Genomic DNA, 209963 nt, shown 5'->3' with positions numbered 1-209963 from the left:
GCGCCGGGCCCGGGGCCGGGTCGGGGGGCGGGACGGGCCGGGGCCGCCGCGGGCTCCTCGCAGCGCGGGCAGCGCCCCGGCCCCGCGGCGCCCTGCGCTCCCCGCGCCTCGTCCTGCACCGTCCCCCCGAGCCCGGCTGCCGCTTTTCCTGCCTCCTTGCCGCTTCTGTGTGCGCTTCGCAGCCCCCTGCGCCCCTTTCTGCACCCTGCAGCCCCGTCCTGCATCATCTGCACTCACCTGTGACCCTTCTGTCCTCCTTGCACGCCTGCGCTTCCCCCTGTCCCTGCTGTGTCCCCTCCGCACCCCCTGCTACCTCTTGCCCTCCCCGTGCTGCTCCCTGCCCTGGGCACCCCTTCTCCTTCCTCATCCTCCCCTTGCTCCCTGGGGCCCTGCCGTCCCTCCGTGTGCCCCCTCGCATCCCTGCATGTGGGGGCTGCTCCCTGCTCCCGCACCGGCTCCTGGCCACGCGCGTCCCGGCCGACCCGGGCGCTGGCTCTGCTCCTGCCTCTGTGCCCAGAGCAGAGGCGCTTGCAGCCCTGGGAGCAGCGTGGTGGAGGGGAGGGCAGCGCAGCCCCCCGTGCTGCGGGGCAGCCGCCTGTGCTGCAGGGTGCTGGGCTGAGCCCAGCGTTTTGCTCTCTATGGAGCCAACGCTGCAGTGCTGCTCCCGTCACCCCCTTGCAGGGTCCCTGTGCCCCACACGGGTGCAGGTGCCGGTGCTGCATGCGGGGAGCACTGGGGTGGCAGTGTTGGGGCCCTGCCTGTGGCAGCTTGCAGACCCCCTGCACCCTCGCACCGCGGGACGGGAGCAGCCTCTGCGGTGCCACCAGCCGCTGAGGAGCAGGCAAGGGGTGGCTGCACCGGGGGACAGGCGCTGGGACGGGATCATGGCGCTGGTGCCATTCGTGGGGGCGGCTGCACCAGGGGACAGGCGCTGGGACGGGATCGTGGCACCGTTGTGGCCAAGGTTGCACCATGCAGGACCCACATGCACGTGCTGAGTCCCCACCATGGACAGCCTGAGGGGTCCCTTCCCAGGGCTGTGCTGGGATGGGGGCCGTTGCTGCTCCCTCCAGGCTCACGCTGGGCAGGGGAGCACCCTCTGTTTTCTGGAGCCCCCGCTGCTTGCCGGAGCCCCCGCTGTTTGCCGTCGCAGGGGGGTGTTTCTGAAGGCATGCACGGCCATGGCCACCGCGGGGAAGCCCTGCGAGCCCGGCGGCCCTCGTCACACCAACCGCCTCATTAACGAGAAGTCCCCCTATCTCCTCCAGCACGCCCACAACCCCGTGGATTGGTAAGGAAGAATCTCGCCTTTCTGCCTGCAGCGGCATGAGCTGAAACGTTTGGGGCTGCGGGAAGGGGCTGTTGCAGAAGGGGTTACGGGCCTGTTTGTGGGGACAGAGATGCTCCCTGGCCGTCTGTGCCCAATGTGGGCATCAGCCAGTGCAAAAGTGGTTGATCTTGCAGCTCAGGCCTCACACTGCGCTGGGTTCCAGGCTTGTGAGCAGGGTTTGTGTAGTTAACAGTGGTGCCCTGACTGCTTTCCATCAGAGAGCAGCTGGGACCCAGGCCGCCTCTAAAGCTGTGGCAGCTGGAGCTTGTTTCTTGTCTTTCCTCTACAGGTACCCCTGGGGTCAGGAAGCCTTTGATAAAGCAAAGAAAGAAAACAAGCTGATATTTCTGTCAGGTAATTAGGAACAAGACATATTTAACTATCCTGCACGTCGTTCAGTAGATGATCAGATAAGCTGGGCTGCTTTGCCTGAGCTGATGTGTAAATAGCCCCGTAGGTAAGGATGCCGGTTATTGATTCTCCATCAGCAGGAGACACAGAGCTGTCTGCTTTAATGGGCCCTTGTTGTGAATGGGCTGCACCTGGAGTCTTCTTGGCCACCTCAGTGGTGGGTCATACCCTTGGAGCAAAAGCTGGAGGGTTCAGGAAGCCTCTGTGCTTGATGCAAGTGTTTTCCTTGCAGGCTCTTCTCCAGTTGGGAAGGCAGCTGTTCCCCTTAGCAGGGTACTGCATGCTCTAAGAGATGCCCCCATAGACCATGTGTCCTGCTTCTCAGCACAGGACCTCTCCTGACTTGTCTGAACTCCTTTGCAGTTGGCTATTCCACCTGCCACTGGTGCCATGTGATGGAGGAGGAATCCTTCAAGAACAAGGAGATCGGCGAGATTATGAACAAGAACTTTGTGTGCATAAAAGTGGATCGTGAGGAGCGGCCTGATGTGGACAAAGTGTACATGACCTTTGTGCAGGTAGGAGGCACGGGCCAGGTGAGGTGGGCTTTGAGCGTGCGACCCATGGCCACGTTCTTCAGGCAAAAAGTGATAGAGTTCTTGGGAGCTCGGTATATTGGATGCTCCTGAGGAGGCCATGACCACAAGGATGCAGAAAAACACCCGCTCCTCCTGCCGTGAGGTGCATGCCCGTGCCAGAGGGCACTGTTCACGTGCTCTTGGTGCAGCTGTGGTTTCTCTTGCAGGCAACCAGCGGTGGAGGCGGCTGGCCCATGAGTGTCTGGCTCACTCCCGACCTCAAACCCTTTGCGGGGGGCACATACTTCCCCCCCGATGATCGAGTTTACCGGGTTGGCTTTCGCACTGTGCTGCTCCGAATCGCTGAGCAGGTACAGAGCAGAGCGTGGAGGCGGGTAGCAGGCAGGGTTCAAACAGGGGGAAAATTGCAGAGATTTTGGACTGGGGTTGGCAGGTGCATGAGTGAGTTGAGAAAGTTTTCAGAATAAGTAGCAGGAGGAACAAAACAGAGTTTTGGGTTAGTTAATGATGGGTTTGAACTGATCTGGTCAGGGAGTTTGAGAAACAAAGGTAAAATTTGGACTGGTGCAGTACAGGAAGCAGAGAGAGAGAAGTGGCTTTTCTTGTTTCTCCTAGTGGAATCAGAACAAAGATGCTCTGCTGGAGAACAGTCAGAAGATCATGGAAGCACTTCAGATCCATGCTCGGATCTGTGGCCAGGCCCAGGAGTCACCTCCACCATCCCAAGAGGTGATGGCCATGTGTTTTCAACAGCTCTCCAAGTCCTATGATGAAGAGTATGGTGGCTTCTCAGAGTTCCCAAAATTTCCCACTCCAGGTCAGTCTGGACTCCATTGCTGAACTCTGCCATGGTGCAGACAGTGCCACATGGCCCGGAACCCTCCCTGTCACCTCCTGCTTTGTCACTGTGTTTCAGTGAATTTGAATTTCCTCTTCACATACTGGGCCTTGCACCGAACAACCCCAGAAGGCGCCCGGGCACTGCAGATGGCCACCCACACCCTCAAGATGATGGCCTACGGGGGCATCCATGACCACATCGGGCAGGTAAGAGGAAGGCCATGGAGGTGCAATCCAGGTGTGTGCCCGTGCTGTGGCATGGAGACATGTCCGCTTGCTCTTTGCAGGGCTTTCACCGCTACTCCACTGACCAGCACTGGCACGTCCCTCACTTTGAGAAGATGCTGTATGACCAGGGACAGCTGGCAACCGCGTACACCAGAGCCTTTCAGGTATGGCCACTGCCTTCTCTGCAAGGAGATGTGCTCAGCACGAGGAGTCCAGGCTGTGAGAGGCTGGCTCAGTTTGGGAAGCACCTTGGAAACCTGTTTACCAAGACAATGCTCATGTCAGTGGGCCTAGGAGGTCCCATTCTCTTCTTTGTTGAGCTAACTTCATCTGGATGGGAGTGCTGCACAAGCCTGTGGAAATCTAGCCATGGGATTTTGCATAGGAAGGAAAAGGATGCTTTTCTGGCCAGGCTTTGCAAGAGCCCTGGCAACATTTCCTGTTCCCCTTCAGCTTGGTTTAAAACCAGGGTTGTTACCCAGTGCCTGTAGATCTCTGTCAGAGATCTCACATGTAAAATCCTTGGGGGTTCAAGTGTGTTTCTCCCCTCTGTGGGCTGTTTAAATCAGAATTTCCTATGCCTTGTGGTGTCTCTTTCCCTCACCCCCAGCTCCTGTGTACTGCTACTGGAGGACTATTATTACTTATTTACTATTTCTTCCCCTTGCTATTACTATTACGTTTACCCCTGTCCCATGCAGGTCTCCGGTGATGAATTCTTTGCTGATGTTGTTGGAGATATTCTGCTCTACGTCTCCCGGGACCTAAGTGACCAGGTAAAGTTTTCCATGATCTGGGGCAAAGTGAGTCACTTAGACCTGCATGGGCTTCAGGGCTGTGGACGTGTTTGCCGCCTCCTGATCCCTTCTGATCCGAGTTAAGCTCAAGTCTATGGCGCTGCTGTCCATGCACTGCAGCCAGACTTAGCTTTAAACCAGGATACTTGGTGGAAATGGGGAGAAGCCCGAGAGATGCAGCAACTGGTGCTCTCTCTGTTAATGATGCTGATTTTCCCAGGCTGGAGGTTTCTACAGCGCAGAAGATGCCGACTCCTACCCGAGCGCCACGTCTGGAGAGAAGCGAGAAGGGGCGTTCTGCGTGTGGACCGCCGAGGAGATCCGGGCCCTCCTCCCTGAGCCTGTTGAGGGGGCTGCAGAAGGGACAACCCTGGCAGATGTCTTCATGCACCACTATGGGGTGAAGGAGGATGGCAACGTGAGCCCCGCGAAGGTGAGGGGGTGCCTGGTCCTGGTGCTTTGGATGGGGAAATCACCCCGTGGGGCACATGGCACAAGGGCCTGGCAGGAAGCTGCCCTGTGCCCGTCCCTCCCCAGCCAGGCGGTGTTTGTAGAGCAGGGCTCTCCTTCCAGGACCCCCACGGGGAGCTGAAGGGCAAGAACGTCCTTATTGTGCGCTCGTCGCCGGCACTGACGGCGGCCCGTTTTGGGCTGGAGCCGGGGCGGCTCGACGCCCTGCTGTCGCAGGGCCGCCGGAGGCTGGCAGCGGCTCGGGCACAGCGGCCACGGCCACACCTGGACACCAAGATGTTGGCATCATGGAACGGTGAGAGGGACGGGGAATGTGGCTCCGGGCCACGTCCCTGATGGCACACGGGCCGTGGGGGCAGGCACAGCACAGCCAGGCCCCTCCACGGCCCTCATGGGGCCTGGGGAGCTTTGTGGGGTATAAGGAGCTCCCCAAGTGCAGCTGAGCCAGGACAGACCTTGGGGAGGCCGCTTGGACCTGTTTTCTCTGGAGAAGACTGAGAGGGGATCTGATTAATATGTTGAAGTACATGAAGGGACAATGTAGAGAGGAAGGGGCCAAGCTCTTCTCAGTGGTGGCCAGTGACAGGACAAGGGGCAATGGGGACAAGTTGAAACACAGAAGTTCCATCTCCATATGAGGAAGAACTTCCTCACTGTGAGGGTGACAGAGCCCTGGCACAGGCTGCCCAGGGAGGCTGTGGAGTCTCCTCTAGAGATCTCTCAAACCTGCCTGGATGCGACCGGGTGCCCCGTGCTCAGGGTATCCCTGCTGGAGCAGGGGGCTGGACTAGATGATCTCTAGAGGTCCCTTCCAACCTCAACCACTCTGTGATTCTTGTGGGAGCTCCTGGAGGAAGCAGCCTTGGGTGCCTCCAAGCCGTGGTGGTGTTGGCAGGGACTCTGGCTGTTGCCCAGGCTCTCCGGGTGTTGCTGATGGTCATGGTGTTGCCTTTTTTCCCTGCTGCCGGCAGAGAGCAGCAAAGCCCTTCTCCTGGCTCAGCCCAGCTCCGCAGGGCTTGGCGGAGGGAAGGGAGCCGAGCTGGGCATTGCAGACCCGGCTGGGATCTCGCTCCCACGTCCGCCCCTCATCAACGGGGTCCGTGTTTGTCTGTCCTTGGGTCTGTGTCTGTCGGTCCAGGTGCCCTGCAACAGTCAACAACTGCCCGATCCTTGGGCACTGTTAGCCATAAATGCCTGATGCTGTTTTGGGGGACTGTATGAGCTGGAGTTATACCAGGTGCCTAAGTCCCACAAACAGACAGGATCTCTTAAGCCATATTTTTGCCCAGGAGCAAAGAGAGAGCTCCTCCTGGCCTTTCAGAGCTCTTATTCTCTCATCATTGATAAAAAGTCACTTTCTTAATGGTTTAAATTGTTTGTAAGAGATGACAGCTGAGCTCTGCCCTGCTTTTGGCCTGCCCTGAGTGTCAAGGCGGATGAGCTTCATCCTAAGCATCATTTAAAGGAAAGGTTGTGACTCTCCAACCAGTCCCTTGCACCCCAGCCTCTTCCTGAGCCTGTCCCTGTGTCTGGGGCCAATGCAGGACTGATGATCTCGGGCTTTGCCCAGGCCGGGGCGGCCCTGGCCAAGGAGGAGTACGTGTGTCGGGCTGCGCGCGCCGCCCACTTCGTGCGCAGGCACCTTTTCGACGCCGCCAGCGGGAGGCTGCTGCGGAGCTGCTACCGGGGCCAAGACAGCGCCGTGGAGCAGAGGTGAGAGGAGGTGCAGGGTGGCCCCGAGCTGCTCGCACACCCTGTAGCTGCTGCTGTGTCGGCCCCCCCTGGTCCCTGTCCTCCAGGTCAGGCTGAGCACGAAGGGAGAGGCTGTTTGCCGTGCGCAGAGCTGCCTCCTGTGCCTGTATTTGGGGATGGATTAGTGCTCTCAACCAACAGAGCAAGGAGGAATTAAGGTTACATCCTCTCCTTTCCTTGTCTCATCTTCTCTCCCAGCTGATAGGAGCCTTTCCCGTTGTCCCATGCTGCTTATGTCCCTGTCCAGGATTCCAGGGCTGAGTGGCGTGTTGACTTGCAACAACTGCTGCTTTTCTTGGACTGAGCTGAGGGGAGGGCCAAGCGAGGTGGTGTCTCCTCCTCTGACTCCCAAATAGCAGAAACCAGTGTCATTACCCAGTCTTAAGAGGTTGGAAACCACTACCCTCCTGACTGGCATGGAGACCCTGATGGTCCCTCTGTTGGCTGTTGTAGCGCTGTGCCCATCCAAGGGTTCCTGGAGGACTACGTCTTTGTCATCCAGGCTCTCTTTGACCTGTACGAGGCCTCGCTGGACCAGGGCTGGTTGGAGTGGGCCTTGCAGCTCCAGCACACACAAGACAAGCTCTTCTGGGATCCCAAAGGCTTTGCGTATTTCTCCAGCGAGGCTGGCGATCCCTCTCTGCTCCTCCGCCTGAAGGACGGTGAGCTTGGACACCCATCCTTGCTCTCCATGGCCAGGCATGGGATGTGTCCCCCGGGCAGGTTGTGGGGTGGCAGTTCAGAGGAGGGAGGGCTGATGTCTGGCTGTGGGGCAACTGGGCTGACTGAGGGGGGCTGTTCTCTTCCCACAGACCAGGATGGAGCAGAGCCCAGCGCCAACTCTGTCACTGTCATGAACCTGCTCCGAGCAGCCTCTTACTCCGGCCACATGGAGTGGGTGGAAAAAGCCGGGCAGATCTTGGCCGCCTTCTCGGAGAGGTTGCTCAAGATCCCGGTGGCCCTGCCAGAGATGGCCCGTGCTAGCGCTGCCTTCCATCACACCCTCAAGCAGGTAGGGACCAGCCTGGGGGTTGCCTGGGGCTCGCACACTTGTCTCTCCCTGTGGGCCACACTGTGGATACGGGGCAGGGAGCACCAGGCAGACGTGTCTACCTGCACGTTTGCCCTGTAAGCACATGCTCCACCACCCAAGCTCACCACCTCAAAGCGTGCGGGAGGGTGACAAGGTGACATCCGTCTGTCATTAAAGCCTGTGCTATATGGGGCTTATTTTTGATGCTCCCCAGCCTGACTAGGGGCCCTGCTTTTGGCATGTTTGTGGTTCTCGCTTCCAGCCTCCTCAGCCGCTTCCAGTTCAGATCCATAGTCTGGGTGCAGGTGCCCTGCATTTTCTTGAGCTGCCTATGAGGGCTTTTCTCAAAGCCTCTGTGTTTCACCGTGAGCAGTGCTGAGCCTCTGCTCTGTGTAGCCTCAGGGGTGGCTTTATGTCTATGCTGGAGTCTGATCCTCAGGCTCATGACTTCTAGGTGAGACACCAGAAACTGCTGGGCCACCAAAGCCCAAAAGGAGTGAACCTGGCACGGGACAGGGGCCCAGAGCTGTGTGAACATCCCCCAGGAGCAAGTACTGCCAGGGGTCTCTACCTCTGCTCTCTTCTTCCTGACATTTATGCTCTCTCTGGACAGGTTGTTATCTGTGGAGACCCACAAGGAGAAGACACAAAAGATCTGCTTCGCTGTGTACACTCTGTCTACTGCCCAAACAAGGTAGGGGTGGCAGCCCTCGCCCTGTCCCTGCTGCACAGCCTCTGCCCTCCTGGCCGCAGTTGCGCTCAGTGCTGCCAGCTGGGCTGCTTGTGTTTCCTCCGCTCTTCCAGTGCTGCTGAAGCATCCATCTTCCTCCTCCTTCCCACCCTGTCCTGCTTCCCTTCTCAGGAATATCCCCTTGCAGCTTGGCGTGGGCTGCAGCTCAGCCCTCTGCCCCTCTCCTTGGTGCAGGGCCAGCAGTTCAGCCCCTCCTGGCAGCCCGGCCCGGGGTGGGAGCTGATAGCCCAGCTGTATATGTTCACCCTGTGCTCTGCCTGGCCCGTGCCCCAGCACTGCCCTCCCCAGGGAAAACCGTTGGTTCCCATGTGGATGTGTCGTGCCCTGCACTGATCCGTCCACCTGGCCTCTCGGTCACCTTCAGCCTGGAGATGCTCTTACGTCTCTGGGAAGAAGATGCTTTTTCCTTGCTCCCTCTGCGCCAAAGGCTTGGTAGCCTGGGTCTGGCTTCTCCTAAACCACCTAGCTCCGAACCCGTGTGTGACAAGCTGTGCTTGCTGCTGTGTGTGTGGTGGGGCACTGTCCTGCTACACTTGTCTGAGTCTCTGCTCAGGGACGTATCATCCAGTGCATTGCAGGGCTGGGATGAGTGCCAGGCACCCCAGGGCCAAAGGGAGAACCCCAGCTCCGAGGGAGGCTCCAAGGGGCCACATTGAGGTGGGAAAAAGCTTTTTTTCCCTGCAGATTTGTCAGGGAGCAGCCGTGCTGCAGCTGGTTCCCGGCACCTTCGGCTGTAGTGCCTCCAACCAGGATATGGTTGGGGAAGGGAGCCCTGGTCCTTCCTCCCCTTGCCCGCTCCAGCTCCCGTGCATCCCGGCTCAGGCAGCCTGTGGCCCGCGCTGGTCCCTGTGCTGCACACGAGGCCCATCTCTGCTCCGGCTTTATTCCTCCCTCTCCCTTTGAAGGATTACAGCGAGTGACCCAGTTACCAGGAGTCGAAAGCACCGTACTGGCAGCGGGGAGCCAAGGGCTGCTGCTAATAACCAGCGCTCTTCCCCAGCAGCAGGTTCAGGGCTGGTTCCCCCGAGTCTGAGCTGGCCCTGGGAGAGGAGCAGAGCTGACAACTCGAGGGGTTTTGAGCAGATCGGGTCGCCCTGTGGTTTCTCCACACCGCAGCAAGCCTGGCTGTTGGGAGGTTTGCACCTCATGGGGATGCTCCATCCTCCCCAGGCCTTTGCCTTCCCCACAGCAGCGAGGGAGAGGAGGGCTGCGTGCCCGTCCTGCAGCTTGTTTGTGCTTCCTTCCTGGGGCCTGGAAAAACACTGGAAAGTGTCACTTGGCCAGTGATCACAGGCGAGCTGTGAGCGTGGAGGGGGCAGCTGGGGTGGTGGAGGACAGCTTGGGGGTCCGTGTCTTGCCTTGTGTCTGATGTTCGCGTGGCTTGTTGATGATTTCTGCTTCCCCCTGTGCTGATTCCGAGTGGGACTAACTTCTGCGTGCTTGGGACAGCAAGGATAGAAAAACAGCCTCTTATTGTGCGTGCAGGGCCAGGGTTCCTCCTCGTAGCATCTGGAAAGGTCGTCCTGGAAATGCCCATTCCCTGTGCTGGGATGGGCAGCTGCAAGCAGGGACTGAGCTGAAGTTGCCTTATCCCCCAGCGTGAGTCCCCACATTGTGGCTTGGACGTGCTGGGCCGAGGCAGGTGACAGATCAGAAGCTGTCCTGCTTGGCAGCCTGGCTGCTGCCTGAGTTTATTTCCTGGAAGAAGGATTTTTCCCACGTGCCTATGGATACGGCAGGAAGATCTCTGCCAGGAAAACACTCTCCACCAAAGGAGTGCAGAGCCTGAGGAAGATATTTCTTCTTCCCAGTGCACCAAATGCTGAAGGAGCTGTAGGATCTGAATTCATCCTCAAGTTTTGCAACCCCAGGCTCGCCCAGTCCGCCTTCATAGCGCTTGTTCCTGCAGCGAGAGGGGTGCCTGGGTTGCTGAGCTTGTCTCCAGCAGATGGGATGTCAGAGGCCTGTGCCCATCATGGTGACAGTTGCTTCTCCCTGCTGTCACGGAGGCCTGGGGTGAGAGATCTGCTCTCCTCAGTGTTATTTGGCTGTAATGGAGGCTGACAAGGACACAGGGCTGGGTAGAAGTGCAGAGCCCTGGTCCGTCTTCCTGGGACAGACTGGTGAAGACTTTGGCTCGAAGGTGACACTGTGATCCTGGCCCGGCTTCCACCTTGTAGGGAGGAACAAGGCTGGAAAAGCAGCCTGGATTCTCCAGGCTGGGCACAGCCACAGGCCAAGCTGGTCCTGGCAGAGCTGGTGTCACCCATGTTTCGTGTCTGCCTCTGGCTTGTGCGTGGCACCAGTTTGGATGATTTAATCCATAGGAAGAGATTCCCTCTCCTCACCTTGCAAAGGTGATGGAGAGAAGAGAGTCAAGCCCTGCTGCTCAGCACTGGTGTGAGGATCACGGTCTGGAGCTCCCTGCCCTCTCCTGCCAAGCATCCCTCTTTGCAGAGCATGGAAAGGGAGACACTATTGCTCCTTCTGTCACTCATCTTCATCCCTCTCCGGATGCTCTTCATCTCTCCTCCCCATTCCCAGGAAAGAGCCCAAGGCTGAGCCGCCCTGAGTCACCTGCTCTGGGGACCCGGCAGCTTTGGGAAGCGGCACTTTTGGGAAGCGGCTCCGCCAAGGTGGGAGGGAGACGTCACTGCTGCGTCTCCCGACGCCCCCGCTCCCCGCGGTGCCCGCAGGACGCTGGGGGCTAGGCTCCTTTGCAGGAACACAATTAATTAGGTCGTTCCAGTAATTAATTCCTTGCAAACCTCACACTGAAATTCTTGCTGTAATAAGGAGCCGATGATAAAGCGGCATTGAGGTCGCCGGAGCCGGCGGATGGAAATGGGCATCGGGAGGAGCCCTTGGCCGGGCTGGGGGCACCGGGCAGGCCGCGCTCTGAGCCCATGCTGGTCCCTAACTCCTTGGGATGACAGTCTGGGATGAGATCTGCGGCTCCCGTGTCAGTCCCAGACTCTATGCCACTAATTGGGGATTTTTGTCAGTGAGTCCCAAAGTGGCCAGGAACCTGGGAGAAGCAGTGGAGAGCTCAGGGAAGCGTGGAGCGTGTGGGGAGGAATGCAGGGTGATGGGCACAAGGGTCTCGGTAGTCCCTGTGCAGCTCCCTGGCCCGAGCAGTGCCCTTGGCACCGTGGGCCTCATGTATCTGTGGCTGCTGGTGCAAAACAGGCGAGTGAGATTAAACAGGGCGAAAAAGCAGCATTTTGGTTCTTGTGCCAGCCAGGGAGCAGGCGCTGGTCCCTGGTGCCACGCGCTACCCGGGGCAGCACCAGCTTCACCCTGCTCGTGCATGGTGCTGATGCTCATCTGCAGCCTGCCCTGCTGCGTGCCTCAGTTTCCCCCTCTTCAGCACCCCCGTGCTCTGTAACCCCACGCAGGGAGCTGCCTCTCCAGGCAGGACACGGGACACTTCTGCGGTGACATCCCGGTGGCTCCGCCAGCAGCCCCGTTTCCCACGGCTGCTGTCGGGAGCTGAGCAGTGCCACAGGCCCCCCTGCTCCTGGGTGAAATCTCTGCCCCCTTAATGGTCTTTAGGGTAATTAGGAAGGATCCCATTATCTGCCCGCTGCCGTGCAGGAGCTCGCCGGCTCGCTTTATCCCGGCCCTGCAAGAGGACCTTGGGGAACCAGCGAGAAAAATGAATAATGAATTTCAGATTGGACGTGAATTGGTAATTAATCACTCCTGGAATTAATTCCAGACAAAGCCAGCGAGGGAGGAGGGCAAGCAGGGGAGCAGGAGGCAGGGAGGGGAGCAGGTTGAGATGGGCCCGGTGAGTGTGTGACAAGTGTGTCGGTGCTCAGCGGGCAGCAGTGTGTGCAGGGCTGGGCAGAACCGTGAAACTTTGGCATTGAGTGCCCTGCAGCTGGATGTCAGGGAATGATGGGATCCTTAAGGTTGGAAGGGAGTTCAAAGCTCACCCATTCCAACCCCCTGCACACGCAGGGTCACCCAGAGCATGGGGCACAGGTTGAGTCCAAGCGGGCGTTGAAGATCTCCAGAGAAGGAGACTCCACAGCCTCTCTGGGCAGCCTGTGCCAGGGCTCTGGCATCCTCACTGTCAAGAAGTTCTTCCTTAAGTTTCTGTGGAACTTCTGCTGCTTCAGTTCGTGGCCGTTTCCTCTAGTTCTGTCAATGGCCACCACAGAAAAGAGGCCACCCCCTCCTCCTCACTGCCTCCATGAGGTATTTCCAGACACTGCTCAGGTCTCCTTCTCTTCTCCAGGCTGAACAGGCCCAGCTCTCCCAGCCTTTCCTCACAGGGCAGATGCCTTAGACTCCTGATCACCCCCATATCCCCAGGCTGGACTCTCTCCAGCCGCTCCACGTCTCTCTCCTCCCCACAGGTGCTGCTGCTGGAGGATGGCGCGGACTCCTCCTTCCTGCGCCGCCGGCTGCCCTTCCTGCGGGCGCTGGCACGGGAGGCCGGGAAGGCCACGGCCTACGTGTGCAGCGGCTCCGGCTGCTCGCTGCCCGTCACGGCGCCGCGGGAGCTGCGCGGGCTGCTCCTGGGAGCCCCCTAACAAAGCCACGCCGGGCACCGGCGGCATCCCGTGCCCTTCTTGGTATGGCAGCGGGACCCGTCGCGGTTGGGCTGGGGCACAAGCCCGAGCTGCTCTAGTGGCATCTCCCTGGCACGGGGATGTGGGGAGCGAGCAGGGCACAGGGTTTACCCTCACAGGATGGGTTTGGGTGGGCAGAGGGGTCCTACAGCACACACCGGGTCTTGGCCACATCTATGTCCAGGATGGCAGCACAGAGGGAGTCACAGCACCCAGGACAGGCTGACACCGCTCCGCCTGCCCCGTGCTCCTCCTCGCCTCTTCTCATGCAGGAAAAAGAAAGCAAATTAAATATAAATCCCGGCACTAATGCAGAAGTCAGATGCGAAAACTATTAGGGTTCCTATGGCAACCCAGGTTAACATTTTCAAACGCACTTGAAGGACTTAAGAGTCAAGTGCCTTTGAGAGCGTTACCCGGTAAGACAGCCGTGGTATTTTTCCATTACAGGGTGGATTGTAACATACGTACGTTAATACATGGTGTATGCAAAAAAAAAAAAAACCTGCTGTTGGCCACAACTGATGAAAAGTTGCACTACGACCAAACCTAAGGGCTTCCAAGCAGCTGAGTAGCGTGGTGCTGCCCTGCCAGGGATGGAGCTGCCTGGCACGGCCTCGGGAAGGCTCCTCGAGAGTCTCATCCCAGTAAACGCTCCGATGCCCAAGGCCCCGCTCGGAGCTGGCTCATGAGACTGCAGTTTGTCCTTGCTCTTGCAGAGAAGGGGAGTGAGTTGGGGGTGGCCGAGGCCCGTGGGAGACCGTGTCCTGTGGCCAGCGATTGCAGGAGCAGGGAGGTGCTGCAGCTGTGCCCTGTTTGGGGCCGTTAGTCCTCCCCAAAGGGACAGGGCTGCTCGGCGGTCCCCAGCCCTGCGGGGAGCATCCCGGCTCCTGCCGCATCCCAGAGGAGGAAGAGGAGGGGGATGGTGGTGTCCGGCTCGAGGAGGCGGGTGTGGATAGGGGGGTCTCCCAAGGATGCGTTTTTGGGCCGTGGGCTCTGCGTAGGGGTGTTTGGGGTGGCATGGGTGCACGTGTGGGTGCTGCGGCTCTGCTGGCAGAAAGTTTCACTGGCCTCAGGGAAAGGCTGAGAGCCCCTGGAGAAGCTTTTTGCCTCGCAGTTAAACCCTGGTGCTTCGTAGGGGTGTAGGTCCCATGTCTCTGGATGGGGATGCTTGGGAGACGCAGCCCCATTCTCCCGGCTGGCTGCGAAGCTCCTGCGTGACTTCCTGCATTGAGACCAGAGCAATGCCTTTCCCTAAGGATCTCCTGCATCCCTGCGGATCTCTTCCACCCCTGTCCGCAGTGGCATGAGATCCCTTTGCCAGAGCTTAAACTTCTTTCTATTTTTCTTTTTTCCTCTCTCCCATCCCTCCCCTCCCTGCTTGCAAACCAGCGAGTTTCTGCAGGTTTTCCAGAGTCGCTCCGAGCTCACCGGGCTCCCCTGGAACAGCAGCCGGCCCCGCGATGCCGCCAGGACACCAGGGCTCCGGCCCCAGCCCCTTCCCAGCAGCTGCTGCCAGGATTCGGGGGGCGACCGGCGGGAGAGACGCTTTGAAGCCGAGGAGGAATTTTGCACCTCATCTCGGAATACTTTTGGCGCTGGTGGAACAGGAGGGTTTCTTTAACTTTCCTACTTTCCTTGTAAAAAGTGTTTCTGGAAAAGCAGCTCAGCGTCACTGGCTCGGCTGCATTCCCGCTCCCCTCTTCCACCTCAGCACCTTCAGGATTAACTCCCCGGCCCGAGGCCCCGGCGGCGACGGCCTTTCCCACGCGCCGTCCTGCTCCTCGACGCGTCTCCGTAGGCAGCCGCCGGGCTCGAAGTCGCCGTAAACAGCCTGTCAGCATTAATCGGGCTGACCCGTTAGGAAAAAATCCCTTCTCCGCAATAAATAAAAGGGCGGCAGCGCGAGGCTGCCGGCGGCCCCATCCCCGCGGGAGGCGGCGCCGCGGGGGCACCGGCTCCGCTCGCCCCCGGCGCTCCTTCCTCATTACTTTTCCTGCCAGCCCCTCACCGGTTTCGCTGCGAATCAGCCTGATTTGCTGAAACTGGTGTTTTCGGGCCCGAACCTGTCGGTGTGATTAAATGAAGGCGCCGCTGACGGCTGCGGGAGAAGCCGCCTCTCAGCAGCTCTGGCGCCCCACGTCCCTCTCGTCTCAGTCACCTGCCCGAAGCCTCAAAGGGAATCAGCAAGGAAAGTTTGAGCAGCATTTTGGGATGTTTGAAGGCGTTTTGGGGTGTTTTGGGGCATGGTGGCAGCAGTCAGGTTGGAATCCCTTTTCCCAACCCCAGCAATGCCGCTGTCACAGGGTAGCTCGGGGATGGTCAGGAGGGGAACGGGGTTGATGCTGCTGGATTTGTCACCCTGCTGCCGGCTGGAGCTCAGCCGCCCCACACAGGCCTTGCCGACCCACATTGATGCTTTTAAATCAGGTCTCCTGCCCCTCTCCTGGGGCAATCCTATGGATTCGTCATAGGGAGGCTCGCGGGTCAGCCCTGAGCGGCAGCGAGGCCCTCGCCGCTTATTGAGGCTTATGCAATGGCTGCCTGGCTATTACGCAGCTATTAATCCTCCTTTAATGTGGTCTGGGTATTTGCTGAGCTCGGTAACTATTGCATTAAATCTAAATTAAATGTGTGTTTTGGAGGAGCGCCTGCTTGTGGAGGGTGACGCGCACAGAGAGGAGGGGCGTTTTGGGGACGTGCAAAGGGGCTGCGTGCTGGACAGGTCCCTGGTGGGTCCCCGATGGTCCCTTTGCTCCTGGGCTGCTCCCTCCCGGCTGTTGGCACCGGGACGGGTGGCGTCACCGCTCCCTCCACACGCTGCTGGCTTAATAACGTGGTGAGATGCTGCGAGCAAAGGGTCTGCCCGGCCCCCAGGACGTCGCTGCGGTTAATGCAGAGCCCAAAATCTGCACGTTTGGGGTCAGGCTATTATATAAAACTCACACGTGTGGCTCGACCTGCTGCCCTTGGTGCTGGCTCCTGGAACCAGTGACCTCAGGGCTCATTAAGCAGACCTGGTTGCAAAGAGTGGCCGTGGGTCTGGGTTCGCTGGCCGGGGCAGGCAGGGACGGGGCCGCGCTGTGATTATCTGGAGATTAAAGGCAGCTAATTGGGAGCAAGGGAGGCTGCAGGGATCGATAGGACGGGGTGACAAGCCTGGAAGCAGAATGGATTATTTTTTCAGGCGTGCACGAGACGGGCCATTGAGCCCTGCTGCTGTTGGGACCAGGAGGCTTCTCCAGCTTGGAGAAGTCGGCCAAGGCTCCTGAGTTTCCCTGGATCTGGATCCAAGCTGCCCAGGCCACCTGCAAGGAGCGGGCACCAACCGGAGCACCCTGGAATGGGCCGCTTGCTGCTGCGATCCGGGTGTCCCAGTGTCCCGGGGTGCTGAGCACGCGGCTCCGGTGGCTCCAGCGGCTCCGGCCGCTCCGGCTCCTCCGGCAGCGGAGCGCAGCGCGCGGCGGGCTCTTTTTTCATGGCTGACAGCCCATGAATATTTATGGCTGCGTATTAAAAATGTCCACCGCATCCCAAATTAGTCACGGGGCCCGGGATAGCTCCGGGACGCCTCGTGCGGTGCCATTGATGTCACCCTCGCTCGCCTGGCGCCTGCCGGAGCGGCGCTCCCAGGTACCGTGGGGTGCCGGAGCCAGCTCTGCCCCGGGCTGCTCCTCCACCCATCGTCCGCAGTGCTGGTGGCATTTTGGGGGAAAAATGGGAGATTTCTGCCCTCGAGCAGGCCCGGGCAGGCATGCTCAGCTTTGGGGTGGAATCTCTGCTCTATTCCCAGGCCAGCTCTGCATCCCACTGGCACCCGCATCCCCCCAGCCCAGCGCTGGAGTGCCGGGATTGGGGCATTCCTGCTTGTTCAGGAATGGATCGTCAGAGCCCCGTAATTAGCCGCTGGCAGCAAACACCGTGCCCGGCAGCACTGCCGTTATTAGCGTTATTATTATTATCAATAATAAGCCCATTTGCAGCGCTGGTGTCTGCAGGGCGGCCGAGAGCAGAGCTCCGGGATCCCCATGGGCATCCCTGCATCCTGCCCTCAGGCCCAGCCTCGCTCCCGGCCCGGGATCCTCGGGATGCTGGGGGACACGGGCGCTGGCGCCAGGGCTGCGTCCCCATCTCCCGCAGCGGTCCACACGCTGCCGCTGCTGAGGGAGCAGATTTAAAAACAGGATTAAGGAATTCTGGTCACGAGCCTTGGCGAAGTTGTAATTTAAATTTAATTTAAATTCCCGTGTTATTTTCCCTCCCGGATAGCTGTTTTCTTCAGTCCACGGCATGTTTTCCCGCTGTCGGCAAAGCGAGGCGCTCTGCGCGTGGAGCGGGACGCTCCGGAGCCCCATCCGTGCCTGGGGCAGCCCGAGGGGCTCCCGCAGGGCTCGCGAACGTCTCCCTTCCCGCAGGAGGGTTTTCCTCCCACGGGGCAGCTCCGCTCGAGCTGCTCTGCGCGGCTCTATCCCGCCTGCCCAGGCAGAGCCTTTTCCTGGAGCGGCGGATGCACGAGGCTGAGACGGAGCTTCGGGGCGCAGGGATGATGCTGGCAGCGCCCAGATATGCACAGAATGCATTAAAACGGGATGCAACTAAAATAAAATACACACGTGTGCCTCCCCTCCCATCACTTGCCCTTCTTGCAGTGCTGGGGCCTTCGGCAGGAGGAGGAGGAGGCAGCGGGGGGCGTCAGCGCTCTCTCTTTTACCATTTCTCCCTTTTTTCTCCCCAGCATGCACGCTGGAAACTCCAGATTCCTCTTCCCTCCCCTCCACCCTGCTTGGTTTATGGCTGTTTATCTATAATTTAGGTTGGTTTTCAGTTCTATTATAATTGGGTTCCATGTGTCACAGCATGGCTCAAACGGAAAATATAAATATTTAACAAGCTCCACTGGTAATAAAGATTCGCATTTGCCTCGTTTCGGCTCCCGGCGCCCGGATCCCGCGTCCCGCGCTCCATGGATATTTGTGTCCTTCCGATGCCTCCCCGCTTATGCAACACGCCCTTCCTGATGGAGAGAAGCCGCCCCTTAAAAATAACGGGGAGCAGCTCCGCGATGCCGGCTCCTCGCGTGCCCGGGGACAGGCAGGTGCTCCCCATTGCACCCCGAAGGGCTGGAAAAGGCCGGTTTGTCCCCAAAACGCACGACGCGCGGGGTCGGGCTGCGTGCCTGCTGGCTGTGGTTGCTTCCCGAGGGCGAGAGCGAGGAGGGACGGGCGCTCCCGGAGCAGCCCCGTGTCCCCCAGTCCCTACCAGGGTGCCGTTCCCCCCCCGTCTGTCCTACTTTGCCATCGGAGCCCTGGCAGGGCTGGCCAGAGCGCGTTGCCCTGAGCCTCCCACCCACCCTCTGCGCATCCCACGGGATGAAACCTCTGCTTTTCCTCCCTATCACTGCCATGAACAGTCACGGACCCCCAGTGTCCCTTCCTCCCCTGCTGGTGGCCAGGGAAGAGGCACAGCTGTGTCCTGTTGGTGACAGGGCCCTCCAGGCCGGCCCGGGGCAGGTGTGATGAGTTGGAGCTCAGCTCGGCTCTCCGGGGAGCAGCTGGGAGCCCAGGTGTGCTGGGACAGGCCCCGAGGAGCCCCTTTAAAAGAGGTGTGAGGAGCAGTGTGAGGGTTGTCCTGGTGGAGCTGCAGGTCCTGGTGGTGCCAAGGAGCTGCAATGGGGTTGATGGCACCTGGTTGGAGATGCCTGGTGTCAGGTAAGGCCAAAATCATCTGCACAGGAGTCCTGCTCGTCACTGTGCCCTTGTGGCTGGACGAGGGAGCTGGGGGTGCTGTGGAGTGTCCCTGGCGGTGGCACTTCCCCGTGCCATGAGGAGGGTTTCTCTCTGCTGGGGATGCAGGTGGCTGGTGCTGCCCTGCTCATCAGCAGCTCCCCTGCTCAAGGTGCCCAGGTTGCAGCGCTGCAGTTACTGCATTACCTGCACCCTGGATTTCTGGGGGGCTGCACCCCCAGCCCTTGGTTGCCTTGCTCCTGCTGTCACAGGGAGTTTGCAGACCCGCTCGCAGCCGTTGCGCTCCGGCACGTGCGCTGCCTCCTTCCCCATGGAGCAGTGCCGGGGAGATGTTGGGGAGAGAGGGGGCTGCAGGCGGGGGCTCTCCCACAACTGACAAAGATCCCTCTGGGAAAAGGCAGGAAATGGGGGGAGCGTGGGGCGGGGATGCTGGGGGGGAGGCTGGCAGCGCTGCCTCCAACAAGTGGCAGCAGCAGCCGGCCGGGTTGCCGGTGGGTTTATTTTCCCTTCTCCACGAGCGCCGCTTCCTTGAAAGCTGCTTTGTTCCAGCCTCCAGTTGCAGAGGCGCCTGCAGGAAACACCCGGGTCGGGTCGCTCGGCTTTTGGGAAGCGTGGGCCCCGCTCGCTGGGGCGCGTGGCGGGGACAGACCGGGATGGTGCCGAGCGCGGCGCTCGCCCGGGCTGCGCCAGGGCCACTCGGAGCCTGTGCCCAGCAAAGCAGCAGAGATTGCCCTCCAAAGCCGAGCAACAGCCTGGAAGCTGCAGCTCTAAGGGCCTGCCTGCATTTATGTATAATGTATCTCTGTGTATGTATGAGTGTGTATATATATATATATAATGTGTGCATTTTCTTTTTCTTCTTGCCTCTGGAAAACATCTTGCAGGGAGTAGTAGTTGTTAACTGAAATGAGACTTTTAAAGCAGGGTGGGCTGGGGACAGTGAAGCTGATTCCCATTGTGGATTAGACCCTATGAGCACCTTCCATTCCCAGTCTGAAATCCGGAGGTGTTTCAGCTTGCCCTGCTAAATCAGCAGTTTCAGCCTCACCAGAGCATCCAAGCACTCTGGGCTTTGCAGTTCCCAAAATCCGGGCCTTGTTTGGGCACAGATGGATTGGGGGCCAAAAGGGCGAGGTGCAAACATTGATCATGCAAGAAAGTGCCGGTCAGCCACCTAAAATAAGCGTTCCCTGGCCTGGATGATTAATTCTGTTGTGGGCACCGAGCGGCTTGTGCTGGACACGTGCAGCCCCTCCGCACAGAGCTGCTGCTTGCTATGCTATATTTCTCCCTCCAACTACTTGTCTGGCTCTTCACTTAATAAAGATGGAGAGAGACAATAAAAATATTCATTAAAAAGAAAAATATATTTATAAAAGATGAAGTGTTGCTCGTAGGTTGTGCTGGCTGTTCCCATTGAGCACTTGCCTCCCCTGAGCCCTTAGTGGCAGGTCCCCAAGCTTGGGGTACACTGATGCTTGGGCTGATGGAGAGGTGGCCAGTGTTGTCTGTGTCACCTGTGCCACATTTCTGCTCACTAAAATGGCTTTAATAGCACCTGCTTGTGAGGGTGAAGGTGCTAATGTGCATCTGGGAGCACCTGTGCAAGGGACAAGGCACTTGTGTCCCCACAGCACCTACAGCTGCTGGTGCTGGAGGACAGAGACTGGGCTTGACTGCCAAACTGCAGCTTAACAGCACCTGAGTGATGGCTCATGAGCGGCTGGCGCTGCGATGCCCGGCATGAAATGTGTGCCTTCTTCCAAGGCGCGAGGAGAGCTCTGTGTCTTGTTGTGATTTATCCTCCAGCGTGGAGCCAGCTGCCTATATGGGTTCAATCTATAGCTCCTCAAGCTGATAGAAATATTATCCTGTCTTATTAAAATCCCCCACAGCTACTGCAGCTGTGTGTCAACAGCGAGGCGGATCGCTCCAGGACGGGAGCCTCCGCGTTGATGCTGTCTGCAGCCTGCCTGCCGCTAAAGCGGTTACAGCTGTGGCTTCCCCCCTTTACGACCTAACGTGACTCCCGTACACCTTCCATGCCTCACAACTGCTCCCATCACCCCTGTTAAGCATCTCCACAAGCTCCCCGGCTGGTGCAAGATGCTGCTCGTGATGCTTCTCCTAGGGATGCAGCTGGATGTGGTGGTAGATCCACTCCAGGCTCAGGTTCCCTGTGGGCTCCGGTTGTCCCCTGGTTTTGGTGCACAAGAGTCTTCTCCAAGCTGGGAAACTTTGTAGGGTCTCATTGGGGAGGCTCTAGTCTTTTTTTATAGGACAGGTATCCTTTAAAGCAGGGATGCTTCCAGTTCTCCCAAGGAACATCGCTCTAGAAAATGTCCCCAATAAACAAAATGAGCTATGCGTAATTAAAATGGAGGCAGCACATAATCTGGTAACCCACTTAGAGGCTGGAAGCTGCAGCCTTTAAAAAAAACCCTGTTTGCTCCCAATCCATTTAACTAACCAGCATGTGGCATGAAGGCTCTGCCCTCGGCTGGAGCGGAGGGAAGGGATCCAAGGCAGCTGTGGCAGTGAGGAAACTGCTTCATCTGAGACTGCACCTGACATGTGCAGAGGTGTCGGGGACCTTTCCAGCAATCATGGTGGCCCTACTACTGGGATGCACTGGTAGGAGATGGTGCAGGCACCTGTGTACGGCCCTGCATGGGCCCTCCTGCAGCAGATGCCGTGGCAGGAATGGGAGGATGCCGAGGACCAGCCAAGCTTTGGCTCTCCACAGTGCATGCAGGTTTTCCCACTGATTTCCTGAGGTTTTTCTGGCCGTGGGAGTGTCGGGGTGCTTGGCTGCAGGGCCCTCTTTCCCTAAGTGCCATCTCATAGCACCTCAAAGCACAAGCTTTGGATTGGGGGGCTCCTATAAGTACATCCTATGGGAGCAGTGCCTGCGGGGAGAGGCTGTTTTTAAAGTTGCAGGGAGTCTTAAGCGATAAGAAGTGGGGTGTCTTTGGGGCGCTGGGGGGTCTGTAACGCAGCGGGGCTAGGAGACAGCCCGCTCCGGGATGCGGGCGGCAGGTCCCGGTGCCGCGGCCCGGCCCGCTCGGCGCTGCCGCGCCGGGGCCTCGCGCCGGCAGAGGGAGCTCCGGCCGCGTCCTGCCGCGGGGGCGCCCCGGGTCCCGCGCCGGCGCTCGGCCGGGGGCTGCGGGCAGGGACCCTCCCCAGCGAAGGCCGCCGCGGAGGTGCCGCCCCTCACCCGGGCGTCGGGCCCCGGGGGCGGCGCTCGCAGGGCAGGTGCTCCGCGGGCTGGGGTAGGCTGGGAGCCGCTGTGCGGAGCCCGGCGGCCTCGTCCCCGCTGGGGACGGGGCAGAGCGAGGGGGGCGGCCGCTGGAAGCCCCGTCTGGGCAGCGGGGCGAGGAGCCGGGCAGGGCTCGCGGGGAGCGGGCTCTGCGTGCGCCGTGTGCCCGGCACGGAGCGGCCCCGGCCCCGGTCAGGGCGGTGGTGGGGGGCGCTCCGTGACCCCCCGCCGGCACCGGGGCTTTGCGGCCCGGCCCCGGGTGCCGTGTTTGCTGCACCCCGCAAATCGGCCCCGCTCCGCCGCCTGCTCCTGCGCTCGGAGCCGCAGGTCCCCCCCCCCCCCAAAATGCAGCGATCCGGGGGGGGGGGGCCGCGCAGTGCACCCCATCCAGCCCCCCCTCCAGCTGTGCGCCCCCGGCCTGAGTGACAGCCGCGGCGGCCAATGGGGCGGCGCGCAGGGGCCGGGGGCGAGGCCCCATTGGCGGCCGCGCGGAGGAGGAGCCGGGACTTGAAGTTGGAGTGAGGGATCCAGCTGCGCGGAGCGCGGCTCGGCGCGCGCCAGCATCCTGCGGGCTCCCCCCGCGCGGGGGGCGCGAGCCGCGGCGCCCAGCGCGCCCGCGGAGCCTCCAGGGCGGCCCTGCCCGACGGGCAGCGGGGGCCGCTCCGCGGCTCGGGTCCCCCCCGGGAGGCGACGGCGAGGAGGAGCTACGGAGCCCGCGGCCCGGCGGCGCGGAGGGGGCGGCCCGCGCAGCCCCGCATGCCGGCGGGGGGCTAGGAGGCGGCTCGCCCGCCCGCCGGGGCCCCGCGCAGCCCCGGCGCCGAAGCCGCCGCCCGCCCCCCGGCATGGCCCTGGCCCGCTAGTCGCCCCCCGGCTCGCCGCCCTCAGCCCGGCTCGCTCCCCTCGCCCCCCGCCGGGGCCGCCGGCCGGAGGATGGACGAGGATGGAGCGCGAGCGGCCGAGGAGGAGCCGGAGCCGGGCAGAGCCAAGACTTTCGTCCGCCTTAATGACCTGTCCGGGGCCGGGGGCGGCCCGGGGCCGGGGGACAGGGACGCGGGCAGCGGCGGCTCGGAGGCGGAGGCGCTGCCCTACCCGGCGCTCGCCCCCGTTGTCTTCTTCTACCTGAGCCAGGAGAGCCGCCCGCGGAGCTGGTGCCTGCGGCTCGTGTGTAGCCCATATCCTTTGCAGGTGGCCAGGTAAGGCCCGCGGGCCCCCGCCCCAAAGCGGGGGGCACGACTGAGCTGCTCTGCTGGGAGGAGGGGGATGCGTTTGGCCGCCCGCCCCGGTGCTGGGGCTCTGCTCACCCCCTCTCTGCCGCTCCGGCAGCTCCGACCGGGAAGTTTTCTGGGCTGTTGCAGGGGTCTCTGGAGGTGTGGGGGGTAAAAGGCCCTGACCTGGGGTGGCCTGGTACCCATTCCCCCCGGGCATGGAAGAGTCAGGGCAGGACAGACCCCCTTCATCCCCCCTCCCCGCTGTGCTTCGTTCCTCCCTTGGGGACCTCTCCAGTGTCCCTTTTCCCAGACATGCTGAGGGACCCCAACCCTTCCCCTGTTTCTCACTCGCTATGTTCTTTAGGCTCGGTTTTTAGTGAGGTGTTAAGGAGGGCAGAGTCCAGGGGGAAGCAGCAGCATGGCGGGGAGGGGGGTTGCTTTGCTGCCTGCCTCCAGGATCCCAAAATAATCCCTGGTGTGCGAGGCTGCGGGAAGGCCCCGCTCGCGGCTGCCGCCTGGGATGCTCCGTGCTGGGGGGTCCGGGCACCCAGGGCATCACGCGTGGTCCCGGGTACCCCACGCGCTCGGGGGCGCGCGGCCGCCCCCGGCTGCTTCCCGCGCCGCCCGGGGCTGCGGCTCGGCTGCGCTCGCCAAGTTGGAGCTCCCCGCGAGGAGACAATAGAAAAACCACTTGGTGCCGCGGTCTCGGAGCATCGCGAGCCTCCCTCGGAGTGGAGTTGCCATCGGCACCCGCTCCGCGGCACCACCGGGGCTGGGCCGGGCCCGAGCTCCGCCGGCGATCGCGATTTGCACAAGGAAAGAACCCCAGATTCCTAACGGGACTGGTGCAGGGCAGGCGGTCCCCGCTCGGGCGCAGGGGAAGTTCCCGGATCCCTGCGGCGGTGGCGGCTCTCGCGCTCAGGGCAGCGGAGCGCAGACGGGCGGCAACCCCGCATCTGGCATGGGGAGACCCGTGGGAGCGGGAGGGCACGTTATGTGGGGCTGGGGGAGCCCAAGCGCGGTCTCCCCCTGCTCCCCTTTGGGTGCCGGGATGGCACCCGGGACGTGGCCGGTGCATCGAGGGTCTGCTGGAGTTGGGAGCGTTGTTTTGCCAGAGCTTCGGCACTGATTTTGCTGAGAGACAGGCTGCCTCCTTCCCTAAAATGTCCCCCAGGAGGGAAAACCAACATTTTCCTTCCCAGGCCTGAGTCCTCCCAGCAGATCCCCCACATCCTTCACAGCAGCTCGGAGCTGCGTTTATTTAAGCATCTGAGGAAATATTGAAACTTTCTAAAGATGTTCTGCTCTAGGAAGAGATATTAATGACAGGCTGCAAGTCGGTACATTCTTATTAATAGTATGTATGATTGCTGATTCAAAAGTTTTCCCGTCTTTTTTTTTTTCCCCTTCCTAATGATGCAGCTGGGAAGCAGGTGTTAACACCTGCACCTTGTGAATTGAGTTTTGAGCAAACCACACCTCTGAATAATGGCTCAAAATGTGTCTTCCCATACGAGCAGATGAACTTTGGTCCTTGGGAAGTGAGTGGCATTTGGGGGGGTCCCCCTGGGCACCCGTGGGTGCTGCTTCCATGGGGAGCAGTGTCAGGGTGCAGCCCCAGGAGCTCGAATCTTCCTTGCTGCTGGTTTTTGGCTGGCTCCCGATGGAGGCAGGAGCACGCGGGAGGCTGCTGCGTGTCTGCTTTGAGGGTCACTGACCCAGAATCGGCAGAGCTTATTTAATGATAATTAAAAGAAGGGAGGGAGAGAGGGGGAGAAAAAAAGTAATTGAGGCTGCAGCTGGGAAAGGAGGCTGCTGGCGGCTCCACATCCCGGCGCCCAAGCTGCCGGCTCACCTGTCCCTTCCCGCTCGGAGAAGCGGCTCTTAGGAGGCCGTTGTGTTTGAGGCATCGCGATCCTTGTGCCGATTGCAGGGTGGTGGAACCGCGTTGTCAGCCGGCTGCGTTGCCACCAGCTGCTCGGGTCGGAGTGACGAGGGCTGGGGCCACGTGGCTGGCGCCATCCTGCCCCGTCCCCCTCGTTCTGCCCTTCCCCGTCGTTGGTGGGTGAGAGGACAGTTGTGGGGATCAGCCGGGACCGGGGATCCCGGCGCCTTCCTGGCTTATCCTGCCTGAGGTCCCACCGGGTCAATGGTGCCGGTGGCTTTGCGGGCTGATGAGCGGGGCCGGTGCCTGGGACGCCCATGGCACAGGGTCCTGCAAGGATGTGGTGTTCCCGGCAAGGCTTTTCCATGGCATCTGAATTCAAAGCATCTCCTGGCTGGGCCATGGATGCTCCTTGGCTATTTGGAGCAGAGGCGGCCGGGGGATCTTGCTGAACTCCCTGCCCTGCTTCCTGTGCACCAGCAGAAAGCCACGAGCTTTACCCTGATCCGGAATGCAAACGCTCCAAAGCCTGAGAGCTTGGAGTTTTTAACCCCAAAGCCATACTGATCCCGCAGAGCTGGCTTTGCTGGTGCATGGTCCTGGTCTCTGCAAGGACAGCAGGGACAGGCCAGGTTGGCTCCGCACGGTGGCTCATTCCCAGCAAGATCCCAAACGGATGATCCCAATGGGACACACTTCCTGGGAGTGATCCCATTTCCGTCAGCCACTGGAGCTGGTTATGGAGCACCAGGAAGATTCATCTCCAGGCAGGACCGTGTCTCTCTCCGGCGTCATTGCTGTGCTGAGCTGGGAAGGCGGCTGGTTTCTCCTGTCCCGGGGGGTGCCAGGCCTCGTGCCCACCCTCGCACCATGCCCTGGGCACGGCCCCAGTGCCTCCCTTCCCAGCGAAGCCGGCCTCAGGTCCATCCCAATCCAAGCCGCAGGGGCTGGCGGAGGCAGCGGCGCCGCTCCGCGCGGGCGAGCACGCTCTGCGTGCCGGAGCTTTTTTATATTCCCTTTATTTTTTTTTCTTTAAGGAGATTCTTTTGTGAAATCCCCCTTCCAGGCTGTTGTGTCACATCTGGAAGTTTGTGTAGGAGGTTATCCAAGCGCCGGGGCGCGCGGCAGCTTTTTCTCATTTGGCGCTGGCAGGCTGGCACGGGGCGGGAGCCGGAGCCGCCTGCCAAGGGGAGCCTGGAGCCGGGGAGCCCTAATCGCTTCCAGAAGTTTTCTCTTTCCCTCTCTTCCTTTCGTCCGCTCCCGCGCTGCTGTTATGTCATCCCTGCCGTCCCCACATCCCTGCCCGCCCGGGGCCTCGGTTTTCCAATGGATCCCGGCTCTTCCCTCGCAGCTTCCTCGGCTCCTTGTAGGAAATCCGGAATGTGGGATCCTCGGCAAGGCGAGCGCGGCCGCCTCCGGGGCCTGCTTTTAATTTTTGGGGCAGGAATCGCTGGCGCGGGATCGCTCACTTGCTACTCGCCCCTGACCATGGGCTCTCCCGCCCCTGGAGCCATTCCCGACCCTCTGGATCCCGGCTCCTGTCTCCAGCCACCGCCTGCTCCGGTGCCTTGGGCTCCTGCTCCAGGAGTGACCTGCCTCCATGCTTCCTGCCCGCTCCGGGAGCACCGGAGCCACTCTGCAAATGCCTGGGATTTTATGATGCTTAGGAAATTTTGTTCTCTGTTTCTCCCCCACCCCCTGCAGATGTCTTGGCATTTGCTGCGAAATCTCTCTCCCAGTTTTGCTCCAAGCGCCGCTGGGCTCTTTCGCTTTCCATGCAGGGACCCGAGCCTCCGCCGCAGCCTCATGCAGCAACCCGCTTCTCTCCCCTTTCCCTGGAAGGGAGCAAATCCCAAAACAGGGTCTCCTCGTGCCCCATTTGCTTGGATAAATCCGGGCTCCTCTGTGCTGGAGCCCGAGGCTTGGGATCCCACCAGCCCCTGAGCTCCCGCGGTCCACAGTGCGGGAGAGGCTGCACCCTGTGCGTTTTTATCTCATATTTTCACTTATTTTTAAAGTGGGTTAAGGGCAACGCGCAGCGGCGAGGAGCAGCTCGGGAAGCCTTTGAAGCCTCGCTGTGGTTTGGAGGCCGCTGAGCATCCCGCTTAACCAGGAGGCCAAAGCGCACGTGGATTCGCTCCATGGCATTCCCGGCCTCATCTGCCTCCGGAGAGCCTCCGTTCTCCAGCCCCGGGGGGAAACGTCCCCTTGGTGGCAACCACGAGCCCGGAGGCTTCCCCAGCCCGGCGCGTTTGGCTCTGCCCTTGGCCTCTCACCCGCGCGGGGGAACAAAAAGAGGGAATTCTCATGGTTTTATGTAAGGGAGTGACTAAGAGCTGCTGGTGCCGCGGATGCGCTCACATCTGCTTCCTAGCCTCGGAGCAGATGGAAAAAAAAGCACATTTTTCGGCTTGGGTGTTTGTGGAGAGGAGGTTTTGCGTTGTGCTCCTTGATGAGTTACCCAGCGCTGTTCCGGGAACGCGCTGTCGGTGAGCCAGGCACTGCGCCGGGAGCGTGCATTGGGAATGCCGGAGCATTGGGAGCGTGCATTGGGAATGCCAGAGCATTGGGAGCGTGCATTGGGAATGCTAGAGCATTGCGAGTGTGCATTGGGAATGCCGGAGCATTGGGAGTTCATGGTGGGAATGCCAGAGCGCCAGGAGTGTGCATTGGGAATGCCAGAGCGCTGGGAGCTCGTGGTGGGAATGCCAGGGCTCCGAATGCGACCCAGGGCTCCCCCTTGGCTCCGGGTCTTCCCATCCTCAGACCTGTTCCAAGTAATTTGCCACGTGGACCAAACCTTGGGATGCTCCTGAGTCTCGTGGCTGGGATGAGGGCTTGGCAAGGCCTCTGCCAGCCCCGCACAGGAGCTTCTGTGTGCCGACAGCTCCAGCTTTGGGGCCTGGAGGATGTCCCGTGATCCATACTGAAATCAGGTCAGGTTCGGCTCTCCTGCTGCGGGATCATTGACCACCCTGTGGCCCTGGAGCGCTGCGAAGCGGGGCAGACCCCTGGCCAGGTGGCGAGGGGGGCTTGTTAACGATGAGGAACCCGACACTATCCCGTCCTGTGGATAGAGCTGCCCTCGGGAGCGCAGGGCTCACCCCTGCCTGGAACAGCGGGCGCCAAAGTGTGGATTTTGCACTAAGCCGCCAGCCACGCGATGCAAATATAGCTGCTAATCGTGAATAAGGCTCATTTTTAGCTTGGGGTTGCGCCTAGACTTGGAGCGCGGCTACTTGGGGCCGGGGGCGGGCGAGCGCGGCCGCCTCCGAGGACGCTCCAGGCATCCGCCGCATCCCGGGCATCCCGGCTGCTGCTCCAAAGGAGGCTAAATCCGGCAGCCCGGCTCCTGCCTCAGCCCTGGGGTCTGCAGGAAGCTGGAAAATGTTTCCCTGGCTGCGGGTTGAATGCGGCTTTCAAATGCATCCGATGCGCTGCGCTTGGAGCAGCCTCCACTTCAACCTTAGCCACTAATAGCATGGAATAAAAAAATCCTGTGGGTTTTAGGTGCCTGAGCTGGCGGGAGGCGCACGATGCCGTTCACTCGGCCACCTTGCTCCCTCCGTAGCCTGGATGTAGTAATTCCTCCTTAAGTCAAGGAAATAGAAGCCCCAGGAAGAATGATAAATAACGGGGCCCCGGTGCTCGGGTGAATTAATGCTTATTTGGGCAGACAGGGAGGAGAGGAATTAAATTAACATCTGACTTGTAACTGCTGCTGTATGTAGTTATTGACTTATCTTTCTGTGGAGGAGCATAAATACATCCCGGGATATACCCCCGGGAGCGGACGCTGCTCCGGGTCGCCGCGCGGGTCTCGCGGATGCTGCTCCGGAGAGACCCGGCGCATCCGGGGGTCGGTCCCTCCTTGTGCCGCTCGGGACGGGGTTGTGCTTTGCCGTGGGCAAGCGGTGTGAATCCCTGGCATTAATGGATCTGTCTGTAATGCCGTGGGCGGCTCGTTTCCCAAGGAAGCAGGACTGATGGGATCAGAGCTTGACCTTCACTTGAAGCCCAGCGCGAGCTGGGGCTCCAGGTGGAGCGAGGACATCCCGAAAGGGCTTGGGGCGCCTCCGGCTGAGCTGGAAATGCCGGGAATGAGGCGTCGCCATCCAAGGGCAGAGCTGTCCGTCCCTACAACGCAAGTGATCCATGCGGATCGTTAAAGCACAAGCGCAGTGCGCGGCCCTGAGCACTGCATCCATCCCGCCGGCACCGCGTCCTTGATGAGGCCCTTCCCGCAGGGAATCCCTGCCTTTCCCGGGAATGCTGACATCCCAGCTCCGTGGCGGTTCCCTTTGTCTCCACGTGCCCGCCAGCTCCAGGCAGATGCGGAGCAGCCGCTTTGCCTGGGAGCAAGCGCAGCTTCCCCACATCAAAGGCCGGGAAGGAGGCCAAGGAAGGAGTTTCCCTTTCCGAGCACTTCCTGGCGCATCAGCTCGCTCTGCTCTCCCGCCCTGAGGCATCCCATCCGTCTGGGAATGTCCCACGCGCTGTGTCCCTGTGGCGGGGTTGCCCCAGATTAGGAGTTTCAGCCCCAGGGATCATCCCAGCTCCGGATCTAGGAGAGGGGGCTGGAGCTGGACCAGCACTGAGTGCCTCGGGATACAGGACAGAGCCAGTCTGGACATCCAGCATGTCCTGCTGGAGCCGCTGGTTTTGGGAAGCTCCCAATTTGGGGTCAGCATGGGCCAAAGCAGGCTGCAAATGGCCTCATTTGCTGGGATACCCCTGGGTCTCTCCAGCGCTGTTTCCTCTGGGATGGAGCTCCTCGTGCTGCTGCCTATGCCCGGCTGTCCGAGTCGGTCCCCGGCTCTTGCTCTCCAAGGAGCAGCTCCTTCCTCTTCGTTAGATGTTGCTACAGCCTCTGGTTTCATTAAGCTCCTCTTGCCTCATCCTTCCAACTCTGGAAACTGAGGGTTTCTTCCCGGGATGCTGCAGGCTCTGGGAGACGAGGGTTGCACTGCGGGAGCAGCTCCGGGGACCCATCCTGCTGCGGAGCAGCGTGTCCTGCAAAGCAGCTGGGCAGCAATTCAGCACCGTGGGCCAGAGCTGCTCCTTGACGTTGCTCCCTCCTCCTCCTCCTCAAAAGCGAGAAAAATAACGCGTCTTTTGACCTCCCTGAAATGTGTCACGCTTCACACCCACCTTCATCGGCTTCATCTCTTCCCCAGGTCCCTTCCGCCTGCCTCCCGTGCACCCCTGTGCAACGGTGAGTCCCGAGAGGCCCAAAGCTGCCTTTTTTAAAGCACGGTCCCCAATGGGACCCCCACAAATGGTGGGTGCCCCCCAGGCTCCCCCTCCGCATCCGCGACCCTCTCCCTGCGCCCACTCCTCAGTGCGGGGCCGGGCCAGCACCCGCCAAGTCCCCAACATCCTGCCTGCTCCGGCGATTGAAGTCTTAAATTCTTCCTTTTTTTTTTCCCCATTTTTTGACAAGATTTGGGTTTTCTGTGCCGCGCCGCCGAGTCTCTATGGCAACAGCTGAAGGCGACTTTTTGCTTAAGCATCTTTTTCCTTTGCAGAGGGGGACGAGGCCGGGCGCACGTCCGACCCGGTGGGACGCACCACCTGCTTGGCTTGAAGCGCTCCGGTCCCTGCGGTCATGGGAGACATCCAGGTTTCCCACCTGGATGCATTTGGGCCGGGATGCGGCCGTGCTGGGAGGTGCAATGAAAATGCAAACCTTGCAGGAAAAACTCTCGCAGAGTTTAATGGCAAGGAAACCAGCTGAGCTATATTGGAACATAATAGGCTTTCGGAGTAATTTTTAGAATCCTATAGCGCAGGTCTTTCTAGAAGGAAACCTTCCAATTTAATAATGTGTTTTATTCCTATATATTGTATTTAAATCATCTGATAGTAGCGTGTAGGAGGAATCTAGTTTTTTCCTGAGGGGCAGTGCACTTTTCTATGGGTTTTCGGTTGTGGTGCTTTTCCTTTATTTTTGGTCTGCTGGAGTTAAGTAAAAAATTATATCCTTCCTCGAAAAAAAATCCCCAAGTGAGGAGGGAATAATGTATTTAATTGAAGTTTTAAAAAGCCTAGGTATTATACACAGGGGTTTGTATGGCCTGTGTGAAGTGGTGCCTGCTGCTTGTCCCAAAGGCACTGTGAGTTACTGCTGTTACTGCCGAGCTGGACCCTTTGGGGCAAAAAAAAATACCTCTTTTTATCCTTTTTGTGCAAGAATGATGTTTTCCTGCCTGGCAGCGAGTGGTTTTGGCTGTGGCTTCCCTCCGCATGGCGCGAGGGCTCATCTTTGGTGAAGGGACAATGATGCTCCACGGCATCCCGCAGCGCTCCTGCCTGGGAAGCGCTGGGATGCAGCGATGTCCCTTGGCGGGGCTGTCACCTTGGCTCCCACAGGGACGACCGGTGGCCCTCGCTGTCCCTCGAGGTGGCTGGAGGAGGAGGAGGCCGGGAGCCTCTCAAGAGCCATGGCAACTCCCCAGCCCCGCGTGGTGACATCCCTCCGGTCTCCGTGGCAACGCGAGGGCCATCGCGTAGCAACGCGCGCCTCCCGTCCCCATGGCAACTGCCTGGGTAGCACCGGAGCCACCGCAGCATCTTCCTTCTGGGGCCGGGGCTTGTCCCCAGGTGACCCGCACGTGTGACAGGGGCCGCGGCCGCCTCGTCCCTCCGGACCATCCCGCGAGCCGTTCCCAGAGCCGGAGCTGGGATGGGGCTCGTGCAGCGCCGGAAAGCAGGAATTTCTTGCTTTCCTAGCCCTGTGGCATGGCCGGGATACCCCAGGACACCAGGGAGCAGGGGGCTTCACGGCAGGCCCTGCAGCGTTAGCACCCAAATATCCCAGCAAACCGAGCTGCTTCTTGTCTCCCGACTTTATCCACCAGCAGGCAGGCAGTCTTAGGAATTCCTTCATTTGCAGCTGCTGCCGGCGCAAAACTGAGGGTGTTTTTTGCCTCTCTCTCCCGTCGTTGCAAACCTGGCATGCAAACCGCATTGCACAGACAGGCAGGAGCATCCCTGGGTGCTCAAGTGTTCCTGCAGATTGCTCCAGCAGATGCACGGAGTTGCGTTGGGAAGGGTTGCAGATTGTCTATTGTCGCTTTTCAAGACTGCAGCCTGAGCTAGTTAAGACACATATAGATATATATTTGCCAACCTGCAGGCTAACCTGTTCCGCTTTTCCTCTGGCTGGGGCTTCCAAATGCATTTGAGGCTCCCTGGCTTTGTGCACGACTCCAGCTCTGACTTCGCTCAAGCAAAGCTTGTAAAGTGGGTCTGCAGGGCTCCAAAACCTTAGGTGCTGTACAAAGTATTACTGGCGGCTGAACCGTGTCCTGGTCCGAGGCTGCGGCCGAGAGCAGGGCCCCGACAGACGGTTCTTACTCGGAGAATTTGGGCCCTCCTATTCAGGGCAGCTCCTTTTTCCTGGAAATCTGAGCCCGTGCTACAACATTTGGCCTCTCGTGGGGGAGGAAGCGGGGAAGAAAGGAGTCAAATCTGCTCCTGCTTTGCCCTTTTGGATGCTCAGCCAGGACGGGGGAGCTCGGCCCCGTCTCGGCCCCGACGGGCTTCGTTTTCCACGCCGAGGGTGTTTCTGGCCGAGCTCCGCCGCCGTGGGGGCCAGGGGAGAGCCAGGCACGCTGCTGTTTCCACCTTCCCGCTGCGTTTCCAGGTTAGGAATCCAGGACGCTCCCGAAGCCGCGGCAGGAGGCGTCGGTGGGGGGCGATGCCGCAGAACCCGCGCGTGCTCCGGCGTTATTTATGGAGCGCTTTCGCCCCGTGCTTGCTACCTTTCCTTGCCACCTGCCCACGGCCCTGCGGTGCATCCGGCCCGGAGCAGCACCCGCGAGCGGGGAAGGGGCCGAGGCTGCGGCAGCCCTTGGGATGCTCCGGATGCTCCCGCTGCTCCGTCCGCCCCACGGCCTCGCCGTCCCGCTCTGCAGCGTGGCGCCGGGCCCCGCGCTGGGTTTGCGAAGCCTCTCGGCAGCTCCCTGGCTCCTTTCCACCAGCCCCGACCTTCCTGCTGCTCGTGCAGACAGTTTTTGTATTTGATTCCTTAAAAAAATATGTGCGCGCGTATAAATATTGCGTCCTGGCAGCCGCGGCTCCTCCACACCTGCTGTTTGCCCAGGCGCGGGGGGCTGGTAGCCTGACAGCCACTGCGTCCCCAGGGCCTCGTAATCCCTGCGGAGCTGCTGGGAACGCACAGAGCCATTCCCGGGATGCTTGGGAGCACCTGGGGCTGTCGCGGGAGGCCGGGATCCTTGGAGAGCTCGCTAAACGTGGCATTATGGCCATGCTGTGTGATGGGGGGCACAGCGGGCACCGGAGCCTTGCGGGTTGGTGGCCCTGGGCTACCGAGAGTCATCGGGGCTGCAGAGAGCCTCAGGGAGCAGCCGCTGCCGCCCTCAGGCCCCAGAGCCGTTTTCCCATCCCGGCCGCGGCCCCAGAGCGGGAGGAAAGGCCTGGGGGCCGCTGGGTTTATAATCCTGGGAATGCGTCTCGGAGCCACCGTCGCTCCCGGAGGAGCCGCAAGGGAAATCTCCGCCTGGGAGCGGCTGAAAGAGGGGAAGAAAGTGGTGCAGGAGCTCATGGGTTTAACTCGCCACTTGTTTTCTACAGATCCTTCCCCATTTCCCAGGCGCTGCCCTTCCTGCAGCAAAAAGGATCCCATGGGACAAGCGGATAGGGAGCAAGCGAACCCAGCTGACAAAACCTTGCTCTAAAAAGCACTGCGATTCCCGGCCCGTCCTTCCACATCCGATGCCATTTCCGTCCCGGTGCTGGGTCCCAGCGCCACGGGGATTCCTGGCTCTTGGTCTCCCTCGAGCAGAGGCCGAGGCTCCGTAGGGTCCATCTCTCCCTAGGAGCCTTGTTCCCGCGCAGGGTGACTAAACCTTGGGAGTTTTGCCTCTCCTTTCTTCCAGTCTTGTTTCCATGCGTGTTTCCATGCTTGCTTTGGGAGCCGTAAGCAGAGGCCGGGCACGAGGACGAGCAGGACGTACTTATCCCCATTGCTCCAAAGGGGTTTTTATCGTCCCGAAGGTGTAGGGGCTATTGCTCCTCCCGCACCATCGATTCCCCCCGTGCATCTCCCACCCTGGGCTGGGAGCCCTTCTCCCCGCTCTCATCCCTCCTTCTCTCACCCCTGCTAGGATTTCGGCTATGGTGCTGAGCCGCTTCCGAGGGCTCCGTCTCATGGTTGGGAGGACTCCGGATCCCATCCCCAGGGCACTTTCTGGATGCGGATGCGAGGAGAGGCCAGGCTTCCTTGGGAAACATGGCTCTGTCCTTGCCCTGTTCCCGCTGCCTTCCCTGTGAGCCCTTTCCCTCTCCTTGTGGATGCTCCGGGATGCTCCCAGCCCCAGGGCCATGTGCTGCGTATTTCATTCCCTTGGCCTTTCCCTGCGGGTCAGGCCTTTCTCTGGATGTCCTCCAAGCTTTCTGGTTGTGTCTCGGAAAAGCCGAGCAGGGAAGTTTGCCCCAGCTGGAGCGGCAGGGCTGGTGGCAGAGGCAAGTGACAGACCTGGGAGATATTTATCCCAAACATTAAAACCCAGAACATTCCAAAACAACAGGGATTTATGTGCAGGAAGCCGCTTCCAAGGGTTTGGAGCAGCCGACACGGGGGACCCAGCCCTTCAGCCGCTTTGATGGGGCCGCGGCCCTTTGCACTACTGCCGGGGGCGAGCGGGATTCCCACGCCAGCGCTCCAGCCGGGAAAACATCTGGAGCCGCTCGGCAGCGCCGAGGGAGCCGGGAAACACGGAGGCGGCCGCTGGGAGGAGGAAGGACGAGCCCCCTGGTCCCTGCGCCTCCGGCTTGGCCCCCGGCGACCTCCTCCTCTTGCAAAGCGGCACCGGGGCCGACGAGCATCTCCCGCCCAGCCCGTGGCTATTCCTGGGATGCGGGAAGAGTCCGTGTCGCTGGTGTCCATGAGCTCCTGCTCCCGCCTGGTGCAGCCTGGGCTCGACGCCGTTCCCAGGGCTGGAGCGGACACGTCTTGCAGCGTCAACGTCTCATTTTGCACGGCCACGAGCCTCTGTCCCGGGGGCCGGCGGCCGCTTTGCTCTCTCCGCGGCAGCCGCTGCCCTTTCCCGTGTTTGCCGGCCGTGCCGAGCGGGCACCCGGCTCCGCTGCAAACACCTCTGTGTCCTTCTGAAACGTCCTCCGTTAAACCTGGTGCCCTGCGCGTCCCGGGCGACTCCTGCTTTTCCTTTTATCCTGGCTTTTCTGGCCCCTTCACTAGGACCTCATTGCATTTTAGTTCCTGGGTGTGGTTGATGGTGCCCTGCGCAGAGGAGGAGGAGGAGGGCGACCTTTCTCCCAGGCCCTTGCACCGCAGTCCCAGTTATTTGGGCTCTCCATGTCTCCTCCTCCTTGCGGGCAGCCTGCTGTGTTTTCCAGGGAGCTGGGAGAGAAGCCAGCGGCAGAGCAGCTTCTTTGGTGACGTTTGTAGCCTGGCAAAATCGAGAGCAGAAATCGGAGCCTGGATTTGGAGAATCCCATGGGAATGTAGGTGGATCCTGGCGTATAAACCCTCTGGGATGCATCCTGGCACGTCCCACCTCCTTTCTCCTCCCAGCAAAGCCCAAGTGCAGCAGGAGCCCGAGGCGCTGCGAAGGGAACTCGCTCACGCTCCTTTTGGCTGAGGCTCCCTCGAAAGAACTCGAGGGCAAAACGAAACGGGGTCACGGGAGGGTTTAATTCAGTGCAGTGTCCTTCAAGGGGAAGAAAAAGTCAGACGAGAAGTTTTAAACATTTTATAAAAATATCCACATGTGCTCAGTGCAAAACTCACCGTCTTTACCTAATTTAGAAAATGACTTTATATGGAGAAATATTTAACACTGCTCCATGGAGGGGAAGAATAATGAATACGTCTGCACCAAGCCGTGCTGTCATCTGAAGATCTCAAAGTGCTTTTGAGAGGGTTGGCGAGAAATAATTGTTCTTCCTTTCACTGGTTTTAGAAACTGAGGCATGGGATGAGAAAGCCATAAAAGTGCAACTTTCATGGCTAATTTTAGCCATGTGAAATCCATATCTAAGCACCTAAATAAATGGCCCGGTTTTAATAGAGTGCTGGTCAAGTCTCTGGGGTGAGACCTGGGATAAGTCTGGCTCCGCAGGTTTGCGGAGGTGGCCTGGGTCTCGAGAGGGAGCTGGCTCCTTTGCCTTAATTTGGCACCGCTGCCGCGAGGCTTGATGAGATCCGAGAACAGAGAGACCAGAAGATGAAGCTAATGAGAGGGATCTTGCCCAAATTCCTTTGAATTTGGCAAAAGAACCCAAGATAAGGCCCTATTTGAGAGAAGTCCTGTTTTACCTAGTGTGGTCACTGGCCTCCAGCATCTCTGAGGCATCCAAAGGTAAAGCCAGCGCTGGGAGCTGTGTTGCTTCCCTGGGACTCTTGGATTTACAATAATAAATCATCAGGAAAACAGCAAAATTTGGAGCCACTGCACATCCTCGTGTCCCCCGTGGCCCAGGCACTGCAGGCTGCTCCTGCAGCATCTTGCAGCACCTTTAGTCCGGGCTGGTGCGGTCACTGCGCTCGGTACGGGCGAGAGCAGTGAGGATTTGATGAGGTGTAAATGGATGGAGAGAGCCCCGGTGCCGTGTCCTCACCGCTCTCCTTGGCCCGAGCTCCTCGTCCCCTTGCAGCCCCTGCACGAGCAGGAGCGTTAACCCGTGAGATGCTCTAATCCGAGCTGCTGTCGGGGTTGCTGCTGTGGTGGTTTAAAAAACCTGCTTCTGGCTGCTGGATTCATTAGGACCCGGTCTCCGGGGTTCAGGGGAAAGCGGAGCAGCTGCTAATGCCGGAGCAGGAATATGGAGACCTCATTTCCAAGCAATAATGGAATTAGGGAGAAGACAAACCCAGAGCAGTCCCGTGCCCCATGGCTTCGTTTTCTGCTTCCTTCTTGCTTTGCACTTTATTAGGTGGAATTAGAACATGCACTTTGCATTAGAGGGAGGATGATTAAATCACGCGGGATTGGAGAGAGTTACCAGCGTCGGACTCAAAAAAGGGAAGTTTGGGCTTTATTGGTCATTTCTAAGAGCCTGAGCCACAGATAACAGAAGTGAAAAGTGCACAGGGAATAGGAGGGAAGGGTGAGGTGGTGACAGAGAGGAAAGCAGGACTGCAAAGGGCAAGAGCGGGAGCCTCTTGAGTAAGGCTGATGCTATGTTATTAATGGAAAACAAACTGTGATTTTTATTTTGTGGAAGTTCTTTTGTTGCTCGTGAATTTTTTAAAGCTCCTGTTGGAGTGCAGCACAGGGACCAACAGGGCTGCCCTGTGCATGGATCTGCAGTGCACAGGTTGCTCCATCCTGCTGGCATTAAGGAAGAGGAGGAAGTGGAGGGAGGCACTTCCCTGCAAAGGGACTTTGCATTCCCACCTCTCCTTTGGCTCCCAGCAGCCTCATCTGGATCCATAGCTGGGTTTGGTGGGACCTGGGCAGGTGGTGTGAGACACAGCTTCATTAGAGCTCATTTACACTTAAAGCTCTCCCTAAAGAGCTCCATGTGTGGAGCTATTTAGATGCTGGAGCAGGACCAGGACCAGGACCAGGTGCCTTGATCTTCCCCTCTTCAGGAGGAGCATGGGGCTGTGCGATGGATATGGAGGTGTCACCCAGGAGGAGTCATGGCCAAGGAAGGAGGTCAGACTAAAAGGTTTGGGAGGATCAAAAATCTGAGTCCTGAGCTGGGCTTGGAGTGCGTTAGACCGTGCTGCTGCTTGGACCTGAGGGCTGCAGCCTGAGTGCAGGGTTAGGTACCAGCAGAGTGAGTCCCTGGCCAGGAGCAGATCCTGGGGTGGGAGCCTTCATGGGCAGAGACTGGGGACATCGGTGGAGTGTCCTGGGTGTGCTGGCCCATTTACCACCCATGGTGCAGCATATCTGCAAAACTGAGAAACCTGCGGGCTCTGGTGCATTTTTCATGAGGCTTTTGGGAAGATCAGAAGCATTAGAAATGAGTTGGTTTAAGCTTTTTGGTGCAGGAATTAAGCAGGCTGGGCTGGAGGCTTCTCTTTTGCTTTGTGCTTGTAAAATGTTTTGGGAAGGGACAGGGTGCTGGATGCCTGCTGGGTCAGGCAGGTGGTTTGTGCTGCTGGTTTTGTCCACCTGTCCCAGCAGATACATTCCCTTAATGCACCTACACACTGGAATTGTGAATTCGGAGAGGAGCCGTGGCAGCTGCTGGTTCTCTTCAGATAGAGAAGTGCTTTTAAGCCAGTACAACCAGGAAAACCAAAAGCAGGTATTTTAGAACAGGTGACTTGACCGGAGGCCTGGCAGCTGGGCTCGCTCCGGCGCGAGCTGTTTTGCACAGTGAGCGGCAGGCGCCGCGCGCTCCGTGTCCGGGGGATTTGTGCCGGCACCTGGGAGTTGCCGGGCTGGCTTTGATGCAGCTCCAGCCTCCCTGGCGGCCGAGGTGGCCTCAACCTCCACCTCCCCACGTGCAGAATGAGGGGTTTGATGCTCTTCTCGTCTCTGAAAGCAATATGTTGCTTACACTGAAAAATACTTTTTTTAATTTAAACTCTTATGCTTTAAAACCTCAAACGTGTGAGATAGTTTCAGCCAAACTAAGTACTTGTCCTGTAACAAAATGCTGCATTTTGTGCGTTGAATGTTTATTTTATGTTCAGGGGCTCTGGTGGTTTTTTTAGAAAGGAGAAATTGGCTCCGTTTCCAGGCAAGCCAGTGAAGCTGCCTGTTCGGAAAATCGGCTTCAGGTTCCATAAACGTGTTTTTCCTAATCGAAGCCAGTTCAGAAAACATAGCCAGAAATTTGTGGGCAGTTTGAGGTGCCCCAGTGTTTGCTCCAAGCTTTTATCCTCCCATGGTTAAAATAGCAGGAGGGGAAAGAGTAGAGGGGGTTGTCGCTGGGTGCTGGGCTCTTCCAGGGCATCCTGAACCCATGTAGTGGTGGGTGGAAGGGGTTTGCTCTCTATCTGCCCCGCACCATCTCCCTGCTCCACAATAGTTTGGAATTAGCCCCCAAACTTGCTTGCGTTTCTGCAGGGCTTGCTGATGACTTTGGACACCTGTCCCATGAGCTATGGGGCTGGTACCCAGCACGTCCCCTTTGGATGAGTACAGGTCTGTCCAGGTGCGGCATATGGAATGGCTTCAGTATCCCACTCAGTTCCCTGCACAGTCTGTGTGTCCGCAGCCTCCATTGCCCCCATAGCAACCCGAGCAATACAGTGGGATGTGGGAACGAGCTGCAAGGTGGGACCTGCTCCCTCATGGACACAGAGGTTTATGTCCCTGATGGACACAAACTCCTTGGCCAGTCGGCATTTCTCTGGCTTGGAGGCAGGAATTCCCTCTGCTCCATACGGCCAGCCTCATGGATGCATCTTCTCCTCGGCCTGCACTCCTTGCTCCATTGCCACATCCCATCGCCTCTGTGCCTCCCGCAGGCTGCAGCCACAAGGGAATTGTGGAATTAGCCAGCGGCCGCTTTTGGCCTGTAGCCGGGAGCGCTGGAGTCTCCTCAGCTCCGAGTCCTTCCTGCTCCCGACTCCTGGGTTTTTAATAGCCTGGGATCTGCTTGGTGCCGGGGCCGGCAGGGCCCAGGGCCCTGCGGGGTTGTCCTCAAGTGGCGCTTCTTGGGGCATGGCCAAGACTCGCTTGGGACGGGCCTCGTGTCCGTCCTCCAGGGAGGAGGAGGAGGAGGAAGAGCGGGCGCCGCTACCTTCGGAGGCCTGGGAAGCCTCCGGGTCCCGGAGCGCCCTGGGACGCGTTCCCGGCGTAGCCATCCCTCCCGGCCGTATCCCGGGATGGCAGCCGCAGTGCCGGCTCCTTCCCCAGCTCCCGGTTCCCGTTACATAAGTGCGGCGGTGCCGGAGGGGCCGACGTCACCGCGGCTCTGCCCGGGCCCGGAACACCGGCGTTGCCGTGGCGACCGGCGCGCTTCCGGCAGGGGGGGAAAGTAGAAAGAGACTAAAAAAAGGACAAAGAGGGAACAAAATAAGACAAATATGCGACATTTCCCAGTGCCGTGCCCGTGTCGGAAGCCGGGGGGGGGGTCTCGGTGTGGCGGGCGGAGGGAACCTGGTGTTACCTGTGTGCCCCAAGGAACGTGGATGGCCCAGCCATGGCGCTCCCAACTCAATAGTATCCTGAATATCCACAGGAATTGAAATATGGGATAATATAATAACATAATGGAATAATATCCATGTTATTCCTGAATAATTCAACTATTGAGTTGGATTGTTCACATGCCCCCTGCTGCAGTAAAGCGTCTCTAGGTGCTGGCCATCCCACAGACTGTGTCCCACAGTGATGTATGGGTGTTCTTTGGGATGACTTGTAGTGGGATGGGGGATAAAAACATATGTTTGGGTTGAAGTTCTGCCCTATGGTGCTCTCCATAGGGATTGGTGGGAGAAGAGGCCTTAAATCGGGCCTTCCTCATCGGGGCTGCTCTCAGGGAGCATCTAAGGGGGCTGATGGCTCTGGGAGACAAACTTTGAGTTTGGTTTGAGGAGCAGCAGATAAAAGCCAAGTTAGCTTCTTAAGGCACGTGGTCAAAAAAATATCTGCTTCAATATGCTGGGTTTGGGCAAGCCGCGCCGAGGCTCTCCCCATGAGGGACGGGACCGTCGGGGCTGGTTGTTTCCATCGGTGAGGCCAATTAATGCAGAAGGACTTTCAGCTTTCCTCGTGCGCGGCCTGAATTAATGTTTTAGGATTTTAGCCGCTCCTCTTCCCCGCAAGGCCGGGCCCTGGAAGTCCCTTTGTGCTCTTGTCAAGGGGCTATTTCTGGAGCAGATGATAGGAGCGAAGCCTCCGACTCCGCGCTCGTTAACAGCAGCAGCTTATCCTGGTGTCGCTCCTAAGCTGGTGGGACGCGGTGACACTGCAGGGGAAGGCTGTCATTTCAACCCAATTTTTGCTCGGCATTTGCGCAAAATAAAATAAAATAAAAACGCCGGCCTTGCAAGCCCTGGCTGCGCCTGAATTTGAGCCCTGCTTGTGCAAGCGAATCGGACGTGGCGTAATGCAATATCTTTCCCTCCCGATTGCATTAAGCTGCCGAGTGCAGGGTAATTGAATCGCGGGCACTCGCCTCTTAATTAGCCGAGGTCTGGCTGTGCTGCTGGCACGGGATCCGATGGATCCAAGCGGGATCAGCCACGTGTCTCCACTCAGAGCGCAGCTCTGCCCGGTGCTATGTCCCTGCAAAGACTTTTTCTAGCGGGCGATTTCAGGCCGGCTATTTCCCTTTGGTGTTGTAATGTTGCAGGAGAAGAATGAATAGCCGGGTTATATCCAAAGACTAAGTGGATATTTCCATGTGGCTGAAATGGGGATTTTTCTGCACGGAAAGCATCCGTGAATGTTTTGGTTATCTGTCTTGACAAAGCTGATGGCGGGGGGGGAAAAGTGGATTATTAGAAGTAACCAGGGATAAGCGGTGCTGGAAAATTGGACCTCTGGTTTAGTGACCCATGGACTCCCGTCTTGGCTGGGATGCTGGGTTGGGGATGCTCTGGCAATGCCGGGATGCTGAAGCGGGTCGGTGGCTCTGGAGCACAAGGCAGATCTCAATAAGGCACTTTCTGCTTCTGCTAATTGCAGTTTCCCTTTGTCAGCCCCCGGCCGTGGCAGCGGCGGTGAAGCCGGAGCCATCAGCACTTTGTGCCTCGCTCAAAATCCCATTAGCAGCGGAGCGAGCCTGAAGTCCCCTTCTGCCGGGGGATTAAAAAAAGTCAAAAAATAGAAAGTACCCCCAATCTGCAGATCTCTCGGCGGCGCATTAACATAGTGCTCTTAGCAGCGCCCGGGTCCCGGCTGCCCAGACGCAGCAATTTTTAATCAGGTGTGGGGTTAGATCCGTGGCAGCGCTGCCCACAGGAGCAATGCGCTGTGAAGCGGGACCGTGTTGGAGCCAGGAAAAATAAAATGCCATCAGCAAATACCCGCCATCCATCCCTATGGCTCTCTGCTTGCCTGGGCTGTTTTCCTGCCTGGGGAGGTTTGTTCCCACTGGGATGAGAAGGGAGCTCGCTGGCACTTCTTGGATCCCTTCTTTCTGGGATGGGCCATTGCATCGCGGGTGCTCAGGAGGGCTCGGTTCCTGGGTGGCTGGATAACGCGGCCATCAGAGTTCCCTTTTTGTGCAGCTTTTGCACAATTTTGTGCAGTTCCCAGCTCAGCAGCCCGGCTGCGAGCTCAGCTTGGCACTGGCGCTTGCACACGGCCACTGGCCAGGGAAACGGGATAAGGGAGCAAACCCCTGGAAAAGGTGGAAAGCCTTCCCTGTGCCTGGGGGGTGCTCTGTCCCGGCTGGCTGCAGAGCCACCCGGCAGGGCTCCCTCCAGCCCAGCTTGTCGGGATGCTCACTGGGATGCTGGGAATTGCTCGGATGCTCATGAGCGCCTTGCCCAGCTTGCTCTGGGGAAGCCTTTGGCTCCAGCCTGGCTCCCATGAGCCCGGTCGGGGGATTTGGATCCCACAGGATGCAGGAGCTTTGTCGGCGGGGGCCTCAGCAGCTCCACTGTCCCTCCTGGCTTTCCCTCGGTGATTTCTTTAAACTTTAGGCTGACTTCTTCAGCCTAAGTCCCATTTTGCTTTTCAATCAAGCCTGCAGGTCTAATATTCCCGGTTTGCTCCTGCTCTGCGTCTCCGTGATGCTCAGAGGAGCATCCATCCCCGGCCGCATCCACCCCCATCCATCCCCAGCCTCTGGAATCCCAGCAGGCAGCCGAGGAATGAAGCAAGACCCCCTTCCACGGCATCCTATTCCCGCGGTGCCGAGTGCCCTGGGGCTCCGGCGGGAGGAAGCGCCGCATCCCGCGACGCTCCCGTCTCCCGCAGCGCCACTGCTGGGGGGAGCGCCCATCTGCCCGTCTGTCTCGTCGGCCGCTCCGGAGCCTTCTCGCTTCCGCGGGGAATATTTTACGCAGCCGTTGCCAGACGCGCGCGCTCTGTTGCTGACCCGGGATCTCGCAGCTTGGCGGTTTTTCCCCTTCCTCGCTTTCTCGAGGGCTTTGTGGGTCCTCGCGGGCTCTGCACATGGGTGCTCGGCACCCCAGGGAGCCTTGGCGTGTGCCCCGGCAGGGCTATATTTGGGAGGAATATTCCAGGCCCTAACCACAACCTGGCAGCGGGAATTTCTCTTCCTGTGCCGTAATCACCGCTCCTGGTTAAATGGTGCGAATTGCCAGCTTCCAGTGACTGAGCCCTGGGGGATTTCACTGGAATTCCTGGGGAAAGGTCCCTCGAATGAACCCAGAGCCTCTGGTTCTTCCAAGCCACTAGATCAGGCCTGGGCACTGCGGGGCCTCGCTCCGTCTTAAGCCTCTCGGGCACTTGGTTAATGGTTTTGACAGTCTTAATTTGGGCTGGGAACGCAGAGTTCAATCCCTGGCTGGAGGGAGATGCCCCTGGGATAAGCTACGGCACGGCTAATAGGAAACCATAATGTCATTAAAGTGCTTTTCTGTAAAATGCCAGGAAATGGCATTAATGGTTTTTTTCCCTAAAAGTTTATATCCCTCTTTTAATTAAATATTTTTAATCCATCATACCAGCCCTTGGCGGTGCAACTTCAATTTCATAGAGTCTCTTCATGTTCGCCCTACCTACAGACGTCACCAGGGGGAACAAAGTGTAGCAGGGTGAGAAACTTGGGGCAAGAAGTGGGGATTTTGGGCCTTGCTGCGCTGTCCCCTTGGCCGGCCGGGGACTTGCACTCGTGTTTTGCCGGGGACTCTTGGCTTCCTTGACGGAGCTGCGGCGCACGTGGTTCGAGCGGGTGAGCATGCTGGTGATCCTCCTCAACTGCGTCACGCTGGGCATGTTCCACCCCTGCGAGGACATCGCCTGCGACTCGCCGCGCTGCCGCATCCTCCAGGTACGTCCCGGCCGCCGGCATGCGGAGCCAGGCACCGGGATCCGCTCCTGGTCCTGCCAAATGCGCCCGGTGCCACGGTGCTCGGCTCGGGCCCGTGATCCCTCATGCTGGAGCGAGCGTGGGCTTGCGCTTTTCCCTTTTTATTTCCCCCTCTCTTTTTCCAGAGCTTCGACGACTTCATCTTTGCCTTCTTCGCTGTGGAAATGATAGTCAAGATGATCGCGCTGGGGATCTTTGGGAAGAAGTGCTACCTGGGGGACACGTGGAACCGCCTGGACTTCTTCATTGTCATAGCAGGGTAAGCCTGATGCACCAGGATTCCCCTTTTCCCTTCAGCAATCCTTGCTCCCAGCCCAGAATCACAGGCGTTGGAGCACTGTGTCCCCCGTCGGTGTCCCCATCCCAACAGAGCGTGCGGGGACGGCCGGGGTGGCCTGAGCCATGCTGGCTCCTGCGGCACCGCGTTTCGGGTTTCCTGCAGCCCTGCCTGCGGGATGAGGTTTCGGCAGATCGTTTGGAGCGAGCAGCCGGGTTCCAGCAGGAATATTTCAGCGCGACGTGCGTGCTTTGCCCGCTTTGTTTTCTTTGAGGGCGAGCGACCAAGTCTGCCTTTCCGAGCACTTTCCTCTACAAGTCACCTGGTTTGAGTTAGCGGCTCCTCTAGCACCCGAGATCCTCCTGGCTGGGGCTGGGAATCCACATGAAAAGTTCCTGGCCCATGGCCAGCGAGCCGAGTCGCTTGGACGCGCTGAGCGCTCGCCGGCTTTCGCTCCCCTCCCTGCTCCGGGAGCCTGGGGACCTTTGGGAAAACGGCGTGTTTTCCCCAGTTTTGATACAGAAATCAGATGATCTGGATTTTTCCTGGAACGGGCCAGGGAGCCCTCCCAGCCGGGCTGTTTTCCAGGCGCGGGGGGCAGTGGGATGCTCAGGGTCTGCCGAGAGAGGCAGCGGCCCGTTGTGGGATGGAGGAACTCGTGGCTAGGGGCTGCTGTGGAGGCTCCAGCCTTTCATGAGGTTTAAAAGAGAGGTTGGAGGCAGGGACGGGAGCAGAAGGGCGGGAGCTGGGAGAATCGGTGCGAACCAGCGTCCCGCGGCGGGCGCAGAACATGCCGCTCGGAGCGGGATTACGTCTCCCCTCGGAGCATCTGGCCCTCGTTACCGGCAGGATGTTGGCTGGGCCGGGCCACCGGGTCCGCTCTGCTCCAGCCCAGCGTGGGGCTGGGCTGCCCGAACATCCCCTGGCCAGGGGGGTTTGTAGCCTGTGCCCAGAGCTGCTCGTGGGTGCATCGGTGGGGAGCTGCTTGCAGGAATACGGGAGCACCTTGATGCTTCCCGTAAGGAAGTAAGGGGGTTGCAGTGGAGCCCTGGGTTTAGGTTTCCATCGTGGTTAGGCTTCCACAGGAGCAAATGGGGTCTGTGCTGCCCTGCGCTGGGCTCTGCCGCCGCTCGCTGCTGCAAAGGGCACGAGGAGCCCGCGAGGGGCAGACAGAGCTGCCCGCACCCCTCCTGCCTCTTTGCTTTGTCACGTCAGGAGCTGTTTGCTGGGAAAAGTAAAGGTGAGGCGCAAAATGTCCCTTTGCCTTTGCACACACACAGCTTCTCTCCGAAGCGTCTTCTTATTTGCACTGCCTGCCCTGGCTTGGTGGCAGCATCGCAAGGTCAGGGCTCGCTCTGGCTGTCACTGGTCCCACAGCAGCCAGCCGAGCTCGCCTTGCTCTGCGCCGCTGGAGCAGGACCATCCCCAAGGATCAGGGCCTGGAAGAGCCAAGGCAAGGGGCAGAGTGATGTCCCTGTAGTGCAGCTGTCCCTCCTGCTCCCGTGCTAATTCCTGGTGCTGAAGTGTAACGGGGCTTTGCTTGAGCACCTGCGTGGCCTCCCACCCGGGCACCTGCGCAGGATTTTCAGTGCGTGCTGGAGGTTTTGCAGCCCGTGCTGGGGCTGCTCCGCCTCGTGCTCAATGATCGCTCTGTTCTGTGCGTGCACGAGCGGCTCCCATTTGGATCCTGTCAAAAGTGGTTGAGCTGACAAAAGATGGAAGCAGCTTTAAACCCCAAGCAGGACGCGGCCTTCCCTGGTGCGCTGGGCTTCCCTACCACCGTTATCCGGGCGCTCTCCTTCCTGCTCCCCTCTGGAATCAGCCCATCTCTTCCAGCAGCAGCCGCTTCCACCCAAGGTCCTGCCCTTCTCCTCCGTGGTGCTGGTGCTTAAGGAAACACAAAGGTGCTGCAGAGACTGGAGCAAAGCCTCTCTGTCACCCAAAGCAAGATACGATTAAGGAGTAGATTAAGTATAGGATGAAGAAAAGCACTTTGGGGTCAAATTCCAAGCATGCAGAGTCAAAGTGTTGGAGCAGTGAGACAGCTCCGTGGCTCCCACTTGAGATGTGTTCCTGGGATGAGCATCCCAGCGGTGGTGGATGGGAAGGATCCTTCCCTGCATGGGAAAGATGCTAAGGGCTTCTTGGCTCTCTCTACGTGCCTGGCCCCATCTCGTGAGCTCGCGAAGAGTAAATGATTTCTTTGTGACAATGTAATGCAATTAGCGCTAATTGTAGAGAGTGTAATGTCTGCAACACATCTCTGTAATTACAGTGAAACTTGCTGGAGATGAGAATAGCGCTGTGCTATCAAAACTCCGCTCGCTGAAACAGGGCTTTGACTGGGGGTTATGGACTTAAATGGGGGAAAATTACATGGGCTGCAAGCCTGGGCTCAGCCCTTCTCAGGCCACCTATTTGAAGCCCTGTTTGTGCTTTGCTCGTCACGACAGTAACGAGCCCCGTCAAGACCTCATGCAAAAGCTAAACAGCACTGCAGTGCTTTGTTTCTGCTTCAAGAGGAGCTGGAGGTGGTTGGCAATCAGTTCGCTTCAGAAGCACATCTGATTTTCTTTTTCTCTTTGCCTCCTGGAGGTTTCTTCTCATGTTTGCTGTGTGTTGATGACTGTATTAAGAGTTAGCTCCGCTGAAGTTGTCCTAAACAGCCCATAAGGAAGCCTGGCTCCCTCCTGCTGCTGCCTGGAGTGCTGAATTCCAGGGATGGAGGATGCTGTAGGAAGGCTTGACATGGTCATAGAGACCATGGGAGAGAAAGGGCTCTTGGAGCCAGCTCCAGATTTATGCCCATGAGAAGCTGCAGCTCTGCAGCTGGGGCCAGTGTCTCACCTGAATCCCTTTGGAAAGGTAAAGATCAAAAAAATCCATGTCCTGGGAACAGCAGAGGCCCCAGAGCTGCTTGTGGCTCCCTGCTTTGTGCCCACGTTCCTGCATCCCTTGAGATGGAACAGCCCCAGCCAGGAGCACCCTCGAGTCAGAGCTCTATCGCCAGCACTACTATTATTTTTATTCCATTCAGCTTGACTAGAAAGAGTATTTTTTTTTTTTTAAATTAAGCAACGCCCCCAAAGGTGGTGGGACCTGTGAGGCTGCAAAGGCAGCACAGCAAAGACTGTGAGGGCTGGGTGGAAACGTCATTGCGACGCTCTGAAGAGAGGACCCCGTCTCGGTGATTTCCCCTTTGTCTTTCCCAGCGCTGGCGGCCTAATATCATCCCCGATTGCTGCGCTTTGTAGATAAAGGGCGTCTCCATGCCCGCTTTTGGAAACCCTTCCAACGTTGAATAAATCTGCGTCTATCTGTTCCTTGCAGCGAGCGGGGGTTCTCTATCGCTGCCCGCAGAGGAGCCCTGTGCTCCCCGCGACGCCGCCCGCGTGTCCGGGGGGTCCGGCCTGATGTTACCGCTTCGCTGCGGATTCGTTAGTGGCTGCAGCCAAATCCGCTTGGTTTGGATGGGCTGGCTGGGCACGGAGCCCCGCTTGGAGCCCGGCTCCAGCGCTCGCCTCCTCGGGGAAGCGCTGGGTTAATAATTTGGCGCACGTGGCTCTCCCCGCCACCGCTTTTCATCTCTTCCCTGCAGCGGGTAATGCATATGCACGAAGCTTTTTCCTCGGAAACTGCAGTCAGCACAAGCTCCGGGGCTCTGATGTGTGGGTTTTTTTTTTCCTCTATGCACATTTTTAATATTTTACAAGGTGGTGTCTGACTTGGTTGGGTGCTTCCCGGTTTTATTTGGGCTCTTTGGAAGCCGCCTGCATGAGGTGGCTGCTCTTGGAGCAGTGGTGACCTGGGGAATGGGAGTGGAGCCAGCACCAGGGGCAGGCTGGGTTGCAAGGGAGATCCCTGCAGTTGTGGAGAGCAGGATTGCTGTCATTTCCGTAGCTTGTCTAGAGGCCGATGGGGCCAGAAAGGTCCGTCTGGAACTCCTGCTTCTCACTCAAGGCTTTTGAAAGGATTTTGCTGGAGGGCTGTTCTGCCGTTGGACAACATGCTTACAAGATCCTTCCTTGGATTCCAAGATCCAAGCAGCTTGGCTGCTATGTGAAAGAACCCCCATGATACATGCCTATCTCCAGGCAGAACCTGAATGGCGTTTTTTTTGTCTGCCCCATCCATCCCAAACCTTTCTAGGTGTCCCACCAACAGCGCGTCGTACCCCTGGCTTTGCAGATCCTATCCCTTGGAAGCCCTAAACGCTTCCTTGCTGAACAGCTCCTGTGAGCAGGAGTTGCTGATGGCTTTGACGAGTTTCAGCACTTGCTGTGAAGCCCTTCTGCTTGGTGCCTGGCCTTTTCCTAAACCTTTAGCTTCTCTGTGCGCTCGAGTCCGTGGCGGGGGCTTTGACAGGCATCTTCCTCCTGCAGCTGAATAGAAATGACATCCGAGTTGAAGCTTCAGAGTGAGTTTTTTACACTGCAGATTTCCAAGGCGTAAATCTTAGGTGTGCTGGTAAATGCACCTGTCACGTCGCCAGTTCGTGACATCCTGACACTAGTTGTCTCTGGGTGTCTTCCCTTGCCATGGAACGTGGGCTGGAGCATCCCTTTGCCGTGGTGAATGACCTCTGGGCAGAGAGTTGTTGGGATTCTCATTGGAGCTGTTCTTTAGCGCCTGTTTTTTTTCACCCACATTTTTATTTTGCTGAGTACTTGTCTCAAGGCTCTTGCAGGTTGCTTGAGCAGCCAGGTCCCCGGGCGCTGTCTGGATGTTGTATCGAGGGCTGCAGCTGAGCTGCTCAGTGCGGTCACGGCAGCGCCCTCGGCCGTGTCCCACAGGAGAGGCCTGCGAGGGCTTGGTCTCCATGCTGCAGTTTGCTCAGAGTAGTGTACTACCTTTAAAAAAACATATATCTTGGCATTTTAATCATCTTTTTGTTGAATTAAAATGCATTTTGAAACTGTCCTTTTGAAGTCAAGAGTATCTCTAGAAAATAACGACTACTAAACAGAGAGGCTTCTCCAGATGAACGTCCTCCACAGGGACTGGCAGAGAGGAAAGGGACTGTCTGGCTGATCACTGGGTGAGCAGAAGTCACCAGCGTGGTGCAATCATGAAGAAAAGCTGACATGACCCGGACAAATCCAGCGAGACTTGCAGCAGGACAGAGGCCGAGGTGTTAACGCAGTGGTACAAGGCGCTGGTAGAGCCTCCTCTGGAAGCTCAATGTCTATTCAAGGGTGATGGTGATTAATTGACAGGGTGATGGTAATTAATTGGCAGCGGAGCGGGTGGAGAAAGGGCTGGAGATGACTGGGGAAGCAGTGAACCTGTCTTGCAAGAGGAGGCTGGAAGAGCTTCGAGGTTGGTTTAACTGCACAGAAGCAAGGAGGAGAGGGGTTGTGGTTTGTCCTCTGCAAAAGTACAGTAGGTGAACACCAGGGACAAAAAAGAGCCCGATAAGCTTCTTAAAAGACAATGTTGGCACAAGAATAAATGGATATAAGCTTGCCCTGAATAAATTTAGCCTGGAAATTAGGTTTCTAACCATGGAAGTTGGAGGGAGAGGAATCACCCTAGGAGCTTTAGGATGGAACTTGGTGATTTTTGGAAGAGATTCGTGTCCTGTGGTTGCTCGTGGCAGCTGTGTGGAGAGCCTCACAGTCCTGCTTGCTGCATGTGCCTGCCTCAGCCTCTTCAGAAGTACCTGTGCGCAGAGCTGGGTGAAGTCCTGGCAGGGCTGTGATGGTTGGTCCTGCTGTGCTTGAGCTCCCTATCACAAGTAGGGAGAGATGGAGGTTCCTTGGTTCACATTTGCCCCAGATGTCTACAGGTGTCACCTGTAGTGATTCATGTGCCTGCTGGTCCACGTAATGCCCACCTGCAAGTGATCTCCTGCTCGATGCTGATTAAACGTAGAGCAGCTGAGCCAGTTTGCAGTTCTCCCAGTGCTTCTCCAGCTCCAGGAGGAGAGGGGCTGCTCTGTGGGCTCTCAGTGCCTTCCTGGTAAACCAAGGCTGTGTCTGGGAATTCTCTCGCTGGATTGCACAGTGATTTTCAGGAAGCTTCGGCCCTGAACCCTCTACAAGAGTGGTAAAACCAAAGCAGGTGGTAGGGACTGCAGGCATCGGAGCTGTTGTACGATGTTCTCTCTCATTGACTTTATTCTGATATGCAAATAACCCCTAATTAATTCCTCTGGCAAACTTTCCTGATGGGAGAGATGCAGTTAAAAAGTCTCTCTGTGGGCAACTGGCATATGATGTTTAATTTATAATGTTTGATAATCTAACCTGAATCTCTTTCCTGAAGATCCTTGACATTCCTCCGTGTTTGTATCTTCGCAGCATGCTGGAATACTCCCTGGACCTGCAGAACGTCAGCTTCTCAGCCGTGCGCACCGTCCGTGTCCTTCGGCCACTCAGAGCCATTAACAGAGTTCCCAGTGAGTTGGATCCTTATTCCTCCTTTTTGGTACCACTTTTTATATCTGTGCTCCATAAAGGGCAGAGAAAATGCAGATGCTTCCCACGTTGCATTGCAGCCCAGATGTTGACCCAGACCCTGGTTGTGTTGTCCTACTTTGGCTCTTTGGTTTCTAGGGCCTGACATTCTCCTACTTTAAATAATATTCCCTCTGACACCTTTGGGATCAGAGATGAGCAACTAATCAAAAAGAAATCTAGTGCTGTAGTTGCACTCCTGTTTTTTTTTTCCCCATCCTCTTAATAAGGTCTTAGGAGGCCACTAAGTCAAAGAGAAGCAGGTGGTAGAGATGTCAGAGTTGACGTCCTTCACCAGGCAGCACTGACATGGAGTCTGAGCCGCTTCAGTCCCACTGTCCTGTGTCACCAGCCTCTCCTGCAGAATGAGACCTGGTTCTCTCTGCTGAAGTAGCAGTGGTCCAAGATGTCCTGGAGAAAGCAACCTTGGTTGTCCAAGCAACCCAACGCCTCCAAAACAAACCTGGATGGGATGGGAGGAGATCATCCACTGCTAGCTTAGCCCGTCATGCTTGAGGGTATCAGACCCAGCTTTGGTGGCCAGTGGCGTGGCCTGATCCTACATCTGGACAGGCAGCTGCGGCTCAGCCCGTGGCTCGGAGAGGTGCCGGTGCCACTGCAAACCCTCCCAACCTTCCCAGGGAGCCATTCCCATGACACAGTGCTGGGCGCAGCACTAAGATCTGGGAGAGACAGGCAATAAACTCCCTCTCTGTAAGGCCTGAGTGTGTTAGGTGTAAGTACAACTGCGTTAGAAACGTGCGCCTGGCCCTGCAATCCTGGGTATCGAATTCAGCACTGCTATTAGCCCAGTTAAATGGCAGGCTGAACACTCACCTACCTGAACTAGCCGGTGCCCTGATGAGAACTAATCAGCCTCGATTCTGGCTGTCAGTGCTGGAGGTGCCAGGGCTCTATTTATTTTTCTGATCCTGCCTGTTAAACTTAATCTGGTGTGCTGCTGCTGCTGTTGTTTCAATCGTTACGGTAGCGTCAGAATCCTGTTTGTAATATTTTTTTTTCCACTGCTGAACTGATGGATGGCTGAATTTATCTGCCACTGTCTAACTGGGGATGTAATTCACTTAATGCATTTTCAAATCCCGGGTAATTTATCTTGACTCCTGTGCAACGTAGCTACAATGGGAGAGAAATGTAAGGTGGAAGGGAGGGGGAAAAAAGTTCTTTATGATGATAAATGCAGTAACCACAGAAAGTCATTTCAGTTAATTAGGAGTTGACGCATGGTGGTTATTCCCCAGCAGAGGAATAGAAAAAAAAAAACTGATAGAGGAGGTGACAGCATCAGGTAACAGAGAAAAACAGTCATCTTGAAGTATCAAAGTAAAGGGTGCAATAGGAAAGGTTTATTTAAATTAAAATCAATGTAATCAAGCAAGAGAATGCAGAAGATGGGGAAAGGAGGAGAGAGAAAGCGAGCAGAATATTACAGAGACGTCAGATGAAATCAATTTTTTTTTCTGTGTGTGTAAATGTCAAGTTGAAGTCACCATCAATTTGTCTTTGTTACAGAACTGTCTGTTCCTGAACTTGAGAGAATTAACTGCCAGAGAAAGCCCTGTGTTTTAAGGCAGAAAGGGGATTTAGGGTAGATGGGAGGAATTAGGAGTGGAAGGGAATTTTCATTTTAATATATTAGGAGGAAAGGAATCTGATAGAGCAAGGGCAGTGGCAGAGGTCAGTGTGAGAAGATGGGAGCAGCTGGAGAGAGGAGACTGGAGAAGACTTTGTGAGAAGGGGAGAAACTGAGACAGGGAGTGGAAGAAGGGACAGTGGATGGGAGGGCATCTGAATGTCAGAGGATGGAAAAGCATGGAGTGGGCATGGAAAGGAAAGAGGTAGAAGGACATATCTGGAGTAGGAAAGATTCTCATTAATGTCTGCTTTGTCTTTGCTCCAGGTATGCGCATTCTGGTGACGCTTCTCTTGGACACGCTACCCATGCTGGGCAATGTCCTTCTCCTCTGTTTCTTTGTCTTCTTCATCTTTGGCATCGTGGGAGTCCAGCTGTGGGCAGGTTTGCTCAGGAACCGCTGCTTCCTACCCGAGAACTTCAGCATGTGAGTCTGCAGCGGGGTCCCTTGCGCAGGGTGGGCAGCACAAGTGTCTCCAGGTTGGGCACATCCATGTCCTGCCCATGTTGGAGGGACCAGAGGTCACACTACTCTGTCATGCGTTGATGTCCAACCCAAGACTGGTGCGCTGTTATCTAGTGTTATTCATATATAGAGCAGGAACGTCCTTATGACTGGAAAAGCCATAAGGACAACACCAACTTGCCAGGCTTCTTGGTTGTTATTAGGGGTGATTGTCCCAACAGAGGGAAAATAAAGTCAGTCCTCAAAACTCTTTCACCTCTTAACAGATCACTTCCCAATGCAGACTCTTGAGTGTTGATCCTGTTAGATCCACGCTGTGGTCTGATAGTTCTGCAACCCCAAAGCCTCTGTCTTATACATGTCAGGATCATGGAGAGGTTGCTGCGTCTGGATGGCTCTTGGGCATGGATCAATGAAGCTTTTCTCCTCTTCCACTCATTTCCTAATCAACTGCCACCCCTCTCAGAGGCTGTGTCCTCAGAGAGGAGCGGGAGACTCATTAATGGGGCAAGACCCCTCTAAATAACAGGGCAACAGAGCAAAGGGACTGATTCACCACTGAGGAAATCCAGTAGAGCTACAGGTTTGGGTGCTCTTTAATTGAACCAGAATTCCAAGGGCTTAGATGAGCTTTGAAGGGTATTAAAGGCAATTCTGCAGGAATTAACTGGGCTGAACTAGGCTTAAAAATATCTTTGTAAGCTTTAGTGGGAGTCCTGGCAGCATTAAGGGGATAGCTGTTTGCTGAGCAAGAAGCCAGTTGTTGGCTGGCCACAGGTTGTTATATCTCCCCAAAAAGCATTTTTGCATGGGTTGCTGTTGTCAGGCCGCCCTCAGAGGGAATTTATAGCTTATCCTGTGCTGAACAGTCACTGTGAAATGCAGAGGGAAGGCCTTGACTTTGGTTTCACAAGCCTGGGAGATCCTTGTACACAGAGTCTCCCCAAACCAGTCTTAGATATCCAAAAAAATACATGAGCATAAGTTGACTGATTTCCACCTTATTGCAGCAAACACTTCACAGTCCTTGCTGGGCAAAATGCTGCTCTTAGTCCCCTGAAGTCAAAACTGAAGCAGCCCTCAGCAGAGAGGCTCTTGGTAAGGTCAGAGCGGTTGCTCCAGAACCACGACATTGGACATCGCAGGGCTTTGACACGGTCAAAAATCAACCGTGGTTAATTTCTTAAGAGAGCATTAGCATCCATGATAAAAGTCGTCAGACTTCTTGCTGTCACAGTTGTTACCACGGCTGATTGCCCGTAATCGGTGTGCAAACCCAAGCTCTGTGTGCACTTTTCCAGCCCTTACACGGTGGACTTGGAGCGCTACTACCAGACGGAGAATGAAGATGAGAACCCCTTCATCTGCTCCCAGCCCCGCGAGAATGGGATGCGCTACTGCCGAAGCATCCCCACGCGCAGGGAAGAAGGCCTCGAGTGCACGCTGGATTATTATTCCTACAATGACACCACCAACACGTCCTGTGTCAACTGGAACCAGTATTACACAAACTGCTCTGCCGGGGAGCACAACCCCTTCAAAGGAGCCATCAACTTTGATAACATCGGCTATGCCTGGATTGCGATATTTCAGGTGAGCCCTGTGGGGAGGCGGTCCCCTGTCACTGGGGAGGAAAACAGCCAGCTGGGGCTACGCGTGTGTTCCCAGTGACAGGGATGTATGCTCCCATTCCCAGAGATGATTCAGCACCTGTGTGGTAGTGTCGGCATACTTGAAATGCCAGGAAGACAATTTGATGTGTGCTTTGAAGATGCCTCTCTCGCATCCGCAGACAAAGCCTCGGGCTCCGAATGCTTTGATTATGCAGGAGCATCCTGGTGTGGAGCAGAGCCTGGAGCTTGCTCCTCGCTCTGCAAAGCGCAGCGATGGGCCTTGGATACGGAGTCAGCACTGCGGGCAGCTGTCAGTGCAGCTCTTGGCATTGATGGGAGAAGGATTTGGCTCCTTAGTGTCTTGTAGTGCCCTCAGACGAGGTGCCAAGGTCAGGTATGACCTGGCTATGAGAAGTGTTGCCTGTGCCCATGGTGTTACCCCGAGCCTTGATGAGTTCTGTTCCCTTCCCTGTCTCTGCCAGGTCATCACGCTGGAGGGCTGGGTGGACATCATGTATTTCGTCATGGACGCACACTCCTTCTACAACTTCATCTACTTCATCCTCCTCATCATTGTGAGTTGCCCCATCCTGTGAATGGGTGTTTCCTCCTACTGCATTGGAAAGCACAGAGTGGAGTGAGGAACAGACGATCCATTGGCTGTCTCTGCTGGAAGTTCTCCTGCTTTAATCACTTCCTTGTATTTACGCTTAAAAGATAGGCAATCTTTCCAATCAGCTTCTGAACTCTGGATGGGGAGGAGGCTGAAATTGCCCCCCCATCCAGTAGCCTGGCTGACTGGAGTCCTCGGTGGAGAATGGCCATTCCAGGAAAACAGTCCCCCTTGTCAGCACATTAAGACAGGAGGGAACAGATCAGTCCCCACGGCCCACCCACACTTCACAGCCTCATCTGAGCCCACCCACGAGGGAGCCAGCAAAGCGCTTCTGTGCAGGGACCTCATGATGGGGTTGGTCTTTGCAAGCAGAAAGGGCTACAGCAACCAGCTTGTCGTCGTCTAGACTCCCTTTATCGTCAAGGCAGAAAAATAGGTGCTTTAAAGGGTGATTCATCTCATCTTGAGGTAGATATCTAAAATAAATTAGATGCATTGCAGACTTGATGTGCCTATTTCTCTCTTGACTCTAAAGGATCATTAGGTGCCTCACTCAGATGTAGCTGATATAAGTGAGATGAGTCCCATTCTTCCTGTCTAATTGGACTAAGTCCAGCAAAATAGCTGCACAGCTTCCATTAGACCATTTCAGGGATTTCTGACCCTCGTCAAACCAGGACTTGAACCCTGAGGAGAAGGTAGGAATCTGTTTAGCCCATGCTGCTTTTTCTGGTTCATCTATTCTGGGTGGAAAAAAAAACCAAAAAAACAAAGCAAAAGGCAGTAGTCACTTATTCTCTGCCTCTCTGGAGCAATAGAGAGGAAGGGAAACGGTGCTTCCTTGGATGCTGCATGAGCACCATTAGTGGTGTGTGATAGTCTGTTAGCAGAGGCTGGGAAAATTAGTTATTCCTTGTGATCCAAGCTGGGATCCGCAGGAAACGGAACTTCCCTGGGTTGAAACAACCCCCCAAAGCTGTGGATACAGACTGCTGATGCCCTTGCATAACAGTAACCCGCAAATCCTGTTAGCAGAGGAAAGGGATCCGCTCACCAGCTACCCACACACTGCCAGGAAAAAAAAAAACCCACTCCTATCAGTAAAGCTCAGTGCGTTCATCGTAATGCCACTAATTGTGATAATTACAACTGCTGTCTGCAGAGACAGAAAAACAAGCTCTTAAAAGAGCAAAAGCCTTTTGTCAAAATAATCTCCTCTCAAAATAATCTCTCGGCAGCGCCTGGGCGTGGGAGAGCCTGGTGAGGGGGCTCGAGGTGGCCGAATCCAGGGCAGCGCCGGCTGCTCCGTGGCTCGGCTCCCCTCTCTGCCGTTCGCATCCTTGTCTCCAGCTTGAGTATTTTTCCCTCTTTCCCACCCTTCCCTGGGTTAGTGCCCAAGGGTGACTTTTTCCTTCACTGCTTCTGGCTTTGTCAAACCCAGGCACCTGCTCTCCCCTTCCCTGTGGCACCTTTGTGCTGCCTGGGATTGCGGAGTCTCGTCCTTCCTCCTCTCTGCTCTTACAACCTCCTGTCTGCAAATTCTGCCAGCTCCGGCTGTCTGGCAGGCTAAGCCCAGGGCGCTCTGCTGGGCTTAGAGCTGTGGGATGGGAATACCTTGGAGCAGGCATGGGGCTGTGGGAAGGGAATACCCTGGAGCTGAGATGGGGCTGTGAGATGGGAATACCCTGGAGTCAGGATGGAGCTGTGGGATGGGAGTGCCCTGGAGCTGAGATGGGGCTGTGAGATGGGAATACCCTGGAGCAGGGATGGGTCTGTGGGGAAAGAATACCTTGGAGCTGGGATGGGGCTGTGGGATGGAAATACCCTGGAGCCGGGATGGGGCTGTGGGAATACCCAGCAGCTGGATGGTTGACACATCTGCTCCCTTAGGTGGGCTCCTTCTTCATGATCAACCTCTGCCTGGTGGTTATAGCCACGCAGTTCTCTGAGACGAAGCAGCGCGAGAGCCAGCTGATGAAGGAGCAGCGGGTGCGCTACCTGTCCAACGCCAGCACCCTCGCCAGCTTTTCGGAGCCGGGCAGCTGCTACGACGAGCTCCTCAAGTACCTGGTGTACGTGGCCCGCAAAGGCAGCAAGCAGCTGGTGGAGCTGTACCGCGTGGCCGGCGTGCGCATGGGCTTCCTCGCCAGCCCCGCGAGCAAAGCGGCGGCCGAGCGGCAGGCCGGGAAGCAGCGGCGCAGGAAGAGGTCCTCCGTGCACCACCTCATCCACCATCACCACCACCACCACCATCACTACCACGTGGGCAACGGCAACCTGCGGGCGCCGCGGGCCAGCCCGGAGATCAGCGACGTGGACGCCGGCTCGCTTCACGGCGGCGCCAACCGGCTCATGCCGCCGCCATCGGCGGCGAGCCCCGGCGCGGCCACGGTCAACGCGGAGTCCGTGCACAGCATCTACCACGCCGACTGCCACTTCGAGCCGCTCCGCTGCAGGGCGTCCCTCGCCCCGGCGGGCCTCAGCTCGCCCAGCCCAGAAGAGATGCCCAAGAACGTGGTGGGCAGCAAGGTCTACCCCACCGTGCACCCGAGTACCTCCCATGAGATGCTGAGGGAGAAGAGCTTGGGAGAGGCTGTAGTCGGTGCTGGGGCCAGCAACCTAACCAACCTTAACATACCCCCTGGGCCCTACAGCACCATGCACAAGCTGCTGGAGACGCAGAGCACGGGTGAGTGCTGGGGCTGGGAATCAGCCTCCACCAGTGTTCGAGAGATCCTCATTTCTCTTTTTTCCACTGAATCTTTCCAGGGTTCCTCTCAGTTCACGTGACAGAGAAAGGCGATGGCTTTCCAGGTAAGGCCAACAGAGATCTTCTAACCCACCAAATGCATCTAACAGCTAAAATAAGGGGAATTTTCAGCCTCCCAGGCTTCACGCTCGCAAAAATCCAAGGGAGATTGGTGTTCCTAATGAGCTGGGTTTCCTTTCTTCCCTTCCCTGCCTTCACCCTCAGTTTATTCTGCAATTACAAGGAGCACTCCCAAAATCATTGCACTTGCAAAATAGGCTGGGATGGGCTCAGGGATGCAAACTAGCCCTGGAGCCAAGCAGAGTCCGTTCAAAACGGCCAGGTCTTTTCCTAGATAAAACATGGGGGCTTGCAATAGCTGTGCTGCTCGCTGCTGAGCTAAAACGTGGACACCTTCCAGATCCAAATGACCCAGGTCTCTCAGTACACCCTTGAGTACTGTTTAGCTCCACTCTCCGAGGGACCCGAGGCTCAGAGAGATCAAATGTCTGCTTTTCAGAAGTTCTCAATGGCAATCACAGATGCTGACTATTAAAAATCAACCCTAAGCGATTTGCTCAGGAAGTCTTTAACAGAGCCAGAAACCAAATGCAGCTTTCCTAAGTTGGGGGTTTCATACCTTCACCGCAAGACACTCTTTTCCCCTCCACATCCTGAGGTTTGGAAGCTCGGCCTGGATTAGTTCAAGCTCTCTCAGCCTCCAAGAGGCATTTCTGGGCCAAGCTTTCCGCTGTTATGTCCCCCCCGTCCCAGTGGCCTCTCTCACCGCAGGCTCTAACCTTTCCAGCCAAGACCTCTGTGGGGAAGAGCTGAAGTTCTCCAGCCCTTCCAAAACCTCACTGGAAGATAACTAAACAGAGCTGGGCTTGGAGATGGTTTTGTGCTGGGTTTTTACTCAACCTGATGTTTGCTGCTGTGGAAGGGTCAGGAATGTGCTTGGTAAATAGCTTCTTCCACCTCTTGCAGCCAATGTTTTTAAGAGAATATCAAACTTTTATTGTTAGCCAGGGGAGCTGGTGTCCCTTAATGTGCTGGCCCTGCTGGTGGGACGTCCTCTGGCCAGACCATCTCCATACTCTGCATGAGAGCCCTCCTGAGGGCATCAGAGCTGCTGCTGCATCACTCAGCCCAGAGCCATGTCCCCTTAGGAATTATCTGGCAGGTCCAGGGCAATTTGGAGCGTAAAGGGCTGGAAGGTTCCTCCCGTTGCCTCCTGAGCTTCTCAGGCTCCCCTGAATGTGCCTTGCTGGCGTTGCAGGTACATGCAAGCTCTCCAGCCCCTGTGCCAAGCTGGACAGCAGCTCCGGCAGTGCCGACGGCTGCCCCTACTGCCTCAAGACGCTGGCCAACGACGCGGAGCTCACGGACAACGAGACGGGCGACTCGGACAGCGACGGCGTGTACGAGTTCACACAGGACGCCCACTACAGTGACCAGAGAGACCCTCAGCGGGGAAAAGCCCGGGTGAAGAAAGTGAACCGGGTCCTGGCCTTCTGGCACGTGGTGTGCGAGACCTTCCGGAAGATTGTGGACAGCAAATACTTCGGCCGTGGCATCATGGTGGCCATCCTCATCAACACGCTCAGCATGGGCATTGAGTACCATGAGCAGGTAAGGCATCTGCGTGGCACGGTGATGCTATAGCTTGGCCCTTGGTGGTGGTTTTGCCTCAGGAATGTGGCCTGTCTTGGTGCCAGAGCCTTGGATTGACCGGGCAGCCCTGGTGCCTTTGGCTTTGCTGTGTTGGAGGTGAGAGCTACTGGGCATCGAAGGAAGACACCAGTGGCAAAGGGTCTTCTACGCCACATGCAGGAGCAGGAAACCTCTCTTTTCTCCTGTAAGCCCCTTTCTAGCTTGTAAATAGATGCTCAGCCTCATGGTGTCCCCATGTCCCGGCCCTACCAAGGATGCTCTCCTCTGTGAGACATGCAGAAGGCACCACATCCTTTTGGTCCTCCTGCTGAGGAGGCCAACAAGAGGAGCCCGTGGTTTGCCCAGAGGAGCTGGTGTTTTGCCTCAGGTTTTGTTTCAACCCCAGCAGCCCAGGAGCGCTGCTCGTGGCAGCGCACGCCGGGGTCAGCGCAGCTGCAGCCATCAGAGTCTATTGAATTTCCAGTCCTGGAGAGGACGTAACAAATGCTGCTGCCTCCCCAGCGAGCGCTGCAGAATCCAAAACAGGCTCATCGCAGGCCAGTCCTCTGCTGCACCATCCAGTCCAAGGATCCGAGTCCTTGCTGGCACGAGGCTGCTCCACTCCAGGCTCTCATGCCATTGTCACCTGGCAGATCTTTCCCTTATATATAGCCATATATAAGTTACAGATATAGTTGGGAGCATTCCTCTCGAAGTGGCTCCTAAAGGACTGCAGGAGCTTTGCTTGTAAAGAGGAGCGTGCGGGCAGGACCGGGTGCTTCCTGCTGGCACGCGCTTCGGTCAGATTTGGGGAGAAGAGGCCGTTTGCCTGGACACGAGTCTTGCACATCCCTCTTGGGCAGCTCGAGGTCACGGGGAGGCTCTAGGAGGGGATCTGGTCCCTGCTTGGGATGCTCCTGCACATGGTGGCTCTTCGTCCTCCTGGTTGCTGTCCTACCACCAGCACTTTCTGGGAACTCTCCTGTCGTCTTTGTCGCTGCTGTTTACTTTTTGCTCTTTCTGGCTTTTTTTGGGGTTGCATGGTCATTCCCCATTGCAGACAGTGGTGTTTGCTCTGCTGCAGGCAGCTCCTGTTGGTGCAGGGCAGCTTCAAGCAGACCCACACAGAATGACTCCAAATCCCTGTGTGCCCTCCATGGCATTAATGCATTGATGCCTAAATGCTTGGGAGACTCCAACCTCTTTGCTGGGCTAAACGTGTCCCATCAGACCAGCACATCCCCGTGACGTCCTAATGTGGCCTGCCTGGCTGACCCTTGTGGCCAGGACACGCTGGGCAGAGGTGCGTGCTGAGGCCCTGCAGGTACCATCTGTCGGTGCCGTTTCACCTTCACATGGTGACCTTTCAGGGAAACGCTCGCCCGTGTGCGGGAGGAAGCTTTAGTGCTTCCTTGTTTGTTTAATGAGATCAGGGAGATCATCTCTTGGGAGGTGGGTGGCAGACACGGATCAACGTTTCTGTTCCTCCCTTGGCTAGATGAAAGGTGGGAGCCGATGTGCCACATCTGGAGCCGTGTTATTGCTGCTGGGTTTCACTGTGTTTCTCCAAGGGTTAGTGCCCATGGTGAGAAGCCCCTGGAGGACCTGCCTGTGCAAGCTCTGTGCCCAGACTACAGGACACAACGTGCAGCCAACTTTGCCCTCCCATTGATGGCCAACTGCCAAACTGGCGGTGGGTTCCCAAGAAAAGACACCTTGAGCAGGTCTCCTTGGCAGCTCCATGCACACCAAGCTTGCACAAGGTCGGTCCTCACCCAGCACTGCAAGCAGCATGGGGATGGCAGGTGCCTCCAGGCTGCAGCAGTGTGAGGCCATCACAGACCCTACCTATTTTTAAGCCAAGGTGTCACATTCATCCAGGGCACTGGGTCCTCAGCCTTCTCACCACCAGGCACTGCTGTCATCAAGGTTTTAAGTAAAAACACCTTGAAGACAAAATGTCTTTCCTGCCTTTTCCTGGAGGAAACATGGCAGGAGGCTCCTGGCCTCTGCCTTGTCCAGTGGTGATATCCCAGCGAGCAGGTAGATATTCCAGGAAGAGGCAGATTGCCGTGGCGTTTTTGGGGAGCAAGGTGAAGGGAGCTGATAAGTGTGGGGGGATTCCAGGCACTGTGGGTGGCTGCTTTCCTTGATGCTGTTTTGAAACTACTACTGCACCAGATTCCTTTCTTGCAGGCATTTGGAGTGAATAGCAGAGCTTGTTTTTATTAGTTCGTCTGCTTAAAGTGGCGGCAGGGAGCAGAGAAGTGTTTTTCTGTCAACTCGAGAGGCTTCTAGTCTGCGGTTTCCTAATCTGACAGTTATGAGAGCAGGAATTAGAGTGGAGAAATGCTGGATGGGGCCTTTCTGCAGAGATTATAAACACTGGAACATGTGATTTTGCTTTTAGGAGAGCCTTTCCTGAAAGTGCAAGTGCTCAAGCTCACCACATTTGTCTTCCTTGGCTCATGGTTTGGGGAGAAATGAGGGAGTTTGCTGTGTGCTTGACTCTGCATTTCTGTGTTGATTTCTCTACTTATTTAATGGATGTTTTTTACCTCTGGGGCCTTTCACACCAGCTTGCCCTGGACACACCAAGCCTTACTGGTATAAATAACTTCAGGATGTATTTTCCAGTGGTCTTTCAAAAGCATCTTGCAGTATAGGGAGAGCTGATATATATTATCAGCTGGTGTGGATGAGGGAGGATGTCTGGTGCTTGGTATAGCAGGAGGAAGAGGAGGGTTGTGTCCACCATGGTTCCTTGGTGGTTTTGGGAGGGAATCAATCAGCTCTGAGACCTGCAGATCATCCTGGACTTCAAAACTTGGGCTAGGCCACCAAGTTCCCTCTCGTAGCCCCATGGAAGCGTGCTCCTCTGCAGGCTTTGCACCTTGCCTTGGGCCAGGCACCCTGGAGAGACCTGCCTTTCTGCATGGAACATGCCTAGAAGACTCAAACGCCTTCACAATCAGTTGCTGAACAGACCTACTTATCAGAGAAGGTCTGGGATATTTCAGAAGAGAGTGGTGACGTGAAGGCGGACTGAAATGAAGTGCATTTAAACCATCACCCACCTGCCTCATTTGGGTTCGCCCACAAGTATCTCTTGCCACGCTGAGGACCCATCCCTTTGGGTGCTGACTAGATACAGCAAGAGGCATCTCACCTTCTTGCCCTGGGACCTCTTGCTCCAGACCTCTCTGCAGAACTCGCTCCACGGGGAGGTCCCTCCCAGCAAATATTCTGCCATGGGATGGAGCTTGGGACCTGGGGTTTCTCTAAGCTCCTTCTGCCGTGACCTCTCAAAGCACTCGCTGCCTTGCTTGCTGAAACGTGGCTCTTGTCTTCATGTGAAGGGTGGCTACCTCTGAATGTGTCTAACTCGTCTCTTCTCCTTGAAGAAGGCTGTGAATCTTGCTTTTCTCCCTACGGCTGGGTTTAGCAGGAGGAAATCTGAGCAGCTTTAGGTGCATCTAACACTCACCGTGTCGCTGCTGCTGGGCAGCAGTGTGAAATTTTCCATCAGGGAAATGACAACCAGATTGCTGCGGATTATTAATGTGACTAAATAGCTTGTTTTTCTACAGAGATGAAGCAAAATGCAGGTAGAAACTATTAGCTTTGGAAAGAGAAATATAAAGGTGATTTAAAGGTAGGCTCCGAGGGGTTTTAAATACACTGTTGAACCAATTGACTGATTTGCCTTAGGGAGGCTGAGGCTCTGCAGTGATATGGGCCTAAATGGCTAGGGCTTTGGGAAAGCATGTGCTGCCACTGAGCAGGAGGGAAGTTTGCTGCAAAACCAGAGGGTTTCTGCACTGCTTTTCCCCCCAGCCCTGGCAGGAATCCAGACTGTGTTCCATAACACGCTGCTTTTTACTTATTTATTTGAAGCCCTTCCTCGGAGTGAAACGCAGAGGCTTAGTGCAAGGCGTGATGTTGGGCTTCTCCAGAGGGGCAGGAATTCAGCGAGGGCTTCCTTAAGGAAGGGCTTGGGGTTTTGTTTTTGTTTTTAAAATCTGGTTTGCATTGAGCCGCCCGGCTGTTCCGCTTTTCCTTGTCTGAACTCGCACTGTGTGAACTATCCCCTACATATCCCTTTTAAATAGCGCTTGAATTTCAGCCGCCGTCCCTGCAGCGTTTCACCACTGCTAACATAACAAGAGGGATAACGTAAGGATCCAGACTTGGAGGTCCTGCGCTGGCCTCTCTACAGAGGCACGGCTGGAGCTTAAGGATCTAGACCTGGCTCTCGATTGCTCCCAAACCCTGCTGTCTTTAAAGGAGGAAGGAGGAAACAGCTTTAGACCTGGGGAGGGGGGAAAAAAAATAAGGAAGAAAAGGAGAAAAAACGAGATGTATTTATTTTAAGTAAATTGGACAGATTGCAAGGGTGAATGACTCTCTGGGACAGCACCTGAAGAGAGAAGCACATAATCCATTGGAGGTGATTCTTGAAGGAAGTGAGGAAGGAGAACATCTGACAGCAAGCTGGCAGGAAGATCACAAGTGGGGCATCACCATCTATAGCAACACAATATATGAATGCACAAAGCAGCAGTGTTGCAAATGAGCAGCCTCCCCAGCAGCCTGGGCTCACATTAGTACCTCGAACTTGATTCATGGAGCATGAAGCTGCAGGGGCCCATGGCTGCACAACTGACACAAAGTCATCCCTGGTAACATTACGATCTAATAACCACTGCAGCATGAAAATATCAACCATCTGTGCCAAAGCATCTAAGGAAAGCTGCCTGGCGAAAAGGATTAAAGTGCCTCTTTATGTACACAGCAGAGCCTGGTGAGCACGGAAGCTTCCCTAATCGGTGTTAGAAGTGTTGAATTTTCAGGTATCCCGGGTGCTGCAGAGAGGAGGTTAAGGGTTGGTGCAGAGATATTACAGAATTTACTGGCTTGGAGGAGCGCAGGCTACAGGCTCATCATTTACATCATTTAACCAGGGATCTGCGTGGTGTTGATAGACTTGTGCCACCAGGTGATGTGTACAGCAAAGACAGGAGAGTCCCGTCTCCCTCTGTGACAAAGTTCCTAAAGTGAGGAATGCCAGTGTGCAACTAATTCCTTAGACCTTGATTCATGGAAGCCTTAAGGACGTGGATCCTAGGGCTCTTCCCGCGAGCAATACACCTTTTCTCCCTGGAGATATCTCGCTTCCCCCTCGGTGCGCTTGCAGCTTTTCCAGCTAACTCTTCCCGCAGCTCCTCCGCAGGTGCCAGCTCCTCCTGGCAGAGCGATGGCAGCTTTGGCAGCGCCGCGAGGTTTTCCCTCCCGCGGGGGCGGCTGCAACGCTCCGCTTGCGCCGAGCGACAGCTTCAGTTCCCAGCTCGGACTGCACGGGAGGAAGGTGCCCTGCGCATTGGCACGTGCTCTAGTCACTTAGCTCCCGCGCGGCCAGGAATTACTCTTATTAAGGGTCTGTTCTTAGAGCCTTAGCTTCTATTAGCATCCACTTGACCCCCTATCCGAGCTGTTCAGCACTGACTTCACACCCTGCTCCCTGTGTGTTATTGGGGGTAATTCTGTTTATTGGCTTGGGGGTTATGCAGCCACCTTGGTATTTTGAAGGATCTATGAGGTGTTGCGGGAGCTGGTGTGGTTTTATTGCCGAGGTCACAGTGTTCTTCTAGAGTAACGTGCCAAAATGAAGTGGTGCCAGAGCCCTCATGCATTTAAAAAAAAATAGGTCCTACCCGTAAAGTAGACTTCATCCTAGCTTTGGAGGTTGGATCCTTTGAGAATTTAAGGGTGATTTCACACAACAGGAAAACGTGTGGAGTTTCTGTCAGATAACTCAACTCTCTGGATGCTTTAGGGCTAAATCTATGTGGATTTCTTGACATCTGTCTTCTACTAAAGTTTCCTTCAGCTCCCTGGATGGGAAGCTGTAAGTGTCAATCCTTTCCTGTTAATTTTGTTCAGAGCCTGGGAACGCTTGGGCTGCCTCAGATCCTATCGCCGCGGCGGATGCTTCAGCTGCCATCAGCATCCTCACGTTATCTCTGCCCAGGCAGCAGTCTCGGCGAAATGACGTGCGTGCTCCAAAGCCGCTTCATCCTGGCGAGGGTGAAAAATCGCAGCGCGCTGCAGATGGGCGCTTCCTCCTGCCGCGTCTCTCATCATCCCAGGTGTTCCCCCAGGGTGCGAGCTGGCAAAAGCAGCCCCCGTTTGTGCAGCATCCCCAGTCTGCACCACCAAATGCTTGAGCTCGTCTGCAAGCGACTGCCCTCTGCTTTTCCCAGCGCTTCTGTGGGATTCTGGTCCTGGCATCGAGGTTGATCCGTCCTGGCAGAGCCCCCTTCTCAGCCCACCCAGCCCTAAAACAAGTGGGATGTGGCCCAAACCATCAGGTTGCCTTGGTGTCCGTGGGATTTCTCCCTCTTTGTTGTAATGATTCTTTTGCTGATGCTGGGAAACAAGCAGCTTTTCCCCCATGGAAGTCAGTCAGCATTAGAGATAGTGTTTCCAGTCTAAGAAACCCGGTTTCAGCAGAATTGTGCAGCACAGACAGCCTTATTCTCTCTTTCCCCCGCGGCTCCCTCCCCTTGGTACCTTCTCAAGTACTAATGGGGAGATAAGTTTGAAACTTGGTTTAGATTAACTAGAAATAGAGGGCTTTAAATCTCAAGTACTTACAAGGTGTGACCAAGTGGAAATGCAGCTTTTGTTCGGCTTAAGCTCCTTCGAAACCTGGGCAGATGGATGAGCCAGTTCATGTTTTTCTTGCATTTTCTGGGATAATATTCATCCTGAAATCTCAAGCTGAGAGAGATAAGGAGTTCAAGCAAGAATATCTGCCGTGCCTCCTGAGAGCAGTAAAGAAAACATAGCCCAAGGGCTGGGAGGAGAGCGTGGTTTACCGGGGATATTTATGGCTCCCGGGCAAGGATAATTCACGACAGGTCCCTTCTGGGCTGGCCGGCCACAGTGGCTCCCTGGAGTGTCCCTGGCTGTGTGTTTTCCCAGATTTGCACCCTGTTTGGGGCCTTTCTGGTGGAAAAGAGGCAGCAGGAGCACCTCATGATGCTGCAGCACTGGGAAGCTTAGCCATGGGCTGCAAGGGCAGGACAAGCTGGTGGAGGAGAAAGCCACGCTGTCCTGCACGGTACCACATCCATGGGAATCGGACTCCTTCCTTGTGAAGGGCTGAGGTCAGAAAGCAACGGATGTTAACTATAATGAGGAGGAATACGAGAAATTGGGAGAGAGTAGAGGACCCGGCAGAAGGGGAGTTCCTCTCGAGTGCAGAGCTCTGGTTTCTCTGAACTGAAAGCTGCTTTACTCTCTTTCTTGCAGTATTGCTTGCTGTGGCATCAAATATTCAGGCTCTATTCAGTCTATAACAAAATCTCCCTTTCCCATGTCATGCTGGGATGAAACGGGTCTTGTTCAGTTGTCTGTCAAAGTCATTTTCTTTGTATAAATGGCTATAAATCCTGAACTTCACAGCAGTGCTTTTTCCCCAGCCTGCACAGCAAAGAGCACGCTGCCCTTTCCATATACCACCACGCTGGGCTGGGAAGGTGGAGCCAGCGGGAACATGGAATTAATGAGAGATGAAGTCCAGACTCTTCTGGAAGTGCGTGCTTGAGGTCGATGCAACGATACCCTTCAGCCTGGTGTCAGGATGGGTGAAGAGCACAGGGGACGGAGGCAATTCAAGAGGAGAAGAATGAGAGCTGCTGCAGTCCTGCCGCTTTCCGAGTTGTTTTCCAAGGGGATAACTTTTTCCTTTGAACCGATTTGGCAAAGGATCAGTGGAGCAAGCGTATCAGTGTATCAGGAGCTGATTAAGCGGAGCTCAGGTTGGAGCGGCCGGGCCCAAGACAATAGCTAACGCTCAGCTCCTTTTAAGGAGCCTCAAAGACAATGAATGTCACTGCTGAAAATATGTGTGGATTGAGTTTCTATTTATAAAAGAGCAAGCGGCTCTGTAGCTAAGAGGAGTTATATTTACTGAAGGGGATTGAAGTGGGGTTTTGGATGGCTGTAGCTCAACAGAGATTCTCAAGTCGGCCTAACTTCGTCGGGGGGCCAGCAGGAGCAGAGCTGACAGCTATGGTCATCCTCCCAAAGCTCCTCGGGGCCACGATGGACACCCAGGGCCAGGGGAAATAAAAGAAAATGTGGGATTGTGTGAAGGACGTGGCCATTAGAAGACTTGTTGGCCAACGGCAGGACAGAGCAATGAAACTTGAAAGCAAAGCATGGCCGGGCAAGGTGATTTCTGGGGCAAAAGCCCTGCTGGTAGCCGAGCCATGAAGGGTTGTGGTTTACCTGGTTAGGTAGGATTGGCTCTTGGCTCCGGCAGGTTGGCAGAGGAAGGTGCCAGTGGTGATTCCCAGCCCTTGGAAGCCAGGGAGCAAGCTGAGGTGACGAGCAGCTTTAATGAGATGTTTGCCCAGTTGGAGAGCGCAGCAGGAGGACTGCGTGGTCTTAACCTCATGTCACCCATTTCTCCTTTGCTCCTTCTCACAGACTGACTGAATTGATAGAACCGTTAATTAAAAACCTGGAGCAGATGAAGAGCCAGGTCAGCTTGAGGAGCAGGACAAATCTCATGTTTGTGGGTCCTGTTTGATTTTTTTTCCTAGGTATGTATATTAAAAAAAAAAAAATCTACAAGTGATGACTCAGTAAAATATCGGTGTTTCCTGAGAAATAGCTGAGGTCGTTACTTTCCTCCTGTGGCATTTTTCCTTCGTTGCCATGGCAATGATTTCAGGAGGATTTCTTCTGCAGTTGTCTGAAGGGTCGAGAAGTTTGCGTGGCCTCCTGGATGCGCTTGCTCGGAAGCGGAGCCCTTGGGATCAGCAGGGACCTCCCTTTGGCCAGTTGCCCCCTCTGGACGTTAGAACTGTGGCAAGACAGAAATCTTTTGAACTTAGGTATTTTTTGTTAGCAAGATAGAAAAGAGATCTCTTGGGAGTATTAACACTTATGTTCAGCTCTCCTGGGGCAAGGGGAGACCAGGATTCTCGTGGCTTGAAGCTCCCTGTCTGGGATAGGAAGAGGGAAGGAAAGAGCTCTTTGTGTCCCAGGAGCTTCGTGAGTTCACCAGCCTTCATCAACGCCAACCCCAAGGTGCAAGAGGGAGCAAGGAGCTCCCCGAGACGCATGCCAGGGTGCTGGGCAGCGTTTCACCATCCAGTAGGGCTATGGACCACCTCAACTGATGCTTTAAAGGAATTCAGCCTTGGTCTTTCTCTTTTTGTGGGACGTTTCCCCACTTGTTCCCTTCAGCCTTGCTTGCTCAGAAGCCACTTTGGAGCCCTGCACTTGCCTGGCAGAATGGAGCACCATGCTCTGCCATCTCCTCCCTGGGTACAAATGAAGCACAGAGCTGCTGCCACCAACTGCACCGTTGCTCAAGAGCTGCTCCTGAGTTTTGGATAAATAAATAAATAAAATGCCTTGCAGCCTATTTCCGAGTGCTGAAAAAGGGCAAGGTGTTGGTCTCGCTCTGAGGAACACCTCGAGGCAACGTTTAGCAATGAGATGTTCTTCCCTTGCCTGTCTCTTGCTCAGAGGTGCCCCTGGACCATCCTGGTGACAAGAGCCTTGGCGGGTGATGCCACTCCGTCTCCTGGAGTTTACAGGCTGCCAGCGCCTGTCAGCATCCCGTTGGGTACGTCAACTAGTGGACGCTTTCCAACACGGAGCTAAACAGGGAATGATTTATCCAGGACGCTACAGCTGCGTGTCCAGATATTCTGGAGGCAAAATTCTGGAGCCAGTGTTTCGTGCCGCAGCTGAATCACACTTGTGTCTCGCTTGTCCGGGGTGCGAGTTGTTTAATCATAGCAAGCTTTCCTTTTAATTAGTCCCTGCTGCTGCTGACGAGGGAATTAGCAGAAGCTGTAGTTAATGGGGAATTGTAATCTATGGCAGATGTCCTCCAACAAAACTGGTGAGCAGGGAGTGTCGTGCTGCAACTAAACACCCGCGTTCTGCACCTTGTTCCTGCCTGTGGACCTGCATAAATAGGGTCCTTGCTGGCACCTGCAGGTCTCTGCAGGGCTCATTAGCGGCCATGCACACAAAGCCAGTGCTGGTTCCTCATCCCTATTGCTTGGGCAAGAAGAAGTTGCCCCCTGAGGTTGGGGTACTTGGTGGGAAAGGTGTCGGCTGCATCAGAGCTGGATCGGGAAACTCCGACTCCTCCAGGTCTGTGCTGCCGAGAGCAGCTCCGTGGTTTTGCTCAGGTGGTTATTGTCAGAAAAGAGCAATTTGTCAAAATTGCTCTTAGGAGGGGAACAGTGAACTCTGTGTTTAAAACAACCCCCTCCAAAAAAAAAAAAAAAAAAAAAAAAAAATCCAGCCCGCTATTGAAGTATGCTGAAATATTTGAAACATCCATTTGAACGTTTTGGGAACGGAAAGTTCCATGTTCTCTGAGCTGACTTTTATTTATATTTTTTAATTTCGGTTGATTTATAGAAGAGAGCAAATGGATAAGGGAATGCGGGCTGGAGCGGAGCAGGGCGCTCTCAGCATCTCGGAGACTAAGAGCTGCAGTTAACTACATCTGAAGCTCCTCATCCGTGCTGGGGATGGGACGACGACGTTAATTCCCATGGGACGGGAAACCTATTTTCATGCTGTATTTTCATGATGTGTAAGGAGAGATTTTTCTGACGTGCTTGTGATCTTTCCAAGGCAGAAGGATGTTCAATGCTGTGTATATAGATAGATAGATCTTCTTGGAAATCTTGTAGCTGGGGTTATCAGAGCTGTCTTGGGGTGGGGTTGAACCTCCATTCCCAACTGGAGATGCCGTCCCCTCCCGGTGGGATCCCTGCCAGTTAGGCGTGGCTGGGAGCACTTAGGAACATTGTGGGTGCAAGTCCTGCTCCGTGTGCGCCTCCTCACCCACCTGTGCCATGACAACCGTTTCCACCTGGATTTACAAGGCCCAGCAAAGCTTCAAGCAGAAGGCGCTTGGTAAGAGCAGAATTGCATTAATCCAGTTTCTTAATGCAAAATTGACACCTTGGCTGGTGAGGCGGTGGCTTGTCCTGCCGGAAGAAGATACTCCTTTTTGCTGGCGCATAGAAGTCTACAAGCACGTTGTGCTGGTGAGACTGGGGACAGTGGGACTCATGCTGGGACATGCTCATCACCAGGTCTGGCCGAGCTGATTGCAGCTGCTGTGCCCTGTTTGTTGGTGGCAATGGGGACAAGCAGGAGAGCTCCCAGGGAGGAGTTTCCTTCCCCACCTGCGTGGCTGTCACCACGGTAAGAGCAGCGCAGCCTGCGCCCGGCTCCTGCCATTAGGAGTGAGTTGGTGTTCTCGGTGACTAATGTGGTGACTTCCAGGTATTTCAGGTTGGCCTGAGGTGCAACGTGACTTATTCGTGGCCCATTTGCTGCCTCATCTCTGGGTGCTCCCATATGTTTGTAATTTTAAGCTATAGCTGTGTTTAATATCCTGAGCTGGAGTGCTGGAGCGCTTTAACCTCGATCCGCAGGGAGGCAACGGGGACTGTGTGTCGAGTATGTCAGAGGGATCTGCTCCTTGGTGGGAGCAACCTGTGTAAACCCACATGTGCTTGGACTTTAATTGATTTAAACCTTTTATTTTCTTTGCCTCTGGCTTCTCTTTCTGCTTTCCCTCCTTTTGTAAAACTTATTGGTTTTTTGTTGTTGTTGTTTTGGTGTTTTTTTTTTTTTTTTTTTTTTTTTTTAGCAGGGAGTCTCTATTGTGGTTTTATCTTCCTTATTTTTCCAAAATGTGATATTACATTGGGATGTTCGAGACCCAGGAAGCACTTGAACCATTTTCTGTCTGTAATTTTTCCTTTTCAATGCTCCCATTTCCCCCTTGCTAGCTTAGGCTTTACCCCCCACCAGCATCAGCGTCAGGCCCCAGGGACCACTCTGCAGTGTTTAGATGATGTCCAGAGGGTTTAGGTCTCCGTCTGCGGAGTAACCCTGCTGCCAGGCTGGAGGAACTCAAGCTAACAGGGTCTGGAAGGCTGTGCCCGGGGGCTTTGGTGCTTGAAAACCCAAAGAATTAAATGCCCAGGTGGTTTTCTCTATATGTACAGCACATATTTGCGAAACCTTTGGTTACTATGGTTTCTTGGTGCTCTGAAACGCAATCGCTGATGCAACGAGCCAGGTGATGGTGATATCCTTGCATCACCCTTCTCTCCGGGTGCTGGGTTGGGACTGGGACGACCCACGTCCAGCTCTGCAGCTTGTGCTACAGCGGGTCCTGGCAGGTTTGGGGAAGCTCTTCTCCCTGCTGCTTTCTGGCCGCAAATCATTTTAGCCCCATGAGTCAGTGGGAGCGGTGAGGAGCTCATCCGTGGGTGTCCCGTATTGCTTGGGGTTGTTGCTCCCCTGTGGTGCCTGCACTTGCCAAGCTGGCTGCAAAGCACCGTAGTATCTGGGTGTCTAAAGATGCGAGTGGTTAAAGTGGTTACCTATGGAAATTTAGATAAGTATTCACAGAAATTAAGTGCTAAACTACTACGTAGAAGTAGAATCAAGTACCTGATGTGTTTCGGGTGTTCTGCAAACTGTTTCAACCCACTGTGTCTTGAGGAGCATCAATACGGTCAGCCTGACCCCGCGGCCATCTCTCAGCAGGATGATGCTCTCTATTTTTAATGCAGCTTTTAAGCAGACCCATGAAGCTGCATGTACGTTAGGGGGGTTGAATTAGGAGAATGACTCTGGTATTAGAAATTCAGTTCCTGTCTTTGCTGCTGACTGAGGGTATGATCCTGAACAGGCTACACCACCATTTCTTATCTTCTGCCATATGTTTTCCAATAATGCACGCCCACCTGCCATGGAAAGCGCAGCGCTTGCTGTCTGGAGGCATTGTTGGGAGCCCTCTGTGAAATATGGTAGAAAAACATGAAAGGTATTAATTTAGGTCTTCTGGAAGTCTGTTTGTGGGGTGGTTTTTTCCTTTTTTTTTCATACCTCTATTTTTAATTTACCAGTTTAAAATACTAGGATCGGGCCCTTTTCTCAGCAGCACTTCTGGGCTTCCTGATTATCAGGTTTTCCAAGGCATTGCAGTTGAAGTACCTAAAATCACCAACTGCTTTTGAAAATCTTATCGAGGCTTTTGATAATTTCAAGCTTGCATTTTTTTTTTTATTTAGTATCTTATCAGAGAAAGCATTTCAGCCTCCCCTTGTACATAAGGAGCACTGGGATGGAGGCTATGAAAGCATTAAGACTCTGCACACGACAGTTCTACACAAACCTCCTGCCGTGGTGCTAAAGCAGTGATTAGCACCAAGTCCGTGTCTGGATTTCCCTCTTCAATCCCTAATGGGTATCTAAACCTTAAACAGTAGCTTTCTTATCTTCTCTCTCCTGGGGTTTGTTTGCTATTGCCACTTTCCTGTTACACAGTTGGCACCGATGCTTCTGCATTAAGATGTTTGGTGTTGCTCTGTTTCCAAGTGTACGTTTGCCTAATAGAGCTGTCTTGGTTACCTTTTTGCTTCCCTCTTGTCCTCTCCCCAGCCAGAGGAGCTTACCAATGCCCTGGAGATCAGCAACATCGTCTTCACAAGCCTCTTTGCCCTGGAGATGCTGTTGAAAGTCCTCGTTTACGGTCCTTTTGGCTACATTAAGAATCCATACAACATCTTTGATGGGATCATTGTGGTGATTAGGTACAGGCACGGGACTTTCTCTACGTGTTTCCCCCTTCATTTAAATGTTTAATTAAAATGCAAGGTAGTGGAGAATGAGTATAAATGACTTCCGATGACGCTTTTTACTTATTTGCTGTAAATTAGTCCATGTACGCCCACACAGACATGTGCGCGCACACACACAAGCATCTAAAATATATCCTTGAGGTTGTTTTGTGGTGGTTTTAGAGAGGAGCCCAAGCACAAAACTGCCAGTCTAACTGTCCTGGGAAAGTCTAGAATCTGAATCCAGGGACAAGGAAGAGCCTAGGGAAAGCTTGGGAAAGTCTGGGATCCCATGCAATCAGTGTCCAACTAAGTAGTTGTCTGGTTGCTTGGCATGTGCAAAGCACCTGCAGCTGTAGGCACTGATTTGGATGCTTCAGAGGCCTCTGCTCTTGGCAGCTCTGGAGCTCCTTCAGCTTCCAGGAGGTGCTGGCAGTGCATCTCAGCCTGGGATGACTTCTGCTTTCCAATTTTTCCCCTCTGAGCTTCACCCTTGTCATTCCATGATGCCTCTTTTCCCCTCAGCGTCTGGGAGATCGTGGGCCAGCAAGGCGGGGGGCTTTCAGTCCTGCGGACGTTTCGGCTCATGCGAGTCTTGAAGCTGGTCCGCTTCATGCCGGCCCTTCAGCGCCAGCTCGTCGTCCTCATGAAGACCATGGACAACGTGGCCACCTTCTGCATGTTGCTGATGCTCTTCATCTTCATCTTCAGGTGAGGGTTTGGGGAATACTGAGAAGAAAGCAAGATGGACTCATGAGCTAAACATTCCCAGGAATGACCTTGCTGGCCAGCAGTGGTGATGGGCTTGCTGCCCTGATTAAACTCGCGCAGCTCTGGCCAAATGAGACGTTGATCTCTGCAAGGCGATCTGCAAGGAGCTTCTTTCAGCTGGATGATTCCTTGATATCATCCCAAGACAGCCACTCTGATACTTCTGGGCCAGCAGAAAGCCTTGTGCTAAAAATACTGCCAGGGATAGGGCAATATTCCTAAAAATGAAGTTGGTTTCTGTCTGCATCCTGTTCTGTGATGGTGGTCCTGCTCTTCATGGCTTCTTCCTTTGATAAGAGAAGTTCTGCAGTGGAAATATTAGAAATAGACTTGAACTGGTCCCAAATATTTGAATTTTGGTCTTGATATTGAAAAGAGCGTGTCTTTTTATAATAGCCAACTCGCTGCAGCTTTGCTGCTGAGCAGGCTGAGGGAAGACAGTCTCCTCCATGGAATAATGTTTCTTTACCCAGTGCAGCTCTCCACACCAAAACACCATTTGCTGCCATGATGCTGAGTAGAGCTGTGAATAATTTGATTATTCAGGTTACTGGCCAAAAGCTGGGGAGAACAAATTATTCTTTTAGCACCAGTCTAAAAGGAAAGGTATTGCATTTTCTTGTCAAAATGGAAAAAAGTTATCTCGGGTCACCTGATGCGTTTTATTCAGGCACTTCACAGAACCCCTTTTGGTCTTTCTAATTCAATTTAGACACATTTTGCTGAAAATGTGTCATTGCAAAACAGAAAGTCAAAACATTTTGTTTAGAAAATGTTGAAACGAAATGTTTTGACTTAAAAAACAAAGAAGAAAAAGAAGGCACAGACATACTTTCTGGCTGAAACTGTTTGACAGATTTGACCCAAATTCACAATTGGTTTGCGTGATCTCGTCGCGCATTTTTTAGCGAACAAATGATTCATCTTAAAAAAACAAAGAATAAAAAAAGCACAGCTGAAATCTAGAATCATATTAAGCCCTGCTGTATGATTTTTGCTTTATTTTATTTTTTTTTTACTGTCATCTTCTGTTCAGCCCTTGCTTTCTCTCACCTGCAGCATCCTGGGGATGCACCTCTTCGGCTGTAAGTTTGCTTCGGAGCGAGACGGTGACACCCTGCCGGACAGGAAGAACTTTGATTCCCTGCTGTGGGCCATTGTCACGGTTTTCCAGGTACAAAATGGAAATCGCCTTGGTACCGGTTGGCATCGTGATGCTTTGGACGGGATTGGTACCTGGGGTGGTGCAGGAGGCATTCGCTGCCCTGTCTCTGCTCTGAGTCGGATAGTGGGCCAGATTTATCCTCCAGAGCCTCTTTCTGCCTTATCTTTTGGGTGAGAAGGAGGACAAACTTCTAATGGGCCATGTTGTCTCCAAATACGTAGTTATGGTTGTGATGGATACCCTGAAAAGTGTTTGTCTTGACTGGAACCTCTGCCCATCCCAAACTCAGATATCCAGTCAGGCTTGTTTTCCTTGGGTGTCTTCCTTTGACTGATGATGCCCTCTCTCCACAGATCTTGACCCAGGAAGACTGGAACAAAGTCCTGTACAACGGCATGGCGTCCACCTCTTCCTGGGCTGCTCTCTACTTCATTGCTCTCATGACCTTTGGGAATTACGTCCTCTTTAACCTGCTCGTGGCCATCCTGGTCGAGGGCTTCCAGACTGAGGTAAAGTCCTGCTGCTCATACCTTTGTTTTCTTCTGAAATTTCAGAGTTTCTGTGTCCTGGCATATGATTTATGAAACATTTATAACAGTGATACAAGAAAAGAGCTGGAGAAAATTATTAGGTCGTCTCTTTTTTTTTTTCTTTTTTTTTTCCTTCCTCCTTCTTAACCAAGGCACAATTTAATACACCAAGCCCTTTAACTGAGCTTAAATGAAAAGCATTGTTAGCATTAATACAACACTCGACTTTAGCGGTGAGTCAGTCCCTGCTGATGGAGGAACTGCTGTGACAGGGTCTTTGAAACAGGTTTTGCTGCGTTTGGGAGCTAGATTAAAAGCCCCTCCTGAAAAGTGGTGCAGGCTGCCGGGAGCTTAGCGCTGGGATTACCTCTTTGATGGTACGTGCTGGCAGCGCTCTTCCCCTTCCCAGCACTGCAGTGCTCTGCACGGTGTAACCTACTTCATTTCTAGTCTCTGCTGCTGCTTCCTCGGGCTGGGAATCTCCACGGAGCAGCCTGGATTCCTGCAAGGTTTCACAGGGGGCTTTGGTCCAGCGCCAATCTTCCTTCTCATTGTACTGTCATCCTAAGGGAAGGAATGAATGTGTCAGCAAGTGTCCAGAGTGAGGGCTGTGACTGCCCAACTCTCTGCACAACCTGCCCAGTTGGGCAAAATCCTCCGTGTAGAGGGACAGAGGGCACCTTTATACGCTGCCCAGGCTCTCCAGAGGTAAACGGAACCGAGCGCTGCTCTCCAGCCCTTCCTGTGCCTTCACACAGTGTGTCTGATCCTTCCTGTTCGTTCGTTTGCAGTGTGCTGGGGTGACCACGTGTCATTTGAGCTTTGCCTCTTGTCCATCGTGATGTTGCCCCGTGGTGGGTTGCTGTGCGCAGGGACCAAAGTGCAGCGCAGGGCTGAATCGTGGGGACTCCTCTCACTCCTTGTTCGTGATTTGGTTTCTAATTGTTCTCGCTGTGGGTGTTTCTCTCCGTAAATCACCTCCCATGGCCTCTCAGTGGAAGAGGAAGGTTGCCATTGGGCTTTCCCGAAGAGCATCACGTTCCCGTGTCGGAGCAGGAGGAGCCGAGGAGCTCCTTGTTGGCCGGTGATGACGGAGCCTGCGGATGCAGCGGCTCCTTGTACTCACACGTTTGCTTCCAGCTCACCCTGTGGTGGGACAGGGGCTGGCACGGTGGTCCAGACTGCCCTGCTGCTCCTTCACCACCACTTGCAGAGAGTGGAAGCCCAGGCAGGTCCCTCAGTCCAAATTCCTCCCTGCTTGCGGGGCTGTAATTTCATCTCCCCAGCAGTTTCAAGGAACGTGTATCAGATTTATGTGACTTGTGACTCCGATTGCAGTGCAATCACAGAGCTATTTTGTATCTCCAGCTTTTCTAATAGCGTTTTAATAACACTCTTCCCACCGTGCCCCCAGTACGCCGTGGTCTCGCCGCTCCTCCAGAAGGCTGGAACGTGATGACAGGACAGCGGGGCTCCGTGCACAGCCGCGGCACTTGACCCTTGCTGCATTAGACTTGTTTTATTTCCATTCTCTGTCGGATTTCAGGGCCGAAACGCGAGCCCGGGGCTGCCGGCGTTATCTGCCGGCTCCTCGGCTGTCTCTCCTCAATCCGCAAGCACCTCGTGAATTTTAGAGCGTGGCTTTGCAGCCCGCTGTTGCTAGGCAGTGCGTGTATATAAGCAGTTAAGAAACAAAAAGAACCTGTTCCAAACTTTTAAATCCAGAGCAATATATTTTGCAGGGTGGTTTTTTTATTCTTTTGGTAACCCGCTTCTCTCATGCGAAAGCCATGTGCAGGATTTTAGGCAACGTGGGTGTTTTTGAGCGTGCGGGTTCGGGGCTGGTGCTGAGGCCCGAGCCCTTGGACGTGGGGAAAGGGAGCGATGCCTCCATTCCATAGTGCTGCGTACTGGGAATTGCTGCCTGAGCCATCAGGTCCCTGCCCTGGGGATTTGTCTCCAAAGCAAACGCTCCTATAAGAGAGCGTTGTTAGGCATAAAGCTCCTCTCCTGGGGGACTTCCACGTAATGTTATCTCCAAAGCAGATTCTTCCATTGGTAATCCCCTCTGGTTGTGTGTGTGTCTGTCCCTGGAGGCCCTCGCTCCAGGGTTTATTTCTTTTCCTTCTTTGAGTCCCTTGCACACCCAGGACCCACTCCCTGATGGTGCCTGCTGGGTTGGCGTTCCTCAAGCCCTTCCATGCTTTCCTCCATAGGTAGGAAAGACATAACCGACTGCCCGGGTATATCATCAGACCTTCGATTTGCTGTCTGAGCAAGCAGAACTTGAACTTCTGGGGCTCAGCCAGAGGGAACAGGCTGTTTTCCCTTGTTTGAGCCTTTGGATTGTGTTCTTGTTGCATCCCTTACCTTCTACATTCCTATCTGTTTCATTGGGACCATTCTTGAGAAGGAAACGTGTTTCCCTGGTTTCTCTCTGGATGACTTTCCCCCGTCTCGCTTCCTTTTTTACAACCAAAGACTTTAAATTAAGTGTCCATCATGTGGCTAGCAAGACACCGTTGTCTTGATCAGGTCCAAAAGGTGATCAGCATTTCCTAAGCTTTTCACCCCAGTCTACAGTGGGATGAATCTTAAATCCTATGCCAAGTAGACAAGAAATGAAGCCAGTTGGAGACCCTGCACCCTTCTGTTGTTGTACATAATCCTCACGTAGGTTCAGGACCCAGGAAAGGGTGCTGGTACCATGCACCCTCTGCAGACCCTTCCCGTGGCTCTTGGCAAGTGGCTATGCAGAAAACCCTCCTTTTGGAGCTGCACAAGTGCTCCCCAACCTGTTTGGACAACCCTAAATGCCACTGGGGAAGGGAAGGCCCAAAGAGGTGGTTAAAACCCTATGTTTTCCAATTGGAAAGGGAAAAATGGATTTCTGGTACTGTAAGCAGGTGCTGGAACAACTTGTTAGACCATCCTGGAGCCACATCATAGCCCCCATGGTGGGACTGTGTCCTTGCTGATTTTGGGGAGATCCAAATCACATCCCCAATTAAGCACTTCCCCCAAAGGAGTTTGAGCCAAATCCATGTAGTTTATGATGGCTTTCCTTAAAGGACATATTTCACCTGGCTGTAAGAGAACTGATATCATGTTAATCAAGCATTCATTAAAAGCCTGCATTGCCACTTAATGACAGCATAATAAATAAAGATCCCATTATGCAACTGCCAAAAAAAGAAGTCGTGTTTTCAATAATTAGTCGGTGTTTCATTAGCGCAATTATCGCTTAGGAGATGAATCTCTTTTGGAAACACTTAATTTAAAGGTAAGGCTGGTCTCTCCAAAGGGCTCTGCTCCCTCTCAGACCTTCCTCCGCGTGCTGCCGAGCTCATCCTCGCCATGGTTGCCCTCTTGTCACCCCGTCCCGCTCCATCCTGCCTCCCCTTCCTCTCGCTTGTGTCCTGCGCTCAGCGCTCGTGTTGCAACTGTGAAAATTGAACCCCCCCCTTCCCTTGCCTTCCCCCTCCTCGTTCTCACTTCAGGAAATCTCCAAGCGAGAAGACGCGAGTGGGCAGTTAAGCTGTATTCAGCTGCCTGTCGACTCGTCGGTGGTACGTACGCGCTGAGCATGAGCACCCCAACACCGTCCCATAGTTGTCTCCGTGGTGACCAGTCGCACACCGTGATGATGTCCTCATTGTAGTAGCTGTCCTCCTTGGTTCTTTGTTTGGTTTCTTTCTTTCCTTTTGGTTGTCGTCATTGTTGAGCCAGCCTTGATTTCAAGTCCCTTCTTTGGGGGAGCCAGATGAATTAAGGCTGGTGCTGTGTGTTGCCTGGAGCAGTCCAGGCTCTGTTGTTCTTGGGATCTTCTAGCTGGGAAAGAGCACCCATGGTGCTTCCTACAGCTCGTCCCCAACGGCGCGTTTGCACCCTGCAAACGCCTTCCCTTGGCCATGCACAGGAAACCACCAGGGACCTGGAATCAAGGCTGTTTGTGGACACGTGTGTGTGCGAGCCCCGTGCTCCGGACGCGGTGGTGGTCACAGGTGGAAGGAAGGCTGCAGCCCAGCCCGGCACGGCTGCCCTCAGTGCTGGGATCACACGGAGAAAACCCGCTCATGGGGATGGCAGAGCCCATCAGGATAAGACGTCAGAGAAAAGTCCGTCCTGCTCTGCACACCCCACGGCTCTCTGAAACGCAGCACCCCCAACCTTATACTCTTCTCCCTCCATCCCTCTTTCTCCTTATTGCTCCCTTTTCTGTCCTATCCTTGAAGTTGGGCTTTTGCTTCTGTGCAAAGCCCCTCTCCTATTGTACTTGAGTGTGTTCTCTCTCCTTCTGTACACGCCGGTTAATCCGCTGTACCACACAGTCCATCTTGACCTACTCTAACTTTCCCATAAGGATTTTAACTCCATCTTCTCTCATAACCCCTTTTCTATCCAGAAAGGCAAACTGGGAGCGCAAGAACAGGTAACGCCCCAGCCCCTGCCGCGAGACGCTTGCCTGCACCCGCACTTACATCTTTGCTGTTTGAGAGGGATGCTCTCTGTCCTCGAGACGTAGGTTTGGTGCTATGGGAATGGAGGGTGGGAAGCTCCTTGGCCCTGCTTTCCTACATCTGTGCCCATTTCATAGCATGCCCAGGAACTTCCCTCTGGGCAGTTCCCTTCTTCCAGGAATACAAAAGCAGTAAAGCTCTCCCCGTTATGTATTATTTTTAATAGCTCTTGAGGGAGACATGAGTAATTCCTGGCAGGCCTACTGACCTGCCGAGCTGAAGGCCTGCAGAAGGAGGCTACCTGAAGCCAGCTGGAGACGGCGTTCATGAAAGAGAGAAAATTTATGAACCCAGCAAAGTTCAAGCCCATCTGACTTTGCTGTTCTCTCTTGGAGGTGCATTCCTGACCTTCTCCAGTCTGTGCGTCCTGCAGAAGGAACTTACATGAATAACACAGAGGTCCTGAACGCTTGGGGAAATTAAGAGCCAGGACTTTACATCATTTTGTCTTAAAAATATATATCTGAGAGCATCCACTCTTTCTGGAACAGACCTCTAACTGTTGGTTGAACTTGGGAGCAGAGAATTCAGGCTTGTTCCTCTGGAGCTTTGCCCAAAAACGTGTGCGGCGCTTGAGTTGTTTTGAATGGGCCTTGCACTGCCCACCAGCTCCTCTCCCAGCCACCTGCTGCAGCCCTTCCCTCCAAACCAGGGCCCGTTTGCCTATTTTTCCACCCAAACAGGTATCCCCAAGCACCAAACTTGATCAGCCTCGACCAGGGTTCCTGAGGGTGCAGCTTAGGTGTGGGCTTTGCAGGGCCTCCTTGGTTGCCCCAGCTGGAGCGAGGTCCTGCTTGGCTTCTCCCATCTCCACCTGCCCTCTCCCTTCCCACCTCTCCTCCTCCCTGACGTGTGACCTGACGGGGCTCGACGCTCTTTGCCAGAGTAGCGGTTTCAGCAATGAGTCACCCTCTTTTGGATGGGTGTCGTTCTGGCAAGCGCCGCTCTTCCCGTGGGCTCCCTGCTGGATATACCACACCCTAAGCACCTTTCTGCAGTGCCAATGGACAGAATCGAGAGGCATGCAGGGATGTCTCTCCCCAGGGCCATGCCGCGAGACTGAGCAAGCACCTGGGTGCCACACTGGAAGCACCGGTCAATCTCTTCCCTATCCTCCTCATGGGCGCATGGATGGGTCCTGAGGATGGGCTCAGGTCGGGATGGGCAGTTCTTGTTCCACCCTGGGCACCTGAAATAGCACAACGGAGCTTCTGTGAACCCCCTGAGCTTAAAATCATGTCGTGGGCTGCAGCTCTAAGGTAAATGGCCACCCAGGGGCAGTTGCTACCAGGTTCTGCCGCTTGGATCTTCTCTGGGGCTTTCACTGACGTGTGCCCATCAGCCGAATTGGAAAGCCAGGGCTCTGTGTCCCTCCCTGAACCCTGGATTGCTTCAAGCCATGCGAAAGCCCGGAGACACCGAGGTTTAGATCGCAGTGTGTAAATTAAGAGACACGAGTATGCTCAGTTTTCTGCTCAGCAGAAATGCATCCTTCCCAAACATCTGCCCAGTGTGCAAATCCTGCAGCCGAAGCACCGTTTTTTCCCGATCTCTCTCTGCGGTTGCGCTCAGAGTCAGCGGCAGTCTGTCTTCCTGGTAGGAGGTTAATTAGTCTGTGGTATAAATACGTGCATGCGTCATTTTGTGAAAGGTGGTGTTGCATCCCGGTACAAGTTTTTGTGGAGCCATAGGTGTAGTGTTGGTGATGGGAATCCATTTTGCAGAGGGGCATCCGTGCAGTGTGGCTGTTCACCCTCGTGGCTAAAACTCTCTCTTTTGCTCTAGGGTGACGCTTCCAAGTCCGATTCCGAGGGGGATCTTTTCCCTCACAGCCTGGAAGAAGAGGCTGGGCTTAAGAAAAACTTGTCAAATCCAGCCTGTAAGTAACAACCCCGGACTGCAGGGCCTTCAGCAGGAATCTGGCTTTGCTGCAATAACAGTGGGAAGATGTCTGATGGGAAGAGTCTTCCTAGGGAGAATACCCCAGTCTGAACTGCTGGGGGTTTGGATCAGGGATGAGGACAAGAAAAGCTGGGGTGCTGCTGGGGCCCCTTGTCTTGCAATGGAGCCTGAGGTCTAGGCTTGGAGGCAGGATGTCTGTTGAGGAATGGTGAGCGAGTGCTGGGCCATGTGGCACCGAGCCCCTGCCCACAACTGGTAAAGGAGAGGCTGGGGGTGATGCCTGTGGGCAGGGCGACGACGGTGCCTGGGGAGGAGGCTCTGGGAGAGCCAGGAGGGGAAAACGATGATGGAGCCAGAGCAGGTGGGAAGGGAGGAGCTTGCAGGGCAGAGACAGTCCTGGGGGAGAAGGGGACTGGGGGTGAAAGCTCAGAGGTGGGGGATGCTGAAAAACAGGCAGCTGGTGGAGGCAGAACAGAGGAGGGAGGAGGCAAAAGGTTGGAGGGGAAGGAGCTGGAGGGTGTTTGTTGAACGGTTGAGGGGCAGCAGCCACATCTCCTCTCCTTGCTCATTGCTGCCTGATCTATTCTTGATTAAGACCCCCTACATCCCCTGTTCCTCTGCTGTGTTGAGGGAGGAGCTCATCTCTAAATGACCCTCTTGGCCTCCATCCTCACGATGTTCAGGGCAGAATTCTCTCCTCGAGAGCTGCTACCTGCTTTGTGCACACAAGCACAGGTGGCCTGGGTGCCTCTGCTAAAAGCCACCTATAAAACCCCTTGTGTCTTCCAGTGCTGGCCCTGAGCGACCACCCGGAGCTGAAGAAGAGCCTCACGCCGCCGCTCATCATCCACACGGCGGCCACCCCTATGCCCATGCCCAAGAGCGCCATGTTCGGCGAGGCGGCGCAGGGCTACGAGTCCCGCCGCGCGAGCGGCGTCTCCGTGGACCCCGCCGCTCACGAGCTCAAGTCACCGGTACTCGCTTCTCTTCCTCCTGTCGCTCTGCTCTTGGCTTTGTTGGGCCACTTTGTGCCTTGGCTGTCTGCCTGTGCTCATGTCTCCCATGCTCAATGGGAGAGGACGCTCCATGCGTGCGTCCTGCCGGGTGGGACCCAAGCAGGGGTGGCAGGACAGGGGGGTGACGCTCTTGTCTCCATGTCCTTTCCCTAGTCCAGTGTGCGGAGCTCCCCGCACAGCCCCTGGAGCGCCGGCAGCAGCTGGAACAGCCGCCGCTCGAGCTGGAACAGCATCGGCCGCGCTCCCAGCCTCAAGCGCCGGGGCCAGAGCGGCGAGCGCAGGTCCCTGCTGTCCGGAGAGGGCAAGGAGAGCTCCGAGGAAGGCGACAGCTCGGACGAGGAGCACTCCAGCCGCGCGGGCAGCTTCAACGGCTCCTTACCTCAGCGCATGGAGTCGCTGGAGACGAAAGGCTCCTTCGACCTGCAGGACACGTTGCAGGTGCCGTCGCGCTACCGCAGCGGCAGCGTGCACGGCGGCCGTGCCGCCGCCGCGGAGCACCGCGACTGCAACGGCAAGACAGCCGCGGGGCTCCTGCTGCACCAGCTGCCGCCCGACGACGCCGACAACGGCGACGACGAGGGCAACATGGTAAGCGGAGGCCGAGCGCTCGCTCCGGGTTTGCAGCTGCTGTTCCCCTCCGTTTCCCAGCCCCATTATAAGAGTCTCAGCCAAACATAGGGGGAGCCCGGGCTGGAGAAGCCCCCCAAGGTTGCTGCTGCTTTTGCATCCTATATTTCAGTACCATTTTGTGTAGTTCAAGATGGAGAAATCAGCACCTAGGTCCCACTAGAAGGTGCAATGCGGATGCCCTGCCATGCTCTGGTTATCTAGGCACTGTGCATTGTTTTAACAACTTTTCCTGTTATCTAGCTAACGATCGGGGCTCTACCCCCTCCCTGCACAACAGCAATTTCTGTTGACATCAACAGGCACCGAAAGGGCAGGGTTTGGCCCACAAGTCCCCTGGAGGCATTAGTCCCGTGGAGACAGTGGTAATTTCAAAGGCTTTGCATTAATTTCAATATGAAGAGGCATTAGTCCAATAAGCGCCTCTCTTTCACAGGCTTGAAAAGTGCCATTTAGGAAATGTTAGCTAAAAGCATGGCAGCGGGAGAAGAAGAATCAGCTGTAATTTTGCGCTGATTAGGGTGCAAGGCAGCAAAGAGGCATCTCCAGCTTGCGTGTTCCCTCAATCGCTGCTTCCAAATCAGTGCATGGAGTTGGCTACGTGCTGCCACCGCCCGAATTATGGAAATGCCACAGGGATTTAGGAGCTGGAGAAACCTCATCAGAGATGCAGCGAAACCCTAAAAGCTGAGGTTTGAGTTGGTGCCGACCTTGCCCGACCCCAAGCAGGGGCAAAGAGGTGGAAATGGGGCTGGTAAAGGGATCCAACATCCCTCCTGCTGCAGTCACGGGCAGAGATGGGTGCGCTCAAGGGCTTTCAGCAACCTACTGCTTGGCGCAACGCGAGCGTAAACACGATGCTGGTGTCTCGTTTTACTGACTGTTCTCTCTGGGCTCATCCCTGAGCTTTTCTGTTAGGTTTGCAGCTGCTGGGGACGTTGCAAGGGCACCTTGAGAAGCTCCTCCTGCAGCTGGTGAGGGCAGGAGGATCTGCTCTAAGGCCAGCAAGCAGCATGGGGAGAAGAAACGTAGACGTTTCCCTACCCTACCCAAAGCAACATTGCTGGGCATGGCCAGTGCATCCAAATTCGGTTGTTTTTCTATTTTAATTTGGCTTTCTCTTGGGCTTAAGAAGGCAGGTGGCCTCATACCACCATCCCCAGGCAGTAATTCTGTCAGTCTTGTGAGAGTGATATTTTTTTTTTGAGATAGTTTCATGCAATTATTACTTCAGTGGTAACCGGGGCAGTACTGAGAATGCGAAAGCTGTAGCTCGTGGACATGATTTTACTGTATTTCGCCGAGTTTATTGAGTGAAAATGGGACGTGGAGGATGTGCAGGGATGCAAAAGGCCCCGGTGAGCGAAGACACGGGAGGAAGTTTCCGCTGGCAGAATAGAGTCACTCAGGCATGAGGTGCCCTGAGAAAGCCATTACCCCATTGCCTCTGCAGCACGGCGCCTCAACACGGGGTTTTACTGGTTCTCTTAACCTGTTTCTTAGCCTCCATAAAACAATTTTTAGAATTTTTAAATTCTAAATTCTAAAATTTAGAATTTTAGTATTTTCAGAGAGCACCCAAGCTCTCTGAATCCTCTCCCACGGAGCACTGGTTGCAAATGCTTAGGTCAATAATGGCAGAAAAAGGATTAAAAGGACCAAAAAAAGGCAAAAATAAGCATGCTTCTGCCTGTGGTATCTCCACAGTGAGCAGCTGGGACATCCTCAGCTGGCAGTTGCCTTTCCTCATGCTCTTAAATATGTATTCACTGCAAGTCGCTAAACCAGAGGGATTGGAATATATTGCTTAGATTAGTGAAATCAGTCTCTCGGGTTGCTGTGCCTCCCTTTGCGATTTCCTCCTGACATTTTTGGGGGGGATTCTTTGCCCCTAAATTAACCTTGACAAAGTCGGGAAAAAGTCATTATTTTTTTAAATTGAAAAATAATAAAATAAAAAAATCCCCAAACTCCCCCACCAACAAAGAAGAAACGAACTCAACTGTTATTCAGATCAAAGTAATCCTAAATATGCCCTTCTGCAACAAAGCTTAACAAGCTCTCCTTGCTGGATGGTTTTGATTGCCTCTGCACAGAAATAAAAGAAAGTGCAAGGATTTCATTTGGATCTCGCAGACTCCCATTATATTAGTGCCACTCCACTGCGTTCAAAGAGTTTATTCTAAATTTACATTGCTCTAAGGGGCCTGAATCAGGCCCCTAACATCTCTTCTCCCCCCAAACCTGGAATCGGGGGACCAAATTCTGCTGTTCATTGCATGAAGGTAGACAAGGAGGAGCTTCCGTAAGCAGCGCTGGGAGCTGGGGGGACATCTGCGCTGCTCGGAGCTGCTTGTCCAGGTTTTGTTTCAGGTCACTGCCAGCACCAGCTGCAAAATTCCAGGAAAACGGGAAGAAAAAAGTCCCTGTCATGTAAAAAGCCGGTGACTGAGTGCTCAGAGTGGAAAGAGGGGAGAATTTTTAATGTTTTAGAGAGGGGACTTTAATTTAAACCTGGGTGTGAAGACGCTGAAGGTGTCTTCAAGCGAAGACACCTTTGCGTCCCCGGCGAAGCAAACGGGGCACGATCCAGGCTGCGTGTGAACGCTGCACGTTGCAACTGCAGCTCCTTTCATCTCCAGCCGTGTTGCTTTATTCTGTGCCCTGAAGTGCAGATAAGCCCTAAACCCTCTCATCCTGCTCCTCCAAACATCTCAAGTGAAGTACTCGGGTCCTGAGCACCTCTAGGCACTCCTAGCTCCCCTGGAGGTCAGCTATGGCTCACAGGGAATTTTGCAGCAGTTTCCTCCCCTCTTTATAATAAATCTTTTATAGATTTAATCCTCCTGCTTACTCCAAGAAGTGTATCAGTCATCTTTTAATGTGAGCTGCCTTTCATCTTGCCCTCAGAAGTGTATTAATATCTCAAATGGAGGAAAAAAAAAGGGGGAAAGAAAAAAGCACGCTATTTATCAGGAGCTCTCCTTAATGTGGGATTCGAGGGGGCTGTTTGCGCTGCGGTAGATGAAGGCAGCATCTCTGCTTGTTAGTGAGAATGGAGCATGTGCCTCGTCCCCGCGGGCCCCTCCGGGTGCGGGTTGGCTCCAAGGGCTCAGTTTGGGCTCAGAGCACGTCAGGACATCGCAGCTAAAGCACCAGCAACCGAATTACAGAGTATTTCTCTCTCCCTCCCACTCCCGTTTTTATTCATCCTGTCCAGGTGTGTTTTATGAACAAATAGATTTGATTTAAACGGCATAATTGATATATCGCTTTGAACATAATACCGGCTTAAGCAGCAATCAGGCTGATTGTAGGCAGTCGATGTGTGTCTGGACCTTGCAGAGGAAGCGTTGGATGGCACTTAGGCTGGCAGCGCTCGTTTTTATTTTGCAAATATCTTGCGTTTGGCTCCAATTACTGAGCTGTGCTGGTCCCTCGGTGGAAAGCTGGAGGAATTCCTTTGGCTTTCCGTTTCCACGGCCCCGTAGAAAGCACCAGGCTGCTCCAGCCCAGGCTGAGCCTGCCCTTCCTCTGCCCCACTGAATGGAGATGCAAGGGAAAATCACTTTTTGCCTTTGTTATCTGATTTAGCCTGTGAACTGCAAGCTGCAACAATTAGCCAACCCCCCAAAATATCTTTGGCATTAAAATTGGACAAAAGGAATAGAATGGAGCATTCTGTGCTGCTGACGCATTGCCATTCACTACAAATCCCCATGATAAATACCAGAACTGCTTTGAATAAGAGATACTGCTGGAATCCTTCCAGCTCACAAAATGAACCGGACCCAGTCCCAGCTACTGCCCTGTGGCCGGAGGCTGGGGTGGCAGTCGCTGCTCTTGCTGCAACTTCAAGCAGGCACCTAATTTTATCCATTTATTTATCTTTGTTAAATCCAAGGATAATTAAACTAACTAGGATGCTAGGAGGGATAACGCAATCTCAAGGATGCAGGCTCTATTAAATACAGTTTAGAGAGAAGAGAGCATTTCAGACTCCTTGCCTACAGTTGGGAAACGGATGTGAAAACAGCCAAGATGTGGCCAGAATCTACTGGGGTGATGTGTGTTTGTGCAGAAGGGGAAAGAAGGATGAACAGCCAAAGGAGAAGGGGAGAAAAAAAATCCACTTTTTCCTTCGTTCAGACTTTTATTATTTTCACACAGTGGCTTGCATTTTCGGAAAGGTTCAGGTTGTCACCAAATGCTTTCATTAAAACTGATGCTGCACTAGCTATTACCCATCGCTAATGAGACCCCCGGCTGAGCGCATGGAGGAACACAAAGCATTTCCTCCATTTGACTCAATTACCCTAACAAATCCCATTTTTACAGCATAGAATACCTTGAGCTGCTCCTAGTTGGGCTCCACAAGAGCACAGACTTCCCCTTTCCTGTTGTCAAGCTGGAGTAAATAAAAGTGGAGGTTCCTCTCCTGCGCTCCACACAGCTCTGCTGCTTTGCAGATCTGTTTGTGACCATCTGCAGGAAAAGCTGCAGAGAGCCCAGGTAATGTGCACATCCAGGCTGTGTGGTAGGGGGAAATCAGAGTCACCGAGGAGCATGAATTTTACTTTTGTTGTCTGCAAATGCAAAGCCTTGTGGTGGTTTTGCTCAACCTGATCTGTGCATTTTTCTCCTGGTGCTTTGGTTTGAAAGGACTGAGAAAGCTCTGGTGAGGGGACAAGGTGTTGGTCTGGACAGCTGTGTCCTGGATGGCTTCTTCTGCTTGCTCGTGGGCTAGTTCATAGCAGTGTCATGTAAATCAGATTAAAGGTGCTGACCTCTCTTCAGAGACCTGGGGAGGAGAAGGCCAAAAGCCCTGATCCTCAGGCTGGTGCAGCCAGGGCAAGGCCTCCCCTTTGCATCTGCTGCTTCTTGTCTTCAGTTGACTTGCTGACCAAGGCCTTAAAATCTGTCCCCATGGTCTTAAACAACCCTGCAGACAACATAAACCATAAGGATGTCTGGCTGAGGATGCACTGCAGTTCAAATAGGAATTAATTCGGGGGAGCTGCATAGTCTGCGTTCATCCAGGAGGTCAGACTGGCTGGCCACGATGTTCCCTTCTGGCTTTATAATCTCTCCATTTAATCTGTTCAGGCCAAATGAGAGGCAGCTCTTTGCCGTGGTGCTCATGGATCAAAGCGCAGGTCCCTGGTGGTTCCTTTGGCTTCATGGCCATGCACAGGCAGAGGACTTGGTAGGACTTGGCCCAGCAAGCAGCAGGAATCCCTCTGCTCCTGTTAGAGCCTCTGACGTGAGCCTTGTATATTCCTCTAAAAAAGAAAAAAAAAAATCAGAATATTCAGCTGAACATCTCCTAAGCATCTAGAGTGGCTGAGGCTGCTCCGTGCAGGTTCAGTCCTGTGGGATGAGGGTTGGGGTCAATGAGCTCCCTTGAGTGGGAACGGCAGGTGATTTTACTCAGACCAGAACAGTCAGGACAGCAGATTTCTTTGCAGCCCTGTCTCCCTGTCCCCACCCTGTCCCATGCATCGGGATGCCTGGAGCCGTCCTGCAAGCAGAGCAGCTCCCGGCGCTTCTCAGCAGCAGCAGCAACGCTCGACCGAGAGGCCCTGCTGATGGGCATCAATAAGAGACTACAACGTGCTGTGTGTTTGCCTCCTAGAGCAAAAGGGAGCGCATGAAGGCTTGGGTTTGGGCGCATCTCCCCACCTGGTGCAAAGAGAGAGACTCCTGGTCCATCTACGTCTTTCCTCCTCACTCGAGGTAAGGCAGCCCCGCTCGGGCAGCAGCAGCAGCGCTTGCTGTGGAGGTCAGTGTTGTGAGGGTTCACATTGCCCCTGTATCCCAGCATGGTCCCCATACATCAGTCCACCTGTTTCCTGGTTGCAAGCCCTGCTCTCATATCACAGCATGGTTTGGTTAGGCCGCAAACAGGACTAAGGATGCCTAAAGAATACCTAAAGAAATATAAACTCGCACCAGGCATGTGCTTATGACACAGCACACCTTGTTAAAACTGCCCCTCACCCTGGTCTTCTGTCTTCTCCTTTCCATTCCTTCCTCTCCTAACAACCCCTGGCAAACTGCCCTCCCCTGGCTGGGGGGCCCTGAGGTCCTTTGGGCCTGCCCAGCCTGGGTGCTCTCATGCTTAACATAGGATCGCGCTTAACGAGGGTTTCCCAGCTTGGGACTGGTGGGCCCTGGGCAGCACTCAAGTTCATTCATACAAAGATTAGAGAGATTTTTCAGAAACAGACTTTGGGAAATGTAATACGAGATTATAAATCCTGGGTCAGTGTACAGCCATCTGTCGCAATAAATAGCTCCTGTCCTTCTGCTCCACGTGGTGTGCTCAAGCCTTACATGCTTGGTGGGGGTATTGCTTTCATTATTTAAGCTAAACCTGAGCATTACGGACAAGAGGGGAGCTCGGATCCAAACCTGGACGCGTGTCTGAGCTGCAGGAACAGCTGCTTGGTTTCAAGTGAGCCTAAGTCCTCTCTGCATATTACCATGCTTGAAATCCGTGGCTCAGTCCTGCAGCTCAGGTCCTTTTCTATTTGTACATAGATTTGCCTGCAATATGCAGCTATGCCAGAGCAGGGCCTGGGAGATTGCAGCTCATCTGCTTTGCAAACAGAGCCCTGCATTCTCCTGCTCTGCTCAGAGCTGCCACCTTGGCGAGAGCGTGTCCATCCCCAGCCCTTGAGCATTAACTGCTACTTTGCGTGTCTTTTTTCTTCTTCTTTCTGGGCAGATTCCGTCTGATGTGCAATAAGATCATCACGCACAAGATGTTTGATCATATCGTCTTGGTCATCATTTTCCTGAACTGCATTACCATCGCCATGGAGCGGCCCAAAATCGAGCCTCACAGCGCCGTGAGTTCCTGCCGTGACCGTCTGCCTGTGCTCTGGGGCCGTGGTGCTTGTGCAGCCACCCTTGTGCTTGGGCTCTCTTTATTTCTTGAATGGGAAGCTGCATCCCATGCAAATCCCGTGGTTGTGCTGGGATGACACAGAGATATCAGGAAAAGAAAGCTGTGGAATGGCCCGGAGAGTGTTTTGCTAGGAAACTTTCAGGTGTCTCCTGGTGCTATTCCCCTCCCGCTCCGTGTGCTGGTCCTGCTCCATGCTGTCTCAGCCCTGCAGCTCCTAATTTCTTGTTGGGAGTTACTGAAAAGCAAATCCTGCCAAGATGTTATTTAGTTTCGGCAATAAATTTACCTTTATGGTGGTTGCTGAAATGTTTTCTGTGACAAGTAAGGAGAGAGGATTCTTCCCCAAACTCAGCTCTTGGTCCCTACCCAGTCTTCTTTCAAAGTACAGAGCAGCCCCCGTGGTCTCCCTGTAATAATATCCCACTGCTGCAAGTATGATCAAGGTTTTTAGTACTGACATAACCATGACATCTGTCTCAGTTTCCCCCTCTGATAAACCTTCAAACACTTTTCCTCTCTCAGCATGATGTTCACTTCTTCCATCTGTTCTTCATGGGTATGTATGTATGGTGTGAAGGGGAAGGGAGAAACTGTTCATTTCATATTTTTCTCTCCCCTTTGTCTGTCATCTTTGTTGTGACACAAGCAAAAGTGAATTCATACAAGCACTCTGATTCCATTTCCCCAGACATTGTTTTAATAGATTACATTTATTTTCTTTCATTTTATTCTTTTAAACAGACCCTCGTTACAGCACCCTCCATCAGATGGGCAGAATGATCTGACTGCTCTTTTATTTTAGCATAGGCTGTGGTACAAACCCTGGGATCTTGCTGACACATTGCAAACGGCTACCTGTGTCACAACCATCCGGAGCCCTGTTCCGACCACGTAGGCGAGTCAGGTTATTTATTTTCATGGATCTGCAAAACAAGACCTTAAAACTGGAGTCCTGGCTCCTTTGTGCCTATTTCAAGCTTTCCCTAGTCCTCCTTAGTGTGCCTGTGGGTCCCTACCTGAATTCCTTTTTTAATTTTGCTCACTGTGCAAGTGTGCTGCACCAGCTACCGCTGTCCTCTTGTGCTGGCTGTTCCCAGCCCAAAGCCAGGGCACTTGCCTGGCTAGCAAATGCTCTGGGGAATGTTTGCAGCTAGCCTACTGCTTGGGAGGTCTTGAGGATGCAGAGGCTTGAAAGGAAATTTGAGGAGGGCCAGGAAAGCCTCGTGAGAAGAGAGCTGGGCTTCGTGCTAGCCGCAGAGGAGGCGGATGCTGAGTGAGCCAGGAGGCCACGCTTGTGGTGACAGGGCTCTCATCTGGAAACCAAGAGGGTTAGTTTAGCTCGAGTTGTTTGAAATAATTATACTTTGCTTCCCCAAGCTGTGGATTTTCGCGGTTGCTGCCCCAGTTTCCGCGGGCTTAGCGGGGCCGGGGATGCCGTTGCTGGCCAACACGCGCTGCCCGTTGCCGAGAGCAGGACAAGGGCCGCGGAGATTATCCTTGAAAATAGCCACGTGCTTGCCGGAGAGGAATGTAATATCCTCAGTCTTCTCTGTGTGCTTTTGCTGTTTTATCTCCGGCCCCAGAAGCGCCGTCCTGCCGCCCGCTGCGGCTTCCTCCCGCGCGCGCTGCCCTGCTGCAGCAGCCAGCCGAAGGCCAGAGATGTTTCCTATCACGGTGCAAGGTCTAGGACCTAATTAATTACGGGCTCAGTATGGAAACAAGCTGCTCTGTGGTTCCTGAGTCACTTTCGGTAAATCATGATCTGGCAAGCCAGCGAGTTGCCAAGGTGTTTTGTCTTGTTTAAATTGCATCTCATTTTGAGCTAGAGATCTGCATCTCCAAGAGGACTGCTCCATAGGGAGCAGCAGAAATAAATCCAAGGCTTTTATTAGCAGAATTGGGGCTGGTTCCATTGTCTGCATACATGCAAACATACCCTCTATCCTATGCCCTGCTTCTTCCACTCTGCGTTTCTCAGTACAGGCAATCAGAGATTGCTCAGGGATTAGGGAAAAGTGTAATGTGTTTAATGATCATCATTAAAAAGAAAGGTTTCTGCTGGCTGCAGACAGGGAGCCAGTCCATGGGCTCATCTGTAAGCACAAGCTGCTGCTGCAGCAAGGAGCGGAGACACCGGGGAGACTACTGGGCTTCAGTCCCAGGTCCAGCCTGCGGTTTGGGCAGGTCAATCCACCTTTTGGGGGACAGGGCTTGGCTGGCCTAAACCCCTAGAGCTCCTGTCCCCCTTGGGCCCTCCTTGCCTTGCCCTACAGCCAACCTAACGCTGACTTGATTCCCTAGGGACCAGGGGAGCGGTGGTGTTTGGGCCAGGGGCTCGGGCGCCGCTGGCCCCGGTGCCCTTGAGCGTTGGCCGCTGTCCGTGGTGCTGACACCGCCACCAGCTCCCCGTGCACGCGGGTGGATGTCGAAACGTTTGGATATTTTCTTGTCTGGGAAGCAGCAGTTTGGGGCTTGTTTCAGCCTGGACGCTGGGGAGCAGTTAGTAACAGTGCAAATATACACGAGGACCCGTGTGGCTACACGGGTATAGAAAATGTTGTCGCTTGTTTTCTTCTCTTTTTTAATAGGAACGGATTTTCCTAACGCTCTCCAACTACATATTCACAGTTATCTTCCTGACTGAAATGACAGTTAAGGTAAATGAAGCTGGGGGATGCATGTGGCTGTGCTGTATTGGTGGTATTTTATTGCCGTGGAATTGCAAAACCCCTAGGTTCACCACTTACGAGCGAGGCGCATGTTTTCCTCTTCTGAATGATATTCAAGTACCCACTGCATGCCTTATTCTGAGCACATTTCACACAGAATGATTTCCCTGAAGTTGTTCTTGATTTACACCATTATATGAGCAATGGGATGCTTCAATTCAGCAATCTTTCCTATTGAGCAAAGCTCTTGAGCACACGCTTAAGTTCAGCCATGCATGCGAGTCCCAAAGTCTTCCACAACCTAAACAGCGATGTGCTTTCCTGAGGAGGAAGAGACTTAAACACGTTGAAATGCTTTGCTGGATTTGAGGCAGAAGGCTGGAAGGCTGTCAAAAACACATTGCTGTAAATCTCTCTTGTGTAATTCATAATCATCTCACAGGAAAAAAAAAAGAAAAAAAGCTCTTTCTTTAGTAAGTTTCTCTATTTTCATTATTTGCAAAGCTGGTAAATGACTGCCTTGGGTCAACTGCTCTAAACCTCCACTCCAGGAGTTTATAGAAATAAAACATGATCAAACATTTTATGATAGAGCTAAATGTGTTAGGAATAGTTTTGTGCAGCTAGGTTTAGATGCAGTATAAATACCTCAGGTGTAAGGGACAATCTGGAATGCTTTGCAGAGCTATTTTTCCAGTCCTTGCAGTATAACACTTTGCTGACTTGTCCATTTAGGCTTCCATACTGTGAAGCAAATGGACTTATAGATTTGTATCTGTAAATAATGCATTCTTGATAGGTTGTTAGTTGGAGGAAATGTACTGGATGCAGCAGTCGTAACTCCTTGCTACTTGATGTCCATGCAGGTGGTGGCACTGGGCTTATGTTTTGGGGAGAAAGCCTACTTGAAAAGTAGCTGGAACGTGCTGGATGGAGTGCTGGTTCTCATCTCCGTCATCGACATCCTGGTCTCCATGGTGTCAGACAGCGGCACGAAGATCCTGGGGATGCTGAGGGTGTTGAGGCTGTTGAGGACGCTGCGGCCGTTGAGGTAAGCAGGGGATGAGGAAACCTAAAGCAGTGTTGGGTTTGCTTGCCAGGGGGGCAGCTGGGCTGGAGCAGCAGCAATGGTGCAAGGAGCACGAGGGAAGGAGCATGACGCTGTTGCCAGCATCGTGCCCAGCCCCTTGATGCTCTGAGCAGGGTCCAGCCCAGTCACGAGGAGCTCTTGGCGCTTGCTGCGTGTTGGGACTGGGCCCAAGTGCGGTAGTAAACTGATCGATGGCCCTTTTGCTCATTAAAACACACATTCCCTGCTATTTGTGTTCTCATTTGCTCTGTGTAAAGTGCAGCTTAACAGCTTCTTCTCCCCCTTTCCTTCAGGCAGTCGATGGCTTTTGTAACAAAGAAGGAAATTAGTAGCAGGTGGCAGATCATTTTTAAGGAAGCAGAGACTAAACTGTTGCTGAACCTAGAATGCAAAGAGCTTTTTAGCTTTTTCTTTTTTCTTCCTCTCAATTCCCCATTAAATTTACAGTAACGCTTATTTTGAGAATTGCCAAGATGAGAACAGTTGTCCTTCCATCCCTGGCAGCAGGAAGTACCAGCTACTCCAGGGACAGGACCCCTCTGCAAAAACCTGGTCTCGCTTTTTCCAACCAGGCTTCTGTTTTGTCCTGCACCCCAAGGCATGAAGGTTTCTCTCCATGCTAAATGCAACCCCTCTCTAATGCTATTGTTGCTGCTCTTGTTATGCAGCAAGTAATAAAGCTTCCAGCTCAAAGCACCTTTGTGTGCCTGTCATATCTTACTGCTGCCTCTTTCATAAAAGATTCTCTTTGAGTCAGGATTTTCTCTTTCAGGACGGAGAAATAGGACCCTGCTTCTGACAGATTTTGTTTTACTACCCATGTGTGAATAATAAGTCTAAATAACGACAGCCATGCCCGTACATACAGCTTTCGAATATTCTCAATAGCTATGAAAGAGATTCTGTTAAATTAGGCTGTGTGTATGTTGTGCTTGGTGAGTTTTAGGACATAAGCTGCTTTAATCATTTTGATCTGGACAAGCAGAGTCCTTGTGTGTGGTTCAGCTCCCCAGCCATATGACTAGATGCATCTTCCCATGTGAATCCAAGCCAGGCTGTTCTTTCTTCCTATGTTTCCCAACTTCAAATTGTCAATTGTTGTTTCTGGGGGCAGTTTCTGCCACATTGCTGGTTTGTTGTATCAGCTCTTCTCTTTCGACTGATTTTTGACCCATGTTATGAAAAACATATAAAATAATCTGGATAGCTCTAGGTAAAATAAGGGTTGATTGCCTCTTTCTCTGAATGCAAGTTTCTCTCCTATGGCTGTGCAGCTAGATCAGATCTGATGACAATGTTTGGGCTGTGATGGTCCTTACTAGAATCACCTGAGTGATCCTATGCAAGCCCTTATCCTGCCACCCAGGAGCTGCCTTGTGGATTTAAGTGTCTGCACGGCCAGGACCTGGGGTCTTCCTTTACTAGTCTTTTGATGCAATCACCTATATGCATAAGTAGTCTGTGGCTATGGAATAATCCACTCAGCATCCCCAGGAAGGAGCAAGATCTGCTGCCTGGAGTGGGTGCAGTATTAGGCCCTTCCGCTGCTATTTCTTTCCTGTTGGCATTTGATATGTTTTCTCATGAGAGCGTGTGAATGTTTTCAGCCAACACTCTGCTTTATACTACAAAGGAAATGTAAAAAGACAGCAACAAATGCATTCCCTAAATATGTTCACAATCAGTCCTATTTCCCTGTAATTAGATTTGTAGGAAATGAAAAAGCAGCCATTAAACTGGGGGCTTTTCAGTAAGTCGTAAATCTGCACATGTGGAAGCCCATCTGCTTCGGCGCGGCACATCTGGGCTCCCCTGAGCCCTCCTCTGCCCACAGCTGCCCTCTCCTGTCACCACCGGGCACCGCGCACGGCTCTCCTGCCCCAGCCTTGGGTAGGGGCAAGGGTGGCCGCATGCACGTGCTGCCTTGTCTTGGGGACAGCGTCGTCACCAGGAAATTCAGCTACGTGACACGGGGCTGACAAGTGGTTGTCCATGGTCTTTGCACACTGCGGGTCCAGCCTCTGCATCACAGAGGTCAAAGCAACTGCTCCATCACGGAGCAACTCAACCCATTCTGTCCTCTCTTCCTATGGGCACATAGGGACAATTCTGCAAGAGGCAGCGAGAGGGAAAAATGCTGAGGGGATGGTCCCGGTGAGAAGCTATTGCTGTGTGTCACCAGGCTGTCTCTGTCAAATTGAGCTACCAAGCAGGGACAGCTCTCGTCACCTCCACGCTGGCGTGTGACAGCCTGTCTGATGGATGGTTTGAAGGAGTTCTTCTTGCAAAAGACCTTGTTCGTTCTGTCTCTTATTTTCTCCTGTGGAAACATCCCCACTGCTTTATTCAGCCTACAAAACCACACATGCTTGTGCCATTTGCAAAGGCAGAAGAAAAACTGGCTTGCGTGCCAGTCAGGGGCTTTTGATTGCATGATTGATTATCAGGCTCCAAATTGGATCCATGAGGGTTCAAGTCCAGCTTTATGCCCAGAATTCCAAAAATATATTCACAAAGGAGTGACATTTCCAGTTGTTTCCGTGACCCTCTGATGTTTCAGCCAGTAGAAGCGTTGCTTATACAAGAACATTCCTTCCTAATGCGTTCAACCTGCTGTTGTTGGGTTCAAGTGCTGTAGCTTAAAATACAAGAGAAATCAAGATTACAAATGTATTCAGAATTAATTTGGATGGACTTAAGTACTATTTTACTCTTTGCAGAGTCGGGGCTTTGGTTCCCAGACAAGATGGATAAATTGCTCTTAATATTTTTGCAGTATGAAATAGTCCTTTCGTAGATGCCCATCTCTCTCTCATGTTATCACCTTTGCTATCTTTTCTCAATCTCTGGTGCAAGGTCTGCATTAACGCTGATCTGCCGCTGCTTAATCTGAGCCCTCTGATCAGAGTAGCAGGCTTGAAGTAAGTAAATGTGTTCCAGCTGGGGCGAGGCTGACAGTGGTTTTGGAGTGTCTACACACGAGGGGTTCAACAACACTCCGAACGCTGAGAGCAGCAGAAGCAGGGGGAACTCGAGGGATTAGCGTTTCTTCACACTGAAAAAAAAAAACAGTCTAACTTGAGTTTCCCCATTAGTCATGTGCCAAAGGCAGAGCGGGGTTGTCCTGAATGCAACCTCGGCACGGCGACAGCGCCGGCTTGGCCAGAGGGCTCTTCCACTTGAGCAACGCATCGCAGGAGCGGTGGGTGAGATATCGCGAGCTTGCAAGTGTGATATCAGCAGGATCTTGGGCATTATTGATGAGCTGCGGGGGATGCTCTACGTTAATGTATTGGAGCTGACACTAATAATCTGGAAGTGCTGCGGGTGCTTTCGTTGGCGCTTTGGAGGGAGTTGCCACACTCCCAAGAGAGCCTGCAGGAGTCTTTGTACTGACTTGCCTGGACATCCGATAGGGCCTTTATTTTGAGACAGCTCCAAAGTCTGAAGGTTTTTATTAGTGTGAATTATCATTTTTTCTGTTTCAAAGTCTTCTCCCACTGTTATTGTAGGGCTGGAAACGGCATTGATGTGGAGCTAGACTGGCGGTAGCCTTTTAACCTCATGCATTCTAGTTTGAGGAATTCCCTGGTTGATCAAGACTGAAAGCAGTCAAAAGCTGTGCAGTTTCTCAACCCTTTCTTCACAACACACACGATTTTAAGTCAGATGAGAAACCTCCTATTTTCTGTCTCTGTTGGATCCCAAGTGGTATCTCACAAAGAAAATCACTTCATAACCTCTAGAATTGGTTTCCTTAATAAATCTTGGTGAAAATTATCATCTTAAGACTCTGAAGACTCAATTTCATCTTTGTTCCCCCAAATTAAAGATGCTGCAAGGCCCAGGCCTGCAATTTAGAAGACTTGGCTTCTGTTCCCTGCTCAGTATGTATTCCTTCCTCTGTAAGAGCGGGCAAAATACCTGAGCCAAGACTCCAAAGGCACCTATGTGCCTGATTTCTATCGGTCTGTGGATTCAATTCTATTATCATGAGTAGTATTTCACCCAGGACAGTGCAAGGACAGTATGTGAGGAATAGCAAGGTCCGAAGGCCATTTGAGGATCCAGAAGAGAGACTCTGCATCAGTCTGCCAGGCCCAGACAGTACTTGCTTTGCATGCTGAGATGGACTGGGAGGAGTTCTTCTCTTGGAGATGATCCCTGTTAGGAGCTAACCCAGCATTAACCATCTCATTAGACTATGAACTTCTAAGGTCATTTGCTAGCTTGACCTCACCCAACTCTTGCCCTCAGTGCAGGCATAACGAGACAGCAGCAGTGAAGCTGCACCAGCAAGGATCGCAGCCCTAATTTATGTTGGCAGGTTTCGCAGCCCATGCTGACCTACCTGCACCTTGCCAGGGCTGTGGGGTGGCTCCTTCCCCCAGGTGAGAGCTGGATCTAATGGGTCCCCACCATCACCTGGGGCATCAAAGCTTTGAACCAGGGGCATCTCCAAGCCCTGTAGTCCGTGAGCCATCTCAGACCCCTGGCTCATTTACTAAAATAACCCCAGTCCGAGCAAAAGGAGAGCCAAAGTGTCTGTGGCAGCTACCTGGAAGAGATGCCTGGGCTGAGGAATGGAAGCATCTGCCTTTTGTGTTCCATTGGTAAAAGAAGGGATAAAAATATCACCATATGTTTCTTTTTAAAAGGATAATTGATGACTTGCCCTTGACATTTGGAGCAAATATTTAATCAGAAAGAAGGAAATATTTTTTAGCTTTTCAAGATACTGTTCAAAGCCAGCATTTTTTTTTTCTCCTCCAAGAAAGAAGTCTGTGCACTGAGCACTGCAGTTTTCTAAACCTGGGGGCACTGGGAGCAGAAGAGGATTCCTGCAGGCTTGGCCTGGGTCCCGCTGGGTCGGCCCACACAGGTTAAGGTCAGGGATGTCCATAATGTGGATGCATCCATGGGGACCCCTGCTGGGAACATCATAGCCTGGCAAAGGCAGAGAGAGGAGGAGAAATGAGATTTTCTCCAGGTATCAAAACTCAGAACTTTGCCTTAGGTGTGTGCCTGGACTTGGGGCCAAGCAGGCGATGCAGTGAGGGCAGTTTATGGGAATTTTGGTGCACTTTTGAGTACCAGTCATTGAAAGGAGTCATGAGCCAGTACCCAGAAGAATGCAGGTGCTTCCCTCCTGCAGTTTGTGCCATGGGAATGCACTGCTTCCTAGCCTTAGTGCACCTCAATTTACAGAGCTAGGGAAATGCTGACCTCCCGCAGGGACCATGGGGAGGTAGACGTTCTTCAGAAGTGTTTGTCAGTCCCTCAGCCCTCCACCACTATGTTAGCTTGGATAAGCTAACATGTTCTTGCCCAGCAGGATGGGATGGTTTCTCTACTACAAGCTTGGTCCTTTCACTGTGGTGGTGTCCTTGAGAGTCCTGCACGGCTTCTTCTCTTTCATTTTCCTACCTGCGCTTGTCAGGATATTGTCCACATTAGTCTCTCTCATCTCTGAGTATAATCTAATCCCTGTTATGAAATTCTGTGCAGCAGCAGACACAGGTGCTACAGAAATGCGATTAGACCATTATGGACCTGCTGGTGAAGTTGTCACCTGGATGACATTGCTGCTTCTGTATCTGACCTTGTAGAGCAGCTACAAAGCTGAGGCAGTTACGGTACAGAGCAGGTAGCTCGGGACTCTGTACGTGATAGCACTGTGAGGACACATACAAAGCTTGGCTTATGACAGATCTGTGTCTGTTGTATAAAAGTGACTACTCCATTTTACAAACAGGCAAATGAAGAGCTTTACCTCAAACTGTTCGAGAATGTGCTCTGGGAGAGCCTTTCTTTGCAGTCCTGGACTAGCTACAACTGTGAGGTGTGTGTTTGTGGATGACCCAAAGCAACAGGATCCCAGAGAAGCTTTGAACCCTTTGGGTTGAATGACAGTAAAAGGAAAGCACCAACATCTTGAATGTATTTTAATGAACTGTAATTAGAAGACCATGATCAGGAGATCACAGAGAGTGGGTTAGATTAAAACCATTATTCTACATTTGTAAATTTGTAGGGGTAGTCTCTATGTCTTCCATTCCTAGAAATTTTGAAGCACTCTCCAGAGACCTGGTTGCTTATTCAGAGCATTTTTCCCTCTCTTTCAATCAAAGCTGCAAAAACCCTTTTCCCTCAAACAGCCCAATAATCTCTAAGGTCCATCTCCTGTCATGGTTTTGAGGCTTTTGCCCTTCTAAGAAGCTCTTTTCTTTTTTCTCCTCTCTCTGATGCTCTCTGCGTGTCTTCCATCCTGGAGGAATGCAGAAGTGGACAAGAGGAGGACTAACACAGCTTTTGTGCTTACTTCTCCCACAGAGTCATTAGTCGAGCCCAAGGACTGAAGCTGGTAGTAGAGACTCTCATGTCGTCCCTGAAGCCCATCGGGAACATCGTGGTCATCTGCTGTGCCTTTTTCATTATCTTTGGGATCCTGGGAGTTCAGGTGAGCCCCCCATGAGACTCCGCACCACCTCCCACCACTCCCTTCCCCCTGATCATCCCACAGTAGGGCTGGGCTTGAGGAATGAGGCACCACCAGAAAGTGGTGCTGTCCCTGTTCAGGGAAGCAAAAATCTCACTGCTGTTCCATGCGTGAGGTAGCATGGGGACATCTCCCTCCACCTTTCTTCTAGGTTTAAACCTGTGGGGAAATTGAAATTCTCAAAGCTGAAACCATTAGTTTGTAAAACATAGAGAAATCTGACCTGGAGATTCATTCAGAATCCTGACAGTTCTGCAAGAAAGCTTGTAGAGATAGAGATTTCTGAATCTGCTCAGCACCAGCACTGCTAGCAATATCCTCAATCCCAGGAGTGCAGGAACCCAGTGGGAAAAAAAGCAGCAGAGTTTCCAAAGCAATTGGTTTCTCGTTATCTGAAAAGGAGAGATTGTTTTGTATGAATTTTATGACACAAGACATTTCTTTCTGAGGCTTATCTGATCTGTCATAACCAGCTTTGGAAAGCCTCTCTGTTTTGCTTTGCTTTGGAAAGGTGTCTTATGCAATATCTTACAGTAATATACTGTTTAAATAATAAATACAGCAATGAAAATAAACAAAGAAAAAAAAAATCGTGCTATCCATAACTGTCTAAGTGGATAGATTGGCTTAGCAGCACAGCACAGCAATACCCATCCATTATACTAAACAGGTTCATAAAACTAACCATATTCCATAAAAGAGTACAAAACTAAGACAAGGGAAAATTTATGACAAACAACAGAATTTGCAATATGCTCTTCGTATTTCCTTCCTGCTAATTGTGATTGCTTTCCCTAGTGGCTTGCAGTCTTAAGTTGAATTGTCATGACTATTGATATGCTTAAGCAGTAGCTACAAGTACAACTGATCCTGTATTCAGGATGCAAAATCTCAGTTAATATTTATGTCTAATTAGGTACAAGATAAGGGCCATAACTACTGCTATAAAAAGAAAACGATGTCTCAAAATTACAGTGGGTTTTCCCTGTAAATATAAGCTGGAGATAAAACTGCGGTTCGTAGTTTTTATGTCATTAATATGCAGACTCCCAGGTTTCTAATGATGTATCCTTTAAGCAAGAGTTTTTATTGTAGAACATGGCCACACATTAATAGCCATTAATTAGACTTAAGCAAGAAATTAATCAGGAAACAACACTAACGAATGTCAGGTCCTTCAGAAGTGCTGAAACTCTGTAGCTCCAGTTGAAGAGCAGCCGGTGAGCTGCTTCCTTGCAAATTGAGCTTTGTATTTCCAAACCCATTTAATAGCTGTGTTACTGCTCCCATCTGACTGGCATTGCAGTCCAGCTCCTAGAGAAATTGTATTTATAGACAATATATTAAAATCAGTTGTTTACCTTCCTGCTTAATTAAAACTTTTGGGTCTGTGAAGACTATATCTCCCCAGCCTGCCTTACACATGCTTAGTGCTTCTCTATGGAAAGATCAGGGCGGGTGTTTCTTCTTACATCCAGAAGTTGATGATTGTGGAGCAGTGATTAACTTTGCATGCCTGGAGAACATCCTTCTGTTGCTGTTGATTCCTGAAGGAAACCCACGGAGTAATAACGTGGGTTTGCCGTGTTCACTTTTTTAATTTGAGGCGATATTTGTCTTGAACAACAGATCAAAAACCATCAGCATCTTTTCTCCATATACCCCGGTGGTGTTTAAGGAGCCTGAAGAACAGGTTGCCGTCTTCCCCAAGCAGGGCTAGCTAATGTCAATAGCTTCTGTCAGCAAATAAAACCCGATTTGTTAGGTGTCCCAGGGGCTCTGGGACCATCCGTTCTGCTAGCATCCATCAGGCTGTCTCGAGCAGTAATCATTCCCTGCCACGTGCTCTCCCGTGTGCGGGAAGTGCCAGCTCTGGAATTAAGTACATGGAGGCTGATCTTGCACGTCTAAGGAGTTAACTCCCCAGGCGCTACATCTCTCCTGGTTTACCCCAAAGGAAATAAGGTCAGGATAAGACACAGGCACCAGCCAGACCTGACTCCTTAAGGAGGAGGCGTGAGGAATGTTTCCACAGCCCCCCACACTGATTGCTCCTAATGATGTGTGGAGAGCAGCATTCAAGATGAGAGACTGAGCGCAACCGGCAGATTGATTGCCCTGCAACTAGACTGACAGCCCTGCAAACTGCAGCCTGGACTCGCCAAGCAGCCCAACAGCAGTAGCCAAGAGCTGCCTTCTCTCCCCAGAGTCCCCTTTGGACCTGTAAGAAAAAGAGCTTAGTTCCAGCACTGTGGCTCGTTAGTGCTGCCTTTGCTCTGGTAGCAGAGGGCCCCCATTACACTTAATTTGTCAGTGACTCTTGAAAGCAGCATCGTTAGCTGGGCTGAGAGTCACTGGAGTCATTCCACATGTCAGAAGAAGCCATTAAACGGTCTCAGCTATTAGCCTGGGCTAGACTTGAACTGGCCACCTAGAAGCAACGACCTGTAGGCCAGTCTCAGACCACTGAACCAGGCGATCTAATGCTCTAGGTGGGTGTCCTAAATGATGTGAAATCATGCACTTGCTCATTAGGTACATACTGTACAGGCTGCTCACACTTAATAACCCACACGGATGAGGCTGTTTCCCGTAACTTATCTGCTCTGCGTGGGCTGGGCGGAATATCCCATGAGGAATGTCCATTCTCTGCAGAGAAATCCTGGAGATTGCACTCTTACATTTCTGCTCTTCGTTGTGTGTGGTTTTTTCTTTTTCAGCTTTTCAAAGGGAAGTTTTTTATCTGCCAGGGGGAGGACACCAGAAACATCACAAATAAATCGGATTGTGCAGAAGCAAGCTACAAATGGGTCCGGCACAAGTATAATTTTGATAATCTCGGCCAGGTATTAATAGAATGGTAATCTGCTTCTTTGCTCCTTTACCTCCTTGACTTTAAACTTGTGTGTTGTTATCCCAAGGGATTTTCTTTCAGGGCACTACCAGCCGCAGTAAATATTCAGTTCACATACACAACACTGTCACTATAAATCCCCAATGTAGTGTTTCCAAGCTGGCATACACTGCTTTTTTTCAGAACAGAACAAGCACATGTGGCTTCGTGGAGTCCTTAATTGCTTCACCACTACATAACAAACCAAATATACCTTGCAGAAGGGCTTGTCTAATAGAACTGGACACCGTCAAACGTCTCTGCAAGGCAGCCTCGTTTTAGCAGCATGCAGGGACTAATTAGTAGGGAGCAGTAGAGACCTGGAGGGTGAAAATGAAGATGCCTTTGTGTTTGGCCTTATGGTTTCTGAATTAGCACTCATTGCTGAACCAAGCTTTGACATTGATAGGTTATTGCTGCCAGGGCAAACCTTGGGCATCAAAGTTCCCCATTATCAGAGAGGTAATGATAATCCCTTCAACAGGAAAGGGCAAAGAAGAGTAAAATATTACAGGTAAAAACTATGTGCAACTATGTGTAACTTTTGTCCATGTATTTCTAGGCCCTGATGTCTCTGTTTGTTCTGGCCTCCAAGGATGGATGGGTGGATATCATGTACGATGGCTTGGATGCTGTTGGAGTTGACCAGCAGGTATGTGCTCCAAAAAAACTGTAAGGTGTGAGTTAACAGAAGTGGCTCGCTTTAACTTCTGTCTTGCAAAATACTGTCACTCTCCACAACCAGACTGCTTAGGGAGTTGGGGTTGAGGCTGCTCATTAATCTAAGTCTGAGACATGACAGAGAGTCAAGTGAACGGTCTGAATTTGGACCTAGCCTTTGCACAGACACAGTTCTTCTGTAATAAAGGTGCCTTGAATTTGGGGAGTATTCAATCAAAATGTCCCAGAAGGCTCTCATTTGCTGGTAGAACAGAGCACTGTGGACGATTTGGGAATCTTCACTGGTCCTGCTTTAAAGACCGTGTATCTCACCACTCAATTTGTTTCCGTTCTTCGGAGATTCCGTTGACATTTGCCGTCCTTCACTTTGCAGCCGGTCATGAACTACAACCCATGGATGCTCCTTTACTTCATCTCTTTCCTGCTGATTGTCGCCTTCTTTGTCCTCAACATGTTTGTGGGGGTCGTGGTGGAGAATTTCCACAAGTGTCGGCAGCACCAAGAGGAGGAAGAAGCCAAGAGGCGGGAGGAGAAGAGACTTCGCCGGCTGGAGAAAAAGAGAAGGAGTAAGGAGAAACAGATGGCTGGTCGGTAGTCTTTCCACATCTTTCTGAGTCCTGCTTGACCTTCCACGCAATCCCCTTCTCCCTCTCCTCCCTGCCTAGTGTCCGGTGATCATTCTTCTCCCCAAAGCATGTCTAGCTATGAAATTTGCATGAAGGAAGTAGCGCCGTTTTAGGCTAAGCAAGGAGCTATGGAAGCCTTTTTAATGGCTGCATGATTTGCAACGACCTTTCCATTGGAGGTTATTTAAGTTAAAACCCCTTCAAAAATCAAACCTGGAGCTTCTTGGGTAGCAGAGCTCAATATTACACAAATAGTGACAACTGCAAAGATCAGCAGTGCCGGATGGCACCATAAATCATCTGAGTCATGAGCACTGTTGCTGATAACTGGATTCACTATTTGGTTTATTACAGCCTTGTAATGCCACAGTGATGTTACCTGTCCCATTTGTCAAGCAGGTTTATTTATTGGCACGGTAGCACCACTGCTATTCAAGTATGTAATAAAATAATGGAGCCATCTCATTCTAGTAATACTTAAAAACCCCTTAGAGATACCTATCAATGTATTTGCTTGAGAAATACAGATTAGGAAAAATAAAATATAGCGGAGAAGACTAACTAGTTAAACAAAATGTCATTGATGCAAATTGAACCAAGCTCCAAAACTCACCATACAAGCTTGCAGCCCTGCCTGGAGGAGGCTTTAAAGGTGAAAAAATGCTACACCTCCACTCTGTCAAGAAATCTCAGACCTGACTTTTGTTTTTTATTCCTTTTCTTTTTTTTAATTTGGTTGGAAAAGTAAGAAATAAGTCAGCCAGAGGTCTCAGGCCAAGGTACTTTTCTCTGTCTTGCATGCTTCTCTTCTGACTGACCTTCCTCCAGTGCCCCTTGTGTCCATCATCGCACTCTGTCCCTCCCCGTTCAGTCTGCCTCCCGTCTGCTCCGTTTCCCCTTTCACGTCTCTTCTCTATCTTTGACAGACTTCAGTCCTGTTTAAGAGGCTCTCTGATCAGGTGCTTGTTCTGAACACTGGCAACATTAAGTCTCTTTTTCTTTTTTTTTAATGGTCCAAAAGGTGTTAATTGTGCAACCACATAACACAAGTGTGTCTCAGCCTCTCTCGGAATAGCACTCAAGCTCCACTTCCCCTGGCTTATGTCTTTAATTTCCCTCAGCCTTGCAGGTTTTATTAGAAGGTATATTTGTACCGGCCTCTGGGTGTCAAACTTGGGCATATGCCCAGAGTCTGGCTTGCTCAATACGCAACGGAAAGACTTCCCTCAAGAGTCATGCAGGACACTTAAGACTTTGCTCAGTTAAGTAGGATGCAAATTGAATGAATTTCTTTATTTTTCACTTCAAGGCAATACCTGGAAAGCTCTTTCAGTCAGTCTAAGTTACCTAACTTGTTTTCAGGCAGGTGATTAAGAAAATGCTCTTAAACATTGGATAGAAAGATCCCTGTTCAAAGTTTCAGTTTTGGAAAGCAGACATTTCCTTAGAAGAAAAATAGACATTTAGTTATTATTAATGACCTCAGTTATAATGGTAGAGGAACGGGGTAAAGAAAAGACATGAGGCTGGGCAATTTCCCAGTGGGAAGAAGTCACAAGCCATCCTTGGAGATGTAGCTATTTATTCAGTTCTATGAAATGTCTAATTAAAGAGGCAATAAACAGCTATTTTATTGAGGATCAAATATTGCTGACTACTCAGTCTCTATAAAAACCTTCCAAGAGCAAAGCATGAAGCCCTCCAAAGCACTTCAGAACTGTTTTTCCCGATTTGTATTCAGTAAAATATTGGTTTTAATTGACCATGTCCAGTTCTGCCCTGGGAGATGGCAGATGTTGTTGCTTGGCTTCATTTTCTGTGGTGGTAACTAGCATCTGAGAGCCATGATGAGGATTTTGATCTTGCCAGCAACTGCACGGGGGCTCCCTGCCAGCCACTGGTGTAGCTTAATGCCTCCCTCCCTTCACTGGTACAGCCTAATACCCAAGCCAACCTGGTCAAGTCCGTTTTTGCATGAAGGTCTAACCAGTTTTGTGGTCATTTTTGTTCATAGACTCTTCACACACATTTGCCCCATGGGACATCCAATAAAAGAGAAGAACAGGTGAGGGCCCAGTGCAGTGAGGTCTAGGACCTGTCACTGTAAGGTGTGCTGGCCCAGCAGGATGCTCTGCCCTACCTCAGGCACAAAGTCCATCCTTGAGAAACCAGCATCTCCTCCTCCATTATCGTCAAGCCAGGGCGTTCTCCAGGATCCTTTGGGCCCACTTGCATGTGGGAAAAGCACAGGAGCCCTTCGTTGAACACCAGAACTTCCCACCATACCTGAGCCCACCTGGCAGGAGATGCGAGGAGAGGAGGCTGCAAGGAGATACTGGTGGCAGAGGCAGTGCAGAGATGAGGAGAGAGCTCAAGACGTAGCCACCGCTGAAGGGGAAGGGAAGTCTTGCTGTGTGTCCTGCCGGGTGATTAACGCCGTTTCGTTCTTTTAGATCTAATGCTGGATGATGTATTAATGGAGAGCTCAGCCAGTGCAGTGCAAGGTACTGGGAAGTCGTCACGTCTCGTCCCCCGTGAATGGCGGTGCTGTGTAACTAACGGCTGGCCACGCTGCTCTCGGGCGTCCCACTAAACCGTGTGTGTGGTGCAAAGCTCGTTCGCTTCCCTCCCGGCACACGCATCCCGTTTTGAACCGCAGGGCTGCAGGCCTGCGGCAGGGCCGACACTTCCAGATCCTTAATTTCCACCTTGATCATAAGTTGTTTCCTTTTTTTTCAGTCATTTTTTTTTTCTGGTTTTCGTTAAAATGCTGTCAGACCTTTGTGCCTTTTTTTTTTGTCTTTTTGTTTTTTATTTTTTAATTGTTTGGAGAATAATGACTGGCCTGTGAGATGGGTCCTGTAGCGCTCGCTCTGGCATTTGAACCACCAGCTATAGGAGTGTGGATTGCTGCAGGAGCAGCCCTGGGAGGCAGGCGGTCTCGCTGCGGGAGATATTTCCCCAGCCCTTGCTCATTGCTCCATGAATGCTGCACTCTGGGGAAGCACAGGCTTCTCCATCAGCGTAAAGCTCACTACAGTGCAGAGCTTCTGTGCTTCAATGGAGATACCAACCCACTCTGACCCTCAGTGTGGACAGGTTTTATCCTTAGTGCTTCCAAAGTGGTAAATTTCTCACATTGATTCAAACCAAGTTGGAATTTTTCAGGCTTCAACTGCATATTCTACCAAAATTGCACAGCAAAGATAGTGATGAGGCCAATATTTTCCCTGATTCCCCCAGCTCTCTACTCCTTTCCCTAGCCTCACCTTCCCACAGAATCATTTCTCCTGTATCATCCATGATGTGTCAATCAGAGGGAATAAAGATGCCCCTTCACTCGCTTTCCAAGACGTGGGGAGCCTGGACCAGCTGTGCCAATAACTGCCATGGGTCTAGTCCTTGTCTCCCCTCTCCCTTTGCCTGGTGATGCTCAGGGCTGCAGATCTGTCCCTTGCTCTTTTTTTTTAATATTTTCAGAAGAAGCTTTGATCTGGCAAGCGTTTTGTTTAATTCATAGCTTACATTGAATATTAGCCTGAATAATTAAAGAGGTGCCGCCGTAGGAACAAACATCGCTGTAATTTTCAACAACAACAACAAAAAGCTGCTAGGAAAACGTGCCATTAAAACTCTCACCTGTGATGGGAGCTCCTGCTCCCGGAGATGGGAAGCAAGGCTCCATCCATCTGCCAGGCATCAAAGGCAGTTTGAGTGAATACAGGTTTGCAAGAGCAGGGCTAGTCTTCCTCTGCAGAGGATAACGCAGGGAGACAGATTCCTGGTTTGTGCTTTTCAGGCCTGTTGGAAGTTGTCACAACATGCTTTAATAAATCCCGACCCTCCTTCCCATTGCCGTTCCTGTCTGTCCGCTTTCTTGGCCTTTCTTCTCGCTGTTTTTGGTAGACCTGTCCTCTGCTGGGGCACAGGGGCTGTGTTCTTGCTGCATCTGGGGGTTGTTCTATCCTCTTTGATTCAGTTCTGAGTCCTCTTCTGTTCAATTAAACCAAGCCTGGTTGATTTTGTTGTATTTTGAATGCGTCCAACTCATTCCAGTCCCCGCCGTTGTCCAACGCGGGCTCAGAAGGACCCTCGTGGTTCCTCGGTTGTCAGGTCCGTGCTTTGTGTTCCCTTTTTTTGCCTTCGCTTTGGATGCCGTGAACATGCCCTGCTGCTCACCGGGCCCCCGAGTGAGAGAACAGGGAGGTTCCTGGCTCCATCGGGCTCCCTGTGATGTTAGGAACTCGATCCCGGATGGTCCAGACGAACCTCCTGTAGCTCGGGGAGGGAGCTGAAGTGGCCAACCCCAAACTCGCCCCCGTCTCTGCGCTTACAAAGGGCTTCTTTTCTCTCTATGTGAAGATAAGGTGGGGTATTGTGTGCCTGTGCTCTAGCCTGGTGCTTAGTGAGATACTATAATTTTATTTTTTGCTATAATTTTATTTTTTCCTTTTTTTTTTTTTTTAATTTCGATCCATGTTCTATCACAACTGGAAGCTTCTCAGTGGAAATAATTTATCATTTTCCATTTTGCCTTTTTTTTTCTTTTTAATAAACCCATTCAGTACAATAAAAGCCGAGTAAAATGCCGTGTTTAAATATAAAAGTTCCTTCCGTGCAAACTACTTTTTTAACCTAATAATATTCTTGGTACCGTTTGTAAATCCAGCTGCGTCACGGGCCCATTGCTCACCAGGTCGCTGCTGTCCTCAGGCTCCGCTCTGAGCTGCTAAGCAGTTAATTCCCTTATTATAGGAGAAGGGAAAAGAGCGGGGAGGCCGTAATGGAATTGTCCAACTCTTGCAAATTCCAATTTCCCGTGCCCGCACGGCTCCGGCTGCGGAGTGACGCGGGGGAAAGTGGTAATTTCTCTGCTGACAGAGCTATATTCGGCGCCGGCCGGGCTCCTTGAGTGACAGACCCATTTTGGAGCGAGAACGGCGCTCGATGGGAAGAGGCACCTTCTCCTTCAGGCTCCGCACAGACACCGCGGAGACCTCCGGGTCCTGGCTGTGCCCTGGCCGTTGGCGATGCCAACATCTGCGCGAGTGTCTCTGTTGGCTGGAAACGTGGAGAAACCACCCTGTGTCCAGCAGAAGTCGGTGCAAAGGTGTCCAGAGCAGGCTGAGAAACGCCAAGCGTTTGTTCCGATCGGCAGCGATGGTGGTTTCCTCTCCAGACTGGCACGCGATGAGCGCAACCGGGCAGGAAGACGGGCGAAGGGGACACGGAGCCTCGGGCTACCTGCAGGGCAGCCCATGGGCACCGTCGCCAGCTCCCCTGCTCTGGCAAGGGAGTCCTTTGTGGCCGCAGCGGGATGCTGGAGAGAGGAGAAGGGAGAAGTCCGCTCAGGAAACGGCCGGAGTGGCGAGCCCTTTGGCATGAAGCCAGAGTTAGTTCTGGAGCAGCAGCAACCTCCGACCACCCCTTTCCAGGACCAACGGCGACTCTGCAGCTGATTCCGGGCAAGCTGCAAATCCTCACCCACCTGGGGCCCAGGATCAATCAGCCTGTGCTAATTTTCTCTAGTGTAAATCCTGTAAATCAGTGGAATCTCTCCCTCCCACTCTTGGCCTCCAGCGCCAGTGAAGCAGCTTGATTTACATCCCGCTTACCAGCCTGATGTTTCGTCAAGGGCTTTTGCTGTATTTCCCATCTTCTCGCATCCTCATTCTGCCAGTCCTCCTTTCTTTCATTTCTTTGCTTTCCGACTCTTTTCTTTAACGCCCCGTGTGCTGGGAAGCCAGTTTAACCTTGCCAGTGATAACCAAGACTAACCCGGAGCTCTTGTTGTTCTTGCCACAGTGTATTGTAACAGTACAGTAATGTGGTGTTGTGTTAGTTGTGAAGTTCACCACCTGGAGCTTAACAGATGTCTGTATTTCCCAAGATGTTGGTATTGTTGAGATCTTTATTGCAATAACTCCGAGTGCTGCTGTGTGATAGGGGGCAGGGACTTTACCCTTGCGTGGTTATATATGAGTAATATCCAACTTAATACGCAGGACATGTGGGTCGTCTTAATGATTTGTATTTATATAATGGCCAGAAAAGCAGTTTGTGTGCTCAGAAAGTTCCCTGCCTACCTAGATACAGTAGCTAATGGTTCGTGGTGCTTGGACAGCATGCTATTTTTGTTTGTAGCTCGTTGCAAGGTAATATCTGTATTGCACTAACCCGCATGGCCGGCATGCAGGGAATGAAGCAGCGAGTGGTGCCATGATTCATAAACAGGGTTGACAAATCCCTTCTCCATAAAGTTAATGGGGAAGGACGACACGTTCGCGGGCGCTAATTTACTGAGGTTGCAAGTGTGTCTGCGACAGCAGCGCCCAGCTCCAGGCCAGGCTTCGGCAAGCCGCGGGTGCGGGCGGAAAGCTGGAAGCAGCCTCGCCGTTTGGGAGCAGGGGGATGCAAAAAGGGAAAGAGCCTTTGCAGATAGACGAGCAATTAGCAGCCCTGCTTATGAAGTCGTGCACTAACTAATCCAGGTGCAGAACCTCTGCACAGGAGACTTTTTACAACCTCTTGCTAAATCCTCTCTATGTTCTAACCACGTCAGTGCTATTCTGTAGGATTTGGAATTACCTGTCAATCAAAGCTGAGAAGAAATTTGAATTCCAGTGTAATTATTCATAAGTAAATCCACTGCAAGAAAAGGCAGAAACATTGACATTTTTCTTTTGGAATGTGAATTATACATAAACGTAGAAGAACCAAGTGATCCAATTATGATGGTGTTTCTTTCTGAGATGATAAGTTGGTTCATAAAAATAGGTCCTATTCCTAACTTAATTGTATTCAAACATTTTAGTTAATTTGCTACTCATAATTTAGCATAATGCGATCGAGATATCTTGACTTTATGGAGATTTATGCAGACTCTGAGATATCCGACAAAGTCTTATGAGTGAGTCAGCAAGCTACCAGTCTGCCTTTTTTCTTCCCTTTTTTTCCTTTTTTTTTTCTGTAAGCACTCAATAGATTCAGCATTAAAATTCATTTTATAGACCTTTTCATCGATATTGTGCTGTAGCCCTCCGGTACAGATCACCTGGAGCGCGCTGCAGATCAGAAAGTGAATATTAATACTGCCTTTTCTTTTATGAAGCAGAATTTTGGAAGTTCCAAAGCCCTCCAGAATACAACTGCTAAAGGATTTGTCTCTCTGGTCCCTGGGCTGGAGGGAAAAGCCTGTCTCTGGAAAAAACAAAACTCTGATTTTTCCGGATTCTGCTACGAAGCCGGGAACACAAGATACCATTAAATCTATGGGTCTGACTGCAGTGTCATCAGCTATTGACAAAGTGAATTCTATTTCCAGGCAAAATTTAATCTTCTAAAATTAGTTTTCCCTCTGGGCAACCCAAACCTGGGCTTTGTGGCTTCGTTCTGCCCAACATTTTGCTCGGAGTCATGTATCAAACTGTACATTAACTCAGCGGCACTAAATATCAAGCCGTGGAATTCTTACAGCTCAATAATTTTCATAACCAGTTGATCATCTAATTATGAGAGCGATATTATACTCTGACATATTCAAGACAGTCCTTTCCACTTCCATCTGCATTATAATGCCTCCTTGAAAACTGTACTGAATTACATACTCAGCCTTGGCATTTCCTCATTAGAGATTAGGTGAGTAAATGAGTTTATCTCCGGGAACATTTGGGGTCTAAAGAGCACGTGTCATCCCCGGCACAGCGAGAATGAGCTGAACAGTGAAATCCATACCCTGATAATCACGTATGGAAGGAGGATCATTATTTTCTGATCGCTAAGGCTGGCTGATCAGTTTTCCTTGGTATTTTTACGGACCGTTTCCCAGGGCTCCGACAGTCAAAGTGGGGAATTTTGTTCTCTCTGCACTTTATGGCGAAGAGAATAATTTGTATTACTTTCCTCTCTTTTTCTTTCCCTGTGTTTTTAAGGCGTTGTTAGTAAAATCTTTCCCCGGCATCTGACCGTTGATTGGCCTCTCAGATACCTCGGGGATATTTTAAGAGCGGCACCAACAAAAATTGTGGTTTTAATTTAAATTAAATTAAATTTAGATTTCTCCACGGCGAAAGCACTCTTTAGCAGCGTTAGCAGCGCAATAAACCCGGCTCACCTCATCCCTGATGCAATAAGGCTGAGTATACTGCATGTCCCACTGAAGATGTTTAATGGATATTAGGTGATGGGAGCCCAGCTGTGTAATACTGGTAATGTGCCAGAAAGAAGGAGGGGGGAAAAAAAATTAGAATTTTGTGATCGGTCTCAAGTTTATCATCTTTGGCGTCTGGAAAGCAAGGGTGAGTTGAGCACAGGCAGATGCAGAGGAATGACTTGACGTGCCTCTCCGCTCTTGTCCTCCCGGCTCTAGAAGCGCAGTGCAAGCCCTACTACTCCGATTACTCCCGCTTGCGGCTCCTCATCCATCAGATGTGCACGAGCCACTACCTGGATCTGTTCATCACGGGGGTGATCGGCCTCAACGTCATCACCATGGCCATGGAGCACTACCAGCAGCCAAAGGTACCGGAGCAGAGGAGGGCACTTGCTGGACAGTGGCAGGATGGGGTTGGTGAGAGGAGCTGAGGCTGGTTTTGATGTCCTCCTCACACCTCTCCCTTCTCAATAAGTGCAACCCAAGTGCTTTGAAAGTGAGAATGGGAGCACCTTTCTGTGGGGAGCTGGAAGAGGTCATCTCTGAAATTGCTCCTCTGATCCAACCTCCTCACAAAAAGGGGAAAAGTGACAAGAAGAATAGAAGAATTTGCGACATCTTTCATTTTGCAAAGATCCTTCTATTTTCCCCTGCCCCCTAAAGGCTAATTTTCACAGGCACTGGAGTACCTGCCTTGGCTGGGCCTTAAAATATACTTCAGTATGTTAGTGAAAAAGGTTCCTGGGTCGCGGTCATATACTGAAAATAAAACATCCTGTCCTGGGACGTCAAGGCTTGTGCATAAGAATGAGATGGAAATAGCTGCCTTTGCCATATAACTTGTGCTTATTTTTATTAGCCACTTTCAGAATGAATAAATATAAGGCACAATAGGAGGAAATATTCTTTAATACTAGACAGGACTTGAATTCTTAATGTAAAAAAGAAACCAAAGCAAGGGGGAAAATAGCCTCCAGCCTGTCATAAAGAAGCCAAAAAGTGAAAGGGCACAAGCCCAATTTTATTTATTTATTTATTTATTTTTTCCTGTTCAGGTCACCTTTAAATACCCTGGAAGGCGCATTGCATGATTCAGTCATTTGGTGATGGAAAAGGTTGTTGGCTAAGGAGCTGGTGCTGGAATTGCTCTAGGGCATGCGCCTTGCCACAACCGCTTTGCAGTTACATTTTCTCTTGCCTTATAAAAATGTTGGGCAGGCTTTTGGGTTTAATTTTCTTGAGGAAAATAACATTTTGTCTCAAAGCCTCTGGTATGCAGCATCTGGGTAATAACTCCAAGCTTGGGCTGAGCTGGGATGACATTATGGGTCCTCTGCTGAGAGCCGGGCACATGATTGAGTGCCTGGATCAATCAGGGCTCCAAAATTGCCCCAGCCAGGGTAGCTTGCAGCAGTGCATGAATGAGTGGCCTGGAAACCAGTTTTCCTCAGGGAGCACCGGGGTTTTGCCCTGTCTGTGGTGGCTTTCACTCACCTGAGCAGTTTGCAGGGTTTGTGTCACCTCCTCCCGTGAGTTACATCAGCTGGGCTGGGGCCAGGCTCAAGTGCCAGCTTGGTGCTTTGTGAAGAACTGGGCCTTTTCTCAGGGACATTAGTCATCCTGAGAGGAGCCACAGTTGCAGCCTTGGGTCTCTTGCTGCAAAATGAGTAATCCTGGTGAGGGGAGAGGGCAGGTTTGCTGGCAGCACCGCCCCTCAGCTGAGCGGGCGTCTCACCTTGGTGCCCTGTCCCTGTTGCAGATTCTCGATGAAGCCCTGAAGATTTGCAATTACATCTTCACCGTCATCTTTGTCCTCGAGTCTGTTTTCAAGCTAATTGCCTTTGGCTTTCGTCGCTTCTTTCAAGACAGGTAAAAAAAAGTGAAAAATAAAGGCTAAATTTGGGCCACGTGGCAGAAGGTGGGCAGCTGGAGACAGATGGGCAAAGTTGGTGGTGGTGAAGTTTGTGTCTGGGACCCTGTGGCTCTTCTCAAAGCTACTACCAGTCAACCTGTGGGGCCCATTGGTGGAACAGGGTGGTGGGCAGGGGAGCTGGGGAGATGAGGAGCCACGTGAAGGAGTGTGACCCACAGGGATCTACCGCTTCGTGCATGGACAAAAGAAGAGTGAGTCGCGTGGTGGGCACCTGACCCTCTTCTTGCTGCCAGCTTGGAGTCCAGATGGTCACCAGGACCTAGAGAAGTGACAGAATTTGTGCCACGAGGGACTGCCTGGTCCTGAGCAGGCTGCGGGTTTTCTCAGTGCAAGAGCAGCTAATGAGAAAATGAAAATGACACAAATGAAAGAAGGAACCTCTTTTTATGAGGATGCTGAGCAGCAGATGAAATTACTTCTTTCTGCACACTCTCTTCACTCTCTTACCTCACAAATAGGAATTTTATGTCTTTGTTAAAACTTTCCCCTCCCATTTTCACCTCCTTCAAAGTTAATGGCAAGAGAACAGGATCAGACATGAGTTATTCAGCCCTACTGGGGAGATGGTCCCGCTCGTCCCCCCTGCAATCCGGATTCCGAAATGCATCCGTAGTGTTTTCCCCTGCCCAGGGTGATTTTTTTGTTGCAAAGATGGGGTGTGGGTCTGCTTCTTTCTAGGGCAAATCTCATGCTGAGGTTCGTGAATGTCGTGTCTAAAATTGGCCAAATAGCTGATGCACAACCCGCCTGTAGATCTGCAGTCTCTGGGTAGAAAACTCTGCCCTGCATTTGCTTTTGCTTCCCCTCAGTCAAGAATATCTTTGGAATTAGCTGAGTTTATAATACATTATAATGCGCTGTATTAGTTATAATGATTTCATAACATAACTGCTTTTGTATAATACCCTCAGAAAAAAAATGCTGGAGATTCATCTGAGTGTTAGCACCATTGAAATGCCTGGAATTTATGTGAAACAAGCTACCTCCCGTGGCCAAGTTCTTAGTAGACGTTAAACTTCACTTTGTGTCGTCTCCAGATGGAACCAATTAGATCTGGCAATTGTGCTGCTGTCTATCATGGGCATCACTCTGGAGGAGATTGAGGTGAACGCGTCGCTACCAATTAACCCCACTATTATCCGAATCATGAGGGTTCTCAGGATCGCTCGAGGTGAGACAAGTAAAGTGGAAATGGGTCTTGCTTGAGGCGCGCCGGGTTCCCAGCAGGAGAGAGTTAAGTGTTGGGAAACGCTTCTGGGGTGCATCCCCAGCACCAAGAGCATAGTTCTGGCATCAGCAATCCGAAAACAAATGAAAGAACAATAGGGGAAAATACTTGAGAGGAGCCAATAAGCTGAGCCAGCCAACCATGTGTTTGTATCTTGAGGGAGCCTGAAGACCAAGAGCGTAGGAGAGAAGGGAGAAATAGCTGTGGCCGTATCTTTCAGAAACAAACCTGGAAAAGCATGCGGATCGAATCAGGCGCCTCTTAAGCAGGGATTACAGCGCACACGCTAGAGTATGTGGGATTTAGAAGACCAGCATCTAATATATTGCATTTCCCGTGGGACTTGACATCTTGCCGCTTTGTGACAAAACGTGCCTCGTCACTCTGCATCCATCTGTCCCCGTCAGAAGGGTAGTGACACCCACCAGGGCGGTGCTGCCAGCTGCCTTCGGGCCTGGGTTCTCAGATCTGAGCACTTGTGGGCCCAAGTGACGTAGATGCGAAGCGCGAGTGGCCTCCAAATGGCTTCCAGGCCTTCCTGGAGAGCAGGGCTGTGCTCTGAGGCATCACTGCTATGGTTACAGCCCTCATCTGAGCAAAGAAGGAACTAAGGAAGAAATAAAACAGTTGCTGTGTCTCAGGGGGGAAAATGTTTGGGTTTTTTTTTTTCCTGTGCATTCAATTCCTCTCAGAATTAAAAATACATGCAGTTTCTGATTGGAAATGCAGCCTTCTGGAAAGGACGTCTAAATCCGCAGTGAATCATGTTGCAAGTGGGAAGCCTATGGAAGCGGGAAAGGAACCTGGGAAGGAGCTAACCAGACGCAAGAGGAGGAAAGGGGACAGGTCCAGAATAGGTTACATGGGCAGAGGGCTTTCCCTAGCATGTGTTTTGGCACTAGACTCGAGATCCAGGCTGGAAATAAGCCTAACATGAAACCACAAAGCTGGTATAAAAGGCCACCAATGGCTACAGCCTAATTGCTAGCTTCAAAGCAGGCTGAGAAAGGAACACGCCTGTAGCTTTTGAACCCTCCTTGGTAGCTGTAGATGTTGTCAGGCAAAACGGCCATTCTTATGTTCCCAGTTAGGCATCACATTATCCATCCCAGCAAGTGGGAAGGCAAAAGCCAGACCAAACCGCTAACCCCTTCTCAGCATCTCGGGCCAGGCGATGCTGTTATGCGCAGGACTTTAATAGTATCCAAGCAACCAAGAGCCGTGGAAAAAGGCCTGGCACTAGAGGGGCTAATGGAGAACCCTTGAGGCGATTTCACATTTCTCTTCCTATAATCCGCGGCGAGAGGGGCTGAGGTTGCGCCTCCCTGCTCGTGCTGCCGTCACTATGTTCCAACCGTGTTTTCCGCAGTGCTGAAGCTGCTGAAGATGGCTGTAGGGATGAGAGCCTTGCTGGACACCGTGATGCAAGCACTGCCCCAGGTAACCCCCCGCCGTATCACAACCCGCCACGTCTGGCCCCGAGCTAATTTCTCACGGCACAGGAACGCTGGTCGTTTAGCTTTGCTGTTTGTTAGAGAGCCCCATAGCCCTTCAGAAGCTTGCTCTGAGACACAGTCCTCACACTGAGGTCATTTTTCCCCTCAAGCGATTTAAGTTTTGGATTAAAGAATGCAGCAAGAAACAGGTCTGGAACACAAAAATAAAATAAAATTAAAAAAAAAAAATCAACAAACGTTCTTTTTTTGTGTGTTTTTTTTCCCCCTGTCTTTTTCTCTTTCCAGGTGGGGAATCTGGGTCTTCTCTTCATGTTGTTGTTTTTCATATTTGCAGCTCTTGGAGTGGAGCTGTTTGGAGACCTCGGTGAGTTGTCCCCTTGCGCCCCAGGGGTGGCCGGGTGACGGGGAGCTGTGTGGGGACGGGGGTCTCACGGGCGCTTCGCTCTTGCTCTCGCAGAATGTGACGACACGCACCCCTGCGAGGGGCTGGGGAGGCACGCCACCTTCAGAAACTTCGGCATGGCTTTCCTGACTCTCTTCCGAGTGTCCACAGGAGACAACTGGAATGGGATAATGAAGGTAAGAGGCCCTAAATAGGAGTTGTGGGTATAACTGCTTAATTAGGGGCCATCCACTCTGTCCCAGGCCAGTGTTGGAGAGCAGGGAGGACGTTCTCACCCTCCAGCCCCTTCACTCAGTTGTGCACCAGGCAACAGCCCTAACGTTTCTTCTCCCGCCTGCCCAGTAATGCCTGTGTTTGCAGCCTTCTGGCCTGCTCCGTATATTCCCATTGTTTCCCTAAGTAAGCCTCTTAAAACAAAAGGGAAAAAATAAAGGAACTCATCTCTCCAGGAGCATCAATCCAGTAACATGCCTTTGGTGTTTATTTCCTTAAAGATCTCTGGTTACTGTTCTTATTGTCGATTGTATTTGTTCCCTGGGAGAATCTGTGTTTCTGGAAGGGAGTCTCTAGCAGGATATAGCCACAGGGCGTGCTCCTGTGAAGGGATCTGCTCTAGGAATATACAGGGTTCAAGCTACTTGGAATGACCTGTTTTTCTTCTTGTTTGTAGCCCAAGGTAAAAATGAAAAGTAGCTAAATTCATAATGAAAGAGCATTAACTCACTGAAAAAGAGCCTGCAAGGTAGAGATGGGCAGCAACTGGGTCCTGCTGTGCCTGGGTCTGTCTGTTATGCTCTGCACTATTAGGTCTCTAATCTGGTAAATTGATCACTCTGACCCTCTGGGAGTTTAGGAGCACCTGTGTGTGGGTGTCTATGATCACACATCCCCTTTTAGCCTGGATGTAGTGACTAACAATTTCCTTTTAGCCTGGATATAGTGACTAACACAGAAATTTTTGCCATTCTGGACGTGAAATTTGCCCAGACTTCAACATTTGCTGCATGGAGGGAGAATCTATTTAAGTCAGATGCCCACAAGGCAGAACTAGGCCCCTCTTGGCTAACTTGACACCGCTTAAGTTCCTCCATCCTTCTCCCCCTGTTCCCAGGACACGTTGCGAGACTGCGACCAGGAGTCCACCTGCTACAACACTGTCATTTCACCCATCTACTTCGTCTCCTTCGTGCTGACGGCTCAGTTCGTCCTGGTTAACGTGGTGATCGCGGTACTCATGAAGCACTTGGAGGAGAGCAACAAGGAGGCGAAAGAGGAGGCAGAGCTCGAAGCTGAGCTGGAGATGGAAATGAAAACTATAGCTCCAGGCCAGCGCAGCCCCTCGGACATCTTCGTTTGGACCGGCAGCAACGGTGGAGAGAGACCCGAGAGCCCCCGAGGATGTGTCAACCCCCTGCAAATCAAGGTGGATTCTCAGCTCTCGTTAGTTTGCCCTATGGTGAGAATCTTAGCTGGGGGGTGGCGAGGGCTTGTCCTGCCTCTTTGCCAGGGGAAGACATGCACGAGTCAGTAACGAAGGAGCGGGTGTGCAGTGCTGCTCACGGGCTTGTATTCCTCGCTGTCTGTTGGTTAATTGCTGCATGGTGTGGAAACTGATGCTGCAAGCGAGACCCGAGTGAGGTCTCCACGCCAGCATGGCACACCTCTGTTGAGAGGTGAAGAGCGTTGCATCTGTTCTGGAGATGTGCCCAAGCCACCAAGTCCAGCACCGGCTGCAAATCTGCTCTAATGCAGAGCTTGCGATAGGCCCTTTGTGGGAGCAAAGTCTTGACTGCAGTGTGTTTGCTTTGCTAAAGCAGACCATTAAGCACAACATAAGAGCGGAATAAAGCTTGGCTAATCTTTACTTAAGCATTAAATTTGCTTTATGCAACCTCAGTTCAACATATGCCCCACAATCAAGCTTGTGAGCAAAGATTAATTAATTAGGGTAATCCAGAGGGGGCTCAAAGCTGGGCTCACCAGAGCTGGGGGCAAAGCTCCCATTGGCAGGAGCAGTGCAGGATCAGGGCTGTAATGTGGCAGCTGCAATGAGTTGTGACAAGACTCTGTAAAATATAGTTGCTGGGTGAAGACCCCGTTTGAGGAATGAGAGATGAGGTCAAGACCCAGGCGGGTTCTTTGGGAGAACTGGAATTATGCAAGAAGAATGAATGGTGCAGCCTTTTTTTAGTCTTAGCTGAATGCAAATTGGGTTAAATTCTACACGGGCATCATTAGCTTTTATTACATCATGATTTCACAACAGCATATCTTGGCCTCTGCCTGGGGTGGCCTAATGAGTATTCCAATGCATGAAAAACTCATTTATGATCTTTAGTCCAAGGGTGAGACGGAGTAAATCCCCATTTAAACTTTCTTTCAGTTCCTAAGCTACTGGAAATTTCTGGTGCCGTCAGGAGTCACTGATGTCTGAAATGGAGTGCAAGGCTGTTCCTTGGCACAGGAAAAGAGAGTTCAGGGCACTGTGGGGAAATCCAAGCTCATTATATTCTCTTAAGAAGAAACAATCTGTCCTTACTTTTGTTATATATGTTAAACAGAGTACTGGCAAACTGTCCTCAGTGCTGTTGTCCTACACCAGTACGCTGGGAGGAAAACAATGAGAAGAAGTTTTAAAACAAACCAGTGAGAAGGCCCCAGCCAGCTCTTCATCCTAGTAAATCTCTCACCGAAGGTGGCATTGGGAAGGGTTTATTCTAGTCACAATTTCCAGAGCCTGTTTCTTGCTCTTTCACCCAGACAGAGTTCTTGAAAAGCTGCTTTTATTCCAATTATTTCTTCTCCCAGCCAAAACCTTCTTGACGAACCTGATGCTTGAACACAGTAGTAGAGGAATACAATTCCCGGTGGTGTGCCTGCAAGGTGGTGTGGCCAGCATGCTCTTGGCTTGCCTGTACCCAGGGGTTTGCAGTGTGTGCTGTCTGACTGGAACGACGCTCCTCATCTCATTGTACCTACAAGGCACTCCCGACACGAAAGGGGCAACTCTTAAATCGCTCCCACGCAGCCTGTGAAAGGTAGACCCTTCTCTAAGTGATTTGCTGTTGTACGTGCCAAGACTCGCTGCTCTGAAGTTGGCCCTTGGGAACCTCAACCCACGGCTGGCATGTGAACGAGCAGTTTGATCAGTGTTAGCTCTGGGCACCTTTCACAGACAGGATAGACTTCCAGGTTGCTTCAGTCCCTGTGACCCCTGAGTATGGATTTAGGTGGCACATTCGAGGTCTTCTCGCTCAGAAATGCAGCAGAAGGTAAGGAAGCCTTCATGGTGACCTGTAGATACTCTCAGCACCCAGTATCGTAGGGCTGGAATGGCCCTACGATAGAGCTGGTTACCAGGAGGAGTAAGTGATATTCTGCCCAAAGAGGGGCCTGGAGGGGGGACATCACCGGTCCCATGGGCTGCGGTCCCGTCTCTGCTAATGTCTGAGAAAGCTTTCACTTCTGATGTGATATTACTGCACTGTTCTCTCTCCTCTCCTGCCTCACCCTTCCCTCCCCCTCGTTTCTGTTACTGCTCTTCTCCCTAAATGTTTCCGTCCTTTTTTTTTCTTCATTTTTATTTATTCTGTTTTCTACGATGTGCTTTATTTTCCTCCCTGTCTCCGTCCCTCTCTTTCTTTCTGGCCTGCTTTCTCTTTCTGCATGCTATGCACCACCCCTCCTAGGAAAGGCACTTGTTTGATACCATATCCCTGCTGATCCAGGAATCTCTGGAAGGAGAGCTGAAGCTGATGGACAACCTGTCAGGCTCTGTGTGCCATCACTATGCCCTCCCTGCTCCCGAATATTACAACTCTGAGAACCAGGTTAATATTCCTCATTTCCTGCAAAGTCTCCATCCAAACTCAGGTCAACTGAGACCTTTCGTAGTGAATTGAAGTTCTTTGCTTTGTGTAATATAGTTGGAGGGATTTGAAACATGAATTATTTTGGCTTTTTCGGGGGGAGTCAAGTTAATATATGCCATTGGTTTGTGATGTTGCATATTGATGCAAGAGGAGGAGTAGAGATATGTAGATATGTAGATATCTACATATCTAGTAGAGATATGGAGATATGGAGATATGGAGGAGTAGAGTTTTTCTCTTCAACACAGTAAATCTAATGAGAAATTTCTTACTGTTCATGAGTGCTGTTGAGAAAAGATATGAAACATGATCTTCATCCTTCAGTAGGGTTCTTGTTTCTAACTTCTTGCTCTCAGCCAGGGCTCTCAGGGAGCTGCAGAGCCTGGAGTACAAATGGGAGGGTTTTTTCCAAGGTAGAGCCTGAGAGGAGAAGGATCGGTAAATGATCTCAATGATTTCTGCTCATTTGACACTGCCTGAAAATTCAATTCCATGTGATTTTACTGAAGATGCTTCTTGCAAGCGGGTTATTGTAGACTAGATCTCCATCTCTGAGCTAAACCTAACTCAGGAAGGTGAGACAGCCCTTTAGGATGTACTTAAACTAAATGCATGTTCCAGTGCTTTCCTGAATAGGGTCTGCAGTACCCTTACTTAAAAGTAGTCCACTTCTTAGAATAAAATCCCTATGTTCTCATACATATTATTCTTTTGATCAAATATTTTCTCTAAATCACAGCAGTGACCATAATAATAATTCAAACATACCAATTTTTTCTGCAGTCAGAATTGAGCAAAGTCCCTATTTCTTGATATATTTTTTTTCTGTCTAAAAATAGCAGAAGTTTTCATATTAAATCAGGGTGCTTATTTATGGGTTCACTGACACTCGAAATTATCCAACTCTGTGGCTCATTAGAGAAAAGGCACAAGCTTAGGTAAAATGAAATCCTCCTGCAGATCTTTATATAGCAGAATAACACATCTCCCTCTGATTGCTGTGTATCGCTTATCAGGTTGAGGTCTCCTGAGCGCTCCGAAGGGTTTGTCTTGGAGATCTGTAAAGGGAACAGAGATGGGAGCTGTGGTGGCTGGGGACAGGGTGAACCTCAGAGAGCTCACTGGAAATTTTTTGACACAACATTTTTCACCACATAGTGCTGTTGCAGCAGAAATGTTCTGTTTTGACATTTTCATAATGAAAAAATATAGCATTCCAGTTTTCAATGATGTTTTTTCTTCTAAAAATTAAGCTAGGCTTTTTTAATAATTAAAAAACTGCGTAACCAATTGAATCAATTTCTGACAAAATGTCTCGATTGACTCAAACTCAGTTTTTGGAGAAGAGAGGGGTGACAGGTGGGTTGTTTTGCTTACATTTTGGCTTTTCGGTTCTCAACATTTGTCATGCTTTTAGACAAGTTAGGAATTCAGAGTAGCCGTGGGACTCGCTGAGAGCAACCTGATTAGCAGTAACGGCTCCCAGCGGAGCAATTCCAGTGGGCTGGAGCTGCTGATGTCCTCCAGGCTCTACCACAGCCATTCCCCCAGATCCAGCAGCTCTGGACAGTCGGTCCACATTGAGGATTGCACTCTTCATGCTAGCAGGCTCCTCAGCTCTGCCCTCAGGTGCCCCTTTGGGGACCCGGTGGGAAGCCAGGGGAAGTCCCTCCAAAGCCCCACACTCCACGGATAGCAGACAACCTCATAGAATTGTTGTAATTGGAAAGGATCTTCAAGATCGTGAGACGAGGTATCAGACCTAAGGTGATGAGAGGGGCCTAGCCCCCTAATTTGTCTCAGCTGGAGTTTTGAGCCTGTCAGAGTTCACTCATCACCAGGTTTGTTTGGCCCACTGAGGTCATTTCTAAGAGTGAGGAAATCCAACTCTTTGACAACTTACATACCACAGATCTGGGCCTCTGTGGTTTTTCTTGGAAGATATATTGCTGTTGAAAGGCTTTTGAAGCACGTAGGATAGAAATACTACTTTTTCCAGAAAACAGTCGTAAGAAATGGGAAACTAAAAGGAAGTGCCTGGGACACATCCAGACCAGGAGGCCACTGCAAGCATGTGATACCTTATAAAACGTTCTCTTCAGCATTGCTCTCTGAGGACACACCAGGCTCCCAGACACATACCTGGGGTGGATTTTAGGAAGCCTGAGCCTTGGCTTCAGGGTCACCACCCACCTCTGAGGTCCTTGAGAGCGGTGATGCTGCTTTGAAGGGATGCTGCAACCTCCATTTCCCCAAAGCCTGCAGTGATGTATAGTATCCTCTGTCAAAAGAGTTCTGTGCCTATGGAGAGGTCTTTATCAGTGTTTTACTTGAATAAGTTTAACAAGAAGCATTAATGCAAAGACCACATGTCCATAGAGCATTCATGCTGCAATGCCATGTCCCACTTCACAAGAGCTTGCTGTGAGTCTGAGAAGCTGTTTAGGGCCAGATTTGTGAGGGCATTTGGACTGTGATGGTTGGAAGACATGGGTGGTATTTTGAGTAGGAAGTGAATTATGGTCATACCTGTCTCACAAAGAGGGTGGAAGCTTCATAAGCTCCCAGAGCCCTGAGAAAGGCACCGCCTCCATGCACCACCTTCCACGCACCACCTTAGCAGTGGTACCCGTGTTGGGGAATCTTTCAAGGCCTTGACCGAATTAGACTCGAGTCCAAGAAAACAGCGTGGCCACAGGGATAGGAACCACTAGGGAGAAGGTTGAAGATCTTGAAGCCTCTTTTCTTTGATCACAGCTAGAAGGATAAATATCTGTAGCTGGAAAGTGATTTTGCTTTTGCTCCCTCACCTAGACAGGAGGAAAACAAAATTCAGTCCCAGCATTACCGTGTGGTTTTAAACTCTCTTACAACCCAGCAGCTAAGCATTTCAGTGTGCCTATTCCCTTCCTTTCCATTTCTTGGCTATACTTGGTTTCAGTAAGGCTCTGCGCCAGTACCGATGTGCATGATGTAGTCACTTCCAGCACAGGGATATTGCTTTGGTGTCTAGAGGTGTTTAGATGATAATACGTTTTTATTATCTCTTTTTCTTTCTCTAAAAATTTGTGTCCTGGTTTCTTATGCTTAATCATCTCTCCCTTTAGATCCCTCTAGCTGAGATGGAGGCTCTGTCTCTGACGTCAGATATTCTCTCTGAAAAGTCCTGGTCCTTAGCTCTGACGGATGACTCTTTTCCTGACGATACTTACACACACTTACTTAATGCTCTGGAAAGCAATGTACATACACTGCTCACCGTATAGTCTGATGTCTACAGGGTTCGAAATACTGCCTTCGCTTTCCGTACCTGCCTAATGGCATTTTCCGTTCAGGCACATTCCCAAGTAGCACCAACCTTTCCTCTGAACAGGACATTGTCCTTAATGCCATTAGGTCTTGGGCTGTTAGCGCTCATGCCCACAAAGTTGGCTCCGTGCGAGGAACGAGTATTTATTTTTATTTCTTTTTTTCTCTTTGGTGTCTCGTGTAAAAACAAAGTGTTTTCTAGAAGTAAAACATGAAAGAATGCTTTGGAAAGCGTCAAGGTTGAAATTTCCCCGGCATCTGAAACGAATCAGGGATCCTGCATGGAAGAGTCATCCATGGGCTGGTGACTCATGTGTCCTCTGCACGGGGGTCAGCGGTGATGCTGGCGTCCGCACTGGATTTTTGTCTTTAGAAACATAGGCACCGCAAGGCTTTTTGTGGGACTGGTGCCAGGCTGGTTATTTTAATATCAGATATTAAAAAAAAAAAATCAGATTGGGATCTCTCAGAGATGCTGCTTCTCTCGTGAACTCTGCTTGGCAGTCATCTCACCAAACAACAAAACCAGCCAAACCAAAAACAGGCTTATTTTGTGACTTTTTGAATGAAACAACCAGTATTTTGAACCCTGCCTCGACCATCTACTCTTTGAAACATTAGACATTTTTAGCTGTGTAGCAGTGAAGTGCTTTTTTATTGCTGTACAACAGACATAACTCCCTTTCCGGCATTTTTGGACCCATTCCTGTTCTCTTCATTGTGTCCGTGTACCTGCCGTTGGATGTTTGTGTTGTTGATGAATTTTCTGCCATTCTAGTTTGATTGTCGTCCTAATTAGTACCTGTTTGGGAAACATCTCTCTTAAACCGTGACGATATTTTCCATCATGCTTCATGGCATCATGTGCAAGCGATTTTTGTAAACCGTTTTGTATGGCGCACCTTGTTTCAAAATCAATTTTCTGGGGAGTATTCTGGAGAGAGGGACAGAGGAAAGACCTGTTCTAGTTTTGACTCAGATTAGACAAGACTAACGCTATGATAAAGTCCCAAGAGTTTAGGCAAGAGAAATGGTTAACTTATATATATATAAAAAAAAAAAAACTTATTAAAAAAAAAAAAATCAAAACCAGGCTGAACAAAACAGTTTGTGAACTTGTGTCCATACCAACAAAGTGTTTTGGTCAAAGCAATTTTCCAAACTTCTGAAAAACTTCAAGTTTTCATTAAGACACTGCCTAAATGCAGTTTGGATACTTTTATGATTCATTTAGATGCAGATTGATTCATTTAGACACAGTTTTAGTTGCAAAATCCCTCAAGCAGAATGTTTTAGTTGACTCGAAATAGTTTTGGTTTGGGATTTTCTTCTTTTTTTTTTTTTTTTTCTTTTTTTGGTTCGCAGAAAACTCCGATTTGATTTTCAGTCAGGCCAAAACAATTTGTTTTTTAGGAACTGCAAGTGAACCAGAGAGTCATGTGTTCGCGCCGCTCCGGTTGGGAGCTGGATGCGGGAGCCCGTTTTGCAGCCCTTTTGCGCTGGTTTTCATGGAGTTTGCTCGCGGGATTCCTCCCCACATGAGCACAAACTGGAACCCGCAGACCCTGCCAAGGAACCTGAAGTCTTAAAAGCTGCTTTGGAGAGGATCTTGGATTCAGATTCTCCTGTTTGCATCCAAACGGTTTTGAATTTGAAACCTTAGATTTGGGGCCATCTTTAGTGTTTTGAGCTAAGTCATATCAAAGCTAAATGCGGGCAGGGATGGGAGGAAGAGAGAGGCTCCCAAAGCCCATCCTTCACTAAATTTACTTTGGTCTTCCCCTCTTTTTCTTTCTCCTTCTTTTCCTCTTTTTTTTTTTTCTTTTTCTTTTTGTAGATTCTCCTCAATCTTGTCCCGTTTTACTGTGTATACAGAAGATCCCTGTGAAATTTAGTTTTTATGAGAGGACAAGACTGGAAAAACCTTGGAACGTTTATTTCAGAAAAGCAGTGGTGCGAAGTGAACCGGGAGATTTGTCAGAACCAAGGTTTAAAGTTTTCCAGAGGCAGTGATGGGCTGTGAACTGTATCACACCACAGCATCCCCTCTCATTTTGGTGATTTTTGCAGGGGAGACCTTTTAAAGATGGAACAACTCTTTTCTTAAAAATATACAGGGAAGCTGATTTCCCTTCCCTTTTTGGCAATGCTGTCAAAAACGAGGATACCCAAGAGCTTTTCTAGGATGCAGATACTTCCTTATGAAAGCGGACCTGAATCTGCCTCATTCAGTATCGCGTCAGGGGCTGCCCGTCCCAAAAGACACTTTGGCTGCACAAATTCCACAGTCAACAGGCACTCAATAACCCGCTCGTGCATTCGATCCCTTCTCATTAGAGAGCAGCTTTAACCTCCAAGCAGCAGGTTTGAATATCCCTTTCAATAAAACGGGTTTAGTTATTCATTATGGTAGATAAAACCCAATAAGATTGTGCTAGGAGCCAGAAGAGAGGGCATTTTCTATAAAGCAGATTTTTCTTTTTTTTTTTTTGGCTAGAAAAGGGAACTGTAGCCACTTTTGCAAAAGTGCCACTGGCTGATGAGGGCACCGAGCGTTATCGCTGCTATCCAACACCGAAGCAATGCAAAGCACGTGTGCGTTGCTGGGCCTTGAGGCATGATGCCTTCCTGATGTCCCCTCCATGGATATAGTCATGGTTTGCTGCGGCCGCGCTGCTTGCTCCGCTGCTGTGGTGCGTGCCGGGTGCCAGCGCCCGAGGAGGGCTGCAGCTCCCCGGGAGATCCATCCGTGCCGCGTGTGCATGCCCGTCGCGCCATCCCCATGGGCGTTGCTCTCGCTGGGGTCCCTGGGCACTTTCCTCCTCCTCGGCCTGGGAGGGGTTTGCTCCTTGCTCATTTTTTCCCTCCTTTCCCCCCTCGTGCAGGCGGATCTGCGCTGCCGGGAGCCCGCGCCCGCCCGGACCCCCAGCAAGGACTTGCTGAGCGTGCGCAAGCCGGCCGTGGGGCGCACGCACTCGCTGCCCAACGACAGCTACATGTTCCAGGCGCCCGGCGCCGGGCCCCGCGCCGCCCCGCCGGGCGCCCGCAGCCCCGCACACCGCAAGGAGCACTCAGGTAGGCGCCTTGGGTCTCCTTGGGCTGGTGCTCATGCCAGCTGCTCGGCTGGAAGCGTCAAATTTCCATGTGTTTCCAGCCAGGCCCTCCCTCTGCCTCAGCTGAAGCGGCTCTGGCCCATGCAGAAAAAGGAAACCCGCAGAAAAGGATTTCCTCGGGTCTGCTTTTCTGCAGCAGGACCTATTCTAGCAGATTTGGGGAGCTCTGCAAGGGAACAGTTGTGTAAAAAGCGGAAAGAATCTCTCTGAGCATCTCTAAAAACAACATAAATGTGCCAAATGGAGAGAGATGGTGTGGGATGAGTGGAAAAAGCAGCGTGTGTGGAGCACTGTCCCTCTCGAATTCAAATAGTGGTAATATTTTAATTCGGAGATGCGCTGGGCTGCAGGTGGCAAGGGCTCTCCAAGCCCTCCTAGACCCTATGGGGGTCGGGAGGTCCCCTAGGAGGGACTGGGTGCCTCCAATATGGGGATATGGTCCCTCCAATCCCGGTGTGCACGGGGCAGGGTGGTGACTGCAGCCATCCTCAATCCCAGCTGCCGGTAGCAAGCCGTCGTCTCGAGGCGTTTGTCCCAGATAAGACGGAGCAGTTTTTGTGAGCGTTGTCATTTGAAAGCATCTAAGCAGCACATAATTTCAGCGCCGCTCAGAACGGCTGGAGATTTGAACAGATTAGAAATAAGATGTAGAAATTTGCATAGTAATAAGGCTGTGGATGAATAGCGGCTGTTGAACAGCAGAAGGAAAAGGCCGACGCAATGGAGAAGCTGAATCTGGAGCTGTGAGGAGCCACTGCTGTAACGTGGCGTTTTCAAGGTCAGGTATGCTCCCTCAAAGAACCTCTTTGCACCTAACACAGAAATTGTGGCTAAAATCCTGGTTAAATCCTGCTAAGGTCGTAGGCAAAACTCCCGTTAGCTTCAGTGGAGCCAGAGTTTGTGGATGTCTGTAAGAGCCAAGAAGTTCCCTGGAGTCGTAATCCCTGACCTTGGAGAAGAAGCCCGTTTGTGACATGGAGTTTCTAGGGTTTTGCTTTTGACCCTTCACTTGCATGAACTTGTCCTGCTTGGAACATAAATTGCTTCATAAGCAAAAGGAAGGTAATTTCTAGGCTCCTCTTTTCTCCAAGACTGCGCTTTGCAGTTCCCTACTTGGAGCACTGCGCAGCCCCGTATGACAGCATGGGTTTGGGGGCATTCACAGGAAAAAATTGTTCTGCTGACACCTAGGACGAGTGTTTTGGAAAGGTAAAGTGTCTTATTCGGAGCCACATTAAGCAATTAAACCACTTGTCTTTCTCTCCTCCTGGTGCAATTCCAATTGACTGTGCCAAAGTGCTCCAAGGCGGCTGAGGTGCCCAAGCGTTGGCACACGTCCTGCCGTCCTGTTCCTGCTCCAATGTCACTGCTTTGCCGGGGGGCAGTCCCCCCTACCTGTTTACAGTCGGTAATATTTTAAAGTGCTGCGAAGAGAGCACGAGGTGCCAGGCGTCTCTAATAAATCACAGCAACCCAGGCTCGATATTTCAAGCCGCGAAAGGTTTTGTTGTCAGAAACGCTGGCGCTCGCAGGAGGTATTTGTTTGAATACTCCTTCGTAATGGGGCTGTTGTTCTGGGAAGGATTCCAGGACAAATGAGATTCTCTGGGACGCAGTCCAGGTTAAATGAATTGTTTTGAAAAAATGTTGGGCCAGCGGGGAGGAGGGAAGCACGCAGCGTTTTAGACCTTTTAGAAGACGTCGCCAGCAACCACGAAGGGTCAGGAGGAGCCTCTCGGGTATGTGCTGCCTTCTCCCGGGATGCTTGGTGAAACTACCCTTGGAAGCTGCCAGGTGCGCTGCTCTTTCATGTATTCCCAGCGTCTCCGTTGGGATGGAGAGCCTTGTGGTCAGTCTCTGGATACACCCAGGTACGGAGACATCCATGGCTAGAAGCTCTGAAAATTAGGCACGCCAAAACTGCCAGCCCACATGAACTTCTAGCTCGGATTCTGCCGTTCTTAACAGGGGCTACTCCCACGTATATCAGGAGAAAATTCCAAGAAAAATGAAATAGTAGACAATTTTGGAATTACTTATTAGTAGGTGGGCGTTTTTTCCCCGTTGTGATGAGCCAGTTGGTGAATTGGGTGTTTTTGCCATGCTGGTTTGATCCGAGATGCAGAGCAGTAGGTTCCTTTGGAAGGTCTCTTGAGACAGGGAAGTGGTTCTAGATGGACACCTCACACTGCTGCTGCTTCTCCCTCTCGCCAGGTTCAAAGACATCCGTGCAGTCCCAGCCGGCTGACACCAGCTCCCTCCTGCAGATCCCGAAAGACCATTTTCAGCACATAAGAGCTCCCGATCACTGGCTCGGGGAGAGCAAGGCGCAGGTTGCCCAGCCCGTGCACTCCCCTTCTGCTGAGAGGCTGCTCCGCAGGCAGGTAAGCAGACTGGCAGACCTCCTAGGTTCTTCATTGCCACGTTCCCAGCTTAACCAAACTGGAAATTCAACAAGGAATTTGTAGAGAAACCTCAGGAGAACTGTAATTCTCGTAGAGGAATAACAGAAAGGTCAACGCATTTGGATCTGAAAGCCATCCAAGAGGCTCCACGGGTGTGCGTGATGGGTATCATCTCCTTTGGCATCGGGCCTAAATGTTATCCAGGTTGATAGCACTTTATTCTCTCTGTCCACTCCATAAATGCTGCAAAACGCTCCCCAGGGGCTCCTTGGAGTTCAGGGAACTGAATTTTAATTGCTGTGATTTTTCTCAGTGCTTGAAAGGACACAGTGTCTGCAGACAGTGTTCCTGGCCACCCTTCCCCTGGCTTCTCTGATTTCTTGAAAGGGGAAAAACTGGAAAAACTCACTGCTGTTTTAAAGGCAGTTGGATATCTTGTGATATGCAAAACCTTCATGGAAAGCATGGCGTTTTTTAGAGTGAGAACTGAAAATGAAGATCTTTCAGTTTTTTATCGAGGGACTTGATTCTGTGAGAGTGAAGGGACTAGTTAAGAATTTGCCCTGTAGATTTGGAGTCCTGCCGCAATAAAAATGAGCAAAAGAAGATTCCCAAAGGCCAAAAGTGTCATCGTAAATGAGACTTGGTTGTTTTTTTTTTTTTTTTTTTAATTCCCTACATGCTTTTAAAAAGTAAAACTTGACTGTACACAGAACAGAACATATTTCATTTTGTAACTAGTTTTATCTCTATTTTTTGCCTTGCATTGATTTAAATCCTGATTCCACCCAAGATCTAAGCATTCTAATCAAAGATTCCAATCTGCTTGATTGGAAACATAAGTTTAAATTTATCCTCTTAGTAAAATACTTGTTCTTCTGCTTCGCTCTCACGTGTTTAAACAGGCTGCACTGTGCTCCTGGGTCAGAACCAGAGGCAGGTCTGATTCCCAAACTCTATTTTCTCCAGTAATTTCCTATGTCTGGTTTTGTATACACAGCCTAAATCTTTCTTTTTATTTTTTTTCAAAAATAATTTATTTTCCGAATGAAAATATTTCCCTTTCTTTCATCTTTTAATCAACATTGACAAATCAGACAGTTGATTCATTAAGCTCTGAAAATGAATGTGAAGTACCAAGGTTAACAATTACATTAGTCTGCAATGCTAAGCTGGCAAGAGAAATTCCTAGCATGTATTCGCTTGCACAGGGCTGGCCTGCTACCCCAATCACCGCTAATGGGGAAACTAATTGATGTCATGATTCCAGTTCATAACCATCCTCCCCTGCCCTCTAATGAATGACAGACCCGTCCTTTTGAACTGCCCTAGGATAAATTAGCATGCTAGCCATCTTCCCCCAACGAATTTTGTTCATATTTTGCGAGGCTTCCTTTGCTTAAACCATTTCATGTGTTTAAATTAATTCATTCCCCTGCGTCCTCTCCCTGCGCGTGCTGTGAACCTAGCATGACTTTTAAGAAAGAAGAAGGCTTGAGCTCTGTCCGTGGCCCAGTCACATCACTCCAAAGTTAGTGAGGTTGTAGCAGTCACCAGGGTGTCACCAGCCACTTTGAGGTCGCTAGTGGCCAAATTGGGATTTTTAGGGACCTCCTGGCTGGACTGTTATGGAGTGAAGAGTGGAAGTTTGGGAGTACTGGTCCTACCTCCAAGCATGGGACCTGTCCCTGCAGGCACTCAGCTTTCTGACCTGAAGGCAACCAAATTTGAGCGACCCTCAGCAAGGTGCGTGGCTCTGGGTGCCTCTTGCTAGCCCATGTTCCTTGGGATTAAAAATATCCAGGGCAGGAGAAGTTTGTGGCCTTTCTGCCTATAGTTTCTGCCTGGCAGTGGCAAAACGGATGGCCAGAGACTTTAAATCTTAGTCCTCAAAGAGGCCGACTTCCCTTTACCTCCTTGGCAATGCTTCTAGCTCAAGTACTCTCCACTTTGCACCTCCACTCACCCTCACTAACATGTTACTAGCTCATCCCATAGCCCAAATTAGCAAAACGCTTTGATTTGTAGCACCCATTTTTCGTTAATGTTACTTATATTGCATGTAATTCTGATTTTACTTTCTTTTTTTCTTTTCCTTTCCCTTGCCTCTTGTCCTGCCTGCTCTCCTTAATCTGGGCGTAGATAAATCTCGTCCACCACATCCCTGGTCCGCACACGCTCCTGCATCACTAAAACCCATGTGTTTAACCTCCCTTTCCCCCAGCGTGCTGTAGCGTGGACACACAATGTAGACCCTGGAAAACCTGACAATTAGCAATGCGCTCACAGACGAAGATTAGCGCATCGGATGCTTGGAGAGGACATTTAAAGCCAAGCTCCCCGTGAGGACCGTGCTCCTTGGCAGCACGTTGCCCAAGGGCTTTTCTGCAGAAGAATTAAAACCACACTCATTTGTTTGGGTCTGGTTCCAGGACATGAATGGTGTAGACTGCACCAAAGCAGGGGAGGTCTCTCTTGTTATTTGTAGATGAGTCAATGAATCCTTTACCTGAGCAGTCACTGCTAACATCTACCAAAGATGCCTGCATCACTGGGAAAGGAAGAGCTGTTGGTGGCTGCTATTGCATTTGAACACGACTCAGGTTTGTGTACGAGCAAAAGCCATGATGAGAAGAGTTGGCTTTTGCTGCTGTCTTCTACTCTTCTGTGGCCTGTGCTGCAGGGTAGGTACGTGATGTTTTCTCCCCGGATGCTCACTGTTGGCACTGAGGAACCCTCAAGCTCATTGAGGGACCCTCAAGTCAAGCTCTGCACTTGACTGTGATTAGTTACTGGTATGATGCTGTAGAACTTGAACTGGAAGGACTCACTAGGTTTGGGAAAAGCGGTTGCACTATTAAATACTCTCGCAGCTGGACAGAGGGAGCCCAATGTGCAGGCACGGCAATAGTCACTCGTGGCTGTGTGTGCACATGTATGCGTGCTGCAGCTGGTGGCAGCTTGGTCCGAACAGAGGTCATTTGGTCAAATGATCATTTGGAGACTATTTCTATTAAAAAAAAATAGGATCATTTGGGGGAGATTTGTCATAGAAGCTTTCCTGGGTATGAGGAATTTCATGTCCTTAAACTTCTTTCAAGGACTGAGACTGGCTGTATGCATTTCTTCCAAACTTCTTCATGAAGTTTTTTAATTTTAAAGATTATTTAAGAGTCTTCTCGAACTTGAGGGAGTGGTTTTCGCAGGCAGATAATGTGGCAGATTTAGAAACTCTTCTGGCAAGCGATGCAGTGCAGCGACACGATGAAGCCTTCAAAACATCTCGGTTAGCAGACACTAATGCTGGATGTGACTCAAAGCAGCCAGAGCAAAATGTGAAACGGGCTCACGCAGCATGACAGACGAAAATAATTACGGATGCTCAGGTCCAATTTGGGCATCTCTGTCACTTCTCGCTCCTCTGGTGCAGAGTGCTGGCTCCAGCCTGGGGACAGAAGTGTTGTCCCAAAGCCAGCGTCTCACTTTGATGCTGGCACAGGGCGCAATTGCTCTGGTGTAGGCAACTCTGGGCATCCTGCTCCGGGTCCTCAGCATCCCCTGACCTGGAGGGTAAGGAACACACACGACTTGCATGTCCCTCCTGATGGTGCTTGGGCTGATAAAATTGCTAAGGGTTTTGCAGGAAAGCGCCTTGGTTTGCTTAACAAGAGCATGTCTACGATTGGGTGGGGGGATTTGGTTCTTGCACTCCTCCACGCTTGGAGGAGAAAGCAGAGAGCCAGACACACACATGCAAGGAGGGGCCAAATGCTGGGGTAACATTTGTGGGGATGAACCCAGCGATTGCTGGAGCCCAGGAATTGCTCTCAGCCCTGGTGTGGGCTGAGCTAGAGGGGTCGGGGTTGTCTGTGGCTTCACACTGAGATATTAACCATGCTCCCACTAACCTCCATTCAGTCCCTGTCTCTTACCTGGCACCACTTCTTGTCCCCCATCCCTTTGCTCTCCCTTACAGATGGCGATCAGAAACGACTCTTGGGAGAGCAAGGAGAACGTGCACGCGGAGGCGGGCGAGCCCGCGGAGCCCGGCGGGCGCGAGGAGGGGGAGGCGACGGCGCGCGGCGCGGGGACGCCCGCGGGACGCAGCGACGCGGCCGCCTGGAGCCGGGCGCGCGTCCGCACGCAGCAGCACGCCCACGACCAGTACAACATCGCAAAGCAGGCACCCGCAGCCTGTGCCTGTGCAGACTCCCGTGCAGAGACCCCCGGAGACTCCGTGGAGCGAGAAGTGTCCGAAACAACCAGCTCCTCGGAGCCTTTCACTTCCGAAACTTGTACAGCCTCGAGTGCCTGTTCAGAGGTTTGGCCTCTCTCTCCCAAGAGGAGCATCGGCAATACCGGCAACGTTACGCTGAAGGACCTGAAGAAATACCACAGCGTGGACACCCAGGGCCTTCTAAAAAAGCCGCCCTCTTGGTTAGACGATCAAAGGAGACATTCCATAGAAATTTGCTCCATGGAAAACAGCCCCCAGCACCATTCCACATCCAGCTCTTCTGGCTTCATAAGTCAGGTGGTAAGTGAAATGGAAGGCCTGCAAGGGACGCGGCCCAAGAAAAAACTGAGCCCGCCGTGCATCTCTATAGAGCCGCCCGACGGACGCGGCTTGGTGCCTCGAGGCGTCTCCGCCGCCGGCGCCGAGAGCTGCCGGAGACGGCGCGCGCCGTCCTGCGAGTCCAAGGATTCCGCGGAGGCGGCGGAGTCGCCGCTTCCGGACAGCGCGCCAGCCTCTGCTGCAGCCCCGAGGAAAGACCTGTTGACGCTCCCTAGCTTTTCCTTGGATCAAACGGAAATGGACCCCTGAGTTACTTTTCTGTTGGTGCCAAATGTTTTCTTTCTTTCACGTAATAGAGGAAAAAAAAAAAAAAAAAGGAAAAAACACAAAAAAACAAAGCAACCTGGAAACTGTATTCCAAAATGGCACTGGGTAAAAAAATTTCCAAAGAAAGATTAAAGAACCAGCTGGTTAAAAGAGCGGTTAACCTATATCACGCTTACTTAAGCATATGTTCTGCTTAGGTAAAAGCAATACAATGTGCAGAATCTATATGTATATTATATTTTATTAAATTAATTGAATCTAGTATTGCGGGATGTAGTACATTTTGTGACAAAGACTCGTTTAATTTTCTTCTATTTTATGCATCTCAGAATATTTCTGAGATAAAGTTGGTTTTTATGAATATTTTAACCTAAAAATATATATATTTAATCCCTTCTCTTTTTTTGTTTTGTTTGGGTTTCATTTTGTTTTGCAAAGCACAAAATGTAGCCAATTAGTGCATTACGGAGGAAATGTATCCCACAGTCAGCAGTGAATAAGAATTATTTAATGTAATTTATTTTTCCCCTTGGACTTCAATCATCTTCTGGAAAAGAAAAAAAAAAACAAAGAGATCGTTTGCATAGTGGAGAAATGCAGTGGCGCTTTTTTTTGTAACCAAATAATATTCCATTCTTGCCTAAAATTGGCATCCAGAGGGAAAGCAGGTGCACGAAAGCAGGAAGACTGTGAAGGCAGAGGCGACCTAGCCGGACACGGGCACTGCACGACGCTGAGTTATGGAAGGGTGTTGGATTTTGTCCACTGGTGAGTCACTAAAGCGTGGCCATGGATCTCTTTTCCAATGTGCCTAGGACACCTGGGCAGCAAAACCCCACGGTCCCTTCCCAAATGGTTTTCCAGCATCTCGGATAAAGACTGTTTCTTTCTTTCGGGTTTACCCATGTGCAAGTCCACTGTTTTCCCTGCAGTGATTCCTCTCTGCACCAGGGTGAAAAGGAGGATAAGGCCGTAGTTAGGGTTTCATATCTCAGTGCAGACGTGATGCTGCAGTGCACCTAAGCACATGCTTAAAGTTAAGCTCCTGCTTCAACTGCATTGAAGTCAATGGTGTTTGAGTAATTCCTTAAAATTAAAATCATGTGCTTCACGTGCTTAATTGCATCAAGGCCTATTAAAGTTTGCAAAGTTACTCTATGGAGTATGTAGAAGAGGGTCTGCAAGTATGGAAATGAGTGTTGAGTTTAAGCAAAGCAGGCAGGTTTTTTTTTCCTATCACTGCCAGAATTAATTTACTTGACCCCGGTTGAAATTTATTCCCAGCCTAGTAAAAGCCTTAAGTAGCAGCATCATGATACAAAAAAAAAAAAAAAAAAAAAAAAAAAAAAAAAAAAAAAAAAAAAAAAAAAAAAAAAAAAAGGAAAAGAAAAAGATGGAATTGATGTCCTTACCTTATAACGTGTTCTTAATGTTAGGGATCTCCCCAGGTAACTGTTTACTCTGTGCTTATGCCCTGTGCACAAAGCAGCGTGTTGGAGCGAGCGGGACAGCACAGCCCGGAGCTCAGCGCAGGGTCTGGCAGCCGGGACGCATCCTGCTCTGCCGCCGCCGATGGAAACCACACAGTAACCTCACTGCGCCTCCGTGAAATCAAGTTAAGACGCTGGCTTTGCAAGCCGTTGGAAGCCTAGTTTTAGATGTGCGAGTCGTGTGAGGTTTAAAACTGCACCCATGTATACGGCTTGGCGGGATCAGGGCGGTAAAGCAGCGCGAGCGAGGGAGGGATTTGTGCTAATTCCATCAGGCAGGAGTCTGTAACTTTTTGAGAGCCACTGATGCATTCAGATCACCAGAACGTGTCGGTGTGCGACCTCTTCTCCTTGCAGAGCTTAGGCGATTACGAGCGCCTGCATCTGCGCTCGCCCCACGTAGATCCGCAGGGGAAGATGCTGCTAACACGTGACAGCCCCAAGCGAGTCCTTAAGCTCCTTTATTTTCATTTGAGGACGTTTAGCCCGCAAATGATCCCACCAGATTGTAGACAGCCTAGAAAAATGAGGGGATTTCGTCAGGAGGTCGGGCATGGGAAGAAGATTCATGTTCTGCACTGGTTCCTTCAGTCAGGTTCATTTTGGGCTGGGACCTTCTCCCTCTCTTCAGCAGTTGCAATATGGGCCCAGACAGAGAATGGGTCGCTTTGAAATGCCAGCCCAAACCCAGAGCTCAGCCCATATAAACCAACTCTTTCAAGCAAACCTTACATCGGTCCTTCCCTGGGATCACATTTAAGGGCATAATAAAATTACAGAGCGTCAAAATTGAGGAATATTCTTAATCTCCTTTTCATTTTGCACTCACAGTGAGCCCTCGCTTTTCCTTTCACATCTACTGTAATTTTGCCCAATAGCAAGGCCACTAAAATCGCTGTACCCTGGTTCACTTAATGCTTAGCAGTATATATCCGTAGCTGGAATGATGCTACTCATACATCCCTTCCCTAGACAATAACTGGTGGCATTTTAGCTTGGAACCATGGCACAAAAAGGGGATGTGATGTTAATCCAAAAGCTCAACTGCAAATCTAACAGAGAGCCTAAGGGCTGGTCTATTTTTCACTACTTGGCGTTTTGCCCACTGACAGGGTTTGTGTGAGTAACGAAGTTTACATCATACATGAATATTCAATAAGGACTAGTCAATGAAGAAGACTGTATGATGATGCATTCAGGAAAAAAAAATCCATGTAAAATAGTTTGTTTTCTAAACCAGATAAGGTTTTTTTCTAGCTGCCCTTTTGAAAAACTAAACGTACTGCAGTGTGTGCAATAATCTTAACGTAATTTTCAATACCGTATGGGGGGGTTTTATAGAATTTGACTTTTTTTAAGCAAAGTGTACAAAAATCCACTGGAATTCTGTAGAACGGTTCTGTTGATAGAATTTTTTATATTTTTGTAGCAATCTGTAGAGAAAAACGTTAAAAAGTCCGCGTAGCGTCTTGGGAACAGAAGCAGCTCTATCGAAATTTTTCTTTTCCCAAACCTGGAGCCAGGCCTACCGTATCGCAACGGCCCTAACCTAGATCCCGCGCCTGCATCCGGGTCGGGCTTCCAAGGAAGCAGCTAAGCTAAAGGTGTCCGGTTGCGCAGTTCCAGACCGGAGCCCGTATCCGTCGCCCGCGCTGCGAACGCGGCCCGCGTGGACGGGGAGGTGGTTTCATTCCTGGCCACTTCATCCAAGCACACCAGCACTTTAATACTGTGGATTTACTGTATGCAGACGGGAGGAGAATATTCTGCTATGGCCAGTGGGACAGGTGAGGAAGGAGAGGTTGCAGATGTGTCCGGGGGAAAAAAAAGTCCATTTTTGCAGTCCCTTGCACAGCAAATTCATTTTTCCTTGCTAGGTTATAGGCTGTTTATACTGTAGATACTGTGGAAGAGGGCAAAGAAAATGATGTTTTTGACTTCTGTGGATTGCACTCAGCACAAGGTGTGTTCAAGGGGGAAAAAAGGAAAAAAAAAAAGCAATTAAATGTGTTATGTTGTAAATTAGGCTATGCCCCAGTCTCCCCTTTTCTGCCCCTTTGGCTATACTAACCCATGTACACTATTACACAAGGTGACTAGAGTAGGCACAGTACCTTGCAATGTCTGTAACAACCTAGTATATGTTATAGAACTTTGTATTTAATAGTTAATATATTGTTATACTGTATCAGGTATATAGGCCAAAACCAAGGTCTTTTGGTCAGGACAACAAAAGGTGGTCTTCACGGGGAAAAATTGGGTTAAAAATGTTCCTTTTTAAAAAATGCAAAAAGACAAAAAATGAGTGTAAATCTTTACAAATGACAAAAACAAACGTGTCCTATTAAAAGCTTTTGAAAAGAAAACAAGCGTGCACTTCCCTTTCTTTTGGTGGTGACAACCTGTATCACTGGGCTTGGTCAAGCCCTTGGTTGTGTTTTCGCTGTGGAAGGCAGAGCCCGCAGCAGCTGCTGGATGTGTGTGAAGGATGCAGAGCATCGGTGTTCGTGCAGCAAGGTGGTTTGGCTCTGCAGGTGGCTTTGGCCCGGCACGGTGCCCAGGACGTGCTGCCATCCTCACCACCGAGACAGGCGACCGCGGTTGGGCGATGGACCACCTTGGCAAACGGCAGCTGGGCAAGTCGTGAGCAGGCGGCTGGGGCTGCAATGCGGAGCGCTGAAGGCAACGCCAAGGCTGGAGCCCATCTGCGCTGCACGTGCAAATGCTGCTGTGAAGACACATGGTTCTTCTCCACGTGGTCACAACTCCTGGGTTTCCTGTCTTCACTATAGCAGCCTTCCTCGCCATCACTGCATCGCTCCTTGTTTTTCCCGTGCAGGTCCAGCATTAGTAGGGATGGCTACAGGATGAGGTAGAGCTCAGGTGCTGCTTAGGCACCGCTGGAGCCTTCTGCATCTGAACTCTTCAGAGGGCTTCAGTTGTGGTACCTTCTATTGCGAAGACCTCTACTCCCTGGGAAGCAGCTCTAGAGGGAGGAACCAGGCGCCTGGGCACCTGCAACACCATGGCCTCCTTATTTCACATGCTGGCTTGAAGGACCAGTCATGGACCAGTCATGGGCCTCCAGCACGGTCACCTTATCTAGAGGGGCTTTGCTAAAGGCCCTTTCACCTCTGTATAGAAAACCAGACACAAGTTACCCCTCAAACAGAGAGGAAACATGGATCTGAGCAAAATCCCAGCACCAGTCCCCAAGCAGCAGGACTCCAGAGGTGGCTTCCATCATGTGCCTGCAGCGCCCAAGGTCCAAGCCAATGCACGGAGAGGTCCCGAGGAGCGGAGGAGCCGTCAGTGACACGGAGAGCAGGGCCCTGTGCAAACAGGTGAGTGTGGCCGGTGGGGACCGTGGTGGGCTTGGAAGGGTCTTTTCCATCGCCCGAGCGCAGCGTCCCTGGCAGAGCCCAGCAGAGCCCATCCCCAGGCCCCAGCTCAGCAGCCGCAGGAACATCGGGAAAGTCCTGTTCCCTCCTCCTGCACTTCACGGGGCCCAAGGAGGCACCAACACCGCCGACCACGGTCGGAAAAAGCCCTCTGAAGAGGCTCCCCGCCAGGTGCCTGCTCCTGTGCAGCATTTTGCTACCATCTAGTGGGCTGGAGCTAATGGGAGCTTTGGGGAACCGTGGAGCCCAACTTGGCTGCCTGGACAAAATCACATCGGCAGCGAACATCACTGAGCAGCCCGCGTTTTAGCACTGGAGGGTGGTTCCAGTTTAGGGTTGTTTTTATGGGCTCTGTTCGGCACTTCAGATCTGTTCGCAGTGCGCTCTGTAACCCCACAACATCCTCTGGCTTTTTCTATTAAGGCCTGTGCTATGGGAGGCTATAGTTGGCAGGCTCTTATAGATCCCAGATAAATGATCCTTCCATATCTATTTAACAATTTAAATAAGGGCACCAAAGTCCCCCGCAGCTCTGGCTGGAGAACATGGTAAGGGTGGTTAAAGCACCTCGTTTCTTGCTGTGGTAACAGTGCTGTTATTGTTTGTAGAAACATAAAGCAGATGCCAGATGTTGCAGGTGGGATCAGGAAGGAGTTAACTCTAGAGTCATTATACAAAGCAAAATTACCACAGATGGACCCTGGTTGATGCAGGATTCCTGCTAGCAGCAGGGGCCCACGTGCTGCTCACCTGCAGCCGTTTGTGAATTACTCTTGGCTCCCTTGGCAGCAAAACTGCATACGAGCCAAGGTGTGTGAGATCTCCACAGGCTTAATGAACCTCTGGTGCTTCCATGTGGAGCTGCTGGAGAGAGTCCAGCGCAGGGCTACCAGGATGATCAGGGGCCTGGAACATCTGCCCTGTGAGCAAAGGCTGAGGGAGCTGGGCCTGTTCAGCCTGGAGAAGAGGAGGCCGAGGGGGGACCTGATCAGTGTCTATAAATACCTCATGGAGGCAGTGAGGAGGAGGGGGCGGCCTCTTTTCAGCGGTGGCCAGTGATAGGACTAGAGGAAACAGCCACAAACTGAAGCACCAAAAGTTCCACAGGAACTTGAGGAAAAATGTCTTGACAGTGAGGATGCCAGAACCCTGGCACAGGCTGCCCAGAGAGGCTGTGGAGTCTCCTTCTCTGGAGATCTTCAACACCCGCTTGGATGCAGCCTGAGCCCCCTGCCCTGGATGACCCTGCGTGTGCGGGGGGTTGGACTGGATGGTCTCTAGAGGTCCCTTCCAACCTTAAGGATTCCATGATGTGTGTTTGTGGAGTACCCAATGGGCACCAGGGCAACAGCCAGGGCTTTCTGAGTGCTCCATTCACAGCTTGTGGTGGCTGGGCAGCTCCTGCCTGTCCCCCTTCCTTGTCCGGGAATGGCAGGAATGCTCCCGGAGCAGGGCAGGTGGCATTGCACGGAGCGGCCTCGAGGAGTCACACACGGACCGTTGCCTCCTCCCGGACGCTGGATGCGTGTGGCCACCCCAGTGCAGACAGGGGCACAGTGCAGCTCCAGGCCGGGCTCGGCTGCCTTCCCGGGAACCTGCAGCGCTGCTATTCCAGACAGGAGGAAATCTCACCTTCCCCTGCGACACGTCTGTTGGTTTCAGAAAGGGATCTGAGCTCCTGCTGTGTCAAACAAGGAAAGAAGGCGACGTTTAGATTCAGCTCACAGTGAAGTGCAGCTCCCAAAGCGGGACACGTTCAAACTCTCCCTCATCCCAACCTGTTCTTCTTTGTGCTCATTTACTTAGAGGGTAGGACCCACTTCACTTCGCTTTTGCTGCCTGCAAATCAGCAAGAGGTGAGAGACCTGACCCTGTCTTTAGACAAAAGCCTTTGCTCTCAGGTGCCCTCTTCTCCTGCCCCATCCTGGTGTTTTATAGCCAGCCCTCTGCTGCGTGGTGCTGGGTGTGCCTGGTAACTGCATCGTGCTGGAACATCTGCCCTACAAGTTAGCAGGTGAAAAGTCCTTTTACTGCCAAAGGAAGGAGGATGCGGGGATGTAAATGAATGAACTCAGATGAAACCTCGCCACTCCCGAAACAAATGAGCAGCGCAAGCACGGTGTCTCCCAGGTTCACGACCGCCCTCACATTCCTACAAAAGGCTCCATTTCATTTTCCTGCGCTGCCAGCCTGCATTTTAAGGATCACACAGGGATAATGATATGGTCTAGGTACAGATCTGGCTCCTCTGCCTTCCCTCCCACCATCAAAGAGCAGGAGGTGGTGCTTCAGGCTCTGCTTTGCACCGCTGCAGCAGAATCCTCTGCCACAGACTTCCCCAGCAGCTTTTAAGCTTCCCCCAAATTGGGTCTGTCTGAGAATTTAATGCTGCTTTCATTCCTGCCTTTGATTTTTTTTCCCCCTTCTCTGCCAGACTGGTTTTCCAGACAGCACCTGGAAGTCAGTAATTACTCTGCAAAGTCGGTCCCTGGCACACAGGGTTGGCTGTGAGGTCCTGCCTCGGCACTGGGCACCTGTGAGATGTATGGGCACAATGGCACCACTCACCAGAACTGCCACTTTCCAGCGCCAGAATTTCAAAGTGTGCCACGAATTAGGAATATGAAGCAGCAGGCAGAGTTGGGAACTAATTTTGGGCCCCATGAGAGCCCACAAAGTACCATAGCAGAGGACCTTTCTCCACGGATTAGCTGGAGCAGTTCCACTGAAGTCAATAGTTTAATCGGGGATTAATGCACATGGCATGTGTAAAGGGAAGTATGCAGCACACTGATAAAATAGACCTCTCCCCTCCTGCACACACAGCCCAAGGAAGCTGTTCTCCAGCTGTGACACCTCATACTGTCACAGCCAGTCTTCATTTAGGACAGGTCTCCAAAGGGCACCAAGTTCTGCACCAGAAATACGTGTTTATGTGCCAGGAATTCCAAGTTCTCAGCACTTATTCTTGGTATAAGGTATAGGTGGACAAGACCTCTTGCAAGACCTCATGGGGTCTTGCAACGTCACTTGTGTGGCTGGATGTGTCTTCACTGTGGGCTGTAATGTGATTGTGCCTACATCTATCGGAGATTTCCAGTCTTGGAGGCTACCACCAAGAAGCTTATCTTGGGCAAGCGCTTATCTGTGCCTGGTAGCAAGAACTGCATTCCTCTTGCCAGATTGTTGGGACTAACACAAATTCTCAGCATTGCTCCCAGGGAGCACATGGCTTCCCCGATAGCGCTGCACGTGGACACTACACCTAGTGCCGTCCGTGACCACGTAGGGAAGGTCACCAGGGTTTCTTTCCTCTTTCAGGATGAAAGCTTCTCATTTCCTTTCGGAAAAATAATGTGGTGGGAGTACCCAGCCCCGGAGGACAGCAAGCAGGGTGGCTGCATCGCGTGGCAGCAAAATCTGGTTGCCCTAAAAACAAGTCCGTTGGATGCTTATGTGAAATATATTGGAAGATTCTGCAGGAGGACGATGCTCCTGGTTTAACCAAGTGTCTGTCTGCAAAGGAAGATGCTGCATGCGGGTGGTAAGAGATGAAGCTCTGCCTCACGCCCATCAACCGGGCTTTGGTTCAGCGTAGGGAACTCTCAAAAACCTGCTTTTAGGGTGCCAGGGAGAAGGGCAGGCTACACCCAGCCAGGAATAAAAGAAGGTATAATAAAATAAAAATAATTACAAGAGAGGAGAATAAAAATAAAACAAGAGAGAATTTTGACCATTTTTTAGCAATTCAGGCCTCCGTTACTCAGTGGGACTCAGACCCAGGGTTTTGGAACAGCCCATCCATGTTTCTCCTGCCCCATAGCTCTGTGCAGCCTGGAACCGCGGAGGCACCAGCCCCTTCGAGTCCCATGGGGGACAACGTGGGGCCCGGGGTGGGAAGGGGAGCCCCTGGCCCAAAGTCCGAGGGGCTGCGAGCCCTGCTCGGGGGGAGCCAATGGGCCAGGTCTGAGGTCTCGGGGAAGCCGCCGAGGCGGCACCTCCGGGCCTTGGGGGCGCGGGCCGCGCCGGGTCGGGCCAAGCCGGGGCCGGCCGGGCCGGGCCGGGCCGGGTCGGGTCGGGTCGGGGCGGGCCAGGTCGGGGCTGGGGCGGCCGGGCCGGGCCGGGTCGGGGCTGGTGGGGGCGGGCCGGGCCGGGTCGGGTCATGGTCGGGGCCGGGCCGGGTCGGGGCTGGGCGGGCCGGGCCCGCGCGTCGCCGCCCCCGGGCCCGCCCAGGAGGGAAGCAGCCGGCCCGGCGCGGAGCGGGCGGCTCTGGCGCCGCGGCCATGGAGGCGTTTTGCGGCTCCCGTTTCTGGGTAGGTGCCGGGGGGCGCGGGGCCTCGGCGGGAAGCGGAGCGGGAGCAGCGGCCGCCGCTGGCAGCTCCTCTCCGCAGGACCGCGCCGCGGGGCTGCGGCTGCCGGGGGAGGCAGCCCTGGGGCCGGGAGCCCTCGCGGTGCCCGCCCGGCCGCCCCGGTGCGAGCTCGAGCTGCGGCGGGGCCCGGCCCGGGGTGCCCCAAGCCCCTGGCCGGGCGGGATTTATCCCGGGGAGTGGGCGTGAGGGGGATGCGGAGCTGCCCGCTCCCAGTCCTGCTCTGAAATGCTCGCTTTGCTCCCAAGAGTTTTCTGAGAAAAGAGTAGCAGGGATGGAAAAGAGTACATGAGGTGGAACTAACTCTTAGGCAACGCTAGAAAACGTGCTTGTCTGGCTCAGCTAACTGCTTTTTCTGTGCAAGTGCAACACAAGCTCCGAGGAGTTAGCGGAGCTCCGCCAAAATCTGCCTCCGCATCCCTTGGAAGCCAGGACTCGGTGCCCAAGCCCCTCTGGGCCGGTTCTTTGTTAAGCCTGGCCTTTCGTTTCCAAGCACTCCTGCTCTGGTACAGGCGGTTGCTGGCCGAGCTTGCTCCAACAGGTATTTTCACCTCTCATTGCTATTATAAACACTCAAAGGACAGGAATGAGCGCAAGCAGATGGACACTGCTGGCTAGTTACCAAGTGCGGGAGTGTCAGGGTTGCTGTGTGGTCACCTCGGTACCTCGTGTTAATACTGGCTTTTCAAAGTAGGATTGGTAGGAGGTAACATAAAGGGAAATTGTGGAGAGGATTTCGATTGATAAAAGTTTAGTTCCAGCCCGAATGTTGGCGAGTTCTAATTCTGTTTAATAAAACGTGTGTATTAGTAAAAATAGACATGCAGCCTTGTGAGGAATAGTGCAAATGTTGTTATCTTCAGCTGTTGGCTGAAACGTGGTCATCTGGGTTAGTTGATGAGTACTTTTTCTTCCAAATCTCCGAAGGAAGATGTCATGAGTATGTTCCAGGGCTCACCAGCTTTTGTGTCCTTGCACAGCAACGTAAAATATTGCTAAAGAATAAGGAAAAATTGGTTGAAAGGAGCAAAACGATGGTGGTTAAATGACCAAACCAAAGAACCTTCCTCATATTTGAGGAATGCCACTTGCCCCAACACAGAAACCATCCCTTTATTGCTCGCCTTAGAAGCGGGTCCTGAATTGTTAGATCCCAGGTGGTGTCGGGTTTTGCCTGAGATCTCATGGCAGGGCAGGATCATTCTGGATAAGCCCATGCAGTAATTCCTGCACCAGGCATGGTGTGAGAGGTGTTGGGTTCCTGTGATAAGATGCTCTGATAGGTGATTACTGCACGGCTACATAACACAGCCCTTTGGAGGCATTGTCCTTAGTCCCTGGTGAGCTTCCAGGGACTGCAGCGATACAAAATTGTTTGTCAGAGCCTCCCTTTGGGTTCCCATTCACCTTATTCCATGTATTTTTTGGACAGGGTGAGGGGGTTTTTCAGAGAAAGTGTTTTTTTTTTTCATGTTATTAACCTATACCAGTGACTTTTGATGTGAAATAGGAGATGGTGAGCCAGGGATGAGTAACAGGCAAGCTAAATACTTAATAAACTTTAGATCTGTTTAATTTATTTTATGTTTAATTGGAGTAATCTAGACATGTTTACTTTCAGAACAGCTTTCCATCCACTCAGTCATCTTAAAAATGGTACTTGGTAACTTGATGAAAGATGGGATATGTGCCCAAGAGGCCAGCGGAGCGGAGTAGGAGGGCCCAGGAGTCCTGGAGCTGGTAGTACTTCCTAACCAGGAGTGTGTACAGTAATTGGGGTTTTATGAGACAGATTTTTAGTGATGATCATAGGGATGACAGTGCTGTCGCCTTGGAATAATTTGCTTTGCAAATACCCTGTCCGTAAGAAAACACGGGCAGAGGTTTCTTTCTGAAATAAGTTCACAAATGCTGGGGTCCGCTCCCAGCTTTAAGTATCCTTGAAGAGGGGAGGGAACCGAGGTGAAAGCGGTCAGTGTGTGCAGACTAACGGTGCTCAGCCTTGCATTCAGATCAAGAACTTGATAAATCAAGTGGACTAGTTCTAATAGTCTTCTCATAACTGACGAATTTAGGCTTTTGCTGCATTTTATCAAAAAAAATCCGAGTTTTTTGGGGGCTGAATAAGATGCCAGTGTCCATTTTAAAATTGCTTAGAGGAAAAATAATGCTCCTTTGAAAAGAGAAAAATGGTGATCCAATTTAAACATAGTATTTAAAAAGTACAGTATTTTTCTGTTGAAAGAAGATCAGAGTTAAAACAAAACACTTCAGAACTACCACGTGTAAATGCTTTGATTTAGCTAAGTCAACCTTAAAAAAGGATCGCTTTAGCTTGGTGGGTTTTTTTTTTTTTTTTTTTTTTTTTGGGGTTGTTTCAAGGGTTTTAAGGCTTCAGCTCTTCCCCCTGATGCAAGCTGGGGAATTTTGCTGGAATATGAGAGGGCTGGGTTTGCTGTGTTTGTGCAGAGGCAAAAGCGCTTCCTGCTCAGCCCATTTTAGAAGTAAGAAACTAAAGGAAGTGCCTTAGGTCACATCAGAAACTTATAAAAGTTTCTGGCTGCCAGCTCCTGCTTTACCTGTTGAACATGCAGTCAGCAAATCATCAGCACAAATCTCATGTTTATATGCATATGTATATGAGTGTGTTCAGTATTTTTATATATATATATTTGTGTGTGTGTATAAAGAGTAATGAGTGGAACATTATTTTTGCAAACACGCTGTGGCTAAGGTAAAAGCCTAAGTATTCAGAAATACGCAGCTGACTTCACTTGTGAATTAAGAGAGCTAATTATTAATATCTCCTAGCAGTGTGCCAGTGCTAAGTGTCTTTAGGGGAATGATGTGTGTGATAGCACGTATCTGTACGACACAGTCCTTGGCTACGGTATTTGCTCGTGCCCACGATTACCTGCTGTTTTATCACAGCACCTATCTACTACGAGAAGAAGGTGCCAAGTAATGTGATCTACAGGTAGTATACTTAAGATATGCGTGTTGTATCGGGATATGTTGGTGCTTTGTGTCTTCCGCTGGAGTAAAGCACTAGTAGCTGCCCCGGAGGTGAATGAGACCCAGTGCTAGGAAGGGTTTAGCTGCAGCCCTGTGCTGGCCAAGCAGCTGAACCATGAGAGCCTCAGAGCCCTGGTTGCATTTGCCTTTCTGTGCCCCGTTCCTCTGGGCGAGAAGAGGCTGCAGGGAGGATCAATGTGGAGTACTCGGCAGTACTTGAGTACTGTAAGAGCCTCGGGAGGCTTAAGCAGCATCTTGAGGGTTTTATCAGCATAAATAGGCAGTGGAGAATCATATAGAGGTTTCAGTGAGAGCCCATGGCTGGTAGTCACCTCTAGATGAGATCAGCTTGTTCCTTCTGACCTTATTTAGCCCTTGGTTTCCTCGGCTTCCCCGTGTCCAGGGTGCTGAGCAGTGTCCCCATCTCCACTGCGTGGCGAGTGCTGATTCATCCTTCGTCCAGGGGCTCTTGAGTAATTCAGCAGGAAGTTGCAGCAACTTTGAGAAATAAATAACACCGTCATCTTGTCCTCACAGAGCCTCATCTGTAAACACACATGTAAGCAACATGTTCACCTTTCGGTCTGCTGATAGTCCCTCGCTTGAGATGTTCCATGAAATTTTGGTTGAGTTGTACTAACGATCATAATCAGGTCCCATAACCAAGATTCCAATAAATCGCTTTGTGATCACAGCTCTGCATTAAATGGGAGGTCAAAAGAGGTGACAAAATAGGTCTCCTTGGATGTCAGGTCTACAAGGCTTCCTCAAAGGGGACCTGCGTTGGTAGCATCTTGTCCTTAAAAGCAATAAGTGCTCAAGTGCAAATCCTCCAAGGATATCAAGACTCCTGAATGGAATGAAGCTATTACTGAAGGGGCAGGGCCTTAGATCCTGTAATGTCAAGAGCAGTGTAAATATTTATCATTACATGGATCTCGACCACCAGCTGCTGACACAGTGTGACAGTGTGGTTTGTGTCCCGCTGGAAATTCCAACTGAAAGTCTTCCCCCAGGAAGACTTTCATCCCTAGCAAGACTCAAGGTCTGACAAGTTCTTCAGCTTTCAGCTATTATTTCTCCCTGGTTAGCACTGACTTTTCAGCTTAAGTGACACCGCTAACCCATCTAAAAGCGGAAGCATCTGAGACTCTTTGAAAGCTGCTTCCCAGAACAAAGCAAAATCTGAAAGCAAATCAGAGGCATGGAAAGAACTCAATATATTCTTACCTGAGTGATCAAATAAACTCTATAAAACATTTCTGGAACTATGTGATAGGCCACTCGTGTACCACCGGGAAAAGAGCTGCTTCCTTTTCACATGCTTTAATTTGTAATGTATTAAAATGAGGACATTCTTACCGGTTAAAGTGTAATTTAAGGAAAAAAATCCCTTGATAAACATGTTTGATGGAATCTCTGGGTTTTTTTCCCAATAAAGGGAAGTTCCATTTGTTTCCTGACCACCCTGTGGCTGTGATGGAGCTTTAGGTGGCCGCATGTTGTCTGGTTGTGCTGCCACCTGTCCCCTATTCATCCCACGGCAGCAGGAGGACCAAAGTCACCGTCATAAAACTCACCTGCGATGCCTGCATCGTGTCACGTGCTGCGATCGTAAAGCTTCAGCGCGCCATAAAAACCAGGAGGGGTGGGAGAAGAAAATATACTTTGTAAGAGATGGTTCAAATGTAAAAGTCATTTTGTTTCAGAAATAGCTTTATTTTTCCTCTTCCAAAATTCCAGCAAATGTCAAAATGCATTTGTCCTCTGTGCAATTGAAAAAAAGAAAAGCTTAGTTCTCCTTTTTTTTTTTCCCACCTAATTGAGTTGTATCCTAGCATCTCCACCATACCTTGCACACGCATTTTTTTTTCCTCCTTTATCTCTGTTATCTCACTTTGTCACCATGTTTATCTCCTATTGGAAGAAATATCAAAGGGAAAACTGTAGCAGGGAACAATCTTCATTTGCAGCAGTACTGCTCTGGCTCTGCTTTTCCTTCCTTTTCTCTCTTGTCATAGCACAGAATGGCTATGTAGATACGTTGTAGAGCTGCGAAAATCCCTTTCCAACATCTAAGCCTCTTTGTGGCGACGTGCGAAAGTGCCGCCTCATTCGGGTGCTGCAAGCATCATTATTTTAAGCATTTTGCATCTGGGCTTTTGCCTTCGCATCGCGACTCAGCCGTGTTGGCCACGCAGCAGCGGGAGCCGAGCCGATCCCGGCGCAGGAGGCACGTGCGGCTCGGAGCCACCACGATTCCTTTAGCAACGTGGGATTTGTGAGTGGTGAAAATCACGTTTTCAGCTTTCCATTCACGTCGCTTTGCCGGTGGCAACCGAGCAGCATGTGCAGTTTGCTTGGGGGCAAAAATATGTGCCCGTGCTTCCAGCAGCGCTCTGCCTCTGCTCGCTTTCCCGTGGCGAGCACGTTGCTGTCACAGGTGCCCGAGCCCATCTGCTCCTCTTGTAGTCTCTGGAGGTCTTTGGCTTCCCCACATCGCAGGGAAACCTTTTGCGTTTTGAAGAGGGGAAGAGCAAATAGTGGAAAGGGGAGGTGAGGGCAGAGGAACCCGTGTTTCTTGGTTGTGATCCCTGCAAAACCATAAACTGTCTATTATATGCCATGAACTCGTGAGGTCTTTTTGCTCCATTAAACTAAAGACGCTTTTAGTGTTGGAGAGGAAAGTTCAGTGCCCTGCAAGGTGCCCTTCACTGAGGTACTTAATTATTGCAGTGAATTTTGTAAACGGAAAAGAAAAAACGTTTTCTTGTTATCATTTGTGTGGGTCACACTGTAACATAAACAATCCTGTCCTTTCAGCCCCACCTTTTTCCAAGGATATTGCTGTGGATTTGCAGGAGGGACCGGCATTAGCACTTGCCCTCCTTTAAAGTGAAAAAAAAAAAAAAAAATTGTGAGATTGGGTGAGGAACCGAGTTGTGCAAGAGCTGCTGCGCGTTAACCAAGCGGCTTCCTCCTCCTGTGAAATGGTTCCTTGGAAACACCGAGCGCCCATCTCGCTCTCCGGAAAGCTGCTGATTTCTACTAGTCCTTTTGGAGCTTGTGCAGAGCTTGTTATTTGGGTGTGTGTGTGTGTTAAAATCACTGGAGTTGGTGCTGAAGAGTTTGCTGGCAGGGAGGATTCGCTGCGGAAGGGCAACCCATCGTGGCTTCCCTTGCCAGGCTGTGCAGGGAAGTTTATTGGCAGGATATCTCCATCTCCAGCAGCAGAAGGCGGGTGGGAGGATGTCTCCTCAGCCCGTAAATTCTCCCTGTCAGGTTCTTTCACAAGAGATGCCCTTTCCCTGCGTATTTACTGCAGGGAGGAGCTGCTTTCATTTATTCCCTTCCCTGCCTTCCACCCGTCCTGGCACCTCCCCTGTCTGCTTTCCAGTCTCTTCTCATCTTGGCTGACCTGTCAGCTTGTGATAAGGGGCAGGGAACCCGTGGCAGGGCTTATATTAACCTTGGGTATCGTATGAATGGCACTTGCAGAGCAGCCTTCACGTTCCTGGCAGATAAAGCCTGGATTTGTTTGTGGATTTGTTTTGCCTTGGCCTTTCCAAGGTGTTTTTATACCCTGGTTGTCTTAGAGCACGTGCTGGTGCAGCCTTTCCATGCGGATGTTGTCCCAGACTGCAGAAGATGCTCTTAGCACTTGGAAAGCCCATGTTTTGGGCTGGCAAGGAGCAGTTTAGCAGGATCAGCCCTGGGAACTAGTGTAAGGCATTGTTGGACTCCTGGAGTAAACGAGAACTTGGTTAAAACTTGTTGCCAAACCCAGGACCACAGCTGGTCTTTCCCAGGGGGTTCTCAAATACAGAGGAATTTCCTATTTTTCAGCCTAGCTTTGGATTTTCTGTTTGTTCCTGTTTCTTTCAAGGCTGGGGAGGGATGACGGGCAAGAAATTCCCATCGTGTTATGTTGTCCTCTTACTTCGTTTCTGGGCACCGTCAGTTTTAAGCATGGCTTTTTTCAAAGCTGTTTTCTTTCCCCGAGGGGAAAGTGTGACAGAAAGTCATGTCTACTGAATACCTCCCCTTAAATTAAGATCATGCATTTAAATCTGATCATATAAACCTAAATCCTACTGTGCCTGATGGGTTCTTGCCAGGAGGGCTGCGTTAATCCAAGGACAGTGACTGCAAAGACGGGCATGAGTCAAAGCAGCTGCAAGGGGCAGTGTCAACAACGCTGCGAGCTGGTCAGCAGAAAAACCCACTAATCCTGCAGTCTCCAGGGGATCCCTGCTTTGAAGCTCCAACAAACACTTCTAGTCCCTTTTCCCAGGGATGTCTTCATTGCATTTGTGTTATTCCCCGGTTGAGAAAACCCTGTGGCCAGGGGCTGCTTTTCTCCTAACAGTGACACTGACCCCATGGAGATGCCTCCAGCTCTTCCAGCAGATGGGACGTGCAACGGAGCACAACGGATATCAGGGCTGGGGGAAGGACGTGGGGTTTTCTAATGGGTTTTTGGAGCCCCCCTGCAAAACAGGCTGTTAATTATGGCCCTGTTGGCTTTGCTTGTGGGGAGGCAAGCTGAGAGCAACCAAGCGAGCCTGAAGAAAGCCCTCAAATGCAGCTCCTGTGTGTGTTCATCCTCAGGCAGAGCAGTCTGCAGGTAACCTTTAACTTTTGTGCCTACCAGGGCTGATTTTGGAGTATGGAACAGCAAAGCCAGACGAAACCAGAGCTTTACAGATACGAATCAGAGCTGGGTCACCCTTTACCATCACTTCTTGCTTGTGCTCTCCGGGATGGAGTTTCATTGCTTTGCTGCTGGATTGAAGCCCATTTAGCAACACTTAATGGTATTGGCTGAGTCTGGATAGATTGCACCGAGACTTTGCAACTATCCAGGCCCAAAGCGAGGTATGCGGAGCTGGAGCAGATGTTGGAATAGATGCCATTAATGCAGCGCGCTCCGGTGCAGCCGTGAACTGGAACCGCCAACCCTCTGAAAACAGACCAAGTCCAGTGAAAAAGAATGTGATAAGAAACAGCTTTCAGGTGCCCAGATGGAAATCGTGTCCCTCATATAGGGTGAAGGGCCCTGCAGCATCGTTTAGGGACAGCAGTAATTAGTGCAGAAGCACAATACTGAAAGTACTGCGTGCTTTAGGCATTGGGTCCTTCCCAACAGGACCCGTCCGTGGTGCTTGAGAACAGCAAGGGGCTGCTCATGGAAACGCTGCCTCGCTAAAGAGGGACCTTTCGGCCGGAACAGGGCTGCTCCGGGAGAACTTGTGTGGACCTGGGAGACGTTACCAAAACAGCCCGGAGTCAGGTCGGCTGGTTCTCGAGTGGCTGCTGCTTCCTGGGCTTCTATATAATTTTGGAAACGTTCCGTTTTCAGGGATCGCTTCAAAACACGTTTCAAAATCGCTCCGTGCTTCTTGGGACCGAATTTTTGTTTTCTGGCCAGAAAAGTTCAGAAATGCAAGTCTTTTGCCTTGTTTAAATAAGAGTTAATGAAAACCTTTAAATGGCTTGGCAGCCTTACAGTCTGTGTCTCGGATACAATAGGCAGCTTGTGTTTGGTCTGGAGTGAATGGACATCTGGGGTAGTTTCTAGGTGGCTGTCAGACAGAAAGTCATTTCTGGGCATTTTGGGCCCAGAATTTTTCCCCCCAATAACATTTTTTTTCCCCCCAGTAACATTTCCCCTAAGTTAAACAGAATGCTTGCTTTATTTTGTGCCTGATTTTCACTGTTCTTCCTCATCTTTCCTTTTCCCAGACTTTCCTCCAGCAAGCAAAAGGAGAGGGATGTAAAGAGGCTCAAGACATTGCTAAGCCACATATATTGTAAAGAGGAAATGAGCATTTTGATGAATAAATGATAGCAGATAACTTCAGAACAGAGAGATCCCACAGCTCCCAACGTCTAGAGAGCATTTGCTGCCCCTGGCATAGTGGTTGTTGAGAAAACTGGTCAAGTTAGAGGTGCTGAAATGTTTTAATGATGAGCCAAAAGCGGCTGCTCCTTAAATGTTATCCTGCTTTCAGCTGCCAGAGGTCTCCTCATTGAAGAAAACACAGAAATAGTTGGAAAATGGGGTTGGTTTAGTCATGGTCCGTATTCAAACTGCAGAATAAATGAATAAATGCCTCTGTAGTCTTGATTCATGACTGAGGTTGATGTGGGGAAACCAGTGTGAATAAATGGGTATGTTTTTATCCTCTTGTCCCGCGCTGGTGGCTCAGGTCAGACCTCAGATGGAGAGACTCGGTGTTTCTTGGTGTGAACTCCATGGCATTAAGGGGACAGCTCAGATACAGTCGATGGGTTTGTGCCACCCTGCTCCTCTTCCAAAGGTCTCTGCCAGGGTGACAGAACTGTCACTGTTTGGCCAAACAACATTGCAACGTGCCAGGTTCGTAGCTTCATTATAGCCCAGAGCACTGTTGAGTCTAAGCCAGGCTAACCAGGGGAGCTCAGCCTTTTGGAGATGTTGAGATCAAAGGACTGTAAGTGGATTGTGGTTCTTCATCTGTCCTAAAATCAGCTCTTACTTTCAGCATTTGGTCTTTTCTGCATTGCTAAAAATGTGGCTAAAATATTTCTGGAGAATTTCATGTTTAGAGGAGTAGTCGTTAATTTATACAGGGTGGGGAGAAGTGGGTTCGGCCTAACTGAAACATACTTCAATTAAGAGCTCGCAGCCAAAAGTAATTAGATACGAGTAACAGATTCTAGCATGTGATAAGAAATGTGGTTTAGCTATGCCTTAGTGTTATCATAGTTGTTAATAATTATACAAGATAATTTTACATTTCCTGCAAGTACTTATCTGCCACATTTGAGGTGACACATCAGATGGTGACATGCAAGTTGTGAATTTGCAGCAAGTTTGCTGAAAGAAGGCCCCTTTAATGAAATTCCTATTTCGGTCTGAACTTGTGTAACCATATGTTTGCAGATGGTGCAGTCTCATCCTTAGGTAGAAGTTGCATGTGAGAGCCCTGGTGTCCAGGATTGCAGATGAAAAGCTTGGAACATTTGCAAGAAAACCCCTATTCCTGTGTGCATGCAAAATGCATTCCCTCTATCTTTGTTTACAGTAAGTGAGTAATTACAGTTGGAGGCATGGAAGAAGGTCAGACTCTTAATCATAGATGCAGGGCTTTTTTTTTCCTGAGGTCAACAGATGGTTGATCTAAATCAGTTGTTTTCTCCTATGCTTGACAGGGTGGCTGGAGGAGTTCTCAAGTCAAGGATGTTGCAGCAAGAGCCTCATTTAAGAGTTGTACTCCAGGCAGGGAATGTGGTCACAACATGTAGGACCAGTCCTGAGATACAGGAGGGCAGAAACATCTTTTGGGTTTTCTCCACAGTATTTTTAAACCGTTCTTAGACCTTTCACTTTAGCAGGTCAACCACAAGTGGTCAACGTAGGCTTTTTCAGGAAGCCCTTGCTAAGGCCAAGTGGTATTTGCTAACTCCAGCAGAACCTGGATGTAACTTCTTCCAGTTGGCAGAGCTGCTGCCTCTCTATTAATAAGTATGTGTCTCATCTCTTTTCCAGGATTCTAATATTTCAATACACACTGATAATCCAGACCTGACACCATGTTTCCAGAATACCATCCTAGCGTGGATCCCCAGCATTTATTTATGGACTGCCTTACCCTTTTATCTTCTCTACTTAAAGCACCATAAAAGAGGATACATCCTACTTTCCATGCTGAGCAGGTTCAAGACGGTAAGATTTTTCTGCAGTTCTATGTATTTTGAGTTCAGGGATGTTAATTCAGTAGCAAAACAAGTGCTGTGCTAGGGATTAAATAAAACTCCCTCTCGTTTTGGGGCAAACTGGAGAACTTGCTTATAGAGAACAAACATATTCCCAGATTTCCGAGGTCCCAAAGGATAGCTCGTGTCTTGAGAGATCCACAGTGACTTCCACCAGGACTCTTGCTGGTGGGCATCTTGCATTGCTGTTTTCCTATGGTAACAGGTAATGTTGGAAGGTGGAACTTGAAGGGTAGGGCAGTACGATTACCCTACAAGTTTATAAAACAATCCTCTCCCTCTTAGTCTTTAATTTTAGAAACAAAAACTACCATTAGGAATTTGAAGGCTAATAGTTAAATGGAGCAATATTAGAAGCCCCTCATTCAACACAAAATATGATAATGAGCTGGTTAAGTAGCATTTAATTAGACTCTTTGCACACCGTTCAGGAAGTGCCTTCTGAGATCCATTAAGCCCAATAAACTCCATCTATCATTTTTCCTCTCCTTCTTGTGTTAAACACAGGTACTGCCAGCTGTTACTTTCCCTCCTCTTCCCCGTCCCAATGCACACAGCCAGAGTTTGCATTATGGTTTGATACACAAAAGGTGGAAAGGAAAGTAAGAAACAGCTGGTGGGGTGAGATTAAGACTTGTGAAAAGCCAGTGCAATGTCAACGATGTTGCTGTTTTTGAGAGATATTGACAATGTTTTGCAATGCTTGAGGTTGGCAGCGTGCAAAGGCCCTGCAACTGCTCCCCTGTGCCTCAAAGAGCAGCTTACCATAGGACTGGCTTGGAAAGGATCAGACTTGGGTTTTAATCCTAACAGTTTTATGATTCTTTTTACTCATCTCCTTCTTCCAAACATCCTGAGGGGTCATACTTCTCAATTTTTTTTTCTTCTGCAACCACAAGGATGCTAAAAACTGCTGGAATTCTCATGTATTTGAAATGACTTGTGATGCAGAGAAAATCAGATGATGTCAGGACACTTGCAGTAAAACCATGCTACTTCACCCTCTTGAGCTTTAGACAACTTAAATCTGCAAATCACAGACCTTAAGCTAGCTCTAGTGAGACTTTCATCTCTTTGCAGAAGAGAGCTCTTTGCACAGGAAGGTGTTTTTTTTCCCAAACCATTCTGCTCACCCAGTAGTTGGGAGGTTTCATGCCCATCTTGCCCCAAGAGATGTCTGGCTCTGCTTTATGAAAGGATAGATCTGAAGAGAGCAAACAAGTCACTTGCTATAGGCCATGAGAGAACTGGGCTTCTCTTGCAGCAACATTCCAGCCTTCTGATTCAGAGCACGCCTGTCTTTTAATTTAGATGCCATTAAAATTAGAACTGAATAGTATGGGAAAAAATAATGCCAAGTTAATGGGTCTTTCTCCTGTTTGTGTTTGCAGCTCCCTTGCAAAGTATTCGAGAGCAGAGGGGTAGCTGCAGAGCTGATCACCGTAACAGGGCTGTTCTGTTAACACAGTTTAGCTTTGTCCTGCTGGAAACCTGTGAATTATAACAGTTTCGCAGCCCCAGTTGCCCTGGAGATGAGTTCACCAGCTGCTTTTTCTGTTTGACGCTGTTTCCAGGTGCTGGGTGTCCTGCTGTGGGCTGTGAGCTGGGCAGATCTCTTCTACTCTTTCCATGAGGTCCTGCAAAACAGAACCGTGCCACCCGTCTCCTTCGTGACCCCCCTGCTCGTCGGGATCACAGTGGTCAGTAGCAGTTTCTGTTTAGTGTCACTAATAGGAATAGCTCTTATTTAGAGGCATAAAGGGGGAAACCCAGTTCTTGTGCCTTCATTGCCTCATCCTATTTTTTTTTAGCTGAATGGTTAATACATGGAGAACTGAAACAAATTTTGCTTACTGAAGAGGCTGCAGTTGCAAACGTCTCTCATGTAGCTTTAGCTATATATCACACACACATATATGTTTTAATTCTATCAACAGGGGTTGTGTTGCCTCCCAGCTTCCTCCCAACTGTTTCTGCAGGCTTGTGAGCCAGGTGTGGAGAGCATTTGGGTATGACTTTGCCTAAACTGGGAGATATTGCACAGCCTGTGCATTGTTTGGTGCTGCTTTGGACTTTGTCAGGCAGCATCTCTTATCTCAGGGTTGTTCCTCTGTAAAGCAGAAACAAAATTTGGTTTGCCCAGGGTGCCAAACAGGCTCAGGGCTGTTGTGTGAAAAATGAAATGTTCAGACTTGCCCACTGAGCTTTTAATTCCCTGTGTAAAAGATAGATAGATAGATAGATCTACATATATATTTAATACTGTTTTGGATATGAAAAGTGATTGTCACTGAACAGGAGAAACATGTTCTAAAGCTGTTTAAAGTGCTTGTAGCTAATGTGTCCTGTGTGCAAAGATTAATTTAAAAATTGAGTTGCCGGAGCAGAGGCTCTGAAAACAATAAAAACAAGATACCAGGTAAAGCTCTTCCCTGCTTCCCTTAGACAGAGGGAATTTTCCTGTTGACTTTTGTGAAGGGATGAAGGGGCCTCATTTCAGAGCACCCTGGTTATTGGTGATGGCTGTCAGCAGAAAGCACGAATAAGGGGGACCGTGTTCACCTGCTCCCGTGTCTTCTCTCCGCAGCTCTTAGCAACGTTACTTATTCAGTACGAGCGGCTGAAAGGAGTGCAGTCCTCTGGAGTCCTCATTATCTTCTGGTTTGTGTCTCTGCTCTGCGCCGTGGGGCCTTTGCGGTCCAAGATCATGACTACGGCACAGGTAACCTCCCATGCTGGTTAGCACTTGGAGAACAGGAAACGTTGCGTTAACTCGGCTTTGAAGGGAATGAATCACCTCGTTTGGAGTCGGGTGGAAACATGGCTTTTGCCGGAGAGGTGGCCTCCTTGCCTTGACTCACCCTTGTTTAACTTGAAAGTTGCTGGGCTTTCTCTTGCAATGTATAAAAAGAGATTTTGCTTAGCCTGAGGCTATACTGAAACCCTGATGGGTATCTGGAGGCTTGTAGCAGCCTTGTGTTTTAGAATTAGGCATTAAATGTGGTTTAATGCCTAATGTCCCTTCTTAGCACAGGCAGCTTGACCACTTCATACAGCTCCATAGACTCTCCTTAGTCTGGGCCCAAGATGGTGAGGACAGTATTTTGATTCCTATTGTAGCTGTAAACAGAGCAAAGAAAGGTGGAAGGAAACCTGGTTGTTAAGATTCCTGTTTGAGAACGTAGCACCGTCTCCCACAGTAAGAAAGTTGTTAAGTTTTCCACTGAAGGGAATTTTGCTATTACAAAGTAGGGCAAAGCAGGTTGCTTCACTGATGAGTTCATCAAAGGCTGGGAGTGAAAAATGGTATTTGAAAACTATTAAAGTGATAGGTTCACATCATCGAAATCAGTGTTGATTCTGTTTGGTGATTTCTTTTTATATTTCTTTTGTAACTATTAGCAGCATTATCCTTTTACTGTGATTCTTGCCATGCCAGGAGGTTATAAAGGTTCCAGCAGAGCCTGAATTAAGCCCTAAATAACAGTCAGTGCAGTGCTCCTTCAGATAATAGCTGCAATCATAATGAGATTGTCTTCTACACTACTTGATATCAATTCAAAGTACACTACCACTGAAATATTAAGCTATTAAAGATTGAATCCTGAAGTAACTGAAAATTATGGGCACAGAGTTTTAAAACAGCTGTAGGCAATGTTGCTTTTGCTCTTGCAGCTTCCAAGGACTAAATACTCTGTTTCGCCTGCTCTTAAGGATTTAAACATTTAATGTCAGCAATGAGAGCATTCGCAAATTCATTAGGGTATAAAAGAACCATTTAAGGGACATTCTCTTCACAGCAAGAGGCTTGAAGTCAACCACAGACTTAGTGGAGCAGGAAAGGAAATCTCTGTAGAGCAGGTTGTGCTGTCGTTATCCAATACAATGTTTTCTTGCAGCTTCTTCTCCAAGCACTTCACGCTGACTGCTGTCAGTGACAAAAATACTAAACCAAAGGGATGTTCTCTGATCCGGGCTGACAATTCCTGTGCTAAAGACATGTTCTTGTGAGAGCCCCCGGAGGTGGTTTGAAAGGATGTCATGTAGCCCTGGTTCCAGAGGGTGTCTGTGTGCAGCCAAGATGCACAAGCGCTTTGATGTTGACAGGATTTCATCCAAAGCTTGGAGAGGAGCGTGTTCTTAGGCGCCTTCCTGTGCCTACATTGGTATGATCGTTCCTGCTAGCAGCTGCTGTGCAATATTGAACTGCAGAGGAAGAAAGGAAGTGCCAAACAGAAGCTGAAAACATGAGGACATAGAGGAAGGGGAACAAAAGTGAACGATAAAACCAGCCATTTACTCTGTGTGTGTGCTTGAAATATTTTTTCTCCTCTCTCCTTTCTTCTAGGGCCAGGTAAAAGACAGGTTCAGGTTTACCACATTTTACATCTACTTTGCCTTGGTAATCGTTCAGCTGATCCTTTCGTGTTTTAAAGAAAAGCCTCCGTTTTTTTCTCCTGTTAATACAGATCCTGTAAGTATTTTTACTATACTTTATTTGCATTTTACAGGCTTGTATGTCAGCTCCACTGAGAACACTCAGCAGAGAAAACTGGCTTTGGACTGTCACTATTTGTGGACTGTCACTGAGACTGCAGCTGTGACAGTGACTCCGTTAAGAAAAAGTGGGGTATGGGAATTAGTATTTGGAGGTTTTTTTGCATTATATATGTCTCAGCAATGACTGAAAGCTGTGTATTTAAAAACAACTCTCCTCCTTGCTGGTTCACCGTAATTTGTTTTTTGGAGGAGGTGACTTTCTGCTTGCTTAACATTCACTTAGAGTTGGCTAAAATCTGTCAGGATTGACTCAATAAGCCATTCTGTATTGAGAACAGATATGGAAAAATATTAATAACAGAAGATATCAGTGGTGCCACGATTTAAATTTCTTTTCCAGTTCATAATATGATCTTTATAATTGAGTTTATGTTTGAGCTGAGCTGAGAGAGCACTCAAGTTCATTTCTTAAATGAACATTTCAAAAACTTTAGAATATTTCATTTTATGTAAGTATGATTTAAAGGCAATATGTGCAGCGATTGCTAAAGAATAAAGAGAGTCCTATGTGAGATAGGAAATGAGGGAATTAAATTTTATGTGCTGTTAAGACATAGGTGAATACATTACTGTCGATAATACACCAATACTGATCAAAGTAGACTGTGTTCTTATTAAATAAGTGTCTTAATCTAAATAATACATTTTTTTTCCCTATCTTTACCATAGAATCCATGTCCAGAGTTAACTTCAGGCTTTCTCTCAAGATTGACCTTCTGGTGGTTTACAAGGTGAGCTCCTGTTTTCAAGCTTTTGGGTAGCTGCGAGTCCTACACTCTACCTGGGATGTGTGTTGTGCAGGATCACCAAGACATGGAGACTTTTGCCCACAAGCAGTCAATGCTGGATGCTCTTTGGCCCAAGGGGGTGTCAGCACTTTTAGCAGTTGTATTTTTTAGGAGCCCCTTTCCAAGGGCTCAAACCATCCAACAAACCTCTTGGAAAAGTAGTGGCCACAACTTCCACAGGGCTCTGTGGTCTGGTGAGCTGGAAAATAACCTAAAACATGATGCAAGAGCATGTTGTGCAACACAGTTAATGGTGGCAACCTCTCACCCACCTGAGGATGCATTTTGTTTCCTGTTGAGGTTTTTGGGTGAATGCTTTTCGTAAAGAGCTTTCCTTTGTGAGAGGGAAAGTGAGCTGAATCATTTAGGTGAACGGTTTCCACCCGCTGACACTGCTGTTGTACTGTGTGTGTGTTAAAGGTGCAACTTGGGGTTGGGGTTTCCTTCACTCCGTGCTAAAGACAGTTATGAAAGCTTGTGTTAAGAGACCTTTTTTTTTCCATAATTGTTGAGGGTTTTGAGAGCTTCATTCTTCTATCCGTTTAACTTTATTACTATGATAATAACCCCATAAAGCAATTTGCAATGAGAGCGAGATCTTTCTAAACTCCAGTGAGTCTAACAGTGGTTTTGGTTGTTCAGTTTCCATGTAGAGATTAATTGCAACTAGATATTTGAGTTGCCTGGTAAAATTTCATTTCTAATCGAGTAATAGTTTTCATTTCAAATATAGTTGTCATTTATCTGGAGAGAGAAGTCTAATTTTTCCTTTAACTTCTGTGAACTTCATGTTTGTATTTTGTTTATCTGTCAGTTCAGATCAGCCTAGTTATTCTCACTTCTAAACACCTCACTGTTTTCATGTAATAGCCCAGCTTCTGAAATTTGCCTTATTGTTCTTGTTTTCTGAAGTGATGTTTTCAGTAAAGTGCATCCAATCTAAACTACATGGCATCCTTTCCTTAATTCCAAAGTTGAAAATAAGGCCTACAGAGAAATGGAGATGTAATTATTGTTCTTTCTGTAAAGATGTGTCTCCTTCCTTCTGCTATCTAACTAGTCCCGGAGTTGCTATTAGTGCCTTACGTGCCATTAGCCAACCTGAAATGTGCTGGGGTTCTTTTCCCATATGCAGCATGGCCATTCGTGGTTACAAGAAGCCCCTTGAAGAGAAAGATTTATGGTCGCTGAATGAAGATGATACCTCCAGGAGAATTGTGCAGCATCTGAGTAAGGAGTGGGACCGAGAGAAAGCCCGGTGGAAGCAGTAAGTGTGTGAACGGGGCAGCAAGCGGTGCGCAATCTCCGAGTCGTTCCATTCATTTCCTGAAAATGAGTTGTCTGAAAAGGGCACCCACCTCTTTAATCCATCTGTTTTTCCTTAATATTAACGGGCAGGTTTGCTTGCTTTAATATGTCAAGGCGGAGACGAGCAGGAGCCTCCTGGGACTTGTGCATCACTGCGTGCTTTGAACTCGGTGCCCAAGGCTCGTCTGCAGGGGCTGCCTTTGCCCCGTGGAGAGGGGCTGGGGATGTGGGCACGGAAAGAAATGATTGTTTGGCTCGGGGGAAAAGAGCAGCTTTCATCGCTGAGCTGGTAAATGGCCAGCTCTGTAATTGCATCGCTCCTGGGCATGTTCAAACACAACTTTTAGGCACCATGAGAAAGGAGAAGGAATTCCTGATCATCCCCAGCATGCGGTTTGGCCTGGCTGCAAGTTTCTTGGCGTTGAACAGCCCTTTGCTTCCTCACAATAAGGATATGAAACTGCCACCAACATGAAGGGAGAGGCGGGGAGTTAAAAAAGAGAAACTTAAGTGAGTTCTTCCTCCTGCTGCCTGGGAAGTTAGCAGCAAAATTCCCGTAGTCTCCACTGGGATCTGGGATCGAGGTCGGAATTTGCATATAGTTAACGTGCCGGAGAGGATATCCTTTGGATTGCGTGTTCTGTCCTAATCTAATCTTAAAAAGTTTCTGTTGTGCAACTGTATTTCCTCCTACCACGGGGAGTGTCCAAACGGTTTCCAAACAGATAGATGCCCTGATGGTGCCTTTCAAGTAAGAAATGGCGAGGAGGAGGAGGAGGAGGCTCATGCTTCCATTTCCTTGCATTGTGAAGGAACTTCGTCTCCACGCAAGGCTTTCCTCACTTCTCTGCACACACCCTTGCCAAATTGGAAAGACCCTTTCATTTGATACTGCTAGGAGAGAGCTGTAATGTCTTGGCAAGGATAAATATGTTGTGGATTGAGTTCCACTTTGCAGCTAGAAGTTGGGCGTTTTCCAGCACTAACACCAGCGCTTTGTCCATTAGCTCTGTGTGTGTGTGTGTGTGCGTTGTAGTTTTGCTTTAGTACCTTTTTTTTCCCCCTTTTGTGTTTTCATAATGTCTCTGTTTTTGTGGGGTGGAATAACAGGCATTGTCAGGGTTCTGGTCTCTTATTGCACGGGCGTAAATCTTGCTCCCCATGGCATTTATATAATACGAGCCCAGCTGCTGTGCACAAGTGTCTGGGGTCCAGGAAAACTTTTTGCTAGGAAACACGAAACCACACCTGGGGCTTTGTCCTGGGCTTCGTTGCGTTTTGGAAAGCGTTCCTGTAGGCTGGGGCCCACTGGCAATGAATTTCACCGTGAATTCTGGCTTTCATTAAACTCAGGTAAAGCTCTATAGTGACTGACTGATGATCTTAATGATTTGGCAGGGAGGAGCAAAACCAAAGCAAATAGCTGGGTTTTGCCTAGCTCTAAAAGCAGTTAATGGTGGTTCTGCTTATTATGCCATTATTAGAGGGTACTTCCAATTACTTTGTGTCAGGTAACAGCACTGGCAGCTGCTTGGGAGCCACTATAAATGGTTTTGTTTTGCCCTCCCTCCATGCCTCTGATATGCCCTGAGCAAACCTTAATGACACTGTCTCAAAAATACTCTGTCAAACTCTGCGTATGTTGAAGGTGACACAGAAAATGTCCCTGGTGTACACAGCAGAACCCGATTTTAACAATCACTAATTTGCAATCCTGGCCTTGTTAAAGCTTCAGACCTCTTTCTTTGTCACGAATAACGCATTCTGGCTCCTAAACCTGCAGATTTTTTGCATTTTGCCTCGTAGCTCTCTCTTGAAGCATCCTGCTGAATTACTGTTCAATATTTGCTAAGAATTCATTAGCCACAAAGCAATTACAGGAGGAGCAGTGTGGATTTAAGGCAGAGCATTGCAAATAATAACAACAAAGGGCATGCTAATCATATTTTCTCCTTTGCTTCTGGTCCCTCTGACTTTACAGTGCAGTCCCTGCTCGCTTGCTTAACTGATTAAAAACACATTGCTGCTTCTGAGAGAGCTAGAAGGGAGCTGGGTGAGAGCTCTCGTCCCTTCCTCCCTATACCAGTTTTAGGACTTTGCTAATGAAAATGAATTAAAGACGTGGCCTTATCATCTCCAAGGAAGAAGCTCTGTGTTTTCCCTTGGGATAATCACGTTCGTAACCTGCCTTGCTGTAAATAACGGGAATGGGCACTTGCTTTTTGCTTTGCAAGACACCCGGGTGTGATGAATCCCAAGCAGTGCTGAAACCCAGAGCTCATCCAGCGACCTATAGCAAACGCTAGGAATATGTTTTTTTTCCCATTGGGATTTTGCTGCGAGAGACCTATTGCACTGCTGTGAGCTCAGTAATGAACATTTTTAATAGCACAAAGCCAGGGGCAAGCTGTCCTGCTGCTTCAAATCCTTCCTGTTAGTGAGAAAACAGAGCTTGGGCTCATAATGTGGCCAGGTGTGATCTGGAGGGACAAGGACAACCTCGCTTGTTCTCATCTGCCGCAATTGTTGTCTGGTTTCAGCTGCTTTTCCCTCCAGCCCCCAGTCTCCACTGCAAAGACATTGGGATTTTTCACACGCCTTCCTGGAAAAGGATGTGGATGAGTTTGTACCTGTGGATGCTGTGCCCCAGCAAGTGCCCCAGGGCTGTAGGAGTTATTGGCTTCCACAGCCAGCTTCAATGTGTCTGCGCTGTCTTTATGACGAACCATAAATCCAGCCCTACTTGGTATTACTTATAGGAAGGCCCTGGAAAAATAACTTGTCTTTGCTGTTCCTGGGGTCTTTTTTTTTCCATCTGCCCTTTCTTATAAGGCTTATGTGTCCCAGACTCCAATTTCCTTCTGCCTGCCCCCTCTGTACTTTGCCTTCCTGGCTGACGTTCAGGGGATTATTCTATAGGTCCCCTAGCCCTAAAGAATCAATAGTGCATCAGGGCTTGCTAATAGAAAAACTGCCAGGCTGCTTTTTCAGAGGGATTCATGGAGGAAATAATTTCTCAGAGCATCCGCTGTCTATTTAAAGGCAATAGGCTTTGGACACCTAAACCCACGAGGTGCTTTTCTAAAAGTCACCCCGAGCCCTGGAGGGCAGCGTGTACCTGCCGGGGCAGTTTTCATCAGTCAGTCTCAAAGAGCTTTTCAGAAGATGCTGTTGCCATCGGTTTATTTTGTTAGGTGGAGAAGCAGAACCGTAAAGTAAGGAGGGCTGCAGCCAGGCAGGTTTTAGTTGCATAAATTCTGGTTTGAGCAGAATTTGCTCCCCTGGCAGAACCTCAGTCCGCTGCTGCCCGGATCATGGAGGTGCTTTGGCTTTGGTGGCCTTATGGGTGTTTCTTTCAAGTCACCAGCCTTGCAGAGCTCTAGCCTTTGAGGGTCACGAGCCAGAAGGTAGGTGTTTCAATGCCTTTCTACCCTGAGGGACTCGGACTTCTGCTCTGAAAGCAGCTCGTCTATCAGATAAGACTGAAGCTGAGAACAACTGCTTACTGAATGGCTTTCAGAAGGAGTGAGAGTGCCTTCTGTGGGAGGTAAATAACAAGGAGTAGGGGTTTCCTTCTGAGAAAATGGGAGATTTGCAAGGTCAGGTTGGTCTTCTGCCCAAAGGAGTCAAGCCTTCATCTGCAACTCCTTTGGGTCGTGCCCTCATCCCCAGGCTGTTTGTTTTCTGGGCTGTGGGGATGCACCTCATCATTTTGAATGAAGTACAAAAAAAGAAAAAAGGAAAGGAAAGGGAACAAGACTTGTCACACAAGAGTGGCCTATCCCTGAATCCATTTAGATTTTATCCAAAGTCTTGCTGTTGGTCAGCAGGAGAGCAGAGAAGAGCCTGGCATTTAGGTGTTGCTGCGATGCCCTATCCATAAGGCAGTGCTGTTCCCGTTGTCATTTCTAATTGCTTGGTTCTTCCTCCTAGGAAAGAAGATGTGACCTATATGAAGAAATCTAACCATGTGCTCAACCATGTTGCTGATGGCCCAGAGGAAGCAGAAGTTCTGATTCGAGACAAGAAGCACAGCAGAAAGCCCTCCTTCCTCAAAGCGTTGTTGAAGACCTTTGGGCCATACTTCTTAATTGGCTCCTTCTTCAAGCTGATACAAGACCTACTTTCTTTCGTCAACCCTCAGCTGTTAAGGTTGGTTTACAGCGTGAGTAGTCTCTATGTGTGATCAGTCTATGTGTGATCCCTATGGAGGCTTGGCTTTGGCAAGGAGTTTTTATTCATTTTTTTAAATCTATACCACGATTCCCTCACAGTGCTTCATGTGTAAGTCCTTCTGCTGAAATGCCACAAGCCAGGCATTCTTCATTGAGGAGTAGGCTCTAAATTGAGCAGGCTTCATTTAAATGAAAGACACATAAATCGCCCATCACCAACAGACAGCTTAGGAGCAATAGGTAATTTGTAATCCAAATAGTAGTCCAAAACATTTTTTTTTTTTTTTACCCTGTTGTGAAGGATCATTTATGAAATTGGAGCAGAAAACTGTTTGCTAGAGTTGGTTGTCTCCGTACATCTGATGCCCACCTGTGTGGGTGGTGGCAGCTGTAGCGTGACTTGGTATAGAAATGAAGCGTGATGCTCGAGGACGTAGTGCTTTGGCTTTGCAGCTGTCATCTGGGAGAGATTTGGGAGTCTTTAGCAGAGCTGATGCATTCTCAGCCGTGCATAGTGATGAGAGCGTGTGTGGCATGGTTGTAATAAACCTTCAGCTGAAAGAAAAGAACGGTTGTGGATACAAGCAAAATCTTGACAGAAGTGGTAGGTTCTCAAGGTCTCCTTGTATGAGAACAACCTTTGGTACCTTCTGTCTCCAGGAGGACCAGCTGCTCAGCCTGATCCATGCGGCATTCTGCATGATCCCCATGCTTGCCTCTTCCCGAACCTTTAGCCCTTCTCTGTGGGAAGGCACCCCAGGCAGAAGCAGCACTGGGGCTGCTTGAGCAGAGCTTGGATAGGGAGCTGGTTTCACCTGCTTTCCTGCACCTACCATGTCCCAATCATCCCCCCCTTGCCCTGGGGGGCTGCCTGGTGGAGCCCTGACAGCAAACCAGGCATTTGAAGCCTCGTCTCAGTTGGAAACACAAGGTTTCTTGTCTCGTTTTGTTTTCTGCAAGCTCATTTGCAAATGGCCTGTTATTTGTCAGCAAAGCCTGATATGTTGCATCAAAGCAAAGTCATTTGCCTAAAGTCGTAACTCAGCTGGCATCCTGGAGAGCTGTTTGCTTTCTGTGGTTAGAGGGAGGATGTGGCCCTGTGCCACGGCGGAGGGAAGCTGCCTTATGTCCCATTAAACATGTTGCATGACTTTTTATTGTTATTTGTGTTTCTTTTTCCTCCCATAATCTTTCGAAAAACAGTGTATTAATCAACTTCGTTAAGAACAAAGATGCCCCAACCTGGTGGGGCTTTTTGATTGCGGCTTTGATGTTTACCTGTGCTGTGCTGCAGACTCTCATACTTCACCAGCATTTCCAGTACTGCTTTGTTACTGGGATGAGGCTGAGAACTGGGATCACTGGAATGATATATAGAAAGGTAAGAGGGGAAGCACGTCATGGGCCAAACACCAGTCTATAGCCAAGCAAGAGGTCTGAGTCCCTACATATTCAGGGATCATCAACTGAAGATGAATTTTTAAGAAGTTTTTTAAAACATTTCACAGTTTTCTAGAAATCAGGAGCTTGCGTGGCTGGTTGGTCATATTCAAAATACACAGATCCAGGTGAATGCAGGGTTTGTGCTAAAAGCGCAAACTAGAGAAAAGGGTTTTTTTTTTTCAGAAACAAATTCTGCATTCTACTCAAGGTAGAGGTGCTCTGAAGGAAACTATTTCATAAAATTTTGTTTTGAGGCAATTAAGGGTTACTGCAACTGTGTTATAATCTGCTCTTGTGGGGGAAGCATGTTTTTGGAGTCTCTTGTTTTCCTAGTACTTGGGAATTTCTTATCTATGTTTCAAGATCGGGAATCTCCAGACTCTCCCTTATTTCTTAGTCCTTAGTCATCACAAACTCAGCAAAACGCTCGTCTACTGTTGGAGAAATTGTCAACCTGATGTCGGTGGATGCCCAGCGCTTCATGGACCTGATGACCTTCCTGAACATGTTGTGGTCTGCTCCTCTCCAGATCTTTCTCGCTCTCTACTTCCTGTGGCAGGTACCAACGTTGCTGATTACCTGAACTCTAGCAGCTAGATGGATATTTTGCTTTTACTCACACAGAGAGTGTTTGGTTAGCTGTTGAGTAATTGCAGTTCCTTAGGTCAGAGAGAAGTCAATGGAAAATCCCTCTCTGCAATTAATCTGTTCCCTTTTTACATTTACTTAATAGTTATATTTGCATTACTTCCATCTCACTGGGAACCACTTAACAGCTGAATCACAGAGCTCTTTGCCATCACAGATACTAGCGTAGTAATTCAAGTTGGATACCATTGTATTTTTCTGCCTGCTTATTATATTAGCAGTTCTGCAGGATCAGAGTGCTTCATCTCAGATGTTCAGCTTGCCTGTGTAAAATGCTTATTAGTGAACCAGTGAGTTTATGTTCCTGTAGCCTAATGTTGGTTTTAATGCTCACCGTGGGAGAACTGCAGCATTGAATCAACAGCTTCCCTTTTTGTTTGTTTTCTTCTCCTTTCTTTTTCCACTCCAGACGCTAGGGCCTTCTGTGTTGGCAGGAGTTGCTGTAATGGTGCTACTTATCCCACTCAATGCTGCAATAGCAATGAAAACCAGGGCATTCCAGGTAAGAGGACACCACCTTATCAGCTGGGATCTCCATTGGTGGTGGTGCAACGAAAAGGAAGACACCGTGGTTCTCTTGGCCTCTGATAAGGCAATATATCCTAATGTATTTATGAGTAACATTATACAAACATCTTTAATGCAGAGATATCCTCTCAAATATTCATTCTTTAGTGCATTGAACGCTTTTGGGGGAAAGATGTGATGTAGAATTAGTAGCTCCTCATACTGTTGGAGCAGCTTCTGGGATTAGCAAGAACTTTCGTTGTCTCTGTATCCATTTACTGGTAGCTTCTTCTGGGAGCACCTAGGAAAAGGGCAGGTATGTTTTCAGAGAACTGAAAAACCAAAACCTGACAGCTTATTTCCTATGTTAATGACCCATGGAATATGTTGACTTTCATTGCTTCCAATCTGGCCTAAATCTGTATTATTATGTTAAGGTAAGAAAGTCCTTTATTCTTTTTATTATATTTTTTCCTCTCCCTTCATTTCAGTCTTAGTCATCTCTAGTCAAGAAAAACTGGGGGAAAAAATATATATATTTATATATAAAAAATAGTGCCCTCTGGCTTTGTGCTAGAAAAATCTAATAAGTATCTTGTGCTGTGTAAGAAAATATTGATGCAACCCAAGATCAGTGACTCTTTGGAAGGTTTAAAAAATCAAGCCACTGGTATAAAAAGGATAGAAATTGGAAAGCAAATAGAAACGATGAGACTTAAGCACAGCCTTAGCAACAGGATGATGGCATTGCATGCCTTAAAGAGTTGAGACATAAAGACTTCCCATTAAATTAATTGGGCACTGGCATGTTAGTATTAACATTCCTTCTCTCCCTTGCCCATTATAAGATGGACACAGCTGCATAACCTGATGTGCCCTTATGTGTGAGTGCAATTTTTCATTTTCTCTATACCACTGAGCAGGGATTTTTTTGTGTGTGAAGTAACTGAATGAGATAATGTATTCTAGAGTATAGAAGAAAAATAAACTAAATTACTACAGCTTTCAAGGGATACCATAAGATGTGCAACTATACAAATCAGGAGGGAAAACCCTAGGAAATCAAAGCAAGAAGTAGGGCAATATTTTTATATAGTACCTGAATCTTTCTTAAAGCTGATTTTAAAAATATAACCCCCAACAGTGAAGCTGAGTAAGAAAACTTTTCTAAACTGCTTTTCAACCATTTGTTCTGATTTCTGGTTCCTTTGGGGCTACAGACTTGCACCATAGCTTATTGATAATAGGTTAGCTTTCCTTAATTGCCTTTTGCATCCTCATTAGAAAATAGCCCGAGGACCATCACAGCTGTGAGACAACCTGTCTAACCCTCTATTCTCTAACCTGTCTAACCCTCTATTCTAACCCTCTATCATCCCTTTGACGCAGTCTCCTGCTTTTATTGTATTTACTAATAATCCAGGTGGAACAAATGCGGCATAAAGACTCTCGCATCAAGTTAATGAATGAGATTCTGAGTGGCATCAAGGTACTGAAGCTCTATGCTTGGGAGCCATCGTTTGCAGCCAAAGTGTTGGAGATACGGAAGAACGAGCTCCGGGTTCTCAGAAAATCGGCCTATCTCAATTCGTTGTCCACCTTCACGTGGGTCAGCGCTCCATTCCTGGTAAATCAACTTTTTATGGTTTTCCAAGCCCTAAAAGTGCGTTCTTGAAGGATGTGTGTGAAGGGTTTAAATAGACTTTCTACTTGCCAAGTGTGCAGAGGTATAAAATGTAAATATTTTAAAACTATATAATCATATACTTTGAAGCACTGTGCCCTCTTCTCTGGAGCTGTTTTGTTAACCAGTATCCAAGTATTTCTTGATAGAACTGGGCATGGCTGCCCCAGGAGAATTTCCAACTGCTTCAAAGTATTTCTTGAACAAATTCAGACTAGAATTTGAAACCTCGGAGATATTTGTCAATAGCTTTGGCCCCTCCAAAATTTGCATTGAGTCAGTCAAAAAATGTCTGTCTTAAGAGCAATAGAAAGAGAAATGAGGACTTATTACAGCACTTTGCTTTTGAGGGGAGTTGTTGAGTTGCTGCACAACCTTAAAAATAATCTGTTTTGTGTACATATATATGTATATATATACATAAAAATATATATTTTTTAATGTTAAAAATAAAGCCCAAATAACACATGGGAAATTCTGAAAAAGTTTTCCCTCATCTTTCTCTTTACCTGGTTTGTACTTTGTTGAACTGTGATGCCTTTTGCATAAAGAGTTTGGGTGTGGGTCAAAAATGTTCCTGGCCAACTCTGCTTGAAATCCAAGGGCAAACACTGCAAAAAATGTTTTAAACTCCCTCAACATTCATTCATCTTCGCTGTCCTTCGAGTTTAGCTTGAATGCATGTTCCCTGCCAGCTCCCCAGCAATGTCCTCCGTGGGACCATGGCATCTCCATGGTGGCCAAGCAGACAATGAATCAGCGAATAACTTGGGCTTTACTCCCTTTCTTCCTGATCAATGAGTTTTGTTTGCTCAGCCTGCTCTTTACAATGGGGAAATATAGTTGGGTGGAGTTGGAAATGTGGCCAAACCCCAGCTAGATAACTGCTCCTCACTTCTATTTGCCAGAGTTCAACCACCTTAATCTCCAAGTTCAAATTGATATAGCTGTTAGTAGCCAGAAAATTATGCTCTTTTGCATGCTTCTTTTCGTATGAACTCATTCATACCACTTATTATTCTTAAAATATATTGAAAACGTCAGAAAGAGCGGTCAGTTTGCCCAGTTTGCCTTGATACTACTGCCCAGCTCTTGTTAGTCTAATCTGATGGATTTATTTACAACCAAACTGCTTTATGTCATGCATCTCGCAGTAAATTCGCTTTCTGGCTTTCAGGTAGCACTGACTACATTTGCTGTATACGTCTCCGTGGATGAGAACAATATCCTGGATGCAGAGAAGGCTTTTGTCTCCCTCTCCTTGTTTAATATCTTAAGGTTTCCCCTCAACATGCTTCCACAAGTCATTAGCAACATTGCACAGGTAAGGACGTGCTTAAGTTGCTTCAAACGCCACAGAACCCCAGCTGTCTTTTTGCTTTCTAAAGCACAGCAATCCTGTGCTTAGTAATGAACTAATCTGCTCATTAGCTATTTTTTCCCTTTTATTTTCACTAATACTGTGCTGTATGAGAAAGCCAGACATCACTTGAGAAAGTCTGCGTGTGTGACCTTCCACACCTGTGAGTTTTGCCTCGCTTAGGCAAACTTACCTTGATCTAATAAATTTCTCAGCTAACAGCTCAAATTTCAGCCTCAGACTCACTGCAGGGAAAGAATGAGTCACTGTTCAGGAAGCCCATGGGGTGAAAGCTTAAGCCATTCTGCCTGCTTTCCTTTTCAGTAGTATGAGCATTAAGGCCCTATTAAAAGAGTGATAGAATAATGCTGCATTCTTCTCCTAGACGAGCGTTTCCCTAAAGAGAATTCAGCAGTTTCTGAGTCATGATGAACTTGATCCAAATTGTGTGGAAACAAAAGCAATTGCACCAGGTAAAGAGATTAGTATTTTTCTGAACTATTCTGTTGTGATTAATATCTTCAAACTGCTTGGGTTACTAAAAAATATAAAATGGTGACAATAATTAAAAAAAAAAAAAAAAAAAAGAAAGAGAAGGTTAGTTTCTTCCCTAGAAAGTGGAAATGACAGAAGTGTCTGGTTATACTTTTGAGCTTTGCGTTTTGTTATTTGGTCTGTGTTTGCATTTGTGATAGCCTGGATGCCGACAGCTCTGAACACTGCAGGGCATCCACTGACTCTCACAGGGTCAGGAAGACCTGCTTGTGCCTTTGCACAGCACAAATGCGTAGGGACATGTTATACATAAGATTTTGATTCTAAAACAAAAAGAAAAAGATATTTTTTTTGCTTTGGAAGCACGACATTGCAGAATGGGTGGACAAACCAGATGATATTAAAATATTCTCTGCCTTCTGTGCAATGTGTCCTGCAACACGGGACTTTACACAGCGCTTCCCCAGGAGGGTCTGAGATGGTCCCTGAGCTCAGGTGAGGTCCCACCAGGGCAGCGGGAGGCAGGACAGCCCATCTGAGCTCCTGCTGGCTGTCGCTTCCATTGCATCCAGTTAATTCCATGCCGGAGAGCCCCAGCTCGTCACCCGCGCAGTTCCAACATGGCGCTGCCCGTGCGAGGAGAAGAGGGAACCACGGTGTCCGTGGAGCCCACGGGCTCCTCCGAGCACCCGCTGCTCCCTTGCTGCGCCCAGGTCTCACTGCTCTGTGTCACACTTCTCCTGCCCTCTCTCCTCTTGTGCAGGCTATGCCATCACTGTCAAAAACGGGACGTTCAGCTGGGGAAAGGAGCTCAAGCCGTCCTTGAAAGAGTAAGATTTCCATTTGCAATTGCAGCAGAACATCCACCCCCTTGCTGGCCTCTGCTCGGGGCTAGTCACTAAATATCCAGTGATACCTGCAGGTTGCTTTGGAGGAGCTTGTTGGGCCCCTCTTCTGTATGGAAAACATATGGTGAACCCACATGCCTCGTCACACATGGGTATTACAGCATGGTGCTGTAAAGCCTCAGCTACAGAGCCACTGGAATAAAATAAAAACAAAATTCTTAAGTAAATGAACTGAAGCTGCAGACGAATGGGTGATTTGAGCACTTAGACATGGGAGCATTTATCTGTCCTTTTAAGTTCTTGTGGCAGGCTCGTCCCCGTGACTGGGAATGGGCCATTTCCAGCATACAGAGGTTTGTTTTGCTCATATATTAACAAAATGGTTTGAAATTTCTTAGGTGGGATGTATTCACTCACCTCCTCAGCATGGCTGCTTTTGGGTTTGGAATCAAAAAATGAAAATCAAGAACCTTGTCTGCCTCCAAAATGTGTATTAAAATGCTTCTTTGACTCGCTGACTGAGCTGACATAAGACAGAAAAGGGTCTTTCAAGCTAGTGATTTTACTGATTTAACACCTGCCAGAATAGATTAATGCTGGGAATGTTGCTCTGGGTTTCCATGTGCTCCCGTGTGTGGTTATGGCTAATTGTGCAGGAGAAGGTAGGGAGGAGGAAACCAGAGACTAAGCTGTGCTTTACCATAAGGGCTGCTGTGGTTGAGGTCAGGCTGATTTGTCACTGTGTAGTTCAGCCCATCATGTCTTTAGTAAACTGATGTTTAATTAATTTCCAGCCTGTTTCCTCCACAGTATAAATCTGTTGGTCCCCAGCGGCTCTTTGGTTGCCGTTGTTGGCCATGTTGGCTGTGGGAAGTCTTCCCTGGTGTCGGCTCTCCTGGGTGAAATGGAAAAGCTGGAAGGAGAAGTGGCAGTGAAGGTTGGTTCTGTTTATGGTGCCACTTAAGAGCAGTGTGGGGACACGCGTGTCCTGCCGTGCTGTGGGATCAGCAGCGCTGTTCTCTGTCTCGCCCGCGTGTTTATTTGGGCTTTGCCCGTTGCCCACACCCACTTAATCGTGTTTTCCATGAAATGGCCTTCCTGATTCCATCAGCTATCCACCAACAGTTAGCACATACATCCCTGTAATGTGAATGTATATGGGACAGGAGTTATAGAAGTGCTGCCGTTTTAAATCTTAGTTGTGATTATGAACTGCTGCTTTACTGCAAGCCGGAGGTTTCCTTCTTTTCCCGTCGCTGTTCCAGGGCTCCATTGCTTACGTGCCTCAGCAAGCCTGGATCCAGAACGCCACGCTGAAGGACAACATTTTGTTTGGCCAAACTCCTAACGAACAGAAATACCAAAATGTCCTGGAGGCCTGTGCTTTAAAAACGGACCTGGAAGTGCTGCCGGGGGGAGATCAGACTGAGATAGGAGAAAAGGTTATTTATTTATTTATTTATTTTCCCCATGTCAGGTATATTTGGTGATTTCTACTCTGCTTAGCTGAAGTGAAAGTGTTCTAGTGTTGGGCCTTGATTCAGGCTGGTCCTTAAAATGGCATCCCCGTCAGCACTGAAACGCACGGGGCAGGTTTGTGGAAGGCTGTGGGACGTCAGCTTGGCCCTTTCTTTAAGCATGTGTCTGTACGATGGTGCATGAGATCCAGGTTGGCTCTTAACACCTCTTCTAATGAGATTTTTTACCTCAGAGATTGCCAACAAAGATGGGTTTTTTTGGCAGCCAGTGATTTTGAGAAGCACTGCGTGCAGTTGGGTGGATTTGGGTGCAAGAGCAGAGATGGGGACGAGGTTGCAGAGGCAACAGCCTTGCTTTGAACACTTGCATTTTGCATTGTTGAGAGCCTTGTTGCTTTAATGCTCTGTGTTTTAATGACTCCCTTCAAGAGCTTATCGAGCAAGAGGCTTATTCCATCCCCAGATTGCTGGGCACACACAGAAACGTGGCAGGGAATAAGTACATTTTAGAGGTGTCGCGTTCCCTAGCCCCACTCTGAGGGGGTTATTCTGGCCAGGGGCTCATATTCCATTTTGCATCCGTGTGTTTGACCCAGCAGGAGCTGTAAGAAGGTCCAGGCTGTTTGGACTGACCTTTGCTCTGTTCTCTCCCCCTTCCCTGCAGGGCATCAACCTCTCGGGCGGTCAGAGGCAGCGGGTGAGCCTGGCTCGCGCCGTGTTCAGCAACGCCGACATTTACCTCCTGGACGATCCCCTCTCCGCGGTGGATTCCCACGTTGCAAAGCACATCTTCGACCGAGTTATTGGGCCGGATGGGGTGCTGAAAGGAAAAGTGAGTAGGCACTCGGATCCTCTTGCTGCACGTGTACACGTGTGTGGAAGCACTAATGGGAGCGGGAGGCTGTTTCGCCGCTGAGCTGCATGCTGAATCACTGACGAATTTGCATTTAATTTGGCAATGTGGACACCTCTCCCTCGCGAAGCTCGGAGCCTGAGCCTCATCCAAAGCAAAGTGATCTAGTCCGAACACGCAGAGGCAGAAATCTGTAAAATCTGTTCTGCCTTTGTTTTTGAAAAACTCTGCTATTTGCTGTCTCCAAAACTGAGCTGTTTGCGGGAGCTGCTGTCAGCCCAGCAACACTCGTTCTTGCTTGGAGGCAGCACAGTGGGGAGCTTGTAACAACTTAATGATTTTGCAGAGGTCTTTGGCAGCATGAGGCCAACTTATGAGCCTTTTCCTCCCCTTCTCCTCTTATGATCTTCTCTGGCTATCACAGAGCTCAAAGGGAGAAACCACAAAGGAAATCATCACCTTGGAAGAGGCGGCGCTGTTTCAGCAGTTGTTCTGCTTCCCGCTGTGACGGTAGCTGCATGCAGCAGGAAACAGAGCTGAGCTCGTGTTGATATTTGCAATCTGCCTTGGCTACCAAAAGCAGCGTATTTCTCCTGGCGTTCCACATGGACATGATAATTCACTCTTTATTCCCAAAACATGTGCTTATTTGGTCGGTTAAGTGTGACATTTAGACCCCTCAGCAACAACTAAGAGAGATGTGGGCTTGTTTTCCCCCTATCTAGACCCGAATTTTGGTGACCCATGGCATCAGCTTCCTCCCTCAAGTGGACTATATCATTGTCCTGGTAGATGGCAAAGTTTCTGAAATGGGATCGTACCAAGAGCTTCTGAAACAAAACCAGGCCTTTTCAGAATTCCTGCGAAATTACAGTCTTGAGGAAGACATTGAAGAGGATGAGCCAACAAGTACAGTACTGCTTTTTTTTTTGAATCGGGGCTTTCTCTCTCAACCACATCTTGGACATCCCCTCCATGTACATTGTCACCTGCTTTGCATGACAACCCAGCTTTTGCCTTTCCTTTCTGTGCTGCCATCAAAAATACTGTGTATTGCCATTTCTGTGTTACTCAGAGACATGTGTTTGGGAAAACGTCTGCTTCAAAGGCTTACATTGCGAGTTGTTCATTTATACTAGGAGAAAAAAAAAACAATTCCAGTGCTAGAAAATACTTTTAATTTGAGAATTTCTTTTACAATTGGACGAGTCTTGCTCAGTAGGAAAATGGAGTAGCAGAGGACGAACTGAGTGCTGTTATTGTAATACGGTCATACTTGCAGCGTGGTATTTTTCGTTGTTTATATTTTCTTTTTGGATTGCAAAGCTCAAATGATATTTTAATCTGGGCTATTTTTAAACTCAGCCTGATAAAATGCAAAAAGATTGAGTCATTTTGGTAAGGGCTTGCAGCAGGTCCTTGCAGTGGTTCCTAACACAGATGCCCCATCCCAATATCATGCCTAAGGTATACTCGGTGTCTGAATTTACCTAGAGATATACAAGGTAATGATACCCTGGAGATATGCAATGTAAATAGCTTCAGCCACCAGCTTGCCCCACAAGATCCATACAATTTGGTTAGGAAAAATGCTGCACAGAGATGTGACCAAACCAAGGTGGAGACATTAAGCATCACAGTTATCACTAGGCCATGAGCTCCTGTGATTGACAGTGACTTTGGCCATGAAAGCCTTACCAGTGTTGAATAGCATCATGGTTTTCCTGCAGTCACATCCATCTCCATGGCTCTCTTGCTTTGTCCAGCAGTTTATTTCTGTGCTTCGTGCTCTATTCAGCAGGAAACTTGAGCTATGATCTTGTCTTGCAGTAGTGGAGGAAGAGGAGGTGCTTCTGGCTGAGGACACCGTCAGCATCCACACTGACCTGGCAGATAACGAACCGGTGACAAACGAGGTCCGCAAACAGTTCCTTAGGTAAACAGGAAACTTGGCTGTGTTTGGAGTCTGCCTGGGGTTAAACACATCTGAAGGACATTAGCAAATAGCATCACTGTCCGTTATCGCGGTGTGCCTCTCATTCGGGGTTTCTCCTTGCAAGTGAATTGTTGTAGTGCTGTTTGGAAAGTAAACACAAAATAGCAGGTAAAGATAAAGCACCTGGTGCCACAAGCCTCCTTTTAATCCAAAGCGAACCAATTCTTAAAACAACTTTGTAGTTCTTTTTTAGCACTGCCATATACACTGATGCATGGAACACTGAGCTGCTACCAGTTAGGTGATGAATAATACCAGCACTGTGCATTTCCACTGAGAATCTTGGAAATGGTGTTTAATGGTACTGCAGACCTTCCCCCTTCACACGTTGCTGGTGTGAGAACTGAGAAACTCGGGGATTAGCTCCGAAGGGCCCATCTTGCCATGGGGACTGCAATGCCTGGACCAAAGGGCCCGGATCTCCCCTGGCCATTGCTCAAAATGCCATTTCTGGTATCGCTGCAGATCCCCAGGGTGCTGCCAGCAGCTGTATCTGAGTGCCACTGAAAATGAGAAGAACTGGGAACGAATCCAGCCGGCTGCAGCTCAGTGCTGCTCCCGGTGTGCCCTCCTCCTCCTAACGACTCCCTTGTTTTGACCAGGCAACTTAGCGTAATATCTTCAGAGGGAGGAGAATGTCCCAACAAAATGTCAACGAGACGAAGGGTCTGCGAGAAGAAGCCAGCAGAGCCTCCAGTGCCAAGAAAAAATCACAATGAGAAACTTATCCAGGCAGAAAGCTCTGAAACAGGAACGGTATGGGTTTTTTTTTTTTTTTTAACTTTTACTTTTTTATCCATTTTGAAAAAAATAGCTTTTATTTCGACATTCAGGCCAGTTCTGGGAAATGTGTGGTTTAAAGTATGACTATGAGTTTTAGTTGTTAATCTGGTGGCTGTTGATCCTTCAAGTCTGGGCTTTTGGCAGGGATTTCTGCACGTGGCAAGGGCTCTACATGTAGGAGGCGGAGGGGAGAAATCCCCCCTGCCCCTGCCAGTCCCAGAGCTCCCCCTTAATTAGGCCAGTTCAACTAACTCTGGGTCTGAACTGCCTGACTTCTCTCTTCAGTCCCTGTTATTGACTCTTTGCTCTTATTTAATCGGCCTGTTTTATTTTTCTCTGGCACCGTCTTAAAACAAAACAACAAAAGAACAAAAATCCACAGAGCTAATAGAATACAATTCATTAAAATGAATTAAAACAGAGCATTCAGAACAGTTTCTAAGCTGTTTGAAAGTCATCTGCTAGCCGTGGAGCTTGGGCAGGTGAACTGCTCTCTGTGCTGTATTAGAGCCCGGGTGCTTTTGAGTTTAGCAGCTCCTCTGCTGGTGACTTTTTGTCTTTCTCTCGTTCTCTTCTACCTTATAATTAAGTTGTACAGATCGTCTGTGGTGTTTGACTTTGCAGGTAAAGCTGGCGGTGTTCTGGCAGTACATGAAGGCGGTGAGCCCTGTCATATCTTTAGTTATATGTTTCCTCTACTGCGGCCAAAATGCTGCTGCTATTGGGGCCAACGTGTGGCTCAGTGACTGGACCAACGAGCCAGTGGTAAACGGCACGCAGCTCAACACAACCAAGCGAATCGGAGTCTACGCTGCCTTGGGCCTCTTGCAAGGTAACATGGGCTAAAACAATAATGTCTTAATGTTCAGAAGGAGGAATTTGTCAGGAAAACTGTGGCAGTAGTTGCTGTTGGCTCCAAGCGACCTCAAAAATCCTATTGCTAAGCAAGGAGGCGGTGGATGGCAATAGGTGGGAAGGGAACTTGAGATGCACGTTGGAATGAAAACGTGAAAACCTGGGTGCAGAAAAGGCAGCTGGGTTGGAGTCGAGTTGCAGCAGTAGGTCTTGGTGGAGGCTTGCAGGAAGCAGAGGGAAGATGAGCATCAGGCTCCTGTGTACAGCGTGGTGAAATCCCACAGGAATTATTCCTGTATGGTAGAGGCAGCAATGACCACCATGCCATGGTAGTACTGGGCATGGTAGGAGATGGGTGGGCAAGGATATGGTAAAGAAAAGAAAGGATTGATCGTGGTGGAAAGTGCTGAAAGTCCAACACCAGCAAGCCTCATTTTCCTCACTCGCTGCTTACCATGTCTCCTCTTCGCCTGGTAGGCACCTTGGTGTTCATCTCCTCTTTCACCCTGGCAATGGGAGGCATTAAGGCAGCCCGGGCGCTCCACGCTGGCCTCCTGGAGAACAAGTTTCACACTCCCCAGTCGTTCTACGACACCACTCCGACTGGGCGCATCATCAACCGCTTCTCCAAGGACATCTATGTGATCGACGAAGTGATCCCACCAACCATCTTGATGTTCCTGGGAACGTTCTTCACCTCTTTATCGACGATGATTGTGATTATCGCAAGTACTCCCCTCTTCGCTGTGGTTATAGTTCCCCTTGCAATTCTCTACTTCTTTGTTCAGGTAACTGGAAAACTGATGATCGCTGGTGCAGTCAGTGTTACACCACTGTTTTCTTTTTGCTTTTCAAGGGGAAAAAACATAAAATCTGAGGGCAATTTGAAATACCTGAAATATTTAAACCTGCTTATTTAAACCTGAAATACCTGAAATACCTGCTTATTTAAACAAAGCATTTACTTTGCTTGGAGAAATGTGCTACAATATGTGGTAATGAAATAAATAAGCCTATTTTTTTTTTGATTTTATGTAATAGTAAAAAAGCCCACTGCTAGAGATAGAACTGTAGTGCATTTAAATATGCAAAGTGTGTCTGTATTTGACATACTGACAAGTTTTTGCAGTGGAGAGGACTTAAAATATTGAAAATAACTAGCGTCAATTTTATTGACTTTTAAGCAAAGAAAACTTATGTAAATTGAGACCTGTTAATGGAGATAGAGAGTCATTTCATTTTCTTGGAAAATGAGCTTGAGGTTGCTCCAAATGCATTCATTGTTATCTAAATGTAAAGGACTGTAGGTGAATTCAGTTTGCCGTCTACACAAATTGCACTTGCCCAAATACTCTATTTTGAAAAGAAACAAAGATAACCTCCTTTGGAATCCTTCCTGACAGAGAATATTTTGAAGGGTCAAAGTGCATTGGCAGCAGTCTCTTTTGGCCCCTTAATCTAAAAATGACTTCAGCGTTCATTGGAAGAAGGAAATATTCCCGTTGCTCATCCGTCTTTTCCGCGTGTCTTTCATGGCAGCGGTTCTACGTGGCCACCTCCCGCCAGCTCAAGCGCCTGGAGTCCGTGAGCAGATCTCCCATCTACTCACACTTCTCAGAAACCATCACTGGGGCCAGCGTCATCAGAGCCTACGGCAGAGAGAAGGCCTTTGTAGGCATCAGTGATCTGAAAGTGGACGAGAATCAGAAGAGTTACTATCCTGGCATTGTATCAAACAGGTAAAAACAGCCTAAAACTTTTGTGTTTCCACTTAGATATGCTTTCGTTTGCAACAGCCATTTACCACTGTGCTTATATCTGCTTTTTTTTATTTGTTTGTTTATTTTTGTTTGTTTTTGTTTTGACCAGGTGGCTGGGCATTCGGGTTGAATTTGTGGGGAATTGTGTTGTCCTTTTTGCTGCCCTCTTTGCTGTGATTGGTAAAAACAGCCTCAATGCTGGCCTAGTAGGACTGTCGGTATCGTACGCGTTGCAGGTATGTGTTTTAGCTGTCAGCTTTACAGAGAGGCATATGCTTCTTTACCTCAGGGTCCATAGACCTCTTGTCCCAGGATCCTTATCAGTGTCAGTACAAAGATAATTATTCCATTTGTAGTTTCAATATGAATTCTCTCTCCTAATATACTGCAGTAGTCCCTTCAATTTGCTGCCCCCCACACTATTTTTTTTAATTTCTTGTTTCTCTAAGGGCAATATTTTGTTCTGTGTCTTCTCCAGGTGACGATGTCTCTCAACTGGATGGTCCGTATGACTTCTGAACTTGAGACCAACATTGTGGCTGTGGAAAGAATAAAAGAATACTCAGAAACCGAAACAGAGGTCAGCTGCCAAGCGTGAAGCTTGGTCACCAGCAAGCAGGGCGTAATTTTCACATGCATATTCACGTTGTCTTTCTTTAGACACTTGAGAGGCAGCTCCCGCTCTGAGAATGCAACCATCTAACCTAAACAAATGTCACGTACTAAACTGCAATCTGTGCTATCACAGCTCCAAAATATTACTGCTGTCAGGCCATATCGGCTCAGCATCTCGTTTTCTGCTCGCGTGAGTGCTTGTAGCATGACAGAGATGGGTCTCGGCGCCGTGATGTTGCCCACGACGTGCATCAAGCGTGTCTGATGCACAGCCCGGGCTGCGTGGATGGTGCTGTGCACAGCTGCAGTTCCCTTATCAAGCTGTGCACACATCTTCAACAGTGTTTCTGTTTAATCAGCTTAGTCCTTGGCTCCCAGGAGAGAAGAGCATCTCCAGGAACGCTGCGCTGTCTCATCCAGAAAAGTCATCCATGTGTCTTCCTTTGCTGCCAAATACATTTTAATGCAGCAGATAGAGCTGTGCTGGAAAATCTGCTGCTCTGAGGACATGTTGGCTTTTCCTAGTCCTCTTGCACAGGAGACTAACAGTAGGGAAATGGGGGAGAAATGGGGCAATGCAAGGAGACCAGCAGTGTTCTGGAGATCAAGTGTTTGATCTACAAGAGCAAAGGAAACCAGACAAGATGCACGATACGTGTTACAAGCCAGAGCTTGAGCTGCCATGGAACAGGCACTGTTCTGTTACAGTTAATGAAAAAATGCTGATTTATATCAGTTGAGGATCTGGCCTTATGTGCTGAGATTCTTTTTTCCTGTAAACTTCACGAAAGAAAATCAAAATGTGTCATGTTTAACAATCTGCTTTTTCCTCCTTTTATGAATTTGTTCGATAACTGAGATTTATCAGCTATATTTCTAGTAACGTTAATGTTTGTACCCAATTTGAATTGATTCTTTTGAGGCTCTGTGTGGCATTTCCGACGACTCTTTTTTCCCCCAGGCTCCGTGGGTGATCGAGGACAAGCGTCCCCCAGCAGACTGGCCGTCCAAGGGCGAGCTGGAGTTTGTGGATTACTCGGTGCGGTACCGGAAAGGTCTGGACCTGGTGCTGCAAGACCTAAACCTCCAAGTGCACGGGGGCGAGAAGGTGGGTTGGCAGCCACGTTCCGTGGCTTTGCTCTTGGGCTCCAATGACAACTGGTGAGTGGAAGGACAGGGACTACAGGCAAACCTGCCCCGGTGGTGACACCTCCTTGGTGCCACTGGAAGCAGCAGCACTGAGCAGAGCGGCACAAATGCAACCACGTGTAGTTGTGCTGATGTCCTCCAGGCTGGAGATGGCAGAACCAGTTGCTTGATGCCATCTGGACTTTGCAAGTTGGCATTGGGCCCCACAGCAATTGCAATGGTGCTTTTCTGAAGTTACGCAGCGGGGAAAAGGGATTCCAGCTTTTGTTTTCCTCTGGCTTTCCCTGTGGAATTTTTGGTGTGGGATTCTCTGCTTCCTTAACCAGGGAGTTGTCTTTGTGGGAGATTCCCTTCTTCATGCCTCAGTTGCAAGCGCTGGGGTGTTTGTGCTGTTAACAGCACAATTATCCTGTAAAAGTCCTCCAGTTAAGAGCTGTTATTAAAAGGGAAGATAATTATCCTTGTGCTACGCATACAGGATGAGAACTGCCTTCTGGAAGGGAGAGAGGCACGTTCACCACAACGTCTCAATTGCCCTCTAAAGAGCCTTATCTCTTGCTGTTGGCTGATTGGTCTCCTAATGTGGATACATCAGTTAATCACTCAAAATTATGTAGCATGGCTCTGGGCCTAGAAGTATATTTATACGCAATGCCATTCAAATTATGGGAATGGCAACACCTATACGATGTAATATACAATACGGGTTTGTAGGGAAGGATGGCTACATCTCTTTTTAGAGCCAGATCTTACACGAAACCTCTCAGAGAAATCCTGAGTTTGGAGGATTTTTTTTTTTTTTTGATTGGTTGGTTATTTCTTAATGATATGTTTTGTTCTTAATTCTGTAATTCGTTTGTAGATCGGAATTGTTGGCAGAACTGGAGCAGGGAAGTCCTCCATGACCCTCTGTCTCTTTAGGATCCTGGAAGCTGTGAAAGGGGAAATTAAAATTGATGGTGTGAAAATTTCGGACATTGGCCTCCACGATCTTCGATCAAAGCTGACAATTATTCCTCAGGTACCTTATGTGTATCACAGTGAATGAAGGAACTCCAGTAGCAAACACTCTGTGTAGCATATTTTCACAGTGGGTAAGATTGGGAGGTGGCCTATCTTCAGTACAGTGGACACATTAAAGCAATAGTTCTTATTTTAATATCTGTACTTAAGACAACTAAAGTGCTTGTCTAACAAAGTTTTCCTGTCCAGGATCCTGTTCTCTTTTCTGGAACGCTGAGGATGAACCTGGATCCCTTTAATAAGTACTCAGATGAAGAAATATGGAAAGCTCTTGAGCTGTCTCACTTGAAGAGGTTTGTCAGCAGTCAGCCCTCCACGTTGGACTATGAATGCTCAGAAGGAGGAGAAAATCTTAGGTGAGGAGTCTGGGGCTTAGCAATATACACCGAGCTTGCATTTAGCCCTAATGTTGGGTACAGGCTAACACTGCAGTCTGTATAATGAATATATACATTAAAGCTCATGCAGTAGTGCTGCAGTGCCTGGAATTAGCTCCAGGGTGACAGACTGGGCTGTTTGCTAAGCACCAGTTTGCTTCTGTTTGGTAACTGGGCGGTTCTGAGCAGTGGAGGCCCAAGGGCTGTAGGGCCTCCGCTCAATGCCCCGTCTCTGCCCGCAGCGTGGGCCAGAGGCAGCTCGTGTGCCTAGCGCGGGCGCTGCTCCGCAAGACCAGAGTCCTGGTCCTGGATGAAGCCACGGCGGCCATCGACCTGGAGACGGATGATTTTATCCAGATGACCATCAGGACGCAGTTTGAAGACTGCACGGTGCTGACCATAGCGCACAGGCTGAACACAATTATGGATTACACGAGGTAAAGCCGGCTCAGCGGTGCACGTGTATGGGCTCACCCTATAATCCTAGACTATCCAGACCTGGTTTTGCTTTTGTTGGCTTAAGACACAGGTTCTATGTTCATTAACCAGGGCTGTACAAGAGATGCTCCCCAGTTGCATTAATATTATTTTTACCCAGCTGTTATTGGGTAAGTTATTTAAAAATATTTTGCAAGCTCTTTTCTCCTGGCTTTGCCATGTTATATTTTCAATTGCAGAGCTCGCAGTCTCACCGGTTTAATTTTTCTGGGTGTTCTGGAGCTTTGTGACTCAAGCTCCGTTTCAGGAATAGCGTCTCTCTCCTCTTGCACTTCATCCGCTGAAAATAACTGAGCAAAACAAAGGCAAGGGACAGCTTAGAACAGAATTTGCTTTGTGATTGGAAAAGGACCCCATATTTCCTGCAAGGAAATTTCCACATTTCTCTGACATGTCTTTCTCCTCACCACCACTTTTTGTTTTGCACAGGGTCCTTGTCCTAGATAAAGGAGCCATCGCTGAATTCGATACGCCTGCCAACCTTATAGCATCAAAGGGTATTTTCTACAGTATGGCCAAAGATGCTGGACTAGCATGATAAGAAGACCACTTGGTGACTTTTTTTAAATATATATATTTTACTGACTTGCCACAGAAGTGACTTGTGAATGTACTGTAATTTACGAAACACTCTTTGTAGTAGACTAAACTTTTGATACGTGAACAAAGTATTTACAACCATAAGGACCAGAAAGTGAATTTTATATTTTTAAAATATTTTCTATATACATATTTTATTAAGTGCTTTTCCCCCAAAGAATGCCAAACATTCTGCCAAGAAAATGTATGTATCACAAGGCACTATGTACTGTATTCTGGTTTATAATTGGTAAATTATAGCAATGGTACAAAACATACCCGTTTTGTGTGTCTTCTATGTAAGGTTTCTTTAGTTTTGAAGTGGGAAGACAGGCACAGTTTAGCATTAACTAAGATGAGAAGAACTGAAATAGGTGTCACCTCTGAGTGGTTCTAACCTGTTTCTTGAAGTTTTCCCCCAGGTTGTGGGAGTTGAAGCTGACCTTTGCAGGCTGTGAGCTACCCCAGGATCTTTGCAACTTCAGGGTCATTACATTCCTCTTCAGCAGAGTGTTTGTGAATAACTTAGTTAAAACTAAACCTATAGAGGTAGCCTAATCTAAATCACTCTCTATGCAATTGCTGCCAACTTAGGAGACTATGCATAAGCCTGTAGATACATGTCCAGCACAAAAACGTTACCCTCTTACTGTGTTTTCTGTGTGAATTCACCATGAACAAGTCTCTACTTGAGCTGAACATGCCTCTGAGCAGATGCCACTGTCACCTCATTCAGTACTTTCCCACTTGAAATCACATGTGACTTGTTTTATAGAAATTACTATCTACCTTATTGCTATTGATAACCAAGCTATCAATAACCTCAGACAAAGTTCCTACACCAGCTGCTATGGGAACCTACCTGGGAAGAAAACATTCCTGTGTTTTTCGTTAAGTAAAGTTCTGACACACTTTGAGAAGACAAAAATAATCATTTATTAAGTTTTACAAATGACACTTAAATAGAAACAAAAATCTGCAGCCAAGCAGTCATTTGAGACTAACAGTTCACATAGCAATGCACCTACTTACAAATTACTGATCAAACACAGTAATGTAGTGATTACACACATCAGATTAATTCAAGTTAGCAAGGTTAATAGTATCTTCTGTTTATAAACTGCATAATATATAAAAATATTTGTCTGAATGCATAGATAGCCATCAGCATCTGTGCAGAACAGTCAAGGAAGTGTCTCAGCCCAAGGGCTGAGCTTTTCTCTGGTAGGTCTGCCTGCTTAATCCATAACAGTTTGGTATCTGTATGGATTAAGCTGGCATTTAGCCAGCTGAAGCCTGAACCATCCCTATTCCATATACCAGGAACAATGCAATAGGAAATCTTATTATTCCATTATTCTGCAGTTAATATGCCACCACTAATTTGGTATAAGAAATAGATACTGCCACCCACTCCGACTGCATTTGCCCTCTCACACTTCGGAAAAGGGGTATTTGGTTGTGATGAAAGGTTTTTACTCATCATAAGGAGACAGAAATTTGATCTGGTTAATTGCTGCATAAGAAATCTGGGTGCTTGCATGGATCTGTGCTTCCCAGTGAACGTGGAAGCACCAGACTAAGGCAGGTTGGGAAAGGGCTCCCTCTTGTGCACTCAGTCACTCCTGCTGAAGCTGGATAAATAATCCTCGCTGCATGAGAAAGAGAGGATAGATAATCGTGGGTTCCTCTTATGTTAGCTGTAATGCAGGTAACTCTCCTGATTGCAGGGGAAGGAGCAGTTTTCTCCTACTGCAGTCTCTAGGAAAGGAGAAAAGGCCCTGGTGGACACCCAACACCGTTCCAAGAAGGTCTAATTTTCTGCTCGAAGAGGGCTAAGAGTTTAAGGTGCAGTTCCCTGCTGGTTTTGGTGGCTCCCTGTTTCCTGCAAATCTCATTGACTAGTCCACAAACATACAGCTACCATGGGCTGTAAATACCATTAGACAACAAGAAGACAAAAGTCCTTTGGTTGCTGTAGTTTCCAAAGAAACTAAAGGGGAAGAGGGGCGCAAGGGAGATAAAGAAATAGAGGGAAACTCAGTCCAGGTCGAGATGTTTTTGGCTCTTACATCTAGGACTTCAGTTATCTGATTCATAGCATGTACTTAAACAGTTATGTTACCAGACTAGATCACTTCTTCAAAAGCTATTGACTTTGTAAATATTAAGATCCTAAAACATGAAATAAAATCTAGCTTAATATTGTATTAATATTTTCAATTTGTTTATTCTTGGGTTTCATAGCCAAGTAGTCTAATTTTGATTTTTTTTATGAACAGGAACAGGAAAAGTGACTTTTCAGTAAATAACAGGTAAATGCAAGTCACCAGGAGGGGGAAAATAGGAAATACACTGCATAGAAACATTAACATTTTAATATCAGCCCAGAAAACCCTCATTTTCTTTTTTCACGGGAAATTTTGAAGTTTCCAGACTGGATTTTTCTCTGGAATGGAGCGCTACATGTTGAACTTTATAATATTTGTCCTATAAAAGGGGAAATTAAAGCAGCATTGGAGAAATCTGTTTTCAATACAGTAACAAAAATAGTATTTTAAATTGCACATGTCAATACTGTATGCTGACAGACAACAATAAAAGGACTTAGGATTTTGGTTGAGAGCATATTTTAGATAATTTTTTGTTTTCCACCTGAGAAAAAGGGAAACAGGTAAATAGGGATTAGGAAATCATAGGTAATAAGTCACTTAGGAATATTAAAACTAGACAGTTTTGTGCTTCTTCCACAGATTTAAACCCTTCTGTATTTTTTCCTACTACATAAGAGATGATGTAAAATACATGAGCTGAAAGGTGAACATGTCAATAGAAATGGAGTCAATACAAATATTAAATGAGTTTTGTGGCAGAGTCTTTAGCATGAGTTTTCTCTGCTATGTTATAGCAAATTATTAAAGCAGTTGAAAATAAGCCTTTCCCTGAGAGCTTCTATAACTCTACAGTATTTTAAGTTTACTTTTTTGTAAGGAAGAGAGTGCTGCATTAACAGATTGTTCTATCAGTACTTTCTTTGCATAAGCTACTTTCATATCAGACTAGTTGCTCCTATATTAAATACAGGCTGTAACTGTGCATAACATCTTCAGTTTCTGTCAAGGTTAACAAAATAGATCTTTTCCACGTCATTAGCCCTTATAGATAATGTTTCAAATACGTCATTTTAAAATGAGAGATACAAATATTGTGTTTTATTCTTCTTTAAGCAATTAGTATGTCAGTTCGGATGCTTTCTTGTTATAACCACTCCGTTCAGAAAGACTTGGAACTCTGAAAAGTAAGTTTCTGTCGCTTACTGTTAGAACGAGCTCCAGTTCTTGGAAATCCTGCAGCCTTGCAACATCTTTGTCCTTTAAATAAATACAGTAAGTTGTTAGGTGATAAAAGATATGTTCGATTTTGCAGAGGCAAATTGAAGTAACAGGCTGACACTAACACACATTATGCATTGCATATACATGACAATTCTTTATAGTAAACTGGGAAGCAGACATCCTGCTGCATATTATTTATTTGGGCATCTTATTCAGCTAGTCACTTAAGTCTATTTTTAGAAGGAATGCAGTCCTTGACAGGGAGTACAAATGATTTGTGGAGTGAGGCTAGTAAAAATCTACTGCATCCCCTTCAGATAATCCATGAGTATACACTCTTCTGAGCCCCTATTCTTTTCTTTTTTTTTTCTTTTCCTCTCTGTTGCTAATTTTTAAAAGGTCATAAAAAGGTCATTTTAAAAAGAATTGATTCTTGGCCTCGCCTCAAGAAGGCCCTGCACACACACCTTCCTCTAGAGCAGCCCCTAAACACCAACCTTGAGCTGGAGAGTGGAGAATCCCTCCCACAGTGGGGGCTCAAGCTCGAGCCCCTCTGCAGCATTAAGTAGAATAAATTCTGTGTCATCTCAGGGGTTACTAAGGGTCACACAATCCTACCAAGAGAATCTGAAGTAATTAAGAGCTGGAGATAAAGAGGGCTTTGAGCAACTGCTCGGTAAGTTGGCCAGATACAGAACTGCTTATTTTCTTGCACTTCTTGACTAACAAAGAGTAAGTCTTCATATATTCAATGAAGATGCAGCACAGAGACGTCTATTAACTTAGTACTAATCAGATTAGCTCCACCATCTGACGCCAACAGGGCTCGGGAGGGATTTGGGAGTGAAAGAGGTCAGTGGTGCCTCAGTAAAACAGGTCAGCGGGTCTGGATGCTGCACAGGGAAATGTCACTGCCCTGAAAAGACACTTACCTTGGCAGACTTTTATTAGGAATATTTTTGAAACTGTTTCTTAGAGTCAAGCTGCTTTTAAAAGAACTGCATGTAGTCCTTACTGAACTAGAAAGGCTCACTTGAATCCTGTAAGCCTATTAAACATCGATGACAGATCACAATGGTATGCACTGCACTGAATTTCACAGTGTAATACAGAACCACATATAAATTGGCCTTGAAGCCAAATGCTTATGAAAGGAGATGCACGAGAAACTTTTTTTATATGGAAGAAAAACCTTAAGTGTTAGGAGTCTAAGGATTTCCTCAGGGACTGCGCAGTGGCCCCAATTCCCAGTGACTAATCATGGCACAGTTAGAATATGAATGAGGCTTAAAAAAAAAAAAAAGTGACTAGTTAATGAACAGTTTCTGTAAACATTGCAGTCAAGTGTTACAGAAGTGGGGCCAGAACATTACCTATCCTCAAGGAATCTGAAACATTAAAAAAAAAGCACAATATAGTATTGAGTGCACGGGGTCATGCATGTCTCAACCTCAAATGAAAAATACACTGGTGGGTCCAGCTAACTGCATGACTCCCCTTCAGCATTTCTCTAAGACAGTGAGCATTACTAAAAAACTAATATTGTCACTTTTTGGGTGGCCTGAGAATCTGGTGATTGAGCACCAAAGTATTCCCCTTTAACAGTAAACTACAAATCTCTTTTAAAAGTTGCTAGATGTAAAAAAAAAAAAAAAAATGAGCTCTTACCTTTCTTAGCACTGTATTTGGCAATTTCCTGATCTTCTCCACGTGTTCAGGGTTAACACCCAGCTCACAGCAACTCACTCGGAGCAGTTCCTTATAGGTCAGTTCTTGTCTGTCCAGTTCAATTTCAATGAAGTCGTTTTCTCTAAGGCTAGGGTTTTGAATTCTAACTTTAAGCACCAGTTCTGTTAGAAATAAAAAAAGTACATAATATGCAGATGTCTAAAAGCACTGAAAATAATATCTTCAGAATAATTTCAGAGTATTTCTGCTTCCTATTAATGTTCTTTGTATCATTTGTAACAATACAAGAATCCTCAGAGAGTAATTCAACCTGGACACACATGACTGAGTTTTTCATTCGACTCACTTTTAACACACATGAAAAAGTCATCCCTACTCTAATTCAGTGTGTGTTTTTATATATGAATCTTTGGAAGAGATTTATATTCTTTACCTGAGGTCCACTATTAACAGTATAAAATGAATAAAACAAATAGTATACTTCAAATACAAAAGTGTATTTGAACACGTTTGTGTATGTGTGAACACTAAGTGTACTTGAAGCATACTATTTAGAGAATTTGATCACCCGTGGTTTTATAGCATTCGAGACCAATAGAAAATGTTTTCACTAATATTCTAATACCAGGAGGTATTAGGACCTGAGTATATATGCCTAATACCTGAGGTATTAGGACCTAGAGGACCTCTAGAAGATAAATATAACAGTGACTATAGTCTGTTTTCCCCATCCAAGATGACAGAAGTTCTGAGGATAGTGAGTTTTACCTTTACCTTGCATACTAAGTGGGAAAGCCCCCGTGAAGAAGACGGGCTGAAATGTGGGCAGGGGCCCAGGACAGCAGCCATTCTGCTGCGGAGGGACCACAGGCTTCGATCCAACGGGAGAAGGGGAACTTCTGCTCCAAGAGGCAGGTGCCTGGTACATCGGGCCATTCTGACTGACGGGTTTGGGGCACGGAGGTGCGGTGCAGCCGCCAGGCAGCGGCGACCTGCTGCCAACCACCTCCGGGGCAGCGTTTTGGAGTAAAGGAGGAAAGGAGGAAGAGGAGTCGCTGTCTGGCAGCTCTGAGGGTGAGATGATTCCGTTCTCCGAGGCGCCTGCAATACTGTCGCTCATGGTGTTATAAACATAGGGGAAGGGTGGGTTAGCCAGGTAATTCGGGATGATTGGCAAAGCTGAATCTTTCGTTGAGTCTGGGAGTTCATCATCTTCCACTGTAAAACAAATGATAAAAAAAAAAAAAAGGCAACAATATTCTCCAAGATTGGCTTTACAGAAAATAATACAGCTATTGCATTGGGTAGCTTATGTTTTGGGGGGGGATGGAGGGTATAAGCATCATAGGGTGAATCAAGTAGCTCTATAGCGCACAACTGTGCTTGGGTGTTGCAATATGGTAAACAAAACCAGAGTTTGATTCAGATGATTCTGGGGATGGTAAATATCCATTTCTCTTCAATCTGTAGCCAGGATTTTGTGCCACAGTCTCTGGCTGTGTAATGCTACCATTTTCATGAGGTACAAGGCAATGAAAAACAAATGGTAATAATGTTGGTCGATATTAAGGCAGGCGATAAAGGGAAAAGAACACAGTTCTGGGAGTACTGAAACATTATGAATCAGTGGAAATAAAACAGGCAAGAGAATCTAAAAGGGAAGAAAGAGGCTATTTTACCATATTTCAACCTGCCTCTCACCTCTAGCAGCAAAGCCTGCTCCACTCTTACCGGGTACAAGACATGACAAAAATGCTCTACCATCGTACTTTATCAAGCCGCTGCTCTAGGATGCTCATTTCAGACACTCAATACAGCGTCTAAACACAACAAAACACCAGGAAAATTAGGTATTACTCATATACTGCAGCTTCATATAAATTTGAGAGATTTTCCTCCATTTGCTGCTTCTGAAAATATCAAGCTGCATCTGTCTGTGATTGGTTTAATACTGTGTTTTTTCAAAATAAAGCTTCTCCATATTTTTTTCCAAGTTTAGGGAAAAAAGGTTGATTATGGGACTATGATATTTGGGTAATACTCTTTTTTCTATATTGTGATTTCTCACTAAATAAAACACTTCATGGATCAAGTCTTGCAAAAAAACAATCACAGGGTCATCGCATATAAAATAATACCAGAGCATAATTGCACTGAACAGTCTTTTACTGTAATTTTTAAAAATTTTATATCACGTGAGCAATAGCTTTACCTCCCAGCATCTTCCGAATCTCCCTCTTGGACGTTAGCTGGACAGGCCGCTCTCCTTTCCTCGTGAGAATCTCCTTGTCGGCCCCCGAATGCAGCAGGTAGGACACCACCTGAGCGTGGTTTCTTTTGCATGCCCAGTGCAAGCAAGTCCTGCACACAGAAAATGTTAACACTCTTTGGAATACACAATTACAGCTCACTCATTTCAATTATTTTCACTGCATGTAGAGATGAACAAAACTTGATGTCTAACATTAAAAAAAATAGTTTTTAATAGCTATGGGGTCCTCAAATTTGCTCCATTTTCGGAGCCTGCGGTGACACCTGCTGATCTGCTTTTCCTTTGCACTAATGCTCTTGATACTGAGTTACCACAGCAGTATTTTCTCGAGATCTTTTTAATTATTTCATGTATTAAGCTATTACTTTTTACTGAAAATAAACAAAAAAAGAAGGCTTATGTCTTAAAAATGCTGAAAGAACATATAATACTTCAAATACTTTTGTGGGTATGTAAGCTAATATAGTGCTTCATGTGGGTGCTTTTTTTCCACTTTAATCAATAGTCAATGTGCACCTTTTGAAAGTAAATGATGTGTAAAATATTCTAGTTCTTTGCTACTCACAGCACTGGCAGGATGGCAATGTTTCCTCTTACAGTTTAAATGAGGAGCCTCTGTTGGATTAGATGTTGTGAGCTATTCAAAGCTTCAGTAGGACTCTACCCATGTGCAAAATTCAGGGCTATTCCAGCAATTTCAGGTCTACAAGCAAACCTTAGTAACAATGAAGATGCTTTCACTGCCATAGTAAAAAAAGACTAGGTTATAACTTCTGACCATAATTGTATTTTTTATTGCTTCTTCCATCAATGCTAGCTTTAGATAGAAGCTCACTTGGATGGCAAGCTGCTGCTTCTCTTGAACATAATTTACTATCTTATGACTCACTTCTCTGGAGTTGTTAATACAACCTGTGATTTTTACTCACAAATCGAACCTAAAGTTGCAAGGCTTGATGCTTCTGCAAACTGCTAGTACAGTTCTTATCTTCAGAGTAACAGCTTCTTTCCTGCTTTTATTCTTCACATGTTGAATAAAAACCTCAAGCACGGTACTGTGTGGTAACTGCAGAGTGAATTATGAAAAACAGGCTCCAAAAATACCTGCCATTTCCTGCAGCTCCTGCTTCGAACAGTAAAAATGTGCATGTGTATTCTGTGCACGTGCGTGTGTGTATAAATATATACATATATATATAGCTTCGCTTGTATAAATGCCTATAAGAACTTGGTTTTAGTGCTGCCAGGTGGTATTTGAATGAGATGTCAAAACTGAAGGTATTCTGGCTATAACACTGAAACAGCCTGCACATTCCCTGCCAAAAAGCGAAAAGTCGTTTCAGAATCGTATTTAAATGTTAACCCAAAATAAGCTTGGTTATAAATTAACGTATCTGGGCAAGCCAGGGTTTGTTTCTGTGATAGACTCTTCACGGTGCTGCTTTAGGCTGCCAGCCCTCCCTGTAGGAAGAATCAAGGATATACATCAATGATGTATAGCAATGATGTACAGCAATGATGTATAGCAACGATGTATAGGAACGATGTATAGCAATGATATACAGCAACGGGGAAGGAGCCGAGGCCAAGGGGGGAGCTCACCAGCCGTTGATGTCATTCTGGGAGTTGAGGTCCACCCCGCGCTCCACGAGCCGCCGCACCTCGTCGGCGTCCCCGAGCGCCGCCGCCTCGCGCAGCCGCTCCTGCAGCTCCCGCTCCTCCGCCATGGCCGGCAGCGCCGGGGCCGCCCGCATGGCGCGCGGGCCGCCGGGAGGCACCGACACGGGCCCACGCACGGGGCGGCCGCCGCGGCCTGCTCGCCAGAACCCTTGCAGGGGGACGCTATTAGCTGTGACAACCCCGGCCTGGATGTTTGGTTCCTACGGGCACGGCGGCTGCGACTTTGCTGGGAGTGGGTTAGTCGCCACGTGCCGCCTTGGCAAGCCTAAGCTCCCAAACTATTTATTTTTATTATGCAGGTGAATTTATAGCACAACGGGTCTCGCGCTCGGTTGCTTACGGTACGAGTCCAGATTGCCCTGTCCAGGAATTCACATCCTTGCCGAGAATCCTTGAGGAAATTAGTTAATACGCTCATAACTCCAAAGCCTCCTGCAAAGCGTTTTGAAAGATTACAGGCAGTTCCTGGGATTCACATGGTTTGCCTTAAAAAAAAAACCCTTGATCACTGTTGATTTGTCCAAAACCAAGCTGCAGAGGAAGAAGAGCTAGTAAAAACTTCATAATTTGAAGTAAAATGAAGTAAAAACTTCATTTTGTGGACAGAAATGATTATTTCTGTCCACAGGTAGATAGGCAGCCAAACCACACCATTTCTGTGCTAATCTCTGTGAGAGCACTCGGGGGAAATGAGGCTGATCACAGGTCAGGTTGGTGCTACTGGAGCAATTAAAGCTGAAATACAGAACAAATCTGACCCCTTTTTCTAAAACCAATTAAATCCACCTTCCATCCTCCCCCCACAAAACAAACAGTGGAATATTAAGATTTAAGACTCATACAAGTTGCATTGATTCCAGCTACACTCCTAATTAGAATAATTTAAATGATTAATTATACCATTATAAAATTGCAAAGACTAGGGGGGGGGAAATGTAGTGTCTTGAAGTGCTGCATGCAGAGGTTTTATATGCATAGTTCTGAAAGGAAGCTCTAAAGACCAGCCATGAATTTGGTGGAAGCTTTTTTTGTTGTACTGGTTTTTATTTTTTATTTTTTATTTTTTTACAGCATCAGCGATAACACAGGCTTCAGACTCTTTACAAATATAAACACAATCAAGTTAAATATTTTTCAGCTAACACTCATACTGCTATTAGTTGCTAATTCTCTTTCTTACTTCTTAGGTACCAGTGATGAAAATAGACTGTTACCACAGGGGAAAATTAAATCCAAGCAAACACAAAATATTAATGTACTAGATTTTTTGGGTACATAAAGATCTGTGAAGCTATATCAAACCCCTGAAAGCACTGAGATAAGTGCACTTACTCATATACAAGTCCTTCCAAGGCCACTAGAACCCTCCTTTTATTACAGGATAAAGCAGCATTATTTTGGTCTTAAAATGAGGCCAATGGGAACGGATATAGCGAAGGAAATACACAGTTGCTCCACTTGTATTAAGAACAGAGACGAATACCTTGATTTGATTTGATTTTAAAATGATCCTTTTAGATCTATTCCGCAACATTTCAGTAGCATCAGAAAGGTCACAGTTCATGCTTTTTACATGTAGAAAAATGCTTGGAATTAATAAGTGATCTATAAGCAGGTAGGGGAAAAACATGGGTTTGTCACAGGTAGACTAACCCACTAAAATAATTAATTTCTTAGCAAGAAAATTGATATAGAGGCTGAGAGCAAAGCTGCATGAGTGCTGTATGCTAAGAACAGATGTACTGACATCGCCCACAGCAATAATATTCCCATCACCAAGTTAAGGGCTGGCAGTACACAAGAATGTCCTATAAAATAGAATTGCAGACATATGAAAACACATACTTGGTAGTTGGCAAATATTGCATTAACTGAGGGGCAAAAGGGGTCTGTGCCAGCCTGATGACAATAAGGAATTTTGTACGCTTTGGACGGTCAAAAGGAAGATAGTCTAAAACCAACAAGGTTAAGTTCAGTAAAGACACGGCTCAAAGACCTATCTGGAAAAGGAAATACACGCAAAGAAATGAGTGGGAACAGCATTAAACCCTGAGGAGTTACACAGAGCGCAAGCGGTGTCTCAGTGCAGCTCCCTGCCAGCTCCGAGGCTGCCAGGAGCGTGAGGAAAAGTGGTACAGAATTGGGCTTGTTTACATAGGAAAACTAAAAAATTAATACAAAAAAAAAATGAGGAGAAATGGGTGTTCAAATACAGGAGGGGTGTTTATAACGTGAAGGCAATTGGTTATCATCCATCACTGACAGGCAGGATAATGAACTAAATTCGAGTGGGGTTTGGGCTGGACACAGAGGATTGTTGCCCGTGTGAGGACAGGGATAGGGATGCAGGCAAGAGCGCGGCCCGGTGCCATCGCTGCCCGCCACGTCTCGCCTTGTCAGGAGGGCCCCGCTCGGCGGCGGCGCCGCCATGCGCGGCGCGGGCCGCGCTCCGCCAGGCCCCTGAGGCGGTTAGGCGGCGCGCGCTGCATTGTGGGCAGGGCGAGGAGCCGCGCCGCCATTTTGTCTCTGTCACTCCCGGCGCGGCTCGGCTCGGCGCTGTGAGGCGGCACTCGGCCAGGACGACACCATGATATCGGCCGCGCAGCTCCTCGATGAGCTTATGGGCCGGGATAGGAACCTGGCCCCGGATGAGAAGCGCAGCAACGTGCGGTGGGACCATGAGAGCGTGAGTGAAGCGGAGCCGCTTCCCCTTGCGTGCCCATCCCCCGCCGCAGGCCCGCGCTTTGTCGGCCCCGCGCGCGGCCTCCTCGCGGGCAGCGAGCGGCCGCCGCGGGCCCGGCGGAGAAAGGGGCTGGCGGAGGGGCCCGCGGGGCGTTAGCGAGGGCAGCAGGCGGGGATCGCGGCGCGGGGAGCCCGCATGGCGGCCGCGGGGCCCGCCGGGCCCGCCCGTGGCGCGGGAACCGCGCGGAGCCTCCGCGCGGGCCGGAGGAACTGGGGGGGCCGCGAGGGAGGAGGGTCCCGCCATGGCTGGGGCGGTGGGAGGGGAGAGGCCTCGTGTTTGGGTGCAGCCCGAGTGGAGAGGCCGCCCCCGGCCGGGCCTGCGGCGCCCGCAGCGGGGGCGGGGGAGGGGGGGCTTCAGTGAACGTCATTGTGTTTTTTGTTTTGTTTTTCTCCTCTGCACGCCAAAATTCCTTGAAGCTTGATGGCTTTGGGGAAGGGAGGTGAGCAGGATTTAGTGGTTTGGAAGGCAGGTTATCTCTAGATCCCTTCCTGTCCATGGCAGTGATGGAGGAAAGGGGGAGGATACTAGTCATTGTATCACAGTGAAGAACCGTAAGACTGAAGATTTTGTGAAGTGAACACTCGATTTCTTCTGTATTTACCCAGACTTTACTTGCTTGCCTTTTTTTTTCCCTCTTGTTGGAGTCTTAAGCCTAAACAGTACTTTGTAGTGTTGGGGTGTTACGTGTGGTGATGACATCCGTCAACTGTGTTAAAGTGCTCAAAAAGAAGATGACTTTCTTCTATCACTCCCTCCCCCGAATTCTAGTGAATATTAACTTCTAGTGACATTCACTGTAGTGATTCTGGAACGTATTTCACATAAAATCAGTTTTAGTAACCATGCTTCCATAGCTTGCTCTCTTAGAACTATTGAAAACTCTGAATCATTCCCCTCCCTGCCATCCACATGTATTTTTGAATGATAAAAAATTGTGGCTAAGGCTGCAGAAAGCATCTAGTTTAAGTGTGTGGTGCTCTAGCTTGTTGTGAAATTTGGGGGCAGGAGGAATGCTTGTTTTTGGCCCTTTTAAAGCTATGACTGAATCACCAAGTTTGGAATTTCCCATTTTCAAACAAGAGCAACTTTATTTTAGAGCTGGCTAAGGCAAGCTTTGATTTGTTTCAGAGTTCAGCCTGTAAGGGCAAATAATTATCTGGCCTTTAACTTTGTGAATCTAAGCAGTTATTAAGTCTCCTTAAAAAAATATTGCTGTATAGGTAAACTGTATATGTCAGGAGAGACTCATGAGCTCAGGATTTTTTGAGTGAAATTCTTAATGTCTTCTCAGACTTTATCAAATAAGATTATTCAGTTACACATTTTCAGTTGCACATTTTCTTTTGAGTTCTGAGTAGAATTAAGTCCTCTGTGCAGGTAGAGGACATGAGGGATTTGTTTTGTTCTGTTTCAAAAATGAAAGTTTTTGCCTCACTGAGTTAAGATGACTTAATCCCTAACATAAAATTAAAAAACAAGATTTTTTAAAAGTGACTAAAACCATAGGGATCTGTCTTTAAGATGCAGTTGGTGTTTTTTTTTTGTTGTTTTTTTTTTTTTTTTTTTTTTTTTTTTTTTTTTTTTTTTTTTTCAGAAACAGTGCCTTGTCTCCCTAGTCCTCCCCATAATGATTTAGAAAGGGGAAAGGTCTCTGTCCCTGTTGAGGCTGGTAGTGACTTTGGAGTTGATACTTTAGCCTATGAACAACTGTAACTGCAGCCTTTCTGAAAGGAATGTTATCATAAATTCCTCTAGTCAGTTAACTAGTTCAAAACAAAAACTTCCTCCCTCTTGAAACACAGAGAAGTATTTTACTTTCAGCTCAAAATTGTGCATCCACTAAAGGTCAAGTTTGTAATACTGATATGTTTAGAAATCAGGAAACGCAAGTATGGTTCAAATAGCAACATTAATTTGCCTGTTTATTGTTTTATTTTTCTGGTTAAACATACCTGCCACGTGTTGTCACTTGTGAAATTACTCATATTTATCAACACAGGGACTTCGATATGAGCCTGTTATGTTCTTGTACCAAAACTCAAGCTTTTCCGGAGTGTCATAAGTCTTAGATGTGGAAGGGTATCAAAACAAGCTAATTTCTGTTTATTGTTTGTAATTTACGTTTAGGTAGATGTCCAAACTTCTGAGTAAGGTAGTGCAAAATAAACAATAGAAGCTGTGGAAGCACAGTGCATATTAACTGAGCATTTATTCACAGTTTTAATGAGAAGCGTAATGACCAGCCTGTATTGTAAAGCCTGTTGTAGAGCTTAAGTTTTTACTTTAAACTTTGACATGAGTTAAGCCTGTAACTATTAAAAAAAAAAAAAAAAAATCTCAGTTATTACTTATTTCTTGCAGTCCTGCAGTATGTTCTGAGGTGATCAGTGTTAGATTTGGCCTAAAGGCATTTTTCTTTCTTTGTATGCAGAAAGAAATACTGATTAGACCTGTATATTTTGATCTGCTTTCTGCCTAGTGTGATATCAATAGGTGAAATATGTTTCTGGAATTGTAGCTTCAGAACTTTGTTGGTTCATATATTCCTTCTTATTATGTCACCTTTTCCCCTCAAAACAAGTTCATATGCAACCAGTGGTACTCTTATTTACCCGTTTCCAGAGTGTCCTGTAGTATAGATAGTCAGCACTTGACTTCCTTGTGCTTTGTAAAGTGTTCCGAAATAGTGATGATTTCCTTCAAGGAAAATAACGTTTTTGTAAAATGCATCTAGTACATATGAATTCCAGAGATTTCAAAGCATTTCTATATCTGAAAAGTTTTCAAGTTTTTGGAACATAGGTTACAAGCTGCTGGTCACTCTTCTTAGCCATTTTTTTCCATGAAGGGCTTGTTTGCATACAAAATTTGCTTATAGAAGTGTATAGTAAACATATACTTCTCTTTCAGTAAAGTATTTTGTACTGCAGGATAGGAGCATATTAATTAAGGTATATTAATAGTATAGAATTATTAAGTTTCTTTACATAGGAAACAGCTAATTAGTTCCCGACTAGAGGAGCTGGCTAGCCTGCTTATTTGTCAGCTGGATTAGTGAATTTGAGATTATGAAAGTTCCAAGTGTGGCTATATTTCTGTCTAGTGTTTTATAAGAGTAACATCCCTCTCTGTCTGAGACATCAGAATAATTTGGGAGAAAAGAATGAGCTTATTTATCTACATATGGAAATGTCCATCCGAAGTTGCCTATCGCTCTGAGAGTATAGAATGTATTTCCATTACTTCAGACTTGGGCTAAGTGGAGAGACTGATAAGCTATGCATGACAGATACTATCTGAAACACATGGCCTCTATTCAGTCCTGTAATGGCTCTTTAGTCCTGCTCTTTAGTGCTGCTTTAGTCCTTTTTTTGCCACTTTCCAGTCTTGCTCATCGCTGACAGTCAAAGACCAACTGTAAATGGGCTGACTACAACTTGTCAAGGCAGATGTACCACAAGGTGAAATTAAATGAGAACGATAACTTTTGGAATAGCTGCAGGAGTCTCTTAAGTAATGCTTTTCTGCAGCAGCAAAATCAATTTAAGAACATGATAGCAGTAAGAGAGAAAAATCTTCTAGGAACAGTGTTTTAAACCATTCTAAATTAAGCATTTATTTGCAGACTGCCTCTTAGGAGAGAAGGGATTCACTACATAACATTGTATTCAGAGCTGGCTGGGAAATTATTGCAACTTCTTAGTGATTTTATAGGGAACGTGATGTACGCAAGCATAAGCTGCCTAGTTTTATGTGTATTATTGTATATGTATTGATGAATGTTCAGCTGTTTCAGCTGCAAGTCAGCTAAGTGGCTTTTCTTATCAGATTTGCTAGCTTAATTTTGTATTTTTCATTGTCATTCATTGTCATTTTACTGTCAGCTTTTGCTGTTGCTGCCCATTGTAAATGCCTTTCCAGTTAACAGCTACACATGAATACTTTCCACAGCTTTAAGAAGCTGTATGATTAAACCGGCCATTTTTGAATCAAAGTGCTGCTAGATTTCTTCATCTAGACAGGTAACACTTCTTAACATGATGAAGAGCCTTTGATTATAGAATATTTTTGTATTAAAGGGGTATTTCCCTCTTGCCAGTGTCTTGCAACTCCTGAGGAGTGGATGTCTGAAGTACAGTGCTAGAATCAAGACAGGGCTATCCAGAGTAAACAACTTCTGACTTGAAATGTCTCAAGTGGAGAGGTTGTCCTGCTCTCTCAAATGAGAGGTGTTAAAAGAAATGAATTCCTTATTTTCCTTGCAAAATTCTTGAATTGACTGTGACTGCTATAACGTTTATAGGAGTTACATTCCCTTGTTTAGAAATTGTTAATTGTTTTCTAGTAGTTGCGTATATTAGAATAGTTGTAAGGACTAGATTGTAACATGTAGTAGTAATTATTGTAACTGATCTATGAAATACATTAAAAATCTGTGTAAATTAAAACATATCAGAAATGTACAGGCTAGTATTTGATTTACTCTTAAGCTGTTTTAGGTTAATGAGAGTCAGCTTCAAGATAATTGTCTAGTGAAGAATTCATTATGTAAGATTGCTTGTGAAATTAGGATATATTTCCAGTTTTATCTTTTTGGTCCTTATGATGTATAAAGAGACAGGAGATTGGTCTGTTCTTGGAGTTAACAAACACAGAACTATTTGATCAGCTAAAATAGTATTCAGGGATCAGGATGAATAACATGGTTAATAAAAGCAATCTTTATATATCAACTAGCTCTTGGATAGGTTTGTTTGTTTACTTTTCCTTCTAATATCCTGGTGGTGTTTTCCTGCTTTTAAATCAGAATCACTATTATAGGGTATATAGAAATGAAGCAGACCCTTTCCAGTTGGCAGGAATTAGGATAAAATGAATATTTTCAGTCTGCTTTGAGATAAACAGCATCTCTCTATGCATTCTACTTAAAACATTGATGTGTTACAATATACAGATGGGAGTATGTGCTCGTAAAATTTCCAGCAAACTTGTAGAATTTTTTTTTTTAATACTCTATTTTCAAGAGATAGAAGTGATTGCCTAAAATGACCAATTCATGAGGAGAAAAATGATGCCTGTTTTTTTTTTCTTATTTTCTTTTCCTCTCTTAGGTTTGTAAATACTACCTTTGTGGCTTTTGCCCAGCTGAATTATTTACAAATACCCGTTCTGATTTAGGTAAGTAAGTAAATTTTGCAATTTTTTATTCACATGTCATCACAATAAAGCTTTTACTTCGTAAACTGCATTCTTACTCTTTTATTCTGTTTTGATGGATGATGATGACGGAGCATGAATATGATGCTCCATGATGATAGAACATAAATATGGCATTCAAGAATGGAAACTTTTTTTGTGTATTTTATTTTTTAGGTCCTTGTGAAAAAATTCATGATGAAAATCTACGTAAGCAGTAAGTATTTGGATTGCTATGTTAGTGCAAAAAAAGGTTTTTAGTACACTTCCGATTTCCTAAAGCAGTGAAAAAGAGAAATTAATTGGTTTATTGATTTGCATAGAAGTTTTATTTAACTTACAATGTTCCGTTAGCATAAACAATAATTTATAACCCTGCAATTTTCACGTCATTTATTTTTGTATGTTAGGTAGTCACATAAACTTTCACTTAAAAATTTCTTCTCCCAGGTATGAGAAGAGCTCTCGTTTTATGAAAGTGGGCTACGAAAGAGACTTCTTACGCTATTTACAGAGCTTGCTTGCAGAAGTAGAACGCAGAATTCGAAGAGGCCATGCTCGCTTGGCGCTGTCACAGAATCAACAGTCTTCAGGGGTGAGTCTAGAAGAATCAAGAAGGCAAATAATTTTTTGTTCTAGATAGCATCTCCATGTTCTCTTCACCTAGTCTCGAGCATACTCTGAGGTAGATGATGGTAGGATCACAAAGATTTAAGAAGGGAAAGAACACCTCTGTACAGGTTTACCAGTTCAGTGCTGTAAGCTACAGACAGCTGTTAATGAAAAATTTCACCCAATTGGGGAAACATTTTTGTGTCTTCACTCCGCTCACTGTTTCTTGTGCCGGGATTGATTTATATTTGTAGCAATGACTGTGGCCTGTACTGTGCAAGTTTCCTGACTGCCAGTGTAGTCATTTTTGTCCCAGTTATTCTGTGCAAACTGCAGATCATTCAGAAGGAGCTGTGGAAAGTGTTCTTTGTTGAAAGCTGTGGCATAGGGCATGTAAATTACCTACTCGGGCAGGGTATGGAGAGGATACTATGAATAAACGCATTTGGAAGAAATGAATCTTCGGGCAAACACTGTGATTATGCTCTGCAGGCTGCTGGACCAGCTGGTAAAAACGAAGAGAAGATTCAAGTGTTAACAGACAAAATTGATGTGCTTCTACAACAGGTAAGATTTACCTGAAGTAACAAGAGATTTCCTTTCATTACTTAACTAAAAGTTATAATAGTTCTTCTTTATTGCTCTTTAGATTGAAGAACTAGGTTCTGAAGGGAAGGTGGAAGAGGCTCAAGGAATGATGAAACTTGTTGAACAGTTAAAAGAAGAGAGAGAATTGCTGAGGTCTACAACTTCAGTAAGTAACGCGTTTGCAGTTCTGTTAGTTTTTGTTCAGAACTTAGTGCCGCAGAACCGTTAATCGCCTTGTCCTTACATTGAAGGCATGAGCGTGTATGCAGAATTTATTAGAAAACAGTGACACTAAGATGTGTTACTCCAGTGTGCAAGTCCACAGACAAATGATAGAATTGTTTATACATATTTATCCTGGATTTTTGCATTTTCTCTTTCAAGTTGCAGTTGCACGTGTTGTATACATACATATGCATACATGTGCACACATGCATATGTATATTTATTTGTTTTTTCTTCTCAATATGTAGAAACTTTTCTGCTGTTTCTCCCTCCTCCCTTCCCTTTTATTTTTTTATACATATATATGTGTATATGTGTGTGTGTGTGTGTGTGTGTATTCTTTCTGTTGTACCTTCTTTCTTGAACATTGACATCTGAAAACTAAAAGTAGCTGGCAACTTCTGTTTATTTTCTGCAGGTATTACTTGTACCACAAGCTTTTCCTCCGCCAGATTTGAATTTCATATTTTACTTTCCAGAATAGCCTAGATGTACTAATTACTGCCTAATGTCAAAAGTTGGGAGGCAGGCTCACTGACTTCAGTAGCTTCAAAAGCTGAAGCAAACATTTTAAGTAGCAAGTTTCTGGCAATGGAAAGGAGCTCATGTTTAAATATGACATCTTAATATTTAAAAATACATTCAAACTTCCTTTTTCTTGCAAAAGCAAGAATGTCTTTTTCATGCTGGATGATTAACGAACATTGCGTAGCAGTGTTTGTTTGGGATTAGCTTGTAATTTCAGTGTGTTCCTATGTCTATCTGCTTCAGCAGTCAACTCCTTTCACCATCGTCCTTTTAAGTAGAAACCTAGTGTTCCGTTTCATGTTTCACTATGGGACATTGTAGGATTTTCATCCTTGAGGCACATTCCATTGTTGTTCTGCGGATGTTTTAGCTGATGTCAGAAAATCATCTTAAGAAGTTGGTTTTTATTTCACTGAATCCTCAGGCCACAAGGAAGCTGCAGATACAGTTAGATTTGCCTTAAACCTTGCTTCTCACGGTAAAAGATTGTTTCCTGCATTTCCTAAGTGACTTCTCAGCAGTCATTTGTGGTTTACCTACAATAAGTAGTTGTGGCCTTTTTATTCCCTGTTCTTTTCAGTAGGTGCTCTTAGGTCAAAGTATGGAGTTAAAAATTTCAGGTTTCAGTAGTGACACTGAATTTAACAGTAAAATTCCAAACATTTTCTTTTTTTCCTCCCCAGAGTCTGGCTAAAATGTGTTTATTTTCTTTTATCTCATACTTCTTTTGCAGACGATTGAGAGCTTTGCAGCCCAAGAAAAGCAGATGGAAGTTTGTGAAGTCTGTGGAGCCTTTTTAATTGTAGGAGATGCACAGTCCAGGGTAGACGACCACTTGATGGGAAAGCAGCACATGGGTTATGCCAAAATAAAAGCAACTGTAGAAGATCTAAAAGTAAGTATATGTTTGGTTATTGAACATGAAAAAATGCTTTGTGCTTTTCTTTGGCAAAAAGGCTAGCTAGACTCTTCTCAAAAACATGAAATATTCAAAAGATAATACATAAATGAGATAGAATCAGATATTGCACTTAGCATTATGCTCGTACTGATGTTTTTTTATCGCATGTGTTATAATAAGATTAAGATCAGGTGGCAGTGTTTCGTGAGCTTAGTGAAAAACTGTCATGTGGTCTGCTTTCTTAAGAAAATTACTTTAACAAGTGCTCTCCAAGACATAGAACCCCAGTTTCATCCTGTTGACCAGGACTGTTCCAAGGGATTTCTGCAAATGCTTACGTAGGCTGTTCTCTGCTTGAGCATTAGGGGGGGAAAAAAACTATTAAGTTTACGTAATAATGAGGATGTGAAAACTTAAGACTTTAAAAAACTTTAGTTATGTTGAATGATTTGCCTTGAATAATATTAATTACTGCACTTCTGTATTTTTAAGGAAAAGTTGCGAAAAAGAACAGAAGAACCTGACCGTGATGAGAGGTTAAAAAAAGAGAAACAAGAGCGAGAAGAGAGAGAGAAAGAGAGGGAACGGGAAAGAGAGGAGCGGGAAAGGAAGAGACGGCGCGAAGAAGAAGAAAAGGAAAAAGAAAGGGCTCGTGATAGAGAGAGGCGTAAAAGGAGTCGTTCTCGTAGTAGACATTCGAGCAGAACGTCTGACAGAAGATGCAGCCGTTCACGAGACCACAAAAGATCAAGAAGCAGAGAAAGAAGGCGAAGCAGGTACGCAAGAAAGTTATTTTCATGTATTTTTTTTCAGAATGTTAAAATGCTGGGAGGAGACTTGGCCTGTCAGTCACATCGCTATTTGGTTGGTTCCACTGTTGGTTTTCTGAACTGTGAGTGTACTTTACTGATTCTAAAGATAAGGAGGTTTTGCTACATGCTCTTTCTTTGTCTGCCTTTCTGGAAGCAGATGAGAAATGTGGCGGAAGCAACTTGAAGTAGACATATGCTCCCAAAACTGAGGTTGTGTGTAACTCCTTTCTCCGCACAAGCACGTTGGACTGTAACTCTCAGCAGCAGCATCTTTTGAACTGTGTGCTTGTATGCTTAAATAAATGAAGGAGGAAAAGTGACGCCACATCTGATGGGCAGAGATATGCTTACATACCATACACTAAGCCTTGTTTTAAATATTTGCTCTTCTGCCGCATAATCCATAGTAGTTTTTGTCTGCTTACTTTGGCAGTATCACCTGACACTTGTGTATTTCAATTTTCCCTAAATGTTAGGAGTCGTGACAGAAGAAGAAGCAGAAGCCATGATAGATCAGAAAGAAAGCACAGGTCTCGCAGTAGGGACAGAAGACGGTCAAAAAGCCGGGATCGAAAATCCTACAAGCACAGAAGCAAAAGCAGAGAAAGAGAACAAGACAGGAAGTCAAAAGAAAAAGGTATGTTTGTATGAATACTGTTCCTATCAAAATCTGTAACTAATCTTCCCTTAAAATCTCAAATGTTCCTAGCCTGTGAGGGACTGAAAGTTCTTAGCATCAATTCAGGACTGATCACATAAGCTGTGTATGCGGCTGTTAACTGATTCAGTTCCCTCCTGTCATTGCTAATGCACACATCCCAGTGTCTGTCGTTTTATTTGTTGCAGTAGTTATTAAAAGTTTACTATTTGGTCTTCAAAGTAAGTGTAGAAGGATTTTGATGTATTTGAATACCAGTTGACTGTTAACCTTTGGAAAAATGTTTACAGTGTAATAATTTTTGCTGTGAGTATCTCCTATTATTAGCACTACTTCTGTTATTACCCTTTGCTCGTTTGTGTTGAGAGATTGATTCCTGGCTGTTCTATAGCACCTGTTACTTCTTTGCGCTATCATATTTGCTTTATTTTCCTTTAACAGTGCCTTAATTGTCCTTAGTTTATAAATAAATACCAAGAAGATAAGTATTGCAGAATTTCTGTAATGTTTTAGGTTACAATTCTGTGCTTTCTGCCCCCCTCCCATTTTTTTTTTTTTCTTCTCTAATCCCCCGCTTGTTTTAAATGAAGTGAGACTTGTTTGTCAGTGTTTAGGTAGGACCTCATATGCTGTTTTTGTCCTTGAGACTTTTATAGCAGTACCTGTCGTGTACAACAAACAGCATTGATAGGCACTTGGTCTTTCTTCAGACCAGTAATCAGATGCTTTACATTTAAGTAGTATTCAAGAGAGCTGCAGAGAGAACAATATAGATTTGTACTCTGTGAAAAGACATTAATATTACTGTCACTGCTAAATTCCTCCTTTTAAAGTCTTAAACTTCTGCATGAGTCTAATGTTGACTTCTGACCTAAGAACTGATGCTTTTGTAGAGGGTACTGAGCAATTTCCAGCAACCTCACCTCGTAATTAGAACTGTCAGTAACGGGGGAAATGATACCTTTATGTTTCTAAGATACTTTTGAGGTTCTCTGGCATGAAAGGTGCTCTGTGCATGTTTCTTGGTTAAGTGAGCCTGTTTGCCCTACCTTTACTTTTTCCATGTTTCTCCAGCAGATTAATTTCCAAGATGTAGGTAATATTCATGTATTTTTCTTGCCTGACTTTCTTGGACTACTTCTGTTTTCTGGTTTATACTGTGGTGCATCTTCAGTGTTGATTCCTCTCTCATTTTGCTTTATCCTTTTAAGGCAAGCTTTTTTTAGTATTATTTATTTTTATTTTTTGCTGCTTGCTCGTTGGCTGTGGCCAACGTGTAGTATTTAAACTCAGACCCAGTATTGTAGCCTGTATCTGTCTGTTGTTACTTTCTTGCTATCTGATATTGTGCCTTTTTTGCCTACTTTATGAATAGGTTTCTGGTCCTCTATTGAGGAATACCTTCTTCTCCATTCTGTGTCTATGGACATAATATAAATAATTGATTTCTACAAATCTGGTCTATTTATTGGGCTTATGGGTTCTTGGTTCTTTCCTGAATCCTTCCATAAATATAGGATCTAGTGAAGTTTCTTCACCACCTAAATATTTTTAGTTCCCACTTGACTATTTCTCTGGTGGACACTTTATTTGCTGCTTGCTACCTTCTCCCTCCAGAAATGAGAACAGTGAGGTGATGCTGTGATCTAGGATGAAACTTACGTGAGAAAATAAGTTAGTTTTTGGCAAAGTAATTATATCTAAAATTATGAATAAGTTTTGGAGCAGGATCGTAATGCTAAGGATATGCTTCTTCCTTCATTTTAAAAGCTGAGGGGGAAAAAAAGGCAGTATTTAGCAAGCAAGCATTGAACACCACATGCCCCTGTAGGCAGTTACGCAAAGAGCTTTAGATACTCACACATTTAAGAAGTGATGTGGGTGCCTACTCGTTTTGCAGAAAGAAGTCTGTGGAAGACACTTAAGTTTACTGCTCCATTGGGCGGCAATATTTATTGCAGAATCTAATTGTCTATATATCTAAGACTGATCTGCAGTTATAAAAAGAAGCTGTAAAGGCCTGGCAGTAACTACTTGTGGTAATGTCTTTCCTCTTGAAATCTCAAACTGCTTTATAAACATGCATCTAATAAACAAGGCCCTGTTGCCTCTAGCTGCCCAAGACTTGCTCCCTGTTACACATTAAATGAATACCATGCTTTGAAATACAGCTCAAGTCCTGGCTTCTTGTTTTCTAAATCCTGTGAAATATAGTGACTTCTAAGACTGTAAGGAGAGAAGGAAAAAAAAAAAAAGTATGTAAAAATGGAGATATTTAATTTCTGAGTCTGATTTCAGGAGTGTAAAAGTACTGTTAACCAATATACGAGTTGAATATTAGCTTAATATGAATCAGCAGTATGCAACTACAATTCAAGTAAACTAAATTATTTTAAAAACTGTTGATTGAAAATGTCTGGTTTGCACATACCCTCATTTCATGGAGGGTTAATACTGAAACCTGCCACCAGGCCACTTTTTCATGGCTCTTTGCTTTCCCTAATCTGGTTTCATATACTTTAATTATATTTGTGTGTGTTCATGATAGTGATGAAACCTCAGCAAGACCTGCCAGAATACCCAAATCCAAAGAGATATTTGAATACTGTGTTTAATATACTCATTTTTGCATTCTCTGAGCAGTATAACCATTTGCATTAACTTGATTGGGATTTTTATAGGACATACCTCAATTGCTCACATATACTCAATCAGAAAAATGTGCATGTGTTTATTATCCAGGAAAAGTCTTATTACTCATTCAATATTATTTGATTATACCTAGTAGATCGCAGCTAAAATAATGTAAGCAGAATGGCAACAGCTAATTTATTGCTTTAGAAGCACATACAATTATTGCTGAATGACTGTATAGCAGAGGAATTTAACTGCCCACAAGTAGCCCAGGAGTTGAAAGAAGTTCCCTTTTCTAGACTCTGTTAACTACTCTCATTTCTACATGGCAAACTCAAGGTTTGCTGGGGTAAAACTGGTTTTTGTTTTTTTCCAATTGAGGTTTTTAGAAGAGTGTCTTCTTTCGTGCCACAGGTTAATAGTAGCCTTTTTAAATCCTCAACCAAATTTTCCCTCCTGCCCAAATGCAAGAAACAAACAAGACAAAAATCCTGCACACTGCACATCCATAGGGCTATTAAGATCTACCATATCTACATAGGACAGAAGATAAGATTATTGGACTGACTACTAGTCCGCTGCGGGGAAACAAGACTACTATTCCTCAGTGGATCCACGTGTGCATCGGAGATACCTATAAGGCACAAAAAGAAGACTTTGTAACAAGGTTAGTTAGAGTGCAATCTACCTGCGGAGTTTTATTAAAAAAAAAAAAAGAAAAGAAAAAAAAAAAAAAAGAA

General features: G+C 49.4%; 5 protein-coding genes across 8 annotated transcripts in view; 4 read left to right on the top strand and 1 right to left on the bottom strand.

Moving 5' to 3' along the window:
- Positions 1–1147: 1147 nt before the first annotated feature.
- Positions 1148–14148, top strand: SPATA20 (spermatogenesis associated 20). The gene is made up of 16 exons (XM_026046896.1): positions 1148–1291; positions 1620–1684; positions 2105–2259; positions 2487–2630; positions 2896–3097; positions 3197–3327; positions 3408–3512; positions 4050–4124; positions 4366–4578; positions 4719–4911; positions 6161–6329; positions 6822–7030; positions 7181–7380; positions 8015–8095; positions 12520–12738; positions 14128–14148. Exons 1-15 carry the CDS (start codon positions 1182–1184, stop codon positions 12694–12696), a joined length of 2229 nt encoding a protein of 742 aa, XP_025902681.1. The 5' UTR covers positions 1148–1181; the 3' UTR covers positions 12697–12738; positions 14128–14148.
- A 29431-nt stretch (positions 14149–43579) lies between these two features.
- On the top strand, positions 43580–135567 carry CACNA1G (calcium voltage-gated channel subunit alpha1 G). The gene is made up of 36 exons (XM_026046744.1): positions 43580–43698; positions 43863–43996; positions 50317–50414; positions 52394–52553; positions 53894–54185; positions 54688–54780; positions 56712–57510; positions 57591–57635; positions 58850–59202; positions 72739–72890; positions 73443–73628; positions 74748–74862; positions 75207–75362; positions 78884–78952; positions 81689–81782; positions 82595–82779; positions 82975–83409; positions 89084–89184; positions 90179–90302; positions 92950–93018; positions 93897–94081; positions 100454–100580; positions 103340–103465; positions 104075–104164; positions 104567–104780; positions 107273–107323; positions 113188–113339; positions 114731–114840; positions 115942–116075; positions 117502–117572; positions 117875–117953; positions 118047–118168; positions 119104–119448; positions 128059–128248; positions 130501–130670; positions 134668–135567. The coding sequence occupies exons 1-36, from the start codon at positions 43606–43608 to the stop codon at positions 135514–135516; spliced, it is 6768 nt and encodes a 2255-aa protein (XP_025902529.1). The 5' UTR covers positions 43580–43605; the 3' UTR covers positions 135517–135567.
- Positions 135568–144704: 9137 nt separating this feature from the next.
- Positions 144705–185481, top strand: ABCC3 (ATP binding cassette subfamily C member 3). Of its 2 annotated transcripts, XM_026046817.1 has the most exons (31): positions 144705–144738; positions 155342–155518; positions 157143–157268; positions 158156–158290; positions 159917–160042; positions 160798–160859; positions 162052–162183; positions 166158–166376; positions 167603–167780; positions 168240–168401; positions 168900–168992; positions 170421–170624; positions 171859–172005; positions 172427–172514; positions 173300–173366; positions 174195–174321; positions 174650–174826; positions 175527–175694; positions 176441–176624; positions 177546–177651; positions 178314–178467; positions 179119–179326; positions 179827–180137; positions 180889–181088; positions 181219–181345; positions 181588–181689; positions 182686–182832; positions 183736–183894; positions 184086–184252; positions 184516–184710; positions 185201–185481. In XM_026046817.1, the coding sequence occupies exons 1-31, from the start codon at positions 144709–144711 to the stop codon at positions 185307–185309; spliced, it is 4587 nt and encodes a 1528-aa protein (XP_025902602.1). In that variant the 5' UTR covers positions 144705–144708; the 3' UTR covers positions 185310–185481. The 2 variants fall into 2 exon arrangements, with proteins under 2 accessions (XP_025902602.1, XP_025902601.1); XM_026046816.1 differs by lacking the exons at positions 144705–144738; positions 155342–155518; positions 157143–157268; ... (2 more) ...; positions 160798–160859; positions 162052–162183 and having other exon boundaries at positions 166164–166376; positions 177549–177651.
- A 1141-nt stretch (positions 185482–186622) lies between these two features.
- Positions 186623–194400, bottom strand: ANKRD40 (ankyrin repeat domain 40). The gene is made up of 5 exons (XM_026046838.1): positions 194249–194400; positions 192587–192735; positions 191149–191592; positions 190354–190535; positions 186623–188721 (listed from the first exon to the last, which is right to left on the bottom strand). Exons 1-5 carry the CDS (start codon positions 194398–194400, stop codon positions 188581–188583), a joined length of 1068 nt encoding a protein of 355 aa, XP_025902623.1. The 3' UTR covers positions 186623–188580.
- A 2418-nt stretch (positions 194401–196818) lies between these two features.
- The window catches only part of LUC7L3 (LUC7 like 3 pre-mRNA splicing factor), a 16877-nt gene continuing 3732 nt past the window's right edge, over positions 196819–209963 (top strand). For all 3 annotated transcript variants that reach the window (XM_026046907.1, XM_026046908.1, XM_026046906.1), the window contains exons 1-9: positions 196819–197012; positions 202181–202247; positions 202443–202482; positions 202716–202860; positions 203370–203444; positions 203527–203631; positions 204952–205113; positions 205612–205895; positions 206408–206568. In XM_026046907.1, coding sequence (XP_025902692.1) covers positions 196914–197012; positions 202181–202247; positions 202443–202482; positions 202716–202860; positions 203370–203444; positions 203527–203631; positions 204952–205113; positions 205612–205895; positions 206408–206568 — 1138 coding nt within the window. In that variant the 5' untranslated portion in view covers positions 196819–196913. The remainder of the gene's footprint in view (positions 197013–202180; positions 202248–202442; positions 202483–202715; positions 202861–203369; positions 203445–203526; positions 203632–204951; positions 205114–205611; positions 205896–206407; positions 206569–209963) is intronic.

This window comes from Nothoprocta perdicaria, unplaced genomic scaffold (genome assembly GCF_003342845.1).
Source record: "Nothoprocta perdicaria isolate Ctin4 unplaced genomic scaffold, notPer1 scaffold_46, whole genome shotgun sequence".
Lineage (NCBI taxonomy): Eukaryota > Metazoa > Chordata > Aves > Tinamiformes > Tinamidae > Nothoprocta > Nothoprocta perdicaria.
Note: the sequence above shows the minus strand (reverse complement) of the source record. Positions and strands in the feature narration are given on the sequence as shown.

Coding starts and splice junctions, on each gene's coding strand:
- SPATA20 (XM_026046896.1), top strand. CDS start 1,182: ATGGCCACCGCGGGGAAGCCCTGCGAGCCCGGCGGCCCTCGTCACACC. Junction 4,125..4,365: donor CCCGGGACCTAAGTGACCAG/GTAAAGTTTTCC, acceptor TGATTTTCCCAG/GCTGGAGGTTTCTACAGCGC. Junction 4,579..4,718: donor GCAACGTGAGCCCCGCGAAG/GTGAGGGGGTGC, acceptor CTCTCCTTCCAG/GACCCCCACGGGGAGCTGAA.
- CACNA1G (XM_026046744.1), top strand. CDS start 43,606: ATGCTGGTGATCCTCCTCAACTGCGTCACGCTGGGCATGTTCCACCCC. Junction 59,203..72,738: donor GCATTGAGTACCATGAGCAG/GTAAGGCATCTG, acceptor TCCTCTCCCCAG/CCAGAGGAGCTTACCAATGC. Junction 94,082..100,453: donor AGGACGCTGCGGCCGTTGAG/GTAAGCAGGGGA, acceptor CTTCTCCCACAG/AGTCATTAGTCGAGCCCAAG.
- ABCC3 (XM_026046817.1), top strand. CDS start 144,709: ATGGAGGCGTTTTGCGGCTCCCGTTTCTGG. Junction 167,781..168,239: donor CTGGAATGATATATAGAAAG/GTAAGAGGGGAA, acceptor CTTATTTCTTAG/TCCTTAGTCATCACAAACTC. Junction 184,711..185,200: donor ACAATTATGGATTACACGAG/GTAAAGCCGGCT, acceptor TGTTTTGCACAG/GGTCCTTGTCCTAGATAAAG.
- ANKRD40 (XM_026046838.1), bottom strand. CDS start 194,400: ATGCGGGCGGCCCCGGCGCTGCCGGCCATGGCGGAGGAGCGGGAGCTG. Junction 191,593..192,586: donor GATTCGGAAGATGCTGGGAG/GTAAAGCTATTG, acceptor TTTGTTTTACAG/TGGAAGATGATGAACTCCCA. Junction 190,536..191,148: donor TTTCCCACTTAGTATGCAAG/GTAAAGGTAAAA, acceptor TATTTCTAACAG/AACTGGTGCTTAAAGTTAGA.